The 288,358-nt window shown below is 36.1% G+C and overlaps 2 protein-coding genes, 1 non-coding gene and 1 pseudogene across 11 annotated transcripts; 2 read left to right on the top strand and 2 right to left on the bottom strand.

The window, feature by feature from the left end:
- Positions 1-8,161: 8,161 nt before the first annotated feature.
- On the bottom strand, positions 8,162-219,581 carry PHF14 (PHD finger protein 14). Of its 9 annotated transcripts, XM_070470974.1 has the most exons (19): positions 219,091-219,581; positions 218,478-218,588; positions 209,304-210,076; positions 203,848-203,992; positions 188,683-188,842; positions 182,402-182,513; positions 179,175-179,312; positions 162,108-162,254; positions 161,042-161,312; positions 160,638-160,744; positions 159,398-159,493; positions 157,493-157,596; positions 147,317-147,448; positions 143,913-144,081; positions 120,719-120,769; positions 120,478-120,599; positions 72,157-72,274; positions 8,875-8,926; positions 8,162-8,363 (listed from the first exon to the last, which is right to left on the bottom strand). In XM_070470974.1, coding segments are annotated over exons 1-19 (2,811 nt in total). In that variant the 5' UTR covers positions 219,092-219,581; the 3' UTR covers positions 8,162-8,361. The 9 variants fall into 9 exon arrangements, 8 of the variants coding, with proteins under 8 accessions (XP_070327075.1, XP_070327071.1, XP_070327065.1 ...); XM_070470970.1 differs by lacking the exon at positions 8,875-8,926 and having other exon boundaries at positions 219,091-219,580; XM_070470964.1 differs by lacking the exons at positions 8,162-8,363; positions 8,875-8,926 and adding an exon at positions 8,933-9,041.
- On the top strand, positions 34,719-34,790 carry TRNAC-ACA (transfer RNA cysteine (anticodon ACA)). The gene has a single exon. It is a non-coding gene; the product is annotated as a tRNA-Cys (tRNA).
- A 21,038-nt stretch (positions 219,582-240,619) lies between the features above and the next one.
- Positions 240,620-248,165, top strand: NDUFA4 (NDUFA4 mitochondrial complex associated). The gene is made up of 4 exons (XM_020870086.2): positions 240,620-240,796; positions 242,146-242,234; positions 242,838-242,898; positions 247,949-248,165. The coding sequence occupies exons 1-4, from the start codon at positions 240,755-240,757 to the stop codon at positions 248,003-248,005; spliced, it is 249 nt and encodes an 82-aa protein (XP_020725745.1). The 5' UTR covers positions 240,620-240,754; the 3' UTR covers positions 248,006-248,165.
- Positions 248,166-277,457: 29,292 nt separating this feature from the next.
- Positions 277,458-277,887, bottom strand: LOC110122583 (small ribosomal subunit protein eS24 pseudogene; annotated as a pseudogene).
- Between the last annotated feature and the right edge of the window lie 10,471 nt (positions 277,888-288,358).

Consider the following 288,358-nt stretch of genomic DNA (forward strand, 5'->3'; position numbering starts at 1 on the left):
GATCTCGACTGGATCAATAAGGACACCACCCTCCAGAAGGATGAGAAAGATGGATGGTACCGGGACCAAGACAGCAACCTGATATTGCCTGCCACCCTGGGTCGTCACTTGTGTGAACACCTACACGCAACCACACATTTGGGAGAAAAAAAGACCTTGACACTTCTCCAGACGGCCTGCCTGAGGTTCCCCCGACAAAAGGCAACTGTACGAGAGATAATTCAAGCCTGTAAAGCGTGCCAGTTAACGAGAACAGAGAAAAAGCAACACTTAGGAGCAAGGTACCGGGGGGAAGGGCCAGGGCAACACTGGGAGATAGACTTTACTGAGGTAAGGCCAGGAAAGTATGGGTACCGCTATCTGTTGGTTCTAGTAGATACCTTCTCGGGGTGGGTGGAAGCTTTCCCCACTAAGGGAGAGACAGCAATAGTGGTTGCTAAAAAGATCTTAGAGGAAATAGTGCCTAGGTATGGGCTGCCAGTGACTATGGGCTCTGATAATGGACCTGCCTTTGTGAGCCAAGTTGTGCAGGGACTAGCCCGAACTCTGGGGACAAAATGGAAGTTGCATTGTGCATATAATCCCCAGAGTTCGGGACAAGTTGAGAGAATGAATTGGACCCTAAAAGAAACACTGACAAAGTTGGCAATAGAGACTGGCGGGGACTGGGTGACCCTCCTTCCCTTCGCACTCTTCCGGGTGCTTAACACCCCTTATAAGCTGAATCTTACCCCCTTTGAGATTTTGTATGGAAGACCCCCTCCTGTGTATCCTATTTTTGGAGGAAAGTGCCTGCCACCCCCTGCTCTGGGACAATTCCGGCAAACAATAATGGCATTAAGCAAGGTGCATAACCGTGTTTGGAAGTTGATCCGGGAGGTATACGAGGACCAAAGTGAGAGGGCCCTCCCCGCACATATTAGCTCGGGTGATTGGGTTTGGGTAAAACGACACCAATCTAGAGTATTAGAACCTAGATGGAAAGGCCCTTATGTTGTTCTCTTGACTACTCCTATCGCTGTCAAGGTTGACGGGATTGGACCCTGGGTTCACTGCAATCACGTGCGGCAGGCCACGCCAGAGGAACGAGATAAGGCACGAACAGAATGGAAGGCGAATGCTTATCCGTCAAATCCTTTAAAACTGAAGCCGGGAAGCCTCCTAGTTCTCTTACTGATGGCAGCCCTCATCAATCCAGGGATGACTTCTCACGGCCTCCAGACCAACCCCCACCAGCCGGTCAAGGTTACCTGGAAGCTCAACGATGGACAGACCCACGAAGTGCTCAACCAGACCTCGGAGATACATCCCATTAACACTTGGTGGCCAGACCTATACTTTGATCTCAGGCAACTTTTTCATACTGGACCAGGGTGGGTCAGAACGGATGGGGAATATCAATGGATGTCAGGGTTTTACGCCTGTCCTGGTGGCATTAAGGGAAACTGGAAAACATGTGGGGGGGTAGAAAGCTTTTACTGTGCTAGCTGGAGTTGCGTAACCTCATGTGACGGGCCCCACAAATGGGATGTGGGAAATCGAGACTTGGTGAATTTTTCCTTCGCAGGCCAGCAGAGCCGGCTCCCGCTACCACAGTCATCGACAGTACGGGTACAGTTTAACCTAGAAAGGGCAAAAAGAGAAAACAAGTGGACCTCCGGACTGACTTGGGGATTTCAACTCCACGTGAGTTGGCCCGGTCCCTATCCGAGTGGGTTATTGACCATAAGACAGGTCATTGAGCCAGTGCAGACACATAGTGTGGGTCCCAATACAGTCATAACAGAAGGGGAGCAAGAAATCGCAGGTTCCTCCCTGCACAAGCCTGGCTCAGGGCGAGCAGAAACGGGAGCCAAAGGGGCCTCAGGGCCTAGCCCCTCTAGATCAAGCTCGCAGGAAGCATTTAACCCCTCCACTCCAAGCCCTGAAAACATCCTGACGGGAACCCCTAGCCCTCTGATTGTGACCATTAGTCCAGCCTTCCAGGATCCTCTATGGGCTTTGATGAATGCAGCTTTTGTAACTTTAAACCGTACTAACCCTAATGCAACCCAATCCTGCTGGCTGTGCTATAATCTTCGCCCCCCCTTTTATGAGGCCATAGGCCTCAACGTCTCCTACAACTTGTCTTCAGGCCAGAATCCACCCCAATGTCGATGGGAAGAACGTAAGGTTGGCCTCACGATGAAAGAGGTATGGGGACAAGGACTTTGCCTAGGCACAGTACCACGTGACAAGACTTCCCTTTGTGCTCAGACTAAGGGTAATCTAGGCCTCCAAGGAAAGGACTGGATTGTACCAGGGGTTGGAGGATGGTGGATCTGTTCACATACTGGGTTGACCCCATGTTTGAATGTGAAGGTTTTTAACCAGAGTCAAGAATTTTGTGTCCTGGTTGCTATAATGCCAAAAATTTTATACCACTCTGAAGAGGTTATTTACTCACATTGGGACCGGGAAACGCTGAGAGAAAAAAAGAGAGCCAGTCAGTGCGATCACCGTGGCAGCCTTGTTCAGTCTTGGGCTGGCAGGGACAGGGACAGGAATAGCTTCACTGTCTCTGCAAGGCCAAGGGTTTTCCTCCCTCCGAGCTGCTATAGATGAGGATCTAACTCGCATAGAAGAATCAATCAGCCACCTAAAAAAGTCTTTGACTTCCTTGTCTGAGGTGGTGTTGCAGAATAAGAGGGGATTAGACTTAGTTTTTCTCCAGCAAGGTGGGGTCTGCGCAGCTCTGGGAGAAGACTGTTGTTTCTATGCAGACCATACAGGTGTGGTAAGGGATTCAATGGCAAAAATGAGAGAGGGACTGGCGCAACGCAAGAGGGAACGGGAAGCCCAACGGAGATGGTGGGAATGGTTTGGGTCCTGGTCACCCTGGCTGACCACTCTAGTCTCAACCCTCCTGGGCCCACTTTTACTACTAATACTAATACTTACAATTGGACCTTGCATTTTAAATAGACTAATCACTTTTATTAGGGCACGGCTAAATGCTATCCAGATTATGATGCTGAGGCAACAATACCGGCCGGTAAGCCAAAATGAAAGAGAGGAAGATTCCTCTCTATGATCAAAAGACAGGGGGGAATGTAGGAAGAGCAAACATAACGCCATGATAGGAGGCAGAGGCAGGAAGGGAAAGGCCCTCCTCTGGCAACTAGGACGATTATCAGGCCACCCAGATACAGCCAATCAGAACTTGTTTACGGAAAAAATCCCGCGCGCGCGAATGTCTGACCAATGAAAGGACCCCCGCAAGCATGTAACAAATCCGCTTCGCTGAGTGACCCCTGCTTATGTTTGAAATTGGATGTCCTATAAATATGAGTAGAAAAACCGGGCTCGGGGCTCTCAGCCTGTGCGCCACTGCGTTGGACACAGCGGGGGCCCTAGCTCGAGCAATAAACTTCCTTCTTGCGTTTTGCATTGTCTCTTGGTAGCTTTCTCTCTTCCCGCTCGGGGATTCGGACATCGGGCATAACAGCACTCAGTGGCTCCAACCCTGTAGCAGGTCACCGCCGACCCACGCTTCCTCCAGAGACTCCTGGACACTCACGGGCAAGTCTGGGTCAGTCTCTTGCAGGGTCACTGCTCCTTTCTCCTGGGTCCTGGTGCACATAAAGCTCTGTTTGTGCCCTTCCAGAATCTGTTTCCCCAATCCTGTGTAAGTTCTGGCGGCTCTATGGTGGGTTAATGGTGAAATCTCCTGTAAGAAGGCTTATGCCATACCCAAGTCTACTACACCCAGAGTCACTGCCCCTGCAGCAGTCCACTGCTGACCTGTACCTCCTCAGGAAAAACCCAAGCACAGTTCTGTCTCAGTCTCTGTAGGGTCTCTGGGTCCTGTTGCACACAAGTTATGTTTGAACCCTCTGGCGGGTATGGGGTCTGATTCTAAATGTGATTTTGCCCCTCCTACCATTTTGCTTGGGCTTCTCTCTTGCTGGGGCAGTAATCAAGACCATCCCCAGGGAAAAGAAATGCAAATAGGCAAAATGGTTGTCTGAGGAGGCCTTACAAACAGCTATGAAAGGAAGAGAAGCAGAAGGCAAAGGAGAAAAGCAAAGATATATCCATTTGAATGCAGAGTTCCAAAGAACAGCAAGGAGAGATAAGAAAGCCTTCCTCAGGTATTAATGCAAAAAAATAGAGAAAAACAATAGAATGGGAAAGACTAGAGGTCTCTTCAAGAAAATTAGAGATACCAAGGGAGTTTTTCATACCAAGATGGGCACAATAAAGGACAGAAATGATATTGACCTAACGGAAGCAGAAGATATTAAGAGCTTGCAAGAATATGCAGAAGAACTACACAAAAAAGATCTTCATGACCCAGATAATCATGATGGTGTGATCACTCACCATGAGCCAGACATCCTGGAAAGTGAAGTGAAGGGGGCCTTAGGAAACATCACTACAAACAAAGCTAGTGGAGGTAATGAAATTCCAGTTGAGCTATTTCAAATCCTGAAAGATGATGCTGTGAAAGTGCTGCACTCAATATGCCAATAAATTTGGAAAACTCAGCAGTGGCCACAGGACTGGAAAAGGTCAATTTTCATTCCAATCCCAAAGAAAGGCAATGTCAAATAATGCTCAAACTACCACACAGTTGCACTCATCTCACATGCTAGTAAAGTAATGCTTAAAATTCTCCAAGCCAGGCTTCAACAGTACGTGAACTGTGAACTTCCAGATGTTCAAGCTGGATTTAGAAAAGGCAGAGGAACCAGGGATCAAATTGCTAACATCCACTTGATCATTGAAAAAGCAAGAGAGTTCCAGAAAAACATCTACTTCTGCTTTATTGACTATGCCAAAGCCTTTGACTGTGTGGATCACAATAATCTGTGGAAAATTCTGAAAGAGATGGGAATACTGGACCCCCTGATCTGCCTCCTGAAAAATCTGTAAGCAGGTCAAGAATCAACAGTTAGAACTGGACATGGAAAAACAGACTGGTTCCAAATCGGGAAAGGAGTACGTCAAGGCTGTATATTGTTACCCTGCTTGTTTAACTTATATGCAGAGTACATCATGAGAAACGCTAGGCTGGAGGAAGCACAAGCTGGAATCAAGATTGCCAGAAGAAATATCAATAACCTCAGATATACAGATGACACCACGCTTACCTAGGGCAGAAAGTGAAGAAGAACTAAAGAGCCTCTTGATGAAAGTGAAACAGGAGAGTGAAAAAGTTGGCTTAAAACTCAACATTCAGAAAACTAAAGATCATGGCATCGGGTCCCATCACTTCATGGCAAATAGATAGAGAAACAGTGGAAACAGTGAAAGACTATTTTTTGGGGACTCCAAAATCACTGCAGATTGTGACTGCAACCATGAAATTAAAACACACTTGCTCTTTAGGAGAAAAGCTACGATCAACCTGGACAGCATATTAAAAAGCAGAGACATTACTTTGCTAACAAAGATCCATCTTGTCAAAGCTATGATTTTTCCAGTAGTCATGTATGGATGTGAGAGTTGTACTATAAAGAAAGCTGAGTTCTGAAGAGTTGATGCTTTTGAACTGTGGTGTTGGAGAAGACTCTTGAGAGGCCCTTGGACTGAAAGGAGATCCTAGCAGTCCATCCTAAAAGCAATCAATCTTGAATATTCATTGGAAGGACTGATGCTGAAGAAGAAACTCCAATACTTTGGCCATCTGATGCAAAGAACTGACTCACCTGAAAAGACCCTGACGTTGGGAAAGATTGAAGGCAGGAGGATTAGGGGACAACAGGGGATGAGATGCTTGGATGGCATCACTGACTCGATGAACATGAGTCTGAGTAAACTCCAAGAGTTGGTGATGGACAGGGAGGCCTGGCGTGCTGCAGTCTGTGGGGTCACAAAGAGTCGGATATGACTGAGCACCTGAACTGAACAGCCTGAGGTGTGTTATGGAAACCTGAGCTAGTACAAGTTATATGCTCTATAAACAATACATAATATGTAAAATTTGATTTAAATACAATGACCAGCTTAATCAGTCATATAATGTGGGCAATATTTTAGCATTATAACAAGATTTATGTGTATATATTTATGGCATAAATGTATAAACCCTAAAAATTTGATAAATTCATATGGTAAGTTTTCCCTAAAGAAATTTATAATGATTTACTTTATTACACATTGTTCATAAGCCAAGGGGTAGACAAATATTTTAGAGTATTTCTAAAATGGAAAATTGGAGTTTCAAATGGTTAAAGGTATCACTTAAATTTATTTAAAATGGCTGTTGAATAGCTGAGTGTCCCTGAGATTCTCATACTTAACAACTTATTTTAGAAATGTAAGTATTATGAGATGAGATGACAGTACACTAGTAACTAGTTTACTGAAAAAAAATATGGCCAAAAAGTCACTAAAAAATATGGCAAAAAAGTTACTGAAAAATTGGTGAGAAGCAGTAAGATGCTTTCATACTTGTTCTATAATTCAGTGTAAAAATATAAAGCAGGTTTTTCATGTTTAAGGGGAGGTGGAATGGTAGTTAATTATTTCACTTATTTTACTGAAGTCAAAGTTTGCAAACTGAATTAAGCATGGTTAATAAGAAAAATAATTAAACAGGACATAGCAGGTGGTAAATAAGATGCTAAAAAGAAAGACTATATATTTTGGGGGAATGATAGTGAATTGAAAGAGATATGTTAGTAGGTATTTCACAATGATTAAATGTTATATTCTGGGGTGAGACTGCTTGGGTTTGAAGTTTTGCTCTGCCAATTACAAGTTATATAACCTTGGTTAATTTATTCCCCCTAAGCCTCAAACTTACCATTGGTAAATGTGAAAAAGTAATAACTATCTTTTATGTTAATAGTGTTGATTAGTGGTATAAAAAATAGTTTAGTATAATATCTACAACACAATCAATGTAATAAATGATCATGATGATATGAATCATGTATTATTGTTTCTTTTCAAAAATGACATCACTAATGTAACTCCAATCTAAGTGAATATGGTTTATTTTGAAATAGACTAATACGTATTCTAAAAATAGAGAAAAAAAGGGAGGAGTCAAATTATTTTTATATTTGCTTATTGCAGAGGCCCTCTTCAGACTCTGACATGCCTTCTCAGGCTTTTCTTTGGCTCAAAGTCTGCTTCAGAATTCACCACTCAGGGAGTCCAGTCTGTGGTACAGAGCTGTTTTCCTGATATCCATTATTTGAGGTTATATACATCAGTGAATTTTCTATCTTGCCTACTTGCAGTTTTCCCCGTTTTGGTGTATATAATCATAGCTGCCAGCCTGTCACACTGTCACACCTTTACAGGGCTCCTCAGACGCCTGTGATAAAACCATCGCTCCAGGGTAAGTACAATACACAGACTCCATTCTCACAAGGAAGAAGTGTGTGCTGGCACGTTCTTATAAGCTTTCCAAAGTTTTGCTTCTCATTTTAAGAAACTCTGCTTTAAATAATCAAACAAAGGCATCTGCCAAAAACATTTGTCTCTGCAAATAGCAAGTAGATTCGTTCCTCCTGCTGAGGTTGGCAGATAATAGCTTAGGAATTATAATCAGGAAAAGTAAAATGTCTGGTTACTGAGAACTCTGATAAAGATAGGAATCAAAGGAATTTTAGAAAACTCCTAAGCCAAAGAAACACAAGTAGCGAACAAATGTTCAGAAAAAATGTGTAGGGCCTAGCACATACTAGGTCCTTAGTAAATATCACATGAATTCAAAATCATGGTACTACTTCTGTCACAGAGAATGTTAAATTACCATTTCTTTTCAGCTTTTACCTGCAATCCTAGAGTATTATGTGATATATAAGTTGATGAAATCAGAAAACGATATTTCATCCTGTGGCACTTGCTGGTTTTCAGAGTTTTTACATGCAAACATTTCCTGTTCATTTTTGAACTACGTTGGATTTCCTTATATTAATAATCGGAATTCTATTAAAGTTCCTGAAGAAGACAACACAGACTTGCAAGTGAAAAAAAAAGACTTTCAGATTTTTTTTTAGGTCACTGACATGTGATAACACTTGGGTTACAGATAAGAGAAAATTCTGTCTCTATTCTCAAATTTCAGTAGGGAATTAAAAAAAATATTTTAAAGGTCTAACTTTTATATAAATGCTTAAATTGCTCTAAAAAGCATACAAATTCCAAATGCAAGCTCCCATTTCATTTTCAATGACTTTATTGAGAACATTTTGCAAATTAGATTTTACAGTTTAACATTTTACACTTAGAAATTTTATCTGCTACTACGTAAGTTGCAAACTTCTCAAAACACTACAGAAAATCCTTTATTTCTTTGAATTTTTCTGTTCCATGCTGAGCTCCTGAGATATATTTTTTCTTTCAGCTTCATTTTCATCTTCCTGTGAAATAAATTTGAGAAAACATTAAAATACAAACTTTAGAGCATTTAATCACCTATACTTCATACACTTTAACTTCATTTCTCTGAAGAATTAACTATTATGATTTCAGTAATACTAGGGAAAAGGCTATAAACAAAATGGGTATGTAACATTTAAATATTTACAGTGGATAGTGTTTTATACTATAAGTTGACTAAATTTTTCTATATATTTTTAAAAGCAACTTATTTTATCAATGACCTAAAAATTACTTTTGAAAACACTTGCCACTAAAAAGTATCCTTTTTAGGGGTCAATCAGGTATTTTTACTTCACTATTTGATCAAAAAATAGTAAATTTAACTTTTGAGACACTTTATGTACATTGGCACTTTTGTCTCATCCAGCATACTTTCTTGACAGGTCTGCCAATTTTCCAATTACTTGTACCACCATATGTTATCTGAAAATCAGTCAGCTCTAAAATAGGAAACCCTAAAATGGACACGTCAGGCAATAGAATGCTTACATCTTCTACAGTTTCGATTCTGAGTGGTGGCTTCATAATTCATAGCAGGCTCCTGTGGAACATGGTGAATAAATAAAGTGACATCATAATGTCTGCTTCCATAGGAATGAAATACATCTTTTGTTCAATATTAAACGGTGACCTCCAAAGTATAAATAAATGAGAATCTGGAAAAATATGTCATCTTATATTTTATAATCCATCTCATCATCTATGTTCTTTCAACAACACCAAAGTACAAAGCAGTCTTGCTTTCCAAGTATTTCTGAAAGGCCTTTCATTTTCATTAACTGAAGTAAAAAGCATTGTCTAACCCTTTATGAGTTAAAGTATGAGTATCTTAATTTCTTAAGCATCTCTGGACAACAGTAATAATATCAGTATCACCAAACATATAACCCTGTACCTCTTTATCTTCTTATAAAACCAAATTCAATTAAATTAAACAATTACTGAGCTTTGGTTAGTAAACTGACTTTATTAAGTAAATGCAAATTAAGGTGTGTGTGTATATATATATGTATATATACATCTATATATGTTGTCCATGAAAAACCACATCCTTGCCCATAAATATTAAGGTGGAGAAAGCCTCCTTTATAGACACTGTCTCTAAACTTCAACAGCAACTGTGATTTAGCCTTTGTCAATACCAGGAAAGTAGAAAAGTTATCAATATTATCAGTCAGCCTGAATAATTATAGATATGTTGGATACAAAGGATGGGGTTCTGAATATCAATTTAGGTGATGTAATTTTATTATATTTTTCTAAGTATAACAACCACTGAGTGTTTTTGTTTTCTTTTTTTCAAATTTTCTCTACTGAATAGAGATATAATGTTGAATTGACTTTCAAAAATCTGTTAATGAACAGGTCATTTTTGGGCTTCCCCGGTGGCTGGCATCCCAGTAGTAAAGAATCTGCCTGCAATGCAGGAGCCACAGGAACTGCGGATTTGATCCCTGGGTTGGGAAGATCCCCTGGAGGAGGGCATGGTAACCCACTCCAGTATTCTTGCCTGGAGAATCCCATTGACTGAAGAGCCTGGCAGGCTACAGTCCATAGGGTCGCAAAGTCCAAACACGACTGAAGCAACTTAGCACACACGCAGAGTTTCCACTTTAACTCAAACAGAGATAATATTTTAATTACAACCTAATAAAAACCAAATCCTATCCCATATTTTCTGCTGTCTTCTTCAGGTGAAATACTGACAGAAAGTGTTACATCAGCAGGTAAAGGTGGCAAGATATTATTAGGTAGGACTGAATGTGTGTCTATATGTTGCTCAAGGCAAGTTTTATCTTTTTTATATTATATTCTTACCATCTAACAGGGCATATTTATATCTAGGTGGAGTTCAATAAATGTTTCCTGAACTATTTTAAATACTAAGATAAAGAATGAATAAGAGGTGTGTGCTTTGGAAAAGCAAAATATCCTTCCTTATCCAGTGGTTACACTTCTGAGTTTACTAAAACAGTATTGAGAACAGGAATAAGCAAAAATGTTTGAAGCAACATTAGCCAAAATTGCCTTTACTAAATTCATAGTCTTTAATTTTTGGAAAAAAAAAAAAAAATGGAGCTTTTATCATGTGAACGGTCTAGTAAGTCCTCACAGCAATATGACTTACTGGTTTAACAAGTGTGGTTACCTATTTTTCCCTGAGAACTCGGAAGTATCTATAATATTTCTTCCATAATTAACTAACATTCTTTATATAATGTCAGTCTTTTTGTTGAATTTTTCTTAGTAATGACGTATAGCTAATAAACGCATGTCTATTCTAATAGTAGCTCCTGTTCAGGACAGTTATGAAAGTTTCTTATGATGAGAGTATGTCTTAAAATATCTTGCCTTTCTATGCCTTTATACTATTTGTGTAAGTTAGCAAGATACAATCTCTTCTTCCTTTGCATAAAAATAGCTGCAATCTGGATATAGAAAAGGATTAGGGAAGTGTAGAGAAGGCATTTAGTCTCACTGATAAGAGTCCCATACAACATAACTGCTGTGGTATAGTATCACCAAAATAATAAAAATAATAGCAATAGATTTTAATCACTATAAATAAAACATCAGAATAAGATAAAATAAAGCTCCAGAAACGATTTAGAAGTTGTCTTTTTTTTTTCAGAAGTGCTAACTTGTATTTCTAACGTTACATTGTCAGTTTTTATAAGAACTTTATAAACAGTTCAAGATTAATAAAATCATTAAAATAGTTCAGGCAGCAAATCAAGTATCATTCACAAATGACTGCGTAATGAATGAAACTACAAAGAAAGGAAGCTCTTTTACCAAAGTATTTCTTCACTACTGGATTAATAAAGGCTGGCAAAAATTTCTTCTGACAGATGGCAGGTTTTGTCACTCTTTTCTAAGATAAGACATCTGTTTGTTTCCCAGTGAAAGAAGACCCTTGCTACAAGGATCATTTTCTTAGTGACAGCCCTGACAAGTTTGACATTTGCTTCATGAAGTGTTCTGAAGCAGCCAACAAGAAAATGTACCCTTTGGGGCTACTGGGAAGTAGAGAAGTTTACCTCTTAATGTTTAAGCCTGTTAATTTATACTCCAGAAAACATGTTGATTATAGCAACCTTGCAGATCTGCTGTTACATGTGGAATTTCAGAAATACACACATGTAACAGTAATACTCATAATGCCAAATCATTCCATGTGATTCCTTGACCTCCCTGATCTTTGTACCCTGACAGCATTGTTGGAGTGAGGAGAATGATAATTTCTAGGCAGACATGGACCATGTAATTAGGGACTCATGCTCCAGGTGGCAACATGAGACTAAACAAGTTATTCAAACAGAGAAATAAGAAAGAACAGTGCCATTTTTCATCTAAACTAGATCCCATAAAACCCAAAAGAGTCTGTTTAAATACTACTCAGCTTGCAGCATCAATTTGCAAGAGGTGGCCTTTTATTTCCCTTTATTTACAAATTTGACTTTGTTCTCAAAATAGTTGAAAGAATTAATGTCAATAAAACCTATCCATCCCACTTTTCCTTTCTCTTGAGGTAACCAACTCCAAACAAAGAGCAATTATTTTAGCAGCTGGATTTCTTAATGCTCAGGTAGTATCTAGACTCAAAATTACAGTCTATGAATACAGATGACTCTGTATTTACCCTATAGACTGTCAAGTTTTAAATGATTTCTTTTAAAGGTTGGATTATACAAAGGGACAAACTTTCCCCATTATTTCATTTTATCTTTAAAGATGACTTTATGAGTACCTTTAGAGTAGAGAAATCTGTCAAACACTACCTTAAACAAATGATTAGGGTTAACATTATCAGTAATGCATATTAACATCAACACTTTGGTAAGATGCTTTACGAAGGGCATGTTAATTCTGATTTGTGGTATCCTTCCCAGCAATGCATGAACCTCAATCTAATAAGAAAACATCAGATAAACACTCGATAAAAGAATTGAACAATAGAAGATAATAACACTATAGGAAGCTGGATGAAGGGAAAATGGGAGTTATCTGTGCTATTTCTGCAACTTTTGAAAGTGAAAGTGAAGTCGCTCAGTTGTGTCCAACTCTTTGCCATCCCGTGGACTGTAGCCTACCAGGGTACTCCGTCCATGGTATTCTCCAGGCAAAAATACTGGAATGGGTTGCCATTTCCTTCTCCAGGGGATCTTACCAACCCAGGGATCGAACCCAGCTCTCCCGCATTGTGGGCAGATGCTTTACCGTCTGAGCCACCAGGGAAACCCCCAAGTTTTGGTAAGTCTAAAATTATTAAAAAAAAAAAAAAAGATCTAAAAAACAAAATATAAATGAATACTTGATGAAAGTTTTCTAAATTCAAAGTAAGGGTGATTTATTCACAAAGATTTTATGTGAAAGAAAATTCAAGGTTTTTAGCCTCTACACTGAAAATATACAGCTAAAATAAATTGTTTATGCTTTCCATTTTTGTACTTAAAATTCCTTTCTTAAGTACCTCAACTGTTTATTATGATGATGCTATTAATTTTTTATTTTCTTGTCTGTGCTTCCAGACATTATTCTTACATTTGTACTCTGAGTACAGATTACTTTCACAGTCAGAAAATATAAGCTTTATTTTCAGAAGTAAGGAAGCATAATGGGAGACTGTTTTCAAAGAGAATAATGTCAGCTGTTTTCATTTTATAGCAGCAGACAAAGACATATGGTGGGAACAGTAAAATAAAGTGAGAAAGTACAACTAAGCACTAAAATATTTCTATTTTCTTATGATATTTTCTTTAGATTTTAAATATTCCTTTAATCAGAAGAGTTTCTGTAATCAGATCCAAATTAACAGTTGAAATTATCTGTATGCTTTAACTATGACCCTTTCAAAACTGCAGTATATATGCAGCTTTCAGTAAAAAATATGAAGGCACACTTAACCTGTTAATTGTAGAGTAAGTACAGAAAAGCAATATATAACATACTCTGTAATCTGTGGTAAAAAATTACTCTTTTACTCATTTAAAACATACCAGATGTAACTCTCAACAGCATTTAAGATTATGCTTTTAATACTGAAAATATGCTAGTGCTGCACAATGGGAAAAATTTATCTTAATAACTGAAAAAATACGGATGATAATGAAAATGTTTTAGGCAAAAATGAGCATGCTGCATGCTTCAGACTAAAATTAATTAGAGTTTTTAACGTTTTACAATTCCACCATAATTCTTTAAATGGTGCATTTACTTCATGGCAATAAACACTTGGATCATTAAGTAAAGTGCAAAATGTGTGTGATGTGCTACATTTAACAACCTTTGCCCTTTTTTCTGTACTTCTGGCATTCAGTTTTCCAACGCATTGAATAAGCAATTGAAGACCACAATTAAATTTCCTGACGTTGCATATTTGAGATTCTTATTTCATTTAATACAAAAGGCAATTAGTCTACCATTTTACAACTGAATCCCAACTTTAGTGGGCCATGATAAAGATACTGAAATGAACTTACAAGAAATGCTTAATTAGATTTACAGTAAAAAGCAAAAGAGGTTTTTTCTTATGATAGAAGTGGCATATTTAATTAGAAAGTCTAGGGCTACACTGTAAAATTACAGTAACCTGGGAAGTTCTTCATGAACCTAGCTCAAACATAAATGTTGCTAAATAAGATGGAGTTGTTTTATAAATTTCTACCTTTTCTCTCTACTTAGTGATTCAACAAAAGATAATTAAATATTGTCTAATATTGTAATATTATCTAATGTGGGAATATTATCTAATATTACAAAATCATGGACGTTATGTTAATAGCAAGTATAGTACATACATAAAAGGACAATGAGTGCTCAGTCACGTCCGACTCTTTACGATCCCATGAACTGTAGCCCTCTAGGCTCTGTCCATGGAATTTTCCAGGTAAGAATACTGGAGAGGGTTGCCATTTGCTACTCCAGGGGATCTTCCTGACCTAGGGACTGAACCTGTGTCTCCTGCATTGGCAGGTGAATTCTTTACCCCTGTGCCACCTGGGAAGCCCCAAAGGGATGGTAATAAATTTCTAATTTCATGTATGAGTATATATAAATTTCATATCTCATTTATGTCATTTATTAGCAATCATATCTTTCCATTTGTGATTCTGGAGATCTAGTTGAGTAGGTTTGCCCTTCTAAATTTTTAGTTTCTCTTGTTACCTTTAACTTCCTTGTGGTGTTTTTTGATAGCATGGAAATGGGATAATTAAAAATAAGGCTTTGGATTTCCCATGTATGGTTTGAGATCAAGAGAGAATTTCTGTGACCTGGGAAGAAAGGCCCTGAGGATTGGTCAGCTATTTGGGGAGGGCATATTTAAAGGAAAGGGAAAACAGTAAGTGTAAGAGTCTGGCAACACTGAATTAAAAAAAGGAAAATGAATGATGTATGGTAAGTGTGAGTTAGGGCAGACACTTAATCAGCATAAACTTAATTCTATAAGCTTATATCTTCCCATAAACATGAAAAAAAAAGCATAACTTTGAATTTTTAGGTATTTAACAGGTTGCTAACCAGCTGGGTCTAGAAATTTTAATCATATTCTTTTCTTCTCTGACAGATGAGTTCTTGTATTAGGCATATGTTTGATAACCCCTGCAGAACCTATGATTTTTTTTTATGATCTTAAAGATAATAAATTTTCCTTCTCTGGTAGACTTCTAATATCTAGGAAATAAGCTTAGAAGTGTACACTAGAAATCAAATTCTATAACGGGGCAACATATTCTCAAATGAGAACAGCACAAATCCAATGTATATGAATTAAAAGATTATGTTATATTAAGATATAACATTTTAAGAGGCTCTTCAAAAAGTATTTTTTGCATAAATCATCTATTATTCACTAAATGTAACATTACAAAAATCCTAAATGTGCTAATATTTAAAGATAATACATATGAACTTTTACTTTTCCCACAGGTATTCAAGAAGAGACATTTCTAAATTTATGTTGTTTGATTTTTTCTGTCCTAAACATACACATACAAGATTAAATTTCATCAAGCAAAAATGAGGCAAAAATAATGTCTAAAAATGTTTGAGGTAACAAGCTCACCAGTAAAATTACAGTTCCACAGCTAAAAAATTTCTAGGTTGTATAAAAATTAGTGACTGGCTCATTAAAATTTCCAGTCATACATGCACTGTTTTATGACTGGAAATTATTCAGCAATAAACGAGTTCTTTATACAAGCTGGAAAATACTTATATGTAGCATATTTTTATTTATTAATATAAGAAATAACCATTGATACTTAAATTGGTCATTGTGGAAGAAGTGACCTCTTCAATAACATGTTACAGCATTTTGTTTATCCTTCACAATATGATGAGAAGTTGAATGTAACATAGATTTAAAAGGCATTCTACATATATAATATTAAAAGGATTTTGGTGGAGGAGATCAAGATAGCGGAGTAGAGGGATGTGGAGCTCACCTGCTCTGTATGTGTGTGTATTTGTGTGCATGAGTCACTCAGTTGTGTCTGACTCTTTGTGACCCCATGGACTGTAGCCCACCAGGCTCCTCTGCCCATTGGGATGCTCCAGGCAAGAATACTGAGGTGGTTTGCACGCCCTCCTCCAGGGGATCTTCCCAACCCATGGATCGAGCCCAGGTCTCCTGCACTGCAGGTGGATTATTTACTGTCTGAGCCACTGGGGAAGCCTTGACCTGCTCTAACAAATACATAAAAATATACCTACATGTGCAACAGTTCTCACAGAATACCTACTGAAAGCTTGCAGAAGATCCTATACAATCAAAGCTGCGAGAAAGACCCCTATGTGTACAATGAAGGGAAAAGAGAGAAAAGGAGGAATCAGAACAGAACCTGCACCCCTGGGAACCTCCTTCACTACCCGGGAAATGTGCTAAACACACAGGGAGCATCAGAGGCTGGAGAGGAGAGAGTGCAAGCCGGCCTGTGGCCCTCAGAGTGGAGAAAGGGCAGCAGAAACAGCCCTGGTCGCCTTGCTGCACGCCCCAGCTGGAGACATGCCCCTGCTGGTGTGTGCAGTGACCAGGTGCTGAAACTTGGGCTTCAGCAGGCAGACCTAGGGAACAGTATCAGTTTGTTTGTGGAGACATAGACTCATGTTCTTGGAGTGTGGCCCAGATCACGACTGAGGAGCGTGTGCAGGATGGAGGGCAGATCCATCACAGGAGCCCCACTGTCAACTCAGCAAAGGAGAACTGTGGGTCTACCCACACCTCATTCTCACTGTGCTCACAGCAGGGCATGGGGCCCATACCACGGATTTTGTGAACTTCACAGGCACTCACATGGAGGTGGGGCTGAATTCTGAACTGATTTCCAGCACTCCTGCAGTGGAGGTGGCCCCCCAGTGCTGCAGGAATAGCAGCAACAGTGATTTCTGTGGATGCACAAACCAGATGACAGGCAGTGGCTCCTCTTGTAGAGGAAACACTCCAGTCCCACCTACCTCACACCATAGGTTAGAACTGGATCTGGGGACTTGTACTCCAACAACTGGAGAGCAGACCCTATCCCTCAAAGGGCTGTGACAATCCGGCAGAGCAAAGCCTGCCCAACATCCAGTGTAGGCTTTGTTCACCAAAACACCAAATAAATCCCCTATCAAGGAGACAGGGGCCAGCATACCCTGAAGAAAGACTTGGCAAGCATCCATACCAGAAACAACCTGGCATCAACAATACTGGACTCAAACAGTCTACATAGTCACTCACATATAAAACCGCCCTTTAAAACCACAGTAGATAACTGTTTCCCCTAAATCATAGAATCAGAGAAATATTGTTGTTCAGTTGCTTAGTCATGTCTGACTCACTTCACCATCTCCCAGAGTTTGCTCAAACCCATGTCCATTAGGTCAGTGATGCCATCCAACCATCTCATCCTCTGTCATCCCCTTCTCCTCCTGCCTTCAATCTTTGAGAAATACAAGTAGAAAAAGCAAAGGAACTACAGCCAATTAAAAAAACAAAACAAAACAAAACAAGAGACTCCCTCTGAATGAACAATGATACAGACCAACCAGTATACCAGACCTCAATTTCAAAAAGGAGGTAATAAAAATGCAAAAGGAATTAAGAAAGACTAGCAACAGAAATGTATACCAGTGTAACAAGAAACCAGAAATCATAAAGAGGAGCTAATAAAAATCAGACAATTCAATTTTCAAGGTGAAAACTGAGCTAAAGGCTATAAATAGCACACAATGTAGCAGAATCCCTAAGTGATCTGGAAGACAGAATAACAGAAATCACCCAATCAGAACAGGAGACAGAAAGTCAAATTAAAATAGTGAAAGTAATATACGAAACCTATGGGATAATACAAAGCATGTCAATCTATACATAACAGGCCTCCCAGAAGGAGAAAAAAAGAGAAAAGAGGATCAAAAATATATTTGAAGAAATTATGGCTGAAAACTTTTCAAACCTAAAGAAGGAAGCAGATATCCAGGTACAGCAAGCACAGAGGGTCCTTAACAAGATGAATCCAAAACATATCTAACAAGATCTACTCCAAAACATACCATAATTAAAATGGCAAAGTTAAAGAGAGGATTATAAAGGCAGAAAGAGAAAAACAGTAAGTTACAAGGGAATTCATATAAGGCTATCAGCTATGAGTCAGCTGGTAAAGAATCTGTCCGGAATGCAGGAGACCTGAGTTCAATCCCTGGGTTGGGAAGATCCCCTGGAGAAGGGAAAGGCTACCCAGCCCAGTATTCTGGCCTGGAGAATTCCATGGACTCAGTCCATGTGGTCACAAAGAATCAGACACAATTAAGCAAAGAAAAACATGCAACCTAAAATATTCTACCCAGCAAGATTATATCATTTGGAATAGAAGAGATAAAGAACTTCTCAGATGGGAGCTCCATGGTAAAGAACCTACCTGCCAATGCAGGAGACATGGGTTCAATCCCTGGTTGGGGAGGACCCCCCCACATGCCACAGAGCAACTAAGTGAATGTGTCACAACTATTGGGCCTGTGCTCCAGAGCCTGGGAGCCACAACTCCTGAAGCCCGAGCACCCTAGATTCTGTGCTCTGCAACAAGAAGCCACTGAAATGAGAAGCTCATGCACCGTAACTAGAACAGCTCCTGCTTGCCACAACTAGAGAAAAGCCCACACAGCAATGAAGACCCAGCACAGTCAAAAAACGAAACAATAATACGTAAATTAAAAAAAAAATTTCTCAGATAAGCAAAAACTAAAAGAATATATGAACGCTATGTGCATTAGATGCTCAGTCATGTCTGACTCTTTGTTGACTCCATGGACTGTAGCCTGCCAGGCTCCTCTGTCCATGGAATTCTCCAAACAAGAATACTGGAGTGGGTTGCCATGCCCTTTTCCAGGGGATCTTCTCAACCCAAGGATTGAACCTGGGTTCCCTCACAGCTCAGTCGGTAAAGAAATATACCTGCAATGTAGGAGACCTGGGTTCAATTCCTGGGTTGGGAAGATCCCCTGGAGAAGGAAATGGCAATCCACTCCAGTATTCTTGCCTGGAAAATCCCAAACAGAGGAGCCTGGCAGGCTACAGTCCATAGGGTCACAAGAGTCAGATATGACTTAGCGACTAAACCACCAACCACCACCACCTTCCATATTGCAGGCAGATTCTTTACCACTTGAGCTACCCTAGAGATTAATTCAGAGAAGGCAATGGCACCCCACTCCAGTACTCTTACCTGGAAAATCCCATGGATGGAGGAGCCTGGTGGGCTGCAATCCATGGGGTTGCTAAGAGTTGGACACAACTGAGTGACTTCACTTTCACTTTTCACTTTCATGCATTGGAGAAGGAAATGGCAACCCACTCCAGTGTTCTTGCCTGGAGAATCCCAGGGGCGGGGGAGCCTGGTGGGCTGCTGTCTATGGGGTCGCACAGAGTCGGACACGACTGAAGTGACTCAGCAGCAGCAGCAGCAGCAGCAGCAGAGGTTAGTTAGCTCTGTGAATACTAAACCAATCCTAAAAGAAATACCTAAAGGTCTTCACTAAACACAAAAGAAGCAAGAATCTACATGAAAGGTAAATAACTAAAGATTACTTAAATAAGTAAAAAAAAAATTGAATATTACTTAAATAAGCCCCTATAAATATTAACAATAAAAAACAATGAAAAAAATTCTGTGAAAGCAATTATAACTACAATGAACAGCAAAAGGATAAAAATTAAGATGTAAAATAGGACATCATAAAATGTAGGGAGGGAAGTAAGAAAAATGTAGATATTTTAGAATATATTTGAGTTTATATGACTACCAGTTGAAAGCAAGTGCTATGGGTTAGTATACTCGAAAACCAGGATAATCACAAATCAAAAACATACAGTAACTTTACAAAAATAAAAAAGAAAGGAACCACAACATAACAGAAAAGAAAACCATCAAAGCACAAGAGAAAAACAAAAAGGAAGACAGGGACAAAGAAGAAATACAAAGGAATCAATGGGAAAACAAGGTTTAAAATGGCAATAAATAATTATCAATAAATACTTTGAAGGTAAATGGACTAAATGCTCCAATCAAGACACAGAGTGGCAGTCTGGATAATAAAACAAAAACCTACAATATGCCACTTACAAGAGATTCTTTTTAGGGAAGAAAATGTATACACTGAAAGCAAGGGGATAGAAAAAGGTGTTTCATGCAAATGGAAATGATATTCGTATCAGACAAAACAGACTTTAAAACAAAGGACATAAAGAAAGACAAAGGAGACTACCTAATGATGGAAAGATCAATTCAAGAAGAGGCATATACGCACCCACTATAGAAGCGTCTAAATACATAAATAATAACAGACATAAATGGACAAACTGATGGGAATACAATAATATTAGCAGACTTTTAATACCCCACTGACATCAATGGATAGATCTTTCAGAAAGAAAATCAACAGGGCAACGGAGATCCTAAATGACACAACAGAACAGACTTGAGATCTATAGGACAGTACATCTAAAAAGACCAGAATATATATTCTTTTCAAGTGCATATGGAACATTCTCTAGGATAAATACATCCTCTACATACTAGGACACAAAACAAACCTCCATAAATTAAGAGGATGGAAATTATTTCAAATATCTTTTCTAACTACGACATGAAAATAGAAATCAATCACAGAAAGAGAAACAAGGGGGAAAAAACGATTACATGGAGACTAAACAAAATGTTACTAAAAAATCAGTGAGTCAATGAGAAATCAAAGAGGAAATAAAAAATGCCTTGAGATAGATGACACACAACCATACAAAATCTATGGGGCACAGCAAAAGCCGTTCTAAGCAATCCTGAGAAAAAAGAACAAAGCTGGAGGTATAACCTTTCCAGACTTCTGACAATACTACAGAGCTACAGTAATTAAAACAGCATGGTATTGGCACAAAAACAGACATAGATCAATGGAATAGAAAAGAGCACAGAAATAAGCCTGTATGCCTTTGGTCAATTAGTCTTCTTTGGCAAAGGTGACAAATATAATGGAGAAAGACATTTTCTTCAGCAAGTGGTGTTTGGAAAGCTGGACAGCCACATGTTAATCAATAAAGTTAGAACATTCCTTCACATCATGCACAAAATTAAACTCAAAGTGACTTAAAGACTTACTAAGACATGACACCATAAAACTTCTAGAAGAGAATATAGGCAAAATACTCTCTGACATAAATTGTACCAGTGTTTTTCTAAGGCAATGTCCCAGGGCAAAAAGAAATAAAAGCAAAGATAAATGGGCCCTAATTAAACTTACAAGTTTTTGCACAACAAGAAAAGACTTAGTCACTCAGTTGTCTCCAACTCTTTGCAACCCCATGGCCTACTGCCCGTCAGGCTCCTCTCTACAATGGAATTCTCCAGGCAAGAATAGTGGCACGGGTAGCCATTCCCTTCTCCAGGGGATCTTCCTGACCCACAGATTGAACTGAGGTGTCCTGCATTGCAGCCAGATTCTTTACCATCAGAGTCACAAGGAAACCATGAACAAAATGAAAAGACAACATATGGACTGGGAGAAAATATTTGCAAATGATGTGACTGAAAAGGGCTTGATTTCCAAAATAAACAAACAACTCATACAACTCAGGGCTTCCTGGTGGCACAGTGGTAAGGAATCGAACTGCCAATGCAGTACATGCAGGTTTGATCCCTGGATCAGGAAGACTCTTGGAGAAGGAAATGGCAACCAATTCCAGTATTCTTGCTTGAGAAATTTCATGGACAGAGAAGTCTGGTGGTTTATAGTCCACAGGGTTGCAACAAGTTAGATACAACTTAGCAACTAAAAACAACAACATACAACTCAGTAACAAAAAAACAAACAACCCAATCAAAAAATGGGCAGAACTTAGCAACTAAACAACAACGACATACAACTCAGTAACAAAAAAACAAACAACCCAATCAAAAAATGGGCAGAACTTAGCAACTAAACAACAACAACATACAACTCAGTAACAAAAAAAAAAACAACCCAATCAAGAAATGGGCAGAAGACCTAAATAGACATTTCTCCAAAGAAGACATACACATGACCAAGCACATGAAAAGATTTTCAACACTGCCAATTATTAGAGAAATGCAAATCAAAACTATATTGAGGTATCATCTCACACAGTTCAGAATGGTCATCATGAAAAAGTTTACAAATACTAAATGCTGAAGAGGGTTTGTTGAAAAGGGAATCCTCCTACACTGCTGGTGGAAATGTAAATTGGTACAGCCGCTATGGAAAATAGTATGTGTTCCTTAAAAACCTAAAAATATTTATCCTATGATCCAGCAATCCCACTACTGCTCATATATCCAGAAAAGACAAAAACTCTAATTTGAAAAGATACATGCACCCTAATGCTCATAGCAGCACTATTTAGAGTAGCCATGGAAACAGTCTTAGTATCCATCAACAGATGAACGGATAAAGAAGTGGTACATATATATACAATTGAATATTACTCATCCACAGAAAGAATGAAATAATGCCATTTGCAGTAACATGGGTGACCCTAGAGAATATCATACTAAGCAAAACAAGGCAGAAAGAGAAAGATGAATACCATATGATAAAACCTGTGGAGTCTAAAAAAAACTATACAAATGAACTTATTTACAAAATAGAAACAGATTCACAGACACAGAAAACAAACTTATGGTTACCAAAAGGGAAAGGGGTAAGGGGAAGATAAGTTAGGAGTATGGCATTAACAGATACACACTACCATTTGTAAAATAGATAAACAAGGATTTACTCTACAGCACAGGGAACCATGTTCAATATCTTTTAATAGCCTATAATAGAAAGGCATAAAAAATTTTACTGTGTATAAATATGTGTATAATCAAATCACTCTGCTGTACACGTGAACCTAACACAATATTTTATATTAATATTAAATTAAACATTATACTTCAATTAAAAATTTTTTTTTTGCTTAGTCAAGCCTTATAGTTAATATTTACCTAGACTATGTATCAAATCACTGTCAAAGAAGTAGAATTTATTTAAATGGTAATATCACAATCTTAAAAGTGCTACTTTAGGGAAGAGGTAGAAGACATTCAAAGAGTGGAAGGCAACACAAACTCCCCTAAGGAAAGTGGTGTTATTTATATCACTTGATGTTTAGGTTTGATAACTGTCCTATTTATACAAGAAGTTATCCAAAGAAGCTGGGTGCTTCATACTCACCATACATGTTTTTGCAATGCTTTTAAAATCAAAGTTATCTCAACACAAAAAGTAAGAACAGATAAGCGAACAGACAAATGATCTCTCTTAGATGATTTAGAAATAAGTATACTTATGTTGTAAATACTATAAAGTTTCTCATCAAAAAAGTACACAGAGATTATCAGGGATATGAGTAACAGTTTGGGCATTTCTGTGATATGGACAGCTCATTACAGACTCCATACTCTAAACTAGTAAATTGTATTTACTGCTTGCTAGTAAAATCATAAAGTCATTCAGAGATAGTTATGTTTCACACATGAAATTCATTGTAGTGTTTTGAGGATTCATGAAGTTTAATAAGAAGCATGAGAACCAGATTCAACTCTTAGTGGTAAAATGATCTTTTCATTTTACAAGACTCTTCATCCCTTGACTCATATTAAACATTTTATCTTTTAAAGATAATATTAAGTATTGAAGTAAGTTCTATTCCTAGAAATCCTTCCTTTCTTCCTCCTGCAAAAATTTATTGAACAATGACTGTGTGTCAGACACTGGGAAAGGTACTGGAAATAACAAGATGAATGAAGTGTCTTCCTGCCTAGAGGAGCCTATGTTCCAGTGTGGTAGAAAAGTGAAAGTGAAGGTTGCCCAGTTGTGTCTGACTCTTTACAACCATACAGTCCATAGAATTCTCCAGGCCAGAATACTGGAGTGAGTAGCCTTTCCCTTCTCCAGGAGATCTTTCCAAACCAGGGATTGAGCCCAGGTCTCCTGCATTGCAGGCGGATTCTTTACCAGCTGAGCCACAAGGGAAGCCCAAGAAAACTGGAGTGGGTAGCCTGTCCCTTCTCCAGCGGATCTTCCTGACCCAGGAATTGAACCAGGGTCTCCTGCATTGCAGGCAGATTCTTTGCCAACTGAGCTATCAGGGAAGCCCAATGTGGTAGGTAGGCAGTCATATAATTACAGTGCAATGGAGAAAGTATATTTTAAAGTCTATCAGGCATAAAATGGAAAGAGAAAAAACTGAACTATGACAATACATAAGGAGAGTTTAAAAAAAAAAAAACAAATTATATTCTAGAGTTGGGGTATGGCATCAGAATAATATATCCTCCTTCATTCTCAATGATTGGTATTGTGCATCTTTGAAACAAACACTTCTCAACATAACTTACACTGACTACTCTTTTATTATGATTAACTCAACATCTCTTTGAGAAATAAACTTATGCCCAAAAGTGAATTTTTAAAACTTTACTCCCAAGTGAACAGATTAAGTTGCTGCAAATGTCTCTATTTCAAGTTGAATGCTATTTTCCCTAAAGTGAATACATTAATCTTCTCAGTTTCACTGGAAATTAATAGCTCATTAGACATCCAAGTAACACATTTCCGATGGCACATTAATTTTTCATGAGTGAAAAAAAGTTGATTTTGCTTCAAAAAAATAAAAACAATATTTTAGAAAATTCACACAGAAGTTTTCTCTAGCAGTGGTACTTCATATCAGAGTCAAATATAACAGCCATATTTTCTACACTCTGAATTAAAAATAATTGTATAAACACTATTTTGCTCTTTAAAGAAAAATGTTAAATGTTTTAAACTCTTTGCTTTAAACTGTTATCATAATGAAAACCAAGTACTGAAACTGTTGTAAATGATTGCCAAAGTAGGCCTTGTGGCAAGTACCAAATCAGTTACAAAGCTTGTCTGAAAATGTATTTACCTAACTGATGTCTTCTATGACCGATTAGTTATCCTATAAGTATAAAGTATTTCTCAATATTCCATGATCAACACTATAAAACATTAGAAAAAATATTTGATAAAATGACATTTGAAAAACTATTTGAAAAGATCATTCAGAGAGCTACAAAAGCCATTTATAGATTTACCCCTGATTATCAACCGTGTGTCAGTTATTGTGATGGGTGCTAAAAAGAAAAAACCCAAAACTGATATATAAGGCAGATTCTGAGCCTTATGAAGCTTTTAATCTCTACCCACAATAATGATTACTTAAGCAACTATAATTGCAATTAAGACATATTCAATGAAAGTACAATGCTATGAGCGTTTTACATGAACAACCTAAAAGTTTCAGAGAAGCTTGTCCCTATCCTGAAAATGACAAATACATTCAGACCTGGAAGATAAGATGGAGAGGTAAACCTAAAGTCCACACACAGGTAACATCAGAAGACAAAGAAACATCTTAGATTAATTAACCATACAACCATCTAATAGTCTTAATTCTGAATATATCAATACCAGGTATGAAATATTAAAAAGTTACATTTTATATTACTTGCAGTTAAAGCATCCTTACCAATATAACACTGGCATCTTTGTTAATTTTCTTCTCTTAGTTCTCTGAATTTTCTCCGTATCTTTTATTTCTTTTAACTTCCTTTTTTTTTTGTGCCAAAGTGCAAAAATTTTATTTTTTTTTTCATTTATTTTTATTAGTTGGAGGCTAATTACTTTACATCATTGCAGTGGTTTTTGTCATACATTGACATGAATCAGCCATGGATTTACATGTATTCCCCATCCCGATTCCCCCTCCCGCCTCCCTCTCCACCCGATTCCTCTGGGTCTTCCCAGTGCACCAGGCCCGAGCACTTGTCTCATGCATCCAACCTGGGCTGGTGATCTGTTTCACCCTAGATAATATACATGTTTTGATGCTGTTCTCTTGAAACATCCCACCCTCGCCTTCTCCCACAGAGTCCACAAGTCTGTTCTGTACATCTGTGTCTCTTTTTCTGTTTTGCATATAGGGTTATCATTACCATCTTTCTAAATTCCATATATATGTGTTAGTATACTGTATTGGTCTTTATCTTTCTGGCTTACTTAACTCTGTATAATGGGCTCCAGTTTCATCCATCTCATTAGAACTGATTCAAATGAATTCTTTTTAATGGCTGAGTAATATTCCATGGTGTATATGTACCCCAGCTTCCTTATCCATTCGTCTGCTGATGGGCATCTAGGTTGCTTCCATGTCCTGGCTATTATAAACAGTGCTGTGATGAACACTGGGGTGCACGTGTATCTTTCAGATCTGGTTTCCTCGGTGTGTATGCCCAGAAGTGGGATTGCTGGGTCATATGGCAGTTCTATTTCCAGCTTTTTAAGAAATCTCCACACTGTTCTCCATAGCGGCTGTACTAGTTTGCATTCCCACCAACAGTGTAAGAGGGTTCCCTTTTCTCCACACCCTCTCCAGCATTTATTGCTTGTAGACTTTTGGATAGCAGCCATCCTGACTGGCGTGTAATGGTACCTCATTGTGGTTTTGATTTGCATTTCTCTGATAATGAGTGATGTTGAGCATCTTTTCATGTGTTTGTTAGCCATCTGTATGTCTTCTTTGGAGAAATGTCTGTTTAGTTCTTTGGCTCATTTTTTGATTGGGTCCTTTATTTTTCTGGAATTGAGCTGCAGGAGTTGCTTGTATATTTTTGAGATTAATCCTTTGTCTGTTGCTTCATTTGCTATTATTTTCTCCCAATCTGAGGGCTGTCTTTTCATCTTGCTTATAGTTTCCTTTGTTGTGCAAAAGCTTTTAAGTTTCATTAGGTCCCATTTGTTTATTTTTGCTTTTATTTCCAATATTCTGGGAGGTGGGTCATAGAGGATCCTGCTGTGATTCATGTCGGAGAGTGTTTTGCCTATGTTCTCCTCTAGGAGTTTTATAGTTTCTGGTCTTACATTTAGATCTTTAATCCATTTTGATTAACTTCCTTTTATCAATGTTTTTAGAACTCTGTTACTCTTATCTGGAGATGGCTCTAAAGGGCCTCAAATGCCATCTATTTTATGTTGACTCTCCAGTTTATATCTTCAGCCTGGCATATATTACATGTTTTAAGGTCATATGTCCACTGCTACTCGATGTCTTCACTGAACTTTAAAGTAAGCACTTCAAACAGACCAGGTACAAAGCCAAACTTGATTGCCTTTCCCCAAGCACTATCAACCTCCCTCAAAAGCCTTATACCTCTCCTGGTCTATAATTTATTCAGTTGCTCAAATGCAAACTCTAGGAGTCATTCTTTGATTCTTTTCTTTCTCTTATACTCCAGTGCCAACTCCTGTTGTCGCTATTACCACAGATAATACCATTTCAGTATTTCCATTCCATATTTCCTGCCATGATTACTCTAATGCCTTCCTAATCAACTGCTTCCATTTTACTGTTGTACAACCGATTCTCCACATAACAGGCAGCAATTTTTGTAAGGCACAGAGGATATCACATCCCACCTTTGCTTGAAACCCTCCAGGAGTGCTGTATTTAGAGCAGATTAATCTAAACTCCTGCCATGGCCTGTAAAATCCTATTAAATCTGGTCCCTCCCACTTTTCTGGCTTCATCTTCAACAGTTCTCCAACTTGCTTATTAACCAGTTCCAAACATGCTGGTCTTTCTTTTGATTCCTGAACAAATAGCACTAGCTGTTCTCTCTGCCTTTAACTTTGCATGCCTAAGTTGTTTTGTTTTGTTATAGTCTTAGTGAGTTCTCTGACATCATGCACATGGAACCGGCCTTTCCTCCACCAACCAGACTGTTCTTCATAACATTTATCACAATGAAATAACCATTTACTTGCTTATTTTATATATTATCTGTCTTCCCTCACCAGAGTGTAATCTCCATGATAGCAGATTTTCTCTGTTTTGCTAACCACAGAACCCTCAGAAGCTAGTGTCATTTCTATCATATCACAGTCTCAATATTTCTTTACTGTATGAATAACTACTCTACTATATAGCTGTATAGGAAACAAATAGTAGTTTTGGCTTTTTCAGTATTTATTAAATACAGAGTACTCACATACACTGTATCTAATACTCCCAAGTGCCAGGCAATGTTAAGTATTATCATTCCCATTTCCCATCCAGAAAATTGAGAATTAAAGACATTAAAGAATTATCCTGGGTAAAAGTGTAAGAGGACCTGGACAAACTCAGACGAATCCAAAGAATTCTCCTTCCAGTATTCCAGACAAGTAGAATTGCTCATGATCAGTAAATTTAAACCTCACTTATTTTTCCAAAATATCAATAATTCATTTTTTGCCCAACAGATACTGACTGCATTGATTGCTCAGTCATACAAAAAGATCTTAAATCTGTCTTGCAGAAATGACTGAAAAGCAATTTGTAAATCCAAAACAATTTAGCGATTGTGCACCTTGAAGATTATTTATAGAAATCCTGATAAACATACCACTTTGCCTTTTCATTCTTTCAAGCATTCTGACAATATTAGGATTTGTTTTGTTACATTTCCTAAATCTTATGAGGATATAGAAATGGTTGAGAACAAAAAGGGGTATTGGGAAAATGTTGCAAGGAAGAGTTTCTGAGAAACATAAAATTCTGCCATTACCTTGGGATGGCTGCCCTTTTGTCTTCAAATAAGCCTGTGTAAAGAAGATTTATTATCAAGGTCCATGGCTTTCTCAATTCTTTGACAGATATCAACACAAAGGCCTACTTTCTGAGAAAGAAAAAATAGTCTCTATTTTTAAGAAAAAGGATCACAAGCCTTTACAGAGGTAGGTCCGTAAAGGACTCTTGGAAGTTTTTGGAAATGTTGAGAGTTCAAATTGAAGGGTCTCAAAAGAAAATCCTGGTATAATATTAAATTGAATATAAAACTGACAAAATGCAACAGTTAAGGAAAATTAAGCTATAAATTTAAATATAAAATAACTTTGTAACATAAAAGTTAATGATCTCATAGCCACATTGCTCAATCAAATTCATTAAACATTTTGAAAGTGCTAATTTTCATAATACAAGTGTTCAACACTTACCCAGGAAACAAATCTCTAGTTCTCCATTGAATTATGAAAGCATTTTAAAAGGATGATTTTACTTAACTTTTAAAGATACTATCATGCATTTTATCATAGACGGAAAATACATAAACAGAATGTGACCTTTTAATTCCAATTTTCTTTTAAAACTAAAAAATAAGCTGTATACTCTGAATTTCACCACAGTTTGAAATGTTTTGTTGATATACGATATATCCAGTTTCAAAAGAATGACAAAGCAGAATATAACTGAGCAACAGCAGGCACTGGAAACTGTGATACCATTTTGCCTCCTCTGAATGTAGCCTAGCATCAATCATTGTTAGGACTCAGCACACAAGTAGTATACCCCATAATTTGATTATGTATTTTATACATCACAAGCAGGTCAATAAATATGAAATAATATGCTGCTTTCTGGAAAGTTATATGGAAAACTTGGTCACATTTTCTTTCAGAAGAAAAAGTGGGCTTCTAATATACAAAATAAATCTACATCTTTATTTAAACTAAGATTTGCTTAAAAAAAATTAATGATGTGTAGGCACTAGTGGCAAAGAACCTGTCTGTCTGCCAATGCAGGAGATATGAGACTCTGGTTCATCTCTGGGTCAGGAAGATCTCGTGGAGGAAGGCATGGTGGGTTACTGTCCATAGGGTCGTAAAGGAGTCAGATGTGACTAAAGTGACTTAGTGTGCATGAACAATAAAAGAATGAGGAAAAAGAAGGAATAGGGAAAACTAATGAAAAACGTCCTCCTCTCTTTCTTTCCTCTAGTTTTTCAATAAAAAATTATTTAGTGAATACCTACCACACGCTGTGCACATGTTCAGGGTAGAGAGGAGAACAAACACCTGATCCCCTTTAAGGAAACTTATGCACTTGAACTGTAAAACTGAGTTCAACTTATGCTTCCTACCTTCTCTATTCCTTGTCAACAGACACCTCTATGTTTCTTCAGAAAGTCAAATTATTTTGTTTATAAAATATTGCAAACATAGCAATAATCATAGCTATAACTTACAGCACTTATTGAAACCCCCTGGATATTTCTTCCCCAATCCATTCCTCTTCCTTCCTTTTTACGAGACGTGACCGATATGCTGAACTGGACATCACTCCTTGGCATGCTTTCATATATTTTATATGAGTGGCATCATATTAAACTTCTATAACTTCCAGGTTATTTTCAACACTATATTTTACTTATTTATTTGTTATACTTTCTTAAAATAACATACATGTTTTCAGCTCCAAAACTAGCATTACAAACTAGAAAGAATCCAACAAAGTTAAGGTGGTGACAAATATACCACTATTATTTAATCTTGTTTGGAGATACTGGTCAACAGAATTAGAAGAGAATGACATGAAGTATAAAATTGTAAGAGGAAATAAAACCACCTCTATTTGTTTATACCCAGAAATATCAAGAGAATCAATTGAAACACATAAACAGACAGAGAATTCAATGAGCACCTCTGTTTATGAGGAAGATCAATGGTAGGTAACAGAATAAAACAATATAATTATTTAAGATAACTATTATATTCTGTATCCATATTCCTCTAATTACCTCTCTAAATTTTAAGACTGATTAAAGCAAGAATACTGCCTGCTATGTGTATTTCTAAGAAGAGCAAATCAATATATTAAAATAAGCAATTCACATTAAATACATAAGTCAGATGCTAAGTTAAATAGATTTCATTGGTTTTCCAGACCACTCTTCTCTATAAAGAGCCATAAAATTTTAGAGACAGAAGGGAAGGTATTTTACTTAGAGGATGGATCGTTTGATCCATTCTATTCACTTTGCTGATAGAGAAGCCATTCTTAGAGCACATAACTGACCTCCCCAGGATCCCACAGCTACTAAATAGTAGAGCTGGAATCAGAATTCAGCTCTCCTAAGCTGCTGTCTGGAACTGTTTGTCATGATGAACCAGTACTGACCACAGTGAATCAGTATGATTTTAAATTAAATGCTGGCAAAAATACAGCATGCCTAAAAGCAAGACAAAAAATGTTGGTGAGGTTGTGTGTACCTAGGTATTCTAAGAATCAATGTGATCTTATACTGTAAAATAATTGTGTGTTCTTATCCAAAGCATCTACATGAGCACAGTGGACAATGTATATACCTCTGGCTTCAGACAAAACTATCCCAGTCCTGCTTTGACACCTACTATTGGTGTGAACTTGGGAAAAACACATGATCTCTCAGTCTCAGTTTCCTTACATGTAAAATGTAAAAAAAAACAGAACCTAACCTGAAAAAACAGGCTTTGGGGATTAGAGGTATGATTATGCATGCAAATTATACTAATAAAATGTTTACATTTACTAATAAAATGTGTTAACATAGTAGGTGCTCAAAACAAAGCCAGCAATTATTATTAAAGAAGTTAAAATACATTTCCAAAAATCGGGTTCGAAAGTTGAGAAAGTTGGTTGGAGAAAGTGCTTTTTCTTTTTACCAGAATAAAAATGAACAGTTTTGCTTCCTTTTCTAACTAGAATTTTAATATTTCAATGCTGATGGTAATTGAAATGTTAAGAATTACTTAAACTTGTAATATAGAAGTGTTTTCTACTTGTTTATTAACCTGCAAATATGTAAAGGTCTATTCACTATCTGCCAGGTTCCTTTCTAGAAAGTGGAGAAACAAATGGCAAATAACAATATGTCTTTGTCCTCATAGATCTTATATTTCAACAGAAAACAGAATAAACTGTTAACAGATAATTTCACGTTTTGATGTAGTAGAAAAAACAAAGGAAAACAGTACAATTTGTGGGAGCACAGGTGTCCCTAGAAACGTTCCTTGGACGTTACTGTAGAGGCAGTATCCAGGCTGGGACACCAGTCAGGTACTGACCTGTGAAAAGAGAAAGCACAGGCGTAGGGAACAAGAGCAAGGGTCCACCAGTAGAAATGAGCTCAGCAGGTATGACCACCAGGGTATGTGGCAGGAGATGCAATGCTAGGCTGATTCCACTACAGTGAGAAGCCACTGAAGGATTTAATACTAGTGATATAATTTGATTTTGAGCTTTAAGGTTATTTTGGTTGCTGTATAGAGAAAGAAGGATAGGGGTTATAGGTAAGACTGGAAATAGAAAAATAAGGCAGAAGACAACTGCAACAGTATAAATCAGAAATGATGGTGGCCTGGAGCACCGTAGTAGTGGTGGGAATGGAAAGATGTATGACATGGCCTGAGTCAGGACAGGCTATGAGGGAGAAAGTGAGGAATAAACAAAAGAGAGTAATTAGAACTGATTCCTGTTTGGGGCACACAAAAATGGTAGTAGTGAGGTGGGAAAGAGTAAGAGACAAGTAAGCTATTATGGGAGTGAAGGATCTAGAAAAAAAAAATTCTATTTCAGCAACATTAAACTTGAGACAATCTTTAGCTGTCCAATGGGAATGTCAGGCAAACATCAGGATACATGAATTTAGATCTTGAGGGAAGAGTTCAGGGCTAGTATGAGAAATCTGGAAGTCTCCAACTTAGACAAGACTATATGCACTCACCAAGGGAATGGCACATAGGAAGGAAAGGGCCCTATAGACTAAGCCATGGAATAAAACTGGGCACAGGTGGGGTGCTCAGCCAAGAAAATTGAGAAGGAGCTGCCATTCATGTAGCATGAAAACTAGGGGACTCTGCGGGTCATCAGTTCAGTTCAGTTGCTCAGTTGTGTCCAACTGTTGCAACCCCATGGACTGCAGCATGCCAGGCTTCCCTGTCCATCACCAACTCCCTGAGCTTGTTCAAACTCATGTCCATCGAGTCGGTGATACCATCCAACCATCTCATCCTCTGCCGTACCCTTCTCTTCCTGCCTTCAATCTTTCCCAGCATCAGAGTCTTTTCCAATGAGTCAGTTCTTCACATCGGGTGGCCAAACTATTGGAGTTTCAGCTTCAACATCAGCCCTTCCAATGAATATTCAGGACTGTTTTCCTTTAGGATGGACTGGTTGGATCTCCTTGCAGTCCAAGGGACTCTCAAGTGTCTTCTCCAACACCACAGTTCAAAAGCATCAATTTTTCGGTGCTCAGCTTTCTTATATATATATAGTCCAACTCTCACATCCATACATGACTACTGGAAAAACCATAGCCTACTAAACGGATCTGTTGGCAAAGTAATGTCTCTGCTTTTTAATATGCTGTCTACGTTGGTCATAGCTTTTCTTCCAAGGATCAAGCGTTTTTAACTTCATGGGTGCAGTCACCATCTGCAGTGATCTTGGAGACCCCCATAATAAAGTCTGTCACTGTTTTCATTGTTTCCCCATCTACTTGTCATGAAGTGATGAGACCAGACGCCATGATCTTAGTTTTCTGAATGTTGAGTTTTAAGCCAACTTTTTCACTCTCCTCTTCCCCTTTCATCAAGAGGCTCGGCTCTTCACTTTCTGCCATAAGTGTGGTGTCATTTGCATATCTGAGGTTATTGATATTTTTCCTGGCAATCTTGATTGGGAAATGTTAAAATATGTCAAAGGAAATGAAAAGATTCTTTTTGAAGGAGTTATTTTCTATCTCATATTCCTCTGGTATTAGTTTCAAAGTCTTATATCACACAAAAATTACTTGCTTTCAAAATACAATTCTGTAACATATAAATAAATATTCTATTATAGGAATTCTCATATTTTAAAAAACATTTTATTTTGTATTGGGGTGTAGCTGATTAACAATATTGTGATAGTTTCAGGTGGACAGCAGAGAAACTCAGTCATACATCTATATGTATCCACTCTCCCCCAAACTTCCCTCCCATCCAGGCTGCCACATAACACTGAGCAGAGTTCCCAGTGCTAAACAGTAGGACCTTGTTGGTTATCCATTTTAAATACTGCAGTGTATAGAAGTTGATCCCAAACTTCCTAACTATCCCTTCTTCCCATCTTTTCCCCTGGCAACCACAAGTTCATTCTCAAAGTCTGTGAGTTTATTTTTGCTTTGTAAATAAGTTCATTTGTGACAGTTCTTCTTAGAGGAATTCTCACATTTTGACTGTAAAGCACTAGAAATTATGTCATAAACATACTGTCTTAAGTCTATATTTTCCAGTGAAATATGCTAAAATAATACTAGAAAGCAGGAGACCTGGGTTTGATCCCTGGATCAGGAAGATCACTTGGAGAAGGGAATGGCTACCCACTCCAGTATTTCTGCCTGGAGAATTTCATGGACAGAGGAGCCTGGTGAGTTACAATCCACGTGGTTGCAAAGAGCCAGACACGACTGAAGTGACCAACACACTGAGTTCTTTCAAAACTTTTTCCAAAGTTTTCATTTCATTTGTCTATATTCTCTTTTAAACTATAAGTATCAAGATGGCAGGGGTTATGTCCTTTCATGGATGCTCCTAGCAACTATTATGGGCCCTACACTTTACAACAGGGTTAGTAAATATTTGTAAAATGAAGGCAAGAAAAACTCTAGAAAGAAATACACCAATATGCCAACAATGATAATCCTTGGGAAATATGGTATGAATTTTGTTTTCTTTATCCATTTCTCTGCATTTTTCAAATTATCTATAATGAACATATATTACTTGCATATGGGAACAAAATAATTAATATACTTAAAATGCAGCTCCTAAAGTAACTGGTCGCTTAATTCCTTACACAACAGAGATGCAGTATGAAAAAAGTAGTAGTTAAACTAAATTGATGTTACATAGTTACTTATAGAATACATTTATGCTAAATGAAATTTATATATTTAATTTATAAATTACTGTAGCACACCATCTTCAAAGGGACTTCCCGGGTGGCTCAGATGGTAAAGCGTCTGCCTACAATGCGGGAGACCCAGGTTCGATCCCTGGGTCAGGAAGATCCTCTGGAGAAGGAAATGACAACCCACTCCAGTATTCTTGCCTGGAAAATCCCATGAACGGAAGAGCGTGGTAGGTTACTGTCCACGGGGGTAGCAAAGAGTCGGACACAACTGAGTTACTTCACCTTCACTTTCACTGTACCATACCATCTTCAAAACATGATCTAAGGACATATTTGAGCATATAGACCGTAGTTCAATACAATTGTGTTTTTCATTAGGAAAAGGCAATATCAAGTCAAAGTCAAGAAATTGCTGAACTCACAAAGCATGTCAAATATTTCCTAACATATACCTTTTAATTTCTAATTTTTAGAATGCAGATCAAGAGTTATATAGCTTGTTCCTCTCCTAGAAAAATATTTAATTACAAAAATATGCAAATAGTACTAAATTACAGGGCTACATCGTGTGCATAAGCAGAAAAGAAAATTTTAGATTTTTCAAACATAACTTTTTTGACATTAGTCAACTACCCATTAAGTTATTAATACTGTGTTATCACTGTATATTTATGTAGGATAATAATTTGGCTTTGAGAACTCCAAATAGAAAAATATGAACTATTAACATAAGAACTGTTTTTTTCACTCTTGTTTATTCACTTTTTTGTTGTTGCTGTTTTCAAATTTTAGGAGTTTTTTGATGATCTTGTATAGTGAGCATGTGACTAAAACAAAATCTTACTATTATTTTTTCCCCTATCATAACAGGATCTTCTTTAAGGTTTGTGAGGAAAGGTTGAGCTTCTAATACTATTTTTAATAAAATATTGCTTCCTTACTTTAATATATAGAAGCTACATTTTCAAGAAGGAAAATGCTGATGTTATCTTGATTATAAGCTTGCTGCTAAAATGATTGAGATGGTTTTCTCTTCCATACAATATCAGTTTAAGGACTTTCTTTTCAAGAATGAATTATAGCTGATACTTCAAACCTATTTTATCTGTATCTCTTACTTGAGAAAAATGAGCAAACATAAATATTTATTCTATATAAATGGAACAGACACAGATGTAGATAAAAATGATTCATTATAGAGCAGTGAATAATTGCTATTTGTATCACTATTTGAACAGAAAGGGGCATTAAGTATTTCTACCAGCTTTAAATCTGAGGATACATAAAGTTACTGAGAAAATAAAAAATCTCCAGTTCTGTGTGTTTGGGATAGCGTGTTTGTGGTTCATGATTCTGTACTGATAATAAATTTAACATTGTTCTCCATAGCATACTTTGGAGAAAATTCAATAAAACCCTGCTTTACTTGAGCATCTGTGTATGCAAGACAATCCCCACCTACATCAAAATAAAAAAAGTTTAAGAAACCCTAATGTAAAAATAAACAGTGAAGCTATAAGCAAATTATTCATTTACTTTGCTGTTTCTGATATCTCGATACTCAAATGATAACCACCAAAAATTGTCAGACAAATAATTCTCCTAGTCTGATAATTTGAAGAAAATACGTTGAGTACTTTTTTCTTTCATGAAGCAGTAGTTTTAACTCTGAGGAGACTACATGGAAAGGAGAAGGAAGTACCACACAGAAACAGCAATATCATTGATAAAGTGACATAAGCATAAAAACTTATGTTTATGTTTGGGTGCTCAGCCATGTTCGAGTCTTTGTGAACTCGGACTAACGCATCAGGCTCCTCTGTCCATGGGATTCTCCAGGCAAGAATACTGAAGTGGGTTGCTATTCCTCCTCCAGGGGATCATGGCAACCCAGCCATTGAAGCCAAGTTTTTTGAGTCTCCTGCACTGGCAGGCGGGTTCTTTACCACTAGTGCCACCTAAGAGTGTTAGAAATAATCTCAAACTAACTTAAAAAAAAAAAAGTAACAAAAAATAACTATAATCAGAGAATCACATACTACAGTGATACAAAATGAAGCTGGTAATTTTGAAGAATAAAACCTGTACCTAGATTAAACTTCCTGGGAGAACCATGTATCAGATTACACTCTTGATAAAATTCAGACCCGTTATATAACACAATGCATGGGAAATTTTTACATAACTTACTTTATTTTAAAATGGTAAGAAAATATTTTTATCTTATGTACATATTCCAAAAAATAAGCTCAATTAGATAATCATGGAAATTATATAGTACTTGGGAATTACATAGCACCATAAGACATTTACCATGAATGTAGGTAAACAAACTGGACACTGGCACTATATATGAGAAAACCAAAGGATCTGAAGCCAGAAGATCAAAATCCTTATTGATACTTATCATAAGTCTTCCACAATTCATTCACAAACCTCTTGGAACTCCAGATTTCTTAACTAGTGATAGCCTTAAGGGAAAAGATATCTAAGAATTTACCAGTTAACCTATAACTTCATAAAGTCACTTCTAGGTTTAAATTCTAAGATTCCATTATTTTAAATGAATGAGAAGCAAACTATTATGAATAACACTCAAGGGAAATCTGGTGTTTTCCTCAAGTAACCTTGGGAAACCAATTCTCTCCCTGGGTAAATACTTTGTAATTCTAACAAACTAAATTTCAAAGCCAGTTATTACTTGTTTAGGTAAATCTGAACACATTTCAGTATTTACTGACCTCTTTTATTAGCAAAATTCTATATCATATGAAATTCAACACTAAGAGCCTGAATTAAAAATTGAAACACTAAAAAATAGTATTCATAAAAACCTCTGTTGAAAAACTGAAATACTATTTCCATATATGATTCCATATAAATCTAGAAACCACAGGCTGCAAACCTATAACCAAATTAATATGATTCTATTTTTCTCTGTCTTTTTTGACAACTATCATATAAAGACCTATTCAAAGTTGTTTGATATCTCTTATCCTCTGGGTTATCAAAAATCAAATATGCATGCAACAGAATAATTTTGTTCTGCTCACAAAACTGTAAAAAAAAAAAAATGAGATTAACAATGGTATTAGTAGCTATAATAATAATCACGAAGGTATGTGTTACCATTTATATTTAATGGGCCAGTAATTATGTTAGGCAGGCTTCACTGGTGGCTCAGTGGTAAAAAATCTGCCTGCCAATGCAGGAGATGTGGGTTTGATCCCTGGGTCAGTAAGATCCCCTCGAGAGGAAATGGAAATCCACTCCAGTGTTCTTGCCTGGGAAATTCCACGGACAGAGGAGCCTGGCAGGCTACACTCCAGGGGGTTGCAAAGAGTCATACACAAATTAGCGACTAAACAACAACAGTTATGCTAGGCATTCTACACACCTATATGAATATTATTCTCTGATCTTCAGAACTTGCCTACACAGTATTACCTTTACTGAAGAGGAAATACAAACTCAAAAGGCTTAAGGAATTTGCCCCAGAGTAGCAAAGCTACTAAATGGAGAAGTAGATATTCAAATCCAGGTCTATCTGACTATAAACCGATGCTACAGAGGCATATTTTACTCAATTCCAATTTTATAGAAATTGACATATTAAAAAAGAGTTTAACTACCAGATAATAATTGTAAGAGAAAACAGTTATTGGCTTCTTGACATTTATATAACAACACTGACTGTATACTAGAGGTGTTTCCCAGGAATTGGACATTTCTCATGGTCAGTAAGTAACTGGAACAACTTCAGATAATGACAAAATTAGTAACCAACTGCTATTCTACTAGCACAAAGTCCTTCATTTTACCATAAAGTAGAGAAATATCAATCCTATTTTATGAACCTCTTTCAAATCCTATCATTTAAACCTCTTTGCTTAAACTTTTAGTTTCTTTAAAAACTTCTACATAGAATATTCTTGTAGTTTGTCCATTGCACGGTAAAGAAAAAAAGGAAATTTATAAATCTATATAGCTCATTATTGCTGAACAATGAAAGCTCACAACACAAAAGCTTGAAAAATATCCACACAAAGTGATGAATGTAAGCCAATATTACTTCCTCTTAGGTTATATATATTTTCTTCTGTATCTGTATTTATATACACAGACACCTAGCAAAAATATAGGAGTCAGGATCTACTCTAACAGCAAGCATGCACTAGTCTAGATGAAATGTGACTTTAGTGAGCAGTTTTAAAAGTGAAATTTAATAGGAAAAAAATAAAATAGGGTACATCACACATAGTAAGGATAAGAAAATAAGTTTTGTTTTAGTGTAGAGTGTGTATGCATACGTACAGGGTGCATGAGTGAGAGACTTGTAAAGGGCTATGCAGGCAGTGTGTGTAGGGCTATGTGTGGATCTGTGTATGGGAACATCTGTAGGAATGCATGTGGGGGTATGAGAAGCTGATGTACATTTAGAATCAAGTATCCCTTACGATTATACAGTGGAACTGAGAAACAGATTAAGGGACTAGATCTGCTAGACAGAGTGCCTGATGAACTATGGATGGAGGTTCGTGATACTGTACAGGAGACAGGGATCAAGACCATCCCCAAGAAAAAGAAATGCAAAAAAGCAAAATGTCTATCTGAGGAGGCCTTACATATAGCTGTGAAAAGAAGAGAAGCAAAGGAGAAAAGGAAAGATACTCCCATTTGAATGCAGAGTTCCAAAGAATAGCAAGGAGAGATAAAAAAAGCCTTCCTTAGCAATCAATGCAAAGAAATAGAGAAAAACAACAGAATGGGAGAGATTAGAGATCTCTTCAAGAAAATAAGAGATACCAAGAGAACATTTCACGCAAAGATGGGCTCAATAAAGGACAGAAATGGTATGGACCTGAAAGAAGCAGAAGATATTAAGAGGTGGCAAGAATACTCAGAAGAACTGTACAAAAAGATCTTCACAACTCAGTTAATCACAATGGTGTGATCACTCACCTAGAGCCAGACATCTTGGAATGTGAAGTCAAGTGGGCCTGAGGAAGCATCACTATGAACAAAGCTAGTGGAGGTGATGGAATTCCAGTTGAGCTATTTCAAATCCTGAAAGATGATGCTGTGAAAGTGCTGCACTCAATATACCAGCAAATTTGGAAAACTCAGCAGTGGCAACAGGACTGGAAAACATCAGTTTTCATTTCAATCTCAAAGAAAGGAAATGCCAAAGAATGCTCAAACTACCACACTCACCTCACACGCTAGTAAAGTAATGCTCAAAATTCTCCAAGCCAGGCTTCAACAGTACATGAACCATGAACTTCCAGATGTTCAAGCTGGTTTTAGAAAAGGCAGAGGAACCAGAGATCAAATTGCCAACATCTGCTGGATCATCGAAAAAGCAAAAGTGTTCCAGAAACACATCTATTTCTGCTTTATTGACTATCCCAAAGCCTTTGACTGTGTGGATCACAATAAACTGTGGAAAATTCTGAAAGAGATGGGAATACCAGACCACCTGACCTGCCTCTTGAGAAACCTGTATGCAGGTCACGAAGCAACAGTTAGAACTGCACATGGAACAACAGACCGGTTCCCAATAGGAAAAGGAGTACATCAAGGCTGTATATTGTCACCCTGCTTATTTAACTTATATGCAGAGTACATCATGAGAAATGCTGGGCTGGATGAAGCACAAGCTGGAATCAAGATTGCCGGGAGAAATATCAGTAATCTCAGATATGCAGATGACACCACCCTTATGGCAGAAAGTGAAGAAGAACTAAAGAGCCTCTTGATGTAAGTGAAAGAGGAGAGTGAAAAAGTTGGCTTAAAGCTTAACATTCAGAAAACTAAGATCATGGCATCTGGCCCCATCACTTCATGGGAAATAGATGGGGAAACAGTGGAAACAGTGGCTGACTTTATTTTTGGGGGCTCCAAACTCACTGCAGATGGTGACTGCAGCCATGAAATCAAAAAACGCTTACTCCTTGGAAGGAAAGTTATGACCAACCTAGATAGCATATTAAAAAGCAGAGACATTACTTTGTCAACAAAGATCCGTCTAGTCAAGGCTATGGTTTTTCCAGTGGTCATGTATGGATTTGAGAGTTGGACTATAAACAAAGCTGAGTGCCAAAGAATTGATGCTTTTGAACTGTGGTGTTGGAGAAGACTCTTGAGAGTCCCTTGGACTGCAAAGAGATCCAACCAGTCCATCCTAAAGGAAATCAGTCCTGGGTGTTCATTGGAAGGACTGACATGAAGCTGAAACTCCAACACTTTGGCCACCTGATGCGAAGACTTGCCTCATTTGAAAAGACCCTGATGCTGGGAAAGATTAAGGGCAGGAGGCGAAGGGGACGACAGAGTATGAGATGGTTGGATGGCATCACTAACTCAATGGACATGAGTTTGGGTGGACTCTGGGAGTTGGTGATGAACAGGGAGGCCTGGCCTGCTGTAGTCCATGGGGTTGCAGAGTCGGACATGACTGAGCGACTGAACTGAACTGAACTGATATGAATGTGTGTAGGGTCCTCATAGGCCAGGTCACCCCCCATACAGATAGGAATCTAGTAGTCAATGAATGGACTCGCTGATTACAATGATGCATTTAAACATCATTAGGAATACTACATGAAGTCATATTGTATGGAATATTTTACTCAACTCTCATCAGTTCCAGAAATATTTACCATAACTTTTGTGCCTTAAAAGGTACAAAAAATGACCTGCTGTATATTTTAGTGTATGTAATTTACCTTACATTTGTTTTGAAAACAAAGCTAAATGCTTGGGTGTACTCCAAACATTTGCCTTTTAACATGTTAAATTACCTATATTTTAGTTACTTTAAAATAGATACATTCTTCATTTAAATATATTACAATTTAGTAAAATCCTTTATATTTGACTTCAAATCAAAGGCTTGTGATTTCTCTGTCTTTAATTTCTTAATATGAAGTTCATCAGAGTGCTAAAATTAGTTAAACTTAATTAGGCTAAATTGATCGTGTTCTCCCCTCTGTCATTATGTAAAGTTACTCAGAAAGCAGAACTTATAAAATTATTATACAGTGAAAATGATACTACTGTCAGTATTAAGTACCTCAATACCAAAAGAAATGAGTGTATACTGAAATAAATAGTGACTCTAAAAGGTTAAATATGGGTAAATGCTCAATTTTTAATAACAAGTTTCAACATGAATTACTTAAACATTTTCTCTTATTAAGTTTCTTGTTAATTGACTTATAATTTTAAAATAAATCAACTCTTTGCTAGGAACAAATTTTGCTTTAAATAACCCAAAACTAATGGTTTCCTTTTGTTAATTCCAGTGAGGCTGAAACAACCTATCTAAAAAATCTTTCTGCTATAAAACAAAATTTTTCTCATACATAAGTACTATGAATATAAAAACAATAATAGGTTTTTACAGATATTCCTAATCCCTGAGGTTTTTTGGGGGTTTTTTTTGTAATACTATCTTCAAGGCTTTGGGCTTCATTAGATTTGTAAAAATTCACATGGGGAGAAAATAAAGTATTTGTTCTAAAAGCATTTTTCTCAACTATAAAAGCAGGAAAAATATTACAACCCTATGTTTCTGTTTGTTTGGATTACTATGGTTCCAAATCACTTGTTACACGAGCTCCAAAGTCACTTAAAAAAAGGAGTACAATTTTTGGAAAAAAAAGTTTTTATATTTTATGGTTCAAGTTAAAAGAGTTTAAGTTTTAGTGACAGTTAACCTAATGAAAGTGGAGATTCTATTTAAAAAAATAGAAGTCTTCAAGTTGTAAAAATATGAAGGAAAACAGTAAAAAATATGCTATTCCTACTTTGAGAATACTGGATTTGTCTCTCACAATCTTTCTTTTAAAATTATCAATAGAAATGAAGAACATTATACACAATGGAGATTGGTATTAGAAATTAAAATATTATTCATTTTAATATTTAGTGTAGTATGTACAGTATATATAATAAAATATTATTTTCTATTGTTATACTTTATTCTGTCAAATATTTGCTTGCTTGACTCCATAAAATAATGGATTACTTATATATTTATATAATATCATTTATCTGGGAATTTTAAAGGAGTAGTAAATGCTTAGTTTTTCAATCTACCTGCCCATTTTCCTAATTAGATGGTTACTTAGAGAAAAAATTCTGTCTTATTCATTTTTGAATCCTCATAGCACAGTGCTGCATGTTCAGTTGCTCAGTCATATTTGACTATTTGCAACCCTATGAAGTATAGCCTGCCAGGCTCCTCTGTCTACGGGATTCTTCAGGCAAGAATACTGGAGTGGGTTTCCATTTCTTCCTCCAAGGGATCATCCTGACCCAGGGATAGAATCTGCATTTCCTGAGTCTCCTGCATTGGCAGGTGGATTCTTTTACACTGAACTACCTGGGAGGCCTCATAGCATGGTAGTGGACAGGTTAAAGACTTTAATGTTGTGAATGAGTAGAGACATAAATTACACCCTAGAATTACATGAGAGAAAGGAAAATATGCATGTAAACTAGAAAGATCATAGTAAATTAAAAGGTCAGATCATTAGAAAGATCTTGAACAATAACATGTAAAAAAAAGTCAAAGGAATCCTGCTGAAACTTTGATGAGATTGACATTTCAATCTCTAAACTGATATTTAAAATTCTTTGTCTCAAAAATTACAAATTAATCTAGTACTTTATGGATGTTTGTGGATTATTAGCATTTATGGATTATCATTTCAAAGGAAACCTCAAAAATTTGACTATAAATGACATGGTGCTAACACAGGTAACTACTTTAGTAGTATGTCCTCTGTGTGCAGAACACAAAACTTGCTTTCAAATTAACTTTTTAAATGCTTACTATGTAATATTAAGTGAAAAAGCAGGATAAAAGTTAATAATGTCAATGTTTCTTAACAGGATTTTTTATAGCATCCTCCGTGAGTATTTTGGGTTTTCCCTGGTGGCTCAATGGTAAAGAGTTTGCCTGCAATGCAGGAGACCTAGGTTCAATCCCTGGCTCCGGAAGACCCCTTTGAGGAGGAAATGGCAACCCATTCTTGCCTGGAGAATCCCATGGACAGAGGAGCCTGGCAGGCTACAGTTCACAGGGTTGCAAAGAGTCAGACATGACTCAGCGACTAACACACACACATTGAGTCTTTTTAGCAATTTTTTTCTTAACTATCTCATGAAATTTTAATGCCACAGATATACTGTATATCTGTTTATGTACTGTATGTATAGCTGTATATTATATATAAAAAGTGAAAACACAAAGCTTTACTTTTTGATACATGGTTATGAATGACTAAATACAATTTTTAAGTTAAAAATTGTGTAAGTTACCAATATATAACTTAACTATATAACTACCTTTGCTAAAGAATCTTTAATTTACTTATTTATACAAATTATGTCAAGTTGTATGGAAATCACAATTTACATAAACATGTAAGAATAACAATGAAAGATCAAGTCCTAACAAATCATTCAAACTATTATACTTCCAGCAAAAATAACTGAAAAAAAATCTTAAAAATCATTTAAAATTTTTGCTTGATAAGAAAAGGTAACCAGCAGCTAAATAATCATTCAGAAATTGTTGAAATGTTCTTATCCCAGCACCTAACTAAATTAATGATAGGCTAAATTTTTTGTAATAATAATAAAATATAATCTTTTTTTAATACAAGAAACTATTGTTTATTTATTTATTTATTTTCATTTATTTTTATTAGTTGGAGGCTAATTACTTTACAATATTGTAGTGGTTTTTGCCATACATTGACATGAATCAGCCATGGATTTACATGTGTTCCCCATCCCGATCCCCCTCCTGCCTCCCTCCCCATCCCATCCCTTTGGGTTTTCCCAGTGCACCAGTCCTGAGCACCTGTCTCATGCATCCAACCTGGGCTGGTGATCTGTTTCACCCTTGGTAGTATACTTGTTTCAATGCTATTCTCTCAGAACATAAAATATAATCTATTTTTGATTAATTCTCAAAACCTAATTTATACACAATAGCACAGAAGATCAAGCATAAACAACATCCACAAGACAGCCAATGGCAGCCAGCACGTACATGCAGACTACCTGTGTGACATACCCAAGCAACTGACTCAAAGTCCTCTGATCAAACTCATCTATCTGTCATCGCTTTGTAGCACTGACCATGTACACAGTTTTGCATATTTGCCATAAACTCAATGTCAATACCACTTTCGTGATACCCAAGAAAACCTGAGAGAAGTTAAATACTAAAAATAAGATTTTTATCAGAAAAGGTTAAGCTGCAGAGGGTCACGAACCAATCAATTTGGTTTTTCATTCCTGCAAGAACCAATTTTTTGCCCTCTTAGAGTGATACTGCCCCCAGTGACAATGTATGGCATATGTCATATGATACTAAGATCTTAAAAAAATACACAGAAAAAATAACAAAATGTTAGAGTGGTTATTCCCTGAATGATTTTTATTTTCATCTTTATATCATAGTCTATAATAAGTACATATGCTTACAACTTTCAAAAAAGTAATTAAAGTTATGACCATTTACCATAGACATCATAATTAGACTAACCAAAATCTTTTCATCTTAACACTTTACTAGATAACTAGACAAGTTTCAATGAAGAAACAAAAAAAACTTCTCAGTCATATATCTAAACATATATATTTATTGATTTTTTAGCTTTGATATATAAAACATTTGCAATAAACTAACTGTGATACACATGGTTAAAAACAGGAAATGCACTTTTGAAAGTTTTCAATACTTTCCAGGACCCTGTAATAATGGAATATGGCAAAAAATATGCCTATCCTCCACTGTTCTTTCACTTTTTAAGCAAAATATAATAACCATGTAAAATATTTAAACATTAAAAAGGAAAATGTAATTCATTTTTCACTTGTGAATGCTGACATGAAATTTCTGAAAACATGGCTTCATTTGTAGTACAGAACACTTTCAAAACTATCATAGTTGTAGTATCTGTGGGTGGAAAGTGAATAAATATGCTAGAATAAAGGGACAAAAACAGTCCATAAAGGCAAAAGCCTAATCTTGAATTTTCAGCTTAAATAAAAATGAAGAGCACTAACTCGTTTCAGCGTCCCCTTTGAAAAAGACGATCTATAGTTAAAATGCTGCCAGGCAGAACTGTTTAGCAGCAGCACGCCAACCGCGGCATACAGTAGACTTGACACTGGAAGCCACAACAGCGCCTACCTGTGCTCAGGCTCACACCGACCTTAATATGGGATGAAAAATGAAGGACTTTAAAACATAAGAAATGCAGACGGAACTGACTCTACACAAAAGGGACAAGAAGCTAGGTTTGAAATAAGATGATGGGAAATTTAAACTGTTGTCAACAATGTTACTTACGCAAAGCAAAAGATTACCAATGATTTTTTCCCACTATTCTCCCCTGCCCCCTGCTACCTGTGTTTTCTAATACTGGTTGACTTTAACAAGACAGTTCTGAATGTATTATATGTTAATTCTTTATCAGTTTTCATATATCATCCTTTACTTTGGTCGGCCAGCTGAAAATTATGCAAGCTATAAATTAGCTTTAAACAAGCTCTGAATCAGGCTAGAACTGGTTTTCGAATTAAAGAGCCTTCAGTATATTACAATGTGCTGTCATTTTATTACCTCAATCAATTCTGTGTGGCCTGAGGTGGAAGGAAATGAATGCTGCCTTCATTTGCAATGGGTTTATCTCTTACAGCAGGCTCTGGAAACATAACTGCAGCAATGAATTGAAAACTAAAGTTACATTTAACATTACCAATGCAGGAAATTGTTGCTCCTTAACAAAGCTGGAGATTCAAAGGGGGGAAAAAAAGATGTGTCTATACTGTGAAAAATATACAAAATTTAATATCTGATTAAAATTTTATAGAATACTAAAGAAATACAGTTAAAGCTTGCATTCTATTAAAATAACTTTAAATGGTCCTCAGATTAAGAAAAAGAAAAAATCTACAATGGATGTGCTATTCTCAGTGTTTCAGAAGTACTGGACATTAATGTATATATTTCATCTTAGTGAAAAACCATTTCATTTCTTTTTCCTGTGCAACTAAATAGACACGTGAATTAGGTATCAAATTAGGCTCACGGTCATTGTTACGTGATTCTAAACCACCAACAAAAGAGCTTAAAAAAAAAAGCATCAATGAATAGGTATTATTTTTTGCTGTCTTCATTTTAAAGTGAGGAAATGAGGTACAGAGACATTAAGTCCCTCGCCCAAGTTTACGCAGTTACCTGGACAACTGGATTCCAAGTCTACGCTTAACGGGGGACTTTGACTAAGAGCACAGGGACATCAGTACATGTAAGAGAGTCATTTTCCCCAAACTGTTTGTTTCAGAGGAAATAATGAGGAATTACCAGCATGGGAAGGAATAAAATCAAGTTCAAAGGCTTACAAGAGTATGTCAAGTGAAGACAGAGGTAGATTCCTGTGACAATACACAAACCAGCACATTCACGTGCCAGTACTCATGTAACACAAGAATGTGTTCGGTCACTGGCAAAGTTTACTCTGAGGACTATGTGTTGCTCTATCTAATCAATCACTGAGGACCCTTCCATAGTTTGAGTTGACTCATGATTCTGCAAAATGAGCTTAGACATTTATATTTTAGCACTAAACTTGTTTTTAATCACTAAGCAGATTTAATGGCAATATAAAATAATTTCTGAAGTGCTCAGTGATAGATTAGAAAATGACTGGAGAAAAAGTACTAACTGGCACTAACCTGGTCATAGCTCTGCCATTAACTACCTGAATAACCCTGAGATTCAATGAGATTACTTTTCTGTGTCTCACGTCCCTGTAAACTAAAGCACTTTAACCAGATCAATATTTTTCAAATTTTTTAATAATATAAGTGGTAGTAAAATCAATTTAGTGGAAAGTGCTCAGCATTTTTAGTGTAAGAAGAAAAGAACAAAAATTATCAGCATGCTTTTTGTAAAATTTTTAGGTTATATGTAACAAACTATATACAATAAATCTCTGACAAAAAAGCTCGTGAATCATTGGTCTGAATGGTATCTCCTCTTCTGACCCTTAACACCCCCTAGGACACCAAACAGAACTTCAGTGGTTACGAGTTCATGACAAGATATTTGTAACACTTTATGTTATGGTCTCCATCTAAACTCCCAACCTCTTGCTTGGTATTAAAAACGTATCAGCTAAAAAGACAACATTTTCTCCATTAAACTGCTTTTACTCCTTTGCCAAAGACTGGTTGATTATGTATGTGGTGGTGGTGGTTTAATCACTTAGTTGTGTCCAACTCTTGCAATCCCATGGACTATAGCCTGCCAGACTCCTCTGTCCATGGTATTTCCCAGGCATGAATACTGGGATGGGTTGCTATTTCCTTCTTCATGGAATGAAATCCTGCCACTTGCAAAAATATGGACATATCTTGAAGGTATTATGCTAAGTGAAACAAATCAGATTGATAAAAACAAATACTCATATCATTTCATTCATATATGTAATCTGAAAAAAATGAACAAACAAAATAAACTCAGAGACACTGAGATTTGTATCAAATGTGATAAAGGACAAGAATCTAAAATATACAAAGAACTCTAAAACTCAGCAATAAAAACAAAACCAAATTAAGATTCAGGCAAAAGATCTGGAGAGGGCTCACCAAAAAAGATATATAGGTAGAAAATAAGCATATGAAAGATGCTCAACATCTATGTCACAAGGGAACTGCAAATCAAAACAATAATGAAATATCGCTACATATTTATTAGAATTGCTAAAAGCTGAAACACTGATGGTACTAAATGCTAACAAACATGTGGAGCAATAAGAACTCTTATTTATTGTTGGTGGGAATGCAGGATGGTACAGTTACTTTGTAAGACAGTTTGGCAAAGCTTCTTACAAAACTAAATATACTTTTACCACATGATCCAATAACCATGCTCCCTGGTTCTTCTCAAATGAGTTTATGTCCACATAGAAACCCATACGTGTATGTCTATAGCAGCTTTACTCATAAATTCCAACACTTAGAAGCAACCAATACTGCTGTATATACAACAAACTAATTGTACTCATACACTTTCTCACCTTCAATAGGTGAGTGCATAAATGAACTGTGGTACATCCAAACATATTATATGATTCTGACTATATGACATTCTGGAAAAGGCAAAACTATGGAAATAGTAAAAAGATGTGTGGTTGCCCAAGATTTGGAAAAGGGAAGGAGGAGTAAACAGGTGGAGCATAATGGATTTTTCGGGTAATAAAACTATTCTGCATGATACTGTGATGATGGATATAATTCATTATACATATGTCGAAATGCACAGAATGTATAAAATCAAGAGTGAACACTAACATAAACTATGGATTTGGGGTGGTACTGATGTGCCAATGCAGGTTCATCGATGGTAATAAATGTACCACTAGATGTAGGATGTCACAAGTGGGGCAGGATGGTGGTTTATCTGTGGAAATAGGGAGTATACAGAAACTCTGTGCACTCCACTCAATTTTGCTGTGAACCTAAAATGTAAAGGATAAAAAAAGAAGAAAGAAAGAAAGAAGCTATCAAGCCATGAAAAAACATGGAGAAAACTTAAATATATATTACTAAGTGAAAGAAGCCAATGTGAAAAGCTATGTGCTATGTAATTCCAACTATATGACATTCTGGAAAAGGCATGATGACAGTATAAAGATTACCAGGATTTTAGGGGGAGGGCAGGAAGGGCAGATAGGTGGGACACAGGGGGTTTGCAGGGAAGTGAAACTATCCTCTATGATACTCTATACCCTATCATACATTTTCCAAAACCCATAGAATATACGACATAAAGAGTGAATCCTAATGTAAACTATAGACTTTAGTTAGTAACGATGTATCAATATTGGCTCATTAATTGTAACAAATGCACCACCCTAATACAAAATGTTTATAACAAGGGAAACTATTACTACAGTTTTACATATTAGAGTTGTAGGGACAGGAATGAGGGGCATATAGGGAACTCTGTACTTTTCACTCGATTTTTCTGTAAACCGAAAATGGCTCCAAAAAAGTCTATTTAAAAAAAAGCAAAAAGAAAAAAAAAATAAACATATTAGCATTTATTATTAGGACAATTACCACTTCTCAAGTTATTATGCAGTTTCCCTGTATAAACTATATATATATTCTTTCTTTCCCTGGATTCTCCCTATGCTGCTTCAAATACCAAAAAGGCCTTTGAGGTATGTTAGCACATGGTAGCATCTGTCTCTTAACATTAGGTTTAACTTGTGGAATTTGTGTACCATAAGATGGAGTTCAAAGTGTCAATTTCCAGATAAGATTTTAAAGGTCATTCTATAATTTGCTCTATTTCCTTATACAGTGCCGTGAAGCACATATGTTGAAATATACTGCCACCAGCTTGGGTCCTCAAGTGACTGATATACAGAGTTGCTCTGTCAACCTGTATTGACATGTTATTTCCATGAGAAATCAACTTGTGTTAGGTCAATAAAAATTTTGTATTCTTTTGGTGTGTCTATCCTGCTTTACATTCCTATCTTGGTTTGGTTTAGTCGCTGTCGTGTCTGACTCTTGCGGACCCCAAGGACAGTAGCCCACCAGGCTCCTCTGTCCATGGGATTCTCCAGGCAAGAATACTAGAGTGGGTTGCCATTTCCTTCTCCAGGGGATCTTCCCAACCCAGGAATCAAACGCAGGTCTCCTGCACTGCAGGCAGATTCTTTACCGACTGAACTACGAGAGAAGCCCACATCCAACCTAATTTTTGTAATTCCATTCAGATGACACATTATTCACAATCTTTTTTATTGTGAATCTTAAAAAATTTGTTTCTGAAAGCAATGTTTCTAGTCTTCTAATTCCCAGCAGTTTATCTATAACTTCTAATGGCATTTAACATTTTAAATCTTACATTAACACTTTAAATCTTATAATTACACTTATACATGTGTTATCTACTAGATGTGATATAACACATGTGATATAACATGTGTTATTCTACTAGAACATAATTTTTTAAGGGCCACATTTATGTCTGATTATTTTAGTATGTCTCAAGTACCTAGGAGAGCATGTGGCATACTTTCTGAATAGTATACAGATTTTTATTCAACAAAATGAGGTTCCTATTGCAGACATATTGGTAGGTCCATCAAGACAAAGAAGACATCTACATAAAGAAAAGAGTTACTGTTTCTTATCAAATGTTACACTTAAATATTTATACAAAATATTGAAATGGACATTTTCTTTCAGATTGTCTTTAAAATCTCAAAGAACTGATGTTCTTCATTCTGGAGGAGACAGTTTCCTTTTAACTTAAAACTGTATCTCTATTTCAAGGCAATTTACCATAATCAATAGGCACTTTAAAATGTTAACAGAAATGCTGACTGACCTAGACAGAAACAATTCTAAGAAAGGACAGTATTTTAAACTTGCTGAAGAGACATTCTTCTTTTCTGTCTCTTATTCTAGGTCTTTTCTGCATATTTGGGTCATCATTGGAAGAAATTTATGTTTCAGACATCCATTTATTGCTCAAAAAATAGCCTGGGCACCTAAGGCAAAAACTAGAATCTGTACCACTTCTACTGCTATTCAGCAAAATGAAAGTTTAAAAAATAATCTCAATAACAACAAACAGGAAACAAGCTAGCAGTGAAGCACTACCAGGAGTAATTTTAAATTTGTCTTTGAAAAAACCATGTGTAACATTCAGGTTCCTGTCTTAAACAATTATGAAAAAAATATTCTCTAAGAGTTTGCAATGTAGCTGGTAAGAAGAGCCAAGACATAAAAAGATGAATAACAATACAAAGAAACATCTACCAAATGTCAAATGAATAGTCTAGCAAAATGCAAAAGAGTTTTAGTTTAGTCCTAAAGAGTGCTTGGAAAATTAGGACTTAGCTGAATATTTCATTAAACAAACAAACATGACACTCTGATGATATCTGTAAAAGGGAGAGGGAAGGGAGTGGGGAGAGAGACAGTGAGACAGGAAAAGATATATATGGAATATTAGCATGAGGCCAGATTATAGATAGCCTTGAAAGTCCGGGATAAAACTCTGACATCTGTCAGAGTTTTCATTGTCCACACAATAAAGAGCTTCTTTGAGTTTTGCAATCTGGAAGGATAGGTAAAAAGTGATCTTTCAAAAGACTGATTGGAAAAACTGGTAGGGGGACTTGATGAAAACAGAAACTTATATTTTGAAGAGAAAGATTTTTGGAATAAAGAACAAAAGTAAGTGACATTTGTTTTTTTCTTCTGAAAAGAAAAAAAGAGATTGAGGTATTTTAAATAACAGAAGTTGAAGTAGAAAAAGTAACAAAAGCTTTCTAAGGTTGGGATGTGATAAGATAAGGTTATGGCCCCTTTTTCCTCAGTAAAGTAAGAGACAGAGTTATCTAGAAAAAAAGAGGGTGCTATAAATAAAACTAAGACTTGACATGTGTGGCAAATATTGGAAATAGCTGCTAAAGGAAATCTGATAAGGAACTCACAAAAAAAAGCAATGAGGCTTGGTTTAACTTAGGAACCATAAAATTTGTAGTGAATCTAAGTCTACAAATTCCTCCAGTTATTTTTAGGCAGAAGAGAGAAAACACACACACACACACACACATACACATAAGATGAAACAATACAGCGAATGCAGAGAAAGTTAATGAATTATAACAGAGGACTTTAATGTTTTTTAAAAGTATCCATTAAAATGCCAAATTATAGCTTCAAAAAGGAGAGGTAGATAAAATCAGAAAGAAGATGATGTTCTGGGGGTCTTGAGAAGACCTGAAGAAACTGGCATAAAGTGAAGTAGACGAATTAAGAAAAATGAATCATGGTTTTGAGTCATGATGGTTTGAGAATGAATTGACCTCACACAAAAGGACTAAAAAGTAAAGGGCAGGTGATATTTTATCTCTTGGTCTCTCAGAAAAAGTCTAAAATTTCATGTTTTAAAAATATTCACTGATAAAACACTTTAGAAAGTACTGTCTTCAAAGACTCACACATACAAAGATTCATCAAAGGAGAAGCTTGAAGAAAGAGGAAAAGTGAGATTGGAGAGTAAGGATTTCTTTAAAAGATGTATTCCATAGGAAGTCTCTATATGAGACAGTCTTTCTGAAAAGTATTCAGAGTGTTTGTTTCTTAGGAGTTCCAAGGACACTGAGATTGGTGGGAGATGCTTTTGAAGCGTATTCAGAGAACCTGTCCCCTCGGAGTTTTGAGGGACACGCAGATGAACTGGTGATGCATCTATCTAGTTGTAAAGGCAGAGCAGCAAAGATGCAGTGCTGCAGGGGGAATGACTGCTCTTCTTAGCTTACAGGAAAAATGAGAAAGACCCATGAAAGGGAGCAAGACTCTGTTGTTTAGAAAGGGATCTAGCCAAAGAGGGACGGCCTAGTGGGAGTGCGCCTATGCCAATCAGAGAGGAGCCAAAAGACTAAAGACTTAAAGACTTCCGAAAATGAGTTCGACGTAACCCACTGAAGAACACCTTTCTCACTTCAAGAAAACAGCAGTAGGGAAGCCCTAAGCAGTAAGGAGCCACTAACCTCACAAAAGGAAGCAGGCACAGGAGTCAAAGTCCAGGATGTGCCCTTTTCAAACTGTAGACTTCCCAGCTTGAAGCAGGCCTGGAGCTGGTGAGAGGAGAAATTCTGAACTGGTTGAGAGTCTGAAACCTTCACATTAAATTGGACTAGATTTTCTATATTAAAAAAGAGAACTATTAATAATACCTCAGAAGACTGGAAAAGCCACAAATCACCCAAAAAAAGAAAATTCAGAAGAGCTTGTTTAAAGGTACTGGAATGAAAAAAATCAAGTTGCTTTCTATGGGCATCTTGTTGAACTCAGGGACAAAATTTACTTGGATTGGACTAAAATGGAAAATCAACCTTTTAAAAATAGTAGTCTGGATAGTCCATCACACATTTAAGATAGAGAACATATATGACCATTTCTATTGTCTCCTTTTACATTCTTTATTTAATGTTGTTTAAAGGTGTCTATTTCAGACTGCAGGATTTCCGTGCCACAATCCCTCAAATTGCCATGGTGCATTATTTAAAAAGCAACTAATTCTTTTTGGCCTTCTTAGGGAGGTTCCTGCTGAGTTTTCCAGATTTGCTGGCATGTTGAGTGCAGCAAATTCACAGCAGAATCTTTCAGGTTTTGAAATAGCTCAACTGGAATTCTACCACCTCCACTTGTTCTGTACATAGTTATGCTTCCTAAGGCCCATTTGATTTCACATTCCAGGATGTCTGGCTCTGGGTGAGTGATCACACCATCGTGGTTATCTGGGTCTTGAAGATCTTCTCTGTATAGTTCTTCTACATATTCTACCACCTCTTCTTAATATCTTCTGCTTCTGTTAGGTGCATACCATTTCTGTCCTTTATTGTGCCCATCTTTGCATGAAATGTTCCCTTGGTATCTCTATTTTTCTTGAAGAGATCTCTAGTATTTCCCATTCTATTGTTTTCCTCCATTTGCTTGCATTGATCACGGAAGAAGACTTTCTTATGTCTCCTTGCTATTCTTTGGAACTCTGCATTCAAATGGGTGTATCTTTCCTTTTCTCCTTTGCCTTCAGCTTCTCTTCTTTTCTCAGCTATTTGTAAGGCCTCCTCAGACAGCCATTTTGCCTTTTTGTATTTCTTTTTCTTGGGGATGGTCTTGATCACTGCCTCTTGTACAATGTCACGAACCTCCGTCCATAGTTCTTCAGGCACTCTATCAGATCTAATCCCTTGAATCTATTTGTCACTTCCTGTATAATCATAAGGGATTTGATTTAGGTCATACCTGAATGGTCTAGTGGTTTTCCCTACTTTCTTCAATTTAAGTCTGAATTTGGCAACAAGGAGTTTATGATCTGAGCCACAGTCAGTTCCCGGTCTTGTTTTTGTTGACTATATATAGCTTCTCCATCTTTGGCTGCAAAGAATATAAGCAATCCGATTTTGGTACTGACCATCTGGTGATGTCCATGTGTAGTCTTCACTTGTGTTGTTGGAAGAGGGTGTTCGTTACGACCAGCGCATTCTCTTGGCAAAACCCTGTTAGTCTTTGACCTGCTTCATTCTGTACACCAAGGCCAAATTTGCCTGTTACTCCAGGTATCTCTTGACTTCCTACTTTTGCATTCCAGTCCCCTATAATGAAAAGGACATCTTTTTTGGGTGTTTGTTCTAGAAGGTCTTGTAGGACTTCATAGAATCATTCAACTTCAGCTTCTTCAGCATTACTGGTTAGAGCATAGACTTGGATTACTGTGATACTGAATGGTTTGCCTTGGAAATGAACAGAGGAAAACTCAGCAGTGGCCACAGAACTGGAAAAGGTCAGTTTTCATTCCAATCCCAAAGAAAGGCAATGCCAAAGAATGTTCAAACTACTGCACAATAGCACTCATATCACATACTAGCAAGGTAATGCTCAAAATTCATCAAGTCAGGCTTCAACAGTACGTGAACAGTGAACTTCCAGATGTTCAAGTTGCATTTAGGAAAGGCAGAGAAACCAGAGATCAAATTGCTAAAATCCGTTGGAACATCGAAAAAGCAACAGAGTTCAGAAAACCATCTACTTCTGCTTTATTGAATATGCCAAAGCCTTTGACTGTGTGAATCACAACAAACTGTGGAAAATTCTTCAAGAGATGGGAATACCAGACCACCTGACTTGTCTCCTGAGAAACCTGTGTGCAGGTCAAGAAGCGACAGTTAGAACTGGACATAGAACAACAGTCTGGTTCCAAATCGGGAAAGGAGTAGGTCAAGACTGTATATTGTCACCCAGCTTATTCAATTATATGCAGAGTACATCATAAGAAATGCCAGGCTGGATGAACCACAAGCTGGAATCAATATTGTTGGGAGAAATATAAATAACCTCAGATACGCAGATGACACCACCCTTATGGCAGAAAGCGAAGAAGAACTAAAGAGCCTCTTGATGAAAGTGAAAGTGGAGAGTGAAAAAGTTGGCTTAAAACTCAACATTCAGAAAACTAAGATCATGGCATCTGGTCCCATCACTTCATGTCAAATAGATGGGGAAACAGTGGAAACAGTGGCTGACTTTATTTTTCTGGGCTCCAAACTCACTGCAGATGGTGACTGCAGCCATGAAATTAAAAGATGCTTACTCCTTGGAAGGAAAGTTATGACCAACCTAGACAGCATATTAAAAATCAGAGACATTACTTTGTCAACAAAGATCTGTCTAGTCAAAGCTATGATTTTTCCAGTAGTCATGTATGGGTGTGAGAGTTGGACTATAAAGAAAGCTGAGCACTGAAGAATTGATGCTTTTGAACTGTGGTGTTAGAGAAGACTCTTGAGAGTCCTGTGGACTTCAAGGAGAGCAAACCTGTCAATCCTAAAGGAAATCCTGAATATTCATTGGAAGGACTGATGCTGAAGCTGAAGTGCCAATACTTTGGCCACCTGATGTGAAGAACAGGCTCATTGGAAAAGACCCTGACGCTGGGAAAGATTTAAGGCAGGAGAAGAAGCGGATGGCAGAGGATGAGATGGTGGGATGGCATCACTGATTCTATGGACATGAGCTTGAGCAAGCTATGGGAGTTGGTGATGGACAGGGAAGCCTGGTGTCCTGCAGTCATGGGGTTGCAAATAGTTGGACACAACTGAGCGACTGAACTGACTGAGGGAGGTTTCTATCTTATGGAAGCTTTTTACTGATGAAGGAACATAATACAGTTGCTAAATATATAGAATGTCATGTTTCCAAATGCTGCTTTCTCTAAGTCTGGGAAAAACAAGAAGAGGTTAAAGACTACGAAAAAAGAGAAAACTGGAGGATTTGGGAACCGTAGCCATGAATAAACAAAGTTTATCTCATAGCAAAAATTAGATCGTGAGTAGCAGAACTCAAAAAGAAGCAGTCAAAGAGAAATGGAGAATAAGATTGTACTTAATATAGTATTTATGCAGTATACAGGGTAAAGCTTCCACATCCTCACTAAATGTCACAGGGAAAGGGTTGGAAGGTGTCTAAATTATATACCACTTTGTCTTCTTTAAAAGAGAAAAGAAAACTTTCTAAAAATACCTACTTCACTCATAATCCTAAAATGGCATGAAGAGATAAATTGACTAATGGTAAGTAAACTAATGACTGGATCCTGAAATAAAGTTTGAATTTAGTTATTAAGTAACAATTTTTTTCTTGAAACTGTTGCATTAAAATAAGAAAATAATGCTGAAACATCTCAAGTTCATGATTTGCTAGACTATATATCTTAGCATATTATATTATATTTATTACTATATATCCTCTTATTATCTATGTATCTTATTGGCTTCCCTGGTGGCTCATATGGTAAAGTATCTACCGGCAACACAGGAAACTCAGGTTCGAACCCTGAGTTGGGAAAATCCTCTGGAGAAGGAAATGGCAACCCACTCCAGCATTCTTGCCTGGAGAATTCCATGGACAGAGGAGCCTGGCAGGTTACACATTCCATAGGGTCACAAAGAGTCAGACACCACTGAGTGACTAATGTACACACACACACATCCTATATATCTATGCTTCAGAAACTGGATCACAAATATCTGCTAATCTATATTTTAAAAACAGAATTTTAGAATACTATTTTTGTTTTTAGAAGTTGAAAAAATAGTCCAGTCCCTCAGGAACCCAAAAGTGAACTGAAAAAAATGCTCTGATGCATTTTGAACTTTTCAAAGTGATTCTTAAAATTTTTTAACCTCTATAGGAATATCTTAAAGAGTTTTCAAACCAGCGAAGCAGATAATCATTTGTAGCCATTATCGAAGGTACATTTAACAAAAAACCAACTTAACTTCAATGACAATATAACACTGCAACATAAACCTTTAAGAAACCTTCAGAGAAAACATTAAAATAGATTGCATCTTAGGTGACCAGAGTTTAAATTCAGCATATGAATATGGTCCAAAGGAAAAAAGAGAACAATTTATTAAAGCTAGCTAAACCTGTAGAAGTCTGAAATCACAAAAGAAAGTAGATGGCTGAGCTAGATCACAGGTCAAGATACAGTGGAATAAAAAGCTACATAGATGGATCTTTATCTGTCAAGAAGAAATGAAACATTTTTAAACTTTTTCTAGATGAGGTAACAATTTCATACTCCTTGGTTAAAGAACAACAAAAGAATTAACAAAAGAACTAACCCATATGAGTCTAAACTGCATAATAAATAGTTTTGATCCAGCAACAAACAAAGGTATTTGCTTTTGAATAAGATCTTTCACTGTAAAATTACACTAACATTGAAAAAACACAGAAAATCTTCCAGTTTATACATAAAGTGGCTGACATGGTACAAATCCAAATATTCTTAAACTATCTCTGCAAAAAGACTGCACGTGGTGGGTTTTAGGTTCTCTTTACAGTACAGACTTTCAAACTTTTACATCTCGTGACAAACATTAGGCAGCAATACCTGACTCAGCTAAAACACAGCACTTAGTGCCTAGTAAAAATTTTTTTACTTTAGATCCCTTCCCTCACCTCCCTCCAACTACAATAGATTAGATTCTGCCAGGACAACATAAATCATCTATGTTGTCAAGCGGCGGCTCCCTAAACATAGACACTTATTTCACTGAATTTTATAACGACAGGGCCTTGAGGAATTATAGTCCATCTTTTAATAGCTTATAGGGGGAACATCCTTAATTGATTTATTTAAGAATTACCTTTAGTCTCCTATTCATTAAAAAGATCGGAACAGATCCTATTTAACAAACACTTCTCCTTTTCCTATTACTAGCAGTGTTTACTTGTAAAAGAAAAATTAACTGAGTTTCTATATGATGAAAATCTAAAGTGGCTTCAGGACAAAATCTAATTTGAGAACCTCTTGCAACAAGGAATAGAGAATCAAATTTCTAAAACAAGGCTTTGAATCAGGCAGATCTGGGTTTGAATCACTGTTATACCGCATATTTGCTGTGTAAAACTTAACTTCTTTGAACCTCATCTTTTTTAATCTACAAAAAGGAGATAAAAATAGTAGCTACCATAAAACCAGTAATATACCATATAGTGAGGATTAAATGAGATTATACATTTTAAGTGCTTACATAATGCTAGGCACATAGAGGTACTCAAGGAATGTTAATCACTAATATTATTACTAGTAGGGTTCTTTCTTATTTTTAAAATGCTCATTTTTTTTGATCCAGAAACTACACCAAGAGTCTATCTGAGTAAAGAATATTGTACAGTACTTTAAAAATCTCATTAGAAAAGAGTATTTAACACTATGGGAAATTGTCATATAATGCAGTTACAAGAAGCAAAAAGTATATAATAGAATGTACAGTGTAATTGTAATTTTTAGGGAGTAGGTTGAGATAGAATATACCACAGAAACATGAGCAGAAATGGAATTACATTTAGGTACTATAAACTGCAGGTAATTTTTAATATTTTTCTTTATGTTTTTAAAATTTTCCAAATATTCTATAATAACCATGCATTACATCTCTAAAAAATTTTTTAAAAACACACAATAAGATATGTGATTTTTTTTTCTGACTTCAATTTCTCCAGAAAAGTTGAGTCAGAAAATAAAAAAGGGGAAAAAAAAGTAAGAAGCATGAAGTTTTTAAAGCAAGATTTATATAAAGGATATATTAGTTTTATTACACTAAAAATTTGCTGTTTTGAATTACTACTCTCTAGCTTTAAAGTTAAACAAAACTCAAATGGAGCCTGACACCTTAATTATAGAGTATTTAACCATATCTTCACACTAATATTTCACCTGGAGATCAAGTTGTGTATTCTAGTTAAGCATATACTATTCAAGCTTCATAGTAAATGGAGACTATAGGATAATGGAAATGGCCAAATAAAACTTATTTTTTGTAAATGTAATGTAAATTTATCATTATATTAGTCTTAATTATTAGACTAAAAGGTAATATTTTAAAAGATAGAAATTTTCTCTCTCTTGATTAACATTTACTCAGAGAAAGTAAGTAGATGGATCATTAATCTTAAGTCCCAGGTATTCCTGTAGCAAAACTGGTATGGTAGTGACCCTTAGGTATGGATGCTGTCACCTGCAGAGTGAGAAAAGACAGTGAGAACAGACAAAGGAAGCTTATCAAAAGGCAAAAAAAAAAAAAAAAATCTGATAAAAGGGAGAAAACCGGAAGAAAACAGGTTCACTGAAGGCAAAGATGTGTGTGCATAGTCGCTCAGTCATGTCCAACTTTGCGACCCCACGGGCTGTAGCACACCAGGCTCCTCTGTCCATGGGGATTCTCCAAGGCAAGAATACTAGAGTGGGTTGCCATGCCTTCCTCCAGAGGATCTTCCCAACCGAGGTTTCAAACCCGGGGCTCCCACATTGCAGATGGATTCTCTACTGTCTGAGCTACCAGGGAAGCACGGAGGCAAGGAAGGAGTTTGTAAAAAGGCAGTACAACAGCATCAACAGCTATATAAAAGCAGAAAACACATGAAGCTGAGTAACAGGAAGACTGATGGGGACACAGAGAATCTATCGCTCAGAGAAGATCTCTGAGATACTGCTGGACAATTCCAGAATGAGGAAAGAAGAAAGGGAATATTAGCAAACCAGAGATACTACAGGACTGAACCTGACTCAGTCCACCTTGAACTTGCTTGTCATGTTGAAAGAAAGTCCCATTAGAGAAGAATCAAGTCTAAGAATGAATGATATTCTGTAGGTACAATAAGTGAATACTTCAGTTAGAAACAAAACTGTGTGTAAGGAATTTAAAAGAAATTAGGGTCAAAGAAGGTTCTTTGCCCATAGGTTCTTAAACATTAGGAAGTATAATTATCACCTGTAGTGCTTATAATAATGCTGATTACTGGGCAGCATTCCAGGAATATTGACTTAGTAGATCTGCACGGGCCCTCCATACTGCCTATTTAACAGTACTTTGAAAGTGAAAGTGAAAGTCGCTCAGTCGTGTCCGACTCTTTGTGACCCCATGCAGTCCACAGAATTCTTCAGGCCAGAATACTGGAGTGGGTAGCCCATTCCCATCTTCAGGGGATCTTCCCAACCCAGGGATCCAACCCAGGTCTCCCACATTGCAGGCGGATTCTTTACCAGCTGAGTCACAGAGAAGCCCAAGAATACTGGAGTGGGTAGCCGATTCTTTACCAACTGAGCTATCACGGAAGCCCTAACAGTGCTTTAAGATAACCCTAATCCAGGTGTTTGTAGGCTATACTTTGAAGAGAAATCACTGAAATTTGGGCTAGGTAGATTGACAAGTGATGAGAAATCTCAAATTATAATATCAAAATCAGAAGTTCAAGAATTTTTTAAAAAGAATAGCATATTTGATATTCCCAGAAGAGGTATTCAACTTTTCAAGTTACATGAAGATAAACAAATACAGAAATTTATATACTATGATTAAGGATGTCTATTACTAATGGTTTCTTCCACTGAGAATCAGGGGAGCAGGTGGCAGAAAGAGGAAGGTATGAGGTGTCAAGAAAGGGTTCTTAGGAACTTACCTGTATAAATCATTGCCCTTTAACTCAAACACATAAAGCATGTATTAAGATTCTACCTTTTTGAAAGAAAAGCATTAGCAGTATCTGAGAGTGAGTGCAAATTTACCTATTTACTTCATGGGAAGCTTTCTTTTGGCACAAATGTTTGTGAGACATATTGAAGGCACACAATCATTTTATGGAATTCTAAATGTATTTACAGTTTCCCTAAAAGGTAATAACCTTAATTTCTAGGTACCACAAGCAATGTAAAAATGCTGGCCCAGAACTCCCCACATTTCCATCCTTAAAGGTATTCCAATATGAAAAAAGGGTATGTTGCTGATATATGCCTGTCCCTGATGCTTCAGATGGTAAAGAAACTCCCTGAAACTTGAGAGATCCAGCTTTGATCCCTGGGTCAGGAAGATCCAGTGGAGAAGGAAATGGCAACCCACTCCAGTATTCTTGACTGGATAATCCCATGGACAGAGGAGCCTGGTGAGCCACAGTCCATAGGATTGTAAAGAGTCAGACATGACTGAGCGACTAACATTTTCACTTTCTTTATTTCTCTAAAAGCTATTTGTTAGGCTTGATGAGTCTTTTGTTATCAAACCACATACACCTTGATAAAGTAAATTCATAAGTTATCTTACAACTATCTTCAGTAGTTTGCTACTTTTACATTTTACGTACTTTTTACTTTCATCTCAGTTTCAAGTTTATAGGTTTCATGACCTTGACATGGAAACAATATTCCTCCAGTCTATGGAAAATTTCTTTAATATTTCTTTACCTATTAACAAAACATGTCTTCAGTTAAAAACACTTTTCCCTAAAAGGGAACTCTTGCCTATATCAGTTATGTCTTAGACATGACCTTACTCTATTTAGTGTAGAACTCTGAGACAAGAAAGATTTTTTGCTGGGAGCCAGCACACGAGATCCCACCCATGACAAGGTCATGAGGAGAAGACCTTGACAAGCAAGGCAAATCAGGACTTCAGAGGTTTCGAAAAGCTGCCCCGGCGCTCACCTTGAAGATGATATCTATCTTTCTGATGCTTGCTACATTAGACTACTCCCTAATTTCTGTGACACAGGTAGAAGGCCTTCCCCGATCTCTCTCCAAACAGAATCACCTTAGAACTTTAATCAGTATGTCCTCTGGACGGTGGTATCCTGTAACATTATCCAGGATGAAAGGAGTGTTTCAATTTAGACCCCTTTGCTGGCATTCTAGCCTGCTTGACAAATGCGTACTAATGCACATGACTGCTCACAACACCTTAATCATGAACAGCATAAAGAACCTGGTCACACAAAAGGCCCTAATAGGCATGGAGACCTTCGGGGAGTGAGGAAGCCCTATGAGAGAACACAAAAAATATTATTCTAAAAGTGGTTATTGGGTCAACGCTTGCTTGCTGTTTTTGCTCTTAATGTGCTGAGGTTGTGCAGTGGAAACTATTGTCAATATAGTTAAAGATTCAGAAAAATAAGAGTTTAGCCCTAGTGTGGAAGCAATAAGATAATTGTTAATTTTAACCAGGGATGCTAAACAGTGGCTGCCTCACCGGAGCTGCAGAGTCTTTGTGTGGTAAACCTTTTAGATAAATTTAACTGATAACTTCTGCAAAAAGGACTGACCTTTGTGTTAACAGGATTGTATTTCTACTATGTTGCAACCTGCTGTACCATGAAACTGCAACTTTTCTGTTTATTGTTAAGCTCAAGGCAAAATGGAACAATAAAGAATAGATTACGGAAAACAGCTTTGCATTCATCTAGGTCATAAAATGTCAATAGGCCCCAAGGCCAGAAGATAATGTACAAAACTCTCATAAACAAAGAAGTATGCAGAAAACACCCTGGTTTCCTGAAGGACAAGCTGATGTAATGTTAAACTAACTCTGTGTGCTTATCTTCCCCTTAGAAATGTACTAACTTAGGGTATAAAAGCTACAGTGAAAAATAAAGCTCCACCAGACCTTGCTGCACACCCCAGTCTGGTGTCTCTCTCTCTCTCTCTCACCGACGCCGTTTATCCTGAGGGTACCCCTGGTGGAATGTGTAAAGATAAAATATAAAACACAGCAAACTGCTCTTCAGATTACTTAGAAAAACATTTTACATTTGAAAAATCAGAACATTATCACTAATTTTGAACCCTTTCTCCACAGCTAAAATGACTGCTTATTTTTAAGAATGAGAAGACGTGTTATTTACTGACCACATACACCTTGATAAAGTAAATTCTAAATATTGCCATTAAACTTTTCACAAATGAGCAACCTGAAACTCACATAAGTGAAGCAACTTGCTGAAGGTCACAAACACTGTAAATAGTTAGTAATAATATCTGAACTCAGTTTGCTTCTTTTAAAAGTTCATAAAGCTCTTACTCTACATCACGCTGCATACTTCAACTTTCTGTACACTTTAAATTACTCTACTTTCTTACTCAACAATGACTCAGTTTATATCTCAAAACCTCATGGCAAATTTTTATGGAACAAAGAAAATTTATCAGTTAAAGAAACAAACTACTTACAGATACACATTCTAATTTTAGCAATGTCAAAAATGAGTGTGTTAACTTTGGCTTCCTCAGGGTATGTGCAATAGAGACATAGACATAGAAAACAGACTATGGATATGGGGTAGTGGGAGGAAGAAGACAGTGGGACTTGGGAGACGGGGAGAGACAGGGACAGTAGGAGGCAGGGAGAGAGTAACATGGAAACATATGCACTACCATACGCAAAACAGACAGCCAATGGGAATTTGCTGTACGACTCAAGGAACTCAAACCAGGTCTCTGTAACAACCTAGATGTGTGGGATGGGGAGGAAGGTGGGAGGGAAGGGAGGAGACATAGGTAGCTTATGGCTGATTCATGCTGATGTTTCACAGAAACCATACAATATTGTAAAGCAATTATCCTTCAATTAAAAATAGATAAATTTAATTTTTAAAAATGAGTGTTAAAATGTAAAATAGCAAATGTAACATAGCACACTATCCCCTAATTTTTAGTTTCTTTTTAATCTTGATAGGATTCTAGCAGAAAATCAAGATTAGAATGCTTAAATATATTTGATATCAGAACTCAATTTCATTAGCTATCAGAGTTCATACATTTAATTATCTTCAGTCAGTTCAGTCGCTCAGTCATGTCTGACTCTTTGTGACCCCATGGACTTCAGCATGCCAGGCTTCCCTTAATTCTCTAAGCTTAAATTTAAAGAAGTCTAAGTTTTATGCAAAAAGTTACTTCTGAAACCACAATACATAGGTTAGAAAGACAATTCTTCAAGAAATAAGTAATTCTATAAAATGATGAAATGGTAAAACTAAATGCTTAAATTAGAAGAAAGTAACTATATAACTATATGTACATCTAGAATACATGATCTCTGTTTTTTGAAGCTAGAATTTAAGGCTTTCCTATTATTTAGGAGTTCCTCTCACAATTCTGAGAATGGGCTTGCTTAATTCAATCAAGACCATCAGTTTGCAATGAACAATGTCTTTCACACTCACATTACATATGAATACCAGAATAATAAGTTTACATTATTAATACATTTTGCATTCCTCCTTGGTATATTATATAACCCCAAATTAATGTTACAAATGCTGGCTAGTAAGGTAAAAATATTCTTACTAACTTTTTAAAAGTTGTAATGAAATATCCTTCAGCTTAGCCACCAGATTTTTAGTAGGTAACTTTTCCTCCAAAATAAAAACTAATTTTCTTGAAACCAAAGGATAGAATGAAGTCAGTGATCTCTAAATGATACTCCTATATATGGCACCCTACTGTACTTTATTTATCTTGGTTGATTCAGTTTCTCATCATACGGTATTCCACAGCAGGGTTCACAGCATGTTATGAAAACATACCAAGCCCACATACCATCTGAATAAGAAAATGACTTGGTTTTCCCAGTTTGTAGAATGCATAACTTAAAAGGTGATTTAGTTTTTTCAATTTTTCAAAATATTGAGAGAAAACATTTGTGTATTTTAGAGGTTCCAACATTTTCTTTCTCTGTAAATATGATGCTGAGATATAAAAAATGTATGTCATAAAAACTAACAATTTTTACCAGAGGAAAGAAATCCTATTTTTGAAAAGGTTCTTAAGGAATACCAGACCATAACTTATTGGGCTATGCCAATGTGATTCATGTGTACTGCAGAGTTCACATGAAAATTATCCTAGATTACAGAATTAACAGATCAGTGTAGATTCCAATTCTGTTATAAAGAATAACCATAAACAATCTGTTTTGGTGCAAATTGTTACTTGATAAAAATATTATCTGGAGATAGGGTTCACGTCTAAGACAGTTAAGTAAACAACTTTTCTGAGCAGGCAATAATGACCAATAAAATGTTCAGTTCAGTATGTAGATGTTCAATTCAAACAAAGCACACTACTGCAGTTGGTATTGTGCTTAAAAAACTAGTGTGTTTTATTTGTTTAAATTGAATATTTATATAATGAACTGAACTTTTTATTGATCATTATTGCTGGCTCAAAAAGCTATTTACTTGATTGTCCTAGCCATGCTTCTGAACCCTATCTTCAGGTAATATTTTTACCAAGTAAAATTTTTCAGCAAAACAAAGGTTGTTAATGCCCTGGTGGCTCAGAGAGTAAAGAATTTGCCTGCAATGCAGGAGACCTGGGTTTGATCCCTGGATCTGGAAGATCCCCTGGAGAAGGGATTGGCTACCCACTCCAATATTCTTGCCTGGAAAATGCCATGGACAGAGGAACCTGGCAGGCTACAGTTCAGGGGGTCGCAAATAGTTGGAGATGACTGACTGAACAACTTTCACTTTCACTTTTTACCAACTAGAGTTAGAATTGTTCATGGTTATTACTTTTTATCGAAATCACAAAACACTGCTACTAGTCACAGAGTACTTGATAAAAATATTATCTTGAGCACTCTGTTATAAATTAAGACTTAAAAGACATTTACACAATTATGCCTGCCAGGGAAAATTCTAGAGTAACCAGCAACTGCCTGAATTTAGCCTAGGTTAAGGTACAAGATCTACTGGAGGTGTGTGGAAATCTAGCAAAGAGGAAATCTGAAGTTTAAATATTTAACTCTAGCTATCATGAAGGATAAGCACACCAGTTTTCATTCTCAGACTTTTAGTAAGTCTACAAACTACCAGATTTGTTCTATGTGATTCTAATTAAGGATACTATGTAAACAACTTTTCTCTAGACTTTACATAACTGTAACAGTAAAAAGGAAAATCAAAACTCAGGAAAGTTTGATAAAACATATTATTATAACCACTAACGTCATACAAGTTCTAGAAGAATACTGAATTAAGACGGCTAAGTGGTATAAGTTTTACCTGAAAATGACTTATCTGTCAACTGTACTAAATTTAGAAACTTAAAATCTAACCTAATGCCAGATAAAATCCCAGAGGTCAAATGAATAGCAAAAATATTAAAAAGTCCTCTTTTATGGGTCAGTTATACAATTCAAATTTAGAAGAACTTCAAAGGATAACTCATTTTAATTTTATATTTTTCATAAATCTTCATAATACATAAAGTTCAGACATTCAATTTCCAATACCACCAGGTTCAATTAAATGTGCTTGTTTAATGTATTGTGGCAAGATACTCCTTGGAGAGATTGTTCTGTGCAGTTCTTAAAGAAGCAAAATTCTCAATGACTATTTTATTTGCTAATAAATATTCAATATGTCATTTTGACACAAGAATTTCAGTTATAGAACTCTAGCTGCTCAATGCAAAAAAAATGGAAAATGAAACAAAAATTGAAAAAAAAGCTTACTTCCCTACTCAGGGATTTCTAACACAAACGATTATCAAAAAGTACCACACTTGCCTGAGCTATTGTGTCATGAATTTGCAGTTCCAGAAAATCTTCCATATGGATTTAGTTGAGATTTTTATGCATATGAATTCAACTTATTACCACTAAAAAGAGTACTAGAATGATGAAATAAGAGTGAACCAAATGGAAGTCTCAAGCTAAGACAGCTCACTTTGTAGTATTCGGTAATGATCTGCCATGATCATCTGTGATCTACCCTTTGGCTTTTCACAAAACACAGCATGAACAGGGATCAAAAGCTAGAATCATAACTGGCACAGTCACTGTAAAATATATGATGTGTATTTAAATTTTCAGTGGCACTTGTGAATATATATCACTTCTATAAATATTCTTTCAATAGGATTTTATTCATGATCATTTAACCATATCAAAATATCCTCATTTGGGTGTTTCAGTACAAAGCAGTTGTTGAGATCTATATCAAGTATACCCTAAAAAAGAGAGACTAGTGAATTGTGCCCTATATTAACATGGAATAAGAGGGAGAGGGCTCAAATAAATACAATTAGAAATGAAAAAGGAGAAGTTACAGTGGACACCACTGAAATACAAAGGATTGTAAGAGACTACAAAAAGCAACTATATGCTAATAAAATGGGCAACCTAGCAAAAATGGACAAATTCTCATAAAGGTATAGTCTCCTAAGACTAAACCAGGAAGAAATAGAAAAGAAAATATGAACAGGCCAATCATAAATACTGATATTGAAACTGCCATTAAAAAACTCCCAACAGACAAAGCCCTAGACCTGATGGCTTCACGGATGAATTCTATCAAACATTTAAAGAAGAATTAACCTATCCTTCTGAAACTCTTTCAGAAAACTGCAGAGGAAGGAACACTCCCAAACTCATTCTAGGAGGCCATCATTACCCTGATACCAAAATTGGACAGAGATATCACAAAAAAATAAAATTACAGACCAATATCACTGATGAACATAGACGCAAAACTCCTCAACAAAATACTAGCAAACCAAATGCAACGATACATTAAAAGGATCATATACCATGATCAAGTAGGCTTTATCCCAGGGATACAAGGATTTTTCAATATCCGCAAATCAATTCGTGTGAATACCACATCAACAAATTTAAAAATAAAAGCAATAACAGTAGAGAAAAGGAGCAAAGAAAAACTGGAGATATATTTAAGGAAACACCTGTATAAGATTCTGTGACTAGCAAATGTACAAGCTAGTCCTTATACAAGCAAGTGTCTGTCTATTTGGGACAGGATGAAGAAAACTTGAAGATGAATCCAGGTATTTGGCTAGGGAGAATGGATGGAAGTAAGGATGGAAGAAAAAATAAAAGATGGGTGAGGCAGAGGAGTAAGAACAAAATGCATTGATTTTCCAGATACAGCATTCAACGGCAACAGTATTTTCACAACATAGCAAAGCACAAGGGAAAAAACCTAATGCTGGTGATCGGTAGGAAAGAACTAGCCCCACTGAACACAAACACGTCACATTGTCTTGGATAGCTACTGCCTTAGTTAAGTAACTTTGAAGCATAGTCTGTAGGAGAAAATGTTTTGTGCATGTGTTTGTATGTATGTGTATAGATTTGTCTCTCCATGTGTGTTACATGTAATGTTTATATCTGAGCCCTTGTTGCTGGTCATTTTTTCATGAAACTTAATGATTACCTATGGGCTTCCCTGGTAGCACAGACAGTAAGGAATCTGCCTGCAATGAGGGAAACCTGGCTTCGATCCCTGGGTTGGGAAGATCCCTTGGAGAAGGAAACGGCACCCTCCTCCAGTATTCTTGCCTGGAGAATCCCATGGACAAAGGTGCCTGGCAGGCTATAGTCCATGGGGTCGCAAAGAGTCAGACACGACTGAAGCAACTTAGTAGCAGCAGTGACTACCTAGATATGAAGGACTGATAAGGCAGAGACAGTCTTATATCATACTTTGTGGGTTTGGATAGAATAAAAGTAATTTTATATACAAATATTGAATCATTATGTTGTATATCTGAAACTAACATAATGTAAGTCAATTATATCTCAGTTAAAAATCATTCTGTTAGGTAAACTGTTATTAATATCATTAATTATATATTATTATTAATTTAATATACTTAGGTATATTTTCTTTCATGAGCTAGAGCTTTATATCATGGATTGAGATATGATGAATCTTGTTAGACTTTTGTGTTTACATAATTTCATTTCTGTAATTTCTATAATTAAAAGCAATAGGCAGGATTAGTGACAGAAGATTTTTGGTCTCATAGAGCTTACAGAAAAAAAACCCATACTTCAAAGACAAAGTCATATATAAATACATTATGCTGCTCAGAGTATGCATGGCAGTATTTTAGAGCTTCTACTAGTATGCAAAATTTGGAGACAATGTTTTAACAGTGAAATAATGTTTAAAGTGCAATGCATTTTCAACTACACACCCATACTTTACACAATTATTATAATAATAAAGTTAAGACTTATTGGATTAATAATCCTATCATATATATGTATTTATGGCAATTAACAATTTTATATTCACTTGCCCACACCTAAATTTATTGGCAACTGATTCCTTTTTCCTGGTAATACCTATTTCTATCTTAGCTTTTCATATCATTATAATATATGAACATGGCAAAAATACCTAGTATTACCTAAAAAATATCATTCCACCAAAGCCAACAGAGGAGAATAAAGGCCAAGCAAAACATGTTAACTTTTATTCTGGATTTCTTTTAGGCCCCCAAATGATTCTAACATCTTGACAGTTGTTAATACACTGCTCTCTTAATCTGAGAGTTTCTGCAGCAATTTACTGAATTGTAAACCTGACATTATCTATCAATGTTTTCTTCTTGGAACCCAATACTAGTTCGCACCTTACAAGAGAAAATGTAAACAGAAATTTACTACCTGCTGGTCAGGAATGAAAGTTTTCAAAGTGAGCAAAAACAGAGCTGATTTAACACAAGCATCCAAAGGGATGAATTAGGCTTCCCTGGTGGTGCTAGTAGTAAAGAATCCCCCTGTGAATGCTGGAAACATAAGAGATGCCGGTTCGATCCCTGGGTCGGGAAGATCCCCTGGAGAAGGGGATAGCAACCCACTCCAGTATTCTTGGTGGACGAATTCCATGGACAGAGGCTAAAGTCCATGAAATTCCCATAGATTTGGACACGACTGAGCAACTAACACTAACACAACTTTCAGCTTAATTATTACATTGCTTGATTTTTCATAGGAAAAAGTAGAAGTATGCAATATTAATCTTGATATGATAAAAATACAAATCCATTTCACTGCTGTAATTTTTACAATAAACTGCTGTGACATTCAGCAGTGAGATACCATATTTAGATGAAATTTTGAAATGCTGGCTGTTTACATCTGGTTTTCGTTCAATCACAGGTCAGAGTACAGCAAATACAATGCAACTTTTCTAACAATGTATCTTACTAATAGATTTCCATTCAGATTCCAAAGATCTTATTCTCTCAAACAGAGGGGAAAAACAAAACACGGAAACAACTCAATGTCTACTGGCATGTGCCTACTGCATTTACAAAATATTCATTTTGTATATTCCTAACATATGTGAAATATGTCCCCTTGCATTTTCAATGTTCATTAATGAAGTTACTACATAACTTAACAAAGGCATTCTGGATTTAATACAATGCTACATAATTAGAGTAGTATAAAACATTTTTAAAAGACTGTATACAAAAAGACTTGTTTATAAAATTCAATTAAATTTTTTTGAAAATTGCTTTCCTAATTGCTTTTTGAGGGTAGAAGAAAATCCCAAACAAAAAACACACTTAGTACACTATTTTTTCATTTAAATTAATTTCTAGAAAGTATTTTTAAATTATGTAATAAAATATTTTGATATTAAATATGTTCCATCTTAAATATGGGTCTTAATAGCTGGAAAATTATTCTTGATATCATATAGTTTAAAATCTTGAGTAAAAAAGCTTGATTATTAAATAAAATGCACAATATTCTATTTTAGTAATCATATATAAAACATGTAAAATTTTAATAAATTTCATTATTTGAGAAAACAATAAGGAGCTTTTTTCCCAAAAGTCAAATGCTTTTTTGCAATTTTTAATACAGAAACTTTTACAGATGGCATCCGTGGTAAAGCTAGAGTAAATCATTTAACTGATAAAATGAGTATTTTTGATTCCATAATCAGACAGGAATTCAGTGTCAATTTTAATTCACCCTAAGAAAAACAAATGCACTTAAGTGGCATTTAGGAAAGATGGCTTGAAGTTTATAACAATAGACAGTCAGCTTTTGCTGTCTATTTAAAGAAGAATAATTTGTTTAACCTAATTGTATTGTCTTAGTTCAAATATATTCAATATATCTGTCAAGTGAGTCAAACCATCAGGAGTTCAGCTATTCACTCACACATTTTAAATAAAACACATAGTAATCTTAAAATGCTGATCACCACAATTTAAGGTTTGAGCTACCAGAGAAGTCTAAGGTTATAATATTGATATTCAAAAGATATAATTTCAATAGTTTACTTTTGGAGATAAACTATGAAACAAATTTATTAGGTATTTCATCCTTTCTACTATCTAAAATAATTGTCATAAAAAATTTTAATATATAAAAACTAGTTTTCTCAAAGAACACACCTTATAAAAAATTCATAATATACTGATTATACCTTAAGATAAGCCATCTATAAAATTAAATTGGGTTTTATTGGTTATTCCCTAGGGGTAGTAAATAAGCAGAAGATGACAAGTTTTGGTTACTAGATGACTATTTAACATGCTACACAACACAGCTAAAATATTTCATAGAGAAAATTTATATACTTCAGTAGAGTTCTTTACTCTTTAATTTAAGGGCAATAAAATCACCAAAGCGATATTTTCTTAAAGTGCATCAGATTAAAATGTTGGTCCTTCATATTCCAATTATTTTTAAACTGAGGAAGCTGATGGTGAGACGTAGAAAAGCTATCAAAATAAAGAGAAACAAGACTTTTTCTTATAGGTTTTTCCTCCTTACCTTAGAAGATGAAGAATCACACTCCTGACATATCCATCCATAGCCTGTTTGTTTAGGAGATTTTTTCAAAGGAGGATCCAAACAACCAAAATGGTAGCATAGTCTGCATTCATCACACCTGCAGGGTAAACAGATTTATGGTGCATCTAAACATTATTAAAAAACACCTTTTTCAGAAAACAAAAAACCATTAAACTACTATATATTTCAACTGTAACACTGTTAATTCTATCCTTAGCTGACAAGATTATTGAATTAATGTTTATGAAAAAGACAATCTAAACCTGAAATAAATGTTTTAGGAAAAACAAAATACCAAAACAACAAAATTAACAAACAAAACAAATATCATTCAGAACACATTGATGGTAGAAGTGTTAAGACCATAGGAATAAATTTATGTGTATAGCCATATGTTCAAAACTAACATTAACATTTTCAATTTTGAACTTCAATAATAATCACTTGTTTATTAGTTTTAAAATATTTAATAATATAAGATACATATAATTAAACACTGAATATAATCTAATACATTATGATTATTTAAAAAAAAATTTAAATCTAATGAATTCTACTAGGCCACACTAAGCTTAATTCTATACGATTTGTGTATCTCATCACTCTCTAAGTTAAGGTAGATTCTAAAAAAATTTCTAATGTTTGCAGCATGCTAACATGATCTATAGCAAATAAAAACCATACTCAGAATTATATAATTTTCTAAAATACAAATTTTCTCAAAAATTTACCTGCCACTTCCAGTGTATTTGGGTTTTCAAAGTACCTCGTAAGTACATTTTAAAGCTTATTAACAAATGTTTTGATAGTGTCTTTGGCACCTATGAGGTACAAAATCTAAGAAAACTACCATACCTATTCTTCGTTTCAGACAATCTCATCCTGCTGACAATGAAGAAAGATCTGTATTATTTCAGTGGTTTTCAAAATGAATTTTGCATCAGTTGGAATAACAAGATGAAAATTTAACAACAAATAACAAAGTTGTATATATTTTACAGAAAGGATTATATTCCACATTTTGTGTTCCTTTTTTTAAGTTAAAAAAATAATACTTTCTCCAAACCAATCTGTCACATTCTCTATGTATAAGTTACTCTTACTGATTTAAAACACAAAAAGTTGAGGAATTTATAACTAGGAAAGCAAAGAGGATATTTTATAGACAACATATTTAAGTAACATATTACTTAAATAAAGTACAAAACAACTATTCAATAACTTTTGTTAGAAAAAAGGGGGAAGGAGTTACTGTGATAAACAACATGCAAAGAAAAGCAATTTATTTTCACAATCAAGGGAACTGCAAATTTACATTTATAGAAAAATTTCATATCATGCTACAAAACCCAATCTCCCATTTCAGGAATCAAGAGTTTCAAAAATTTAGTAAATTAGCTAAGTTTAAAACAAAATTCTATGTCCTAAGTTTATGTACACGTTCCTATACAACTTTCTTCTTATAAACCTAACAAACTTGAGTACTTTTCCAAAAACCTTTGCTTAGACTCAAGAGATGGACTTGAATAAAAATGTTTATTATGATAATGCTAGCTATACAAAAAATCAAATCAAATGGAATAATAAATGGTACTTTATTTGTTGTGCCAGTATTATATAACTATCCAAAATATATTTAAAAGTAGTTAAAATGTTTAAGTACCTATTTTTCTATTATTAAGAAAAAATAATAGGCAAATAGCTAACATCAAACATTACATAAAACTAAATAGCAAGTCTGTACAATTTTATGTTCTTCTCAATTGAACTTATTTACCTTTCAGTAGTTAAGGTTCCAGTTACATTAAACACATACAGGACCCTTCAGAGTATAAGCATTTCTGAGTTATGAGAAGCTAGAGATTTCTAGATGGCTAAGCGTGTACTCCTTCAAGCATGAAAACTAGTACTTCAGTCATTTTCAATGTGAAATTTAAGGAGAATCACATTCTTTGCTTCATCAAGAAAATCTATTAGATATGGTTTACTCTCTCTTTGTCATCCCAGGGTCACAAACACGAGTAACAGGTACTGCTACACGTCTAACAGTTCTGCCAGCCTTTTGTGTCTGGAAATGAGTGTCTGCCATGCTGTCTGAATTGTTGTAATCAACTATTTTGGTCCTCACTTGCTGGAAAAATATCAGTCACTACTTTCTGATATTGTCACAGTGTTATTTGTCTAAGTAGCATCTCCCCAACAATAATTCATTGTGGATTAGGAAAACAGATCACTCAAACCTGTGCAAATAGACAGTTAAAAGAGCATGGAAATGAGAGCTGCTGCTAAGTACATGGGCTCAATTTTGGTTAACTATAATCTTATTGGCTTAATTTAGGTTTTTTAAAGCAACTTTAGATTGCCAATAATCTAGGCTTTTGATAGTGAAGAGTTATAGTATTAATGTTTTCCTAGTTCATATTAAATTTCAACCTAACTACTGCATCTTTACAAGTCCATGCCATGGTAAACTTGCAAATTATGATTTCTAGTGTACAACTAGAATCAAACATTATGTGAATATAAAGGTAAATCATAATTCATTACCTTTTATCTTGATGTACACCTTCATGGTGTATGAATATAAAGATGCATATATACACAGATATTTCAATCTAATAATTGCTCCCCTGGTGGCTCGGATGGTAAAGCATCTGCCTGCAGTGCGGGAGACCCGGGCTTGATCCCTGGGTCGGGAAGATCTCGGGAGAAGGAAATGGCTACCCACTCCAGTACTCTTGCCTGGAAAATTCCATGGACTGAGGAGCCTGGTAGGCTACAGTCCATGGGGTCGCAAAGATTCGGACACAGCAGAGCAACTTCACTTTCACTTTCTTTCAATCTAATAAATTAAGAACAAGTTTGTGACACTGAAGTAGTTCAGATTTGTAGTTGATTTCAATTAATTGTAAACTCAAGCTATCTTTCAGCTCAAAAAAAATGCAAAAGGAAAAGACTTTATATGTTATATTTGTTAGAAGATAATATTGAGTAGATGCTATTTGGAAATGACCCAATCCTTACTGACTTCCTCATTAATTACACTTTTTAGAATGACTCAGTCTACATATAGAACTAATGTATTAATGTTGGGTTCAAGAGGAAAGAAGGAACTTACTTGTTAGAATCGGGGGGTGATATGGGAATTCTCTGAGTTATAGCTCACTCACTAGTAAACAAAAACTGCAATTCCAAGACTAAGTATTAATAGCAAAAAGTAGGAACTGCCAAAATCCAGGAGAGGCAAACAGAAAAAGAAATAACCCAATCTTGAAATCATAACTATTAATAAATAAGTATAAGTGCTTTCTTTAAAAATGACTAAAATTATTTCCATGTAGAAAAAAATATAGTTGTTCTATACTAAACTATTTAATTGAAAATATCTATAGCTTCATGTGCTGGTAACAAAAATATCCTGAGTGATACAAGTGAACTCCAGTAGAATTTGCAAGAATTACTTCACCATAGACAAATGTAACAGATACCATTAAGAATCCTAGAAATCAAAGAACAATTTAGATGGTAAAAATAGTGAATTACTTATTTCACGCACACACACACACCACTTTGTTAACTTTGGCAAATTTTGTCAGCCAACAAATTATGGCTTAGGTTACAAATTTAGATCATTTTAAAAACTAAAAAATCAGAAACTCACAAGGATCTGTGATCATTTCACTACCAAAAAAACTGAAACAGAGTTGAAGTAATTACTGATCCAATTATGACAGCTACATCTAAATCTGACATATACTTGGAAATACATAACTGCAACACATAATATGGAACATACTTAATTTATCAAATAATAAATACTGTGAAAAAAGCAGTCATTGACCCACAAAAGCATACTGATATAACACAATATACTTTATTACATAACACAAATGTCTATGTTAAAAAAAAACAGACTATTATACCAATGGCACATATATTAAATGTGAAGCCAATGTCTTAAAATAGCAAAAGATAATATAAAACTAACATATAAAGAAACACAAAGTTTTTTTAATAAAATGCAAACTGGATGCCTAAAGAATATCTCTAAACATCTAATAAACTTGTACACATTAACATATTATAGGACATTCTAAAATTACAATTTTAAGTGAGATAAAATAAATCCCATTTATAATAAAAGGAAACCTGATTGACTAATTAGATTCTTACTAAATACAACTTCCTAATCATCAGATTCATAATGGATACAGATGTAAACAATAAAGCAGCTATATGTACATAGTCTTTTACACATTCATCTAACAAAATACAATGACCAAATAAACATAGTTCTATATGTATTTAAAATACTTACTTAGCATACGGTTAAGTATAGCACCCTAGACAAAGAAGAGGAAGAAAATGATTTATGTTCATATGTCCTGTGATCCATAGAAGCAATCAGTCATGTGTTTGCCTGATTACTGAGAATATGCATATAAGTTAAAAGAAACATTTCCATCTACACCTAAGAGACAGGCTAGTGTTCCAAAGGGTTTCTTAAACTCCCTTAATTTCCAATTGATAATTTTATGGGAGAGTACACTAAGTAACTACTTTTTAAAACTAGCCAAAATAAGTACACCTCCTATATATATAAAATTTATAGCTAGATGATCAGCTAAATTTCAGGAAGAAGAGAAATTCACAACATGGGACTTGAAAAGTGATGTACATGTATTATAACTAGGATGATCCAGAATCATAGTTATTTTTTATGTCAATGAACATTTGATTTAGATCCCTTTCAAGTCTATATGGAGTAAAACAAAACTGACTCTGAAAATGTACACTATTACATTGGTTCACTTAAAAAAAGAAACGCACACACAATTAAGTATCAAGAGAATTGTAGGTTGGATTTTCTTCCCTTTTTATCACTTCTTTGTAAAAATTCTATATAAGAATGATCAAAAGAATTGGATTTGAATATAAGATTACTTACATAAAATCTTACTAGCAGTTAGAACACCTACACAAAGGTATTAACCAGTAGTGATAGACTCTTTTATTGAATGATAGCCAATTATTTCAATTATTCATTTTAACAGATGAAGAAAACACAGATTTGTGTCCCACGAGTTAAATCACCTCTAAAACAATACAAACTTGCACAAAATTCTGCAATCTACCAATATTAGAATAACACTTACTATCAATAAAGGCAAACTTTATTCCTTTTTACAATACTTTTAGTGTAAATAATCTATATGAGCATTTTCTAAATAATTAGAAAACATCTATTATAACATATTTCACATATAATGACTAATATGGAGTTCTTGAACCTATTTTTATTAATGCCACTAAGACTTCCATCACATGCAATAATGAGTAGTAGGAAACACAAAAATATCCTTTATACATTTAAGTTTATTAACTGGAAAAAACATTTGGATAATTATTGAAATCCAAATTCATTTTTAATTTCACTTAAATAATGGGATTAATTCAGCTTGCTACATCTGCAGCAGCCAAGTTGTAAGATTAAAAGTGAAAGGAAAAAATAAAACATGAAACAAAAGAATTCATATGAAAATGCACAATAAGGTCAAGTACCTCTTCACAGCACGAGAGAACGATGAGACACTTTCATACCTGAAACACGTCTGCTTTGTTCTTTAATAAACTGATCTCCATCTGCTCATGCCCTTGGAAATTTTTCAGCAGTACAACCTGCTGTGCTCAGGTCCCACATAACTTTGTATTTTCCTGCTCATAATTAACTAATTATTCTCTAATCAATAGTGTAGATCTTGATTTTACAATGTAAATTAGATAAATGACATAATGGCTGAGGGTCAATCTCATTTTATTTACAAAGCCCAGCATGAGCATCCAACTTCATTATATCTTATGTACCTGAACAGCAGTGAATCTTATCAGCAGGCCTACAGAAAGTCTTAAGGCTGAGTACTGGGAGAAAGAGGCCTACATTTTATTAAACTAAAAAAAAGAGAAGTATTTGCAAAGAATGTCCAGATCAGAAATATTTTTAATCACAATCCTTAGTGTTATGTAAACTGACAAAGTGCAGACTCAGACAAGTAGAAAAAAATTTCTGCCTTCATATCATGCAACTCTAAAGTTCAGTCTCTTAAACAAGTTTTAATTGTTTAAATGATTCCAGAAAATTTAAAGAAAAGTTAATAATGCCAATATATCATTCTGCTACAGAGCCCTTCTGAATTCCTTGAAAAGATTTTGGTGAAATATTAATAAAATATTCCCATACTGAGAAACAAGTGAAACAGTGGTAAGTTTTGTCAAATAAAGAATATTAAGTGTTTAAAAATAGTGATCTCTTTAAGTATATGATACAAAAACAGGGAAATAGGATAGTTAGTGTGAATATTATTTATTAGTCATCAATCTATTTTTACTATTATAAATGCAAAATCAGATAAACACTCAAACACATGAATAACAATGATATATAAATGATAAAAAAATTTCATTTACAAACTTAAAATGGATAAAGGTTAAGGCTAATTTCTCCTTTCATGTTAAACATAATCCTAATTTCAAATTTTAACAAAGTTACTATGAACAAAGGCTATGCGTCTTGATTCCTTTCTGTGCCTAAAATACTGCTATCTTCATAACAGGTATAAAATAAACACCTATTTAATTGAAAATATGTATAATAAAGAAGTTAAGCTGCATGTGTTGTAAATAGAATTACCACAATCTCTTTTCCCTAGAAATAAATATTTTTGAAAATTTAAGGGCCCTTTAATGAGATTAAAGCCACATTCAATCAATCGATGTCAAGCACAACATCATGATTCTTTTAAAAAATATTATATACAAATGGTTGTCAAATGATGTCCCTGGCCAGCAGCAGCAGCATCACTTGGGAACTTGTTAGAAAAGCAAATATTCTGGCCTCATCCCAGAGCCACTTAATCAGGAACTGCAGGGAGAAGGAGGGAGTAAAATGCAGAGGACTAAAAGAAGACAGGTGGTATGTGAGCAATCTGCTTTTAAACGAACTCTTCCTGTGATTCTGATGTACTACAAAGTTTCAGAACCACTGCTATATACTGTCATGTCATTCTTCTTGTATCTGAGTTATTTAATTTACCGCTTGATATTTCAGTGTTTTTTTCCTTTCCCTATTATGTGACAATGAACCATCATTCACTTGTTTGGCTGTTTTCTCTTATATATGTCTGTAAAATATGAACAGTTTAGTGTATATTCCCTTAAGTACACACTAATATCTCCTTTGAATAACAACTGGACCAATTTCAGAAAGGGTTAATTCTGTTCCCTGGAAATATAAGAGTGTCTAGGAGATTATTAGGAGGAAGTGTTTTATCCTATTCTATTAAAAAGTTCTACTCCAAATACAGGTTTGCAGGAACAATGATCTTATGAATTATGTGTTTTATATTTATGTTTTACATTTTTATATTTATATTTGTGATCTGTGACCAAGATTCTTAGGGCTAGCACCAAATATGAAACAGGATATCTACCACAGAAGTATAAAGTAAGACACAGAATGAAGACAATATGTTATTACAAACAGAAAAAGGTGGAAAGGATTTTGATTGACAGTGACGTCAAAAGCATAAGACTTAATCATTAAAAAAGTCTAAAATAAAATGACCATTAGTAATTTCTCACCATGTATCAAAGGAGGATCAGGTCCCAATGCATTAGCATAGTCTTTTGTAAGGAAATGGAAATCTGCCATTTTTCTTAAAATCAGCTAGAATTCAGCAACAGTAACCATTATCAACTTTTTCTTAAGATTATACAGCAATAAATACTGAGTCCTTCTCCTAAGGAAAAAAAAAGCCTACTGGTTTTGCTACAGGTTATTAATATTTTTCCTCCAATGTTACAAGGTCTTTCAATAAGTTAATGATCTCATTTTATACATATTTTATATACATTCTACTTTTATTATATATCCAATAAACTATGTTTCCTTAGTATAACTATAGATTACTAGCATATAGCAACTTTATATTGACACTTGCTTTTGATTATCTATAACATTTCCTACTCTATTCCTAATGTTTAAACTATTTTCAATTGCCACTATACCTGAAAAGATGTCCCAAACCACATCTATAAATCAGGTAATTCCAAGAGACGTGTTGACAATTTACATGTAAATATGCATTTCAATTTCAGCAAAGAGTCTCTTCTAAATCAGTTCAAGATGAAGTGATGAAATATTCAACATATTTCTGTCGTTGACTTAAAACTGGATCATTAAAGCTTGAAGATCAAATTTTAATTCTGCAAACCTTTGGAAAGATACAGATGTTGATGAAGTTCTTTCATTTGGCAGGTTGTATAGTCAATAAGCTTTGTATCTCCTTATTTTGTAACCTCATATTTATGGTTGAGAAAAGTAAATTAAACCAAACAGAGAAAGTTTGTATTAAGCCAATGAAGACTCAGTAAGTTTGGTTACTAAAAATATCTAGAGATCAACACAGATATACCTGGTTTATTTAAAATCTGAAGTTGTAAAAACTGCATGCTAATAATATTAGTGCTTTCACACTAAGCTAATGAGTCAAAACTAGAATGGCATATTTTTTCACAAGTTTTCATTTTTGCTGAATATTATAAATAAAAGTAACATTTAATATAGTCTACAGTTGTTTCCCAATGTAGCATTTCATACATGAATATATGTATTAGCTGGATGAAACAGAACAGCAGACTAATGGAATGCATTGTCTTTCTTATTTGTTACTAGATTTGTTCAACAATAATGAGTAGCACATTGCATGTAAGTCCCACAGGCTTCCACGACTCTTTAGCAAGTCCAAACACTGTATATCATTTGCCAAAGAAGCAAGAGGCGAAGACATTACTTAATGGACAATTCTGACAAGACATTATCTAGTATTTTTCAACAATGTACATATCAAATGTTTCTGATTAGTGCAAAAAAAAAAAAAGTTGAAGGAGAAAAAAAAGAGAAAAAAAATCCATAGAGGCAAATTAACTGCCTTGTCAGTCCAAGTAACAAACCAATCAATTACATTCTATTCAAACCTGACAAGCAAAGGCAATTTTTTGCAGTGATAAGCTTATGGGAAGGACAAGATAGCTGTTCTCCTTTACTTTATGTACTCTATTGAGAGGGTTATCCACATTTTAAAAATCACACTTATAAAAGAGGTTTCCAGGATTGCCTCCGAGGATGAGCTGTGGCAGAGTTGGGTCTCATGAAGGGTATCTACACAGTAAAGTGATAAGAAAAGAACATTAACATTTAAAGATCACAGCAGATCTGCACTGTCTTATGAAACACACTAAAAATAACCATGGTAGATTCAAATAACATATGATCTGGTCCAAAGAGACAGACGCCCTGAATCTAAATGCCATGATCTTGCAAAGGTTTTTACTAGTTAAACTGGAACTATTTTATTATTAGAAACACTGAATAACCTATGTATTACTCTTATTACTTTTAGTTGTCAAAATAAACCTTACTAAATAAAAAAAGAAAGCATAAAAATGATGAGGGGCTTGCATTTATACAAGCAAATATGTAGTTCAATCAATAAATGTTTTAAAAATAGCAGTTTGCTATTTTCTCATCAAATATAGCAATTTAATAATGCTCGAGAAAGCATGCAACTATGCTAAAAACAAGTATACGTAATCAGTACAGTACAGGACTGGTTCTACTCAAGTAGAGAGTCTCAGGGAGGAAATTTTCAGATGATTCTTACTCCCTGGGCCTCCACTGCCTTCTTTTATTAAAGACTATATTGGAAATGCTTTGTTACAATTATGAAAAGTATATCACTAACTAGTTATTTGAGTAGATCTGTGCAACAAGTGACAGAATACATGTCATTGAAAAGACCTGGTCATTGATTATAAAAATGCACTAATTTTGGCCAAATTTTCAAAAGTCATTCATTTGTATTTATTTTCAAAACTTTCATCGTTTCTTGTATTTATTTCCATATCAATACATTTTCTGAGTAATTTTAGATGCCTAGCAATTTGAGGTAACTTTTTGATTGTGGTAAACAAAATCTTATCATTCTCTTCAGATATTTACATCTGTGTAGATGAGGTGAAATTGCCAACTAGTCACACATCACAGAAAAAGGTCATTTCAATATTTATTAGAGAGATGTGTTTAATGCTTCTAAGTTCTACTGAGAAAAAGAAAGTGAAAAGTGGCACGATCACAGACAAAGCGCTACTGAGAAGAGCTACCATGCCAAACTGAATAACCTCCAAAGCAAGGAAAAATAAAATTGTACAAGAAAAAAAGAATATAACATGAAACAGAGTTTTCAGAGAAATGTACTTATCAACATATGAGAAGTAAACAGAATGAACAGAAGTCCCTCACTGAACAACAAGGAAATAGATAGGAAGAGCTGAATTCCCTTGTTGAATAGTCACATGTGCTAACTTTTCTCAGCATTTCAGTCTCCAAGTGATGAGCTTTAAGCACATTCTAAATCTGATATTCTGAGAAATGCTTTGTCAGCAGGTTAAGCACTACTAGATAAGCATAAAGCAAGAGGAAGCAACCACATCATTTATCACAAAAGTACATTTAACTTAACTTGCACTTACATGCCAAAACAATGGAGACTAGCAGACAACCCAAAGATGTATTTGTATTTAACAGGAATTTGAATATAGAAACACTAGATATCATAGAAATCTGCTTTAAATTCTAATTAAATCTAGATTTAACTTTGAAAACACTAAAAAGCTATCACTAATATTCTTCCATTCTAAAATTTCACTTAATTTTCAGAGAAAGCAATATGATTTATCCTGTGTGCTACCTTCCCAGGACATTAGACTACTATGTGGTCTTTTATATCAGAGGTAAAGCCTTGACTTTGTATTTATTCCATGTGCTTCTAATAAGTTTACCTACAAATTAATGTAGAAAAAAGGGAATTAAATAGTTTCAAAGGGCTTCCCTGAGGCAAGCTTCTTGTATAGTTGGAATTGCTGACCAAGAAGAAACATCTACTTTTGCCCCAATGAAGGCAAATATGCTAAAGCAGCATTTGTCTGGTCAGCAGTATGCCTAATGATTAGAGCATTTGCAACATTCAAGACTGCCTAAACTCAAAACTAATTCTACTACTTCCCGTTCTACCTATTGTGTGGTCTTGAACAAGTTAAAACTCTTCAGTTTCCTTAGTCATAAACTAGGGGTAAAATGAATATCTGTCTAATGGAGTTGCCTTGAGGATTACATGAGATAAACTATGGAAAACACCAGCACACTGGCCCTTAATAAACACTATATAAACTAATATAAAACTAAACACTCGGTAACTAACATGAACATTAGATTTATCAAACACTAGAGTAGTATGTGTATTGGAAGGGAAGAAACTATATTCTAATAAGTTTATATAACACAGTTTCAATATATCTTTGGAACAATTTCTACTTCTTGATGTTTAATGTCTCTGTACCTCAGTTATCTCATCTCCAAAATGGAGATGTCCACACCTCATATGACTGCTGTTAAAAACTGAATGAGATAATACATTTAGAGAGCAGAGAAGAGGATCTGGGATATAGTAAGCATTATTTTAACATTAGCATTATTTTAATCTCTAGTTCATAAAGACTTTGGGGTTCAATTATTAATAAAATGTTAAAATATTATTTTCTTATATATTATCTAGACTTCAAAATCCATCAACTCCAACATTTATATCCTAGCTACATATTCTAAATCCAATTAATATGTCTATTCCATATGTCCAAAACTATACAAATTTACACAAACAGCACAAATCAAAACTTTGTTACAGGAGGAACAGATGAAAGGGGATGTTTGATTAAAAAAAAGAAAAACCAGAAAACAATATAGTTGGTTTCTAACACTAGAAGTTAGATAATGTTTATTTTATATGATTCTAATGATTGAAATTGTTAAGAAGAGATACCTTAGCTGACTTGGAGAAGGAAACTGCCAGGGATCAGAGCAGCCTCTAGAGGGAATGGGTTACTTACACACTTCTATCCTGGCAGGGGCTCTTTGCCTGTTCCTTTAGTAGTGATACCGAGCAGATGATTCAAGTGTCAAATTGACAGTGAGACCCTTTTCAGAACTGTATAGAATTTGTTTTGAAATTACTATGAGTTACAAAATCTGAGAAAAAATGAGGTTGAGACCTTCATTTTATAGATGAGAAAATGACTATAATGGTAATGTAATTCAAGGTCATTCATCTAGCCAGTAGCAGAGCTATGGGTGGAATACCAGTCTTTCTAAATAACTGAATAACCCCTTTGATGTGTAAGTTAACAATATTAACACATTGCAATAAATAATGAGTATAAAATTACAAAAAATAAATTTTACTGAAAAATAAATGCATGAAATGAGAAATATTTCACTGCTATATATGATAAAAATTATAATGTCTACTACTGTAAAATTGCATACTCCAGAAATACCACACTTCACTATGTAATTAATGGTTACCATGTTCAGGCTTCTGTTTTTTTTTTTTTTTTTTACAATTTACTTCTCTATAATGCATTTATTTAGAAAGAAAATTTAAAAATTCAAACACAGATAACAAAAATATTTATAAATGATACTAAGTTACTTGAAGGTTTAATGGTTTAATATAGATTTGAAAATCAATGAATGTCATCACTGAATACTAAATGTGTGAGGCAGGTTAGCCATTCCACATGTCTAAAAAAATCATCAAATCAGCTTAGTTATAAAGGAAAAAATATATACTAAATAAACATTTTCTTTTCAACCCAAATTTTATCAGAATACTACCCTAATAAGAAAGATTCAGTGGCAGCTGGTCTACCTCCATTATCCAATTACAAATATTTTGAACATTAAACATCCCTTACCCAATTTTTACTAACAGAAGAGCATTCTTAAAAAAAACTTTCAAGTACTGTTTCCTTCACAGGATTCAGTTTATTTTTTAATTTCCTCTTTAGAATCTAATCTCATAAAAAAAAAAGAATCTAATCTCTTCACAATGTATTATATATAGCATCAGTTTGGTTCTAAAGACATTAACTTAAATCACTGATCATTGTTTTTTATAAAACTAAGTCTAAGGCACAAAGGCAATATCCTTATAGCTAGGGAAGGCTAAGCAACTCCTAAGAACAGTAATATAAAGCATTCAATTTTAAATTTTAGACCCTTTTACCCTAAATGATTCAGCAAATGTTCAAGACAGCCTTGGAGTGAAGCTATTTGGAGAACAAAGAACAGCTGGGTTCAGGAGAAAATGAAGAAGCAGGAGAACGTGTGGCCTGCTCTTACAGGAAGGATCCTGGTGGACTTTCTTCAGTGACTGGAGTTCAGGTTTAGGTCATTTAATCAGGCAAGGAATAAACCAGAAAGTTGGAGGAATCAACATATATTAGAGCTAAAGAATGCAGTTATACCAGTTTTACTAGCAATAAAAAACGTGGACAGCCAAGGCAAACAGAGTGGAATCCAAGGAGGCCTCAGGGGAAGTGGGAAACACAGACAGGAAAAAAGAGGAAACAATGAAGAAGCTCAAGTGTACAGAATAACATAGTAGAGAACAGTGCAGACATCTTAAGTCAGCCCAAAAAATGGGAAAGGAAAGAAATGGGGAGTCTGGTTTAATACACCCCTTTCTTCCTTGCCTCCTCATTTTTAGCTAATTATCTGCTGTAACCACTGGTGTGAACTTACATCCCCTGAATGTACTGAATCCTTTCCACTCATTTTTCAATCAGTCTAAGTTAGAGGCCCCCAAACTGGTCATTCATCACACAGGCCACCACAATATCAACCTCATAAAGTACTATTCTCCCTGTTATCTCTGACCTTCAGTGAATCCCCATTGTGTGTGCTTAAGTGCTTAGTCGCCTCAGTAGTGTCTGACTCTTTTGGACCCCATGGGCTGCTGCCCACCAGGCTCCTCTATCCATGAGATTCTCCAGGCAAGAATACTGGAGGAGTTGCCATGTCCTCCTCCAGGGGATCTTTCCAACCCAGGGACCAAACCCATGTCTCTTATGTCTCTTGCATGGGCAGGCAGATTCTTTACACTACTCTCCAAATCTTTAGCCTGAATCCAGGCCCCAATCTACCTTCAAACTACACCACAAATGACTCCAAGGATCCCACTCTATGTCTTTCAGTTCAGTTCAGTTGCATCTGACTCTTTGCGACCCCAGGGACTGCAGCACACCAGGCCGCCCTGTCTATCACCAACTCCCGGAGTTTACTCAAACTCATCTCCATTAAGTAGGTGATGCCATTCAACCATCTCATCCTCTGCTGTCCCCTTCTCCTCCTGCCTTCAATCTTTCCCAGCATCAGGGTCTTTTCAAACGAGGCAGGTCTTCACATCAGGTGGCCAAAGTGTTGGAGTTTCAGCTTCAACATCAGTCCTTCCAATGAACACCCAGGACTGATCTCCTTTAGGATGCACTGGTTGGATCTCCTTGCAGTCCAAGGGACTCTCAAGAGTCTTCTCCAACACCACAATTCAAAAGCATCAATTTTTTGGTGCTCAGCTTTCTTTACAGTCCAACTCTCACATCTATACATGACCACTGGAAAAACCATAGCTTTGACAGATGACCTTTTTTGGCAAAGTAATGTCTCTGCTTTTTAATATGCTATCTAGGTTGGCCATAACTTTCCTTCCAAGGAGTAAGCGTCTTTTAATTTCATGGCTGCAATCACCATCTGCAGTGATTTTGGAGCCCAAAAAAATAAAGTGTGACACTGTTTCTACTGTTTCCCCATCTTTTTCCCATGAAGTGATAGGACCAGATGCCATGATCTTAGTTTTCTGAACATTGAGTTTTACGCCAACCTTTTCACTCTCCTCTTTCACTTTCATCAAGAGGCTCTTTGGTTCTTCTTTGCTTTCTGCCATAAGGGTGGTGTTATCTGCATATCTGAGGGTTATTGATATTTCTCCCATAAATCTTGATTCTAACTTGTACTTCATCCAGTCCAGCATTTGTCATGATGTACTCTATGTCTTTAATCATATTCATCCTCTTCAAGGATCTGGTACCTCCTATCTCAATCTTCTGAAACTTGTTCATACTTCAAGAGCCAACTCAAATGTCACCTTCGTTTATACGGAAATTTCTCTCTCATCCTTTTACAAACATCCCCATTCCCATATAAAGTCTAATGCCTTTATATATCTTCCAAATGATAATTTGATGAATAAATAAATGGATTTTAATTTCCTTAATATTAAATAGATTAGAAAATAAATTTGATGAGACTAAACATAGGAATCTTATTTTTTTGAAAGAACTGGAGGGAAATAGATTCCATAACTTCTTTACAAATGAAAGCTTCAAAAGCGCAATCAAAAACTTTTTTTTTGGCCAGAGTGCTCAATATACTCACTATAAGAAACTCAACTTTCCTTTTTAAATGAACTACATTTAAAGGTCATGTCACAACAAGGTCCTTGATATAAGCAGGCAATTTTTTAAATTCTATAATAATTGACTCAAATGAGTAACTCACAAAAGAAATGCGTCTGGAAGATTTCAGTCACTTAAAAAGCAAGTTACTGACATGTAATTTCTCTTGGATGTGACTGAATCCCATTGATTTAGTATTTCCTAGGCCTATTTTCCTTGCACAGTGGGGGTCTGTGTCCAACTGATTTACTGAGCATCTACAGGGACCACCTAACAAGTTTCATTCAAAGCAGAATTCTTCCTCCACTTGCTATTCTCTGGAGAGAACACACTTAAAGAGTTATTTTCATGTAGTTCAATCTATCAATTCTCACAGTATTCAACTGGCTAACTCACACTTAGGACACTTAGGATCATGGGTTTCATGTATTATCTATGTACCAAAAAACCATACACACACACACACACACACAGAATGCATGAACAATTTTATACTAAAGTTAAGTCATATAATCACTTTTTAAATAGTATAGTTAGAGGGTAATAATTACCTTCACTTTTGTCAAACTTGCCAAAGTATTTTAGGAATACAGACAAACATTAAGTACCTCGTAAAAAATGTTTGTGGAGTTCTGAATTTCAACTTTCAAAGAAACCATGGAGTATTCAGATAAGGGTCAAAGGAAAGTCATAAGGAATTATATAACTGATATGTATAACTGAGAGAAAAGCTGAGAAAACTGAGTTATTCACTTAATTTTTTTAAATTTTTCACTTTCCTTCACCAAAGAATTAAAATAACACTATAATAAAACAAACTTTGATTAAATAACAACATGCCCTTGCCTAACATAAATTAAGTATCAAAACAAGCAATTTGGGCAAATGAAAGGAGGTACTGAACCCAGTGGTTCAGTCTTAGGTAAAGAATCCCCCTGACAAGCAGGAGATGCAGGTTTGATCCCTGAGTTGAGAAAAGACCCTGGAGAAGGAAATGGCAATCCATTCCAGTAATCTTGCTGGGAAATCCCACTGTTTTAGAAATAGGTAATAAACTCTGGAATTGACAGTTTAATTTTCAGATAATAATAGTACATGCAAGGGAACAAAGATCACAAGAAATTTTTCTCTTTAATATGCAGGGTTTTAAAGGAAAAAAATCCAATTTAACAGTAAATTAATCTTTTGGACACTTATTGTGTTCTAGTTTCTAACTCTAGTTGTACTAACAAATAAAGTTAATGTATATCAAAATTGTAATTGATAAAAATAAAAAATCAAAAGGAAAACAATCTAATTCCAAATCAAACTCATTTTTTTTTTTTTTTTGGCCAAGCTGCATGGCTTGTAGGATTTTAGTTTCCTGACCAGGGATTAAAACTGGGCCAAAGGCAGGAAAGCACCAAGTCCTAATCACTGGACTGCCAGGGAATTTCCCAAACTTTAATTCTAAGAGTACTACAGGGTAAGCAATGAGGTGTAAAGGAAGCAATGTTATGCATATTTTATGCACATATGTGCTTATGTTTATTTATATAGAGTAAGTTATTCTTACTTACCAGTTTAAAAAAAAAGAAGTTTAATGAGACTTAAAAGTTTGCCCATTTATAACATGTCTATCTGATATTAATAAATCACACAGAGTTACCAAAAATTGTTTTCAGGGATTTTTAAGACGGCCAAACAGACATCAGAACAAGAAGATCTAAGAAGTTTTCAAAGTGAGCAATTTTATATATGGGATATAATACTTCTATAACGGGTGCAGAATTTAAACAGATGTGACTGTGAAGATTAAAGCGCAAGAAATGTATGAAGAATTAAACTCTTTGTACCATTTACATTCAAGTGACCAGACTAAATCAATAAAATGTCACAGAATAAAGTAGCTACTGTCACAAAAGGAAAATACGGAAACTCAACGACATACAATGACACAACACTGCAAAAGATTTAGTATTTCCAGTAAGTACTTAAACAATGAAAAGACTTGTGCAGTTAATCCAGATGGAGTTATATTCTCCAAATTAAAATGAACCTAAAATGATTAACAGTCCAGATACTAGAATAAAAGTGTTAAAAAGTATAAACATTTTATTAAAACTAATAATATTGTTTGTAGGGCATATAGTGTTTGTGCACTATAATAGTATCTTTATAAAGAGTAGGATTATTACAAGAAGTTAATAACAGAACCTGTAGAAACAGTGTGATAATGAATACTGAGGTCAAGAAGTCTGGGTTTAAGCCTAACTCACACTAGCCAAGTGATCTCTTAAAAACTATCCACCCAAACAATCACAGAAGATTACAGTATGCCAAGTTTTATTCTGGCACTTGAGATAAAAGTATAAATCTTCCATTAAATTCACAGTCTAATGGAAGGTCAAGTGAACTAAAGTGTAAGACTCTACAGGAGAGATTTAATACAAAGTAAGAAGCATTATTAGCATACAGGCCTGCATAAATTGTCAATAAAACATATGAGGTAGACAGACTATCTTTGCTTAATTAGTAGGAGAGAGCAGGCTAAGGAAAGGATTAACAAGAGAAAACACTAACAAGATTAAAGCAAGTGTTATAAGGTAAATAGGAATTTATCAGGGAGAGAATATGTGGAATAAAATTTGAAGAAGTACAGAGGAGTTTTTTAAAAGAGTATATCAGAAAAATGTTTTGCTGGCATTTGGCTATACTATTCAGAAACTAAGTGGAGAATCTGGCTAGAATTAAAAATTTGGGAGTATTCTGAATTAAAAAAAAAAAGACATCAAAGATGAGATCACCAAGGACTGTGTAGAATGAAAAAAAAAAGAAACTTGGACAAAGGTTTAGGAAGCACAACAAGTGCAAAGGTAGAGATGTCCACAAAAGGACTACCTAGAGAGACAGACATGAACTTGGGCCAACTGCAGGAGATGGTGAGTGACAGGGAGGCCTGGAGTGCTGCAGTCCATGGGGCTGCGAAGAGTCAGACATGACTCAGCGATTGAACAACAACAGCAACAATCCAGAGAGACAGGAGAATATCTAAGAGAATGGCATGATTTGAAAGCTAAAGGAATCAACTGAGAAATTGAAGATAATTATAGAAGAGCAGGAAATAATCAGTCATGACGAATGGGATCCAGGGGCACTGGTAGACATGATAGTTTCAGAAGGAAATGGGAACACCTCTTCTACTATACTGTTATGAAAAGAGAGGAAAGGGTGGTGGAGGACACAAGCCTATGGATGAAGTAAGTTACAGCTTCCACGTCAGAAAGTTAGGGATTTCTGTCTGATGGTTTCTGTTTTCTCTGTGAAGCAGGAGACAAGGTCATTTGATAAATATCAAAGGAGAGAAAAGGTGATGAGATAAGGAGCATGAGAAGAATGGAAACAGGTGCTCTCAGAAATGAAAGTTCAAGCTGACTAGGAAAATATGGAAGGACTAAAAGATAACACTGAGGACCTAATTTATAATAATCAGGTATGTTAAAAAAATATACATACATACCAATTAGTGAATTATTTACACCTTAGTAGACATATACTTTCACTCTGTTTATAATTTTGTTCCTTAACTAACTAAAGTTAAAATGTGCACAAAAACTTACTTGAGCCACTTTTAGTGTCTTCTTTGAGGAAGAATTTTTATGTTTATTATATTTCACTTAAATATGTTTTCCCAAGAATTAGCAGTTTCTCAGTAAAAGTTTGTGCAAGATTTTTATTGGCTTAGACCAACTAATCATAGTCTTTTTTTTTATATTTAATTAGCCTTTTTGTGTGTGTAGTCAATTAGGACTGTATTTTAAAGTGTAAGTAACTTAAAATTTTGTAAAATTTTTTTGATGTTTTACTCACAATCCTACCATACTAAAAAAAAAAAATAGCATGCTTATTTCTTGCTCCCTTCCAATCTCTAAGGTATCTATTATGTAACAATTGAGGAGCATATACTTATATTCTAAAATAGTTTTCTTCATTCCCATGTAATTATCTTGTAATCTATAAAAGATATATATTTTTTGTTCTACTGATTTGCTATACTTAACATTCCCCTCCCATACAATGTTTAATCTGCTTTTATTCTGGGATTTGTGTGTTTTGAGTATGGATAATTTTACTACTATTAATATGGCTATAAATATTCTTTAAATACTTTTCTTTGAATATTTTCTTGTGATAAAATCCAAAGAGAAAGATCTTCATGGTAAAACTAAGAGCACATATAAAACTAGCACAATTAAAATAGTACAAAATTAAATTTTTCCTCACCTCAAAACAAAAAAGTAGAATGACATATAAAATATACAATATTTATAAATTACATATTTTTAAGTGCCTGAAAATAACAAATATTGTTATTTTCACTAATTGTCAGTGTTTGAGTCACTTGACAATTTGTAAGACAGTCAAGTTAGAAAATAGACTATTGTGTGTATACATCTGCATGTGTGTGTGCAACCAATACAAATTTCTTCTTAAAGTTAATAATGATAATTTTACAAAGTTAATGTTATAATGAAGGAAACAAGCAGTATTCTACCAGAAGTTAGAACTTAAAGAATTATGTTCTATAAACAGTAATTGTCCTGAATGACTTTATGTTAAAAATGTATATTTTATTTTTTTACTTTTGTTTTTGTCTTCATTCAACTTTCAGAAATCATCATAATTTTCCTAAATTATTGACAGTTGCTTTTTTAATTACATATTTAAAATGCTTACCCAACACAGAAAAGAGTGCTAGAGTTAGTCTTATAAATCTAACTATGCACGTCACATAGGCACACACATACAAATGAAGATATTAACAGGAATGAAATAATCTGGAGATTAATTACCAAGTGAGAGTAATAAGGGTCAGAGAGGTAGCTCATAGGCATTATCCAAGTCAGCAAGAGCCACTGAAAGGATTAACTGCATGGGGAGAGACAGCTTGGATGCCAACCACTGGAGTGAAACAAAAAACTATGGTACTATAACAATGTACCTATAACAAAAAACAAAGCAAATGAAACCAAAAAAAAAAAAAAAAAAGTAAAGAAAGAACCAGTGTCTTTCATTGCCATGGAATTACCCCAGGAATCCAAATTAGAAATTCTCAACCTATTAATAATTTTCTTTCACATTAAAATGGAAAGGAAATCCAGATTGTTACAAATTACAAAATAAAGTACAGTTTTATATCCTCTACTCTGACTAAAATTGTATTATGATCTAGTCAGATTTAACTTAACTGACTCTGTACTGCCCAAGCAGTTAAAATTAATAAAAACCAATGGTTAGCATACATATGTTCAGATTAAAGAAAATTCAGGTTTCAATGAAGTAGGAACTATCCTTAGAAAATCCAGAGGAATGTGAAGGGTAATAAAACTCATCTAAGAATTTAAAATGTATCTTAACTCATAGAACAATACAGCCATGAAGAAAAAAATGAATGAATTACTATAAGTTACATTAAAGTATGACAAAAACTACCATCCCAATCTAAATAAGATTTCAACATTTTGTATATAAAAATAACATAACTAAGCAAAGTTCCCAGTAATATCTGATATTACTCTTAAAAATATTAAATACAAATGAATTTAATTAAAATCTATAGATTCTCTATTCTCTTCAGCTATGTAAAGGGCATACTATGTGATAAGCATGGAGGGAACCTGGGACTGGAAAAATTAAAATTAACTTAAATACCAATAAATGGTACTGGGAGATGGGAAGGAGGTTCAGGAGGGGTTGATATATGTATCCATAAGTGGATACACACTTATGGCCAACTAATGCTGATGTATGGCAGAAACAAACACAATAATGTAAAACAATTGTCTTCCAATTAAAATTAAATAAATTTTAAAAAGATACAATTACTGAGGTTTTTAATGTGCATAAGCCTTTTTCTTGGATTTTTATTCTTTTCTGTTGGTTGTTTTGTCTAGCCCTACACTAATAATAAAATAAAACCAACACAACACTGTAAAGGAATTATCTCCCAATTAAAAACAAAAAAATATTTTTTTAAAGATATGGTACTCATACACTAAGAATCATGAATTGACCAAGACATACAGACTAAATATAAATGATTGAGAAGTCCTCATTCCAGAGAAAAACAAGAGATCATTTTAGATAAAAGCAAGTTAAAGTTGGGGCTTCCCTGGTGGCTCAGATGGTAAAGAATCTGCCTGCAATGTGGAAGACCTGGGTTCAATCCTCAGGTTGGAAAGATCCCCTGGAGAAGGAAATGGCAACCCACTCCAGTATTCTTGCCTGGAGAATCCCATGGACAGAGGAGCCTGGCAGGCTACAATCCATGAGGTCACAAACAGATGGACATGACTGAGTGACTAACATAACACAAGTTAAAGTTGAAGCAAGATGGCATGAAATTAAGTGAAAGTTTTAGGAAGGAGAACTAGGTTATCGCGAACTGTGAATAACTGAAATGAAGATTAAAAACACCGAGGTCAGCTATGGAAGACCTTAGACCATGTTTTAGACTCTGGATTTACCTTGTAACAAACAAGAAGCTTCTGAACAAATTTAAGTACAACATGAACAAATTCTTTAGGCATCTAGATGGAGACTGGAGACATTCAAACTACCGAAGGTGCTGGTTACTATAACAGACTAAGAGGGAGTTGATCAAGGCATATAACCTCTATTTCTATTCATTTAGTCCTCACAGCAATTCTATGAGGTAGAAACAACTACTATTCTCAGTTCATAAATGAAGAAACTAAGGCACAGAGACCACTGCAGATGGTGACTGCAGCCATGAAACTGAAAGACTCCTGCTCCTTGGAAGAAAGGCTCTGACCAACCGAGACAGCATATTAAAAAGCAGAGACATTACTTTGCCAACAAAGGTCTGTCTAGTCAAAGCTATGATTTTTCCATGTGGATGTGAGAGTTGGACTATAAAGAAAGCTGAGCGCCAAAGAATTGATGCTTTTGAACTGTGGTCTTGGAAAAGACTCTTGAGAGTTCCTTGGACAGCAAGGAGATCCAACCAGTCCATCCTAAAGGAAATCAGTCCTGAATATACATTGGAAGGACTGATGCTGAAGCTCCAAAACTTTGGCCACCTGCTACAAAAAGCTGGCTCACTAGAAAAGACTCTGATGCTGGGAAAGATTGAAGGCAGGAGGAGAAGGGGATGACAGAGGACGAGATGGTTGGATGGCATCACTGACTCAATGGACATGAGTTTAAGCAAGCTCTGGGAGATGGTGGAGGACAGGGAAGACTGGTGTGCTGCAGTCCATGGGGTCGCAAAGAGTTGGACACTACTGAGTGACTGAATTGAACTGAAGGCACAGAGATTATATAACTTACTCAAAGTCAAAATTAATATCTGTTGGCTGAGAATTTGAACCCAAATAATTTTGTTCCCAAACACAAGCATTTTAACCACTGTTCTGCCCCTGATAGGAACTAGAGTAAAACACTGAAATAGGAAAAACAAAAGCTTTAAGAAGGAATGTTGGTTACCAATGTTATTAAATGTTGAAACAAGACCAAAAAGGAAGAGTACTTAGAATATTTAAATGCCTTTGAATTTAGCAATTCAGAATTTATCAGTGACTTCTTCAATTAAAACAATAATTTTGTCTTTGTAATCAACCACAAATCAAACACAAATTCAATTTCCTTGAGGTCCAATCACCAAACACTATTAAGTTCCAAAACTTTATATAAAAAGTTACAAAACTGAAAAGAAGCTTCAACTTGCTTGAAAATATGCATTCTCAATATTTAAAAAGTTACAAAATAATCTCTGAAAACAAATTGTTTTTAAATCAAAAGAATCTGACATATACTAGTAAAGCAAACTAACATTTTATGCTAATACAAAAATATAAAATAAAACTATTTTTTAAATGACATAGTATCTCTGCAGGTCTTTAAAAATATTTCAAGCAAAACTGCACATAGATCATCCAAAGGGCAAAGACAAATAATATGCACTGCCTGACTAGGTAATGTATGAGACATTAGTTGATTATATCATAATAACACATATTAGTTTCTTCAGACATAAATATCATAACATATAAAAATTAAAAGTTCAGTTTTGCCAAAAGTATCATTAGCAAGCAAAATACACACACACACACACAAAATACCTGAATGAAAAGGCCAGTAACCTATATCAAAAATATGTGAAATTCATATTTAAAAAAAGAGAAAACATCTCAATAAGGCGGCACAAGATATGGAAAGACAACACATGGATCAGAATATACAGATGGCTAATCAATACATGAATCAATAGTCAATCGCACAGTCACAAAATGAAATCAAAATGTCAATTTCTATCAACCAAATTGTCAAAAACTTATGCAATAACATCCTCACACAATCATGTATATTGGGAAATGATACAATAATATATATTAAAATGTATAATATGAATATAGTTTGTTCTAGCAAACTCAATTTGGGATAGAAATCAAACAAAAAATGAATTTCCATTTATAGATAAGAACTAATAAATTATGGCTTATTGTATTATTTTATTGCTATTTAAAAGACTGGCTTAAGACATTTCTCCAAGGAAGACATACAGATGGCTAAAAAACACATGAAAAGATGCTCAACATCACTCATTATCAGAGAAATGCAAATCAAAACCACAATGAGGTACCATTACACGCCAGTCAGGATGGCTGCTATCCAAAAGTCTACAAGCAATAAATGCTGGAGAGGGTGTGGAGAAAAGGGAACCCTCTTACACTATTGGTGGGCATGCAAACTAGTACAGCCACTATGGAGAACAGTGTGGAGATTTCTTAAAAAACTGGAAATAGAACTGCCATATGACCCAGCAATCCCACTTCTGGGCATACACACCGAGGAAACCAGATCTGAAAGAGACACATGCACCCCAATGTTCATCGCAGCACTGTTTATAATAGCTAGGACATGGAAGCAACCTAGATGCCCATCAGCAGATGAATGGATGAGGAAGCTGTGGTACATATACACCATGGAATATTACTCAGCCATTAAAAAGAATTCATTTGAATCAGTTCTAATGAGATGGATGAAACTGGAGCCCATTATACAGAGCGAAGTAAGCCAGAAAGATAATGACCATTACAGTATACTAACACATATATATGGAATTTAGAAAGATGGTAACGATAACCCTATATGCAAAACAGAAAAAGAGACACAGGTGTATAGAACAGACTTGTGGACTCTGTGGGAGAAGGAGAGGGTGGGATGTTTCAAGAGAACAGCATCGAAACATGTATATTATCTAGGGTGAAACAGATCACCAGCCCAGGTTGGGTGTGTGAGACAAGTGCTCAGGCCTGGTGCACTGGGAAGACCCAGAGGGATCGGGTGAAGAGGGAGGTTGGAGGGGGGATCGGGATGGGGAACACATGTAACTCCATGGCTAATTCATGTCAATGTATGACAAAAACCACTACAATATTGTAAAGTAATTAGCCTCCAACTAATAAAAAAAAAAAAGAAATCAGAAGATTGACAATCTTATATAAGTAAACAGATTAAAACAAAAAACTATTTGAACACTAGTGATATACTGTGCTCTTCTCAGTTTTCTCTCATATGCTGCCTATATTTTTTAGCACAAAATAAAAAAGGAGTGAAATAAAAAAAAAAAAGACTGGTTTAGTTCTATACTTACTGAAAAAGTCCATTATGTGTTTTCAAGTTTAAAAAAAAAAACAAGGGAAGTTTCAGAGTAAAGTCTACAATAGCTATAAAAGGGAGAGAGGGAGGAAGCCAGCCAATATGCCCTGAATATTTCCTCTGCACTTAGAAGAAAGAAGTATGGCTGATTATACACTAATTGACTATGTCTGTTACCTAAAACGGAAAGGGTTTTGAGGAAGCAGGGTGAAAATAACATTTCTTTGTACCCTTATTTAGCAATTAAAAACAACATATATTGCATTAATACTTAAAAAACAATCTGTTAAATTAACAAATATGCTCTAATCCAGTATGCCAGTATCTCCAAAATAAAAGGCTATCTGTATATGCCAAACATTTATGATACTGATGGTTTTTGCTTTTTCCAGAATTGTATGTATGTATAATGTATACAATTTCTTCATGAACATGTTTAAATTTCATAATTATTTTTAACTATGTTAGAAAAAATTGTTATGCAAAATAGCATGTCATAAAGTATCTTCTTATATCTTACTTATATAATGTTACAATCCCCCGAACAATCATAAATTGAGGTATTTCAGGTCAAATAATTCTGCACAGAACGCTGCCACAGAAGGACTTCCCATCTTCCCGGGAACGTGCACAAAGCATCTCTCTCTTCTGGGAAGTCTTGCTCTACTCCTCCCTACTTGCTGAAACCTACCCATTCATTCACAAATCCATTGGCTCTACTGGCCACCACTGGTTCTTCTTTTACAATGATCTTATTGGGTAATCCTATACTATACCTACTACTGTGGGCAGGAATCACGTAGAAGAAAGGGAGTAGCCATCAAGGTCAACAAAAGAGTCCGAAATGCAGTACTTGGATGCAGTCTCAAAAATGACAGAATGATCTCTGTTTGTTTCCAAGGCAAACCATTCAATATCACGGTAATCCAAACCTATGCCCCAACCAGTAACGCTGAAGAAGCTGAGTTGAACGGTTCTATGAAGACCTACAAGACCTTTAGAACTAACACCCAAAACAGATGTCCTTTTCATTATAGGGGGCTGGAATGCAAAAGTAGGAAGGCAAGAAACACCTGGAGTAACAGGCAAATTTGGCCTTGGAGTACAGAATGAAGCAAGACAAAGTCTAATAGAGTTTTGTCAAAAGAATGCACTGGTCATAGCAAACACAGAAGAACTGTACAAAAAAGATCTTCATGACCCAGATAATCACAATGGTGTGATCACTCACCTACAGCCAGACATCCTGGAATGTGAAGTCAAGTGGGCCTTAGAAAGCATCACTACAAACAAAGCTAGTGGATGTGATGGAATTCCAGTTGAGCTATTTCAAGTCCTGAAAGATGATGCTGTGAAAGTGCTGCACTGAATATGCCAGCAAATTTGGAAAACTCAGCAGTGGCTACAGGACTGGAAAAGGTCAGTTTTCATTCCAATCCCTAAGAAAGGCAATCCCAAAGAATGCTCAAACTACTGTACAATTGCACTCATCTCACACGCTAATAAAGTAATGCTCAAAATTCCCCAAGCCAGGCTTCAGCAATACATGAACTGAGAACTTCCAGATGTTCAATCTGGTTTTAGAAAAGGCAGAGGAACCAGAGATCAAATTGCCAACATCCCCTGGATCATCAAAAAAGCAAGAGAGTTCCAGAAAAACATCTATTTCTGCTTTATTGACTACGCCAATGCCTTCAACTGTGTGAATCACAATAAACTGTGGAAAATTCTGAAAGAGATGGGAATACCAGACCACCTGACCTGCCTCTTGAGAAACCTGTATGCAGGTCAGGAAGCAACAGTCAGAACTGGACATGGACCAATAGACTGGTTCCAAACCGGGAAAGGAGTACATCAAGGTTGTATATTGTCACCCTGCTTATTTAACTTATATGCAGAGTACATCATGAGAAACGCTGGGCTGGAAGAAGCACAAGCTGGAATCAAGATTGCCAGAAGAAATATCGATAACCTCAGATATGCATATGACACCATCCTTATGGCAGAAAGTGAAGAGGAACTAAAGATCCTCTTGATGAAAGTGAAAGAGAGTGAAAAAGTTGGCTTAAAGCTCAACATTCAGAAAACTAAGATCATGGCATCTGGTCCCATCACCTCATGGGAAATAGATGGGGAAACAGTGGAAACAGTGTCAGACTTTAATTTTGGAGCTCCAAAATCACTGCAGATGGTGACTGCAGCCATGAAATTAAAAGGCATTTATTCCTTGGAAGGAAAGTGATGACCAACCTATATAGCATATTAAAAAGCAGAGACATTACTTTGTCAACAAAGATACGTCTAGTCAAGGCTATGGTTTTTCCAGTGGTCATGTATGGATGTGAGAGTTGAACTATAAAGACCGCTGAGCACCGAAAAATGGATGCTTTTGAACTATGGTGTTGGAGAAGACTCTTGAGAGTCCCTTGGACTGCAAGGACATCCAACCAGTCCATCCTGAAGGAGATCAGTCCTGGGTGTTCATTGGAAGGACTGATGCTGAAGCTGAAACCCCAGTACTTTGGCCACCTCATGTGAAGAATTGAGTCATTGGAAAAAGCCCTGATGCTGGGAGGGATTGGGGGCAGGAGGAGAAGGGGACGACAGAGGATGAGATGGCTGGATGGCATCACCGACTCGATATGGAGATGAGTTTGAGTAAACTCTGGGAGTTGGTGATGGACAGGGAGGCCTGGCGTGCTGCGATTCATGGGGTGGCAAAGAGTCAGACATGACTGAGTGACTGAACTGAACTGAATTCTAACAGTTTCCATTATCTGAGAATTTTCAGAACTGATTATTTCTACATAACAAATTTCTGTGCCTTTCTGGTCATAATGATGGAGAGTTGGGAGGGAGAAAGGGAAGGAAGAGGAAGGAAGATGGAAAAGCGAAGGAGGGTAAAAGGAAGGGAAAAAAGAAAAAAAGGAAGGAAGAAAGGGAAAAAGAAAAGGAAAGCAAAAGAAACTTGTTGAGTAAGGCATACTTTAATTATATCTCTAACAAAGTGCCAAATCATTTTTAGCTGAAAACATAGGGATTTATATCCACACTGCATATTATTCTAATTAGTTCTTTTGATCTATATAATCATTTGAAGACAAAGAACTGTTGAACTCAATGTAAACCCTCCCATTCTGAGACATCTGCAAGAAAGAGTAGCAGAATTAAAGTCTGTCAGGCAACTAAATATAATGGACAATAGAGTTCATAGAGTGATGGTCTCCTATTAAAGCCAGCTGGGAAAATGGGCAGATTGAGTGAGAAATTTCAAGTTAAATTTCCATTTCTTTAGTTGAAATTGCGCCTTTTATGAATATTCCTATAATCCCAGGGATTCAGGGGGACCAAAGTAATGTTTAGTCAAATACTATCTGATGTATCTTTTTTCAAAAGTGAGATACTAAGAAATATGTATGTGCAAAATACATTTCCAAGGTTTCTGGTTTTGTTTTTTAAATTATTGTGTGATGGGGGCCCATATCCAGGCACTCCATATCAACTCTAAAACAGAGTCCAATGCTGTACAAGTGTTACAAAATATATTTTAGTAAGTAAATTTCTCTTTCTCGGCATGTTTCCATAGGTGTAAAAAGTTTTCTGTGGGACAACTTTATGACTTCATTCCCAACAGAAATGTGCCCTCTCAAAGTTAACAGATATTGATCTTTAGACCAGTGAGTCTATATCTAAAGTGACAATAAAAAGTATGCTACTTTCTGGTTACCAGTAATAGCTGAGGTCTATGTAGTTACTAAACAAAGCTGTCCTGATTTACTGACATGTCATTTCTGATCAAGAGTTACCAGGAAGAAAAAAGGAGAGGGGAAGACAATGGAGAAAAAAAATTAACTTGAAAGAATAAAAACACTGCTTTAAAGATATAGTAGAACTAAGTGATTTGTGTATCACAGTTAACATAAAATGTAAAGGGGTAATAGTCATGTTATTAAAAAAATTTAACTTAGTTATTTTGAAAAGAGATTCCTATAATAGAATTCAGTGCTTGGTCACTCTTCCCCTACATTCCTATCCTAAAGTTTGGTTTCTTTTTAATGAAAAAAAGGAGTCAGCAAAACAAAATGCCACCATTAAATCATTCTGCAACATTTTGTGTCAAAAATGTAATGGGAAATGCACACATCAAGGGAAAGGTTACTATTCTTCCAGAACATCTTTTCACTTGGTTCACGGCTCATCCTTCTACATAACCGTGCAGGCAATACTGACGGTTTTCTCTCTCGGCTTAATGTGGCATTTGAAGGATTATGGCATTTTCAGAAGCCACAGTGCAGTGATTTTAGTGGTTATCTGACTGAAAGTGATACTGCGACTCAGATTAACTGCGCTGTTTATGTGCAGTGGTAAAAGTCAGCTACAAACTCATTTCACATTATCAACCTAATTCTTGATTGCGCTACTTTCTTAATAATACATGAGGTCAGTTTAGAAACTAACATCAGAATTAGAGAAAACTCCATTTAAATGGGAGCCTGCTGTACATAGGTGTACTAGATTTAATTTTAAATCCTAATAACTGCATTGTTATAGAAAGAGTTAATTCAGAAATTGATAATCTTAACTCATTTCAGTTTAGCATAAATGTAACTGAAACTGTTTCACAAAAAGGGTTAAAATAAACAATTAGAAGGAAAATTCTTGGAAATTAAAATGAAAAGAAACCATATATCATACATGTAAATCAATTAAGAACTGTAAAGATACAGTAAATGAGATATGCTATAAATACCCAGATAACATTTTAATCTACAAATATTTGAATAGATTACCTATATTAATATATTTAAAGTATATTTTAAAAGCTCAATCTGTAATATTTTATTATATAGAATTAAGAAAATAAAAAACTTTTCAGATTGAAAGAAAACAGTTTCTACTATAAACTATTTCTCACAAACCTACATCTCAATTAGTAAAAATGAAAAGTAGCTGCCTTAAAATTAACTCATATGCTTCTGGTAAGCTATGACCTATAAGATGTATAATTGACAACAAAATTAGAAAAATAATATGAATTAATACAATAAAAAATAGCACTGTTGGTAGGAGGTTTGTGCTGTAAATTGGGTATTTTTCATTTCTGAATTTCCTTCTCTTCTCCTTTAGTGTATGATATAATGAAATCACAGACTGTGAAAATTAAAAGGGATCTTCAAATATATCTAATACGTTGCTTAATTTATGAATGAGATAGTTTCCAGAAAAGTTGTCTGCATCCTCAAAGTGACAGTCTTCAAACTCTCAGGTTTAGTCCTATACCCTCACCCTCATTTTACCTGGTTAGTTATCTAATTAACTTTTCAAGTGAGGTTCATTTTTTGAGCCTACTAAGATAAACATTCAATGCACTATCACTGCCAAAGACAGACTGTCCTTAATAAGCAAGAAAATTATATTCCTGGTTTTCCTAATTAACAACTTTTTCATATATGTTAACAGCATTATATGGAAAATTAGAGCCTTAATAATGACATATACCACATCTAAATAATAAGTGAATAGGGTAAAATGAGGGAAAAATGAGGTTTGATAACTTACTTTTATCCTTATTCAAAAAATAGAGATAGAAATATGAAAACATTTGTTCAAATACAACGTTATAACTAATACACACACATTCACACATGCACATTTTAAAACCTAAACAAGATCACCCTAAGGTTAAAGAATTCTGAGGTTATGTATTTCTGAGATTTAAGTCTCAGTTTTATGTATGCTAAAGAATCAACTAAATGATGCAAAACTTCCCAAGTGAGGAACAAACTAACATTTATTTTATGAAGATTCTGAAATGACAGTGTTCTTATTTGCTCACTGAATTTCAAAGTACCGCAATTCTTTGTCTACTAACTTGTATTGTTCTACTCATTTAAATAATCTCTCTTCTCAAAAACAAAACCCTCAGATCACAAGTAGTTAAGAGGCTGACTACAACAGAGGTAAATCTGTTTTTCAAATTTAATCTACCAAATGCAAATATACTGCACTTGTGATCTCTTTTTTTTTTACAACTGGTGGTTAATACAAATACTCACCTCTCTAAAATTTCACATCATTGTGCCTATAAACTCAAGATTTCTTCAGTCTATTGTTAGAGTGATGCTGTTGTGTTCTTCAAGATAACAGAGGGACTACAAAAGCATTTAGTAAACAGATGACCACAATTAAAATGACGAGTGACCAAAAAGGTAAAGATAAGATGCATCACACATTTTCACAAAGAGCAACTTCAATTAATACATGCAACATTATGTATATGACTTAAGTATGTACACATATGCCATTTTAATGTGTATTAATATAACATAAATACAATGTAAATATATTCATATACCCTTCAACCTCAAAGTTATTTGTAAAAGATGTAACTTGCCCCTGAAAAAAGGATAGAGTATATTTCCTCAAAAACAAAAGTCCCAGAGATAAACATCTACAAAGGTCACATTTATTGAGTCCTATGCCTCTCACTTAATATAAAATACAAATAAAGAATAATGACATCTAAAGTTAAAAACAAAAAGTAGTTATTTTAATAAGTCCTTTTAATATCAAATAAAATCAAAGAGTATAGTTGGAAGAATAAAGATTACAGCACTATAGTCTCAAAGAACATCAAATTTAATAAAAAAAAAAAAACCCACAAAATTCGAAACATCAGATATGATCCCAAAAGGGATGTCATCATTTAGCCTGAAACAAATACATTTATCAAAGGCAAGTTTTATTCTACCAGGGAGCTGAAATGTAAATTTATGTTGAGTCTGTATGAGCTAAGAGCACAGACTGTTTGAATCTGAGTCTCAGTTTCACTACTTTCTTCTGGGAAGTTATTTATGCCTTAGTTGCCCCATCAATTCAATGGAAGCAATACGACTGCTCACCTTATAGGGTAACTGTAAGGATTGAATGATTCAATATGTGTGTGTGTGTATATATATGTGTGTATCTGGTCCATGTAGCATTATATAAATGGTTTATTACAGTTGTTTGCAGATATAGGGTATTTACAATTCCCTAATTACCGTGCCAAGCCATCTACTTCTTGTATGTCAACTAATCCTCCAACAACCTCTGGGTTAGGTACTATAGACTATAGTTATTTTACAGATAAAGAAACCAAACCACAGAGAACATAAAGGCAGAATTCCCAAATAACAGAAACAGGTTTTAAATCCAGGTGGCTGGCTATAAATACCCATTTTTAATTGTTCATTATATAGAACTGTTTCCCAAAATGTAGAAAGACTTTGAAATTTAATAACATTTAGGCTTTTCACATAAATTTAGCAGGTTTGCTTTAAAAATATCCAATGTAAATATCATGCTGAAGAAGGAATAAAATGGGATAAGTTTTTCACATACAAGATTCACTTTAATTAAGTATCTATTTTTGTTAAAGAAACATTCAATGACAGGTGTTCAAGATGGTACGTCAGGCTTTATTTAGGACCATCATGATAGATTCAGGAACCACTGCATTGGGATTTTATACTGGGGCAGAAAGACTTGGCCAAACTCTGAATACAGTATGGCCAAGAAGGAATTTATAGAAAAAGTGCATGGTGGGGATCAATGGATAGAAAATTAATAAGTGGAAATATCAGTGCTAAGGGGGTTTTGGCTAAACTGACCTGAAAGAATTTTTTCTTAAGATATGCCTGGGTGATCAGAATGGTGGAGACTGAGGAACCTGATCAGATACCTAGGGTGATCAGACTTCAAGGGTGAGACATTCTGCTTAAACTAACTGAGCAGGGTTCCTGCTAAAACTAGACATTATAATGAAACATACAGATGAACTTCAGAGAAAGTTCAGTAACCTGATTAAAGTTTGGTCCAGCAAAGAATCTTTGTTGCCTTTAGCACGTTAAAAAATTTTTTTTGAAAAAACAACAAAAACTAATTTTATTTAATCAAATATGTGTAAAAATAATATTAAGATTAAAAAATGGATTAGGAAAGTAATAGGCTATGAGGAAAAAGTGACAAGAGAATATTTGCAGTGGTTTTCTGAGGGTGAGGGTGAGCATGGGATATAGGATACATGGCATATGGAATCTTCCCCCCACCAGGGATCAAACCCATGACACCTGCATTTGGAGTGCAGAGTCTTAACCACTGGACCACTGGGGAAGCCAATAAGAGTAATATTAAGATGAAAAAAATGGATCAGGAAAGGAATAGGCTATGAAAAACCAGTGACAAGAGAATATTTGCAATGGTTGTCTGAGGGTAGGGTGGGAGCTAGGATTGACAGTGAATAGGCAGAGCACTTATTGAAGTAATGGAAAATTCTCTAAAATGGGACTCTATTGATAGCTGAACAGTTCTATAAATTTATTAAAAATTGTAACAGTCTACATTTAAAATGGCTGAATTTATACAGTATGAAAATTAAATCTCAATATAGTTATTTTTAAAGAGAAAAAATATTTGCTCTTTATCAAAGGAAGTAGGCTGTACCAAGGGAACTGGCTTATTTTCCAGTCTCTTCAGCTAAATGAGAGAAAAGGCAACAAGAATGATTTCCACTGTAAGAGACTTAGTCAAAATATATGTATATCCTACATAGTTACAGGATAATCTAGAAGGAGATTCTGAAAGTATGTGTTTACAGGAGAGCCTGTGAGGGAATGTAATTTAGTATAGATTTGGGAACTTGTTACATCACATATGATTATCAGAGGTAGTCTGTTAGAGCTCAGAGATGATATAGCCTGACATCTTTTCTATTCAAATAAAGAAACAGAGGCCCTCTGAGATCCAGCAACTTGCTAGAACTGGTAAGAGACAAGCCTGGACTAACTGAGGTCTTCTAGTTCTCAGTGAAGTGATCACAGTCAATCAGAAACCCCGTATTTACCTGCCCTTTTTGTTGTTGGCTACAAGTATATACTATTTTAAAGTTTGTTTTTAACAAGTAAAAATGAAAAAACAAATCAATTAAGACCTAAAGAAAAGTCTTTGCTCTCAAAGAGATGACAATACTTCAGTGTATAAGGCGGCTGAAACGCATATAGACTTAGCAGTGCATCAGTAAATAATTTAACAAAAACTTACTCTGATTAACTTCCTGTAACTTACTGTAGAAGACTATGAGGATCATCATGAATAAATGGAAGGCCTTACTTAATCCAGTGAAAAAAAGTAATTCATAGATAATTTCTAAGGAATTGGATAACAGCAGGATGTGGGATTTTATGTGGATCCTAAGGACAATCAAAGTAAGAAAAACATCATTATGGGATCATATAAGTCTGGAAGGATACATGAAAGAAGTAAATACTGACCTAGTCTGAGAAGAAAGAAAATATGGTCTGAAATAGTACAGGAAGCAGGGAAGTCTCAAGCAAACAGTTGTAGTGCCCATCCAAAAGATAAGCATACTCAAGAAGCAACTGACAACTGAAATAAAATCAATAAATTGCTTGAAAAACACAGCTTACCATAACTAAGGTAAGATAAAAGAAATAGTTTTCAACAGCTCTATTATCTAAATATTTTAAAAATCAAGGGACGTCCCTGGTGGTCTAGTGGTTAAGACTCTGTCCTTCCAATGGAGTGGGTATGGGTTCAATCTCTAGTTGGGTTACTAGGACCCCCACATGCTGCATGGGGCAGTTAAGAAATAAAAAGTAATAATAAATAAGTAAAGATTTTGTAATATGAAATTAATTACCAAAAACCTGCCAACAAAGAAAATTCTAGTCCAGAATGGGATAAAATAATAGCAAATGAAATAACTGACGGAGGATTAATCTCCAAAATACACAAGCAGCTCATTCAACTCAATACCAGAAAAACAAACAACCCAATTAAAAAGTGGGCAGAAGACCTAAACAGACATTTCTCCAAAGAAGATATACAGATGGTCGATAAACACATGAAAAGATATTTAACACTGCTCATTATTGTAGATATGCAAATCAAAATACAATGAGGTATATCACCTCCTACCAATCAGAATGGCCATCATCAAAAAAAATCTACAAACAATAAATGCTAGATAGGGTGTAGAGAAAATGGAACCCTCTTGTACTGTTGGTGGGAATGTAAATTGATACAGCCATATCAATGTAAATTGATATGAATACTGTATAGAGATTCCCTAAAAAACTAGGAATAAACTACCATATGACCCAACAATCACACTACTGGGCATATACCCTGAGGAAACCATAACTGGAAAAGACACACACACTCCAGTGTTCACTGCAGCACAATTTACAATAACTAGGACATGGAAGCAAACTAGATATCCATCAACAGATGAATGGCTAAATAAGCTGTAGTACATATATACAGAAGAGCATTACTCAGTCATAAAAAGGAACACATCAGTTCTAAAGAAAAGGATGAACCTAGAGCCTATTATAAAGAGTGAAATAAGTCAGAAAAACAAATATCATGTATTAACATATATATATGGAATCTAGAAAAATAGTACTGATGAACCTATTTGCAACTCAGCAACGGAGACACAGACCTAGAGAACAGGCTTGTGGACACAGCTGAGGAAGGAGAGGGTGGGATGAACTGAGAGAGCAGCACTGAAAGATGCACCTCACCATAGGTAAAACAGATAGCCAGTGGGAATTTGCCGTATGACACAGGGCACTCAAACGCAGTGTTCTGTGACAATGAAGCGGGTGAGATGGGATGGAAGGTGGGAGGGAGGGTCAAGAAGGAGGGGACATGGGACCTATGTACACCTATCGCCAATTCATGTTGATGTATGGCAGAAACCAACACAATACTGCAAAAGCAATTATTCTCCAATTAAAGTTAAATTAAAAAAAAAAAAAGAAAGGAAACTCTGGTCCAGATGGTTACATCTGAGGAATTCAATGAAAATTCAATGAAGAAATAAAATCAATCAATAAATGCTTTTAAAAAATAGAATACTTTCTAACATCTTCTAGAAGGCCAGTATAGCCTGATAAACAAAATCTGATAAAGAAATTTTAAGAATAACATTTACATGAATAGAGACACAAAACCCTTATCAAAATACTAGCAAATGAAATCCAAATATATATCTCAGGAGGGCCTTATCCCAGGATTGTAAAGTCAATACAACTTTAGAGGTCTCCATCCGTGAAAGATGGAAAAGCTAGACTGAAAAACTGCTTGTGCACCTACTTGTGCCAAGATCTCCTTATTGAGAGGTCTTAACACTTCTCGCCACCGACTATTTTTCTATTTCCTAGCCCTTTCTCTTCTTCTTCACTCCAGTCCCTGGGTCCATTAAACAGCAAAAGCCTTCTGATTTTAACCATAACATTTAGCTTGGCTTCTGATCCTAATAAGTACCTAAACATCTGGCAGCTCTCAACACCTGCATAAACAGTTTTTTAAAAAATCTTATTTAAAAATTCTTATACAATAGCATCAAAAACATTAAATACTTAGGAATACATTTAATAATAAACATGTAAGACTTCTGCAATGCAAACTATAAAAACATTGATAAAAAAATAATGGATATCCAAAAATCTGAACAAATGTAAAGATATACCTAGTTCATGCATCAGGAAACAATTCTGTTAATGCTCCCCATTATTAATGCTCCCCAAATTTATCCACATATTCAACACAAAGCTAATCAAAATCCCAGTAGGAGTCTTTTGAAACACTGTGGTTAAATATATGTAAGATTTACCATTTAACTGGTTTTAAGTGTACATTTCTGACACATCAAGTATATTCACACTGTTGTGCAAGCATCATCACCATTTATCTCCAGAACTTTTCATTTTACACAACTGAAACTCATTACCTATTTGAAACACTAACTCCCCAGTCCCCCTGCTCCTGGCAACCACGATTCCACTTTCTGTCTCTCTGAATTTTACTACTCATAAGTATCCCATATTAAGTAGAATCATACATTTGTCCTTTTTTGATTGGCTTATTTCAGTCACTATTGGTCTTCAGTGTTCATTCCTGTTAATAGCATGTGTCAGAATTTCTTTCCTTTTTATGGTTGAAATATATCCTGAGAGCTTCCCTGGTGGCTCAGTGGTAAAGAATCTACCAGCCAATGCAGGAGACGTAGTTTCAATCCCTGGATCAGGAAGATCTCCTGGAGAAGGAAATGGCAACCCACTTCAGTATTCTTGCCTGGAAAACACCACCAACAGAGAAGCCTGGTGGGCTAGAGTCCAAGGCATCACAAAAAGTGGGACATGACTTAGTGACTAAACAACAACATGTATATATCGTACTTTGTTTATCCACTCGTTTTGTTTCCACCATTTGACTACTACCAATAATGCTGCCAGGCTTTCATGGTAGCTCACCTGGTGAAAAGCTGCCTGCAATGCAAGAGACTCTCAATCGATTCCTGGTCGGGAAGATCCCCTGGAGAAGGGACAGACTGCCCACTCCAGTATTCTTGGGCTTCCTGGGTAGCTCAGCTGGTAAAGAAACTGCCTGCAACGCAGGAGACCGGGGTTGGGAAGACCCCCTGGAGGAGGACATGGCAACCCACTCCAGGATTCTTGCCTAGAGAATCCCCATGGACAGAGGAGCCTGGTGGGCTGCAGTCCATGGGGTCACATAGAGTCAGACACGACTGAGCGACTAAGCACATACAGCAACAATGCTGCCATGAATATGAAGGTACAATATCTCTTTAAGCTCCTGCTTTCAATTCTTTGGGGTATATACTCTCTAGAAGTGAAATTTCTTTTTCTCCACATCCTCCCCCAAACTTGTTATTTTCTATTTTTGTTTGTTTAATAACAGTCATTCTAATGGGTTTGAAGCAGTCACATTGTGGTTTTGCTTTGAATTTCACTAATGATTAATGTACAGCATCTTCTCATTTGCTTAGTAACTGTAGAATGTTTTTGGAGAAATGTCTGTTCAAGTCTTTTGCTCATTTTTAATCAGTCTTTTTCATTGCTGTAAATGATTTATTGTTCTTTTTACAGTCGATATCAATCCCTCACTGGATGTATGATTTGCAAATGTTTTCTCACACTTTGTTGGTTGCCTTTTCACTCTGTTGGTAGTTTCCTTTGACAAAGACATTTCTAATTTTGAATGAAGTCTAACATATATTTTTATTGTTGTTGCTGGCCTGTGCTTTTTTTGCCATCACACCCAGGCTTTCTTCCTTTTAATAAAAATGGAAAGCTCTTTCTGATACTCATATGAAAATGCAAAGGATCCCAAATAACAAATGAGCTTACAATAAGGCCTCAATAATCCAGACATTAGTACTGGCCTAGAAATGTGTACACAGAATACAAAGTCTAGAAACTGACCCTCGCTTAAAAAGTCAATTAATATTTAACAATGAAACCAAACCAACTTAATATAGAAAGGAAATGCTTGCCAGAAATTTATTAGAAATTGGTGCTAGAAAACTAGAAATGCACATGGGATAATAAACAAACCTTCCTTAACTCTACCTGAAGTTAAACAAAAATTAACTTCAGATGAACCACATAATCTCAATATAAATCATAAAGCTTATAGAAGAACACAAAGATAGTTTTTGTGACCTGGACCTAAGCAGACTTCTTAGATAGGACACAAAGGCAATAATCATAAAATAAAAAGTTGCTAAACTGAACTTAGTAAAATTAATAATTTCTGCTCTCTAATATCATTAAAAAGTGAATAAGCAGGCCATAGATAAAGACTGTATGTTTGAAAAATATGTATTTGCAAAATAGAGAGTATATTAAAAACTCATATAAACTCAATACTAAACATACAACCCAATTTTTTTTTTAATAAGCAAAAGAATTAGCTCACAAAGGAAGATGTACAAAGAGCCAGTGAGCATATAAAAGTGCTCAACATTATTATACATCAGGGTAATGCAAACTGAAACAACAGTGACATTCCCTCACACATTCATTAAAATGGCTGAAATCAAATAAAAATTAAACATGCCATTTATATGTTCTACAAGAGGTAACTTCTAGGGGAAAAAAAATAAAGTGGTTGCCTTTGAGAAGAGGGACACGGCTCTTGAGAGTGATAAAAACTGTTCTACGTCTCAATAGAAATGGGGGTTACATAAGCACATCATAAAAATTTTTGTTACATGCATTTCTTAAAATTCACCAATTTATTCATTTAACATTTATGCATTTCACTGTTTGTAACTTTAACCACACACACACACACACACACACACACACACACACACACACACAAGCAACTACTGAACTTAACAGATTTATTTTTTGCAATGGTTGGGGCTGGGAATTCTGAAACTACTTCCTATATATTCTAAGGTTGAGCAAATAGGAAAATATATTGTCTGAAACCTAAACTGGATAAGACAACTTACAGGTACATTTTTACATTTCTATGAAATATTTCTATTTCTATAAAAATGTTTCTATGAAACTATTTCAGCTCGTTACATCATTAATTCAGAATTTACAACCTTTGGAATGCTTAATTATTGTTTCTCTAAGTAGTTTACAGAGACTGGATTTAAAAACACTGAGCAAAGCACATGTAACTAGACTTCTATACAGATACAGCCATTTTGCTTACTTCAATTTTAATGTTTGTTGTCTACATCAAAATTATTAAGATCATATTTTGTCAAAATATCTATTTAAAAAATATCAGATAGGGTGACACATAATGAAACTTTAAATAGTTGCAATGTTTACATTTTTCCTACTTATCTTTGATTAAAGTGAAAGTTGCCCAGTCATGTAGACTTCTCTGCGACCCCATGGACTATAGCCTGCTAGGCTTCTCTGTCCATGGAATTTTCCAGACAAGAATACTGGGGTGGGTTGCCATTTCCTTCTCCAATCTTTGATTAAAAATAGAAAGAAAAATATCTTTGTTAATCAGTGCTCAGGCTGACTACTTTATACATTCTAGCATTTTTCATATATTAAATGCTGGCATTCTTATAGAGTTTTAATTCTGGTATTAAACTTATTGAATTAGGCTTTTTTTAAGTTAATACAATTAAGTAACCAGGTCTTCAAAAATTATAATAAACTTTCAAAACTAAAGTAGACCTCACTAGGTTTTTTTTAACATCAAAAAGCTTAAAAATCAATTGTCTGTTAAATAAAATGAAAATTTAGAAATATTTTCTCAAAATATGAATATAATGATATTAAACTCTCCAGAATATGACAGAAATACGTTTCTGAATTCTATTCAATTTTAATTTTACTTATGCATAAGGTGATGTTCGGAGAGGGCAATGGCACCGCACTCCAGTACTCTTGCCTGGAAAATCCCATGGACGGAGGAGCCTGGTAGGCTGCAGTTCCTGGGGTTGCGAAGAGTCAGACACGACTGAGCGACTTCACTTTCACTTTTCACTTTTATGCATTGGAGAAGGAAATGGCAACCCACTCCAGTGTTCTTGCCTGGAGAATCCCAGGGATGGGGTCGCACGGAGTCGGACACGACTGAAGTGACTTAGCAGTAGCAGTAGGTGATATTGTTTGGTATTCATATCAGAATTTCCTTGAAAATCTGTTTCTATAAACTATTCCTTATAATAGTTATTCAAAAAGTAAATGTAAAAGTTTTTTAAGCAGTTAAAAAACCTAAGAAAAGGAAGTTTCAAGTCATAATTATACTCTTCTGTTTAAATTTTCAAATAATTTCTAATGCTTCATCAGTTTGAATTAGAACACTACACCTACCTTCCCTTTTGATGCGAACCTTGTTAAAGAATTAGCAAATTTCCTCAGGCTACGAGTTACAGAAAGTCTATATGTCTTTCAACATCTTGATGTGCTACTTTATCTTCGCCTTTTATGTAAAATCAGATTTTTATATCATATTTTGGATACTATTTTTAAGACCATTTTCTATTAAAAATAACAATTAGGAAGATTTAGTATCTGGCCAATGATTCTGTAACGCAACCTCCTATGAAGTGTGTAAGCCATTATCTACCACAGGGAGGCGCTCTTTGCTCAGTGACTTGGAGTAAGAACAGGAGAGCTATAAGGATTTGTAAAACAGAGACTCTGCCTTCTAGATGGCCATACTTGCAAGCGAGAAAAGTCAAGTAATGTTACAGCACTAACAGCAGTGAACTTCAAGAAGAGATATATCACACAGGACATAAGGGTGACATGAGGGGATACATTTTACTACACATAATTGAAAAAAGTATTAGACCTCCAAGCTTTGAAAACAGCCCTTTAGAATATAGCAGTTTGTACTACACCAATCACTGACTCAGGGTTACAAAACAAAACAAAACACTAAAACCTATCCTTGAAACTGTTCGTAAAAGTAAGGAATAGAAACAGAAGATTAGCCAGAAATGTCTTTGTGCGGGAAATGCTTTTAATAATTTGAAATCTATTAGAAGACAAATCATTTTAAAATTTCTCTGTTTCTAGTTTACAAGTATCCAAATAATACACATTTGCACCATCACTTGACATTCCTACATAAATATGGAAATTTTATCATTAAGACTGATTATTATGTGATAAACTACAGAAGAAATAAAAAATTGAAAGTATATAATCAAAATAAATCATTCTAAATATTTCAGTTAGTCAGTCAGTCAGTTCAGTTGTTCAGTCATGTCTGACTCTTTGTGACCTCATGGACTGCAGCACGCCAGGCTTCCCTCTCCATCACCAACTCCCAGAGTTTCCTCAAACTCATGTCCACTGAGGCAGTGATGCCATCCAACCATCTCATCCTCTGTCATCCCCTTCACCTCCCACCTTCAATCTTTCCCAGCATCAGGGTCTTTTCAAATAAGTCAGCTATTCACATCAGGTGGCCAAAGTACTGGAGTTTCAGATTCAGCATCAGTCCTTCAGTGAACACCCAGGATTGAGATCCTTTAGGATGGACTGGCTGGATCTCCTTGCAGTCCAAGGGACTCTCAAGAGTCTTCTCCAACACCCCAGTTCAAAAGCATCAATTCTTTGGTGCTCAGCTTTCCTTATAGTCCAACTCTCACATCCATACATCACTACCAGAAAAAACATAGCCTTGACTAGACAACCTTTGTTGGCAAAGTAATGTCTATGCTTTTTAATAAGCTGTCTAGATTGCTTATAACTTTTCTCCCTAGGAGTAAGCATCTTTTAATTTCATGGCTGTAGTCACCATCTGCAGTGATTTTGGAGCCCAAAAAATTAAGTCTGTCACTGTTTCCACTATTTCTCCATCTATTTGCCATGAAGTGATAGGACCAGATATTGGTTTTCTGAATGTTGAACTTCAGGCCAACTTTTTCACTCTCCTCTTTCACTTTCATCAAGAGGCTCTTTAGTTCTTCTTCACTTTCTGCCATAAGGGTGGTGTCATCTGCATATCTGAGATTATTGATATTTCTCCCAGAAATCTTGATTCCAGCTTGTGCTTCTTCCAGCACAGCATTTCTCATGATGTACTCTGCATATAAGTTAAATAAGCAGGGTGACAATATACAGCCTTGACGTACTCCTTTTCCTATTGGGAACCAGTCTGTTGGTCCATGTCCAGTTCTAACTGTTGCTTCCTGATCTGCATACAGGTTTCTCAAGAGGCAGGTCAGGTGGTCTGGTATTCCCATCTCTTTCAGAATTTTCCACAGTTTATTGTGATCCACACAGTCAAAGGCTTTGGCATAGTCAATAAAGCAGAAATAGATAGGAGGAGATACCCCACGCCCAAGGTCAGGAGCGGCAGCTGCACTGCTGGACTGGCAGTGAGCAGATACCCCACATCCAAGGGTAAAGCAGAAGCCCCGGCAAGATGGTAGGAGGGGCGGATTTGCGTTTAGAATCAAACCCCATTCCCGCCAGAGATGCTCAGAGGGCTCAAACAAACCGTGTGCGCACCAGGACCCAGGACCCCACAGAGACTGAGCCAGAACTGTGTTTGAGCGTCTGCTGTGGAGGTACGGGTCGGTGGTGGTCTGTCACAGGGACAGAGGTTCTGGGTGCAGCAGACTTGGGTATGGCATAAGCCCTCTTGGAGGAGGTCGCCATTAACCCCACCATAAAGCTGCCAGAACTGACATAGGACTGGGTATAAACAGACTCTCGGAGGACACAACAGAAACCTGCGTACCAGGACCCAGAAGAAAGGAGCAGTGACCCCACAGGAGACTGCCCCGGACTTGCCTGTGGGTGTCCGGGGGTCTCCAGCAGAGGAGTCACCTGCTGCAGGGTCAGGGGTGGCCTGCTGCAGGGCTGGGGGCACTGAGTGTAGCAGTAAGTGCAATGGATCTTTTGAGGGCGGTCACCTCTATCTTCATTGCCTCCATCATAGTTTGGCCCCAGGTAAATAGCAAGGAGGGAACACAGTTCCACCCATCAACAGAAAATTGGATTAACGATTTACTGAGCATGGCCCTGCCAATCAGAACAAGACCCAGTTTCACCCTCAGTCTCTCCCACCAGGAAGCTTCCATAAGCCTCTTATCCTTATTGATCAGAAGGCAGACAGACTGAAAACCACAATCACGGAAAACTAACCAATCTAATCATATGGACCACAGCCTTGTCTAGCTCAATGAAACTATGAGCCAGGCCGGGTAGGGCCACCCAAGACAGACAGGTCACGGTGGGGAGTTCTGACAAAACGTGGTCCACTGGAGAAGGGAATGGCAAACCACTTCAGTATTCTTGCCTTGAGAACCCCATGAACAGTATGAAATATTTTAGGCAATCCATTAAATGTAGTCAATTATTATTAAGAGAAATGAAACTAAGTTTTATTTTTTTAAGTACTTTAAAACAATCTATTAGTATTTAAAGTGATCTTATGTTCTATGAACATAGAGTTACAAATAAGATTTGCTCTCTTAGTCTAATCGAATCTCTGGGGAATAAAACACCCCTTACTATGACCCAGGCAATCTATAAACCTCCAAAAAGCTCAAACAGGAAAGGTAATTATAAATTGAAAAATCTGAATTATCACAAAGACCAATATTTGATATAATTGATAAATATGAATTTGTGTTTGTGTTCCTAGTAACTTATGACACCATCAAATTGTTTTGAGGAAGGCACTCAGAAGCTAGATGTTTAAAATGCCAAATAAATAAAAGTGCTAATAACAGTGTTAAGAGACCAAATAAACATCCTAACCCTGTAACCAAAATGGTTCAATACCTATATAATTTGCCATATACTCAAATAAGGAAGAGAATATAGTAAACATTTAATGGTTTAGACTTAGCATAAAAGTAAAACAGCTGCACAGATCATTTCCTACCATCAATGCTTCAAAGTAATGGCCACAATACAAGGTAAAACCAAAGATGTTATTTAAGAGGACAATGGATTTTAAGGATCTTCATTTTAGGAGAATTTCTTCCTCTCTCCTATCTCCCGTTAAGTAATAATATGTGTCCCACTGAGTTTACACAGTAAGATAAAATTTGAAGCCTAAAATTTTGGTCTTATTCCTAATTTGATAGTTTGATAAAGATGTATAGAGAACAAAAGCCAACCTACCTCTAAAATTTATCTTTTGAAAATAAAATATGTTCAAGAAGAAGAATCACTTTATTTCTTTTACATTAATATATCAAGTAACAATTCAACTTTGTGATTCCTAGTCCTTTACCTAATCCACAGAAAAAACCACTGCTCTTTAGCAACATGAAAGTAATCCTCCTTTATTAAGTTTTTTAAACATTTTATCATATACTTATACTGAGTGAACAATTTGTTCTAGGAATAAATTAGAATAGTAAATGTTTTTAAATTAATTCAGCAAAGAATAATGTCACTACTCATATGGCAAAGTCACTCATTTGCCACGCATTTACTGAGAATTAAATGTCCCAGGAACTGAGGAAGCAAAACCAAGTAAGATATCACTAAGAGCTCAAAAGTATCTCCAACAAGGAACATTCATAGCAAAAAGATAAATATCCCCAAAGACCTCATAATTTGAAGACAGTTTCAATTTGCCCTTTAGCATTTAATTGCACTAAATAACATAGAGGAATATATTTTCAATTGGAAACTTTCCAGCTAAATTTTAATTAAGTTTAAAAGTAGATGGCAAAAAAGGAAGCACTATTTTTTTTTAATTCATATAATAATGTAAACCATCTTTCATCTTTAAGACACTGATAACTTTCATATTTCCCATGTTTACAAGTAATAGTTGGTCAAATCATTTTGGGGACCATGTTTCAACAAATTCAAATTTTTTGTCTCCCTTATTCCAAGAATAATCATATACAAAAACAGGACAAGCACATTCTCTGAAAGGTAAAAAAATATGCATTAGTATTATTAATGTAACATATTTACCAACTAGAAGCCTTATTTCAGAGCACACATACATGTATTCTTTGAATTATGAAGTATTAATAATACCACTGCCCTACTATCTTATACAGAATAACTCACAGAGCTTGTAATGGAGCAGAGCATGATTGTGATCATGTACAAGAGAGGAAAAAACCAAGACACACAAATTCTAAATTACTTGTCAAAGACCTGAGAAAACTTAAGAGGCAAAACAGAAAATAACATTTGGAACCTACTAATACAGATAATTGACAAATTGAATGCAACTTTCTCATGATATTAAAAAAAATTATACATGTAAATTAACATATACACATTTACAAATAACTGAAAAAGCCAGGAACATCATAAGAACTTTTTATATGGCCTGAATTACATAGAGAAGTGTGGTTTCAAAATCAAAGCTGCTGAACAGCCGATTCCAGTGAGTCATGTACATTAGTTCAAAGTAACCTGAGAAAATACAGTATATTCAACATAATATTAGTAATTAAATTATGACCCAAGAAGTTTAATTTTATAAGAGGACTTAATAAACATATATAATAAATAATATGACCAAGCACTGAAATATATCTTCGGGAAATAAAAGGTTAATTTAAAATGTCTTAAAAGTAAAATTAAAAAAATAGCATGTGTACATAATATTTAAGATGCAACTTAATCATAAAAGTGTGGGCTTTGGGGAGAGGGGTTTGCAAACAATGATGGTACCAATTATAAAATAAGAGAGATCTTAGGGGAAATGGTAGATACTGGCTTATAAGCATACCTCTTTAAACACATGAAATTCTACATAAAATTCTTCTTTAACCCAAGAGCAATGTGCTTAAACTAAATGTGTGTGTGTATGTAAAATATAGATAAAATATGTATTTTTAAAGAACAATCACATTAGAACTATAAAACATTTTATGGCAAGGCTTTATATCCAGCTTATTTTGTTCTCAGAGCATTATTAAGATATAATGTTTATAAAACACTTAATTCCCTCTTCATTACCTCTAAAATCATTGCAGAAAACCTAATATTATCTGCTTAACAAGGCAAAACTAAGGAAAAAGATTTGTATATCCATCATTTCTAGATTAACAAAAATATCTTTACCTTCCAGAAGACTTTCACAAAAATCCGACACTGGAATGTTATAATAATGCAAATGAGGATGAAAATTTTATAATAGGAACTGATTAAATAAATGAGAGGAAAGGCTAATAATAGTAAAAAATGTTTATCAAGAATCAAAGAAAGATGATACTTATTTTTTCTTTTTTAAGACAACTATAAAACAATGTCCTGGAGATACTCTTGTTATAAAGTGGTTTTTAAGATGAAAATTGTATTTACTTCTTAGGTTCTTTTTTTCAAATACATGACCAAATAAATAAAAACCTGACAAAAACATATAGAGTCTATAGCAAAAAGGCCTGCATCAGTCTACTATCTTAAAAAAATAGATAGGACGTAGATATTTACATAGATTTTAATAGTTATAAAAAGAATAACCAGCTCTCTGAATTATTGCTTCAAAATAATCATGCCCCACAATGCCAGTCTTAACCCCCAAGGGTATTTTCTTCTAGACTGAATTTTTGTTCATTATGTAAGAGTGCTTTTATGTTTTTTCTTTTATTTATTTGTTGTTTTATGCATTCCAGTATGTTATGCTTATGCTTGGGATTTCTTTTTTTATATAAATCAGAAAATCATGTTGTGATGAGAATTATTCATGGGTCTCTTCTGATACTGCAACTAATTTACCCTAAACTTAAACAAGCTTAATCTCCAGGGAAGCTCTCATGATATTCTACATAAACTATTTCAAAAAACAGTGGTCTAATAATACAGACTTTTTCAAGTTTGCTAAAGCACTTTTTATTTCTTCACTGGAATTTATACTTTTTCTTTTTCTATCTCAATGACAGCATAAAGAAGTCATGAAAGTTAAAACCACATGCCTTTAATTTAAGAAATTAAAACAAGCAAATTATACTTCTAATGACAAATAAATGACATCATTTTGGAAGCAAATATTTAAAATCTTATAAAGGTATTAATACACATTAACTAATAATTTTTGAATCATTTAATTTCTATACCATGAATTAGTCAGGGGTTTATCAAAAGACAATTTTTGAAGGAAATCAGAAAGTGTTCCCATAACATACTAAAAAATTCTTTGTGACTCTGTCCTTTGAAAGAAGATACCTCTTTTTAGATGAGGTCTCCTTTTTATCACCCACCCACTGCTTCATCTCACTGAAAGCTGCACAATTTCATCATTTCAGCAAGAGAGGCAAAGGGCTAAAATTAGCAGTTTCTGAACCCTCAAGAATAGCCACTATGCCATATCACCTGAGATTCCTGATTAGATTATGTCTGATTTTAAAAAAAAAGTAACAAAACAAAGAAACAAAGAAGAAAACAAAACAGAAAACAAAAAATATCTATCTAGGCCATCTTTTCACCTTTCTTTATTTCATAAGAGAGAAGCATTTAACACATTTTTTTTTGAAAAATGATAAAGTACTAACAAAGCTCGTGTCAATAAAAAGTATTTCTTATCATTACTGCTAAAAAACTTACCAACTTTTATATGCTAACAAAACTCAGTAATTTTATTGCTTTATAAGATAAAACATAATAACCTTAGCTCAAAGAGTATAGATCAAATTATTTATGTGGCCTCTATCTATATATAGAACACAGTCAACTTCTCATGTCAAGGGAAAATTAATTCTCTTTTGTTCAAAATCCAGACTATCACTCTTAACTATATCTAAATCCAGAGAATAACCATGTGTAGCACACTGGATGAAACTTGTTTCTGATGTACTTTTTTCACTAAATAAGATTTTAAGAAAGGTCCTATACTGTGATTTTTTTTCCCCCCATTATCTCTGTGATGAGAAAATAATTAGGATGGAACCTTAATCCCCTAAAGACAAAGTCTCAGCATCCAGCTTACCTGACAAGATTTTCATTGTCTCCAGTTCCCTTGCAAGTTGCACATTCAGTTCGTAAATCTTCAGCCTTGGGCTTCTTTTGTAATACAGACTGCCTCTGTCTTCTCTCTCTAGGAACTCTTTCCTGTCATACAAGGAAGAAACAAAATATAAAATCAGGATATGAGGAAAACAGAAATAATTTTAAGCAAGGAAGTTTCTCAAAAGTTTAAACTATGCAAAATATGCTTAACTTATTCCAACCTCATGTTTTTCTTCCTCAGGAATGAAGCTTCGTTTTCGTCCTCTGGTTCTCTAAAAGAAAAGAAAGAAAGAAAGAAAAATCCACAAAAATATCCAATGTTTAATTAACAGTAAAAATAAATTTTCTCTGTTAAATGTTACTGCTTAGGTTAAGCACTTGGAAAGTTAGCAGCACTTCTAATTAATGCAGTACTTGCTCTATTGCACTGTTACAATTTATATCATAGAAAATAAAAACATGACAAATTAAGTACAGCCTACAGTAACAGTGCTTTACTTTTAAATAACAAATATCTAAAAAGAAAAATAAGCTACAAAATTAGCTTGAAGATTTATGAACACCATAGATGTCATACTATGATGATTTATGAAGAACATTTAAACTTTCATAACTTATCATATATGACTTCTAGAGCTAAACCTGGACTCACACTACATCTATTGTATGCCTCTGTGTGTGTGTGTATGTTTGTGTGCTGCACAAACATGTCTGAGTAACAAAGAATCAATTTTTAACAGCTATGAAACAAGTGGAAGGCAAAGGTCTCAGATGTCTCCCAATCCAGTTAAAATAAAATTAACTAAAACATGGTATAGGTGACTTGAGCTTATTTATTTAAAATTCTTAAAATTTATATCCTGTATTTCAGAACACATTTACCATGTCAAAGACAACATTCGTATGTTTTAAAATAATACAAGTACAATAGTATTTGCAGCCCATATGTTAAAAATCTTGACCGATGTAGCACAGACTCTGGAGATTTATAATTCTCATGTGAAGATCACTGTTCTTAAGACAGAATGAAGAGAAAGGAGGCACCACTTTCAAAAATTACTTTGTCTGACTGCTGAGATCAAGGAACATTATTCCCAAGTTACAGTAGAGACCAAACAATTCTAAATTACTGTCATTTCAATTTTCCAGAGTACCAAGTCACTTATTTAGTACCCTGGCCAACTACATCCTGTTTAATCTACCCCTCGAGGAGAAGGGGGCAACAGAGGATGAGATGGTTGAATGGTGTCATTGACTCAATGGGTATGAGTTTGAGCAAACTCAGGGACATAGTGAAGGACAGGGAAGCCTGGCCAGCTGCAGTCCATGGGATTACAAAGAGTCGGACACAACTGGGCAACTGAACAACAGATGAGCAACAGTTAACTAAATCAGTCATATAAAATAAGTAAATTTAAAAACAACATATTCATTTACATTTATACTGTCAATCAGTATATTTTGATTATATTATAGAAGAAATTAGGAAGAAAAAGTAAGGTACCCAGGGAAAGGTTTCAAATGCAGTCCACATTGGACATGACTGGGTGACTGACTGCACATACATCTATTTTTAATTCCAAAGAATTAGTACTAAGCCTTGCTTCTCAAAATATGAATCATGGTTGATAAGCACTGGCGTCCACTGGGAGTTAGTTAGAAATGAAGAATTTCATGCCCATAACAACACACTGAATTAGAACTTGTCTTTTCACGAGATCCTCAAGTCAGTATACACACATTAAAGTTTGAAAGATCCTCAAGTCAGTATACACACATTAAAGTTTGAAAATAGCCTTTAATATTGACAACACTTACCCAAGTTCTAATTAAAACCTTATGGCTAGCTCTTTGTATAGTCATATTTCCCTTCTATGGCATTCCTTCCTTTTATGCTTCAAATTCTGTCCCCATACACAATTTCTCCCAAAACTGATAAGGACCATGTCATATTCATCTTTTCAGACCCAATTAAACTTAATATAATGCATATTACATAGAAATTCAATAAATTTGTTTAAATAAAACAAATATTAAGTATTTGGATTGAAACTACAAATGAATACACCAGATAATACAAATAACACTGACAAAAAGGATAAATTATTGTTCCCTTCTCTAATAATCTATTTTCAATTTGCAAAAATTATGCATAGAGCCATTTCAATAAGGTGATCAAAATTAATAACCACTATCAAAGGAAAAATATAAAAATTATTTTATTTCTATGAACATCTAAAGAATGTTCAAAGGCCTTCACACATTTCCATATTTCTCTTCATTCAACCCATCTTTTGTTGAGTCATCTAGTTTTTGAATCATCTACTCATTGATTTAATTTTTAAAGTATATATATCAATGCTCCAAGTTCATGTTCTCAGTTCTTTTAAAAATATATAATTATTTACCATTTCTGATTAATACTTTAAATTTTCAAACATCTGGTTTGATTCCATCAATTGGAAGCTTTACATACCCATGAAAGAGCTAATTTTTAGGTAGGTTGGTAAGAAGTCCAGGGCCTTCAAGGAGGAAGGGGTCCAGAGCCCTCGAGGAGAAAGGCGTCTGGGGCTCTCAAGGAGGAGAAAAGGATAAAGATTTTTTTCCTACGTAGCTTTGTCTTAGTCAATAAAACAATCTATCTTGCTCAAGGACATGTTTCTCCTTAACAAGAACCTTGTGACTAATCTTGCTATCTTAAGACATATATTGTGGCATATATTGTGGGAGTGGATCTGATGGGATCTTTCTATTGTTAGTTCTAATCCTTTTAATTTAAGATGTATGTTGTGGGAGCCGTCTGGTAAAAGTATATAAGGCCTTGATAAGATTAGTGAGTTGGATGCACTATCCTTCCCCTTTCTGATGTCTGTCAGAAGCTTTCTCTCCCTTTTTACACTTTAATAAAACTCTGCTACACAAAAGCTCCTGAGTGAGCAAGCCTGGCCCCTGGTCCTGAAGCGAAACCTTCTTTGGAGATCACAAGTCTGCTGCAATTACCATCATAAAGCGTAATGCCACACTGATCCTATCTCACAACTACAGTTACATGTCTCTACATTTATAAATTCTGTTTTATATTTTATGAAAGTAGTATTTTTAAGTGAATAAACATTTATAATTATCTGTCATTTTAACTTAAGTGTATATATTACAAGAAGGTAATCATTTATGTATTCCTGTAGTAATTTTAAATAACTAAATACAAGAAACCAACATAAATAATTTCTAGCCAGAAAAACAAGGTTGTTACTAGCAACATGAAATTATAGCATCTTAGAATTCTGAGAAAGCAGGTCACAGAAGTAACTTGATCAGCAGTGATCACACAGCTGAAAACTGACTGAAGGTGAACTTCAAACCCAGCTCTCACAACTCTCAATTCAGTGATTTTTCTTGCATGATAAATCCACGATTAATAATTTAATCCCACATAGAGATGAGTAAAACTATCAAAAGAAAGCAAATGTCTTATTCTCACTTGATAGTTAAATAAACTGTAACACTCTGACGTCTAAATGAAGTTCTTACATTTTGAAACACATAAATGAGACAAAAGAGACAAATCTACCCAAAGAAGAGGAGACCTCAATACCTCAAGCTGACTCTATGTTCCACCCGATTTGGTACCTCATACATACAATGACTAACACGATCCGTTACCAAAGTGACTTATAGCAAGCTTCTTTAGCAAATATAACTAGCATTTCCAAAAATTAAAAATAAGAGGATTTAATCCAAACAGAATGCTTCACAATATCAAGTCCCTCAGCCAAGAAAATACTGAGAGTAGTGGGTTTTCCCCCTAGTTTTAATGACGTGCCAGCAACTGTAACTGTTGTAACTCACGCCAGTCTACAAACATAACGGACAAAATGTGTTAAACATGGTATCTTTAGTGAATAAAAAACGTAAGGGGAGTTAAAAAGGAGGAGAAACGACAGGAAAAAAAAAAAGTTTGCCTCATCCAACAAGTTTAAAGAATCAAAGAGCTTGCCCCATCTTAGATGTACATAAGTATTCATAACCAAGTGGTCATTTCATGGTACACACTGAGCCTGACACTACTTTAGAAACAAGATAAAGCAGAAGGGAGAACATAGTGCATGGAAGAAGGAAAAAACATTACTTAACAAGTATGTGCTTTAGATCTTAACACAGATATACTGTCTAGATGTTCCAAATGATTGAAAGGTTATTTCCAAATTGTGCTTCCTTTTCAATTATTACACTCTTAAAAGTAAATGAAAGTTTGAAAATCATTCCAAATCTTAACACGCTCCTATTTTTTTCTTCTTTGTTGCTTTTTAAGAACTTTATTTGCTCAGGGAACATTGACATTCTGAGCGGCTTATATCAGCTCAGACAGACCTGGCTCTATCCTTCTTTGACACATTTACTTGAAAACAGGAGTTAATAAAAACACCCACGAAGAGTGGCATAATATTAGAGACAATGTATCTAAGTTAGGAAAGAATAAAACATTTGTAGCTATAAGCATCATTTTAATAGCACATTCATCTGAAATATTTCAGTAACTTCCCTCGTTTGGACTAATAAACATGTAACAAATTTTAATTAATTAAATTAATTCTGGGTTATTTTAATTTATAATTAAGTCAGATGTACAACTATTTTCCCAAGGTTAGAATGACTCACTTCACAAATGAACTAAATTTAAAACTAAAAGACAGGGTCTCAACATCTTTGACATCATTAAGATGATTTCACAGTCATTTGTGCACTGATTTCTCTAAGTTTGAGACACCTTTTTGATGACAAATCACCATTTATACAGATGACAATAAATAAGCCGCACATGGTTAGACAAAACGAAGAATGCCTTCCTATGTAATTTATATATAAAAAGATAAAATGCTTATTTACTAACGAAATTCAAAATTCAATGTTAATTAGGACAATTAAACCTTGAAAAACCTCTGTCACGCTGAAATAGCTTCAGATTTATGCTGAGGAATAAATGTCAGGGCTGTCTTGTAGTTGTTCAAAATGCTTCAATGAAATATATATACAGCATATATATTTTTTTCCTTAAAAATAAGTATTTGTTTTCCAATTAAAAAATACATTAAAAACAATCATATATTAAAACTCATAAAATATTCAAAAGAAAAACGTTATACACATAAACAATGTGTGAACAAAGCACCATCTGTTTCTGTTGGCTATAGGCATACAACAGACGGAACAGTGATCACCAAAAATGAGTGTTTCCCCTTCTTGTCAACTGACTAACAGTTTATTTTTACCTAATTTATATTAACCAGGTTGGGAAAATAGGTGGAAAATAAAACGAATATCATGACTAGTTTCACTTAATACTATAAATTAAAATAACCACAAGCCTAATAAGGTAAAATAAAAGCTACATTTTATATAACAAATGTTTCTGTAACACCCTTCTCATAGGTAATGGCATATTCAAAATAAGCAAAGTCCTGAAGCTCCACCTAGTCCTTGTTTCTATTTCATACACCTGGAAATAAATAAAAATGATGAATTTCCAAAAGGCAAAAAGCCTAACAGCAGCCTGTGGGTTCTGAATATGATTACTTGACATAAGGACACCCACAGGGGCTCTCTTCCAAGTGAGTCAAGGGGAATTAAGCATGGTTTAGTTCGCCAAAAAATTTTTTGCCTAGGTTTCTTCTAAGGATCTATGACAGACACACAGGTTATATAATCTGTTTAGTACTTCAGAGGGCCCCTGGGTGTGATAATAAACTCAAAAATAACTCTGATATCTAAAGCCCAGGTACATAATCCTTTCTTCCCAGAACTATATTAATTAATCAAAATCATTAGCATAAAGATAACAAATTAAGACTTGGGCAAGGAATGCCTAGTTGCCTTTAGTCATTTCAATAGGGCTGAATCCAACGTTTCTATGATTTCCACTAAATTAGCATCTAAAAATTGTATGTATGAAAAACACATTACAGATTTTAAAATTTTCTGTTAAAATAGACTATACAACAGACGTAAAACATATGCGTATGTGTAAAACTATTTTAAAAACAAACAAAAGCAGACTCTCAGATATTTGATTATCTTTCAAATGAAGCTTGCCACTTATAACAGACTACTGATTTGTTAAGTGAAATGGAAAACAGATTAACTGTGTTTAAGTCTATTTCTAGAATAATGATCTATAAAAGGTGAATTCTGAAATAAACATGGCTTCAGTCAAAGCTGCTAAAAAGTACTTTGCCATTTTACTGCATTTATCTTTCTAAAAAAGGAGATACATAAAACAATATAAAAATGTATGAGACAGAAAGAAAGATCTGACAACTTCAAAGAGAGAAGAAGATGATACATTGTGTGTAAGAGGATGGAAAGATAGTCCCAACAAGTCCCTTTGGCACTTGTATAAAAGATGAAAAGTCACCAGATGACACAGAGTGTAAAGAAAACGAAAAGAAAATATGAAAGCTTTCAAGTTACATTAAAGTTATTAGAAAATATGCCAAAAAGTACAAACATCAATTTTAAAGTAACTTCAAAAGGAACACGGGTAAGCTAATTTATATTTTCTTCAAAAGTAATTTCCTTGCCTAAAAGCAAGTGAAAAGTTTCTACATTAAAAAAAAATGCAGAGAAAATGTCTAAATAACAAGATACTTACAGGGAAGGCTATCTTTTGAGTAATTCTATAGTTTCACCAATGAAATATGATTAAGACATACAAGGAGAAACTAACTCCCTTCCTAACAATTAAGGGCTAGGGAAAAGACTCTTTCAAACTATACTAAGCTTCTGATACATAGCAAAAGTGGAAAAGGACTCACTGGTAAAATATACACTAAGTACCTACTGTAGTAGGTAATGAACACATAGTGGTGAACAGGACAGCCTCTGTCCATTTGGGTTCAGAACAGATAATTAAATGTATGATTATAAATTTAGAAAGGGCAACGAAGGTGAAGAATAAAAATAAAGTCACACACTGTGCAAATCTTTAATCAAAACTGTTCTAAAATTCAAGTCAGTCATAATTTATACTCTTAATAATGATACAAAGTTGATATAAAACTACATTCACCTTAAAGATGGGTATGGAGAAAATGCCTAACAAAACGAAAAAAATCATTCTCAAAGGAACACACTTACATGTGACATTGGTGACCTCAGGAAAGAATGGAAAAAGAGAGAGTTCAGATAGGCAAAGAAAAAATAATCAAGGACAGTAGCAAACACATTACTAAAATAACAAAGGAGGTAGGAAAGATACTGAAATTGTAATGAAGGCATGAGGTACCTAGATACCCAGGCTGCTAAGTAACTGTTAGAATAAAGATGGTAATTGGATTAGAAATGTAGAAAAGAAACCCACAACATACTGAGGGCACATGAATTTACTTTTAATCATGGTTATTTTATACACACGAATCTTAAAATTAAAATCAAATATTATTTCATATAATCTCTACTCAATGCAGAAAAGCCACGGTTATTCCAGATACCAAGGCAGAATGTTCCATATAAGACAGTTCTAATTATCAGTTCCAGTTTTACTATCCAAACATCCTAGCATTCAGGTAATAGAAGTTTAAATATTTAAAGATAAATGAACAGGTCTTTATTATGTAAAGAGTCTCTGTTCATTCATCTGTTAAGCTAATAAACATACCAAAAAAATAAAATTATAAAGTAACAAGGGCAGCAAAATCAAATAACTTTATGGGAATAATCTTTCAACTAATTACTCCTCAGAGTACTTTTCCAGAACTTCATCATCACACTATCACATTAAGTTTTACTTTCTTAGATCATAAGAGCTAAAATTGAGGGATAATGGCAATAATGACACAGATTAATAATGCTTTACAACAGATCTATAATCTGTCACTTTTCATTTGTTTAAGAGTCCAACTACAACATCATTTTTGCACTAGTAGTAGAGAACAGATAACAGAAAAGTAGAAGGGGCTGCATCATTTCTTTTTCTTTTGAAATATCAATAGTGTCATTAGCGAACAAAGAAATGTGTATCAAAACCACAATGATATACCCTAAGTGTTCCTGGGCTAAAGTCAAGGTGTTGGCAGGCTGCATTCCTTTCTGGAGATTCTAGCAAGAGAATCACTTTGCTTGCTTTTCTATCTCCAAGTGACTGCCAGCATTCTTTGGCCCCTTCATCTACAAAGGCTATACATCTCTGACTCATAGTCTACAGTCACATCTCCCTCTTACTTTCAGTTCAGCCGTGTCTGACTCTTTACTACTGCATGGATTGCAGCACACCAGGCTTCCCTGTCCATCACTAATTCCCAGAGTATGCTCAAACTCCCATCCATCGAGTTTGTGATGCCTTCCAACCATCTCATCCTCTCTTATCCCCTTCTCCTCCCGCCTTCAATCTTTCCTAACAGCAGGGTCATTTCCAACGAGTCAGTTCTTTGCATCAGATGGCCAAAGTATTGGAATTTCAGCTTCAGCATCAGTCCTTCCAATGAATATTCAGGATTTCCTTTACGATTGACTGGTCTAATCTCCTTGCAGTCCAAGAGACTCTCAAGAGTCTTCCCTAACACCACAGTTCAAAAGCATCAATTCTTCGGTGCTCAGCTTTCTTTATAGTCCAACTCTCATATCCATCAGAGAAGGCAATGGCAAGCCACTCCAGTACTCATGCCTAGAAAATCCCATGGACGGAGGAGCCTGGTAGGCTGCAGTTCATGGGGTCACTATGAGTTGGACACTGCTGAGAGACTTCACTTTCACTTCTCACTTTCACACATTGGAGAAGGAAATGGCAACCCACTCCAGTGTTCTTGCCTGGAGAATCTCAGGGACGGGGGAGCCTGGTGGGCTGACGTCTATGGGGTCGCACAGAGTCGGACACGACTGACGAGACTTAGCAGCAGCAGCAGCAGATCCATATGTGATTACGGGAAGAACCATAGCTTTGACTAGACGGACCTTTGTTGGCAAAGTAATGTCTCTGCTTTTTAATATGCTGTCTGGGTTTGTCATAACTTTTCTTCCAAGGAGCAAGTGTCTTTTAATTTCATGGCTACAGTCACTATCCACAGTGATTGTGGAGCCCAAGAAAATAAAATTCTCTCAGTTTCCATTGTTTCCCTATCTATTTACCATGAAGTGATGGGACCAGATGCCATGATCTCCCACAGGAGACTGACCCAGACTTGCCCGTGAGTGTCCAGGAGTCTCTGGCAGAGGCATGGGTCGGCGGCCTGCTACAGGGTCAGGGGCACTGAGCGCAGCATCGCGTGCATGGGACCTTCTGGAGGAGGTCCCCATTATCTTCATTACCTCCACCACATTTTGGCCTCAGGTCAAACAATAGGAAGGGAACATAGCCCCCGCCCATCATCAGAAAATTGGATTAAAGATTTACTGAGCATGGCCCCGCCCATTAGAACAAGACCCAGTTTCACCCTCAGTCAGTCTCTCCCATCAGGAAACTTCCATAAACCTCTTATTCTTTTCCATCAGAGGGCAAACAGAATGAAAACCACAATCACAGAAAACTAACCAAACTGATCACATGGACCACAGCCTTGTCTAATTCAATGAAACTGTGAGCCAGGCCATGTAGGGCCATCCAAGATGGACGGGTCATGGTAGAGAATTCTAACAAAACGTGGTCCACTGGAGAAGGGAATGGCAAACCACTTCAGTATTCTTGCCTTGAGAACCCCATGAACAATATGAAAATGAAAAAGATAGGACACTGAAAGATGAACTCCCTAGGTCAGTAGGTGCCCAATATGCTACAGGAGATCAGTGGAGACATAACTCCAGAAAGAATGAAGAGACAGAGCCAAACCAAAACCAACACCCAGTTGTGGACGTGACTGGTGATGGAAGTAAAATCCAATGCTATAAAGAGCAATATTGCACAGGAACCTGGAATGTTAGGTCCATGAATCAAGGCAAATTAGAAGTAATCACACAGGAGATGGCAAGAGTGAACATTGACATTTTAGGAATCAGTGAACTGGATTAGGTGAATTTAACTCAGATGACCATTATGACTACTACTGTGGGCAAGAACCCCTTAGAAGAAATGGAGTAGCCATCATGGTCAACAAAAGATTGAGCCCATATAATATTGTTTAATCGTCCCATCTCATGATCCATAACTTTAATCATATCTGCAAAGCCCCTTTTGCCAAGGTAACACAGAAAAATGCTCTGGGGATTAGGACATGGACATCTTTGTGGGGATAGGGAAATTATTCTGCCTATAACACTGTGGAAATCAAATGTACACACTTAATGAGCTTATTAAAGCTATCATTCTACAGATGGAAATGGGGCATTTAACAGTAGTAACACTTGAAAAATAAAACCCCTAAGTATATTACAATCACATAAACTCACATACTATTATTCTCAATGGTGAAAAACTAAAAGCATTTCCTCTAAGATCAGGAACAAGACAAGGATGCTCCCTCTCAACACTCTTACTCAACACAGTTTTGGAAGTCCTAGCTAAGGCAATCAGAGAAGAAATAAAAGGAATCCAGATCAGAAATGAAGAAGTAAAACTCTATTTGCAGACAACATGATATTATACATAGAAAACCCAAAAGATACTATCAGGAAATTACTAGAGCTAATCAATGAACTTTAAGTAAAGTCACAGGATATAAAATTAATACACAGAAATCACTTGCATTCCTACACACTGACAATGAAAAATCTGAAAGTGAAAATAAGGAATCAGTCCCATATATCCCTGCAACAAAAAGAATAAAATGCAGAGGAATGAACCTACCTAAGAGACAAAAGAGCTTATATATAGAAACTATAAGATGCTAACGAAGGAAATCAAAGATGACATAAACAGATGGAGAGATATTCCATGTTTCTGGGTTGGAAGAATCAATACTGTGAAAATGACTATACTACCAAATGCAATCTTTAGATTCAATGCAACCCCTATCAAATAACCAATGGCACTTTTCACAATAAGAACAAAATATTTCACAATTCATATGGAAACACATAAGACCCCGAATAGCCAAAGCAATTTCAAGAAAGAAGAATTTTGCTAGAGGAATCAGCCTTCTTGACTTCAAACTATACTACAAAGCTAAAGTCATCAAGACATATGGTACTGGCACAAAAACATAACTATAGACCAATGGAATCAGATAAAAGTCCAGAGATAAACCCAAGCACCTATGGGCACCTTATCTTTGACAAAAGAAGCAAAAATAGGAGAAAAGATAGTCTCTTCAATCAGTGGTGCTGGGAAAACCAGACAGCTACACTTAAAAGAATGCAATTAGAACACTTCCATACACAAAGATAAACCCAAAATGGATTAAAGATCTAAATGAGAGATCAGAAAGTACATAACTCTTAGAGGAAAACACAGGTGGAACACTCTATGACATAAATCACAGCAATATCCCTATGACCCACCTCCTAGAGTAGTGGAAATAAATACAAACAAGTGGGACCTCATTAAACTTTAAAGCTTTTGCACAGCAAACTATAAACAAGATGAAAAGACAACTTTCAGAATGGGAGAAAATAATAGCAAATGAAACAACTGAGAAAGGCTTAATTACCAAAATATACAAGCTGCTCATGCAACTCAATACCAGAAAAACAAACAACCCAATCAGAGAGTGGGCAGATCTAAACTGACATTTCTCCAAAGAACCTACAGATGGCTAATAAACACATGAAAAGATGCTCAACATTGCTCATTATTAGAGAAACTACAGTAAGATATCATCTCACACCAATCACAATGGCCATCATAAAAAAATCTACAAACAATAAATGCTGGAGAGGGTGTAGAGAAAAGGGAACCCTCTTGTACTGTTGGTGGGAACATAAATTGATTCAGTCACTATGAAAGACAGTATGGAGATTCCTTAAAAAACTAGGAATAAAACTACCATATGACCCAACAGTCACACTACTGAGGAAACCATAATTTAAAAAGACACATTTACCCCAGTGTTCAGTGCAGCACTATTTACAATAGCCAGGACATGGAAACAACCCAGATGTCCATCAACAGATGAATGGATAAAGAAGCTGTGGTGAATACATACAATGGAATATTACTCCGCCATAAAAAGGAACACACTTGAGTCAGTTCTAATGATGTGGATAAACCTAGAACCTAGTATGCAGAGTGAAGTCAGAAAGAGAAAAACAAATATCACATATTAATGCATATACATGGACTCTAGAAAGATGGTACTGATGACCCCATTTGCAGGGCAGCAGTGGAGACGCAGACACAGAACAGACTTGTGGACACAGGGCAGGTAAGAGAGTGGGACGAACGGAGAGAGCAGCATGGAAACACATGCACTACCAATGTAAAATAGACAGCCAGTGGGAATGTGCTGTGCGGCTCAGGGAACTCAACCCCAGGCTCTGTGATAACCTAAAGGGGTGAGATGGGTCGGAGGTGGGAGAGAGGGGACGTACATATAACAATGGCTGATTCACGCTGATGTGTGGCAGCAACCAACACCACGCTGTAAAGCAATTATCCTTCAATTAAAAATATGTAAGTAAAAAAAAGATTAAGAAATAAAATGCTACTTTGGATGATACTTCAGTAACATGATGATATAAGGATTTCACTTCCTTTCTATGTAGTCAAGAGATTGCCCCTCTCCCATAGGACACAGGAGGTGTATTCTCTGGAGAAAAAGAACCAGAGACTCTGTACAAGGGGTTTTCAGGCACAGAGAAGGAAGCAATGAGGTAGCAAACAGAAACCAGGAAGCATTAATGCAATTCTGCTTTCTAAACCATGAGGCCCTTGGCCCCTTTCTCCTCACCTTTCCAAGATCCCGACAGTCAAAATTACACCTATCAATTAGGAGATGAGAGACTACCTCTACTGAATCAATGTGGAAAAAAGCTATAGATACTGACATTTAGGGAGTTTCCAAAGAAAGAGCCCTGTGATCATAAAATCAACCTTTGGGGAAACAATGGGCTTACCAGCCCTACAGGAACTTAATTACATTTTTTAAAACAAAATATGAGTGGATGACTCCAAAGATTCCTAGGCATCTGAAAGCTTCAACATGAAAAAGATGAACATGAATAGAAATGAGGAAACCGAATGCAGAATACAGAAAAAAAAAATAAAATCATAATATTCATAAGGATATAAAAGAAGTTTTTGTAATCATGAAATAAGAATACTTGCTGTTTTTTTTAAAGAAATTTGCCATTAAAAGAAACAATGAAAGTACATGGTCATCCTAAATGAAAAAGAGAAAATCTTAAGAATTTCAAGAGAAGGAAAAAAAGAAATGCAGAAAGCAATACTAGGAGCCAGGAGTCAGTCAAGTAATACTTAAGAAAAAGTATGTAGTATTTTATACACAGCCAAATAAGTAATGAAATACATTAAAAAATTGATTTTCAGACATATAAGATCTCAAAAAACTTACCTCTTATTAATCTTGACTCAATAAGTCATTGAAAGAGTTGCCCCATCAAGTTAAGGGACTAAGTGAACAAAAAAACAAAAACAAAACTGAAATGCAAACAACAGGAAATTCCATCTTTCAAAGGTGAAAAGGAATTCCGAGGATGATGATGAAACAGAGTTCAAGGTTAACAAAAAAAAAAAACACCTCACATTAGAACTGGAATAAACAGGTCTAAGAGAAAATATTTAAGAAATTATATGATATATATGACTATATGGAAGACAGTGTATCAGAAATATTTTACAAGGTAGCTTAAGGTTATGAGAAGACAGTCTTAGATTTAAAAATAAATTACAAACACAATGAAAGGCAAATAGTTTATTTTTAAAACTATTCACTCCTTTCTTTAAAAATAAACTGAATAAGAATCCTCAAAATTTAATTAGTGAGATAACCTGACTGTATTCTTTCCTTCAGCACCCACCTCACTCTTGTCTATCCAGCCTTAGACCAGTAATAGGGCGAAAAGTGTGTCAGTGTTTAAAAGTTCATAAAGTGTTTATAGAGGTATTCTGTTGTTCTTCGTATTTTATCTCTGGAAAGTTACTATCATGAAGAAGTCAATATAAACCTGGCTAAGTAAAAAAACCAAATGTTACCTTGGAAATGAAACAAAAGGAGAACTTAAAAAAATTTTAAAAATAAAATCAGGAAAATAAGTTATCCTATACATCTGGTGACCCACTTTCTTGGAATCAGTCACACAATTTTTTCAGAAGGAGACAGTTACAAAGGTTACTGCCAGAAAGGGAAAAGATAAAGGTTACCAACAAATGTGATCTTTAAAAATAAAACAGAACTAAAAACTCTAAAATATAGTTACAAAATATCACCAAAATTTCCAGATTATTTGAATGTCAATGTGTATATTTTAACCCTCCTATAAACAGTCTTAGGGATGGAAAATAAATACAACTGTGAAATTTAGAAGAGACTTTTGGTTCTAGAAAAGATTGCCTATCATCTATTTTATAAATGAGGATAATGAGTGCAAACAAGATAAGTAAATTACTTATTCAAGGTCACACAAAGGGTTACTGGCAGACTATGGACTAGAATTCTAATCGACCATGTGCTAGTCCAGGAACTTTCCACCACACACCATGCTATCTTACAGGTTTCGAGGCTATCTAAAACACTGAAGAATTTGATTTTGTACCATTTATCTTTTAAAGGAAATAACGCTACAAAGAAATTGTCCTAGAGAGGAAAATACCATTACAGTTTCAATGGTTGGTTATTTTCTCAAGCATAATTAGAAGTCAAAACTAAATATAAGATATTTCAACTATAAATACAAGAAAGCTATTTAAGTTAAAAAAAAAAACTCTTCAATCAATATAGTAATGATCAAAATTTCCTTAACACTGGAATAATTTAAAGAAAAATGAGCTATCCTAAAAAAATGTTCATATCTATTTATATGAAAAAATTAAGTAACTGAAATATTAAGAGACTTTTTGCTGAAGGTGCTTTAACTCATTAATCATCAATAATTTTAATTGATAAGTAAATCTGTACTAACATTAGCTATTAAGATTTGATCCAATTAACTTATTTAAAATTTTGCAGTTACTAATGCAAGAAGCTGTTGCCAGCCATCAAGATGCTCATAAAAACATGTAAGAAAGACAAGACACAGGTGTTAAATGATAACCATATGTGGTTCAAAATTTTTACAATACATTTTATGCTAAAGTATCCAAAGCTTTTACACGTGTTCAGCTTGCTGTTACTTTAAAAATTTCAACTTCTTTAATACCAAGGTTTTCAGCACTGGAAAATAAGGACTTTCTCAGCCAGTAGAACACTTTCCTACTATTGACAGCAATAATAGTCAAGTTGTCATCTTTGTTGCTTATCTCAATCTTCTGTCTTTCCTCTTCCATTTCAGTTAGCATGTTACCTGCTAGTGTAATTTAATGTCCCCCTCATATAGACACTTTACCTTCTAGTTTATAAAATATTACATTATTTGAGGGTCAACTTTCTATCAGCATATTTCTTTGAGGACACAGACCATGTCTTCATTTTAGTGTTCCATTCAGCATCTATTGCCCAGGGCCTTACCTCATTAGTTGCTCAATGGATACATGTTGAAAAAATTAATCTGATCATGGTTCAAGAGTAGGACAAGGAGTCACAAAGACCACAGAACATGGAAGGACCTAGATGTCCATGTAGCCAATTTTTACTGCTTAATATAAAGAACTATTCACCTCAGGAAAAAATATGACCAAAGTTCTCATGTAAAAGGTAATTCCCTACAATTTTGACAACTGCAAAGAAAATGTAACATCAATTCATGTTCTTATACACTACAAACAAAAGTTCATCTTTACTGCTTTACTGCTTACATCTGAAAGCTTACCCAAGAGGACAAAATTAATTAAAGATCAAACCACTGAGGCTGAGAATTGTGTTGCATGCATTACAAGGTCACTGTCTACCCTCTACATGATGTGAGATATAGCTGGAAATAAGCAAAATCAGAGAAGATGAAATAACTACAGAATTACTGGGATCTCTAAAGATGTGAGGAAGCACTTAAGTCTTAAAACTAGAATATTATTAAATCGTAAAACAGTCTGTCTGATCATTTCAGTTCAGTTGCTCAGTCATGTCTCACTCTTTGCAACCCCATGAATCGCAGCACACCAGGCCTCCCTGTCCATCACCAACTCCTGGAGTCCACCCAAACTCATGTCCATTGAGCCAGTGATGCCATCCAACCATCTCATCCTCTGTTGTCCCCTTCTCCTGCCCTCAATCTTTCCCAGTATCAGGATCTTTTCAATGATTCAGCTCTTCGCATGAGGTGGCCAAAGTATCTGAGTTTCGGCTTCAACATCAGTCCTTCCAATGAACACCCAGGACTGATCTCATTTAGGATGGACTGTTTGGATCTTCTGGCAGTCCAAGGCATTGAAAGTAAATGTATCACTATTAGTAAAACAGCAACCCACAAGGTCAACAGTATTACAAGTTGTTCTGGCTCAATGACAGAGAAACAAACTGGAAAGGTGGAAGAAGAAAAAATAAACTATTTGAAATTAGTAAAAAGAAAGTACTATAATAAAAAGTCACAGTTGAAAGGTATTACATTGTCTTATGCAATATAAGAATCACAGGGAAAACACTATGTGAAGTATGGTCATTTTACATTTAAAGGTGGAAAGAAAGGGAGTAAGGGGTGGGCTGGGGGCAGGAGTCTGGAAGTGTTAACTTTTTATGGCACCTGCCACATGCAAAGTATCACTACATTAAGCTGCAGTTGGTTACTATGCTAGATTGTCTGTGGTAAATCTGGCAGACACACCACCACCACTACCACCACCTTGTTTATGCAGTCTAAGGCTGGAAACCACATTTCCCACAGTATCCTGGTCTGTACAGTTTCATGACAGTACCTCATATTTGAAGCAGATAAGTAAAGTGAAGGCCAGTTTTTCTCAAGAAGTAACAGGGCTCAGGTGCTTGGTTTTTTCACATGCTGCAGCCTTGCAGACCTTTACATCAGCTCCCGCTTCACAGTCCTGACAGGCTTTGTAGACCTTCCCACAAATACTCACTTTTCTACCCACTTACTACCAGTGATGTTCAGGCTGAGGTCTTCACCAAAGTTCTCTATCTAATGTCAGCTCCTACCCTCTGCTCAGTGCTTCAGGATAATTTCATTGACAGTCTCTCTGATGTTCAGCAGAGCTCCTCCAACCCATGCTGATCTCTTCTTGACATTCAGGCCCTTACCTGTGGTGTAAGGCCAGAATTCTTTATAGAATGCCTTCCATTCTCCGGACCAGATCCTTAGTTACTAAGCTGCTGGAAGGAGCCAAGAAAGTCCAGGAAAGGATCTTGTCTAGAAAGGCAGCCTAATAAAGTAGTTAAAGGACTCAGGAGCTAGTAGTTAAATCTGATTCTTGGTTCTACCACTTTGAAGCTGGATGTCCTTAGATAGGTAACTTAAACTCTCTGCCTCAGTTTCTCATTTGGCAATGACATTTAGCAATGGCAATGAAATTAGTAACTAATTCATAGGGTAGCTATGACAAATGAATAAATATTAAATACATACTAAACAACAGGTAAAGTTTATTAAAATATGCTTTTCAACCCTCTTCCTTCTTTAAACTTACTCCTCCTATTTGTACCCAGTAATAAAAGAGAATAATGGTTACTAAGACACTGAAATACTGGAGATGGGATATTTATGAGCCAATGGAAGAAGTGTTACCAAGTCTTATCTCTGGAACAGGAAACAATATGTGAAGAATTTTATAAAATCAGATCATTCCTGTTTTATTTATTAATACTTGAATTATATGCTATGTGTCTTGAACCATCTCCATACTACTTTTCTGTATGACCCATTCATCATTTTTTTTCTTATTCTCTGACAGATACACCTATAGAAATGTCAAATAACCAAAGTCCAAAATATATACCCTTCTTATAATAGATTCAAGGCATGTGAATTGGGTTGGAGAAAGGGAATTCTGGGAAAAGAGTTATAAGAGATTGGATTTTTAAATTTCTTACAACAAAAAAAGTATTCACATTACATTTATAGTTAAAACTTAATTTAAAAATTATTCTAACATTCAGAATGATAAATTTCAGAAACACTGATATTTAGCAATTAAATATGAGAAAACATTAAAATATAAAACAGAGAGAATCTTCATGTTTGTATTGGAAGGATATTTTCTGAAAGTATACTATTTTCATTCTTACACAAATAGCTCCTTTAACCCATTTGAAAAAAAAAACCCACTAAATCTTTAATGCTATAATTTTTGTCAACTAACTTTTCTGGTTAATCTTTTTATGATCTTTGGGTAGAAAATATTTCTAATAGAAAAAATAATACTGAGACTACTTGCTTTGAAAAGCATCTACATCTTATTAAGTCTACTGTCTCAAAACAAGATATATCTCTTCAGATTTCTGTATATTCTTATTAAGGAAATCAGAGTAGAATGAAATAAAAAATGAATTTCTTCAGTATCCAAATAATAAGAATAAAGTAAGGTTAAACAAAGTGTTCTACTCCCTGTTGCACCTTTTGGTTATAATAAATAGAAACTGCCTGTCAGCAGAAGAAGGTGGATGCCAATTCTCTAGTAGTCGCTTTGCTTTGCACAAAAGAGGCATTGGAGCACAAAGATTGAGTCTATGGGCTCATCTGTCTTAAGAGTGACCAAACCAAGCAAACAAATAAAAAAGATATTCACTGCTTAATCAAAAAAGTTGAGATGTAACAAGACAAATGTTTTAGGGGAATTTGGGATAACTAGCTAGGAAAGGAAAAAAATGTAAAGAAAGCCACCATGCACTTCTCTAATTTCACTCAATACTCCTTTTTTTCCCACAGCAGGTTTCACAGTACTCCATGTGGTAGAAAAAATACAAACCGAAACAGAGAACAATAAAATAAACGTATAAAGGCAGCTCACACATACACATGCCATCAGTGTACTTATTGATTTGCAGCTTCTAATTTTTTCTTCTTTTTGATTTTTTAAGATATCAATGTCCTCAAGGTAAAATAATTTTCAAATGTTTTATTCACAGCATTATACTGTGATTGACAAGAGTGTTGCCAACTCTCCTGCACAAGCTTGAAAAGGAAAACAGTTCACAACAGTTCAGTTTCACACCAATTGAAAGTACAAAGAAAAAGTGTTAAATGTAATATTTAATGTGAAGGAACTCAGTTTTAAGAGTCAGTAGGTGGCTATGTGTCTGGCTGCTCATAGGTAACACTATACTATGGAAAGACACATGACCATTCTGGTACCAGATGAGCGTATCACATTCCCAACTACGTTACCTAATGATCAAATGTTTTTGCAACTATTCCATTTGCACCACAACTAAATATGCTCTTCTACAGACCTCAGAAAAGACACTACTTCTTAATTCAGCTATTTGGGTGCAATTCCTATTCTTCTTACTATCTGTAAGATCACAGGTAAATTACTGAAGGTTTCTGTGCCTGAGTAATACACAAGTTATAATAGCTAAGTACTAATTTTTTTAAGGGGGAGTAGGATGGAGGATTACTACAGTGTCTGGTATATGATCAACCCTCAGAAAATGTTAGGTATTATTACTATTAAACTATTTTATGTAAGAGTAAACATATACTCACTTCCACTTCTGACTTACCTTTGAAAAATGTTATGAAGTAAAATAGCCAAAGGTCAAATAATAGGAAGAAATATAAAATAATAGTTGGACTTATTAGCAGTATAGATAAAAAGATGTTAAATTATTACCAGCAACACACTAGTATTTACTCATATATTCCAACACATGAATGCCTTCCTTCTCCCTTTTACTCCCTCACTACCATGATGCTATTTTTAAACATAAAGATATGAAGTATATTAATAAAGTATATTTATAAAGTATAAAAGGAGAGAAATTAATAATAGAGGATAGGGAAAACTATTCAATGAAAATGGAACTTCAATCCATAGCAGTTCTGATCATTTTTTGTTTTCAATGGTTCTTGGACAAAGAGATTAAAGTTCTATCCACTTAATTATACTGTAAAGTCTTAATTTTTTTAAAATAAAATCATTCTAACAGAATATCAATTCATACACCTCACAATATGGGTTTCTGAAAGAAGATGAAATCATTTCAACTAGCATGAAAGAACCCCAAACTACTTTTTTAAAAATTGTGCTATCACTATAATCTAATGGAACATAACAAATTTGACAGAAATGGAAACTTAGAGAACAAATGATCATTTGAACTGTTTTACTGAGTGAGATACTATTTTGAAATGAGAAATTGAAGTTTAAGGTCTGTCATGAATCCTGTATATCACAAGGGTAAAATTTTCTTCAAAATTTTGATAGAATAATATGACTACTGTAAAATGAACTTTTACACAAAGAAACTAGAGACAAAGAATATGATGAAAGGCACTGGACTAAACTGGAAAACTTAAAAACTTCCTTATAATTTTAGGCTAAAAAGCAGACAGGTAAATTAGAAAAAAATTGAATCTTGTTTTATCTTAAGTTAGACTTACAAATATCACTATAATACGTACAAAATTTCCCTCTATATGATAACTTCAAAGTTAATGGTAGTATCATTCCTAAAGATGTCTTTAAACAATAAAGAAACTAGAAAAAATGTTCCCTAAGAAGATAATCTATGCAAACACAGACAGAAGAAGTAGTAACAGCTTTTTCTCTAAGATCTTAAGAACAGCTGCAGATAATATCATCAAAGAGTTACAGAAGAATATTTTAGAAATAGAAACAAGCAGGCTTATTTAAAGAAGTAAACTTCTCTCTCGTTCATCTGTAAAGAAAATATATTTGTGAAATCTAAAAAATGTTTTAAACTAGTGGAAATTATAAAAAAACTATTTCAAGTTGATCAATTTAGAGCACCCAAAACTAAATATTTTAATTATCTAAAAGATAACAATTCCCAGATTTGCCTCATCAATTTCAAATGAGTCTGTGACACAAAACTGAATGAAATAATCTAGGTTATTTCTCTTAAATAAAATCTTTTAAGTGATTATAATATAGATGGTTACTACAGATTTAAAAAAAAAAAACTTTTAAGAAAACTGTTACTGTAAGGGAAAGAAAAAGTAAAGCTAAAACCGAACAGATAACAAAACAGATGAATGATGACAACTATCCCTAAAAGTATATTTACATCTCCCTTAGGGATAGGCAGATTTGTAAAATGTGCCTGCCTTGGCTCAAGGTAAGAAAGTGAAAAATGTCTCCCCTAAGAATTCATAACCGTAAGCCATTGCTCAGCTTTGGAGTAGAAATTAACGATACTCATGAAGTGGAAGAGACACACAGGACAAACTTTTATTAAAATGGCCTTAGGCTGGTAGAGCTCCCAGGCTAATAACTAACATAAATGTTTTCTGGAAAAAATTTTTAAAGCTCTGACCTGAGAGAATTTTTATAAGAAATAGGCTAACAACCTGATAGAAAAACTGAATAAGATATGCACATACAACCAACCAAAAAAATATAGATGCTCTAAGTCAACTAAGTATTGAGAGAAATGCAAAATAAAATGACTCTCTACTATTTACATATATCACATTGGAAAGCATTGTAACACTGGACAAACCAAGTTTGGCAGAAAAAGCAACATCACTCATTGCTGGTATAAGTTTAACCTGGTTTGGCAAATATTGCACTTACCCAGCAAAACTGAAGATGCCAATATCCTATAACTAAGCAAATCCATGCTTTGCTATATACCCTAACTCCTTGTTACCAAGCTGCAGAAGAGATTTACAAAAATATTTAAAGTGAAATTGTTTATAAAAGCAAAAATATGGAGGGCTTCCCTGGTGGCTCAGAATTCACCTGCAAGTGCAGGAGACACAGGTTTGAGCCTTCATCTGGGAAGACCCCACATTCCAGGGAGCAACAAAGCTCGTGCACCACAACTATGCAGTCCGTTCTCTAGGGCCCGGGAGCCACAGCCCAGGCAGCAGCTGAAGCCCGTGCACTCTAGAGCACGTGCTCTGCAACAGAAAAGCCATCAGAATGAAAGACCCTCACACCACAACTAGAGAGCAGCCCCTGCGTGCCACAACTAGAGAAAAGCCCACAGAGCAATAAAGACCAAGCACAGCTAAAAATAAGTAAAAAAAATTATTTTAAGTAATAAAATGGAAACAAAACTGCCAAACTATTACTTCACCAACAATGGTCTGTTTAGTTAAGGCTGTGGTTTTTCCAGTGGTCATGTACGGTTGTGAGAGTTGGACTATAAAGAAAGCTGAGTGCCAAAGAATTGATGCTTTTGAACTGTGGTGTTGGAGAAGACTCTTGAGAGACTTGAGGGACTCTTGAGAGTCCCTTGGACTGGGAGGAGATCCAACCAGTCCATCCTAAAGGAGATCAGTCCTGGGTGTTCATTGGTAGGACTCATGCTGAAGCTGAAACTCCAATACTTTAGCCACCTGATGAGAAGAGCTGACTCATTGGAAAAGACCCTGATGCTGGGAAAGATTGAGGGCAGGAGGAGAAGGGGACGACAGAGGATGAAATGGTTGGATGGCATCACCGACACAATGGACATGGGTTTCAGTGGACTCTGGGAGTTGGTGATGGACAGGGACACCTGGCGTGGTGCAGTTCATGGGGTGGCAAAGAGGCAGACATGACTGAGCGACTGAACTGAATTGAACTGAACTGATAATGATCTATTTTCAATAAAAAATGACATACTGGTGAAAATAAACGAGCTACAATTACACAGATCAGCATGTAAGAATCAAATCAAGGTAAAGTTGGTCAAAGTATCAAATAATGGGAAAAAAACAGTTTGACTCAATTTACACAAAATTCAAACTGTGAAAAATTATGTATTATTTATGAATATACACACACATGATGGTGGTAGTTTAATCACTAAGTCGAGTCTGACCCTTGTGACCCTGTGGACTGTAGCCCACCAGGCTCCTCTGTCCATGGGATTTCCCAGGCAAGAATATGGAGTGGGTTGCCATTTCCTTCTCCAATATACATACACAAATACATATAAAAAATGGAGTGAATAAAAAACACAAAATTGAGAAAGGAGATTACCTCTAGACTAAATGGATGGTGAAGTGAGTCTTGAGGGATTCAAAGGTGACTTCATAGGTTTTGGTAATGTTCTATCTTTAAAGTGTGTTTGTGAACACAATGGGTCTTCATTATTATTGTGCTTTGCATTGAATATGTAAACTATACATTCTCATGTGTAACTGGTATGGTATATTTCATAATACAAAACAGTAAACTATTAAGAAAAACCAAAACCAATATATTTCTTTCATTGGCTACTGAGTATATGCTTTCCCTTTGTCTTTCTCACCCTTTAAATTTTGACCTCAGAGTTTTGTCAGGGTTATTATGACTACTAGGGAATAAATTACCGTGTTTCTTATTGGAATCTTCTTGGGTTCTGGAGGCATATCCTGTGGAACAAATTTCACTGGTTCCTTAATCTGCCTCCTTGATCGTTTGGTCCCATCTGGTAAGGTTTCCATGGCCATCTCTGCTTCCATGTCACTGCTCCCTGCCTGGTCACATTCAGAACACTGCCTACATACAGAAAAAAATATTATTTCATACATTCATTTTTACCTTCCACCATCAGCCATGGTTTCTATAAATACAAAATGCAGGTATATGTTTAGAATATATGAAAATGTACACGGGAACATGTGACCATAGACATATAATGACCATCATACAGAAAAGCACATACACTCCTTTAAGAGTAACAATAATACATGTAAAATGTCCAAAGCAATTTCATGTATCCCTAATAAGTATCATAAAAACATATGTAATAGTGCCACATATATAAGTAAATGAATGTAAGAGGCCCAGTACTGATTAAAAAGATAGTTTCCCTTAGGAAATTGTGATTTTTCCTCAAATGACATACATTGTGACACCAGAAAATCCAAGTCATTCATTGACCAACTCTACTTGTCACAGCTATTATATCCTTGCATCTTAATTAATGGCAAGCTGCACTGAATATACCAACTGAGAATCTGTAAAAATTCACACCTCTCACTCATTAGCATGGTAATTTAATATCAAATTAATATTTATTTTAACAGCTTTAAATTTTGAACTCCAATAGCAGAATTAAATACAAAGTATCATGTGTGGCTAATACAAATGCACTATTTGTAACATGCAAATTAAAATTTAAGGTATTACTTTTAATATCTTAAAATTTCCATTTAAGCAAAAACTTTAACACTAAAAAATTTGACCCATAAGAGTCAATTACCATTAGTTCCCTAAAGATTTTTACATAACTGTTGTTAAAAACCAAGCACTTATTCTTTGGATTCATAGATTACCATCAAATAAAAATATTTTTAACATGCATGCATTTCTGCGATATGGAAACAAGTTATCTTTTTAGAATGAATCACTATAGGGATTTTTTTTTTGTTTTTTAAGTGACTTGTTTCCCCTTTTGTCTCTCAGTTTGTAACTATATTCCTTGTCAGGATAGTCTCTAGCTTCTCATGCTCATCGCCACCAAAAGTTAATACATTTAGGTGACAAATTTGCTATAGAGCACTCAGATAAATAAAAATGTTATGCTTTGGAAACCACAAAACAACTCAGAAAAATCTAAAAAAATTCTACCTGCTATTTATTCCTATTTCAAGACAAATGCCACATGATACTTGCAGTACATAAAGTCAATACAGATGAAAATACTATTGCAGCTCTTTCAACAATCTGTTAAACACTATAGTCCTCATTTTATAAATAGCCTGCTACATTAACTGCTACACAAGATCCTAAGAAATAGGATGTTTAAAGTAATAATAATAAAAATTCATGTCAGGAATTTATGCCAAAGGACTACCTTCATACTGAAATACTAAGGATTTTTCTCAGTTTGCTATATGTTCTTGATCCTCAGCACTATACACTCCAACTTGTGTTAAGGAGGTTTTTTTAATCTTTATTATTAAAGTAAAACAATTTCATTGCATACGTGTGCTGTGTGCTTAGGCACTCAGTCATGTCCAACACTTTGTGACCCCATGGACAGTAGTCCGCCAGACTTCTCTGTCCACGGGGATTCTCCAGGCAAGAATACTGGAGTGGGTTGCCATTTCCTTCTCCAAAATATATATATATAAATACATATAAAAAATGGAGTGAAGCCCTTTTTAAAATCTTTATTATTAAAGAAAAACAATGTCATTGTATAATAATGCTAAAACACATCCATGGTTATGACAAAGTTCCCTGGTCCTGGAGACTACCAAACTGGTTTTCAACTTAGAAATGCAAGTAGGATACTTATTAACACTGCTGATATTCTAATACGTGACAGCAGTTTCTCTTAAATTCTGGTTCAAAAGCACTCAAAAATCAAAAGTAATACATTCCACTATATTTGAAAAGAGTTGACCAGTATGACTATCTCCAGGCAAATTGATACAAGAGCACTATGAAAGAGAAGGGCTTCTCTCAGAGCTCAGTTGATGAAGAATACACCTGCAATGCAGGAGACTCCAGTTCGATTCCTGGGTTGGGAAGATCCACTGGAGAAAGGATAGACTACTCACTCCAGTATTCTTGGGCTTCCCTTGTGGCTCAGCTGGTAAAGAATCTACCTGCAATGCAGGAGACCTGGGTTCAATACCTGACTCGGGAAGATCCCCTGGAAAAGGGAAAGGCTACAGACTCCGGTCTTCTGGCCTGGAGAATTCCATGGACTGTATGGTCCATGGGGTCGCAAAGAGTCGGACATGACTGAGAGACTTTCACTTCACTTCATGAAAAAGTAATCATGTGAAAATGGTGAAAGATCATGAGCGTCTTAATAAAATGGACAAACGTAGGTTTAAGAAATAAAACAATGAGGTCAGAAAACATGCTTTAATGTATTTGATAAATACCTTTTTGTACACATTACCATTTAAGACTCTGGGATCTAGTCTTTTCTAAAACTAGAAGTTGTGTAAAATTTATATAAAAAGAATAGTTGTGTGCCTTCCAAAGCTCCAGGTGGCCTATATTCTTCCTATACAGAATTAATCTATTAGAATTTGAACATCTGTCCTTCTCTTGGACTAAAATTAAGGAAAGAATAAAACTTATAAGTATCATAAACTTTTATCAAATATCTGTAGTGATTCAACATGCCTAAATTAATGAAAAAATTCAGAAACATAAATCAAATGTTTCTAGATTTACAAAGAATGGTTGAATTTAAATATACAACTAGCATAAATGACAACTACTAGAACTTAAGCCTTTGGTGACACTAATTTAGAAACAAAATACTAAACTACATTTAAAGCATGAATACAGAGGCAAATTCTTGATAAAAAACAAAAATAAAGAATTTGAAAAAATGTTTTAATAAAGAGAATTATAAACACACTAGACAGAATTCATGCCTTAAGAAACCATCGCTAAGATATTAAAATAGACTCAATTAACTTAAAGTTGATTTATCAAGAAAAACTGCTACATTTCTATGCATACAATACTGTAATAAACATTTATGTCTGAAGTGTTCTTACCACAAAAAATGATAACTATGTGAGGTGATGAATACGCTAATTAGCTTGATTGTGGTGACTATTTCACAGTGTACACATATATTAAATACATACAACTTTTAAATGCCAATATGTCATTATTGGAAAACATTATAAAATTTTCAATTGAAAATATACTGAAAACTTTATTATGCATCAATATGTTGTAACACTTCATCTTATACTATTGAAACTAAGAGCAACACCAGTTCTAACATCTAAATGCTCTTCAGTTTACTTACCAATAACTGTTTTTGGTCTTTCTTGGCATCCTCGTAAGAGGAGGGTCCAGACATCCAAGATGGTAATGGAGTTTACAGGTATCACACAATAAAAGAAGATGCTGATCATGGTTCTTCTTACAAATGCCACAGCTTTGATAAAGGCAGCAATAAAGGATTAGAATAATAATTATCATAGTGAATAATTAATTTATGGCATATTTTTAAATTTTCAAAATTTCACTATGATTTAACTTAATATTTCTTTAATTGAAATCAAATATTTTTTTATAACACATATCTTTTTACAATGGCAACAATCTAAACAGTTTTGAGAATGTAGAAAAATAGTTTAGATCTATAATTTTGCTACAGTCAAACTATTCCGAGAAGGGCATGTGTTAGGTATTTATTCTAATGTCATCTTAATCTTAATTATTACTTAAGAGCCCATGTAACATCAGACAAAATTATCTCTAGGAACAAATTATTAAACAAAAATATTTTTCAATTTTCTACCTCTCTAAAACTACAAAGAAGTTACTTTACAAACAAAATTCCGTTTATTTTCTACCATTAACTCTAAATCTTTCAAAGAACCTTCAATATGTAAATAAATTACATATGTAAGTCTTTTTACAGAATCAGACTTTGCGTCTTAAAAATAAACCAATTGATGTTTATTATAAAGAACTGGAAGTTTTATTATTGTTACTGTTGTTTTAGAGTTTTTATTGTTCTTAAGAAATCTAACTTTTCTTGTGCAAAACGTTAACTACTCCTGAGAGCACAAAACACCATGATCTACAAATCCAGGGTGTACTTATATTAGGAATGTGAAGGGTGAGAAAAAAGTTGTTGAGAACCTAAAAAAAGCATACATATACAGAAACAGCAATGATTTTTGAATTTTAAATAACCTTAGGGAAAAAAAAAATCAAATATACACGTACAACAAAGACCGATACTTGGTATCAAAGTTGCTCAGAGTAAAAATGAAAAATTACTAAACTGTATTCTGAAACAAAAATGAGCTATAGTGATGAAAACTCAGAAGCATAAGTGATAAGCCTGACAGTTTCAAATGACACAATTTTATCTGGAAAAGCTAGACTGTGAAAGTTGCTAAGTCTTCATAAAGTACACTATAGACACTAGTGAGCTTTTCCCACATTTCAAGGAAGTTAACTGCTATTACCTATGGAGAAAGCCTCCAAGCTAGAAGAGAAAATAGTTATTAAGACTGATATTGTTGTTGCTATTTCTGAGAAAGAAAGAGGTTGTGTGGAGAACATGTATAAATTTACATAAGCATATTTACTTGTGTGTGTGAATAGATACATTTGTGTGTGTATGGATACACACAAACATACTAGCAACTTCTAAACTTGTCTCAATTAGTTTCATCAGCTTCATGAAAAAAAAAGTAAGATCCAAACCTACTGGTATGGAAAGAAATCTTAACTATATAAAAATGCTACAATGGTGAACACTGTAAAATATTAAGCCAAAAAAAAAAAAAAGAACAAAAATATTTGGGGAAATGAACTTGTTACAACTGAGCACACAAAAAAAATTTAGACAGATTCAAATCTAAAACTTATCTTCAGGGGAGGAGCCAAGATGGTGGAGGAATAGGACGGGGAGACCACTTTCTCCCCTACAAATTCATCGAAAGAACATTTGAACGCTGAGCAAATTTCACAAAACAACTTCTGATCGCTAGCAGAGGACATCAGGCGCCCAGAAAAGCAGCCCATTCTCTTCGAAGGGAGGTAGGACAAAATATAAAAGATAAAAAGGGAGACAAAAGAGCTACGGACGGAGACCCGTCCCGGGAAGGGAGTCTTAATAGAGGAAGTTTCCAAACACCAGGAAACCCTCGCACTGGCGGGACTGGGGGAAGTTTTCGGCAATCTAACTGGGAGGAAAAATTAAATAAGGCCCACAGATTACGTGCCTAAAAGCAACTCCCAGCAGAAAAGTAACCCAGACGCCCGCACCCACCAGCAACAAGCGGGGGCGGAACGGAGAGGAGCGGGCGGCATTGCTTAGGGTAAGGACCGGGCGAAGACCCTGAGAGCAATCGGAGGGAGCTTTTTTTAAACAGTGGGATAGCAAGGGACAAAATTAACCGGCCCAAACACACTGCAGGCAGTTCGCAAAACAAACGGACTGAGAAACTCCAGAGAAGAGCCGGCCAATCCCCACTGAAGGTAGGGGGCACGGGGGAGGAGAAAAGGGCAAACTCAGCCCCTGAGAAGCCACCCCCTCCCACACTGCAAACAGGCCCCCGGTTCCCATCTAAAGACTTCCTGAGACCCGACTGGCGGCGCGCGCTGGGGCCGCGGAGGGGAAAAGCGCGCCGTATCCGGGAAGATTGCAGCCAAGCCTCTGGCTGCCTAAGCCGCTCGCCACGGAGACAAAAAGCGCCCCACATCCCGGGAGAGTGTGCCCAAGCCTCTGGCTGCCTGGGCCGCTCGCCGCGGAGGGAAAAGGCGCACCGCATCCTGGGAGAGTGCGCCCAAGCCTCTGGCTGCCTGAGCCGCTCGCCGCGGAGGGAAAAGGTGCGCTGCACCGGGGAGAGTACGCCTGAGCCCCTGGCTGCCTGAACCGCTCAGGCCGGGGAAGGCACAAAACGCAGGCACAACTGAATCCGCGCTTTTGTGGAGTACCCGAAAACTGGAACTGCACTCAACGCAGGGCCTGCTCCATATAGAGCAGCCGGGAGCCTGACCAGTGTAGACTGGGAAAGCACAGACACCCGTGAGCGGGGCAAACCCAGTGTGGCCGGAACATGGTGAGTGCTATCCACACAGAGCGGTATCTGTCTGCAGCGCCCCACCCTCCCCGTAGCAGGACTGAACTGAACTAGCGAACCTAAATAAGAGATCACCTCCGCCCGCCTGTGTCAGGGCAGAAATTAGACACCGAAGAGACGGCAAATAGAAGCCAAAATAAAGGGAACCGCTTCAGAAAGGACCGGTGCAACAGATTAAAATCCCTGAAGGTAACACCAACTACACCGGAAGGGGCCTATAGATATTGAGAAGTGTAAGCTGGAAAGAGGAGCTATCTGAAATTGAACTGAACCTACACTGACCGCAACAACTCCAGAGAAATTCCTATGTATATATTTCTTTAATTAAAAAAAAAAAACTTTTTTTCTTTTTATTTTTTATTTTTTATCTTTTATTTTCTTTTAAAATTCCCTATTACTCCCCCATTACTCCGCAACTTTCATTTTCATATATTTTTATGATTTTTTTTAATTAGGGAAAAAAAAATTTTTTTTCTTTTTTTTTCCTTTTTCTTCTTTTTCTCTCCTATTTCCTTTGAAAGTCCTCTAATACTCCTCTATTATTCCTTAATTTTCATTTCCATCTCACTATAACCTTGCCAAAAAAAAAAAAAAAGAGCGAGCGAGCGAGAGAAACCCTATTTTTAAACCGAACTTCATATACATTTCTAAATTTTTTGTGTTTTTGTTTTTGTTTTTAAATATTGTATTTCAAAGAGTCTAACCTCTACACTAGATTTTTAATCTTTGTTTTTCAGTATGTGATATAAATTTTGGACATTTAAGAATCCAATATTCAGTTCCCATTTCTATTCAGGAGTGTGGTGATTACTCTCCCACTTTTGACTCTCTGTTTTCTACCTCAGAACACCTCTATTTCCTCCTTTCCCCTTCTCTTCCCAATCCAACTCTGTGAAGCTTTGTGAGTGTCTGGGCTACAGAGAACACTTTGGGAACAGATAACTGCGTAGATCTGTCTCTCTCCTCTTGAGTCCTCTTTTTCTTCTCCTGCTCACCTCTATCTCCTTCCTCCCTCTCCTATTCTTCATGTAACTCTGTGAACCTCTCTGGTTGTCTCTCACGGTGGAGAATCTTTTCACCATAACCTAGAAGTTTTATTATCAGTGCTGTATAGTTGGAGAAGTCTTGAGACTATTGCAAGAATAAAACTGAAATCCAGAGACAGGAGACTTAAGCCCAAAACCTGAGAAAACCAGAAAACTCCTGTCTACACAGAACATTAGGGAATAAGAAACCATCCAAAAGCCTCCATACCTACACCAAAACCAACCACCACCCAAGAGCCAATAAGCTCCAGTACAATACATACCACACAAATTCTTTAGCAACGCAGGAACATAGACCTGAGTGTCAACATACAGGCTGTCCAAAGTCACACCTAACACAAAGACCCATCGCAAAACTCATTACTGGACACTCCATTGCACTCCAGAGAGAAGAAATCCAATTCCACTCACCAGAACGCTGACACACGCTTCCCTAACCAGGAAACCTTGACAAACCAATCGTCCAACCCCACCCACTGGGTGAAACCTCCACAATGAAAAGGAATCACAGACCACAAGAATACAGAAAGCCCACTCCAGACACAGCAATCTAAACATGATGAAAAGGCAGAGAAATACCCAACAGGTAAAGGAACATGAAAAAAGCCCACCAAGTCAAACAAAAGAGGAGGAAATAGGGAATCTACCTGAAAAAGAATTTAGAATAATGATAATAAAAATGATCCAAAATCTTGAAAACAAAATGGAGTTACAAATAAATAGCCTGGAGACAAAGATTGAGAAGATGCAAGAAAGGTTTAACAAGGACCTAGAAGAAATAAAAAAAGTCAATTAAAAATTAATAATGAAATAAATGAGATCAAAAACACTCTGGAGGGAACCATGAGTAGAATAACAGAGATAGAAGATAGGATAAGTGAGTTAGAAGATAAAATGGTGGAAATAAATGAAGCAGAGAGGAAAAGAGAAAAAAGAATCAAAAGAAATGAGGACAACCTCAGGGACCTCTGGGACAATGTGAAACGCACCAACATTCGAATCATAGGAGTCCCAGAAAAAGAAGACAAAGAGAAAGGCCATGAGAAGTTACTCGAGGAGATAATAGCTGAAAACTTCCCTAAAATGGGGAAGGGAATAGCCACCCAAGTCCAAGAAACCCAGAGAGTCCCAAACAGGATAAACCCAAGGCGAAACACCCCAAGACACATATTAATCAAATTAACAAAGATAAAACACAAAGAACAAATATTAAAAGCAGCAAGGGAGAAACAACAAATAACACACAAAGGGATTCCCATAAGGATAACAGCTGATCTATCAATAGAAACTCTTCAGGCCAGAAGGGAATGGCAGGACATACTTAAAGTAATGAAAGAGAATAACCTACAACCTAGATTACTCTACCCAGCAAGGATCTCATTCAGATATGAAGGAGAACTCAAAAGCTTTACAGACAAGCAAAAGCTGAGAGAATTCAGCACCACCAAACCAGCTCTTCAACAAATGCTAAAGGATCTTCTCTAGACAGGAAACACAGAAAGGTGGTATAAATGTGAACCCCAAACAACAAAATAAATGGCAACGGGACCATACCTATCAATAATTACCTTAAATGTAAATGGGTTGAATGCCCCAACCAAAAGACAAAGGCTGGCTGAATGGATACAAAAGCAAGACCCCTATATATGCTGTCTACAAGAGACCCACCTCAAAACAAGGGACACATACAGACTAAAAGTGAAGGGCTGGAAAAAAATATTCCACGCAAACGGAGACCAAAAGAAAGCAGGAGTCGCAATACTCATATCAGATAAAATAGACTTTCAAATAAAGGGTGTGAAAAGAGACAAAGATGGACACTACATAATGATCAAAGGATCAATCCAAGAAGAAGATATAACAATTATAAATATATAGGCACCCAACATAAGAGCACTGCAATATGTAAGGCAAACACTAACGAGTATGAAAGAGGAAATTAATAGTAACACAATAATAGTAGGAGACTTTAATACCCCACTCACAACTATGGATAGATCAACTAAACAGAAAATGAACAAGGAAACACAAACTTTAAAGGACACAATGGACCAGCTAGACCTAACTGACATCTATAGGACGTTTCACCCCAAAACAATCAACTTCACCTTTTTCTCAAGTGCACACAGAACCTTCTCCAGAATAGATCACATCCTGGGCAATAAATCTCGTCTTGGTAAATTCAAGAAGATTGAAATCATCCAGTCATCTTTTCTGACCACAGTGCAGTAAGATTAGATCTCAATTACAGGAAAAAAAATTATTAAAAATTCAAACATATGGAGGCTAAACACGCTTCTGAATAACCAACAAATCATAGAAGAAATCAAAAAGGAAATCAAAATATGCATAGAAATTAATGAAAATGAAAACACAGCAACCCAAAACCTATGGGACACTGTAAAAGCAGTGCTAAGGGGAAGATTCATAGCATTACAGGCCTACCTCAAGAAACAAGAAAAAAGTCAAATAAATAACCTAACTCTACACCTAAAGCAACTAGAGAACGAAGAAATGAAGAACCCCAGGGTTAGTAGAAGGAAAGAAATCTTAAAAATTAGGGTAGAAATAAATGCAAAAGAAACTAAAGACACCATAGCAAAAATCAACAAAGCTAAAAGCTGGTTTTTTGAAAAAATAAACAAAATTGACAAACCATTAGCAAGACTAATTATGAAACAAAGGGAGAAGAACCAAATTAACAAAATTAGAAACGAAAATGGAGAGATCACAACAGACAACACTGAAATACAAAGGATCATAAGAGACTACTACCAGCAGCTCTATGCCAATAAAATGGACAACTTGGAAGAAATGGACAAGTTCTTAGAAAAGTATAACTTTCCAAAACTGAACCAGGAAGAAATAGAAGATCTTAACAAACCCATCAGAAGCAAGGAAATCGAAACTGTAATCAGAAATCTTCCACCAAACAAAAGCCCAGGACCAGATGGCTTCACAGCTGAATTCTACCAAAAATTTAGAGAAGAGCTAACACCTATCTTACTCAAACTCTTCCAGAAAATTGCAGAAGAAGGTAAACTTCCAAACTCATTCTATGAGGCCACCATCACCCTAATTCCAAAACCAGACAAAGATGCCACAAAAAAAGAAAACTACAGGCCAATATCACTGATGAACATAGATGCAAAAATCCTTAACAAAATTCTAGCAAACAGAATCCAACAACATATTAAAAAAATCATACACCATGACCAAGTGGGCTTTATCCCAGGAATGCAAGGATTCTTTAATATCCGCAAATCAATCAATGCAATACACCACATTAATTGAAAGATAAAAACCATATGATTATCTCAATAGATGCAGAAAAAGCCTTTGACAAAATTCAACATCCATTTATGATTAAAACTCTCCAGAAAGCAGGAATAGAAGGAACATACCTCAACATAATAAAAGCTATATATGACAAACCCACAGCAAGCATCACCCTCAATGGTGAAAAATTGAAAGCATTTCCCCTGAAATCAGGAACAAGACAAGGGTGCCCACTCTCACCACTACTATTCAACATAGTTTTGGAAGTGTTGGCCACAGCAATCAGGGCAGAAAAAGAAGTAAAAGGAATCCAGATAGGAAAAGAAGAAGTGAAACTCTCTCTGTTTGCAGATGACATGATCCTCTACATAGAAAACCCTAAAGACTCTACCAGAAAATTACTAGAGCTAATCAACGAATACAGTAAAGTTGCAGGATATAAAATTAACACACAGAAATCTCTTGCATTCCTATACACTAACAATGAGAAAACAGAAAGAGAAATTAAGGAAACGATACCATTCACCACTGCAACAAAAAGAATAAAATACTTAGGAGTATATCTACCTAAAGAAACAAAAGACTTATACATAGAAAACTATAAAACACTGATGAAAGAAATCAAAGAGGGCACAAACAGATGGAGAAATATACCGTGTTCATGGATTGGAAGAATCAATATTGTCAAAATGGCTATATTACCCAAAGCAATCTATAGATTCAATGCAATCCCTATCAAACTACCAACGGTATTTTTCACAGAACTAGAACAAATAATTTCACAATTTGTATGGAAATACAAAAAAACCTCGAATAGCCAAAGTAATCTTGAGAAAGAAGAATGGAACTGGAGGAATCAACCTGCCTGACTTCAGGCTCTACTACAAAGCCACAGTCATCAAGACAGTATGGTACTGGCACAAAGACAGAAATATAGATCAATGGAACAGAATAGAAAGCCCAGAGATAAATCCATGAACCTATGGTCACCTTATCTTCGACAAAGGAGGCAAGGATATACAATGGAAAAAAGACAACCTCTTTAACAAGTGGTGCTGGGAAAACTGGTCAACCACCTGTAAAAGAATGAAACTAGAACACTTTCTAACACCATACACAAAAATAAACTCAAAATGGATTAAAGATCTAAACGTAAGACCAGAAACTATAAAACTCCTAGAGGAGAACATAGGCAAAACACTCTTTGACATAAATCACAGCAGGATCCTCTATGACCCACATCCCAGAATTTTAGAAACAAAAGCAAAAATAAACAAATGGGACCTAATGAAACTTAAAAGCTTTTGCACAACAAAGGAAACTATAAGCAAGGTGAAAAGACAGCCCTCAGATTGGGAGAAAATAATAGCAAACGAAGCAACAGACAAAGGATTAATCTCAAAAATATACAAGCAACTCCTCCAGCTCAACTCCAGAAAAATAAATGACCCAATCAAAAAATGGGCCAAAGAAATAAACAGACATTTCTCCAAGGAAGACATACAGATGGCTAACAAACACATGAAAAGATGCTCAACATCACTCATTATCAGAGAAATGCAAATCAAAACCACAATGAGGTACCATTACACGCCAGTCAGGATGGCTGCTATCCAAAAGTCTACAAGCAATAAATGCTGGAGAGGGTGTGGAGAAAAGGGAACCCTCTTACACTGTTGGTGGGAATGCAAATTAGTACAGCCGCTATGGAGAACAGTGTGGAGATTTCTTAAAAAGCTGGAAATAGAACTGCCGTATGCCCCAGCAATCCCACTTCTGGGCATACACACCAAGGAAACCAGATCTGAAAGAGACACGTGCACCCCAATGTTCATTGCAGCACTGTTTATAATAGCCAGGACATGGAAGCAACCTAGATGCCCATCAGCAGACGAATGGATGAGGAAGCTGTGGTACATATACACCATGGAATATTACTCAGCCATTAAAAAGAATTCATTTGAATCAGTTCTAATGAGATGGATGAAACTGGAGCCCATTATACAGAGTGAAGTAAGCCAGAAAGATAAAGACCATTACAGCATACTAACACATATATATGGAATTTAGAAAGATGGTAACGATAACCCTATATGCAAAACAGAAAAAGAGACACAGATGTATAGAACAGACTTTTGGACTCTGTGGGAGAAGGCAAGGGTGGGATGTTTCAAGAGAACAGCATCGAAACATGTATATTATCTAGGGTGAAACAGATCACCAGCCCAGGTTGGATGCATGAGACAAGTGCTCGGGCCTGGTGCACTGGGAAGACCCAGAGGGATCGGGTGGAGAGGGAGGTGGCAGGGGGGATTGGGATGGGGAACACATGTAAATCCATGGCTGATTCATGTCAATGTATGACAAAACCCACTACAATATTGTGAAGTGATTAGCCTCCAACTAATAAAAATAAATGGAAATAAAAAAAAAAGAAAAAAAAATACATATTGTATGAATCCATTTGTACAATGTACCAAAACAATGGAAATGAATCTGTGCTATTAAAAGATTGGTTAGTGTAAAAAAATAAAAAAATAAAATAAAATAAAACTTATCTTCATTATCCACCACTGCCACTGTACAAAGGCAGTAATTCAAACTATAATATCCAACACTATCTAAAAACACATGTAAACCTCTAAAACTCACTCAAGCAAAATAAAATATAAATGTCCATTTATCCAACACATTGTTTTAACTATTTAAGAAAATAATCATGTACATTACTTAAAAGTCACTTTCCAGTTTTCTAAAGAGGAGTTTTCCATGGAGCTTGTACACATATAATCCCAGTTACTCAAAGTATACAAACAGTGATTTATCATTAAAAGAGGAGTGACTCTATTCTATCATCATTCAGTCTGGAAAGTATCTTTGATGACGGTATTAATAAAATGAACTTCAAGAAAAAAAAAAGAACTTCAAACACATTTAACTTTAAATTCTCATATAAACATAATTCATTCACAAATATTTAAAGCATCTTGGTACTAAAAAGTATTCATTTAAAAATACACTATATTAATCTATCAAAATTTCATTACTTGCCTATAAAGTACTGCAGGAAGAGTAGATGTCTTTTGTGTGCCTCCTTCTTTTTTACTTGGTTTTCTCTCCTTGGGTGCTCGCAAAATTGCCGGTATATTCAACTTCTATTGATTTGAACAAATGCAGTTTATTTTGTTTTCAAAGAAAAAATATAAAGCAACATTTTTCTTTATGCACCGTTCAAGTCAATTAATATGCTAGAATTGTGAGGGGGAAATCTTTCATAAGCTTTTACACTGGCAAAAAGCACTAAAATGAGTTTTTGTCTCACAGTCACTGCTGTGAGAAGCCTATAATTAGCTACTTTCCTCAATTTTCTCTGGACCACTAAAACACTGTGAAAATCAAACTTCTACTTTCGTTTTAAAAGTGAAAGACAAGGACAAGAATTCAAGAACTTAAAAAAAAAAAAGAACCCTTGACAAAAGGAATATTGAGGCCGTTTATTTTCTTCAACACCACAGCTACACTGGTGCTCCAAAGGTTAATTAGAAAAATTATCTTATTGGACCAAACTCTTCACAAAGCGATTTAGATTCTCTTTGGGTTTCTACTAATTTGTAGTATACTGGCTTCTTAGACAGCAACCATCTATCAAAGTCATTTCTCAGTGGCCCAGTGGGCCAGCATCAGTTCAACCAACTGGAAAAAAAGTATCCTGCAAGTGGTACAAATGAATTCTACTTCTTCTGTGTACTTTACATTTGCACACAGAAATTCATGTGCTTCTGTTTCAAGTGATTTAATAAATTAAAATTCTCTTTCATAACTTATACTAAATAAATTCTTACAAGACAAACTTGCAAATCAGGCCAAAAGATAATGCTAGCTTGCCAAATAAACTCATATGCTTGCATTCAATATTAATTTCACTAAATATAAAATACTATAATCTTTCCAAATATTCACCAACAGCCTATCAATAGAAACGAACGTCAACTGTGCATATGTAACTACTCATTCTCACCTCTTATGTTATTCCTTATACCATACGCCACATACACACTGTTCACAAAAGAAGCATCTTCAAAGCTAGCATGGCACAATACGTATCGGTATGTATTACTTTCTAAAATAATGTGTCTAGACAAACTATATAATGAATTTGGCTTTTTATAAACCTTTAAAATAAGTACCACAAAAAATATCTGTTCTTTAAAAACTTTCCTTCAAAAATACAACTATTTCCATAGTGAAAAGACCACAGCGAGTCTCCATCATCCTTAAAGAAATAACTGAAATTATTCAAATGAATTATTAAGAATTAAATACACAGTACTAAAAAAAAGCATTCAAAGAAATCCATTTGGCAATGATTGTTCTTTTCAATACCAAGAACTTTAATAGGCTCAATATGTTCAAGGATAAAGTAATTTCTTTCATAATTAAAATAAAACTAATGAAGGGAAAAACTACACTTTAACATTAAATTTCAAAAACCATTTCTTATAAGTTCAAAACCCATCAACATGAAAATAAATCCAGTTTTCCTTTTACATTTCCCCCATTAAAAAAAAAAAAACTAATTAAAGCACAAGAATAGGACAGAAGAAATGTGGCAAGGAATCTGAAACTGCTATGTAAAGGCAGAAGAATATGGTGGGAGTAACTCATGCTTCAAATCTTAGCTTCATCACAAATGACAGGTCAATCAGTTAGAGCAAATGAAAAAATTTTGCAAACAAGATAGCTGTTAAAACAACCATATTAAGCTACAGGTTCTCAGTAGGCAGCTTGCAAAGCTCTAGATGCATTTCAGGCAGAAACCATCATCCCAGAGGATTAGCTGGCCCTGATTAAACAGAATTCTTCAGTTAGTGAAGTGACAGTTGTATTAGAGATCCAATCTTTGAAATCATACAGAAAGCAAGAAGAGAAGGCGAGAGCAATTGGAAAGAAACTAACCTGCCCTGTGATTCTGCCTAGTAAGGCCCATATTCCTTGTCCTTCACTTCGAAGTTTTCCATTCATGTTTTGTAGTTCTTCTAAAGATTCACAGAGCTATAATGTAAACAATTCAAATTAGTAGACCATTACGATATTCAGTAACATATTTGAAAATATAAATAATTTATCAATGTCCAAACTATCTACATTTCTATTCCATATATATTTAACACATTCAAGTCACAGTACACTGAAAAATCAAAGTCTCCAACTATTTAAGCAGCACCAACAAAAAGTAAGCATTTTATGTTAACATTTTACTAATAATGCTTCTTACATATTCTATTATAGTTTACTATGTAATTTCCAGACATACTAATTAACCCTTGTGAGTGTTGTCAAGGTGCACCCCTACCATTTTTCCAATGAGAAGAAAATGTTATACATCAATAAGTCAATCCTGGGGACCTCCCTGTGGTCAGTGGTTAAGAATCCACCTTTCAATGAAGGGGACGCAGATCTGATCTCTGGCTGGGGAATTAAGACCTTACATGCCTCAGGGCAAGCGAGCCCGGCTCTGCAACTAGAGAAGCCCATAAGCAGCGTCACTGAGCCCTGGCACCACAGTGATGACCCAGCACAGCCCCCCAAAAAAGTCAACCCAGATTTTGCTCATGTTACTTATTACCTCACAGTTAGTCACAACTTGCTTTTTTACACTGCTTCATGAACTTCTTTATCTTTAGAATGAAGACGTAGAAGAGAAATTTTAATCGGGAGGTTTTTTTTTTTTTTAATCCAAAGTCAAAACAATTCAAGAAAAAAACAGTAATTCAAAAGTAAGTTTTAAAATTTTCTGTAACCTAGAAAGATAAGTTCTATAATACAGTGGTTAGGAATAAGGAATAGAGTCAGACTATTGGGCCTCAAACCCCAACTCTATGCCTTGACTACCTTTGTGAACCTGGGCAAATTACTTCACCTGTTTAGGATTCAGTTTATGCTTCTGAAGAAGGGAGCAGTAATCATAAGCCACATTATAAAGCTGAAGTGAGAATGAGATGAGTTAATACAAGTAAAAATGCTCAAAACTGTTCCTGGCACATAGAAAGTACTCAGTGATGGTAATGAAGATAACGAGGGGTCAGAATTACAGACAAGTCGTAGAAACTCCAGAGGAATTTCAAAATGAAACATAAATAAAAAATCACAAAGGAAATCATCAATAGGATGTAATACATTACGTTGCTTGTTTTACCTTATTATATTCCACATGAAGCTTTTCTTGTTCATTCTCTAATTTATCCTTTATATTCTTTTGTTCAGCCATATTCTCCTGAATTTGAATCATGCGCATATTTCTCTCTAGTTAAATTAAATATCCAATTTTAGTTTAGAAGAAAATAAAAGCTGATATACGAAATACACACAGGAAGAAGCTAGCCATAGAGATGATCACATGGATAAACCTAGACACTTTTAACTCTACTCACAAACACATTAAATTAGCATTTTACAACAATCCACAACTTATTAGGAAAATAAACATACTTGATATATGTAGCAAAACTAGTAAATTTCTAAAAATGGACAGTGTATCAACTATTTCTATAGGCAAATTGTTCTCAATGAAAATGTGCATGCATCAGGGCCTATACTGACCGAAATAATAATTCACAAAATCAGCAGTGAGAGCAGGTTGCTTATGCTTTCTCCTTCCATCCACACTAGAACTAGTATCTGAATTGTCCACTGGGAAGATATCTGTACTGATCCCCATTAGTTCTGCTTTCCGCATAAGTTTGCGAATGGCTGAAGCACTGCTAGTGAGTGGTCTGGGCAATTTTTCCCTCGGAACCCAGGCCTGGGGTCTGGTGGATCGAGCTAGTTCTGCTTTGGCACGATACTGCTGAAGCCGGGCATTGATCCTTGCCTATAAAAGAAACATATACAAATTTTAAAAGATATTAAAACGGAACATACTTCTTATGATTTTTATTTCCACACTTAGCAAGAGTAACGATGATCAGAAGTTCCTCTATTGAGGCAAATTATATCTACCCACAGTCCTTAAGGTATACAGCATAATTTTTGGGTTACGATAAATCAGGTCTACCCCTAGTTAACAACTGCCCTAGCCTATGATTAATTGTCAAAAACTAGAATGATTATGCTGAAGTTTCTCTTCTCAACTAGCCTTGTACTAGTCTTCATAAATTTACTTAATTTACACACAAATATATGTCATATGACAGGCAAACTAATCAGTCTTTGCACATACAAATCTTAGAAGAGACTGAAAAAAGATGTGGTCAACATATTGCACTGATAAAATAATTTCCTCTAAGCCACATTCTTTAATGTAGTAGAAACATGTTTTATAAATGACTGTTTTGTTGAGACTAGATGATGAGTAATGTATTCAATCACAAACTATACTCTCCATTTACCTTAATGACGGCCAATTTCTAGGTAATTTCACAATTACACTAACCAAATTTCACAATTATACATCACATATCAAAGATGCATGAGATCTTAAATTTCTAACTTCGTTTTTTTTTGGCCAGGCCGTACAGTTTGTGGCATCTTAGCTCTGTTACCAGGGATCAAACTGGAGCCCTCAGCAGAAAGAGCGCAGAGTCCTAACCACTGAACCACCAGGGAATTCCCTAAAATCTATACCCTTGAAAGAAGAAAAACACGAATTTTGGAATGAATCTCATACCTGTGCTTCTGGTGATAACTGCTTCTCTCTCTCTTGTAAAGACATTTTACAATAGGATTGCAGAGCCAAGTAGTTTTTTCTCTTCCATTTTCTGTCTAACCTATCTGCATGTTGCTTACAATAAGCAAAAAATGGATCTGCTATATCCTATATAAAAAAAACAGAGGGGGGGAAATGAACATTTTTACTCCAAAGGCCCATTTTTTAAAAAGCCATAAGAGATAACATTTCCTTTTTGAAGAATATACCACAGTGCTGGTTATTCCTAAAAATAAATTACAAAATTAAGTTTTATACATAATGATAAAAACTGCTGCTTTAGGAACTTAATCCTGTATACCAAATTCAAATTAACAATTTTTTTTCTTTATACAGCCTTGTGGATTTAAAAATACTGAAATCAAAAGTTAGGTATTACATTAAGTTGTTGCCTAAAAAAAAAAAAATCACTATTTAAAACAAATAAGATATTAATAGTCATAGGTAGAAACCATCATTAAAGCTATGAATACATAGATTAATATTATAAAACAACAATATATCTAGAAAATATAGGACTAGTCAACACAGGTAAGTAGGGCATTTCTAACTGACAAGAAATGCACAGGCAAACTCTACCTGGGGTAAAATTAGATTAAGAAGGCCAGGCCTTATGGCAGGGGAGTTTAGTGGAGAATGAATGGATACACGTATATGTATAGCTGAGTCCCTTCACTGTTTACCAGAAATTATCACAATATTGTTTGTTAATTAGCTATACCCTAATACAAAGTAGTCTTTAAAAAAGGCCAGGCCTCATCAATAAAACACTTCAGACATTCTCTTTAACTCTCTACAAAATTCTAAAACCTCAAATGGAAACACAGCTCTCTCACAGTCTTATTTTATGGTACTACCTTAATGGGTACATATTCATAAGTAATAGGATACAAAAACATAAAAGGAAATCTACTATCAAAAATAGAAAAAAAAATTGTAAATATGTAGGCAAAAAAAAAAAAGCATTCAGCAATGCAACTGCCAGCAAAGTAACAAGTAGTTCATTCTTCAGGTCTGTCTCAAAGAGGAAAACAGATAAGCTGCCCATACAGTTTTTACCTAAGTTATATTAAGAGTCTCTTAGTAAAGTGGGGTTTTACAACCCAAAGAGAAATGATGATGCTAACAAAAGAAGAAACAAATGAAAAGTACAAAAAGAAAAATTATCATACAGTAAAACCAAAGTGTCCTTAACATTAAAAACAGCAAAATATATAATGCAATTTTCTAGTATGATATCCACAGATGTCACAATATAGCACTGTGAATATTGTGATTAGAGAATCTGGATATATAAATAGCTGGACATAAAACCTGGCCCCACCAATTAAAGATTTTTGTGGCTTTAAACAAGTTGCTAATTATCGCTGGGTCTCTGTTAACTCATTAAGAAAACAGATTTAATAATAATTACTTCATATAGGTACAGGAATAAATACAAAAATGTAGACAGGAAATTGGATTCTCTCTCATTCACACTCACACACAGCTGCTTTCTCACAACGTGCTCTACACATCCTGGCAAAAAGAGAGGAAGTGGAAATAAAGAATATATTGAACTATAGTCAAAATGATCTCAAGAACCATTCTACTGTCTTAAAGTAGTAGGTGATGTTGAAATTGAGTTATCAGAGATAGGATTCATGCTTGCATAGGTCAGTTAAGAATTAAAAAAAAGACTCTGACTTGGTAAAAAGACCAGTCATTTCTAGTCAAAAAGACATATGAAAAGGATGAAGCAGCCCAAGTAATTTTTCTTTTGTTTCATGACTTGGGATTGGGGACAATAAATCCTAAATCTAAGGCTATTAGGACTAAGGGATTAATCTTGTTTAGAGAATGAAACAGATATACCAAGCAACCACTATCCATTAACATTTATCCTCCCGTTTTTCCCCTTAGTACTAGAATCTTCTGATTTTCTACTGGATACATGATGACCTTGCTGGAAAATTTCTGCTCCAGACCCTCAGCAGCTGAGTATGACCACGTGATAAGTTCCAGCCAATGAAGTTTATGAAATTTCTTAACCAGACCCTTGAAAGGAAATGTCCACTCTTCACCTTCTCTTCCTTCCTACCAATGGGGTACAACCCAGGCAAGGTGGTGAAAAACCATCTCTGACCACGTGAGAAAGTACAACAAACTAAAGAAATATGACAATAAGTCAGAGGTACCTGGTCCCTGGAACCAAACTCCTCTGAACATAAAATCAGTCTGGAATCATAGAAAGAATTTAACATCTTCCTTGTTCAAGTTACTGGCTATTCAGTTTTATTAGACCATTCAAAATCGTGTGCTAATTAATAATCTGGTTGACTTGGAATATCCCCTCAACTTGCCTGGAGAAACTTTCAAGATCCTATTCCTAGAAGAAAATGGAAAGGGAAAAAATTTTTCTGAATATCCACCATGTACCAGGCATAGTGCCTGTTTTCATACTATCTCATTTATGTCTTATCACTACCACATGAGGTGAGTTCTATTATTTTAATATCAACTTCATGGATAGAAAACTGAAAACAAGAGAGGTTAAGTTTCTGACCCAAGATCCACTGCTAGTAAGTAAAAGCTGTCTTTTTCAACCATTGTCTGCCATCAGATTTACTTAAGGACATGTCCAAACAGAAATGACAAAAGCCCAACTCTGGAGATTGTGTTTCAGTAGGTCTAAGGCAAAGAGTTCTAAATGTGAATGCCTTGAGAAACAGCTACCAGTAAACATAAATGAGTAAAAGGCTGTAAAGATGCTGGGAAATTATAAGACAAAAATGATGATGGAAGTAGGGGGAAAAGTGGAGTGTGGGATAAGTGGTGGGGAACTGTGACAAACTGGAATGCCCCATCAACTCAAGTTATCTTTTTATTGCACTGTTTTTATCAAACAAAATGTATCTACAGGTCAAATTTAGCTTGTGGACCTCTTAATTTCATGAGTCGTTCTAGAATCTTAAAACCAAAACAATTTTTTCCAAACAAAGCTCCCTGACTAACACTGATTCAGCAGTTCAAAGGATTATAAGCTGAAAGAAACTATTAGGAATCTTGTACATTGAGAACCAACTGGCACTTGTAAAAACAAGAGTATTTTTAAGAAAAGTAGAGAGGCTTTATTGGTATCTGCATAAAACTGTTTATTGAAATCAGAAAAGTATAAATACCATCATGAGTTAGGAGCATAACATATCTTCTCAGTTACAACACCACCTTTTCCACCTCACCTCAGCCATTTAATTCCTATGACTGTACCTAGATTCTGAACTCTTTCCATAATATAATTCTTCAAGTATTCTCTGAGCATTATCTTTTACCTTTCCTGACCACTTCTTTTCAGACTCAAACAAGTTCTTAATACCTTTCAGGTCTCCAATGTGCAGACTTTTATCCTCTGACTGCCCCAGAGCCCATGCACATGACTGCCCTCTTTACCTGATTATTTCATGGCCCATCAATTAATTACTTGTTTGCAAGATGCAGTCCTCTCTTCACTTGTTCCTCTCTTCCTCATCTAGCTTCACTTGACAAAACCTAAAGCACAGGTAAATCCAACTCATCCCCTATTTTAACCTGCATCAGAGCAGCTGAACACATTCCCAAATTAATTTCCATTCCATTTTTAAAGATAATCACTGAATAGCTTCATCTCTAAAACTTTCAGTATCTCCTCTCTATTCTTAACTTGCAGATGATGGCCTTATTTATTTCACTGGAGAGGTTTCGAAGAGAAGAGAAAAGCAATGAAATGAGAACTTTCACAACCTCTGGTCACTGCATACCTCAGCCTATCTGCATGTCTACACATATCCTCTGATTAATCTCCTGTTACCGGGGGTAAACTGCCCAATGTTCCTATCTAAGGTTGACCTTCAGTTGCGATTAATTCCACCCCATCTTCCCTCCAGCAATTCTACCTCTTGCACATTTTTTTTCTCTCTACTTGCATACTAAAAACATTGTAATATCCTTTAAAAATACTTAAAAGACATTCCCTGGGCTCTCATTTGTTGTTTACTTCAAAGTCGTCCTTAAAAGGAAAAATCTAAAGCCCTGCCCATATTAGCTGTCTTCAATTCCGTTCCACTCCTAAGTTTTCAACTACTCTCAACTTCTCCTCTCAAGTGAAAACTGACCTTCATTTTGACAAATCCAATGGTCATTTCTCAGTCTTAACCTTATTCCTTTAACACAACTTGTTTACTCTCTCTTTGAAACATTTGTCTTAGTTTTTTTTTTTAACCTCACTAATGACTCTGTCTCAGTCTCCTTGGTAGATTCCTCCTTATTTTCCCAAATTTCAATGCTGTTGAATGCCAAGGTAGCCCTATGACTGTCATCAGAACTCTTCCCATCTCCTTCTCCTCTTATAGTCTAGGTAATTTCACCTAGTCATCTCACCATAAATACTATCTATACCCTGACACTCCCAAATCTGTATCTTTAGCCTTGATTACTCCCCTAAACTTCAGATTCTGATAGTCAACTACTGTCTCCACTTACAAGTCTAATAGGTGTTTTGAACTCAACATGTCCAAAACTGTCCTCAATTTCCTTCTCTCCTGCAATAAATCTGCTCTTCCTGTAGTCTTTTCCACCTCAGTAAACCATAACTCCACTCTTCTAGAAGCTCCACAGCAGCCTCTTGATGAAAGTGAAAGAGGAAAGTGAAAAAGCTGACTTAAAACTCAACATTTCAAAAACTTAGATCATGGCATCCTTTCTCATCACTTCATGGCAAATAGATGGGAAAACAATGGAAATAGTGACAGACTTTATGTTCTTGGGCTCCAAAATCACTGCAGATGGTCAGTGACTGCAGCCATGAAATTAAAAGATGCTTGCTCCATGGAAGAAAAGTTACAACAAACCTAGACAGCATATTAAAAAGCAGAGACCTTACTTTACCGACAAAGGTCCATCTAGTCAAAGCTATTGTTTTTCCAGTAGTCATGTATGGATGTGAGAGTTGGACTATAAAGAAAGCTGAGCACCGAAGAATTGATGCTTTTGAACTGTGGTGTTGGTGAAGACTTTTGAGAGTCCCTTGGTCTGCAAGGAGATCAAACCAGTCCATCCTAAAGGAAACCAGTCCTGATTATTCATTGGAAGAGCTGATGCTGAAGTTGTACCTCCAATACTTTGGCCACCTGACGCGAAGAACTGACTCACCCGAAAAGACTCTGATGCTGGGAAAGATTGAAAGCAGGAGGAGAAGGGGACGACAGAAGATGAGATGGTTGGATTGTATCACCAACTCGATGGACACGAGTTTGAGCAAGCTCTGGGAGTTGGTGATGGACAGGGAAGCATGGCGTGCTGGATTCTATGGTGTTGCAAAGAGTCAGACATGACTGAGCGACTGAGCTAGAAGTTCAGGCTAAAGAGAAATCACCCTTTCCCCTCTCTTTCTGCTTATTCCACAATCTCTCAACAGAGATCTACAAAATCAGTCATTTCTTATTACCTCTATCCTTAAAACCCTAAACCATTCTATTAGTTCTCCTTACTTTCACCTTTGCTTCTCTATACTCTATACTGAATACAATCATCAGGGTTATCCTTCTAAATATCAGTTGACTCACATGTTCTCTATGCAAATCTGATGGCTTTCCATCTCACTCCAAGTGTAAATCCAAAGTCATTCTCATGTTCTTCCAGGCCCTATGTGATGTAGCTGCCTGCCACCTCTATGACCTCCTTCCTCTCCTCCTACCAAACACCAGCCCCCGCCCCTGTATCAGCCATACCAGTTCTTCCTGGACCTCAAGAATGTTTCTACCTCAGAGCCTCTATATTCTGTTCCCCCTGCCTGTAATGCTCTCCTCTCAAATAAATGTAAGCTCCCTACCATTTTCCTTACATTTTTTACACAAAATGTCACTGTCTTAGAGAGCCCAGCTCTGATCTCCCCATATAAAGTAGTACTGTCCTACTTCCCTTACTCCCTACATACTTTATCCTGCTTTGTATTTCTTCATAATACTTATCACAATATAGCAGTAAGTTGAGGATAAACCCTTAAGTCTGGGAGACAGAGAAGTCATTACTCGTTTGTCTCAAAAGTATTGATATTTTCTGGTAAACTTTTTCACTATCTGTCCTCTCCCAACCTGCCACTCAAATGTAAGCTACCCTAAGAACAGTTTATTTTGTTCAATGTTAATCTCTATAGGCTCTACAGCAAAGCCTAATATACAGTAGCTCAATGTATCTGTTGAATAAATAGGCTGAATGAATGACAGTAAAAAGCATTAATCTGTAATCCTTAAATAGTTCAAAGGTAAGAGATAGATAGGCCAAGAAGGTCTACTGAAGTTTCTGATTCTTCTAAGAAATCTTCTTATTTCTATATTTACAGCACTTCTTGTCCATCATAGGCACCTGTGACATCTTTTAATGTTGTCTTATGAGACTCTAACATTTCATTGTGTTTACTATCTAACCCCACCTACATGACTTAAAGCCATTTTTATACTCCCTGACAAACTCCTCCATCCCCAAACCTAAAGTTTACATATGCACAGGCCCGCAATCATGACTGACTGATGTTAACTGAGAACTATGAAGTTATGTTTGAATATAAATTTCACTGTTCGTAAACAAAGTTTAGGTCACCCCTTAACAAAGCAACTCAGTTTACAACATAAATTCAATAAGTGATAGTGAACATGATAGTCACGTTCCACAAATGCTTGCTGAGTTATTTAATATACAATTCAGCCCTCAACTGTGATGCTTTTGCAAACATTACATGATTAACTGTTTAACATACAGTTTTAGTTTGCTTTTGAAGAAGTCTTGTACTCAAATCTAAAACTCCCAGAAGATGAAGACCAAAGAATAAAAATAAATCTAAGCAAGATTTCTTAATTTCTTGAATCTAGTACTTGAAATTTCTAGAACCTTTTACAGATGAACAATTTTAATGCAAATTCAATGCCCAAATGCTGGAGAAGGAAATGGCAACCCACTGCAGTGTTCTTGCCTGAAGAATTCCATAGACGGAAGAGGCTTGTGGCCTTGGTCCATGGGGTCGCAAAGAGTTGGACATGACTGAGCGACTAACACTACACTACTATCCTAATGCACAAATGACTAGTGTCTAGTACCAAAAAAGAAAAATTTGACAATGTACATATTTTCTGAACCATAAACAAAACCATACGTATAGCTGTTTAGTATCCTTTCCTATAAAAACTGAAAGCAACCAACTTAACTTTATTGAGATCTTATTCTAGCTAAGAATCTGTATTCAATTTGATCTCATTTTTAAACGTCTATTTTTTCCCATTTTTAGCATTTATCACTTGTTTATTTTTCATTTTTATGACTTAAGTGTTTTATCAATCTTAAAACTCATATATATTGTATGCAAAATATGGTGTTCTAAAACCAAGGTGAACTAAATCTAAATTTATATTAAGAATTTTGTGTATTTAAATGATATTTATTTAAAAAAATACAGCAGTTTCTCTACCCATTATTAAAACATTATCCTTATCTATATCTTTTATATAAAAAATTAATACTAATCTAGCTAACAGAAAAATAGAACTTTATGAAAGCAAAATTATCCTTTGGCATCAGATTCTACAAAAACATTAGGTATTAACTATTTATTTAAGTTTATTAAAATCTGATATTCATATTTCTTTCTGACAGGAAAATACATATGATTTAATGATTATATAACACTTTATTCAATTCTACTTTTCATTTTTTAACCGTATCTGTTAAAACAAAAAGAAAACCTATGTTAATTTATTCTGCAGCCTAAAGTTCAACTTATGCAATACCTGTTTATCTAGGAAAAGTCCTAATAATCAGCTCTGCACATACTTAGGAATTATCTATTTGCATTTATTATATTTTATTATTTCCTTACACATAGTCACACCATTCCAAATTCACTATTTTTAATTGTGGTTTATAAGCAGATAAAAATACAGTCTTATGGTAGACATCAAATTTACACACTGACACAAAAGTCACAAAGTTAACTGAAAAATAATGATATAAACTCTTTATTAAAAACAGAACTGGTGTGTTTTTATCCTACAGGTTATTTCTTATTTATATTATTCAAAAAAGATTTGAGGTTGCTTATTAAAATATGCAAAGCATGAGATAATTTAATTAAGCTTTAATTATTAATTTTAAAAACTAAGTAAGGACTGTAGAGTGTGTCTGTTTAGAAGTTGAGAGCGAACAATGAAACGAAGGGTAAAGTAGGAAAAAATAAGATGAAGCTTCCCTGGTGGCTCAGAGGTTAAAGTGTCTGCCTGCAATGTGGGAGACCTGGGTTTGATCCCTGGGTTGGGAAGATCCCCTGGAGAAGGAAATGGCAACCCACTCCTTGCCTGGAGAATCCCACGGATGGAGGAGCCTGGTGGGTCCATGGGGTTGCAAAGAGTTGGACATGACTGAGTGACTTCACTTTCTTTCACTTTCAGACATATAGAATATTCCTTAAAGTTCTCTGTGTAAGATTATAAAACTAAAGCCAATATTAACTTGAAAAAAAAAAACAATGAGAAAAAAAGTCTTGAAAAGGAAGGACTATTGAGAAGCCAATTCCACCATGATGAGGGAAGCTAGAAGGAAAGGGGATGACACTCTTAAAAGACAAAGATCAGGTAACAGATCAAACCCAGAGAAAAGAAAGGCCAGAACATCAGAATTCTTCTACTGTGAAACAAGGGAAAAATGGAAACAGTGACATTTTCATTTGTTTCTTTTATTCAGAACAACTGATTCTTCTTTTCCTTCTTTTAATACCTGATAAAAACACTACTTCATTTGATCTAAGTATATGGATGAGCTACAGTGAAAGGAAATAAACTGCCAACTTCTTAGACTGGCTGTAGCAAACTGTTAGCTGCTGACTCCCCCAGCCATTCCCTTCCAACATATTCCTTTTTTGTAAAATTCATTTTCTCTGACAGAAACTGAAAATGTCAGGTTTCATCTATTCATCTTGCCACACTGCTAACGACAGCCATAATGACTATTTTGACACATGAGATAACAGGACAACCTACTGGAGTGAACACATGAGAAAATTTTTCAGTCCTAATGATAAGAGATCCCTCTCCCCTCCTCCTCTGTTTTGAATTCTATAATGAAAGAACACAGTGCTTATTTAGAGCTATTCCAGCAATGTTGAGACCATGAGACAACAAGGTTAGGAACCAAAAAGAAAAGCATATTGATGTTGGTAGAACAGAAGAATAAAATAAGACTTGATCATTGAGCTTCTGAAACAACCCCAGAACTACTGTTGTTTTTGTCTCCTGTCATGAGATAGTTAATACATGGCTACCACATTTAAGTATTCTATTACTTGCTTCCAAAAGCCTAGATAAGGTATAACATCAAAAAGATAAACAACCAAAACACTTATCATAAAAGTCACATGCACATTGGTAGTAGACTCCACATGTGGCTCTGAAATTTCTGGAAAATTAAAGAAGTTATTGCTATCAGTAACATAATTCACAATATTAGAAACCAGTTAATAAGCAAACACACAGCTACACCTACTATTTTGAATTGAGAGAAAGAACACTACATAATGTACTGAGAAACAGGCTCATCAACATTCTCAGTTTAAACAAAAGAAAAAAATCAATAAGGCTTTCAACAACAACACGTATAAAAAGTATACATCAGCTAGACGAATAATAGTTAAGAATCAAAATAATTTTATCCAAGTACATAAACACCTAATAATATGGCTCATGTAAATGTTTGATGATCTGTATAAATTCCAAGTAAATTATATTTCTTAGAGTCATACTTCAAAAAAAAGTTAAATATGATTCTTAGAGAAGTACCAAAGTGAAAGTGATCTACCTGCTAACAGGTAACCAAGCTGGAGGAGTAGTGATCAACTTATGCAAACCAAAGGGGCAAAGAGACACACGTATGAATAAAGTTATTCTAATACCACAGGAAAAGGTACCAAGGAAACATCCTCTGGCAATGCCTGGAGATAAATAGGAAATCAAAATAAGGATAAATGGGAAATCAAATTGCAATTCACTATACACAAAATGAGGGTTTGAAAACTAATTTTACTCTAGAACTCTTTTCTTAACGAAATCTTAAAAGAAAAAAAAAAGGACCTTAAATGCTAAATAGCTGATCACATACAAGGTGAATGATAGAAGGGATTGGTCCCTCTACTTGTATTCTGAGAACACAGTGAAAAATAATAACAAAAAAAACCCTGTCCTCATGAATCTATGTCCTAATGAAAGTGATAGACAATAAACAGAATAAAAAGAATCATACATATTATCACACACCATGATCAAGTGGGACTTATTCCAGGGATGCAAAGATTTTTCAGTATCTATAAGCCAATCAATATGATATATACCATAACAACAAACTGAAAAATAAAAACCATATGATCATCTTTATAGGTACAGAAAAATCTTCTGACATAATTCAACATCTATTTATGATTTAAAAAAAAAAAACCTCTTCAGAAAGTGGGCATAGAAGGAACACTCCTCAACATAAAAAAAAGACCATACACGATGAATCCACAGTTAACATCATAATCAAGGTTGAAAAGCTGAAAGTATTTCCTGTAAGATCAGGAACAAGGTAAGGATGCCAACTTGTACCGAACTCTTCGACGCAGCAATCGCAGAAGAAAAAGAAAAGGAATCCAGATTGGAAAAGAAGTAAAACTGTCACTGTTTGCATATGATATTGGTGCTATACCTAGAAAATCCTAAAGACACCACCAGAAAACTACTAGAGCTATATTGGACAGTGGTTAGGTTAGGTTAGCAGAAAAGAGAATAGAAACTGTTATGGGAGGCAGAAGACTGCAACTTTAGACAGGGCGACCAAGCAAAGCCACAGTGAGTAGTAGATATAGAATGAGGACCTGAAAAAAAGTGAGGGAATGAGCCGTGTGGGGGAAAGGCAGCCCATGCAAGGAAACAAATACAGAGGCCCAGAGCAGGAGCTCACCTGGCCAGTCATTCAAGGAGCAACAAGTGAGCCAATGAGGCTGAATGAGGGGAAATGATAAACTCAGAGAGGTGATGTGAAGTCAGATCACACAGAGCCTTATAGATTAGCAGAGAAACAGGCCTCTAGTTTGAATCAGATGGAAAGCCATTGAAGGGTTTTGAGCAAAGGAGTGACTGGATCTGACTTAGATTTTAATGGGATAATACTAGCTACAACTGAAAATTTCCTCTGTTCTCTGAGAAAGGCTTGACATCAAAGTATGACCTGAAAGCCAAATCTGGCACTGCCTGTTTTTGGAAATACAGTTTTATTTGAACACAGTCATGTTCATTTGTTTATATATTGTCTATGAATTTTTCATAATCAGTGGCAAAGTTAAATAGTTACACACAAGCCATAGGCCCACAAAGCCTAAAATATTTACTATCTGGCTCTTGATAGTAAAAAGAAAAAATTGCCACCCTCTGCTCTAGCAAGAAAAGGCTAGAAAGAGCTGGGAGGTTATTATATTAATCCAGGTGACAAAAGAAGACTTGGACTAGGGCACAGCAATGAACTTAGCAAGAAGACATTGAACATGTACTAGATATACTTTGAAGACAGGATATGCTAATGGATTAGATATGGAGTGTGAGAGAAAGTAATCTGAGTAACTGTCAAGAGTTCATCCAGAATAATTTTTTAAAATAATGCCTAAAATAGCCATAGAAAAATATTACTGAAGATCTCATACAAAAGATCTACTTTTAAGGGATGTAACTTCTTCATTAATTCATTTAAAAATGTTTTGATCCAACAAGAGCCATTCTTACCAATCCTGGTTCTTCTAGCAATATTCAGGTCATCAGTTCAGTGCCAAATATCTAATTTGAGCCTTTGAAATTTAATCCATGAATGATTTCAATCCATTAAATCAAATGTTGTAGGAAAAAAATTGATACATAATTTTACATTGTTTCAAAGAGAACTTTTTACATGGTAACAGATTATAACAATGTTCACAGTACCAAAACCATACTTTATCATAAAAGAAACAACCATATGGTTTCAGTGAAAGATCAGGAATCTTAAGGCTAACTATATGATGTGAAACCTAAGTTGCAATCAGGATAACTGGGCCTGTTTTATAGTTTGGTTTTAACAATAAGATATGTTTTGTCATAACATGGTTAAATATTCTAAATAATAGAATTTTCACAAAATGGGTCAAAAGCAATAGAATAGATCTCACTAACAGGATAAAGTACTGTTAAAGTACAGATAAAGTATAGGCAGAAGTCTATAAAAAGATGTAAAAAGTATACTAGGGTGTATGATGTCACTGGATGAAACCAAAGTACTTACTCTCCTTTTCAACCTTTCTTTGGCTGCCTATATAAAACAGTCATTAAGAAATAAGAAATTCAACTTAATAAAACAGTCTTTTAAAAAGACAAAAAAAAGTGCTTTCTCTAATGTCATAAAACTGAAGCAGAAGACAAGGCACACCCACAAACAGCAAATCTATTTTGATTTAAAATTTATTTTTCCATCAAATATGCATTACATAAATCTTAATCCACAGAAGTACAACCAGGAGAAGTAGCCAAGAAGTTCATTTTAACAAGATGTTTACTGACAAGAGCAAACTTTCATTGATATTGATGCATGCCAAGTCATGTATTCTAAAACACTATTCAAAAATCTTCATGATTTTTCAATTATATAACTGTTTACAGGAAGAAGACACAAATACATGCAAATATGCTTTAAATCATTTCCCCAAAAAGAGTTCATTTAACAAGATGGGGAGAGAAAAATCACACTTCATTATTCCAAAATCCAGAATTCCTACCTTATCAATCAAAGGAGGGAGCAAGGCAAGGAAAAAACCTCAGGCCCAATTTCCACATTGTGATTTATCTAATTTATCTAACTTTCCCTGTAAATTTCCCCAGATTAGCTCACAGATATATAGATATACAGACCACAAACTGCAAACTATTTATTTAGTGTAATACTGTATTTTGTTTGTTTTAATTTGAATGCCTTTAAATGTGGAGATGCAATCTCTAAATCACTATGGACCCCATTATACCCCCTGTCCCATACATGGCTGCTTCACACATATTCATTAATTAAATGGCTACTGTCTACCAAAAATAATGATGGATGGCACTATACAAAGAGACCCAAACCACCAGAGTTTAAAAGGCAAAGCCCTCTCAATGAGCTCTAAAAGAAATGGCTACAAAAAAACATCCTGGCTACAAAGTTCAAAGTTTCCAGAAGTAGTCATAACCTTAACCTACAGATTTCCTGATCCAGATATTCACTGAGATTTATCTGATCTGCTGAGTCTTACTTCTTTTATCTCTCTGGATTTCTGCCAACCATCTTGAGTAATTTGTTGTTGTTCAGTCACTCATTCATGTCCAACTCTTTGTGACCCCATGGACTGCAACACGCCAGGCTTCCCTGTCCTCCACCGTGTCCCAGAGCTTGCTCAAACTCATGTCCATTGAGTCAGTGATGCCATCCAACCATCTGGTCTTCTGTCATTCCCTTCTCCTCCTGCCTTTGATCTTTCCCAGCATCAGAGTCTTTTCTAATGAGTGGGCTCTTCGCATCAGGTGGCCAAAGTATTGGAGCTTCAGCTTTAGCATCAGTCCTTCCAAAGAACATTTAGGACTGATTTCCTTTAGGATTGACTGGTTTGATCTCCTTGCAGTCCAAGGGACTCTCAAGAGTCTTCTCCAACACCACAGTTCAAAAGCATCAATTCTTCAGTGCCCACCTTTCTTTACGGTTCAACTCTCAAATCCATACATGACCACTTGAAAACCCATAGCTGTGCCTTGTTGGCAAAGTAATACATCTGCTTTTTAATAAGCTCTCTAGGTTGGCATTTTTCTTTGAAGGAGCAGGCGTCTTTTAATTTCATGGCTGCAGTTACCATTGCAGTGATTTTGGAGACCAAGAAAATAAAGTCTGTCACTGTTTCCACAGTTTCCCCAACTATCCGTTAAAAAGTGACGGGACAGGATGCCATGATCTTAGTTGTTTGAATGTTGAGTTTTAGGCAAGCTTTTTCACTCTCCTCTTTCACTTTCATCAAGAGACTCTTTAGTTCCCCTTCACTTTCTGCCATAAGGGTGGTACAATCTGCATATCTGAGGTTATTGATATTTCTCCTGGCAATCTTGATTCCAGCTTGTGCTTCAGCCCGCCCGGCATTTTGCATGATGTACTCTGCATATAAGTTAAATAAGCAGGGTGACACTATACAGATTTGACTCACTCCTTTCCCAATTTTCAACCAGTCTGCTGTTCCATGTCCGATTCTAACTGTTGCTTCTTGACCTGCATACAGGTTTTGCAGGAGGCAGGTAAGGTGTTCTGGTATTCCCACCTCTTGAAGTATTTTCCACAGTTTGTTGTGATCCACACAGTCAAATGTGATCCACATTGACTATTTGGCATAGTCAATGAAGCAGAGGTAGATGTTTTTGTGGAATTCTCTTGCTTTTTCTATGATCCAACAGATGTTGGCAACTGGATTTCTGGTTCCTCTGCTTTTTCTAAATCCAGCTTGAACATCTGGAAGTTCTCAGTTCACGTACTGCTGAAACTTCTCTTGGAGAATTTTGAGAATTCCTCTGCTAGCATGTGAAATGAGTCTAATTGTGTAGTAGTTTCAAGATTCTTTGGCATTGCCCTTCTTTGGGACTGGAATGAAAACTGACCTTTTCCAGTCCTGTGGCTACTGCTGAGTTTTCCAAATTTGCTGGCATATTCAATGCAGCACTTACACACCATCATCTTTTAGGATTTGAAAGAGCTCAACCGGAATTCCATCACCTCCACTAGCTTTGTTTGTAGTGATGCTTCCTAAGGCCCACTTGTCTTCACACTCCAAGATGTCTGGTTCTAGGTGAGTGATCACACCAGTGTAGTTATCTGGGTCATGATCTTTTTTGTATAGTTCTTCTGTGTACTCTGGCCACTTCTATCTTTTGCTTCTGCTAGGTCCATACCATTTCTGTCCTTTACTGTACCCATCTTTGCGTGAAATGTTCCCTTGGTATCTCTAGTTTTCTTGAAGAGATCTCCAATCTTTCCCATTCTATTGTTTTCCTCTATTTCTTTGCATTGATCACTGAGGAAGGTTTTCTCATCTCTCCTTGCTATTCTTTGGAACTCTTCATTCAGATGGCTTTATCTTTCCTTTTCTCCCTTGCCTTTTGCTTCTCTTCTTTTCTCAGGTATTTGTAAGGCCTCCTCAGACAACCATTTTGCCTTTCTGCATTTCTGTTTCTTTGGGAAAGTTTTGATCACCGCCTCCTATACAATGTCATGATTCTTTATCCATAGCTTTCCAGATTAGATCTGTCTATCATATCCAATCCATTGAATCTATTTATCACTTCCACTGTATAATCATAAGGGATTTGACCTAGAGGTCATATCTGAATGGCCTAGTGGTTTTCCCTACCTTGTTCAATTTAAGTCTGAATTTTGCAAAAAGGAGTTCATGATCTGAGCCACTGTCAGCTCCCAGTCTTGTTTTTGCTGACTGTATAGAGCTTCTCCATCTTTGGTTGCTAAGAATATAATCAATCTGATTTTGGTTCTGGCGATTTGATGATGTCCATGTGTAAAGTCGTCTCTTGTGTCACTGGAGGAGGGTGTTTGCTATGACCAGTGAGTAATCTACATGACCCCATTATACAACTGCTCCTCTATATAGGTCTACCAAATAGCTGTGAAAATGCATAATGTCCCTTTAGTACTCTTTTTTAATTAATCAAAATACAATTCATCATAATCAGAGACTGGCACAAAAACAGATACATATGCCAATATAATCTCAATAGGATCCATTCATTGGTAAAATATGTCCCTTAAAATTGGCTCAAAAATTTTTCTTCATGAGATTTTTTTACTTGTTTCTTGCCTATGAAATAAAATGGAGTAAGATGAAAGCCCAATATAAAAAATATATTTTTACATGACACTGAAAATTCACCCAATAAAGACAGCATAACAGAGGCTTAGATATTACCATAAATCTATTCCAAATATAAAGTAAGAATTATATAACACTCAATTACCTACTTATATAAAAAGCTTTAAAAAAACAAAACAAAACAAAACTTGGTCTCAGGATGCCTTATAGTAGTAAAAGGTTTTAAAGACCTGCAAAGAGTTTATGTGAGTTACAGTTACCATATTAGAATTTAAAATTGAGAAATTTTAAAAATATTCATTTATTTTAAAATAACAATAAGCCTAGTATATGTTAATAAAAATAACAATTTAATGAAAAATACTAAGATTTACATACAGAAAAATTTTTAGTGAGAAGTGACAACTGTGTTACATTTTCACAAGTCTCTTAATATCTAGATTAAAAGAAGACAGCTGGATTTTCAAAACTGCTTCCACATTCAAATGCTTATATTGTTATATGCTATATAATCTCTGGAAATTTCCACCATTACTTGTGAGAAAATTAAGAGCAAAAAAAGTACGTATTATTTTCATACTGTTATGAAGACAGTTTTAGCCTCACAGACCTTGAGAGAATATTGTAGAGTCCCAAAAACATACTCTGAAAATGACTGATTGCTTAAATTTCCATTAGGAAAATTTTAGAATTAAAAATAATTGTAAAGAAATAGAAATGCAGGTACTGAAGACAGGGTAATGATTTTATTTAAAGAGAGAGCAAGATTACTACTAAAATATAATTTTAGATCCTTATACAAGATATGCAGACATTATAATGCTTTGAAACACCTTGAATTATGTTTCATTTTATCTGTCAGGTTTCATTATAAAATTTGTAACATGTTTTACAAATGTATGGCTAGCTCTAAGACCGAAAAAATTCATATATATTATTTACTCAAAATTATAGACCAGTGATCTAGACAAACATTTAAAGAATAAACTCACAAATTTATTTTAAAATGCACACCTGTTGGAGAATATAATGGAGTCATGATAAGTCTTATGAACATATTCACCAACCAGGGATTCAGATAAACCTACCTCTTCTGCTGCTGCCTCTGAAAGCAGACCTTCCTTCTGAGCACAGGTCACATGGAAATAGGCTCTGCACATCCCTGCATCACAGCTAATGCAAACTCCAGTTCGAGCAAAACGAGGGTCTTCACAGAAGCTACACTCCTACAATGGAATAATAGGAAAAGTTTCAGAGGGAAAACACTCCCAGAACAGAAACTGCCTTCTCATACAAAGCTTCTACAAAATACAAATAGTGAACCAATTGTACCAACAGTATATCAATATAAACAAAAACCGCAGGTAAGCCAAATATTCATAAGAAAAAAAGTAATTATATAGTTCTACCAAACCAAAATTCCACTTATACAATAATGATTATAACAATAAGTAGTTGAGGGCTTACCATGCACTAAGCACTATTCTAAGCACTTTACATGAATTAACATATAAAATTATTTATATATAGTGTCATTTGACACTATGTCATAATAATATGTGGAAGAAGTACTACAGTCATTCTCATCTTACACATGAGAAAACTGAGGTAAATGCAGTCTTTAACCAGATAATCTTAAAATGATGCTCTTAACCATTAAACTACACTTATTTCAACAATAATATACTATTTGAGAAAATTAAAGAAAACAAATAGGAAGCCAGAGAAAATTCACCAAAAGATCTAGACATTGAAATCAAAGAAATACCACATTTTAAAAATATATTTTAGAGAAGCAGAAGCAATCTTAAGTAAACAACTTTATGAAATTAATAATAATATACAATATAACCAATTATTTATATTCTTCCTATATATAAAAGGAAAAACTGCAAAACTAAAGGTATAAACTGCTGAAATTACCCCAAATGCCAGCACCCTGATTTATTTTTTAATACTTTTAACTAAACCACAGAGAGGAAGAAAAGAAAAAAAAAAAAACCTACTATCAAAATATACTCTATAAATACAAACCTTCACAAAAAAAACTTGCTAATCTATGAAAGACCATCAGTAGACAGTTAAGGAAGAACTGCTTAGTAAATGCATTCTATAGAAATTAAATATGAGGGAAACATTTAAAAAGAAAAATGAAGAAGTTTCAATAGATACTGAAAACATCACTGTAATACTGTAACAGTTAGTACCTACTTGGTAAACATTACCAATCTGATATATTAGCACTGTTATCCAAGAACTGTGTTCTGGACACAGGTGTGAAGACAGTGCCAACTCCTGACATTCTACTGCCTACTTAAAGGTCTCTTCCATTAACAGTAGTATGTATATGGTATAAAATATCGGCAAGCAGTAATATGAACATGAAATCAAAAAACTGTTAAACAAAGAGAAAGAGAGGAGAGGGGGTTGGAGAAGGGGAGAAATTAAACTACTTAAAAGATGTCAATACCATAAACAGAATCAAATTGTTCAGGATAACAATTTAATGTAATTTAATGTAATAAAATTACATTAAATGAGTAATTTAATGTAATATGATGAAATTGGGCAAGGAACTTCTGAGAGAACACAAAGAAAAAATGTCTGACGCTGAAGTCTTAAAAGGCTATAGAACAATCTAATATAGAAAATAGAATCTTCCTCAATTGCTTCAATCATTTAAAATGCTAGGGAACGAAGCAATTAAGAACACAGGGAAAAAAGTAATCAGGATTAGGAAATGCATAGACAATGTGGTCAAGAGAGATGTCTAAGATAAAACTCACAACATTGGGTTTTGATTTTGCAGATGAGCTAGATAGTACACAATTTTTTTTACTCCTTTTCCTAGTAATACTTCAACATAAAAGCAGGTGATAATGAAAAAAAAAATCAGCTGATAATTATACATTTAATGACTTGTTTTTAATCCAGAGGTCACTGCTAGCCTCAGTTTTATGAAGCAGTAACGGCTTACTGTTTTGTTTTAACTGCTTTGAGATTTATATTTATGGTAACAACATATGCCTATTGAAAATGATGGAAGTCAGTCCCTTTTAGGGTCGATGGAAGCTGCTATCAAAAAGTAGGAACTTCCATTTCCAAAAGTGGTGGACTAGGTAACCTGTATTGCTTCTACTCAACTAGAAAATGTTGACAAATTAGTATTTATTTACTATAGTTTAAAGGCATTAGAGAAGCAACAAGACAGTGTACAGTTACCTGAGGAAAGTAAATTCAATACTAGGGCCTAGAAGTTTTAGCTAATTCTGGAGAGGGAAGCTGTAATTACCCAAACCAAAGCAAAAGATTACTGGAGCGACTGTTAAGAGTCCAAGGAGGATATTCTGGATATAACAGCAGAAACTATCAAAGTTTAAAATCAGAATTTGCCAACAATATATAAGTTTTTCACCTTACCTTTAATATGTTACTAATGCTCTTCAAGAGACTCCCTTCCCAAATGCCCAACAGACAGTAATGGAAAGAGAATATATATCAGTGCCTCATTAGTTCTAGCATTCTAAAGATGTGTGCAGTAATTATATACTTAAGTTTAAATTAATAAGTGTGTAATCTTATCATTCATAATCTAAAACTCAAGTCATAGTGAAAAACCAATTTATAATCTATAGAGACTCATTTGCTAAGGCAGGTTATGTACTCATAAAATCAGTCCTTGAAATCTGAGTAAAATAATGGGTTTTTCTTGTACTCTTTTCATAATTTCATAAACTTCACTTCAAAAGTAAAGTTAGAAATTAAGCTCGTATTTGGTCCAACTGGTTAAAAATAAGGATTTAATCTGAGAAGTCACTATACACTAAGCAGTATGCCAAATGCCAAGGAAACAACAGTGATATCAACTATCATTTTCCCCCATAGGTTAAACTAAATTACAAACACATGGAAGAATTTATATATTACTGGCTTTCTGAGGAAATTGCTGTCAACATTAATGATTTAGTCTCTCCAACAGCATAACTGGGCTTTCCTGGTGCTCAGACAGTAAAGAACCCGCCTGCAACTCAGGAGACCCTGGGTTCAATCACTGGGTCGGGAAGATCCCATGGAGAAGGAAATGGCAACTCATCCCAGTATTCTTTCCCGGAAAATGCCACGGACAGAGACGCTTCACAAGCTACAGCCCAAACAGATTACAAAAAGTCAGACACAACAGAGCAACTAAGCACGCACGCAAGCAATAGCATAATTAGTAAGAAGCATTTCTGTAGCTAATAATGATATTAGCAAAAAGCCATATAAACTAACAAGTAAAACTTTCTATTAGACAACCAAAAACAGTTTGTCTCACCTTGGCACCATATTTGGAATAGTTCATTTCTGTTAGTGTTACTGGTCGTAATTTGTCAATATCTCCAAAGGCTACACCAGGAACGTACAGGGCACAAACGATGTGAACCCATCTACAAGAAGAAAAAATATGATTTTGTTATCAAACCTTCTGATAAAATGCTCACATGGAAAATAAACATAAAATATATGTGCCATATCAAATAACTACTGCAAAAATTTTATGGCCAGGTCTCAAAAACTCAGACATACAACTAGAGAATATTAAACACTTATATAATTATATCATTTCATTACAGAAAAGGGGACTGCAATAAGCACTACTTTTCCAGCAGCTTAGCCAAAGCTGAGAGTTAACAATTATAACTGCCTTCCACTTAAAATTCACCACACTTTGCACTTATCTGTTATTCTTAAATATTTGCACAAAACCACTATTCAAACGAAACAAAACATTTTCCTATGCATGGAAAGGCATTCACATTATTTTAAGCACTCTTGAGAATTAAGGATCCTAATTTAAGAACTGTCAAGTTACTTCGCATAAATTATATAACATCGATCTTTCCTGCTACTTTTTTCTAAAAGCTATTGGATAATCCTTAAGAAGATATTAAAAAAAAACTCTTGGTGTGCATCTTAGCTTTCTTTCTTCCTAGGCTGAAACTGATCGGTAGGACACTGGACAGAACAGCTGTGATAATATAAGGAAGTCACAGTTCATTCAGCTCATCTGTTCACCATACAACCTATGTACTATGTACATGCCCCCCAAATAAATAAGTTCTAAAGTCTGGATGATGTTACAACAGTAAACAACAACAACAACATGTTCAGGGTTTCGGTGTACTAAAAAAAAAAAGTAGGAGTTGATTCTAATTACATTTTTAAAACACTGTTCTGAAGCTCTATAAAATATATTAGGAACACTTTCTGTTTGCTTACAACCATACAAAATACAGGACAACTAGATTTTGAAATGTAAACAGATCTCCCTCATCTCTCAGGAAAGAGGGTAAAAATGAGATGCCAAATATCTCTTAACCTTGTGAAAATATTAACAACAAATTTTGCTTTATCATAGCTTGAGAGGCTATGATTGCTACATGGTTCTGTTTTGTGATGCACTATGAGTCTTAAAGAAATAAGACTGAGAATCATTTTATAGAGGTACTGGGGAGAATAGTTACAAATCTTAAAAATTTATCCTTTTTTATTGGGAAGAAAATTCAAAGTTTTGAGATTTTTTTGATAAAATGTTTTAATCCAACTTCCCAAATGCATCCTGTGGAGTTCAATATAAAGATACACATCTTCAACGAGCAGCTGCTTTCTCAATTTAATTTGTGCAGTTTTTTCATGCTCCACTGATGTATTAAATGCCGCTGTACTCTGTAGGAGTTTATCTTTGATAAACCCAACAGCTGGCTGCTTGCTTCATATTGACCTTCTTAAAATCTTTTAGAACTAGTCACACAAGTACTACAGATTGAAACTGCCATTTCAGTGTGACTGGCACAAAAGTGTATCATTTTCCCCAGCCATACTTGTGAGGATGCCAACTTGAGTCTTTATTAAAATACATACCAAACAGCTGAGATAATTTTGGTCCTTTTTAATATCTGTTGTATATAGATTTTTGTTCATTTGTTTAATTGCATGTACTTTAGAACCTTGTAATTAAGACAAATTGAGAAATCAAAAAGGAATAAACTTCCTTGTTACTTTATCATTCATTTTGCTTGGAGCTATGAAGGCAGATGTTGATTAGGAAATGGAACAGAAAACAAGCATCCCGTAAGACCACCAAAAAACAGAGGCAGAATTGTCATTCTAGCATAGAAGCTATTAATAGATTATTTTAAATTTACATATTTTAATAAAGCAAACTAAGTAGAAAAATACTTCTCAAAAACTCATTTCAAATAAGAACTATATTCAACGATCAAACCTGATTTTGAAGTGCTTTGTACTTGCGGTGTCCTTATAACACATTAAAAAAAACTCACTTCAGGAGTTATTTTCATTCCTGCATTTATTCATTCAGTAATTAATTACTGAGCGACTGAACTGAACTGAAGAACAGAGCACCAGGCAGACAGTCAGGAAGTGACAAAGAAGTATGTGAAATGTTTGCAGCATAAGGAGTGATATGCTATTAAAGTATGTGTAATATTTTCTATATTCAGGTTTATAATACCACTAAGGCAGGATAAAATAATCTCTTTAAGAAAAAAAAATAAAAATTTAATGATAATAATGTATTGATGGTCTTCTCACATTAAATTGCATTATGTTCTACTGTAGTATATGTAGCTCCCATCAGACACAGAAGGAAAAACAGTCTAAATGGCCTATGTAATAGAAGAAAATTTCAAAACTTTTTTCATTCTTTCCATACGTAGTTCTTTCTTTTCATCTGTTTTCCATTTGAAGCTAGAGTACTAAATACTTTGTCAAATCTTCGTGGCTTTTTTGCTCTTGATTCAAGCTAGTATTACATCCTTCAAACTGTATCAAGACCTATAATTCCAACTGTACTCTACAGGTAAGTGTGGACATCAACATAAATAAAATGTTCAAAGAGCATAAAAAAATTTTCCAGGCTGCACCAACAAGGGAGGTGTCTACATATATGAAAAATCCACAGAAGTCAATATAAATATATCTCAGTAAAACTGAATGGTTAAAGAAGTCTCCCTTTTCTTCATTCAGAGCCAATTTTACAAGTTAGTTTGTGGACTGGGTATTAGTATATATTACTTATAAGTGTGGTAAGAGAGCTACCTTATAGTTTCTCAATAGAAATTTCAAATTATTGACAAGAGAAAAGTAAAATAAATGCTCTTCCCTAAAAGGAAACTGTGTTTCCCAAAGCTGCCATACTTGATTCACAACCATTTATTACCATAAATTTCAACCTGTAGGACAGAAAAGTTATTAAGAAAGGATTTATGCAGTTACTTTTCTAAGACTACCTTAAATAAATGGAATGATATCAGTAATTAAAAAAAAGCACTAGCACTAGAAGTAGCAGCAGCAGAAGAACTAAGGAGATATTTATTACACACTTAAGTTACAGAAACTTCACTGTTTACAGAAATCGTCTCATTTCAGTTCAGTTGTCGCTTAGTCATGTCCAACTCTTTGCGACCCCATGGACTGCAGCACGTCAGGCTTCCCTATCCATCACCAATTCCCGGGGCTTACTCAAACTCATGTCTATTCAGTCAGTGATGCCATCTGACCATCTCATCCTCTGTCATCCCCTTCGCCTCCCACCTTCTATCTTTCCAGCTACAGGGTCTTTTCACGTGAGTCAGTTTTTTGCATCAGGTGGCCAAAGTATTGGAGTTTTAGCTTCAGCATCAGTCCTCCCAATGAGTATTCAGGACTGATTTCCTTTAGGATGGACTAGTTAGATCTCCTTGCAGTCCAAGGAACTCTCAAGAGTCTTCTCCAACACCACTGTTCAAAAGCATCAATTCTTCGGCGCTCAGCTTTCTTTATATTCCAACTCTCACATCCATACATGACTACTGAAAAAACCACAGCCTTGACTAGATGGACCTTTGTTGGCAAAGTAACGTCTCTGCTTTTTAATATGCTGTCTAGGTTGGTCAGAGCTTTTCTTCCAAGAAGCAAGCATCTTTTAATTTCATAGCTGCAATCACCATCTGCAGTGATTTTTGGAGCCCCCAAAACTAAAGTCTGTCACTGTTTCCACTGTTTCCCCATCTATCTGCCATGAAGTGATGGGACCAGATGCCATGATCTTAGTTTCCTGAATGCTGAGTTTTAAGCCAGCTTTTTCACTCTTCTCTTTCACTTTCATCAACAGACTCTTTAGTTCTTCGCTTTCTGCCATAAGGGTGGTGTCATCTGCATATCTGAGCTAATTGCTATTTCTCCAAGCAATCTTGATTCCAGCTTGTGCTTCATCAATCCCAGTGTTTCTCATGATGTACTCTGCATATAAGTTAAATAAGCAGTGTGACAAATATACAGCTTTGACATACTCCTTTCCCCATTTGGAACTAGCCTGTTCCATGTCCAGTTCTAACTGTTGCTTTCTGACTTGCATACAGATTTCTCAAGAGACAAGTCAGGTGGTCTGGTATTCCCATCTCTTGAAGAATTTCCTATAGTTTGTTGTGATCCACACAGTCAAAGGCTTTGACATAGTCAGTAAAGCAGAAATACATATTTTTCTGGAACTCTCCTGCTTTTTTGATAATCCAATGGGTGTCAGCAATTTGATCTCTGGTTCCTCTGCATTTTCTAAAACCAGCTTGAATATCTAGAAGTTCACAGTTCACGTACTGTTGATGCCTGGCTTGGAGAATTTTGAGCATTACTTTACTAGCATGTGAGATGGGTGAAACTGTGCCGTAGTTTGAGCATTCTTTGGTACTGGAATGAAAACTGACCTTTTCAGTACTATGGCCACTGCTGAGTTTTCCAAATTTGCTGGCATATTGAGTGTAGCACTTTCACCATCTCATCTAATCCTCTCAAAAGTGCTAGGAAACTGAGGCATAAAATGGTTAAATCACTTGCCTAAAATCACAGTTAGTAAGAAAAAACCAGAATACCAATACAGGCAGTCTAACTTGAAAGCACATACTTTTAATGCTGTAGTAAATTTCCTAATTCTAGGTCAAAGTGAGTCCAGGCATAAAATAATGCCATTGTCTATGACACAAAGCACAGACTCAATTCAATACATCAAATAATGTGCTGCATGTTTATTTTGAGGATAAGCAATGAGCGACAAAAAGTAAAATTTTTGGTCATTTTCCTAGGCATCAATATACAGGGTAGTCATTTTTCCTAGATACCTTCAATATACAGTCTCCAAGATTCCATGATAGACTCTGTGCTATCCCAACTGTATGGCAATACTTCTCAAGGGCCTATCCACCAATTGAGGCAAAAATGAGAAAAATAGCTTTTACTTTACTAAAATAAAACTTATTAAGTTTAAAAAAGAACATTTTTTTTTGGCATATAATGCATCCTATCTTTTCAAAATGTTAAATATGAAAAATGATCATGATAATTTGTCTAGGTTATTTCACCATTCTTATTAAAATATTAAACATTTAGTAAAATACTGAAATATCTATACATGGTAAAATAAAAAACTGAGTACCCCCTCTTACACGGGGGAAGAGGGTAAGTAGTGATTCATAATATATAAAAGGTTAGAAACTAATCTTATATTAGTCACCGATCCCAATTGGTAGTCTCCTGGGGAAAAACAAGAAAGATGCCAACACTGTAACAATGACAACTGTTCAAATTTGATACTAAAAATGAGTGTAAATATAGTGAAAAGATAGCTCTCTGGGCCAGTTATCATTTTAGTGCCTCTCAGCTCAAATCCACTCTTCAGTATCTGCTTTGAAGTAATGAACAGAATCCCATCAGCACTTCCTAGCGACATGATCTCGGCTCTGTCTCAGTCGCGTGGCAGAAGGCACTGTCAGAGGAAGGGGCTTCTCTGTAGGATGGGCAGAGGACACCCCCAGTGCTCTGCCTCAGTGACCCTACAGACCCACCTGAAGATCACCTTTCTGTGGCCCTCTCAACCTAGACACCACACACTCCTGGCGTGAAACCACTGCCCAGTTACCCACTTGCCAAGAACTACAGGCCAGGAACTGGCCCAGGCAAACCAGCCAACTTCTCTGCCATCCAGTAGGCTCAGACTACGCTTTCTCTAACAAAGCCTGAACCACAGTCTTGGGGAAGGTGTCTTCCTTCCAAGTCTGTCATTCCCTGGAAACTCTCTCAGCTCTACAGTATTATTCTTCAGAGTTCTTTCACATCTTTATGGTTACTGTTTATTATAGCTTAATACTTCTTTAAATTAAACATCCCCTTTTATAATCATTGTATAGGTTCTATTTACTAATATACTCTTGAAGTCAAACAGATTCAAACAGTTCAAATTTAACTACGAACTTGTTCAAAACTATGTAAAGATCTGAGCCTCAGCTTCTACCTATAAAATAGGCAACTTTACCATATCTCTTATCATACAGTCATTCCTGAGATTAAATGGCATTATAGGGTATAATGGCAAATGCAGATACTCGATAAATGATCTTTTCTCCTCTTTGCCCTGATATGTAGCCTCCTGTCCACTTACTCTATGTCAAAGACACATAGAAGCAATCAAATGAAAATGTCTAACTCAGAAAATCATAAATACAAAAATAGAAGCATATACATTATAAAGCAGGTATATTAACACAAAAGAATTATGACATCAACCTTCCAGCATCTGTCTCCTTGAAAATTCCATCCTGATTAGGACACAGTTCACAGCTAGGGGAAACACCACATTTACAGGCATCACAAAACCAAGGTTCAGTGGAGTTTTCAGAAGCTGAACTCATAATCGAGTCACTCTCTCCATCAACTCCATAACAACCTAAAAAAAAGAAATGTATGATTAGAGTTTACTTTTTAAACTCACATTTATAAAGTGACAAAGAAAAAGGGAAAGGAAGTAGAGAATAATTCTGAAAAATTAATGGTTTAGAAAAATGATATTAAAGTCAAAACACAGAACTGAAATCATTTTATAAAAATATGTTTTCACCTACCATAGTGTATACAATGACATAACCCTTTAAGACAAGTTTAGGTCTACCAGAAAGCATTACAGAAGGGGAAAATTTTTACTGCTCTTTAAAATTTTTTACAAAAATACATTAAAATATGAGTTTTCCTTATACAGAAATCAGAACTATTGAGTCTAGGAACTATTAATTAGTAAATATTTTCAAGCTACCTTTGTACTGAGCATTTAAATATATCTAAAAGATCATGATCATGTAAAATATACAAACAAAAACCTCTGATCTAATTTTGGAGGTGGTAGGTTAAAACACAAATTCATACAACCATAAATGCAAAGTAAGTACTAGTAAAAGGAAAATAACAGACATACACATACATAAATTAAGGCTACTGAGCAATCTGAATAGTTTAGATTAGAGATAAGCAAGTTGCATTCACAGTTGAGCCAGTCTAGACCTATACAAGGTATCTGATCTATTTAACATTTATAATTCTTCTATCTTCTGTAAAAATGTATCCAGAACTGAAATGAATGAAAAGAAGGGTAGCATAATCCTTCACATTTTAGAGTAGGACATCAACCCTTATTGTGGCTTATAATAACCAGTACTTATCTGGTTAATTACAATAGTCATGACTCCTAAATAGTTTTGTTTTGTTTTTTACCTAAATGGTGCTGGATGTACCACAAACTTCATATTATCTCTCTTTTTCTAGAAAGGAAGACACTGCTCTCATGACAAAATGTACTTAAGAAAAATAATTTAATACACATTAAAAATTAAATAGATAACAACCTTATTCTATTAATAGTTTCAGTTATGCCCATCATCTTTAGGCTTGGGCATTTCTCTGATCTCCTAAGACACATTTATTACCTCTCAAGATAGGTCACTTCTACAAATAGCCTACTATTAACCATCCCAGGATAATTCTGACCAGGTTTATCCTAACAGGGTGGTCTTACTACCAAATTCTAAGGAACACTCAAAGTACCCTCCAATAAATTAAAAATTAAATTTAAATTAGCCATTAAAATACCACTCTGAGAAACATATGTAAGTAACAATTATCTCTCAAAAGGTTTCACCATAGAGGTAAGTTTCCATGCATCCAATATATGATCATGTGACTATTAAAACTGATTAAACACTACACAGACAACAAGAGCCTGATGAAAACTGTCTTCTCACAACCACCAAAGATACCCAAATTGAAACAAATAAGCATGTAAATAGGTATTGAATCAAATCAAAGAACCATGCAGGCTAGTAAACAATTTTAAAGTAACAATTTCAGATGTATGGAACAGACTTGTGGGCTCTGGGAGAAGGCGAGGGTGGGATGTTTCAGGAGAACAGCATTGAAACATGTATATTATCTAGGGTGAAACGGATAACCAGCTCAGTTTGGGTACATGAGACAAGTGCTCGGGCCTGGTGCACTGGGAAGACCCAGAGGGATCGGGTGGAGAGGGAGGTGGGAGGGGGGACTGGGATGGGGAGTACATGTAAATCCATGGCTAATTCATATCAATGTATAACAAAAACTACTGTAATGATGTAAAGTAATTAGCCTCCAACTAATAAAAATTTAGAAAAAAAAAAAAAAGAATAAAAATCACAGCATTCTAAAAAAAAAATAATAATAATAAAGTAACAATTTACTAAATGTTGCTGATAAATCAAGTCCTGCACATCTTACCCACCTAGTACCACTCAATATAGATTATAATTAATTATTCTGGTAAGCAGAAAACGAAAAACTTGCTTGCAACTACAACTTGGATAAGCTGCTTCAAGCAAATACCTTAACTATTGTCAAACTTATGCTATTCACTGATTTCACTGACTACGCCAAAGCCTATGACTGTGAGGATCACAACAAACTGTGGAAAATTCTTCTAGAGATGAGAATGCCAGACCACCTTACCTGCCTTCTGAGAAACTTGTATGCTGGTCAAGAAACAACAGTTAGGGTCGGACATGGAACAACAGACTGGTTCCAAATTGAGTAAGGAGTACATCAAGGCTGTATAGTGTCACCCTGCCTATTTAACTTATATGCAGAGTACATCATGTGAAATGCCGGGCTAGATGAAGCACAAGCTGGAATCAAGATTGCCGGGAGAAATATCAATAACCTCAGATATGCAGATGACACCACCCTTATGGCAGAAAGCAAAGAGGAACTAAAGAGTCTCTTCAATGATAGTGAAAGGGTAGAGTGAAAAAGCTGGCTTAAAACTCAACATTTGAAAAACTAAGATCATGGCATCTGGTCCCATCACTTCATAGCAGATAGATGGAGAAATAATGGAAACAGTGAGAGCCTTTATTTTCTTGGGCTTCAAAATCACTGCAATGGTGACTGCAGCCATGAAACTAAAAGACATTTACTCCTTGGGAGAAAAGTTATGACCAACCTAGACAGCATATTAAAAAGCAGAGACCTTACTTTGCCAGCAAAGGTCCGATTGTCAAAGCTATGGTTTTTCCAGTAGTCATGTATGGCTGTGAGAGTTGGACTATAAAAAAGGCTGAGTGCTGAAGAACTGATGTTTTTGAACTGTGGTGTTGGAGAAGATTCCTGAGAGTCTCTTGGACAGCAAAGAGATCAAACCAGTCAATCCTAAAGGAAATCAGTCCTGAATATTCATTGGAAGGACTGATGCTGAAGCTGAAACTCCAATACTTTGGCCACCTGATGCGAAGAGCTGACTCATTTGAAAAGACCCTGAAAGATTGGGAAAGATTGAAGGCAGAAAGAGAAGAGGACAATAGAGGATGAGATAGTTGGATGACATCACCGACTCAATGGACATGAGTTTAAGCAAGCTACAGGAGCTGGTGAAGAACAGGGCAAGCCTGGCATGCTGCATCCCATGGGGTCACAGAGAGTCGGACATGAATGAGCGACTGAACAACAAATGTTATTCAAAGGTTTTACAATAGTGAACCTCAACATAATCCAAAGGTCATATGGAAGAATGCTAAAAATTTTATAGGAGTTAGACTATTATGCACAAGAAAAAGATTCAAAATATTAATTTCTTTAAATCATCTAATTGTGGTTTGTAATAATTATCACCCTCATCACTTCTGTTTGTATACACATTTTTAAAATGATAAACCATAAAATGAAAAGGAAATAAAATTTCCCTCTTGGGAGTAGTTATTATTGATTGTCAGCAAGATAAGAACATTTTTCAGTAAAAATAACAGTAAGCAAACAGTTTATTTGAAGAAAAATCACAAAACAATAAAAAATAGTGAATTTGATTTCTCAAACCATTACGTAATACCACAAGGAAAAAACTATTTTCTTTACAAAATAATATTTTTCAGGCAAATTTTTTCATTAGTATTCACATGAAGTCCCAAGATAATAAACCCTCCAAATGACTATCCATTTTACACATCTCATTCACCTATATCAAGGTAAATAATAGCAGCTAACTCTTTTAGAGTAAAGCAAAATTTCAATTCTCATTTTTAAAGAATATATCACACACTTGACAAACATCTGTACAATGATTAAATCACCTACAAAAACCTCAGAAGTGATTTCTAAGGGTCTCTTTTAGGAAATCCCTAGTTTGCAACCTAAAACACTGGTATCACTTAAACTTACAGAACAATGAGCAAATGGATAAGTATTTCTTCTTCAGCTTCACTGCCCCTGAAAAATGATCCACACTGTGTTATTACCTTTACAGAGTCTTCAACTTGCCACTTTTCCACATTTCTCTGCCATATCTGCTGTGTCAACTGGGCTCTAGACTGAAATTCTAACATTTACATCCACTTTAATCCATTTATATTAATGACTAAATACATTTTAACATCTTTTTCTTTCTTTCATACAAAACCAAAGTTCAGTTCAGTCGCTCAGTCGTGTCCAATTCTTTGCGACCCTGTGAATCGCAGCACGCCAGGCCTCACTGTCCATCACCAACTCTCGGAGTTTACTCAAACTCATGCCCATCGAGTCGGTGATGCCATCCAGCCATCTCATCCTCTGCCATCCCCTTCTCCTCCTGCCCCCAATCCCTCCCAGCATCAGGGTCTTTTCCAATAAGTCAACTCTTCGCATCAGGTGGCCAAAGTACTGTAGTTTCAGTTTCAGCATCAGTCCTTCCAATGAACACCCAGGACTGATCTCCTTCAGGATGGACTGGTTGGATCTCCTTGTAGTCCAAGGGACTCTCAAGAGTCTTCTCCAACACCACAGTTCAAAAGCATCAATTCTTCGGCACTCGGCTTTCTTCACAGTCCAACTCTCATATCCACACACGACCACTGGAAAAACCATAGCCTTGACTAGATGGACCTTTGTTGGCAAAGTAATGTTTCTGCTTTTTAATATGCTATCTAGTTTGGTTATAACTTTCCTTCCAAGGAGTAAGCATCTTTTAATTTCATGGTTGCAATCACCATCTGCAGTGATTTTGGAACCTAAAAAAATAAAGTCTAACACTGTTTCCACTGTTACCCCATCTATTTCCCATGAAGTGATGGGACCAGATGCCATGATCTTAGTTTTCTGAATCTTAAGCTTTAAGCCAACTTTTTCACTCTCCTCTTTCACTTTCATCAAGAGGCTTTTTAGTTCACCTTCACTTTCTGCCATAAGGGTGGTGTCATCTGCATATCTGAGGTTATTGATATTTTTCCCGGCAATCTTGATTCTAGCTTGTGCTGCCTCCAGCCCAGCGTTTCTCATGATGTACTCTGCATATAAGTTAAATAAGCAGGGTGACAATATACAGCCTTGACGTACTCATTTTCCTATTTGGAACCAGTCTGTTGGTCCATGTCCAGTTCTAACTGTTGCTTCATGACCTGCATACAGGTCTCTCAATAGGCAGGTCAGGTGGTCTGGTATTCCCATCTCTTTCAGAATTTTCCACAGTTTATTGTTACATACATAGTCAAAGGCTTTGGCATAGTCAATAAAGCAGAAATAGATGTTTTTCTGGAACTCTCTTGCTTTTTCGATGATCCAGCAGATGTTGGCAATTTGATCTCTGGATCGTCTGCCTTTTCTAAAACCAGCTTGAACATTTGGGAGTTCATGGTTCACGTATTGCTGAAGCCTGGTGTGGAGAATTTTGAGCATTACTTTACTAGCGTGTGAGATGAGTGCAATTGTGCAGTAGTTTGAGCATTCTTTGGCATTGTCATTCTTTGGCATTGTCTTTCTCTGAGATTGGAGTGAAAACTGACCTTTTCCAGTCCTGTGGCCACTGCTGAGTTTTCCAAATTTGCTGGCATATTGAGTGCAGCACTTTACCGCATCATCTTTCAGGATTTGAAATAGCTCAACTGGAATTCCATCACTTCCACTAACTTTGCTCACAGTGATGTTTTCTAAGGAACACTTGACTTAAACTACCATAAAATGAGGTTTATTCTCTTCAACCTATCTAATTTTGAATAAAAGATACAAAAAGTACACCTTCAATATGATTATAGAAAAAAGGTTTTTTTATATAATGAAATATAGAAAATTAAAAATTTATAGATATATAAAACCTATTTCATATAGGTTTTTCATGTTTTAAAATGGGTAAACAGGAAAAACATGTTTGCTATTATTTTAGCAAAATCTCAACTTAAAAATCTCTCTAAATTATAATTACTTAAGCATTTTTTTTTGAGAGAAAAATATAAAGGAAATACATCAAAGCACTAACAATGGTTGTCTGGATATTAGGACTGTTAGAAATGTTTTATTTCTTGAAATTATGATCAAGGCTTTCCTGGTGGCCCAGTCATAAAAAAAAAAAATACACCTGCCAGTGCAGAAGGCACACATTCAGTCCCTGGGTGGGGAAGACCCCCTGGAGAAGGAAATAACAACCCACTCCAGTATTCTTGCCTGGGAAACCCACAGAGGAGCCTGGAGGTCTACAGTCCATGGGGTCACAAAAGAGTCGGACATGACTCAACAACAATTACTATCAACCTCTGAGTAGCACACACAACCTATGTGAATCATATTTAATGAAAAATAATATAAAATGTGTCTATAATTGCTTTAAATTATTCAAGAAATATGTACAGTCTAAATCAGAGGAAACTTTCCCCATTCAACTGTCACTGGGGACAAAAAGACCTACAGTCTTCTACTTTCTAGCTATGTAACTTTGACCAACCACATCTCTGAGGCTGAGTTACCTCACCTTCAATAAGTATTTAATATTTATCCTATCTCTCAGTACAGAAAAAACAGGAATACAAAATTTTCCATTTAAAACATTCTTTTCTGTACTTAACATCCTATCACTAGAACTCTGATTATAAAACCTACTAAAAGTTTTAAAATAAGTTGAGTAATATTGCTGCTGATGAGAAAAGAACTTATAATATGCATGATACCTATCACAAATAGATGCTAAGGCACAAAAGAGCCAAAATGCTGTTGACACATAAAGGCCAAATGGTGATTACTTGAGCATTTGCTACCCAGTGAACACTGCTAAGGATATATTTTCTCATATGCTAAGAAAAAAAAAAAATAGTCTAGGGCTAGGCTAATAGCAGACTGGAAAATAAATAAAATGGGGGGAAAAGATCTCTTAGAGACCTTATTTAAAACATTGTTGGCAAGTACACTACCTAATGCTCTGTCATGTACAATGACATGCAGGTGACATTTTTCTTCAGACACAGTGCAATCAATATATCAGGATAACTGACATCACAGTCAGGGGCACCCTACTATTACAAGTCAGTTACAAGATCGTGTGACAAAGGTGTTATATACTAAGTGACACGTTGCAACCTCAAAAGAAAAGAGATTTATCTACATCTAGATAAATACTCTGAAAAGAATTAGACAGTTATACATTTAAAAAGCACATTTGGAAAACTATCTTTTAGCAAAATCTCAACTTAAAAATCTCTCTAAATTATAATTACTTAAGCATTTCTTTTTAGGAAAAAAGATAAAGGAAATACATCAGAGCACTAACTATGGTTGTCTGGATATTAGCACTGTTAGAAATGTTTTATCTTCTCTCTGTTCTATACTTCCCTCATTTTATTTACTATTCATTCGTGGTTCAGCTGGTAAAGAATCCACCTGCAAAGCGGGAGACCTGGGTTCGATCTCTGGGTTGGGAAGATCTCCTGCAGAAGGGAAAGGCTACCCACTCCAGTATTCTGGCCTGGAGAATTCCGTGGACTGTATAGTCAGTCCATGGGGTCTCAAAGAGTAGGACATGATAGCAACTTTCACTTACCCACTTACCCAATACATTATAATGGACAATTAGCTTTTTATAAAATAAAACATTTAAGAAGTTCATATTTAACCATGAAAATATTTAAGGAAAAGTGGCCTGATTAATTTACAATATGGAAAGTCTGTCACTTAGACACCTGATTAAAAACCAAAACCCAAAACACAAAACCTAGCAAGACGAGCTTCCTATCATGCCTTAGAAAATTTCCCTTCTTCTGGATTCATTAATTTTAGATAAAAATTCATTTTGGAACTTTATAAGTAGTGAAGAAAGATCTACATATGTGACTGTCTAAAAAAAATGAACATTCTAAACAGTGAAAAATACCACAAAAGTTAAAAGGTACAGGACAAGGTAGAAAAAGTATTTGCAAGGATACAAACTATTTGTAACACATATAACAGACAAAGGATTAATACGACTAAAAAAGAAAATTCCAGTAAGTCAGTAAGAAAAAGGACAGGTTAAGAAATGACAAAGAGGGGTCCACCTGCCAATGCAAGGGACACGGGGTTCAGTCCCCGGTCGGGGACGATCCCATGTGCTCTGCGGCAGCTGATCCCAGGCACCAGGACTACTGAAGCTCCTGCACCGAGACCCTGCGCTCTGCGGTAAGAGAGGACACAGCAACGGGAAGCTCGAACCCTGCACCTGGAGAGTAGCCCCACTCACCACAGAGAAAAACCCGCACAGCCAAAAACAAAAATAAAATACCTCTTTTTAAACAAGAAAGAAAGAAAGAAATGACATGAGAAGTGTACAGCAAGCAATAGGAAAAAAGAAAAAAACTGGCCACATATATTACTACCAAACTTCAATACTAATAAGGGGAACACATATTTTAATTAAGAGATAGTCTCCAAAAGATTTTTTAAAATTTACTAATATGCAGTGTTGCAGAGTGATCAAGTAGTTAGTACACTGTTGGAAGAATACAAATACAGTCTTTTTGAAGGGCAATTTGGCAAAGTTTGTTAAAAAGTTTAAATGTACTTATATTTTGATTCATTCTAGAAATTTATCCTGTACAAATTATGACATGAATATATATGACACATATTTGTTAGCACTAAATGTCAGTGGAAAACTAGAAACAAAAAAAAAGTAAAGACATTATGGTTGATCCATTCTATAGCTATTAATATATCCCATTAATAAAAAAGTAGTAACATATCCCATACGTAACTCATATGAAAAGAATCTCAAGATAAAGAAATGAGTAAAATAAAGTAAGTCATGGGAGGGGAATCTCATGGAATTTATCTATTTATTTATTGCAAGGTGGGGACTGTGCAAACATGCAAATGCGTGTTGCACACTTGTGTGTACGTTAAGAACCTGACAGAAGGGGCTCTCACTGGTAAAATTTGGACAATTTAAGTATCAGAGTAATCAGGTTATAGATGATAATGAGACCACAGCAATACTGAAAAAGGATAAAAGGGGAGAATTTCTTTACAAAACAAGAGTTGCCTAATAAATGTAGAGAGAATGATAGAAAATCCCCATTCTGCAGCCACATGCATAATAACTGGCTCTGTCGATGATAAAACCACTAAGTATAAGGCTGTTGCTGCTGCTGCTGCTGCTGAGTCACTCCAGTCGTGTCCGACTCTGTGCGACCCCATAGACAGCAGCCCACCAGGCTCCGCCGTCCCTGGGATTCTCCAGGCAAGAGAACCAGAGTGGGTTGCCACTGCCTTCTCCATAAGGCTGTTAGGCAATAGGATATTATAAAGTCTCAAGGTCATTACCCTATAGGTATTCATTAATTATAAAGAGAAAAGTATAGCTTTAAACTGGAGAGGCTTGGATGACACTATCTTAACACATCACCAACAATGCAATAAATTGGCATTAAATGCTCTGGATGTGAAACATCATCACAGCACTCATACAAAAAAAAGAAAAAGTTTAAACTGAATCTAATCCAAAGGAAATAATAAAACAAGTCCAGATTAAGGGATACTCTACACAACATTTTAAAAATGCTTTGATCCTTCAACACATCAACATAAATGATACAAAAAGACAGAAACTTGTTTTAGATTAAGAGACTGACAGGACACAAAATGCAGTGCATGGTACGTGAATGTATCCTGGATGGTAGGAGGAGCGGAGGACAGGACCACTGTGATAACAGAGGTATAGAGGGTACAAGAGGAGTTTGCATATTATTGACCATCAATCTTTTTGAAAAATATGTTTCTGTATGTGTAAGCACATGAGATGTCACCTCCCACTATGTGAGCTGTTTGCTTTAGGGACGGCTACAAAGACTCAAATGAGGAAAGCATGAGGCTGCTTTATTGGCAAGCTGTGTTTTCCCTCCTCTATCCTTCTGAATAAGCTGGTGTTAAATGTAACCAATGGTAGTCTTAAAAATAATAAAGTGTAGGTACCCTGGTAAGCCTTACTGAGCCACTCCTTCATATTATCAATGGAACTAACGACTTAATGTTCACATGAAACACCCTGGGATCTGCCATAATACAGATTCTGATTTAGAAGTTTAGGGACTTGGCCTGTGATTATGCTTTTCTAACAAGTGTCCAGGTGATACAGATGCTACCAGTTAATGCTGTGATCTGTGGACCACACTTTTTGAGTAGCACAATTTTTTTTAAAAACTACTGAAATAGGTAAAAGTGACATTTTCATTTAACTTTAAACCTTATTTACTTTAGATGCAGCAATAGTTCAAGTGTACAGTGAGAAAGACCTTAAAAACTAAAATAATTAACTAGCCATAAAAGCTCCTATTCAGAAAAATAAGTAAAGGACTAAAACTTTACTTCTGATAGGCTGCTGACCTTGTTTTAGAGGGATACAGAATTAAAAGTTAAAAAGGAATAAAAATGTTGGTGAGTATGTGCAGAAAAGGGAATCTTCGTACACTGTTGGTGGCACGGTAAATTGGCATGGCCAGCCACTATAGAAGACAGTATGGATGTTCCTCAAAAAACTAAAAATAAACTACCATATGGTCCAGCAATTCCACCACTGGGATACATCCAAAGAAAACAAAAACAAATTAGAAAAGATACATGCACCCCAATGTTCATAGCAGCATTATTTACAATAGCCAAGATATGGAAGCAACCTAAAAGTACATCAACAGATGAACTGATACAGATCTGGTATACACAACAAAATATTACTCAGCCATTTAAAAGAATGAAATTCTGCTATTTGCAACAATGTGGATGGACCTAGAGAGTACTAAGTGTACAGGAATCAGTCATGTGGAAAAAGACCGTATGACTAAGCACTCGATATTATCACTTATATGTGAAATCTGAAAAAAATAAACAAATGCATACAGCAAAACAGAAATACACTCAATATACAGAGAACAAACTCATGGTTACCAGCAGGGAGAGGAAAAGTGGGAGGGGCCAGATAAGCATAGGGGAAAAAGACATACAAGCTACTATACATAAAATAAATATGTAACAAGGATTCACTGTACAGTACAGCCACTAAATATAGCTACTATTTTGTAATAACTTTAAATGGATTATAGTCTATAAAAATACTGAATCAATATTTTTTACATCTGAAATTAATATAATAAAGCAACTATACTTCAATAAATAAATAAAAGGTCAGAAGGGAGAGTTCATTGTGATTTGTACAAGGTGGCAGTCCCCAGGAGATGCAGACTTGGGTCCAAAAGTAAGCAGCTATAGCAAAAGAGTTGCTTTACTACCAAAGCTGTGGGACATTGAGACCCCAAGGCTATAGCAGACTACCAGCAGCAAGAGGCATCACCCTCAAATACATCCAAACATCTCTAAGGACCAGGCAACTATCAAACATGAGTAAGGGATTTAATAGAAGAGAGTGGTAAACTGAAGATTAAAGGCTTCATCAGCCCTATTCAACTCCAGGAGACTGTTACCATAAAAGTGAAAACCAACTGCTGTCAGAACTTCAAGAGAAGTTCAAATTCCAAAACACGTAAAATAAAATCTTCAGTTTTTAAATGTTAACAATCAATTTAATTTCTTAAAACCATTGTGCTAGCCATAAATATCACATCCATGGTCAAAACCATGACCTATGAAGCAGAGGCAGCACCCTCAGCATGATGAATAGTCAGTAAGACTAACAGTACCAGTCATGCCTGCATCTCACATCAGCACTGACAGCCACGAACGCAGGCAGTGGTAACACATCTGTGACCATCCGCGGCGACCGGCACAGCAAGCAGTGGCAGTGCAGCAGCTCCTTTTGTGTTCACCTATTCTGCAACTTCTCCAGGAAATCTGAACCACTCTTGGAGAAACAAAAGAACTCATACACACAACCATGTTGCCTGCTCTAAGGTTATCATCATTACCACTAAGCTCAAGTAGTCCCTTATTGCTGTCTGGTAGTATATACACAAATATACACACACAACACATAACATGGGTGAATATATATATATGTATGTATACATACACACACAATATTACGCATGTATTTCCCTAATCCATTTACTCCCCCAAAGAACTATTTTATACCAACCTCTCACTGCTCAAATCTCCAACATCCCACCTCTACACTCTGCTAATGGCTGCTTCCTATTTCACTGAGAAAATAAGCATTCAATTTCACATGTTCTAACCACCACATCCAACATCCTACCTACTTCTGTATCCATATATTTTCTTTTCCCTCTAGTTACTATGCCACCTTTTATCTATTAAATCTCTTCCCTTGTGTTGGATCCTATCCTTTCTAGCCTTGTACTCAAAGGACTTGCTCCAGCAACTGTTCCCCTTTCTTTCCTGACATCATCAATTGCTAACTTTCCATTTCCACTGGTCCCTTCCATCCACACACTAGCATCTCTGCATCTGTGGTAGGCAGCCCCTAAGATGGCTCCCAGTATTAATATTCTTGCAATGTCCCCTCCTGTATTTGACTAAGGTTGGTCCTGTGTGAACAATGTAGCAGAATTGACAGTACATACCATGTTAACTAAACCCATATTTTCCCCCTTGCTTCTATGTATTTTACATTTATTTAATAAACAATGTGATATAAGCATTTTGTCTGTAAGCCTTGTTTCCCATAAACTTTGGGATGACTTGCCTGGTAATGACTTGGAGTTTACCATGCATTAGGGTCATTTCCCATAAGACAGGTTTCATCTCAATCTAAAAACAGTATTTGACAGTTACAATCTATTTTGAAAACTTGCCATTACTCCAGGTCACTACTCAAGGCTCTTCTCCAATCTCACTGGCCCTGTGCTCCTCAACTCCTCTTGAAGTGCTCAAAGCACTATACTATTCCCTAGTAAGCACATTCAGGCTCACAGTTTTAAATAACATCCGCAGGCTGATCAGTCCCAAATTTACCTCACCAGCCCCTGTATCTTACCTCAACTCTAAAAGTTTAAAACCAAACTTTTACTATCTGCCTGTAAACCTATTCCTCTCTTGGATCATTGCTATGGTCTCCAAAATGGTCTGTCTCCCTGAATCCCACTTTAGACACACTTCAGTCTGCTCTCAACCCAGCAGTGATTCTTCCAAAACATAAATCATATCATACTGATCCTCTGCTTGAAGTTCACCTAGGTCTTCCCATATCCATCTCAGTATAACCTGAAATCTATGACCTACAAGGCCCCACCTGGTTTGCCCCTATCTCTGCCTCCCCCACTAAGCAGCTCACGCCCTCAGTTCCAGCCACACTAACCTCCACGTCATCACACAAACACTCCAGACACATTCCTACTGCAACATCTTTACACTCACTACTCTCTCACTCTGAGTGCTCTTTCCCCAGATATTCACATGGCTTGCTTACTCACAGGCTTCAGGTCACTGCTCAGAGATCACCTTATCAGAGAGGATTTTCCTTATAAGCTTTTATAAATAGAAAATTCCATCTGCCCACTCAACAACCCCCATTCATAGCATTCCTAATATTCCATTTCCTGTTTTATTTTTCCCCACAGTCCAGACCACCACCTGATATATATTACTGTACTATATTTTCATTTCTGTCTCTTACTATACATTAAGCTCCATGAAGTCAGCACTGTCTATATTCTGTTTATTTTACATGCCTGAAACCTACAGAATGCCTAGCACTCAGAAGGTTCTTAACAAACACTACTGAAAAAAAAAGAATAAATAACAGCAACAGGAGACATTCCCACAGTGAGTCTTAGCAGCAAGGGTGAGGAGCTTCATATGAAGGCAAGAGGACAGGTTAAAGAAGTCCAAGTCCCACAGGTCTCACAAGTCCACCAGACACCCAAAACTATTTGGGAGGAGGTGGCAATACCAGAAAGGCAGGTAAGGGCAAGGCCATAGAAACACTGTTTTGTAGTAGTCATGACTCTGATAAGAAAAAATTAACTGACAGCAGAAAAAAAATAACTTTACTACAGAGAAACCTAGAAGACACCCTCTCAACAAAGTGATCAAAACAACATCATCAGTAACTGAACAAATAAACATTATATGATTCCTAATACATTGGAAGCCCAAGATAACTTCTGAGGCATTCTGCCAAAAGCATCAGGTTAGCACCTGAACCTAATCAGGAGAAAACATAAGAAAATCACAATATTGAGGACATCCTACAAAAGAACTGGCCTGTATTCTTCAAAAATGTCAACAGCATGAAACACAAAGACTCAAAATATGTTCTAGATTAAAGGAAACTAAATAGATATGACAACTGAATCCAGTTTATAATCCTGGATTTTCTTTTGCTAGAATCAACATCATCAGGATGATTGGCAAAATGTGAATACAGTCATAGACTAGATAACAGTGTTCTACCAATGGTGATTTCCTGACTTTGATAATTATGTGACCTTGTAAGAGAATGAATGTCCTTGATCTTTGTTCTTAAGAAATACACAATAAGGCACTAGAGGTAGAGCTGAACATTCTGTCTACAGTTTACTCTCAGAGAGGTGAGGGAAAACTTTTTATATGACAGAAGATAAAACATATATAGATAAACATCACCATCTTGCAAATCTTAGTGAAGAGCATACAGAAATTCACAAGTAAGAAATTATGTCAAAATAAAACATTTTAAATAAAATACAACAAAAATTATATTAAAAAGGTTCAAAATTCATAATCAGGAAAAATACTTTCAATATATAACAATGGCTCCTATTTCAGATTCTAAAAGATGATCTCTACAAATTCCCCTTTCAACTTAAAAATTATAACTATGAAAGAAGAAACTATATACCACTAGACTCAACTGTACCTTTTTCAAGAACGCACTCTACTAAACGAACATACTAGACTTTTCCCTATACCTAAATTTCAGTTAAAAACTAGAAATAATGCCATAAAAGAAAATATCATAGTACTGACCTTCAAAGAAATAATGATTTATGTACAGTAATAATCTATTTTGATTATTTTAAAACACATTTTAAATGAACCTAATCTGAAAAAATAATACCCATCATAATTTGAAAATTCAGTATGTCTTACTGCAGGTTAAATATCATAAAATATTATAGAAAAATTAGTATAGTACATATGTAAAATAGCTGGTATTACTTATACAAATGTAGTGTCAACCAGTCATTTCTAAAAGGAAACAAAACAAAGCAAATTTACCTTCATGAACTGTAATGCCACAATTGTCACACTGAATTATTTCATCAGCATCCTCACTATTATCTCCAAGACAAACACAGCAAATGAGAATATGGTCCATTTTTTGAGAACTCCAGTTTTGACTCTTCTCAAGAATCAGCGAGTCCTAATAATAAAATATCAGAAAATCACATATTTAAAAGGTAATTTTAATAAAATTCTCATCTTAAATCATTGTGTGCATTTCCAAAAGTATGCTGCATACTCCATTATTTTAGTAATTCCCAAGTGCGCCACATTTGAGAAGTAGATCTCTTTGTTAAAGGACCCTCTAAGAGCCCTCTCTCTGATTTTTCACTTCTCTCCAAGTTCCATATTCTCTCTTCCCAAATAAATATAAAGCCAAGCTTATAACCAACAACTCTTCACCTGCTTTGCCATTCTGAATATAGCCTGACTCCTGAAACTCGGAGAAAGGTAAAATTAACCCACAAGTAATCACTGATTCTATGAGTCTTAAAAATGTAAGAATGGTTCCTACACTTAGCAAGCTTATAATCCTCTCTAGGGGAGACAAGACACACACATATTAAATAATAAAAAAAAAATCAATTCAAGATAGCATATAGGCAAATATGTATGTGATGGCATAGTTACAGACTAAATTCCTTTAGTGGTGGGAAATCTAGAATTTCCAGAGTCATCAAACTGCTGGATGATAGATCCATGAAAGTCTGCATTGGAAATTGGTGTATACAGGTACAGAAAATCATCTAAAAAAGGATCCAGACTGACTTCTAGAAGAGTCAGACAACTTTATTAGCCTTTTGTCAAGAAATACCTAGTGAACACCTAGTTAATGGAAATATAAAAGAAAGGAAAATGCATTCAGGAATATTAAAAAAAAAAAAGGAAGAGGGTGCTCCATTTAATTTAAACCTTCCGCATTATGAATTTAAACTTTAAATACAAATTAACAAGGTAATGATATCTGCTATTTAATGCACTGAGTTTAGCATTACATGTAATAAAAGATGGCATCTGAGTCTATATATTTTAAGAACCTAACCATATTCAGAAACAAAATAAATTAGTTCCATATCACACATTCATTAAATATATTATTTCATGTTAACATTTTAATATTTCTATATTCTTTTAAACTGACCAATATCCACAGGTAACACTTAGAGTAATTTCAACAGCAATTTGTAAATAACATCTGAATGACACAACTGTCACAATTAATAACACTCTTTCAAGATATTTTCTGCGTAATTAATCTAAACTTGCAGCTGACCTAGACAAAAAAAAACAGAAAATAATGCAAAAGTTAACAAGGAGGCAATGTCATTTCTCTTGAGAATTCTAGCACTTTAAAATTCTCTACTTCACTCCTTTTGTTATAAAACCAAAGTAGTCTGGGGCATTGCATGTGGCTAGCAAATAAGGTTAAAATTTCCTAAAAAGAAAACTCATGTTTTAAAGTACTTTAGTACAGTGAGCAAAACAAAAATCTGCCCAGATTTTCATCTCCAAATTTCAAAGCTGAAGCTTTCTCACCTGTAAAATGGTATGACAAAAATAATACCTACCTCATCAGATTCTTGTAAGAATTAACACGAAAACATGGCAAAAATGTTCCTGATACATACTAGGTATTCAATAAATGATCATTCCCATTCTCCTTTCTTCTGTACTTTGAAGATGGTCCAAAAACAGAAATATGAGCTGACCAGTTACTACATTGGGAATCTTCCTTGAATCCCAAAAGGAAAGTTATAAGCCTCAATAAGCACTGCTAGTTTAAATATTTTCCTATGGTAAATCCATTTTTTTTTTTAAAGAATACCACATCCAGATTAAAAAAATAATAGACCAAAAAAACAGTGAGCAAATGACCAGAGTTTGATGACTGAGAAGCTACTCATGTTAATGCACTCTGCCTGTATTTCTCTGGTGGAATTACAGTAACTAATTAGTCCTTGAAAAAAAGATTAACCCATGTAGGAAATAAGTAAATGTCTAACAATCAGAAAAACAAACATCAATAGGCAGTAGCTCTAATTCTATTATTTTCCTGTTTGTCCATTTTGCTCAGGAAAAAAAGTAAATGTCTTAATTATATCTCTATTCCATTTTCTCTCTACACATATTATCATATAGAGGCAGAGAAAACAAAGTTAACTGGCAATTCTGGCTGATACCCATCATTGCAGACTTTTACTAAAAATTAAATACAAAGAGACAGAAATAGGCAAAATTAGGAAAATTCAGATGACAACAATCTCTTCACACAGTAAGACATCTAATCCATTTAACATAACAGAGCCTGTTATGGGGGCGGGGTGGGGGGGAACTTACACCTGAAAAGTTCTACTAAGATGATTTTCTATCATATATTAATTCTCACCCAAAGTGCTTCTTTCAAAGTCCGGGAACCATTATCTAAAAATACTATACAGCCCTCCCCCCAAAAAACTTACTTCAGAAAACTAAAAGGTAAGATAACCTTAGTGAATCTCAGAAACTTCAAAATAAAAGGATGAAAAAGACATGTAACCATATTCCAAAAGTACTGCTCAGATTGCACTTAAATTCAAAAAAATGCCATAATGCCACTGACAAAGATACGCCCATGTGAAGAAAATGCAGGTTATCAAATGCCCAATTCTAGAACAGTAGTTCTCCAATTGTGGCCTAGGGAACTCTCTTTCAGGGGTTCTAACAGGTAAATACTATGGATGTTTGCCTTTTCACTCTCTCTCACGGGTATACGATGAAGATTTCCAGAAGTTACATGACATGGGATGGTGTCACCAACCCAACAACTTCTATACATTTCGTTTTTTTAAATTTCTGAGTTTTAATTGCAAATGGCAAATATCAAAAGATATAACTTATATAAATAATAATTATGGTACTCAATTTTTAAGAGTATAAAGGTATCCTGAACAAAAGTTTGAGAATCACTGCTCTAGAGCATTTCAAGGCCTACAGCATACACAGAGTAAGACCATTAAGAGCCAATAATTATAAAAGGCCTCCACTCAAAAAGAATGTCAAATTCCCCTAAAAAACTTCAAAATTATGAAAGTTCCTGGGCATCATTTACATAATACCCAATATCACAGCCCTAAAAATGCACCTGACAGAAGCCAAGAAAAATAATCTGCCTGCACTCAGGCTAAATACAATTATATTACGTATTCTAAAACTATATTTTCAGCCATCTCTACTACAAAGTAGTATTTGAAACAAAGTAAAAGCATAGAAAAATAAATTTTCAAATATAATTGGATATATAGTTATTAACTAATGAATGCTTGACAAGGTATCACTACATAAATTAACCAGGAATATTAAAGTTCAAACACTGGTCAGACAACAAGGATTATTTTTAATCATCTTTTTATAAAATCAAGATTATACAAATAGGAAATTTAGAAACATAAACTGAATTTATTAGTTTTCTATTAAAATTTAACATTAATTTGAATGGCATTTATGTAGAACCAGAATCATCAAAAATAATTGAGGAGTTTGAAAAACAGTCTTGGAAAAAAACAGATATCAAGCTTTCAGGTAGAATATTATTGAGGGAAAATTAATCTTCCATAAATTCTTCTACATTTCTATACAGAGTGGAGCAAAAGGAAAATTAACACAAATTAACACAAAAAGAATTAATTTAGTTACTATAAGAATAACTTTCTTGACAACTTTATCAAAGCACTCACCCAAGAAATGCTCTGGAATCTCATTCCTTAGGGACTATTAGCATAAATAAAGCCCCATTATTTACCAAAATCTCTTCTGTTTAGCAGAAAAAAATTAAACAGCACATATCACCTTTATATGTACCATAAAATATAGTCTACAATCTCTCAAGCAATGTGCTATATAGTACAGATTATTAACAACTGGAAAATTTACACAGATTTTACATAGCCAATTTCTAGATATTCCCTCACACCTAAGCATAAATCCAATTCATACGGCCCCTGTCACTAGCCAGCCTCCTTGTGTGACTGTCATGCTAATAAAAACGAAGAAAGTGATGCTGCCAAAGGTAAACTTAGTCAGGAGATATAGACTAGCATAAAGTGCTATAAAATAAATTGGATAAGATGGATCAATTTACAAACAACTGGATTTTCCATACTTCTGTTTCCTTAAATTGGAAATACAGACTGTCTTGCTACATCATTATGAATAGTATACTATATTCCAAATGACAATTTTCCTTTACCTAAAGGTAGGAATTAGGAAAGCACTGGAATCAGGCAACATTCTTCTTAGGAAAATGGGCAACCTAGAAGTTATATAACCAATGTTATAATCTAAAACATCAACTACTGCTTCATCTCTGCTGACATTTAACACCTAATCTGCTACTTATTATTTTGGTTAAACATCAAATTTTCAAATGAAACTTAAAATAGAAAATCACTGTTATGTAAAACTTGTAAACAGAAGAAATGTAAAAGAACAACTAAAGCATAAAAGGAAAAGCTTTCTACCAATTTAATCTACTTCAATAACATAAAAAAAACAAAAAATAAGTGCTTGTTAAAGAAGTGAATTTTCGTGACTATCAACACATTAATGGAATGACAGACAATCATTATAGTTCTTTCATGTGATGTAACAGATACATCTACATGTAAGACAACAATTCAGTCTTTCTTTTGAAGAAAAACATATACATAAACACACAGACAAAGAGATACAAATGTGTTTGAAGAGTCTTGAATGTTGCATCTTGGGCCCAATGGATAAACCTAACTTTCAGTAGTAGAACTTCAAGTGGAAGAACTGAGTCATTATTGTAGTTTTATGATAGTAATGTTTGTTTTAGCATAGAATGTTTGTTTTCATTTTTTTGTAGAGAGAACTTATTCACTAAACATATATAAATATGTAATTTGTATTTACTTCCACACACCTAAAGCAATGGTCTGGTGACTATTCAGGAGGGTGCTACAACTAAAAAAGGAATTACCTCTAAAATGAATCTCTAAAAGCCTGAGACAATTAAATTCTTTGTCGCTCTACTTGAAAGTACTCTTAAAAGTACTCTAAATTTTTATGCAGACATGGATACAGCTAAGTTGAAAGAAAGGTGATCTCTGTTTTCATAACCCACTCAGAGCCAATGAACAATGGACTGAGGGGACAGAAAATGGAAAAAACCACCATTTCCCAAGGGTATGGACATAAAAATATTTAAGTATAGACTGAGCTCTTTGAGAACGGTGATTATGAGCTCCTTGAGGGTGGTGACAAATAGGAGATACTGAATAAAAGTGGGCTGACCAAATGAATAAATGTTACAGTTAGGGTGCTCATTCACTCCCACAGCTGTCTAAGAACAGGATTTCAAGGAAGCCACTTAATATAATGGGTAGAATGGTTTAGAGAAGAATTCCCTTTTCCCCAGACAGACAGATATCATAAAAATTGGGTTGATCTACCTCATTACTCTTGCTCTGAGATAGTGTCAGGCTATCATTGGTCAGTTCCTCATCATCAGCACTGTTTCTGCTAAGAACTTTACTCTTCTTCTTCTTGCAGCCCCCTTCACTGGCAGGACTGCTATGATCTTCATCATTGCCTTCATCATTGTCATCCTCATCACTCCCACTTCCCTCATCTTCGTCATCCTCATTGTCTCCATCACTTCCTTCCTTCTGAGATGCAGATCTTCCCTTTCTTTTTACTACAGTGGGTCGCCAATCATTGTCATCTTCACTGTCATAGTCATCCATGTCATTCAGCTCTTCCATGGATACAAAATCCAAAAGTGGTCGGTTCCGACGAAGGTTCCACTTTTTTGGCTCGCTGACTTGCTCCTCAGTAGTTGTAGTAGTGGGGACTGAAGGACATGTGTTAGCAGCAGGAGGACTTGTGGCTGGCGTGGTGGAAGCAGCAGCAGCAGCCACATTATCAGATATTGTTGCTTTTTCTTTCTCCTTCTCTTTCTCTTTTTCCTTTTCTTTCTCCTTCTCTTTTTCCTTTTTCTTTCTAGGTCTTTCTCCATTCTCTTCTTCCTCTTTCTTTTCCACCTTAATTAACTGTTTTTCTGATGACAGTACTTCTTCCTCTGCAGAATTTTTAAGTTGTTCTTCTTTTACTTTAATGTCTTCATTCAGTTCTTCCTCTAAAATATTTTCTTCAGAATCACTACAGGAACCTTCTCCACTGTCCTTTGAAGGATCTTCACTTCCATTACCACTCCCTTCAGAATCTGTTGAAAATATGAGAAAAAAAACCACACATATGTATATACATACACACACACACACACAACGCTGACACAAATGAAACCACCAAAATTTGTGAATAACTTGCAAAACAATATAAACAAATTTAAGTCAAAGAATGGTAGACATTCCCAACCTGATTAAATAATAAATCAATGAAGCTGATATAATGATTCTAGTTTAGTATAGCACTAATGAAGATGAATATATGTAACTCTAAATTAAAACATACTCTAAAACAAGGACCACTATTTTGTGTCATACATCTCACACTATACTTGGTACTTTAGAGGCATTTTTTTTTTTCTAAAAGTAAATGTGCTTCTTTTTAAATTGAGCACTTGATTTTAACTTTATAATACAGATTACATTCTTCTTCTCTTACATCTTTCTTTCATAAATTACATGGACTGGCAAGCATGGAGTCACAGTCAGAACAAGAAAAATCTGACCCAAAAAAAAAACCTGTTTCATTTACCTCACTCTTTACGTAGCAAAAGTGAGCCCAGATATTTATGACAGTCAGCCTGTACCATATCTCTAATATACCAATCAAATTTAGGAGCACCAAATACACAAGGAAAAAACAGACAATAGCAATGGCACAGAAAATGGAGGCTGCAAGATTTAAGTTATCAATTTTTCTGCTTACTAGGATACGGTTCATATCAACAAAAGAGTCACCTAAACTTCCAAAGGTTCTAGGCATTAAGTACTAGAGTCCCTAGATTGAAAGAAATTAGTGCATTTTTAAAAAACTAATCCGTCTTAGACAAGAGCAAGCACAGCTGTCACTAAAAAGATAGGCTGAGGCTATTAAGAGTTCATGCAGGATCATAAGCTTCCTAGCAAGTGCTATCCATTCCAGCCTAGGGCAGTCCATACCCTGTTAGGGCAACAGTATTCAGTAGCATTCCAAGCCTCTTTACATATAATTAAATAAATAAGAATCTAAAATATTTGTGGAAGGAGAGCAGGAAGAAGTAGGAAACAAACCAGTCAATAATCAGGTCGTAGCCAACATCAATAGTAAAATCTGTAGGGTGATGAATATTTTGTACCTATAACCAAGAAAAGGGTAATCATAAAATCATGGAAAAAATTCACATTTTCACACCATTTTAATATTTGTTAACTCAACCAGCATTAGCCTCTATAATTACCTGGGCGTTCAAATTAAAGAAAGTTGTCTGTTATTAGTATCTGGTTTCTAAAACATATCAGAAATCCTTTGCAAACAGCTCATGAAGAAATATCCTGAAAGTTAAATCACATAAAAAACACAGACTAACATTTAGTCGATGCTGATTGAGCCTGTAAAAGCACTGTCAATCTCAGGATTATCATACAGTGCCTATATCTCATTCAGGACTGCAGTGAAAAAAGCATTCTCAACCTGAACAATCTTGCAAAGGCCACAAGAGTAGTATCATGTAAGCCAACAATCCTTTGTTTGAAACTTTTGGAGCCAGATGTGTTTCAGAATTTAGATTTTTTCAGATTCTGCAAACATAGCATGGTGCATGCACAATATATTACACTAACACCACCAGTGGGGTCTATGGTACTATGCTATAACCAAACACATTCTTTCTGCAGTGAAAAGTATGAAGATTTACAAGTATGATAAGTAAACCGTACAAATAAACTCCTATCAGTTCCAGTCAGATTTTATCATCAAATAAGTTTATATCAAACATAGGAAATATCTTTGAATTTGTGAGCAAATTTTAAGAGTGTGAACCCAGTATCACTTAAAAATAGGGAAAGTCCAACAGCTCTACAAATCATTAAAGAAAAAAATGGTGATCTTTTCACACCACTCACAACTATTAGACTCAAACTACCAAGAAAAAATACCTCTGGTTAAAAAAAAAAATAGTTCCTAGGTAATTTTAGATAAAAGTGAAAGTAAAGTGAAAGTTGCTCAGTAGCGTCCAACTCTGCGACCCCATGGATTGTAGCCCACCAGGCTCCTCTGTCCATGAGATTCTCTAGGCAAGAATACTAGCCATTCCCTTCTCCAGGGATCTTCCTGACCCAGGAATCAAACCCAGGTCTCCTGCATTTCAGGCAGATTCTTGACCTTCTGAGCCACCAGTGAAGCTCATTTTCAGATAAAGATATAATAAATAATAAGCAGAGTTAACCAAATGCTTCAGAGGCAAAGATGGATCTTTGTGCATACTGACTAAAGAAAACTAGAACATCCTGCAAGCAATGCAGATTAATTATAATTAATTATAAGTGAATATAATTAATTATAATTAAGAAAGCTGGGAAATGGAGAAAAGGTACTTTTCTTCTGGATTAACCTTGTAGAATTTTTTCTTAATTAAAAAGTACTCCTAAAAACTTTTACCAGTAAACACATAATAGTAGATAGAAAAAAATAATCAAGTGGGGCACAAAGATGGGCTCCTGATCAAAACCAAGACTGCTTCAACTTTGGTAAACATTACTTGGAAATTTTACAAAATGTCAAGAATTTCTGCAATTTTGTTTTGGTTGTTTTGCCAATGCCAATAAATTATTTTTAAAAGTACTCTTTGAATTTGTTTTTGTGTTATCATGCCTGAATAGAAAGCAGAATCTTAAATATATTAGTTAAATGTTTTATATTTGTTAACATTATTAGAATAATCTGAGATTTTCCCACAAATTCCAATCCTAGTAGCTTACCCAACCCTCCATTCTCCAAATATAACACATTAGCCATATTCCAAATGCAGGGGATCAGGTATTATCAAATTTTACTTTTCTCTGATTTCTGAAAAATAACTTCAACTGATTAGTTGTAACTTCTTTTTGGTAAATATGCACTTGGGGGATGGAGACAAACAATATTTAGTCACAGGCATTATTTAGTACTAATGACAATGAGAAAAATAAGAGTCCTGGGCTATCTATAATTGTATTTTTGTAGACTGCAATGAAAAATTTCCTATTCCTATAAATTCAAACAATGTTCCAAGTCCATCACTCTTACAAGCATTAAAAAAAAAGAAAAACTAATAATAGACTAGAGAAATAAACCAGATATTTCAAATACAGCTATTGTGAACATAAGAATAGAATTAATTCTAATTCTACAATAAAAAATTTGAGAAAAAAAATCTTTAAAATTGAAATCCCTACCTCCAAGTCAGTTAAATTAATGGTAACCTTTCTCAAATACAATATATCAAAACCTCTCCAAGCAACAGCTATTTCCATGAACAGACAGTTAAATGTTTTACAGTTAAAGAAATTAGAAATCAACCTTAAAGAATCCCTTCAATATTAAATGCTTAAGTTTTCCCCATGATAAATATTAAATAATAGAATAAGTTAATAAATATTAAGTAATTAAATCAGAATGATTTAATTCAGTTTTATGATAGTTTTGCAATATAAAGAATCATCTTTGTTCATCAATCTTAATTATTTAACTATTCTGTTTATTGAGCAGATGTAACAATAATTAGGATTATACACATATACAACAGATAACTGACACATCACCAGTCTAGGAGTTATTCAGCTATCATCCTAGGGACACTGTACACTAATCTAGTATATTTCTTTTTAAAAGCCAGTCAACACAACTCATCTTCTACTGCCTACTCTAGTTCCAGTTGTGTCACTTTATATTTTCTAGGTAAATCTAGACCAGTGGTACTCAAGTGGGTACAATTCTGTCCCACAGAAAACATTTGGCAATGTCTAGACATAATGGTTGCCACAAAAGGGCAGGACTGGGGTAGGAGTTAGGAAGGGTAGATGTTAACAGCAGTTAGTAGAAGACAGAGATGCTGCTAAATATCCTCCAATACAAAGGACAGCCTCCACAACAAAGAATTAACCAAAACAAAATGCCAGTGTTGCTGAGATTACGAACCCTGGTCTGACATGTAAGACCTCAATTTGGCCTCATTCTATTTTCCCAGGCTCATCTCTCCCACAGTTCTTTTATTCAAATTCTGATCTCCATATATAAATGACATTTACCATCCTCCATAACACCTCATGTTTCCCTCACCTAGGTTGGGACTCTTTTACATCCTAGTTCAACTCTCATCTCTTCAATGAATCCTTCTAAATCAAGCCAGTCTAAAGTAATCCCATCTCCTTTGAAAGACCGGAACTAGATCATGCTTTATAACATCTATCTGCTTTGGATTTAATCATTCCAGTAATATCATTATTTCTTTGTGAATTCACCATAACATCCAGCAAAGAACTTTTAAGCAAAACAACAGTTGGTTAATGAAAAACCAGATATGCTCATTAGCCAAAGTCAGTTAAGCAGAAAACACTACAAAGGCAAAATCTAGTCTCAATCTATTGGTTAAATTGTTTTCTGGCAATTTGGACCAACCAAACTAACTATGTGCTTCCCTGGTGGATCAGTGGTAAAGAATCTGCCTGCCAATGCAGAAGAGGCGGGTTCAATCCCTGGATAGGGAAGATCCCCTAGAGAAGGAAACAGCAACTCACCCCAGTATTCTTGCCTGGAAAATCCCATGGGCAGAGAAGCCTGGCAAGTTAACGTTCATGGGGTCACAAAGTCGGACACAACTGAACAACTAAACAACAACAAAACTAACTATGGCTCAAGAGCTAAAGTTAACCATCTTACTTTGGCCAAGGGTTGGGGAGACACAGCACTGCTATTTTATCTTGTTTAATAAAAGTAACACATGCATTTATCTTCAACATTATTCCAGTTGCATGTGGTGGTTTAGTTACCAAGTTGTGTCCAACTCTTGCTACCCCATGGATTGTAGCCCACCAGGCTCTTCTGTCCATGAGATTTTCCAGGCAAGAATACTGGAGCGGGTTGCCATTTCCTTCTCCAGGGGATCTTCCCGACCCCGGGATCTAACCCAGGTCTCTTGAACTGCAGGCAGATTCAATCCTATCTTAAATGTCTCCTATCCCCAGTCTTAAGTCATAGTCTCAGATATAATCACTTTAAGCCAAACTATGACACTGCCAATAATCAACTGTCTTTAGTCCTATAAAGCTGATTAATTTCATAGGGTACCAGCTAACATTTTTATATATAATTCTTCTGGTGGTAACCACCATAAATCTGATATGCTTACACGTTTATTTAGGATTAACTTGAAAATTTACTTAGTGATTGTCCTCAATCAAAAATGATAAATTTATTCCTACTTTCACATTAGAGATAAAATAAAAGATGGTCTATTTTCCGTTCATACTTTTCTAAAGGTAGAAGCTAGTAACACTTAACTGTTGCTAATAACGTGCCAACTTTATTGGCAGGTCTTTTCTGAATTTTACCTTTTTCTATTTTATCTGAGAAGCATAAAAATAAATTATGTCTATCTGCATAATTTCTCAGAAATTTCATAAGTTTTCAGAAATTTCAATATTTATTCTTAAAGCCAGACAGAAATATAAGGTTTTGTAGCTGAATTTCAAAATTCAAAATGAATACCAGAAGAAATTGAGGCATAGAATCCAATTAAAAAACTGAGGCCCACCACTCTAACCACTGTAACATTAAGTCTGAAGGAAGTCAACAGTTTATTGAGTTAGTCATTTTTAACAAGTTTGTGGGGGTCTTTTTTGGCCACGAAACATATGGGATCTTAGTTCCCCAATCAAAGACTGAAACAGCAACCCCTGCATTGAAAGGGCAGTCTTCACCACCAGACCACCAGGGAAGTCCAGAAGTAGTGATTTCTAAAGACTGCTTTGAAAGAAGCTATGATCAGAAAGACTATTATTACAAGCTATTATTAAAGATTATTACTATTCAGTTACTATTTTTCCACCTCCAGTTTAATCGCCTATTACTAAGTAGGGTTGGGATTCCACAACTTCAACATGTTTGAAGAACAGTGATAACTCAAATGTCTTATTTCCTATGAGAGTCCAATTAACTTACAAAGAGAAGAGAAAGGATTCAAAGAGGAAGCGCTGGTAGTATAGATAAGCCAGTATCTCAGCTATGGGAGACAATACACTTTAACCAAGAGTGGAAAATACAAGTCAATTTCTACTATTACCCATTTCAAAAAAAAAAACATTTTCTACTAAACTCTCAGTTATGATAACAAGAGCTGCACAAATAAACTTGTGACCTTTGGGGCCCAGGAAGGAAATTACAAGTATAGCAGACTAGACAACCAAAAGTATACATTTTTAAGTGCTTTAGAAAACTAAAAAAAAAAAAAAAAATTATCAACCTAACAAAACTCAGTCTACCACTTTCACAAATAACAGATAATTCACATCAACCATGATTAAAATTTAACAAGGTGAGGAGTCTCTAGCTTGATACCAAATCATTAGATTATTTTAACCCTTGTAAAGAGAAGTGCTACATCTCAATAAATAAAATGAGAAAAATCATATGCAAAGTCAGAATTTACTGTCATAAAACTAATTATGGACTACTTAAAAGAAATTAAGCTTTGGAATTTTTCCCTAACAGTATTCTAATAAGTCATCATTTCTGAGACCCAACCATTTTTGTCAGTTTACAGTCTCAACATGACAAACCTAAGCTGCATTCTAGCCAAGGATACTCCTTTCTGCCACAGTTTTCAACAAGAGCACTGAAAATGGTTTAGATTTTACTTCTTTCCCTTCCTTTTTTCCCCATTCTTTGGAAATACCAAACAACAATAAACCAAGTGAGAGATGAAAAAGCTGAGAAATAAAAGGGTAAAAAAATCAAACAAGATAAACTTTACAACTTTTGATTGCTGGGAGTAACCTCAATTAGTCACCTTGATAAGTAAGTACAGTAGTTTCAATTTAAGACTACATCTACATCTTTTAGGACCTAAGCAGTGAAAGCATTAAAAATGTTGAGAATCTTAAGAACTGGAGTAGATCCATTTAGGCTAAGTGGCTTCATGCAAATTCTTTAAACTCAGTGCCCCTGTTTATCTGTAAAATAGTATCTCTTCCAAAGTTACTGTAAAAATTCAATGAGGTTATGGAAACAAAAAGTTGTTGGTAAATCACAATGCAAACTGTGCCTGTTGATGCTATTAAAAGTAAAACAGTAATACAACACAACCAAATTTCATCCCTTTCTACCATATCTGGCAGGAAAAAAAAAAAATAGGAGAGAAATAGGACTAAGCACTGAAAATTTTCTAGAAGAATAATTTGAAACTGCTAAAAGGATAAAATCAAAAGGGCTTTAATTTCTCACTTGATTTAAATTCCTGTCAAAAGGGGTGGAATTTTTATTGTTCATGTGTACTTGTATTTTTCACATAAAATATTTAAACATAATTTGTATTTCTCAGATTTCTGCAATGAAAACTTTTTATGTAGACATGTCTTGAATTACAATGAACAAAAGATAAAAGGAAAAACGTATCTTTCCATTTTTCAATTGTGTACAATGTTACTATATGATTTCAGTTGTGTATATTACCCTATGACTTTTTTAAAAAGTTTATTTTTTAAATCACAAAATGAGCAAGCATGCATGCTTTGTAGCTCAGATTTTTAAAGGTCCCTACCAAAGTACAACTTTTTACTTTTGTCAATTCTACGCTGTAAGGGAGACAAAAAGCAAAACTCCTTTCAGAGGGTGCCAAGCAACCTTAAAAGACAAACTCTGTTCCTGGGTGGTTCAAGTCTCCTATTAAATTACTCTCAGAACTGTACTCTACTTTAAGATTACCTCTAGATTTTTCCCCACTCTGTCCATAAAAGAAGCATAAATGTATCTTATAAGTAAACAACAGAGTAACCACTTCTGCATCTTTGTGTCTTTTTGTTTTCCACTGTCTTTTTGTTTGGTGTTTATTCAGGTATGAAAGTGAAAGTTGCTCAGTCGTCTCCGACTCTTTGTGACCCCATGGACTATACAGCCTATGGAATTCTCTAGGCCAGAATACTGGAGTGGGTAGCCTTTCCCTTCTCCAGGGGATCTTCCCAACCCAGGGATCCAACCCAGGTCTCCCACATTGCAGGCAGATTCTTTACCAGCCGAGCTACAAGGGAAGCCCAAGGATACTGGAGTGGGTAGCCTGTCTCTTCTGCAGCGGATCTTCCCCACTCAGGAATGGAACCGGGGTCTCCTGCATTGCAGGCGGATTCTTTACCAACTGAGCTATCAGGGAAGCCTTTATTAAGGTATAGGTGATTTACAATATTACTGCATCTTTGAAATAAATCCTTCTCTGACAGTTATCTGATAAATAGCAACGAAAACAGAAGTAGTTAGCATTATCCACTGACACGCTCTAAGGGAAATGTAGGAAATCAAATGGACAAAATTAAGTTTATGTGCTTTAACTTTATATTGACATTTTAATTAAAATCCATTCTTTTTAAGCAACGTCTGAAAATCAGCCCAACTCCAAAGAGCTGGGAAAAGGAAAGCGAGAAATAAACGTTTACCTGAAGCATCTCCAACTTTAAAATCACTGTCATCTGAACTATCATAATCGAGAGCTTCTAGCAGAGAAGCTGCCAAAGGCTTCACCTGCCTCCTCTTGGAGCTGCGATCCACTGTTAAAAGAAAAACATTACAACGTTATTCATAATCCCACCAAGCGCGAGGGAGCGCTGTGGTGCTGAAGGAAGGTACAGATGACCTCCCGCAGGTGGTGCAAATCTTTGTCTTAATTCAGTTCTCAGCAAAAGGTGTGGTGGAAGGTTGGGGTGGGATTACTGGGGCTGGCCGGCCGGCTCCGTGGGCAGGTTCAGCCCCAAGGCGCAGCAAATACGAGCCCAGGGCGACCAAAATCAAAACTGGCCCTCTTGAACATCTTGCTTCTGAGACTTGCTCCCTGTAATCCCTCACTAAGACATCGTTAACAGTCAATAGAAAATGCAAAGCCCAGGGAATATAAAAAACTATGTTCATTCCCACGGATCGTGGAGGGGGAGCGTCCGCGGAGGGTACATCTTCCCACGGGACTCTCCCGCCTCCGCCCTGCCCCCGCCGGCCCCGACTTCTTGAAGGGCTGAAATGGACCAGTCTCCCCGCGGACGCCTCCGACACACTTACTAAGGAATCCGAGGTGGTCGTTTGGAGACCTAGGGAGAGGCTGCGATAGCACAGGCAGCGCCGAGGTCGAGGACTGAGACCAAGGAAATAAGTCCAAAAGATGCTATTAAAAATAGGCGGCGGCGCGGACCTGACCGGGGCGCCCCAGGTGCAGCCCCGCCGCTCCCCTCCCGCCCCCCGGCCCCCGGTCCTAGCAGAACCGACCCCGGCCGCCCGAGCGCCTTCCTTTGGCGCCTCCCGGCCAAAGGCGCCCTCCGGCCCAGGCAGCGCGGCCAACCCGGCAGCCCTGAGGAGTTAATTTACCCCGTTAAAACGCTTAGATAAAAATAAAGGAGAGAAAAACTTTATTATCCCGCAAACAAAAGCAACAAAAGACCCTGAATCCGCACAGTCCGAGGCCGGTTGCCTGACAATAGAGAAAACAACGACCCGGATACAGCTCTGAAGAGAAGGAAGTGAAAACACGAGCTAGAGAGCGGCCCTAAGAGCAGCAGAAGCTGAGCGCGCGTGCGCGCGAGTCGCCTCAGCTGTGTCCCGAAGAGGAGGAGCTGAGTGAAGCCGAACGCAAAGCCGAGGAGAAGCCGAGAGGAGCCGAGTAATGCCGAGCGGCAACAGAGAGCCTTCCCAAACCCGCTGCCTGCAGATGCCTTATGCTGGGCTCTCAGTCCAAATACGTAGGTCAGTGTTTGTTTCTGACAGGACAGAGCAGTGCGTGTGTCTCCATGAATGTGGAATAGTGCTTTGCATACACTTAAATAATTTATTTTTTAAGACGAATTTTTAAATCCGTAAAAATACGAGGAGAGTATGTACAATTGCATTTCAGTTCTTCAGCAGTTTCAAATGCCACACTTATTCATGTACAGGGTAGCTGTTTTTAAAAAACAATGTTAAAATGTTAGAATCTGAGCAGTATTAATACTTTTTACGTGTTTCTATATCAAGGAGAAAGGAAGATTAGAATAAAGCTGATTGTTTATGCATTCCCAGATATATATTGAGTGGTAATGTTTGTAGCATAGGGAAATACAGAGTTAGGAAGGACTGTAAATGAAATATAGAAGGAGCAAATCATGCAATACAGTAGGGGCGCTTATTCTTTAAAGAAAACGTGCTGAATTCTTTTGTGAGCTGTAATTGAATTTTATAATACTAAATTTGAAAAAATAATAAATACTTAATAGTGCAATTTAGGGTATGATTACATAGAGGCTGTACCTTCAGCAAGAGTTATCTTTTCCCTGCCAGAGCTTAAGATATAGTTGAGGAAGTCAGTGAGCAATTACTACCTATTGTGAAAAGGGCTGCCAGAGAAAAAGGACACATGCTAAGAGAAGTCTTCCTAAAGAACGTTTTTATTTATTTATTTATTTTTTTTTTTTTTGCTTTTTAAAATTTTATGTATCTGTGGCTGTGCTGGGTCTTCGTTGCTGTACACCCTTCTCTAGTCGCGGCAAGCAGGCCACTCTCTCATTGTGGTCTGTAGGCTTCTCATTGCAGTGGCTTCTCTAGCTGAAGTATACAGGCTCTAGAGCTTGGTCTCAGTAGTTGTGGCCCATGGCCTTAGTTGCTCCAGGGAATATGGAATCTTCCCAGACTAGGGATGAAACCTGTGTCTCCTGAACTGGCAAATGAACTCTTAACCACTGGACTACCAGGTTAAGTCCAAAAGTCTCACTTAGCTCCAGACATAGTGTCTGAACTGGGCTGGAGAAGAGAGAAAAAGAGACGCAAGTTCCAGACCAAAGAAAGAATGTAAGCAAGTGACCAGGATGAATAGAGGAATAGAGATGACTAGTCAGATTCCCTGAAAGCTGGGCTGCCTCGAGTGCCTCAAGACATTCCACCACAACCATAGTTATTGCAACCTCATATTTCTGTGTTCTTCATCACTGCTAAAAATGCAACGTTTCTGACCCTCTGATCTCTCTGAACCTTTAGTACCCTCACCCAAACCACCACTGCTATGTACCCACTCAAACCTTTCTATCATATTGAGGAAACTTCCATTCCAAAATTGTAAAATCTTAGTAAACTCTTTGCGTTTCAGTATCTTTCTTGTACCTCTTTATATAAAGTTAGTATGAAGTTATCATGAAACCCCCTCAGATGGAAGCCACTTGTTTTCTCAATATCCAAAGGCGGCATCTGGTCCTTAGTTGGCTTTCAGGAAGTGTCATAATTCAAAATGATTTGTAACCAAATTCAAGATACTTGGAGATAAAAAGATGGAGTGTGTGGAGAAAGTAAAATAAGAAATGAAAAAAATTGAATTGTGTTATCTGGTTTGAGAGAGAAGTTGTAGGTCCTGAATTGTATTTTAAGAAACCAGAAAAGTGGAAATCAGTTTGTTATAAACCTAGGGATAACAGACATCACCAATTCAATGGACATGAGCTCGAGCAAGCTCTGGGAGTTGTGATGGACAGGGAAGCCTGGCGTGCTACATTTCATGGGGTCACAAAGAGTCATATGACTGAGCGACTGAACTGACTGACTGAAGGATAACAGATCTGGCTCACAAAACGTAATGGAACATGTCAGTTACATTTCTACTCTCCCCAAATTTCGCTGAAATCACAGGAAAAAAATAAATATAAAGCCAAAAAAACATAACTCTGCTATATCTTAGCAGAGTGTCACAAGCAAACTTTTGAGGGTAGAAAAGAATGTTAACAGTTATGGAGGCAGGCTCAGATTGCCAGTGAAACCCACCTGAGTGCTTAATCTCATCTGGGTGAAAGAGATGAGTCACTGAAAGAAGTTTTTTCAGAAGTCCATGTATAACCCTCAAATGACAGCCAATGAGGCCTGTGAGAAGAGCTAAGACTTGGATAATAGGCTTGGAGTGGGTGCTGCGCGGGTGCAGGAGGGCAGAGAGGAGCTACTCCACGTTCAAGGTCAGCAGGGGCAGCCGTGAGAAGATACCCCTCGTCCAAGGTAAGAGAAACCCAAGGAAGACGGTAGGTGTTGTGAGAGGGGCATCAGAGGGCAGACACACTAAAACCATAATCACAGAAAACTAGCCAATCTGATCCCAGGACCACAGCCTTGTCTAACTCAATGAAACTAAGCCATGCCGTGTGGGGCCACCCAAGATGGTCGGGTCATGGTGGCGAGGTCTGACAGAATGTGGTCCACTGGAGAAGGGAATGGCAAACCACTTCAGTATTCTTGCCTTGAGAACCCCGTGAACAGTATGAGAAGGCAAAATGATAGGATACTGAAAGAGAAACTCCCCAGGTCAGTAGGTGCCCAATATGCTACTGGAGATCAGTGGAGATATAACTCCAGAAAGAATGAAAGGGATGGAGTCAAAGCAAAAACAATACCCAGTTTTGGATTGGACTGGTGACAGAAGCAAGGTCTGATTCTGTAAAGAGCAATGTTGCATAGGAACATGGAATGTTAGGTCCATGAATCAAGGCAAATTGGAAGTGGTCAAACAGGACATGGCAAGAGTGAATGTCGACATTCTAGGAATCAGCGAAATAAAAAGGACTGGAATGGGTGAATTTAACTCAGATAACCATTGTATCTGTTACTGTGGGCAGGAATCCCTTAGAAGAAATGGAGTAGCCATCATAGTCAACAAAAGAATCCGAAATGCAGTACTTGGATGCAGTCTCAAAAACGACAGAATGATCTCTGTTTGTTTCCAAGGCAAACCATTCAACATCACAGTAATCCAAGCCTATGCCCCAACCAGTAACGCTGAAGAAGCTGAAGTTGAATGGTTCTTATGAAGACCTACAAGACCTTATAGAACTAACACCCAAAAAAAGATGTCCTTTTCATTATAGGGGACTGGAATGCAAAAGTAGGAAGTCAAGAAACACCTGGAGTAACAGGCAAATTTGGCCTTGGAGTATGGAATGAAGCAGGGCAAAGGCTAATAGAGTTTTGCCAAGAGAATGCACTGGTCATAGCAAACACCTCCTTCCAACAACACAAGAGAAGACTCTACCCATGGACATCACCAGATGGTCAACACTGAAATCAGATTGATTATAATCTTTGCAGCCAAAGATGGAGAAGTTATATACGGCCAGCAAAAACAAAACCAGGAGCTGACTGTGGCTCAGATCATGAACTGCTTATTGCCGAATTCAGACTTAAACTGAAGAAAGTAGGGAAAACCACTAGACCATTCGGGTATGACCTAAATCAAATCCTTTATGACTATACAGTGGAAGTGAGAAATAGATTTAAGGGACTAGATCTGATAGGCAGAGTGCCTGATGAACTATGGACGGAGGTTCATGACATTGTACAGGAGACAGGGATCAAGACCATCCCCATGGAAAAGAAATGCAAAAAGGCAAAATGGTTGTCTGAAGAGGCCTTACAAATAGCTGTGAAATGAAGAGAAGTGAAAAAAGCAAAGGAAAAAAGGAAAGATATTCCCATTTGAATGCAGAGTTCCAAAGAATAGTTAGGAGAGATAAGAAAGCCTTCCTCAGCAATCAATGCAAAGAAATAGAGGAAAACAACAGAATGGGAAAGACTAGAGATCTCTTCAAGAAAATTAGAGATACCAAGGGAATATTTCATGCAAAAATGGGCTCAATAAAGGACAGAAATGGTATGGACCTAACACAAGCAGAAGATATTAAGAAGAGGTGGCAAGAATACACAGAAGAACTATACAAAAAAGATCTTCATGACCCAGACAATCACATTGGTATGATCACTCACCTAGAGTCAGACATCCTGGAATGTGAAGTCAAGTGGGCCTTAGAAAGCATCACTATAAACAAAGCTAGTGGAGGTGATGGAATTCCAGTTGAGCTATTTCAAATCCTGAAAGAGGATGCTGTGAAAGTGCTGCACTCAATATGCCAGCAAATTTGGAAAACTCAGCAGTGGCCACAGGACTGGAAAAGGTCAGTTTTCATTCCAATCCCTAAGAGAGGCAATCCCAAAGAATGCTCAAACTACTGCACAATTGCACTCATCTCACACGCTAGTAAAGTAATGCTCAAAATTCTCCAAACCAGGCTTCAGCAATATGTGAACCGAGAACTTCCAGATGTTCAAGCTGGTTTTAAAAGGCAGAGGAACCAGAGATCAAATTGCCAATATCCGCTGGATCATCAAAAAAGCAAGAGAGTTCCAGAAAAACATCTATTTCTGCTTTATTGACTATGCCAAAGCCTTTGACTGTGTATATCACAATAAACTGTGGAAAATTCTGAAAGAGATGGGAATACCAGACCACCTGACCTGCCTCTTGAGAAACCTGTATGCAGGTCAGGAAGCAACAGTTAGAACTGGACATGGAATGACAGACTGGTTCCAAATAGGAAAAGGAGTATGTCAAGGCTGTATATTGTCACCCTGCTTATTTAACTTATATGCAGAGTACATCATGAGAAACGCTGGACTGGAAGAACCACAAGCTGGAATCAAGATTGCCAGGAGAAATATCAATAACCTCAGATATGCAGATGACACCACCCTTATGGCAGAGAGTGAAGAGGATCTAAAAAGCCTCTTGATGAAAGTGAAAGAGGAGAGTGAAAAAGTTGGCTTAAAGCTTAAGATTCAGAAAACTAAGATCATGGCATCTGGTCCCATAACTTCATGGGAAATAGATGGGGAAACAGTGGAAACAGTGTCAGACTATTTTTGGGGGCTCCAAAATCACTGCAGATAGTGACTGCAGCCATGAAATGAAAAGATCCTTACTCTTTGGAAGGAAATTTATGACCAACCTAGATAGCATATTAAACAGCAGAGACATTAGTTTGCCAACAAAGGTCCATCTAGTCAAGGCTGTGGTTTTTCCAGTGGTCATGTATGGATATGAGAGTTGGACTGTGAAGAAAGCTAAGTGCCAAAAAATTGATGCTTTTGAACTATGGTGTTGGAGAAGACTCTTGAGAGTCGCTTGGACTGCAAGGAGATCCAACCAGTCCATCCTAAAGGAGATCAGTCCTGGGTGTTCATTGGAAGGACTGATGCTGAAGCTGAAGCTCTAATACTTTGGCCACCTCATGCGAAGAGTTGACTCGTTGGAAAAACCCTGATGCTGGGAGGGATTGGGGGCAGGAGGAGAAGGGGACGACAGAGGATGAGATGGCTGGATGGCATCACCGACTTGATGGGCATGAGTTTGAGTAAACTCCGGGAGTTTGTGATGGACAGGGAGGCCTGGCGTGCTGCGATTCTTGGGTTCGCAAAGAATTGGACACGACTGAGCAACTGTACTGAACTGAACTGAATTCATAAGAAGGAAAAAAAAGTTTCATAGAAATTCATTTGCAGAGGGCCTGAAAACAGTGTTTCTCCCCAGAATATAACTTCAAGTCCATTTTTATTAAGTAAGAAGTCTGATTCCAGAAATTACCAGAATGGGCACCAGGTTTATAGGAGAAAGAAGGATAATAAACCCAGTGCCATGAGCTGTCATAAGAAATAGGAAGATCCAGCATACAAAATCACTCATAAATCATGAAAGAGAGCCTACTCACATATGCTCTCCCTACATCACTGATCTTCTCCCCGCCCACCATAATGATCAGAGTGAGGACGTCTATAAACGGAACTTGCATTCATTTATCTGCCAGGTGAACAGGACTTCTTATTTAGGCAACATACAAAAATTTGGGCTGGCAAATCCACCTATTCTATGTATGTAGACATGGGGCAACCAAGAATCAATGAATATTTTAGTGAAACTACCAACAGGAGAGGATTTGGATTTTTAAAAATCTTTAAGACAATTATATAATTCATATATATCAGGTCTCATGTACATCATAGATTTAGAAGGTGAAAGAGACAGAGGCCACCTTCTTTCAGCTGTAGCACTAGCAAAACAAGATCTATTATCTCTGAAAGTAGAATCTACCTTCTGGCATCTACTCACCATTTTCAAATGCATAATGTCATGGTGGAGAATGAGTTCTGGAAAAGATCAGCAACAATAGCTGCACTTTGTTTTTTGACTTTTAGATCAGAGCTACAGTTGTACGATTTTGAAACTCAAAGCCTCTTTGGATCACTGACTTTCACTGTTTCAGCCTTTCTAATGATTTTGCATGTACCATTTTTTTTTTTCCATATAAAATACTTATAGTGGTTTCCATTTCTTCTACTAAAATTTTCTTTGATATGAATGCTTGCTAGAGAAAGGTGTTCAGAAAATAAGTAAAGCTCAACCATGAGAATTAAAGATTTACTATTTGACTTGGTGTGTGTCAAAAGGCAGTGATGACTTTATTTATTGTTGTGGTTTAGTCATTAAGTCAAGTCTGACTGTTTTGCAACTCGTGGACTGTCGTCTGCCAGGCTACTCTGTCCATGGGACTTCCCAGCCAAGAACACTGGAGTGGTTTGCCATTTCCTTCTCCAGGGGATCTTCCTATCCCAGGGATTGAACCTGAGTCTCCTGCATTAGCAAGCAGATTCTTTTTCACTGAGCCACCGGGGAAGCCCAGACAATTGATTAACAGTGGAAAATAGATACAGATGCAGTGATTTTAAAAAGTTATTTACAGTATTAATTGTAATAACCAGGAACAAGGTGCTTATTGAAGGCAAACTTTTGGTGACAATGTTTGCTATGGCAGAATGAAAATTATTATTTTATTACTATTAGGATGAAATAAGAAATACTGAGTTGGGCTGGAGCCAGCAGCTAGCCAAACGGCTGTCATTTGTGATCACTTAATTCATTGTAGAGTCTATGGCTCATGTTATCTCACAATAGTTAATGTTTTCAGAGATATTCAGGAGAAAACAATATTGATGAGATATAAAAAGATGGTGCTGAAATATCTGAGCTTTAAGAGAATATTAAATGCTTCTAAAGAGAAAATAGAATATCTAGAAAGGAATAGAAATCAGGTTAGAATCAGAATTTTCAACTGCAACTCTGGATGACTGGGAACTTCTAAAACCATCTCAACGTTTTCTAACAAAGGGTTCATTGATAACCATCCTTTTCAAATTATGTAAAATATACTGACTACAGAATTTTCTCCAAGGCAGCAAGGATCTGCTCTAGTATTACAGAGTAAAAATTTTCCACATATATAAAAAATGAATAATACTGATATTTTAAAATTAATTTTTCATAGATAATATGTACACATAGTAAAAAATGTTTAATGCACAAAAGATTTTTATGAAAATAAAATTTTCACTTTATCTTTGTGCCCTAGCCAGTCATCTCTCTAGACATGACAAGATTAACTTTTTTTACTTTTTATTTTTTTATTTTATTTTATTGATTAACTTTTTTAAAAATGTGCTTAGCTCAGGGCTGGGTTTTTATATCTTTATTGAGATACACTTCACATACCATAATATCCACACCTCCATGGTGTAAAATTCATGGTTTTTAGCATACTCAAAAGTTGCACGATCATCACCACTATCTAACTGTAGAACATATATTAACACCATCACAGGAAGATAGCCCAAACCCATTAGTAGTAACTCCCTGTTTTCTTATTTCTAGACTCTGGCAGTCATTAATCCACTTTTTATCTCCCGGAATTTGCCTATTCTGGATTTTTATACAAATGAAATAAAAAATGTATGGTCTTTTGTGTCTGGATTCTTTTATCTAGCATTGTGTTTTCATGGTTCATCCGCACTGTAACACAGCTTGTTTTCAAACTAACATGATACTGTGAAATGTTATCAGTATTTGTTCTGTGTGGAGAGAAGATGAAAGAGGTATTTCAATATTTGCTGTGATAGCTGTGTATTAGACAGATCTCTTAGACAAGCTGAGATATTTAATTATGTTTCAGTGCATATGAATGGCACTCTTAGGGGCTGAGTTTCACAAGGGGCAAGTCCCAAGAAAGCAAAGCAGATGGGCAAAGACAGCATCACTGATGCAACATCACAAAGTGTACAACACTGTATGTTAGACAGACAAATAAAGTCAGTTAGAGACAGGAGGTTTTGTGTCATCAACTCAAAAGGTGGCAAAGCTTTCAAACAAACAAGAATGCATAAATAATACCTTCTGTTCTTTTTAATCCATCAGGTCTTCAAGTGACAGAACATAAGCAAAGTCCCCAATATTGTTCTAAACATACACAACTCAGTTTAAAAAAAACCAACAAAACTCTTATTGGAAAATACCAGAGGACAGTGAAAAATAAATGAATATACAGATGAAAGGCTCAAGGAACAAAACACCCTTATAAACACCATCCATGCCAAGGCCAAAAAAGTCTCTCTTGAGCCCCCTCAATTAGTACCCTCTGTGGCCTATAAATATAGTCATTATCTTGAGTCTAAGACTATTTTTTTTCATATTTTATGTACATGAACCCATACAGTATATGTTATTTTGTTTCTGGTTTATTTGACTAATATTTTTTCTAAGGATAATCTATGTTGTTGTAATTGTAGTTCATTTGCATTGTGGAAGCACATGCTTGAATATACCACAATTCACTTTTCATTTACCCTTGATAAACACTTTGGCTCTTTTCAGTTTATGCTATTATAGGTAATAGTTCTATATGTAGTCTTGTTCATGTCTTGGCATACATAAGCACACATTTCTGTTGGGTTTATATCTCAGAGTAAATTATTGGACCATATTGTATTCAAATATTAAACTTTAGCAGATTTTCAAAGCATAGTCCAAATTTGTAACTCTAATCAGCAATGTATTCAGGTAATGTATTTAGCAAGGTAGCAGGATACAAGATTAATATACAGAAATCTGTTGCATTTCTTTAAATAAACAATTAAATAATAGAAAGTTTTAAAGAGTCCCTTCTAAAATACCATAAAAAAATACTTAGGAGTAACCCTGACCAAAGAGGTGAAAAATTTATATGCAGACTATAAAACATCAATATAGGAAACTGAAGATGATTAAAATAAATGGAAAGATATCCCATGCTCTTAGACTGGAAGAATTAATATAATTAAAATAGCCATACTACCCAAAGCAATCTCCATATGAAGTGTAATCCCTATCAAATCTTCCGTGACATTTTTCACAGAACTAGAGCAAATAATCCTAAAATGTATATGGAACCACAAAAGACCCAGAATTACCAAAACAATCCTGAAGAAAAAGAACAATGCTGGAGATATAGCCTTCCCAGACTTTAGAAAATATTGAAAAGCTACAGTAATCATAACAGCATGGTGTTGGCACAAAAATAGATATATAGATCAATGGAACAGAATAGAGCCTAGAAATAAACCCGCAGCCTACACTAAATTAACCTTTGAAAAAGGAGGCAAGAATATACAATGGAGAAAAGACAGTCTCTTCAGCAAGTGGTATTGGGAAAGTTGGATGACTACATGTAAATAAATGAAGTTAGAACACTCCCTCGTGACACACACACAAAAATAAACTCAAATGGATTAAAGACTTACATATAAGACATGGCGCCACAAAACTCAGAGAATAGAAAGAACACAGTCAAAGCATTCTCTGACATAAATCATACAAATGTTTTCTCAGGTCAGTCTCCCAGGGGAAAAAGAGAAAGACAAGTTTCATATATTACCACTTATATGTGACATCTAAAAATGTATATACAAATAAACTTATTTACAAAACAGAAACCGACTCACATAGAGAAAACAAACTTATGGTTACCATAGAGGAAGGTGGGGGGGATAAATCAGGAATTTGGGGTTAACAAACACATACTACTACATATAAAATAGGTAAATAAGAGGCTCCTACTGTATAACAGAGGAAACTATATTCAACATCTTTTAATAAACTATAGTGGAAAACAATCTGCAAAAGAACACACACACATATATATATATATATATTAGTTATATACATATATAACTGAGTCACTCTACACTAGAAATTAACACGGCATTAGTTATGAAACAACTCTACTTCAACAACAAGAACAAAAAATGACCTAGCAGATTTGTCAGTACTTGAAGCAAATTACCATGCAAACTGAGTTATCCATCATGAACTGGGTTTTGACTGACCAACAAAGAAAACTGAATATGCAGAGCAGCATTCTATCACCAATTGGAAACCAGCTGAGTCCGAGCTGGTCTTGAAGGTATAAGTAAATTGCATGAGTAATGTTATACATGCCTGTGTTCTATATTCCTGCAGTGATATCTGATCCCCCCCTCAATGAACCAGCACCTATGGTTACACGGAACACATCCTTTGACCAGTTAACTGAGGGAGAAATATTTAAGCCCAGTAAACAGATGTTTCTGTATGAAATACTGTCAATATTAAACAGCTGTAGTGTTTTAGTTCAACTCTGGATTGACCCTGCAGGACAGTAGTGAAAGATCATATGGAAGCGGTTCTTAATATTTTCCCTAAAAATCCACTAGTGAAATTCCTTTTTTTTTTTTTTCATTTATTTTTATTAGTTGGAGGCTAATTACTTTACAATATTGTAGTGGTTTTTGTCATATATTCACATGAATCAGCCATGGATTTCGCTCCCTCTGGGTCTTCCCAGTGCACCAGGCCCGAGCACTAGTCTCATGCATCCAACCTGGGCTGGTGATCTGTTTCACCCTAGATAATATACATGTTTTGATGCTGTTCTCTTGAAACATCCCACCCTTGCCTTCTCCCACAGAGTCTAAAAGTCTGTTCTTTACATCTGTGTCTCTTTTTCTGTTTTGCATATAGGGTTATCGTTACCATCTTTCTAAATTCCATATATATGTGTTAGTATACTGTAATGGTCTTTATCTTTCTGGCTTACTTCACTCTGTATAATGGGCTCCAATTTCATCCATCTCATTAGGACTGATTCAAATGAATTCTTTTTAATGGCTGAGTAATATTCCATGGTGTATATGTACCACAGCTTCCTTATCCATTTGTCTGCTGATGGGCATCTAGGCTGCTTCCATGTCCTGGCTATTATAAACAGTGCTGCGATGAACATTGGGGTGCACGTGTCTCTTTCAGATCCTGGGTATGTATGCCCAGAAGTGGGATTGCTGGGTCATATGGCAGTTCTATTTCCAGCTTTTTAAGAAATCTCCACACTGTTCTCCATAGCGGCTGTACTAGTTTGCATTCCCACCAACAGTGTAAGAGGGTTCCCTTTTCTCCACACCCTCTCCAGCATTTATTGCTTGTAGACTTTTGGATAGCAGCCATCCTGACTGGCGTGTAATGGTACCTCATTGTGGTTTTGATTTGCAGTTCTCTGATAATGAGTGATGTTGAGCATCTTTTCATGTGTTTGTTAGCCATCTGTATGTCTTCCTTGGAGAAATGTCTGTTGAGTTCTTTGGCCCATTTTTTGATTGGGTCATTTATTTTTCTGGAGTTGAGCTGCAGGAGTTGCTTGTATATTTTTGAGATTAATCCTTTGTCTGTTGCTTCGTTTGCTATTATTTTCTCCCAATCTGAGGGCTGTCTTTTCACCTTGCTTATAGTTTCCTTTGTTGTGCAAAAGCTTTTAAGTTTCATTAGGTCCCATTTGTTTATTTTTGCTTTTGTTTCTAATATTCTGGGATGTGGGTCATAGAGGATCCTGCTGTGATTTATGTCAGAGAGTGTTTTGCCTATGTTCTCCTCTAGGAGTTTTATAGTTTCTGGTCTTACATTTAGATCTTTAATCCATTTTGAGTTTATTTTTGTGTATGGTGTTAGAAAGTGTTCTAGTTTCATTCTTTTACAGGTGGTTGACCAGTTTTCCCAGCACCACTTGTTAAAGAGGTTGTCTTTTTTCCATTGTATATCCTTGCCTCCTTTGTCAAAGATAAGGTGACCATAGGTTCGTGGATTTATCTCTGGGCTTTCTATTCTGTTCCATTGATCTATATTTCTGTCTTTGTGCCAGTACCATACTGTCTTGATGACTGTGGCTTTGTAGTGTAGTCTGAAGTCAGGCAGGTTGATTCTTCCAGTTCCATTCTTCTTTCTCAAGATTACTTTGGCTATTCGAGGTTTTTTGTACTTCCATACAAATTGTGAAATTATTTGTTCTAGTTCTGTGAAAAATACCGTTGGTAGCTTGATAGGGATTGCATTGAATCTATAGATCGCTTTGGGTAGTATAGCCATTTTGACAATATTGATTCTTCCAATCCATGAACACGGTATATTTCTCCATCTGTTTGTGTCCTCTTTGATTTCTTTCATCAGTGATTTATAGTTTTCTATGTATAAGTCTTCTGTTTCTTTAGGTAGATATACTCCTAAGTATTTTATTCTTTTTGTTGCAATGGTGAATGGTATTGTTTCCTTAATTTCTCTTTCTGTTTTCTCATTGTTAGTGTATAGGAATGCAAGAGATTTCTGTGTGTTAATTTTATATCCTGCAACTTTACTATATTCGTTGATTAGCTCTAGTAATTTTCTGGTAGAGTCTTTAGGGTTTTCTATGTAGAGGATCATGTCATCTGCAAACAGAGAGAGTTTCACTTCTTCTTTTCCTATCTGGATTCCTTTTACTTCTTTTTCTGCCCTGATTGCTGTGGCCAACACTTCCAAAACTATGTTGAATAGTAGTGGTGAGAGTGGGCACCCTTGTCTTGTTCTTGATTTTAGGGGAAATGCTTTCAATTTTTCACCATTGAGGGTAATGCTTGCTGTGGGTTTGTCATATATAGCTTTTATGATGTTGAGGTATGTTCCTTCTATTCCTGCTTTCTGGAGAGTTTTAATCATAAATGGATGTTGAATTTTGTCAAAGGCTTTTTCTGCATCTATTGAGACAATCATATGGTTTTTATCTTTCAATTTGTTAATGTGGTGTATCACATTGATTGATTTGTAGATATTAAAGAATCTTTATTCCTGGGATAAAGCCCACTTGGTCATGGTGTATGATTTTTTTAAATATGTTGTTGGATTCTGTTTGCTAGAATTTTGTTAAGGATTTTTGCATCTATGTTCATCAGTGATATTGGACTTCTGCAACTGTAGCTTTGCTGATCTAGAAGTCCTAGCTTCAAGAAAAGTTTTCTATCAGGACATAGAGCAATGATTCAATTAAAGTGGAAGTTAAGACTGCCACCTGATCACTTGGGGCCCTTCAGTCAACAACCTTATGGGATGTTATTCTATCAGCTTGGGTAATTGACTTTGATTATCGAGAGGAAATTAGGAAGCTACAACTCAGTGAGGGTAAGGAGGAGTATGTCAAAAATGCAGATCTCCCAGGGCACCTCTTAGTATTCCTGTTCTTGCCAAATCCCTCCTTCAGTCCTGAACTAGGTTTATGTCTAGTTCTGTGACAAGGGGCTCCAGTGTCTTTGGCAGGACACCCATATCATTAAGCCTGAGAATGTGGAGGTAATGAGAGACTGTTGAGGTCTCTCTGGTCTCATGGGTTCCACCCATCCCCATAGATTCTAATATGCCTTTGCTTCTGTTCTTCATGTCCTTTTCCTTTCCTGACTACCTTTCCTGTTGACTTCAAGATGCAACTAGAAACACTACTCCCACAATTGCATAATGTCAATTCATTATACTGAAACTCTTATTATACATGCATATATCCTAGAAGCTCTGTTTCTCTGGTTGAACCCTGATGGAAATATCAACCTACATTTCTGACTCATTCTACTTTTTCTGTTCTAACTCCTCTCACTTGGCCTGGTCCTCATTTTGTGCATGTTCTCTAGAATCACAGCACTGACCCTCTTCTCTATTTACACTTTCCTTCTTACACATTCTTTGTAGCCAAGCTCATCAATTTTCATAAATCTCACATGCATGCTCTTTCCTTTTATGTTGTACTTGTAGACCAAACTTCTGTCTCGAACATTAGCGGTATTTCTGTGAGCCTTCAAAACATCTTTGATTGGATATTTCAGAGATAATCCTAGACTCAACATTTCCAGAAATGAATTCATACATCAAGTAACCTAAGCTATTTATCAGTATTTACTGTAACCTAAGCTATTTATCAGTATTTACTGTGGCACTTATCCTACAGCTTTGTAATAATTATACTCCCATCCCACTAGATTATAAGATGTTGAGGAAAGACAGCACTGTGTTATTCATCTTATCCTAAGCATTTAGCATGATAAACAATATGTAGTAGGCACTTAACATATGTTTAAGAATGAATATATGAATGAACAAATGACTGAATGAATGGATTCATAGAAGAGATAGAAACTGCAGAGAGATAACAAGTGGCAACACAGACGAACAGAGCATACTTATTCTCAAAAAGATATAATTTAAGGATCTATGTGTATGGCATAATTTTCCAAAATTTTTAATAAATAACATTTTCCTAAAATTAATATTGAACCAGAAGGTTTCAGTGAAAAGAAGTACCATGATTTTAAATTGCTAGCGTTTCTTTACTTTTTAGTTTTCATTGAATTTTGTACATAAAATGCTTCAAAAAATGCTACAAATATTTAATTTAAACTGATGACTTATGTGAGGTTTTCAGATTTATAAGAGTGGAAGTAAACTTTCACAGAACAAAATAAGTTTTCATTTTTCTAACAGAAGTTGTATAATTAAATACAGTTTATGCTAAGCAACCACAATACTATTACAAGAACATTTATTTTTAGATTAAGGATAGTTGCAGAATCTTTATTAATAAGTGAAGGTATAATTTGTATTTGTGTTATCAGAAAAACAACTCCGGTTGTCAATTTATCTGCTAGAAAAATAACTAAATGCTAAATGCAAACAGAGTAAAAAATACAAGATTCTGCTTTCAATTTGCATTAATATAGTCATACTCCATGGTTCACTTATCAAATTATTCTTCTCTAAAGAAGCTATTTCTTTACTGTCATACATTTAATAACAACACATAATTACTATACCTTCCAGAATTTTCTGGGCTTGAATCTTCAGAGAAACCATGCAAAAGAAATAGTTTTGGGGCGTGCTATTGATATACTGCCTATATTTATGCACTGAACAACTTGCATTTAATTTTAATAATATTTTGGTATTTTAAAACTGTTCACAAAATTGAATAGAACAAAGGAACAAGAAATCTAGAGGGACACATGTCTCAGAGTGGAATGGTTTTAATGAAAAACAGCTTTGTTTATTAATATATTAATAGTATGCCCTGCCATTGTTTTATCCCATGTTTAGATATAAAACTTATAAATCTTTACTGCCTAAAACATAAAGTTCCAAATCTCAACTTCTCCAAAATCTGTGTTAATCTTTTCCACTTCATTTCCAATAACTCTTCCTTATGAAACCTAAACTCCCACCACACTGAATTCATTTCAATTCCTTCTACATATTATGTACTTTGTGAACTTTTATTCCTTCTGCCTTTTTCATGCTGTATCATCTGAATGGAAGAAGCAAATCTCCCCTCCTTTTTTCTCTGACTTTCTAGATGCTCCATTCTCTACCATTATAGCTTGCAAACTAATCAATTATTTTCTGAGTCCTTCTTTTTATTGTACTACAAGTGTGTCAACTGTTGCCAATAGTAACTGACGCATGTTGCTACAAGCCCTTTGCCTGCCATTTCACTGGAAGCTCTGAGTTCAACAGGGACATTAGCTGCCTTCTAATTAATCTATAACTATTTCACCAAACCTTCTGGAACTGCATAACATAGATCTCCATCCTTCTAGCCTCTAGTAATAATTATCTTGTCACCTGTTGCTGAGTCCTGAATCCAATGGCTTGTATTTTAGGGTTTTTATCATAACACACCACCACAGTTTTGGACCCAAATTCTGTATTAGTCTCAGTAGGCTAGGTTATGCTACAGTAACAAGCTACTCTCAAACCTGATGACTTGTTTCCTTTTTATTTTAAATGCATGTCCACCATAGCTCAGCAACATATCTGCTCCAGGTAGTTTTCAGCATGACAGGAAAGGCTCTGTCGACAACACTGCTGATCTTGTGGCAGAATGAAAAGACAGGACATAGCACAAGCTAGCTCTTAAAGCTTCTGCCTGTGTATGACAAATACTACTTGTCACATCTCATTGGCAAATAATGCAAGTCATCTTATCAAGCCTGACATTAGTGAGGCAAGTAGGTGATACCCTTTCCAGGGAGAAGCAGCAAGAATTTGTACATTATATAATCTGCCACACATACCAATCCTACTTCTAAAGCTGAAGATGTTTTTACATCATGTATATTCTACTATGGCTTCTTTTTCCAGACTGTCATCTTTAATCTTCCCATCTCTGCTTAAATATTGGTCACTGACTCTTTCCTCTAACTTTATTGTGAAAAATGTAGACTTTTACAATTTGACATTTTGGTTAATATTTAATGAAATTTAGAAAATTCTCTGGTGTTCCATTGTTTAGGACCCCATGCTTCCATTGCCAGGTGTCTGGGTTCAACCCCTGGCCAGGAAACTAATATCTCCCAAGCCAAATGCCCCCGACCCCTCGCAAAAAAAACAAAACAAACAAAAAAAAAAACTTTTAAAAATGAAATTTAACTTCCCTGGTATCTCAGTTAGTAAAGAATCTGCCTGCAACGCAGGAGACCCCAGTTCAATTCCTGGGTCAGGGATATTCCCCTGAAGAAGGGATAGGCTACCCACACCAGTATTCTTGGGCTTCCTTGGGGGCTCAGTTAGTACAGAATCTGTCTGCAATTCTGTGGACTCAATCCTGGGTTGGGTAGATCCCCTGGAGGAGGAGATGGCAAGCTACTCCAGTATTCTTGCCTGGAGAATCCCCATAGACAGAGTGCCTGGTGAGTTACAGTCCATGGGGAAGCAAAGAGTTGGACAGGACTAAGAGACTAACCACAGCACAATCCTGCTTTGTTAACGATTCCAAAGGCATCACTTGACTACCTGTATTATTGTCACTTCTAGAAACTAAATCATTGAAAAAAGAGTCACTGGATTTTACTTTCTTATTAGTAATGGCATTCCTGTATACCTACTTACTTATTACCAATTGTTATCATTAAAAATAAAATATTGCGAGGACAGATCTTCCTCTTCTAATTTCTTTACTGAAAGCCTACTACCTACACTTACTAATCTTGGGCTTCTGTGTTCACATCTAAGTACCTTCCATGATTTTTGTGCTGATCTTTTCTTTTAACATAATGATACTCCTTACCATAGTTTATAAAGTACATGTTGGAGACACCTTTATAACCTCTCTGATCTCATTTTTTAATGGGTCAGCCATTCTGGCCTCCCTTGAGCATTTTATTATTTTTTTAAACCTCAAAACTATACAATCAGAATGTTTTTCTCCCAGATCTTCAGCAGGTTACCTTCTTTTCATTTAGGTTTCAGCTCAAATATTACCTCCTCAAAGGAATCTTCCACATTCACTTTTACTAAAATAAACTTCTTTCCTTCACACCTCCATGTCCTTCTCTATCTCATTATTCTTTTTTGTTGTTGTTTGTTTACTAGTCTCTAAAATGTGCTTCCCTGGTGGCTTAGATGGTAAAGAATCCACCTGCAATGCAGGAAACTCAGGAGATGCGGGTTCAATCCTTGGGTCAGGAAGATTCCCCCACCCCCACCCCCCAGAGAAGGGAACGGCTACCCACTCTAGTATTCTTGCCTAGGAAATCTCATGGATAGAGGAGCCTGGCAGGCTACAGTCCATAGGGTAATAGTCAGACACAACTGAGTTACTACAAGAAGTCTCTGAGATTATCTTGCTTGTTTATGGTTTTGAAACCATTCACCTCAGATTGGGATTTGAACCCATGTGCCAAGAATTGAACTTGGCCAAGACCCACAGCTTCCAACTGAGATCACACACCTGTTTTTAGGACCTAATGAAGCTCAGTCAGTCAGTCAATTCAGTCAATCAGTTGTGTCTGATTCTGCAACTCCATGGACTGCAGCATGCCAGGCCTCCCGGTCCATCATCAACTCCTGGAGTTTACTCAAACTCATGCCTGTTGAGTCAGTGATGCCATCCGACCATCTCATCCTCTGTTGTCCCCTTCTCCTCCCACCTTCAATCTTTCCCAGCATTAGGGTCTTTTCAAATGAGTCAGCTCTTCGCATCAGGTGGCCAAAGTACTGGAGTTTCAGCTTTAACATCAGTCCGTCCAAGGAACACCCAGGACTGATCTCCTTTAGGATGGACTGGTTGGATCTCCTTGCAGTCTAAGGGACTCTCAAGAGTCTTCTCTAACACTACAGTTCAAAAGCATCAATTCTTCTGTGCTCAGCTTTATTTATAGTCCGACTCTCACATCCATACATGACTACTTGAAAAACCATAGCCTGGACCTTTGTTGGCAAAGTAATGTCTCTGCTTTTTAATATGTTGTCTAGGTTGGTCATAACTTTTCTTCCATGGAGTCAGCGTCTTTTAATTTCATGGCAGCAGTCATCATCTGCAATGACTCAGATGAAGCTCAGGTTCTTGATATTTCATCACAGAAAGAATTCAATGAGAGACAAAGTGAAAAGAGGTGAATTTATTTAGAGAGAAACACACTCCATAGACAGAGTGTGGGGCATCTCAGAAGGCAAGAGCAGCGGCAAAATGTGGTGTGGTTAGTTTCTACAGACTGAGTAATTTCACGGGTTTGAATGGGACGATTACTTCAACTATTTTAGGAAAAGGATGGAGAATTCCAGGAATTCGGCTACTGCTCATTTTTTGGAATTTTATTGTCAGCCTTTGAACCATCTTGGTGTATGTGGGTGTGCCTTTTAGCTTGCTGATGTGTTACAACCAGCGTATACTGAGGCTCAAAATCTAGCGGAAGTCCACTAGTCTGCCATCTTGGACCTATTTGATTCTAATCAGTTTATGTCATGTCTTCAGGCTATGCCATTCTTTTAAGGCTGTGCCCTGCCCCCCTTTCCTCCTGTTTGTCTTCCAACCAGTATATAAACTCCATTAGTGAGGAACAAGTTTTTCTTTCGCTGTCATAGTTAAAAAACAGTGCCAGATGCAGAGTAGGTACTTAACAAAGATTTACTGAATAAATGAAAAAGATACCAGTCTTCATAAGCTTCATGTCATTTTAATAATCACCGCCTCTTCTCCAGCACCACCATTCGAAAGCATCACTTCTCCAGAGCTCAGCCTTCTTTATGGTCCAATTCTCTTAATCTCAATAATTGGCATCAAAATCCACAGAGTAAGAATGGAACCTCTGAAACTATCCCGGACTCCCTCCTCTTCCCACTCCTATGTTTGATCAATCACAAAGTCTTCGTGCTACCTCCTAAATATCTCTGGAATCTTTTCTTCATCATCACATTTCCTACACTAGTGGAAGCTACCATTATCTAACATGGACTATTGCAGTGGCCGTTTAACCATTCCCTCCTCTTTCATGTTTATCTCCAGTAATTTAATTTTCATAGACAAAGCAATCACTTAAAGCCACATCTTGCTTTTGCCTAACTCTCTAATGCTCTCAGCATAAAACCCATGCTGTGTAAATGACCACTGGCTCAACAGATCTGATCCCCCCTCCACCCTCCCCGCTCCCTCTACTGTTCAAGTTCCAACCAAACCAGACCTCCCTTCTTAAAAAGTCTCTTTAGTTTCATACAGTCACAACTATTACCTCTGTCTATACATCACCTCCCTCCATTTCGTTTGGTTAACGTCTTCTCCTTCAGGTCTCCCATTACTTTTTTGGAGGAGACTTTCTTTCCAGGTCCAATTACTGGTGTGATCATTTGATTAATGCTTTAAGTTACATATGAGGTTGGGGTTCAGAGTGTCTTCGAATGCCTGGGAAGACTTTAGGGTTAAAAAAAGAAAAAGAAAAAACAGGTAAATGATAATTCCAGTTTTGGGATACTGGAAAAGATTATGTGTAGTGACAAGACCAATAGAAACATATTTTTAGAATGCAGTTTCAAACCCAGGCAGAGAAGAGAGTGGCAATGTTGCAAAGGTCTTTGTAGCACCTTTGTAGTCAGGCTCCTCTGTCCCTAGGAATCTCCAGGCAAGAATACTGGAGTGGGTTGCCATTTCCTGCTCCAGGGGATCTTCCGCATTGGAGGCAGATTCTTTACCAGGTCTGAGCCACCAGGAAAGCCCTGACCTGGAAGCGACGACCAGGAACTGTTTCCAGATCACACTGACAAGACTACCACCATCTTTAAGTCATTTACTAGTTTCTAACTTCTGCCCCTCAATGACAGTCAAGGACAGGAAGCAGCTGCAGTAGTTTTAAACCGCAGTCGCTGACCTCAGCGGCTAGAGACTCGACCTGCCCTCCAGGCGGCCGGCGCTCAGCAGCCAGAGGCGCCGCGCAGTTCCCCGAGCGGCTGTCAGGGCGGCCGGCGCGCAGCCGGCACGCGCGCCCCCAGCGTCTCGGCGCGCGGACCAGGCTCGTGGACGCCTAGCTAACGGACCCGGCTCGCTGAGCTCAAGGCGCGTGCGTCCGCCTGCCCGCCCCCCTCTTCAAATTCGGGGCCTCCCGAGAAAGTGCCCGTGTAGTCAATCGTAGGTTTCTAGTTTTGACGCAAAAAATTACCCATTGAAAGTATGCAAGGCATAGTAATGAGACTGTTTTGCTTTGCAGTCGAACGCTGTTGATTTGGCCAGATTAGAGCAGACGCCAGAAGTGCTGAGTCAAACAGGCATTATCCAGGACAGCTGCATCCGGGCCCTCCTGCCGCGGGCCGCCCTCTGAGCCAGGGGTCCTTCAGGTAGGAGGTCCTGAGTGACTTTGGACGTCCGCTCCTCACAGGTGCCGTGAGTGCTTAATCTCCGGCCTTGGGGCTTAGTTTTTCTCTCGGTTTGGGCTCGAGGCCTCTGTCGCAACCATGCTCCGCCAGATCATCGGTCAGGCCAAGAGGCACCCTAGCGTGAGTTCTTAAACCCTCTCCCAGTGTCTTCCCTTGTCTGTCGGGTGGGACGCGACGGCTGCGTCTGTCCCCTGGGAGCTTCCTCCTTCGGCCTCTTACGGTTCCTCGGGGCTGGACCTTGCCTCTGTCCTGTTCTAGTTGCCCCAGGACCTTGAGTTGTGACCTTGCAGGCCTTGCATTGTGGGGTTTGGCCTGGCATGGGGGAGGTGAGGGATACTCTCGGGCAAAAGAGAATGTTGGAGCAGTGTGGTGGGCGGGCGTCCTTTTGCAGGTCGGTGGTGCCAGGAGGGATAGTCGTGCGCTGAGTGGGTTAGACAGCAGGAAAGATCAGGTATACTGTTTGTTGTGCTGTTAAAAGCCTTGTTTTCACTGCATTGCACCACTAGGCCTTAAGGAAGACGTGAGGGTCTCTGAGTTTGGAATCAGTTTCTCTTGACGTCTCGATATTTTGTGATACTTTAGGAGTGCGGAGTTTAATTGCGTTTGAGTTCTTTTATATTTCACGTGTTTTCCCCTTGCACATCAACGTTCGGTGCTCCTAAAACTCAGTTACGCAATCTTTGTGTTTTTAAATCTGATTGCCGAATTGCATTAATTGTGCTATTAGTACGTGTCCAGAGATTATGTGTAATAGCGGTGTACTACTATAAGTAGATGTGTTTCTGTATGCTCATTCAGACTTTATTTAACAGAATTTTTGTTTTTCATAACGTCTGTGTAGAAGCAAGCTTAAATAATTTGCCAAGAGCTTGTGTTTCAAGCCTTGACATGTGAGAAGCTGGAATTTAATTTACTATTAGGTAAAAAAGATGATGTATTTTCTTAGAAGATTTAAAATTTCAATATAACGTTTTCCACGTTAAATCAGAATTATCTTCACATCCTTTAGAAATTCTGGAAATTCCTTTTTTAAAAAACTATTGAACATAGTTAAAATCTTTAAAAATGAAGTCCTTTTTTTTCAAAACTTTAAGACCAGATTAAAAAGGTGGCTTGAGGAGAAGGTAAATCTAGACTTAGAACGCAGATTAGTGGTTGCCTGGGGCTGAAGGTGTGGATGCGTGTGGCAGCAGTGACCCTGAGAGAGATTCTTGGGGTGATGGGAATGTTCTAAAATTGTATTGTGGGATGGTTGCACAGCTTTATACATTTACTGGAAATCGTTGGTTGTTGAAGTTAATGAATTTTAAGGCATGTAAATCCCAATAAAGGTGTTAAAATTAAAAAGAAGATGGTTAGAGATTTGGGAATCAGTGTGTAGAAACTACTGTAGTCTTTGTTTACTTTTTTCAGTATGTAGGTATTTGAAGATGACTGTTAATTCTCGTCTATTTTGTTTTGGCTTCCAGTTGATCCCCCTCTTCATATTTATTGGAGCAGGAGGGACTGGAGCAGCACTGTATGTCACACGCCTGGCATTGTTCAATCCCGATGTCAGGTAAGTGTTCAAAAATGTTTAGAACTTTGGTGGTTTACCAAACTGATTTAGGAGCCTCAGTCTAGAGAGGCAACGTCAAGTAGTAGAAAGAAGCTGAAATGTGCTGTCCTAGAGTAAGTTCAGATCCCAGTTCTACTGTTGTTTTCTTTTTCTGGTTCATGAAATTATCTAAATTTCTGAGTTGCATTTCCTCATTGGTTGAGTAGAACTGCCAGTACCCATTTTGTAATGTATTGAGGATTGAGATAATAGTCTTTGTAAAACACTTAGTCAGGGTTGTGAGTATGTTTGAATGTTTTTGGGGGGCTGTTTTTCTACAATAGGGAATGCTTTTTTTAAAAATAAAGTTTTCTGTGACAGGGTTAGAAACAGGGATAACTGCCCCAAGGGGCTCTTTCTGTTGTACCTTTTACTAACTTGTTACATGGGTTTGCTTATTAGGGGTCTTATCTCTATTTCAACTCTATAATGAAAATAACACTACTTCATCTGATAGGAAGTGGAATTTGATCTGTTCAAAAATGATAGCTTCTTGAATGTAAAACTATTCTAAATAGTATTTTGTAACTTTAGTAATTATAATGTTTTATATATTTCTTCTAGTTGGGACAGAAAGAATAACCCAGAACCCTGGAACAAACTAGGTCCTAATGATCAGTACAAGGTAAGCTAAAAATTGTTTCAGAATGGCTGGAAAGTGTATTTTAATAAATTTTGTCATGGAGTAGGTCTTTTTTTGAAATAGGAGATGCACGTAAAACTCTATTATAATGAACTTTGAGAAATTGCTGGATTGTTCTGTTAAGTTAAAATGGTATATTTTTCTAATAAATATCTTTTTAAGGACTTTATTCACAGGCTTTAGAGTCTGGGTGGGAAATGAAGATAATGTCTCAATTCTGCTGATTTGACTAAGGAAAAAAAAGAGATAGTATGGTTGACATTTTCTCCAGTCTTGGGTAGTGTAGTGCAGTGATTCTCAGACCTGGGCATACATTGGCAGCACTGGAGAGGTTGTTAAAATAGATTCTTCAACTCCACTCCCAGCGGTTCTGATTCACTTGATCTGTTGTGGAGACAGAACATTTGCATTTCTGATAAAGTTTCAGATGATATTGATGCTGTTGGTCTGTGGGCCACACTTTGAGTGACTAATCTTGTGGCTGGTTTGGTTGGTGGTTTTTTCTTTTTGGTATGGTTGACATATTTTAGGTGAGAATTAGTAGGAAGAAGTGAAAATCAGTTGAAACTTATATTTTACCATAAACTTTCTAGGTACACCTTTTTGACATCTTTCTGCAAAACTAGTTTGTGAAACTACTCCTTCAAAGAATGATTTCATGGACTGAGGCTCTTTACTTTTATTTATGTTATTGATACATAATTGACATGTAATATTGTATAAGGTTGAGGTGTACAGCTTGTTGGTTAGATGCATTTATGTATCACACTATGATTACTACAGTAGTGTTAGCTAACACCTTTATCATGTCACATAGTTACCACTTTTTTGTGTTGAGGATAATTAAGAGCTAGTCTCTTAGCAACTCTGAAATTTATGATACTGTTGATGATAATCATTGTATTGTGCATTAAGCCTCCAGAACTTACTGAGCTACTAGTCGCAAGTTTCTGCCTTTAACATCTTCCCAGTTTCCCCATCTTCCATCCCCTGGTAGTCACCTTTCTACTTTCTCTTTTTTACAAATTTAGACTTTTTAGATTCTATTTAAGTGATGGTCATACAGTATTTGTCTTTCTGTGTCTCAATTACCTCACTTAGCATAATGCCCGTAAGGTTTATCCTTGTTGTTGAAAATCTAAGACCATTTATTCCCCAGATACAGCTGTGCTTCCATGTAAGATTTTTGTAAGAAAAGAATCCTTGCAGTGTCATAAAGAGTATAAATTTTTGCATATACAAAGAAAAAACCCTTGGCATGTCAAAGCTTTATTAGGATATGATTCATATACCATATGTGTGTACTAAGTCACTTCAGTTGTGTCCAACTGTTTGTGACCCTGTGGATTGTCACAGAGAGTCAAAGGGTGAGACAGAGGATGAGATGGTTGGATGGCATCACCAATTCAATGGACATGAGTTTGAGCAAGCTACAGGAGTTCATGATGGACAGGGAAGCCTGGTGTACTGCAGTCCATGGGGTTACAAAGAGTTGGACACGACTGAGTGACTTAACTGATGGACTTGGCCCACGAGGCTATTCTGTCCATGGGATTCTCCAAGCAAGAATACTGGAGTGAGTTGCCATGCCCTTCTCCAGGGATTGAGTCCGCATCTCTTACGTCTCTTGCATTGGCAGGTGGGTTCTTTACCACTAGGGCCACCTGGGAAGCCCTTCATATACCATACAGTTTACCCACTTAAAGTATATAACTTGCTGTGAATTTTCCACTACCCCAGGCTCTTTCATCAAAAACTAGAAGTTTCTTTGAGCAGCGTTAGGGAGAAGTATCTAGAGCAAGAAGTGTTTAAGACCTTTTAGCAGATATATCTCTTTATTGTAGATATATGCTGTCATTACACGGAGAAGGCAATGGCACCCCACTCCAGTACTCTCGCCTGGTAAATCCCATGGACGGAAGAGCCTGGTGGGCTGCAGTCCATGGGGTCGCAAAGAGTCAGACAGGACTGAGCGACTTCACTTTCACTTTTCACTTTCATGCATTAGAGAAGGAAATGGCAACCCACTCCAGTGTTCTTGCCTGGAGAATCCCAGGGATGGGGGAGCCTGGTGGGCTGCCGTCTATGTGGTCGCACAGAGTTGGACATGACTGACGCGACAGCAGCAGCAGCAGCAGCTGTCATTACTGATGACAACAGCTTTTAAAATAATTATCACCTTTTGCAGACTCCAAGCCTTCTGCTCAACCTTCTGATTATAATTGGGCTTCCAAATCTCCAACAGATTTCTCTACAAGAAACAAAAATGTACTGATGAACCTGATGTGAACCATCTAATTTGTGTCACATTTTGCCTCAAAAAGTTATACGCAAGCATCCTATTTTTTCTCTCCTGTAAATTTAAGTCCATTCTGGAGAAAATGATTCCATATCCAATAAACTTTAAAAAAGAAAACAGCAGCAAAAATAAAACCCAGGCCTTGGTCCTCTCACCCCAAGAGCATATTGGAATCTGTGGTATGTAGTTCAGAAAACTCCCCAGGTGATTATGATAATGAAACTGATTACCAGTGTTTTAAAATATGATGTTCAAGGGGTCACAGAGAATCTGACACTACTTAGTGACTGAACGGCAACAACAAGAATATGGTAACACATGCCAAAATAAGGCCATGTGAGCTGGAAATGGAATGTTGCTGCAGCAGAAATCTAATGTGTGTGGCATAGATTGGGCTGTGAAGAGCTAAGATACTGGTATTAGAGCCTGGAAAAATGAATCCTATAATGGCAAAATATCTGATAAAGTGTCACCTGCTATAACTTGGAAGGCAGACCTTGTGCTTAAAGAGTTCATTATAAAAGATTTTGGAAAATAGGATGTTAGCAGACTATGGCTGGCTCTACTTGCCAAGAGATGAGTTTAGAAGAATTGGGACATTTGCAAGCAGAAATAGAAGGGAACCAAGTCCAAAAACTTGTGAGCTTGCATGGATGATGTCTACTACTGCTCTTAAACCTAAACAGTGAGGTAGACTAGATTATTCTTTGTCATTCTCTTCCCCTCACCTAAGAGAATTTTTTTTCTGGCCCTTTTAACATCAGGTTTGGTTATGTGACTTGCTCTGGCAAATCAAAGTGATATCTGCCACTTTTAAATGAGTGTGCGGTTCGTCCATTGTTCTTTCCCATCTGTCTCCTGAGGCCAAATTGACAGTTAAGGGCTTCTCATTCATTTTAAAATAAAAAGAACCTAGGGCAGTTAGCTTAGAAAGGCAGATAATATGAATGAAAAATAAACCTTTCTTGAAAACCACTAAGATTTGGTGGTTATTTTTTGCTATTTCACATTCTAGCTAAAGCTAACTAATATAAGAGAGGAGACTAACAGGATTTAAGCATTGAAGGTCTAGCAGCATTTCTCAACTGGATAAAATACCTTGAAGCCAAGATCAGAATATGCTGTGCCTTCCCAGCTGTTGTTTCAGAAACCTGCAAGGTAGCTACCATTAAATTGAGAAAAGGATTGGGGACGTGGAAGCTGAAAAATAAAGCAGATTTGAAAATTACTTCAACAGAGAACTCTAATACTGGTACATGGAGCCGAATAAAGCAAACATATCAGAAGTCTGCTTAGTTTTGAGGAAATTAGCAAAAATACTGTGAACTTTCCACTCTGCTTGGGTGTAGGAGCTTCATCCTGCTTCTGACAAGTCATATAACTTGATCCCAGTGGCCTCTTTTATAAAGAATGAGTAAGGTTGTGATAATTGAAGTAAAACAAATGATTCTGCCGATAGTGCCCAGGATCTTTTAAAACAGCCCAATAAATGCTTATTTCTTAAAACATAACCTGCAGTTCCTTTTACAAATATCTAACATTTTGTTAGTATGTTACAGATGAACAGTTGGTTTCTTTCAAGTTTCATTGTTTTTTTCAGTTACTTCATAGGAGAATTCTATCAGAACAAAAAATACTGCTTTATGACTGAGTCATACTTTAATGTTTATAAAGTTTATAAATGTCTACATATGTATCTCAAGGATAAGCTTCACAACCTGGGAATTTTTTTAAAGTCAAATACAATTAAGAATTTTTCAATTAGAGATTAAGAAGTTAGGGTATGTTTGAAGAAATAATGGACACAGATGTATGAGTTTCTTGCTTAAAAACTGAAGAAAATGATGATAAATTCTGCAGTTTGGATACTTTTGGAGTTGAATAATACAGTTTTCAAGTAATTAGAGCATAGCCTCTTCAGTATTCTCTGGCATAAGATTATAGCCTTACCTGGGCTTATTACGAATCCTAATGTTTCTTTAGTAGGATTGCTAGAGCAGTTTCAAGTATAAATCATTTTTTAAAAAAATTATTGGGAGAGGCAGTTTTTAAAGAAATGATAGTAAAATATATTTCAAATTAAGTTGAATATAGAGGTATTTATGGAAATTAAAAATTTTCCAAAATACACTTAAATATTTTTAAAAGCTTTTGTACCAAAGGTGGTAAACTGTAAATTTGATTTTGGTGCATTCTGGGTTAGGAAATTAAGGAAACTCCTAAGCGAAGGAGAGAGAAAAATGGAAAGAAAAGTCATCAAAGCAGGCCAGTTTGTATCTAACAACAGAAAGAAACATGCAACAAAGCATTACTTTATATTATTAGCTGATCTTTATTGCTTTAAATCTTTCCCATCTAAATTATGGCACTTTGCTGACCAAATAGGGATGATAATTGATATTCATTCTGTTGAAGATTCACCTAATGGAGATGAAAGGAAAAACGTAAAAACTGGAAATACATGTCAGAAGAATTCATAATTATTCACCTTGAAATTCCAACAGATCATACTGACTCTGCTTTTCTGAGGAAGATTGAATATTTTTACCTTACCAAAACCATTATTAAGGACTGGAATTTTAATGTCTTTGTTTGAATGATTTTTATATTGTTAAATATTTCTAATAAAAGTTCACGTCTATAGTTGTTACTATAGAAAGCTGAATAAAAATGATCTTAAACTTCTATAGCATCTTTGTGTATATGATTAAAATATCTTTTTTCTTTTCCAAGTTCTACTCTGTGAACGTAGATTACAGCAAACTGAAGAAAGAAGGTCCAGACTTCTAAATGCAATATTTCACTTAAAGCTGCTTAGAATGAAGGTCTTCCAGAAGCCATCCGCACAATTTTCCACTTAACCAGGAAATATTTCCCCTCTAAATGCACGGAATCATGTTGGTGTATTGTATTGGGGTTTACACTGATGAATAAATAGTCTGAAACTTGATATGTGTCATTATTTAATGCTGAAACTCTACTCTGAACTTCATAACTTAGGATATGGGAACTTATTGGAATTTAAGGAATTTCTTAAATTTCTGTGTATTCGTGTAACTTGAAAATAAGACTTTAAGCAGCTCTAATAAGACACTTTCATTTTGTGTACAGGCCGTTGTTAACACTGGGGCATATTTAAGAACTGGAATTGTAAATGAAAGGTAGATTTGGAAGATTATTCAAGCCTCTTTGGGATTGGCAAGATGAAAACCTCTGAATTTCTGTTACTGGCTGATATTGAAGTTGTACTGTTGTTGATACTGGTTTTTACTGTGTCATTCCCTCTGCTGAAAATTTTCTAGGTTGTCAGTTGCCGTGGTCTGACTGGGGATTGTAGTTGGATCTGACTCCATCACTACTCACCAAGGGAGTGGCCAAGAAATGCTCTTGAGAACTTCTGAGTTTTTGGCAGGTTTTGAAAGGCTAGGAAGTATGTTAGTAGCAATTTTGATCCAATGAGCAGAACATTTCAGTGGTGGCTAATCAAGAATTAGCCATGTTATATATCAGCTTTCCATGTGGTGAGTGTAGATCATGACATTGTAGGAGCTTTAGGAATTTAGTGAGACAATTTTAGATTTTAATATATAGGTCTACATTATAAATACTTTGTGGCACATTTTACTTGTCAGGAACTGAATTAAATGTTTATGTGAAGTATCTCAAATACTTAAATTTTTTTAAAAAAGGAAACCAACACCAATTAAACCAAAATTAAATTATTCAAGTTCATTCCATTAGTCAAATGTGAATCGGTTATCCCTTGGTGTCTGGGAGATTTGGGAACACTCTTCCTGCTCCCTGCAGATAGCAAAATTCACAGATGCTCAAGTTCCTTATATAAAATGGCATAGTGTGGTCAACCCTCTGTATCCATGAAGGCAGAACACACAAATGTATTTGAATACATCTATTAGTATTTGAACCCAGGTAGTCGTGAATGTAGAATTGACCACTTTAAGCCCCTTGTCTTTTGGATAATGTTTATCCTCAGAGTTTCTCAGCCTTGCCTTGCCATTGTTGACTTTCTGAGTCAGATGTCAGATTGTTTGTTGTAGTAACCTGACCTGTGCATTTTTATTTTAGAGTGGTTAGTAGTATCCTTGTCCTCTGCCTTATATGCCAGTGACGTCTCTCCACGTTATAAAATTAAAAATGCTTGCAGACGTTGCCAAATGTTACCTGGTGGACAAAATTGCCCGATTCCCACCCGTGTCGGGAACCACTCTGGATGCCTTGGTACATATCACCTCAAAGTTTAAAATTATGCAAAGAAATACAGGGATTTAGTTATAAATACCTAAATGAAAGACAGAGCTTTTATTTAGTTACAAATAAATGGCTTAAGAGTCATAACATTTTCTAGTACTAGAAAATTGTAAGTCTTTTGAAGACTCTATAATATCTCTTTGTGAACAGTATTTCTGGACTTGCCCACATAAAAATGTAAAATTTGGCATGAGATATGTCTTGAAGAAACTACATCCAATTACTGTTGTTAAAAAAACTGAAGTGGCAGTGGAAGTTGACTGTCACTTAGGACTGCATCAGATACAAATGCTGCTAGGAAAAATAACATGCCATTTTTCCCCCTTTGAATGAATTTGTTTACAATTATACTTTTACTGTACTGCTTATTTAAATATACAGCAGATTACTTTGTCATTTCCTCATCTTAATGAGGTCACCAGGCAAAACTGCATTTCAGGACAGATGTTGCCTTGGGTAGCATTTTAGTATATTTGAAAAATTGCCATTTTCAGAATTGACAGATCCTTCCCAGGAGGTACTTGAATCAACCTGGAATACTCATTGGGAGGACTGATGCTGAAGCTCCAATACTTTGGCCATCTGATGTGAAGAGCTGACTCATTGGGAATGACCCTGATGCTGGGAAAGATTGAAGGCAGGAGAAGGGGATGACAGAGGACAAGATGGTTGGATGGCATCACTGACTCGATATGAGTTTGAGCAAGCTCTGGGAGATGGTGAAGGACAGGGAATCCTGGTGTGCTGCAGTCCATGGGGTCAGAGTCAGACACGACTTTGAGACTGAACAGGGTATTTGAAACAAGAAGCAAGGCAAGAATTATACTGAATTTTGTTTTTTTCAATTCTATTAACCTACCCTGATCAGGTTTTACCTTTATCACTTAACTAAAAATGCTTCTGTTTTGGGCATCAGTGACCTCCATGTTTCTAAATTTAAAAGTTGATTATCATTGCTCACTTTGACCTAAGAGAGTTTACCCAACTCCTTGAAATACTCCTTCACTGTCTAGAACAACATGCTGTGCTTGTTTTTATTTTATATCTTTGGGTTTTCTACTCGGTCTGTTGGTGATGTACTTTCGTTTCCATGAGCTTTTAATTTTGGAGTGTGCCAAAAGAAAAAAAAAATCACTTTGGACTTTTTCACTATCTGAACTCTTCATCCAGTTTCATGTCTTCAAGTACCATCCTTTGGCTGTAAAAAGTAGTTTTTCAGACCAGGTCTTTTTTCATGTGTGTTTGTGTGTGTGTATCTCTGTTCACTTGACCTCTCCATGTGGATGTCTTAGAGGCATCTTTAAGATGTCCAATGTGAACCTGTGAACATCTCAATTCCTGCATCCACAGTCCTCAGCCCCACTGTTTTCAATCATGTCAGTTTATAGGAATGCCTTCCTTAATAGTAGTTCAGTCCAAGATCCTCAGAGTCTTCATTAACTCTTCAACACTGTCTACTATACTTTAGTATGTTTACTGTACCTTCGAAATAATACCCAGAATCTCACCATTTTCAGCACATAATTTCCCCGCTGTCACCTTGGTCTTAAGCCATCATCTAACATGAAGTATTAAAATAACCTCTCAACTGGGTCTCCCTGTCTACAATCTGTTCTTAACAACAGCAGCCAAAGTGATCTCTAATGGAGTACTCAAAAGTGATCTCAGTAAAAGCTAGATTGTTTTGTTGCTAAGTCGTGCCTGACTTTTGCGACCCCATGGACTGTAGCCCGCTAGGCTCCTCTGTCCATGGGATTTCCCAGGCGAGAATACTAGAACAGGTTGCCATTTCCTTCTCCAGGGACTCTTCCCAACCCAGGGATTAAACCGGAGTCTCCTGAATTGCAGGTAAATTCTTTACCGCAGTAAAACTTTCTGATTACTTATTTTAAATACCTTCCTCTACTAAAATGTAAGCTCTGAATACAAGAATATTTGGCCATTTTGTTTGTTAATGTATCCTCAACACCTGGAATGGTACCTGGCATATAGTTCGTGTTCAAGAAATATTTGTTAAGTGAGTGAATAAAGGACCAGTTCACAGGTGTCTAGAGTGGCTAACCTTAAGTTGCTAAGAGTGATTTTTGATGGAGGCAGAGAACCAGAATTAGAAATATGGAACACCTTAAGTGAAAGGGCTCTGAGCTATACTTTACATTACCAACCCCAGTGGATAAGTTTTTAATAGGTCTTTTAAATTTCCAACTAAAGCATCATCTTTATACTGAAAAACATCTATTCTGGCATTTTAAGCTTATTTTCTTGTTTCACAACATTTTAGTTAGGATGAGTCTGAATGAAGAAAAAGTTAGGTACAAGCACAAATAAAACTAGATGAGTCCTCCTTTCATTAAAAAAATTCCCGAAGTCCATATACCGTATTCACCATTTCCAAAAGATATCCATTTTCTTTTTTCCCATTTTTCTCCTTTCCAGTTATAAAAGCAATGTGTGCTCAGCATAACTAAAATAATTCACAGAAAGCATTTTTTTATGAATCCAGGGCTTTCCTTCAGTGGTATCAGAATATGTTGGAACGCTTCTCTGTTACCACTTTCTCAAAAATGCTCAAATAGGGCATGCAGGAACTTTGTTATCTGAACAAATAGCAGTTACTGTAGAGCAAAACAGAACCTCTAAATTTGAAATTTAAACTTCAAGTAAAAATATACATAGAAATTATATATATATTTATTACACTTAACTGTTTCTCATTGTAGCAGCTTTTCCATTTCCTCTCGGGTGATTGATAGAACTCATCTTTGGAGGAAATCTCCACTTTTCATGAGTAGGTAGAAGGTAAAAAAGACAAGAGAAAGGGTTACAAGAAGGCATCTCATATCAGGATGAAACTGATGAGACCAGAGGATAGCATCATTGAGCTTGGGACAGTATGTATTACTTCATTTACTAATTATAACATTGTAAGGCTGACTTACTACCCAACCCCCTCCTCTGCCAACTTTTTTAGACAAATGAAGAAAACAAGACATAAAAATACGCCCAGGGTCATATTTAACTAGGAAGTGGTATAGAGTCAAGCTTTGAATCCAAATAGTTTGACTTCACATTCATTCCCTGAACCTGCCAGGCCTGTCTCATAGGGTTGTTTTTAGAATTAAATAAGAAAATATATGTAAGAGGCTTAATATATCTCCTGGCAGAATAAGTATTACTTAAATATTATATAATTTGTATTATAAAGCCTGGAGTTCATTTCTTTCTCTCCTTCCATCAGAGTTTTAATGGGAAACTTAAAAGCCATATTATAAAAAGCTTAAAGGAAAGAAAAGAACTGTTCAGTAAAAGCTTATCCAACTACCAACAATCTGATTCAGTAATTTTTTATTGTAAATATCACTGATTTCAAGGTGACTCCCCTTTTACACCAGAGCTATAAGTCTAAGAAGTGTGATTTATGTTTCTCCCTAGGTTTGCTCAAGCAGCGCTTGCCCACATAGCATGCCATAATAATGTTCCACCCTCTCTGATTTGCATTATGACTCCGTGAATTAAAATCTTGTTATGTAGGTCATTTTTCCTCTGTTGAAAATGATACTGAGTTAATCCATGCCTGATATTGAAAGAATTTTTTGATGCTGTTTGAATGATAAATAATAGCATCTGGAAAAATTTATCTCAGGTCTTTTTTCCTTGCTATTGTTTTTTTAATCTTAAAAGGCAGCAGCTTGTATACTCTATACTAAGCTTTTCTGTTTGTTTCTAATCAAAGCTTTTCTAGGAAAAGAGTTAATACTATACAAGATTTTCAGACTCCATAATGATCCATTCTAAATAAAGATACTTTACAAACTTAATTTGTTTTAGACTGGTCAAAAAGTAATTTATCCTTGTTATATAGTGTATTTCAACATCTTAAATTACAAAGCAACTTTGTTATGAGAATCTTGTTAAATTGCTAAATTGTTAAGTCTTATTGTTTTCATAAAGAGTTTGTCTCCTGTTCCCTCTTGAAGGAGCGGTGTGCAGGTAAATGTTTAACAGCCAGCTCTCCAGAGGGGAAAATCCTGATCTGTAGCATTTGCAGATTTCTGTGGTTGGCGGATGAATGCCTTCCCCCAGGGTAGTCCACCTATTAATTCCTGGATCCTGAGAATAAATTTGTTTATATGGCAAAGGAAAAGTAAAATTGCACATGAAATTACTGTTGGTAATCAGCTGACTTTAAAATAGGGACATTATCCTGGATTATTCAGAGCCCAGTGTGATCAGAAGAGTCCTTAAAGGTGAAAGAGGGAGTCTGAAGAGGAAAGTCAGAGGGAGACGTGACTATAAAAGAATGATAAAAGAAATGCCAAAAAAAAAAAAAAGCAATGTTCCTGGAAAACCTATGGCAATGAATTCTCTTAGAGCTTCCAAAAAGGAATTCAGTCCAATGAATTCTAACTAATTTAACTGTGAGATAGCAATTTGTGTTTAAGCCATTAAATTCATGGTAATTTGTTATAGGAGCAATGGGAAAACTAATACATCTACTGTGGCAGAGTTTAAGGTACCATCTTGTTTTTATTAATTGAAGGTTGGAAAAATGCGAGAAAAATTAGCTCTTGAGAGCTGATGATGTTGAACTCATTCTAGCATGGCACTGAGTGGACTCAAATAGGAAAACGTTTGTTCATTTTCTCCTTATATTTCATAGTAGAATAATAAACTTAGTAAAAGTGACTAATTGAAAACTTCTTACTATCATTAAGCTATTTGCTAGTATTTTCTTTTCTTTTTTCTTTTGTTTTTCCTTAGAATCTAAGGCAGCTGGAAGGTAGGAAATGGGCATCTAGAGAGGGGAAAGAGAATGGGATGAGGTGATCACATTGAACAACTCTTGAGGGTGACGACAGTACAAATGATGTCCCATTTAGCTGAACAGAATCAAGCCCCCAACATGCTTTTAGATTTTTACACAGATATGAAAACTAATGCTCTTTTACAAAGTGTTTTTTTTCAAATTGTTCACTAGAAACAGTAAAAAAAGCAGGATTGTATAGAGAAAAGAGAACAGGGTTTGAATAACATAGAACTTTAGTCACTATCAAGTCAAGAAAACCAAAAATAAATTCAAGAGATCAAAAACACCATAACAGAAATGAAGAGGGCCTTTGATGGGCCATATGTAAACTGGACAGAAATGAGGGGAAAAAAAATCTGAGCTAGAGGATATATCAATAGGATCTTTGGAAACTGGAAAGCAAAGAGAACAAAGACTAACAAAAGAATATGCAAGTTGTGTGGAACAACTTCACACATATGTGTAATGGAAATAGAAAAAAGAGAGACAGGAGCAGAAGAAATACTTGAATAATAATGACTGAGAATTTGCCAAAATTAATGTTATAAGCTAGCTCACAGATCCATGAGGACACTGAGTAGATAAATGCCAAAAACCCCTCTCCCTAGGCATATTAATTTTAAACTACCGGAAGTCAAAGATAAAAAAAAATCCTAAAAGAAGCCAGTGGAAAAATAATTACTTGTAGAGGAACAGAGGTAAGAATTACATTTAGCTTCCCTCAGAAACAATGCAAGCAAGAAGAAAGTGGAGTGAAATATTCTAAATGGCTTGAGAAGGAAAATGCACCTCCCTAGAATTCTGTGCCCTGCAAAATTGTTCAAAAATGAAGGAGAAATAATGACTCTCAAACAAAAGCTGATGGAATTCATTGCCAGTAGATCTGCCTTGCAAGGAATGTTAAAAGAAGTTCTTTAAGAGAAGAGAAATAATGTAGGTCAGAGGCTTGGATTTGCTTAAAGGAAAGTGAGTACTTGGAAGAAGGAATAAATGAAGGTAAAATAAAAATTTTAATTTTCCTTCATAATTTATCTAACAGCAGTTTGTTCAGATATTACTAACAATGCATTTATATGCTGTGGATTCAATGCAGCAATGTATTTACATGCTATAGATTCAGTGTAGCTCCAATCAAAGTCTTGGTAAGTTATTTTTGTGGATATTGACAAACTGATGATAAAATTTTTGTGGAGATGCAAAAGAGTCAGAATTACCAACACAATATTGAAGGAGAATAAAGTTGGAAAACTGACAGTACCCATCTTCAAGTCTTACTAGAAAGCCATAGTAATCAAGATTGTGTCATGCTGGAAAAGAAGACAGATTAATGAAACAGAATCAAGAATCCTGAAAAAATGGTACAGCCACTTTGGAAAACAGCTTGTCGTGGGGGGCGAGGGGCCAGTTTCTTATATAACTGAACATACTATAGGAGCCAGATATTTCTCTCCTTGCTATTTACCCAAAAGAGTTGTAAACTTGTGCCCACAGAAAAACTGTACATGGATATTTATAGCAGCTGTCAATGTTAAAAGTTGAAAGAAACTAAGATGTCCTTCAGCAGGTGAATGGATTAAACTGTGGTACATCCAATAACAATTGAATATTATTCAGCATTAAAAAGATATGAGCTATCAACCCATGAAAAGACATGGAAGAATCTTAAATACATACTACTGAATGAAAGAAGCCATCCTAAAAAGTCTCCATTTCCGTATGAGTCCAACTGTATGATACTCTGGAAAAGGCAAAGCTGTAGAGACAGTTAAAAGCTCAGCAGTTGCCAGGGGTTGAGGTAAGGATACGTAAATGGAATACAAAGGATTTTTAAGGCACTGAAAATATTCTGCTTGGTACCATAATGATGGATATGTGTCATCATACACTTGTCCAGACTCATAGGATGAATAGCAAGGGTGAACTGTAATAACTGTGGACTTTGGATGATTGTGATGTGTTAGTTTAGGTTCATGAGTTGTAACAAATGTACCATTTTGGTGGAGGGTGTTGATGATGGGGGTGAGGGTTTATACATATGGAGGGCAAGGGCTATATGGGAAATCTTTGTATCTTCCCCTCAAGTTTTCTGTGAACCTAAATCTGTTCTAAAAAAATAAAATCTTATTAAAGCTTTTACTTTAAAAAATAAAATGAAGAGGAGAAAGGAAGGTTAAAAAAACCCAGATTGTGACTTTCAATCAATCTGCAATTCTTTTCCCCTTTGTGTCTCTCATAACACATGGCCACAGACTATATTTATGATGGTTAGAATAACTTTATAAGTAGATCTACTTCTGCATTTCACACATCTTGACTGTTGCACTGAGGTTTTCTTTGTGTCCATGAGGAGAGTGTCTATGTCTGTTTTGTTTATCCTTATATCTCCAAGGTCTGACAGTGTCTGCACTTAATAGACCTGCAAGTATTCATTGCTTGAATATATAGAACATAATGTGATTGCAGAGGCTTTTGATTTATAGACATTTTCTGAGTGATAGTATAACTTAATTTGTAGATGGTAGTTGAATTTTGAATGAATGTTTAGAAGTGGAAACTCAAGTGCTCATATGTTATTAAAATGAAAATAAAATGCAACAGAATGTTTTTTATAAACAGCCAAGGGTTTATATATGAAACATCAATAAAATAGCTATTGAAAAACCCTAATTACTGGCAGTTTACCATGTAGATACCTTATATGATGTTTCTACATGGAAGCTACTAATTTGAATTACTCTAGAAAAATAATGTATATAGGCACTTTTAGTTTATCATTATAATATTGTGATATACCCCTCTTACTAGAATCCCACAGTGCCTAATAGTCACGAATAAATTTATAGACTTGTTTTTCATATTGAAGCAAAATGACTATGAGCATGAAATATCCTCTTCTTTTAGTTTCCTTACTGCAGGCGAATAAAACAAAGCACCTAATGGATAGTGAGAATAAATTACTATATGGAGAAATAAGAACTGTATGCCTATTACTAATTTTTAGGTCCATAAACAAGGAAACAAAAATAGATCATACTGCTGGTCCATATTGGTATAAAATATAATTTTAATTCTAGTTTTAAAGTTGATTTTCAAATAAGTATAATTTTTGAATTCAGCTAAATGTTGCCAGGAGAAGAAAATGAGTTTGGTATTTGCTGGCATATCAATTTGTAAACATGATCACAGATCATAAGTTGCAAGAAATACAGTGCTATTTATTTTTTAGATTGCAGTGAGAATTAGTTCACTGGAAAGAAAACAGAAAGACATTTTAGCTAATTTATATTGTTCCTTAAAAGCACAAACCTAATAAAATACTATGTTAGGAAAGAAAAGCTTAGAAAGCAAAGAACATGGAGAAACTGAATAATCAGACTGCTAGGGATAAAAAGTAAAGCTTAAGGTATTAGGAGGATTAATTTTGCTCTTGCTTTCTGTAATGGATAGGGAGGGGAGAGAAGGGAGCTCTTATTTAAATGTGCAAGGCTGTTTACATGGGTTATCTCACTTTTTATCCTCACATCAGTCCTTTTGGGCTGCTGTTGTTTTACTAATTTCAATATCAAAAAAATAAAGTTCAATAAAGTTGAGTAAGTCGCACTACCATCTTATAAAAGCAGGCATTTGAATCTAGATCTACATAGCTCCAAAGTCCTTCCTCTTACCACTGTTTTCAGCTGTGCTCATCAAGGGGTGCCATAATTTGAGCCCTGACGCCACAGGCACAATGATCTGGCATTAAGAATCTACAACCTGGTGGGAATGGCTTAAATTTGCCTTAACTGTAGCTTGCTCTTTTCACTGCCTTTGAGAATTTTTATTCCTATATTAACAGATGAAGAAATTGCAGTAGAGAAGTTAAGCAAATTATGGTTACACAGAACACAAATGGCTGAAATGGGATTTGAAGTCAGGGGTGGTAACTCCAGAGCACACAAACTTAACGTTGTGCTAAAATGTCAGGCCTTGCGGAAGAGGAAATATCCTTTCTCCCTACCACGGCTTTCATTATCTCCTGGTGATTTATGCTACTTAGGGAAGGTGGCTGAGGATAAGGGGGAGACGTGGGGAGGGGAGTGTAGAGAGAAGAACTCAAATGCAGTTCTTTAATTAATTACTTTGGTGTTTGTTTCATGGCTCATACCTGCTTTTGATATATATTGTGGGAGACAGGAAAACAAAAGGTATATTTGGATAGTGATAAATAGGAATATAAGGTATAAGGTTTTTAGCATGAGGTATGCAAGCTGGTAGTCAGAGATAAGACTAAAATGTGTGTTGAGGACAGATCAAGAAAGGAAGAAAAGATAAGAGTGGATTTTATATGGTGGTTGAAGAGAAACATTTATGATGGATACAATTAGAGATTTGCTTTTGGAAGATTAATCTGGCACAGTTGTACATGTGAATTTGAGAGAGGAGACATTGGAATCAAAGTCCAACTGAAAAGCTATTTAAAAAATAATTTAGACTACATGTATTTATTAGGGAAATACTACTTGTTAAAACAGAAAAATCCCCCTATGTTAGTCATCTCAGGCTGCCATAACAAAATACCATACACATAGTGGTTTAAACTAAGGAAATGTATTTTCTTGCAGTTCTGGAAGCTGGAAGACTGAGATTAAGGTGCCTGCAAGGATTGGTTTCTGGTGAGAACACTTCCTGATAGGTAACCTTCTCTATGTTATGACAGGGCAGAGGGAGAGACAGCAAATTCCCGGGTGTCTCTTCATGAGGCCACTAACGCCATCATGAGGGCTTCCCTGGTAGCTCAGTGGTAAAGAACCCACCTGCCAATGCAAGAGGCACAGGGGACGCAGGTTTGATCCCTGGCTTGAGGAGATTCCCTGGAGAAGGAAATGCATCCCACTCCAGTATTTTTGCCTGGAGAATCCCATGGACAGAGAAGCCTGGTGGGCTACAGTCCGTGGGGTCACAAAAGTCAGACATGACTTAGCGACTAAACAACCACAATGCCATCATGAGCCCCACTCCCATGACCCCTCCTAACCCTCATCACCTCCCAAAGGCCCCATATCAAATATTTTCATACTGGAGTTTAGGACTTCAACACATACATTTTGGGGGAATATAAACATTCACTTCATAATACCCCACATCTTCATGGCTTAACTGAATAGAATTTAATGAAGTTTGACATGTTTTCCTTGGTGGGAAGTTTTCAATATGGGTCATGTTCAAAGTTGAGATTAATCCCTGCATGACACATAATAGTTTCTACAGCAAGGAGTGAGTGTAGTTTTTTCTATCTAGGTCTGAACATATCTCCTGTTGATCTAGAGACTAAAGAATTATGAGATGAACTCTCTGCCTCCCACATACTCAATAATATGATATATAATCATATATGATACCAGATAATCCCAATAAACATACCCATTCAGAAAGAAGACAGACTAGGAACATACATCAGTCTCTGGTCCATTAAGGCTCTAAAATATCTCCATGTTATGAGAGTCCCCTTCCCCAGGGATAGGGAGTGTCCCTTGATTGGGTAATTCTAGTTTCTGGGAGATGCGGCTCAGTCTATGGTTCTCTGTGTTTCTTTTAAAGAGTACTTTTCAGTATTCCCCTTGGTCTCATCTAAAATAAATACTGGAGAATATGCCCTCCCTGGGTGCTGAGTAGCTCTTTTTGAACCTGCTTTTTGTTTGCGGAAAGTTAGAGGCCAGGGGTTCTTCTAAGACTCTAAAGGTCTCAGATATTTCTAGTCTAGGCTCATGATTTATCTGACTGAAAAAATGCTCTTGTAAAATTAATAGGCATTTAATCTGATTCCAGTGACTTTTATATGCCTACCACACACCTGCAGCTCTTTTAAAGACATAGATAGGTTTACTATATATCTTTTCTTTCTAACCACCTTCTTCTCTCTATTACTCTCACTGTCATCTCATTATGATCTCTTGGTGTTTCACCTTAATTGGAGTACCTTGGACTTATCAGATTCCTACAGCAGAAACGTATCCTTAATTTATTTACCTTGGGGCATTTTGTCCAACTGAAAGTGTTTACTGGGTGCCAACTCAATTTAGGCACAAACCTTAGCTTTGATATTTGCCAGAGGCTCAATTTTAATCAGTTTTAATTTGCTGTTTTACTATTTGAGTTTGAGGAGAGTTACCTCTTTCAACTCTACAAATCACTGAATTTCTATATTCTCTCTAAATCATATTTTTCTGCTTCTTAGCAGCCAATTCCTTTCATGAGCTTCTCATTTTCCTGTGATATCTTATTGAATCTAGGCAATGCTAACTAGAACATGTTGCTAAACTTCATTATCCAACCTTTTCCCTTAGGATCACAAGTTTGTTAGGTATGTAATCTTCCATATAAGTTATTTCAGGGGACATGTCTGCCAGATGTTTTGCCATGGCATAGTTCTTGGACAAACATATTTTCAGCCTCTGAAAAGACTTTCCTCTTCACCTGTTGCCTGAACCCAGTGCCACATTTGTGGATCAAATTGCCAACATTTGCTGGGTTATAGAGAAAGCAAGAGAATTCCAGAAAACAATCTCTCTCTGTTTCATTGACTATGCTAAATGCTTTGACTGTGTGGATCGTAACAAAATGTGGAAAGCTCTTAAAGAGATGGGAATACCAGACCATCTTACCCATCTCCTGAGAAACCTGTATGCGGGCAAGAAGCAACAGTTAGAGAACCCTGTATGGAACAACTAATTGGTTCATGATTGAGAAAGGAATCCTTTCTCAGCAGATAATCCTCAGGAATCCTGTCTCAGCAGACAACAGGCTGTCTGCTGTCATCCTGTTTGTTTAACCTATATACTGAGCCCATCATAAGAAATGCTGGGCTAGATGATTTACAAGCTGCAATCAAGAATGGTGGGAGAAACATCAACAACCTCAGATAGGTGGATGGTACCACTCTAATGGCAGAAAGTGAAGAGGAACTAAAGTGGCTCTTGATGAGGGTGAAGGAGGAGAGTGAAAGAGTTGGTTTAAAACTAAATATTTTTATCAAAGGCTTTTTCTGCATCTATTGAGATAATCATATGGTTTTTATCTTTCAATTTGTTAATGTGGTGTATTACATTGATTGATTTGCGGATATTAAAGAATCCTTGCATTCCTGGGATAAAGCCCACTTGGTCATGGTGTATGATTTTTTTAATATGTTGTTGGATTCTGTTTGCTAGAATTTTGTTAAGGATTTTTGCGTCTATGTTCATCAATGATACTGGCCTGTAGTTCTCTTTTTTTGTGGCATCTTTGTCTGGTTTTGGAATTAGGGTGATGGTGGCCTCATAGAATGAGTTTGGAAGTTTACCTTCTTCTGCAATTTTCTGGAAGAGTTTGAGTAAGATAGGTGTTAGCTCTTCCCTAAATTTTTGGAACCACTAAGATCATGGCATCCAGCCCCATTATTTCAAGACAAATTGAAGGGGAAAAGGTGGAAGTAGTGACAGTTTCTTCTTCTTGGACTCTAAAATCACTGCGGATGGTGACTGCAGCCAGGCAATCAGAAGGCAATTGCTTCTCGGCAGGAAAGTGGTGACAAACCTAGACAGTGTGTTAAAAAACAGACATTACTCTGCCAACAAAGGTCCATATAGTCAAGGCTATGGTCTTCCCAGTGATCATGTACAGTTGTGAGAGGTTGACCGTAAAGAAGGAAAAATGCCAAAGAATCAATGCCTTCAAACTGTGGTGCTGGAAAAGACTCCTGAAAGCCCCTTGGACAGCAAGGAGATCAAGCCAGTCAACCTTAAGGGAGATCAACCCTGAATATTCACTGGAAGGACTGATGCCGAAGCCGAATCTCCAGTATTTTAGTCGTCTGATGTGAACAGCCGACTCATTGGAAAAGTCCATGATGCTGGGAAAGATTGAGGGCAGAAGAAGAGGACATCAGAGGTTGAGATGGCTGGATGGCATCACTGACACAATGGACATGAACTTGGGCAAACTGCGGGAGATGGTGAGGGACAGGGAGGCCTGGCAAGCCGCAATCTGTGGGATTGAAAAGAGTTGGACATGACTGGGCAACTGAACAACAACAACAATTGTTTGGCAGCACCTGACTGGAAGGTACTAATTTTTACATTTTTCTGGATAGGCTAGATTATGACATAGAAACAAAATTCCCAAATATCAGTGGCTTACTAAGCCAAATTTGTTTTCCTTTCATGCTACATGCTTACTGTGAATTGGGTAAGAGGTTCTGTTCATAGTGGTCACTAATGAATCAAGGCTAGTGGAAATTTCAACCAAATACTTTCTTCCAAAACCATAGGGTAACACACCTATTCTCATTTGTTTGGCTGTTTCCCAGTCTTAGCACTGAAAACCCTGTTTCCCATGAACCCAGTCAAACCAGAACAGTGTTTCTGGTATTGTTCTGGTCTTTCATCTGGAACTTCTGTGTCTTAGGGAATCACTTAGTTCTGGGAAAACTGAGGTAATTGGTCACCTGACACAATCACTACAGTTGTGGGAAGGAAATGTTATTCTTAAGCCATCAGACCAAAAATGACATCTGCCACTGTTCCTTCCTCTCATTAATCAGTGTAAGTTGGATGGCATTGTCTCAAATCAAAGTGGGCAGAGAAGAGCAACTGACTATGTGTTTACAAGGCAGAGTCAGAAATATTTAGCGAACAGTGCGAACTACCACAGGAAGAAGACAAAGTAGTTTAATAAGCAGCTGGTTGGATCATAACATATAAAAGAAATTGTGGCAGTTTAAGATATTAAAACATATGAAAAGTTATACAAATAAAATCAATATAAATATGATAAAAGCTGGTATTTAGAAGGAAAACTAGAAAATAAATTAGATCCCAAAGATAATAGATCTGCTTTTGAACTATAAATTTAGCAACAAATACTTTCTTGGTTATAGTTAGTATGTATACATATACATGTGTGGTGAATATAATACATGTAGAATTTTAAGCTCAGTTACTCTGAGAATTTTGTAGAATATATGAGCAATGAATGCAAATCAGTCACTTGTAAAAATTTCTCTTTCTGAGCTCTGCAAATGTGAGAATGAGCTAAGGATTTCCAAATTTATCAGTTACTAGAGTATAGGTGCAGAATAGTGTCTAATCATTTATTCATCTATCAACTTATTTATTTAGTGACATAAACTGTGGATGTAGGACAGAAAATGTAAGGATGTAGACAGAAAATGCCCCTCTTCTCATTGGAGGAGACAGATGAACAGGTAAATATGTTAGGTTGTGATAATTACCATGAAGGGAATAAACAGGATGATTAGATAGAGAACAAAGAGAGAGGGCACAGAACGGGTAGCAAGTATTTTGATTCGAATCATAGGGAAATTTCTCTATGAGGAAGTTATTTAGTAGGAATAAGATGTCAAGGGAAGAGCTGGAATAGCTTTATAGCCACATATATTAGAGAGTACAAAGATACTGAGGTTGCAGTGGTGTATTAGTAGTGTTAGTTGCTCACTCATGTCCGACTCTTTGCTACCCCGTGGAGTAGCCCACCAGGCTACTCTGTCTGTGGAATTCTCCAGGCAAGAATACTAGAGTGGGAATTCCCATTCTTTTCTCCAGGGGATCTTCCCGACCCAGGAATTGAACCTGGGTCTCCTACGTTGCAGGCAGATTCTTTATTGTCTGAACCATCATGGGAGCCCTGAGGCTTCAAAGAGGAACCAAATAAAGCCAACATGGTCAGAGTATAGCCTTGGGAAAATTGATGCAAAAAGAAATGGAAGAGGTAAGAACCAGGCCAGGGTAAAGAGTTTGGACTTTATTCTGATCATAGATTTTTATTCAGTAAGTGATATGATCTGCTTACAAAAAGAGAAGAAGGCATGTGCTGAGTTGGAGGCACTCCAACATTTAGAGATTTTGTAGAGAAGATAGAACAGGAAAGGAGACTAAGAAGATCCAGCTGGTAACACAGAGTGTAGTCTACTGAACATGGATAGAGGAGACTGTTTTAAGAAGGAGTGGTGGTGGTGGTAGTGAATTGTGCTATTGCTGCTGGAAAGTTCAAAAAAAAAAAAAACCCATCAATTTTGTCAACATGAGAACTGTAACAAGAGCAATCTCTATGGAATAGGTTGAGGGACAAGTATAAAATGTGGAAATGGAGACAGTGAGTATAGATAAAATCTCCAGGCATAAAGTAATCATATCAAATATAAACAGCAGTAATATAATTAAATTGTAACTTAATATACTCCAGTAAATAAAAATATTCAGTTCAGTTGCTCAGTCATGTCCAACTCTTTGTGATCCCATGAATCGCAGCACTCTAGGCTTCCCTGTCCATCACCAACTCCCGGAGTTTACTCAAACTCATGTCCATCGAGTCGGTGATGCCATTCAGTCATCTCATCCTCTGTCATCCCCTTCTCCTCCTGCCCCCAATTACCAATTCATAATTATATCACTTATCTCTATATGGAAATTAATTACAGAAGGTGATAGTGAGTGTAAATATAAAAAAGGGAGGCCAAAGTCCAGAAATCTACCAGTTACTCCAATAGTCTCAGAGGGAAAGTGACAATGAACCTAGAGAGAACTGATTTCATCACCATAGAGATGGCTTTGGTGAAGAGCAAGGAGAATTCTTCGTAGTTCACTATTGTCTGAATGAAAATTACCTTCATTAGGTTAAATTTTATTTCTCTTTACTTTGATTTCTTGCCTCCCAAACAACCATCTCACTAATAATTCTGGGTCCCAAAGTAACTGATACCAGAGAGAAGGGAAAGAAAAACAAAGAGGAGTTTTGATGGAAGGCAGACTGAATGGAAGGATTCATTTTGGAGATGAGATGTTTCTGGTTTCCATTTTTATTTTTTTTTCCCTAAGAAGAAAATAAAGAAGATGGTATGCAATCACACAGCGAAGTATGTAGTAACAGACCAAGTGTGGCGCTTGGGTTGCCATAACAGCGTACCACAGACTGGGTGGTTTAGACAGCAGAGATTTATTTTCTCACACTTCTGGAGGTTGGAAATCCGGGATCAAGGTGCCAGAAGATTCCGTTTCTGGTCATAACGTCTTTTCCTGGCTTGCTTCCTCCTTGTTCCCTTTCATGAACTTTATTTTGTGTGTGTGTGCATGCCGAGAACTCTGATGTCTTTTCCTGTTCTTATAAGAACGCTAGTCCTACCAGATAAGGGTTCTGCCCTTGTGATCTCATTTAACCTTCATTACCTAAAGGCCCTATCTTCATATACAGTCACTTTGAGGGTCTGGGCATATGAATTTGAGGGGAACACGATTCAGTTCATAACAAATGGTTTACTCTTCTTAAAAAAGGAGGATGTATTTTCTATTGACTAGGTAATAATCGATAGAACTTATTGAAAAATATGAAAGGATTGTGTAGCCATATTACAGTTTGACTACATTTCAAAGCAAGACAGCAGCCTAGGAGTGGGAATTCATATAAAGGCCAGAGGTTAAATAGATTTGAAAATCAGAATAATAGACATAAACAAGAATGTCCAGGAGTATGGGGGAGATGTGGGCAGGAGAAAATATTGTTAATGTGGGCTTCTTCAAAATGGATGGCCATTGGATTTAAACTAATGCTTTCTTAAATTTTTTCATGTCAATGGCAGGAAAATGACAAAGCAATGACAATTTTTGTGGCATTTTGCAGCATCTATATGGGTCTTGGTGGAAAAATTTTATATTATCAATTTTACAGTTTAGTAACGTATACTTAGAATAATGAATAGAAAATACTACAGAAGATATTACTTTTGAATTTGTTTGCAATTCTAAATAAAATCCTTTAAAATGTCTTAATGAAAAATTTCAGTTTGTTTTCTGAGCATATCATTTTTAATATCAGAATTTTTTCCCTTTAGAATAGCCATATGTCATTATTGATTAAGGCTTTTAAGTGATGATACATTTAAATTCTTGATTGTCATTATTGATATAATAAGTTAAGTATATAATAAAAAGTTAAAGTAGAATTTTTAGGACATTTACAGGAATTGAAATCAGTTTAAAAAATAATTTTAAAGTTTTTTCTCACTGGAAAATGTAATGTTGGACTTTCTCTGAGATAGTAAAGAGATTCAAATCCAGTTAATCTTTTCCAGACCAAGAATTTAAATGCATTTGCATTGTTAGAAGAATCTTCCTGTCGCTAGCTTGGTGGCTGCAGAAAGGGCAAATTAACCATGACTTATTTAGGAGGACATTTTGGGATGTAGTCTCCATCTGTACCTGCCCAGGGTTCTGCCTGACCTCTTCACTCCAATATCCTGGAGCATGGGCTGTGTTACTTGATTGACTGGAACACAAACTCCTTTAACAGCTTCCTGGGTCACTTGTGGGGAATGGGCAGTGACTGAGTGCTGAAACACTTGAGGATGTCCAAGTGCTAGAACACATCCTTGTCCTTGCTCATCATTGTGTGACAGAATGGGAGGCACCAAGGGTTACTCATTTATTGTGGGCAGCACTTGAGTTGCCTCCTGAGGAGCCCCAGAGAAGGCTGCTATCTGCCAGGGGTTACCAAATAGAGTAGTGGTCAATCCAGGCCCTACCACGCTTCTTGAAGATTAAATAGAGCATCATTTTAGGTAGCTCTGTCTTAGTTTTGCAAAGAGACAACTATAATAAAATCAGAAGAGGGAAGATGGTTTCAAGGAACTAGAAGAAGTTGTAATGAGGAAAAATAATACGTTCATTCTGCTCAGAGTTTACATCCTAAAAATTCTATCCATTCCCTGCCCCCCAACTCTTTTTGCTTATAATATAAAAAAGACAAAATGATGTATTTATTCAGGCCAGTGGATCATCCAACTCAATCCTTTTTGTATACTAGCACCAAGAAATATTTTATAGGAAAACATAATTCTTTCCAAGCAAGGAATAATACGAAATTTGTTTACTTAAAAAAAACACAACTATCTATTATAGAAAAGTCATCTGTGTATTTGTGTCAATCTTCTTGAATATAATGTAGTACTCTTCTGGTAGTAGCCAATATATATTTTAAACAGCTTTATTGAGATATGATTTGCATACTATACAATTCATCCTTGTAAAGTATATAATTTCATGATTTTTCATATGTTCACAGAGATTTGCAACTGTCACCACATTCAATTTTAGAACATTTTCTTCACCTCAGGAAATAACTCTGTAACCTTTAGCTGTTATCATCCTACTCCCCCATAACTTTCTTAGCTCTAAGCAACCAGTAATTTACCTTCTGCCTCTATAGATTGCCTATTTTGGTCTTTCATATAAATGGAATCATATAATTTGGAGGCTTTTGTGACTAACTTTTTTCACTTAGCATAATGTTTTTTAAGATTCATCTAAGTTGTACTGAAAGGCTTCCCTGGTGGTTCAGACAGTAACGAATCTGCCTGCAGTACAAGGGTGAAAGTCGCTCAGACATGTCTGACTCTTTGCGACCCCATGGACTGTAGTCTATGGAATTCTCCAGGTCAGAATACTAGAGTGGGGAGCCTTTCCCTTCCCCAGGGGATCTTCCCAACCCAGGGATGGATCCCAGGTCTCCTGCATTGCAGGCAGATCCTTTACCAGCTGAGCCACGAGGGAAGCCCAAGAATACTGGAGTGGGCAGCCTGTCCCTTCGCCCGTGGATCTTCCCGACGCAGGAATTGAACCAGTGTCTCCTGCATTGCAGGCCAATTCTTTATCAGCTGAGCTACCAGCAAATCCCACAATACAAGAGACCTGAATTCAATCCCTGGGTTGGGAAGATCCCCTGGAGAAGGGAATGGCAACCCACTCCAAAATGCTTGCCTGGAAAATCTCATGAACAGAAGAACCTGGCAGGCTATAGTCCACACAGTCACAAAGAGTTGGAGACGACTGAGTGACTAACACTTTTCAAGCTGTACCCCAAAATGTACGAACTACCATACACTTGTGCTCATTTCACATGCTGGCAAGGTTATGCTCAAAATCCTTCAAACTAGGCTTCAGCGGTACTTAAATGGAGCATTTCAAGATGTATAAGCTAGGTTTAGAAAAGGCAGAGGAACCAGAGATCAAATTGTCAACATTCCTTGGAACATGGAGACAGCAAGGGAATTCCAGAAAAACATCTACTTCTGCTTCACTGACTATGCTAAAGCCTTTGTGTAGATCACAGCAAACTGGCGAAAAATTCTTGAGAAGATGGGAGAACCAGACCACCTTACCCCTCTTCTGAGAAACCTGAATGTGGGTCAAGAAGCAACAGTTAGAACAGAACATGGAACAACTAACTGCTTCAAAATTGGAAAAGGAGTCCAACGAGGCTGTATATTGTCACCCTGTTTGTTTAACTTCTATGCAGGGTACATCATGTGAAATACGAGCCTGGATGACTCACAAGCTGGAATCAAGATTGCCGGGATAAATATTAACAGACTCAGGTATGCAGATGATACCACTCTAATGGCAGAAAGTGAAGAGGAGCTGAAGAGCCTCTTGATGAGGGTGAAAGAGGAAAGTGAAAAAGCTGGTGTGAAAATAACATTCAAAACACTAAGATCATGGCATCTTGTCCCATCACTTCATGATAAATAGAAAAAGTGGAAGCAGTGACAGATTTTATTTTCTTGGGCTCCAAAATTGCTCAAGATGGTGACTGCAGCCATGAAATGGAAAGACTCTTGCTCCTTGGATGAAAAGCTATGACAAACCTAGGAAGCATATTCAAAAGCAGAGATTGCTTTCTGACAAAGATCCATATAGTCAAAGCTATGGTTTTTCCAGTAGTCATGTACAGATGTGAGAGATGGACCATACAGAAGACAGAGAGCTGAAGAATCGATGCTTTTGAATTGTGGTTCTGGAGAAGACTCTTGAGTGTCACTTGGAGCACAAGGAGATCAAACCAGTCAATCCTAAAGGAAATCAACCTTGAATATTCATTGAAAGGATTGTTGCTGAACAATCAGTTTGGCCACCTGATTTGATTCATTGGAAAAGACCCTGATGTTGGGAAAGATTGAAAGCAAAAGGAGAAGGGAGTGGCAGAGGATGATATGATATGATAGCATCACTGACTCAATGGACATGAATCTGAGCAAACTCCGGGAGATAATGGAGGACAGAGGAGCTGGCTTGCTTCAGTCCGTGAGGTTGCAAAGAGTCAGACATAACTTAGCAACAACAACAAGCTGTACTATATATCAGTACTTCTTCTTATGGCCAAATAATATTTCATTGTATGAATATACCACATTTTATTTCTGCATTTGTCAACTGATTGATATTTGGGTTTACCCCCACATTTTGTCTAGTATGATTAATGCTGCTGTAATTATTCCTGCACAAGTTTTTGTGCTGGCATATATTTCATTGCTCTGGGGTGTATATCTAACAGTTGAATTGCTGGGTCATGTGGTAGCTCTGTGTTTAGTCATTTGAGAAACTACCAGAATGTTTTCCAAAGTGACTGAAGTATTTTATATTCTCATCAACAGTGTGTGGGTGCTCTGATTTCTTTACATCCTCATCAGGCCCTGTTGTTATCTGACCTATTAATTCTTGCCATCTCAGTGGGTGTGAAGTGGTATCTCATTTTGTTTTCGATTTGCATCTTTCTGTTGACTAATGATATTGAGAATCTTTCCATATGCTTATTGGCTGTTTGTATATCTTCTTTAGAGAAATGCTTATTTAAAAAATCAGGTTCTTTCTCTCTTTTTTTTTAAATGAGCTGTAATATATACATAATTTATATATGTATATATATGTAATATATATACATATATATACATAATTTATATATGTAATATATATAATTTATATAACCTAGATGTAAGGTCCTTATCACATATATAATTTAAAAGTATTTTCTTTCATTGTATTATATGTGTTGTATCTTTTACTTTTTTAATGGTGTCTTTTGAAGCACAAAATTTTTAAATTTTGGACTTCCCTGGTGGTCCAGTGGCTAAGACTCCACACTCCCAATGCAGGGTGCCCCAGTTTGATCCCTGGTCGGGAACTAGATTCCCCATGCTGCAACTAAGAGCTCGAATGCCACAACTAAAGATCCCCCATGCCATAACGGAGATCGAGGTTCCCATGTGCCACAACTAAGACCTGGTGGAGTCAAATAAATAAATAAATATTTAAAAATCCTTTTCATTTTAATGAAGTTGTTTATCTATCTTTTTTCTTCTGTTGCTCATGATTTTCGTGTCATATTTAAGAATTCTTTGTCAAATACTGTGTTTCGTATGAACTTTATAGTTTTAGCTTTTACGTTTAGGGACTTTGATCCAGTTTGAATTGTTTGGTATCTGTTGTGAGGTAAAGATGTTTTGATCACCTACTATTTACCTAGTTGGTGAGGGAGGTATCCTCAATCATAAATAGTACGAGATGGCTGAACACATGATATCTAGCACTGGACAGATGAAATCCAATAGAAGATTATTAATCAATCATGCTGGCAGCTCCAGAGGAGGACACAGCATATCATACAGGGCCACATGGGGGCTGCACTTGAGAACAGTAAGGATAAGCAGAGGCTGTGGGAGTCAGACTTTGGAATATCCAGAGGATGAGGTGATCCCTGGCTCCCACGGGAGATCATTGGCTTGTTTGTGATTGGCTTGTTTAAATTTCATGGACTGGCAAGGAGATAAAGCCCATTAGACTGAGGATGGGGTGTGTTGTATCTGATGCCACTGACAGAGGAACTAGTCAGATGGGAAACCTTTCCTGTGGGGTGGGGGGCATATCTCACAAGAACAAGGAATCTTATGCATAAGACTTTGGGGCCCTTCAAGGCTCAAAGAAGTCAGTGCAGCACAGGAAATGTTAGACTTTGTAATGTGCTGTGCTTAGTCGCTCAGTCGTGTCTGACCCTTTGCGACTCCATGGACTGTAGCCCGTCAGGCTCCTCTGTCTGGGGTGGGTTGCCATGCCCTCTTCCAGGGGATCTTCCCAACCTAGGAATGGAACCCAGGTCTCCGGCATTGCACGTGGATTCTTTACCATCTAAGCCACCAAGGAAGCCCAAGAATACTGGAGTGGGTAGCCTATCCCTTCTCCAGGGAGTCTTCCTGACCCCAAAATCAAACCAGGGTCTCCTGCATGGCAGGCAGATTCTTTACCAGTTGAGTTATCAGGGAAGCCCAGATGTTGTAATTCCAGAAAACAATTCTTTTGTATGTAGCTATCCAGTTGTCCTAGCACCATTTGTTGAAAAGATTATTCTTTCCCCATTGAATGGTCTTGGCAAACTTGTCAAAAATCAGTTGACCCACAGATGTATATGTTTAGTTCTGGATTCTCAATTCTATTCCAGTGATCTGTCAGTATATATCTTTTACTAGTACTGCACTGTCTTGATTAAAAAGCAGAGACATTTGTCAAAAAAGGTCCGTCTAGTCAAGGCCATGGTTTTTGCAGTAGTCATGTATGGATGTGAGAGTTGGACTATAAAGAAAGCTGAGCACAGAAGAATTGATGCTTTTGAACTGTGGTGTTGGAGAATACTCTTGAGAGTCCCTTGGACTGCAAGGAGATCCAACTGGTCCATCCTAAAGGAAATCAGTCCTGGGTGTTCATTGGAAGGACTGATGTTGAAGCTAAAACTCCAATACTTTGGCCACCTGATGGGAAGAGCTGATTCATTTGAAAAGACCCTGATGCTGGGAAAGATTGAGGGCAGGAGGGGAAAGGGACGACAGTGGATGAGATGGTTGGATGGCATCACTGATTCAATGGACATGAGTTTGGGTAAACTCTGGGAGTTGGTGATGGACAGGGAGGCCTGGTGTGCTGCAGTTCATGGGATCACAAAGAGTTGGACACAACTGAGCAAGTGAACTGACTGACTGTCTTGATTTCCATTGCTTTGTAGTACATTTGGAAATTGGGAAGTGTGAGTTTTATAATTTTTCTTATTTTCCAGGATTGGAAATATTTTCTTCATTCAACTTTAGAGTTAAGTGATTTTGGAAAAACTGGTGCTAGCTTTACAAAACCAGATTTAGTATAAGACTAGTTAACCATGTTAACTGAAAAAGAGAAAAGAGCAGCCCATGTAACACTTGGTTTATTTTTTTTTAATTATCTTAACATTTTAATGAGATTTGAATACAAATATACATAGATCATATAATTAAGTTACATTATTAACTTCTTTAGCATTTTGTTGAAATGTTTATGCCTGATATTTTATATAAAATAAAAATTTCACTATACTTACTATGTAAATTAGCCCCAAACAACTTGGCTGTTAACTTTAGCTATAAACAGATATGACAAATTCAAGCTGATTTGAGAAATTATTTAATCAGTAGAGACAAAATGTGTGCAAATGAAAATGAAATGTCATGTCTTACAAATCAATACCAAGCTGAAATAATTTGATTTCTACATACAATTGGAGCTTTCCATAAATATTAACAATGTAGTCAAAGCTACATTTTTACCTTTATGTCACTATGATGTTTTTCAAGGATATGTTAATGTGAGTTACAGAAAATGAGACTGCATGTATAAAATTTACCAGAATGAAACTTAGAAGGAAAAAAACACAAGTTATATATTTTCTTTTCATTAAGTTTATTGTATATTTAATATATGGGCTTTACATTTAAATGACATTTACAAAAAATAAAAGCTAACGTTTATATGTTCCTCACAATGGGCTGGCCTTGTGCTTTATGTACTTTTTTATCTTTAAATTAGCCTATAAGGTAGGCACTATCATTATCATACCAGTTTTATAATAAACAGATGCTTAGAAAATTTAAATAACCTGCTTGTGATTATACTGCTAATGATTGGTTAAAGCTGAAATGAATCTCTGTCTTTCTGACTATAAGACTCATATTCTTATAAGACATGCTGTAATACTCCTGCTGCCTTTCATAATATTAGCATATTTAACTAAATTCTGGAGAACTGTATGACTAGTAAGGAAAATACAAACAAAGTAAAAAACATTTCAGATTAATACTGCTCTTTCAAATGGAAATTTTATATGACTTTTCCCAGTGTACACTTCAAAATCTCAACAGATGCTTGAATAAGATGTCTTGACTTAAATTTGCTCTAAGAATGTTGAGAAGTTTGATGGGATTAGTAGAAGAGAAAACAATTTATTGTCCATTTAAACCCAGAAACATTTTTTTTTTATTATAAAAATCTGGCTTAAAAAAGAGATAGCTTGAATTGACTTAGAAGAAGACTTCAGACTTTCTTTTTAAAATTAATTAATTCTTTATTTCATCAAAATACAGTTGATTTATAATATTATATTAGTTTCAGGTGTACAACATAGTGATGTTGAATATTTTTGTAGATTACACTCCATTTAAAGTTGTTGTAAAGTATAGGCTACATTTCCTATGCTGTACAAAATATTCTTGTAGTTTATTTTTATGCATACTAGTTTGTACCTCTTTATCCCCTACCCTTATCTTGCCCATGCCCCCTTCCCTCTCCCACTGATATCCGTTAGTTAGATCTCCGTATCTGTGAGTCAGAAGCAGACTGTTTCTTTATTCTGGAGAAGAACTGCCACGGGCCATTTTGTTACACAAAACTACCAAGGAAATTAGAGGAGTTTGGGAATCTGTGGCTCTAAGGGGCTAAACTGTCCTTTATGGTGAATCAAGGTTTGTCTAGGAATAGGTATATCTACATTTCTGAGGAAAGTGTTTCCTTTGGAGAAGAGTTTATTTTTCTACATATGTCATCAAGCAGATCTATGCCTGCTAACTGGTTTGCTGCAATTATGTACTTGCTTTAGCAGAAGCTCACAGGCAATCTGCTCCTGAGGATAGGAAAAGTCAATTCATTGGACAGATACCTATAGAGCATCATTTGTGGATCAGATACTGTGGAAGGTGCTAGAATACAGAAGGAAAAGTAATACAAAAATCCATGTAGCCTGTATTCTAGTAGAGGAGGGCAGATAACAGTGGAGTGTAAATGTGTTGTGTATCAGATGCTGAGAAGTGCTCTGGAGAAGAATAAAGTGGGACAGAGAGTGGGGGATGTGTCAGATGGATTCACAGCGCTGTTTGCAGGGAACACACTGGAGCACACATGGACGCTCAGTCACGTCGACTGCAACCATGGGCTGTAGCCCGCTTGGCCCCTCTGTGCATGTGGTTTCCCGGGCAAGAGAGCTGGAGTGGGTTACCTTTTTCTACTCCAGGGGGTCTTCTGGACACAGGGCTCCAACCTGTGTCTCTTGTGTCTCCTGCATTGACAGGTGGATTCTTTACAACTGCATCACCTGGGAGGCCATTGTTTACATATTTATTTAGAAATTACTTTAAACTTACAGGAAAAAAAGGATACAAGAAACGACTGTTTATATGAACCATTTTAGAGGAAGTGGCTATCACTCCTGACTGCATAACTACAAACAACAACTTTGTCCTACACAACCATAACAGAACCATAAGAATTAGGGTATTAGCACTGATCCTTTACTGCCATCTCATCTCATCAGCTGTCCTCGTGATGTTCTTTATGCAATAGGACTCTATTTAGGATCACATATTACATTTGGTTGTCATGTCTCTTTAGTGTCCTTCAATCAAAAACAGTTTTTCATTGATGGGGGAATCCTTTCACAATGTATACATATATCAAATTATTATGTTGCACATTTTAAATATCTTACAATTTTATTTGTCAAGTATATTTCAATAAAGCTGGGAAAAAGCACAGTTTTTCTATGTTTCTTTGACTTTCAACCTTGACACTTGTGAAGATTTCTGGATGAACATTTAGTAGAGTGTCCCTGTATAAGGATTTATCTGATGATTCCTGGTTAGATTCCAATTATACATTTTTGGTAAAATGCAACATAAGTAAAGTTGTGTTCTTATTTTATCCTGTCAAGTGAAAGATGATTTCAGTTTGTTTTGTAATTGATAATGTTAATTGATCACTTCATTAAGAAGTCAGGCATCACCACTGTAAAATTACTCTTTTTCCTTTTGTAATTAAAAAAGCATTTTATGGGCAGATACTTTGAGAATATGTAAATATCCCATTTTGCATTGACTTTCATCCACTAGATTTAGCATCTGCCTATATTTCTTGCTTGATTACTACTGTGATGGTCCATGAGTTTCACTACATTTATTAGTCATCATTTTACTATAGAGAAAATCTTTCCCTTCTCTCCATTTATTTGTTATCTTAAAACTTTATATCAAGATAAACTCATGAATTTTGTTTTATTCAGCAGGTATATATATTTTTTATCATTGTTATTTAATTTCTTGCTCAAATTTTCCCAGATTTGGCCAGTGGGGTCCCTTTCAAGTTGACATCCATGTCATTTTGACAAAGCCTCATCTTTGAGCACTTTTTTCTCTCTTGCATGTTAGATGCTTCAGGTTTACCTTGTAATTTCTCTGCCCTTCCCTGTAATCTATCACTTTCAATGATCCCTGGACCCTGTTAGTTGAAAATGACATTGAATATTTGGAAACTAAGATCTGAGTGCTAGATATGCTTGTGGCTAATAAGAGTTCGTTGCCCCAAGATCTTTTTAAGGGATAGAGCTGGGATTATATGTATGATTATACACACATATACATAAACACATTTACATACATGTTTATTTCTATACCTAATATACTGAAAGCATGAGTTAATATTAGCTTCCAGTTCCAATCCAACACCACAGTTCATTTTAGTTTTCTCCTTTTCCATATTTGTAAATCCCTTCTCCCCCAGTAGAAACTTGGCTGCCATTTCCTTTAACATGCTTTTGTATTAGATCACTTCTTACTGAATATAACCAGTTTCCTGATGCTGCTACCAGCCCTCACTTCCTCATGGCTGAACTCCTTACTCTCCACTCATCTTTTCCTTTTTAGATCTTGACATCTGACTTCAAGCTTCCTCTAACAGTGACCCATGCATTGATGCCCTCCTCATCACATTGATTCTTATGTATTGCACAGGTTTGCTGCCTCTTAACTCCACCCTTCATGAATGTTTACCTTTCTGGGCTTTGGAGTAAATTATTTAGGAAGGCAGGAAGAATACCAAGTTGTAATTTTTAATGGAATGATCAGGGAACACCTTGCTAAGAAGATTAGACTTGAGGGATGGTTTGAAGTTGGTGAGGGAGTGAGTCCTGTGGGTATTTGGAGAAGAGTATTCCAGGCAGTGGTAGTAACATGTGCAAAGGCCCTGAGGCACAAAGATATCCTGTGAGTTAAAGGCAAGGAGGCCACCATCACTGAAGCAAACGAGCAAAGGAGAGAGTGATAAATCATGTCAGAGAGGTATCAGGAGGCCAGATTCTGTAGGACTTTGTGGAGCAATGCACAGTCTTGGCTCTTCTCTAAGTGAGCTGGAGTGCCCTAGGAGGACTTTGAACAACAGAGCAATGAATTTGACTTTGGTTTTAAAAGGCAACATTCGTTCCTATGTTGAGAACAAACTGTGTGTATGTGAGTGGTGATGATGGGGTGGAGGGAGATGGAAGTTGAAAGCAAGGAAAACAGTCAAAAATACTCTTAGGATGATGAGAAGAAAAATTAGTTATAGAGGTCATGCGAAGTGGTCAGACTCTGGATATATTTTGAAGGGAAAGTTGATGGGATTTGTGACGGGTTAGATATAGAGCTTTGTATGAAAGATATATAGATAACAAATACTTAATTACTGAAATGTAAGCTTAAGGGAGTCAGAGATTTTTTTTTTTTAACATGTAAAATGTGGAGAGTTGGACTATAAAGAAAGCTGAGCACCGAAGAATTAATACTTTTGAACTGTGGTGTTGGAGAAGACTCTTGAGAGTCCCTTGGACTGCAAGGAGATCCAACCAGTCCATCCTAAAGGAGATCAGTCCTGTGTGTTCATTGGAAGGACTGATGTTGAAGCTGAAACTCCAATACTTTGGCCACCTGATTTGGAGAGCTGACTCATTTGAAAAGATCCTGATGCTGGGAAGGATTGAAGGCGGGAGGAGAAGGGGTCGACAAAGGATGAGATGGTTGGATGGCATCACTGACTCAATGGACACGAGTCTGAGTAAACTCCGGGAGTTGGTGATGGACAGGGAGGCCTGGTGTGCTGCAGTCCATGGGGTCGCAGAGTCGGACTGAACTGAACTGAACTGAACTAAAAAGGTCTTAGTTTATTCTCTCTTTCATGAAAAATCTGCACAGTCACCACAGATACAGTCATTGTAGAATCTTTACTCCTTCTGTTGTTCAATCTCCAGCTCACTTTTTGCCAGCACCAACACTGGCCTTTGCAGTCCCCCTGACTTTCTCCATTCTGTTCATGCATTTCTTTTGCTGTTTTCTTGAGGTCTTTTTCTTCTCACACAGGCATGTCTTGCAAGCCTGTGTTTGGGCTCATTCTTCTTTGCATAATCCAAGGAATGGTAAATCATGCCAAAGCCAGTTGTCTTGCCACCATCAAAATGGGTTCTGAGTCCAAATACAAAGATGACATCTGGTGTGGTCTTGTACATTTTGGCCAGTTTTTCCAAAATTTGTTTTAGGTACTGTTGCCTTCCCAGGTTGAAGGACATCGATGACCATTTGTTTCCACTGAAGCAGTCGGTTGGTCATGAGCTTCCTGGTCTGGATAGTTACTGTGTCTTTCATGATGGCAGCTGATCTTCAAGCAGACAGGGAGGAAAGGAGCAGAGTCAGAGATTTTTGTTTTTGATTAGTTTTTCTTACTGTTATAGCCCCAGCTCCTAGAACTATACTTGGCATGTATCAAATATTCAACAAATAATTGTTGAATGTAAAAAAAAGTAAACAGGAATCCTAGTCTTCATACTTTTTGAGGAATTTGAATCTTTTCCTTTAATGGGGTATGTGGAAATTACCACTAAAAAATATTGGGGAACCTGTATTTAGTCAGCCAATAAAATGTGACATGAGTACAATGAAAAAGACTCAAGAGGGCCAGTGAAATTATACTTTCAAATACTTACGGTTACTAAAAATATCTTCTAGAAACCGAAAAAAGGAAAACTGAAATGTTCTGATTGTGCTCAGTAGTTCACTTCAGGATAGCAGTTCTCACTTACTATGCATATGTGATTTATTGTGCACATGGATGAGTGGCAAGAAATTTACTACCTACAGTGAGGAAGAACCAAAATTTGAGTCAGATTTGCTTGAAATAATAAAATAAGAGCACATATGATGGTCATTTTTATTATAATAGATTGTTCCTTTTTTTGAACCAGAGAAAGCAGCACATTTGCAGCAAGCACGCTGGAAAATGTACATGACCTGCAGTCTGTCTCATTTATCCCACACCCACAGTGTGCTGCTGCTGCTGCCAAGTCACTTCAGTTGTGTCCAACTCTGTGCGACTCTATAGACGGCAGCCCACCAGGCTCCCCCGTCCCTGGGATTCTCCAGGCAAGAACACTGGAGTGGGTTGCCATTTCCTTCTCCAAAGCATGAAAGTGAAAAGTGAAAGTGAAGTCGCTCAGTTGTGTCCCACTCTTCATGACCCCATGGACTGCAGCCTACCAGGCTCCTCCGTCCATGGGATTTTCCACTCAAGAGTACTGGAGTGGGGTGCCATTGCCTTCTCCAACACCCACAGTGTAGATTGGTACAAACTTTCTAGAAGGCTATTGACACTATATACATTGGCAATCTTAAACATCTGTGATAGTTGACACCACGATTCCTACTCCATATCCCCCTTAGGGTTGTTTACATACATGGATTGGCCTATTTCACCAACCTGGCTACACAAAAGGTCACATTTAGTTTAAAAATTTACATAATTCATGTAAATTTGTCAAGCTTCCACAGACTGAAAGTAGCGAAACATCTGGTCACTCACTTTTGAAGTTGTTCCCATATGCATTGTTGAAAGATTTAGTGGGCTTAATTGGCCAAAAGGATTGTCTTTCCCAGGGATTCTTTAGGCAGAAGGGCAACCAAAGAATGTGACTAACCCTCTGGTTTATCTTGCCACTAACATTTTATTCCACCCACATTCCTATTATCCATGTCCTTGGCATTATCATCACTATGATGACTGGCACAGCCCACAAAAGTTCTGTTTGGAGATCTAATTTTCTTAGTCTTATAGCCAGGCACGAGTGACCCACTATTTAGTTACCCACAGATGCAGCTTTTATGATTATAAAATGTTACACATGCTTCTAGATAATATAAAAACTAACCACCAATTAACATTTCAGACCATTTCTTGCTGTTTTTGGGTTCTTGCAGTAATTCTTCTTTTTTTAATGTTTCACTATTGCACTTAATATTGTATGTTTTTTTGCATGTACTTTTGGTTTTTATAAAACATAATTTTAAATAGTCACAATATATAACATTATGTTACCAAGTTTATCTAAGTAATCCCTGATTGTTGGAATTTAAGTTGCTTTTTGGTCACTTTTTCCTTTTTATGTGTTCCTAATGCTGGGATTTCAGTTGAACAGGTTTGGGGATTAAAGAGTTGGACTTCTGAAAGGAACCATTGATGGGCATCAGACTGGAGCAAATAAACTGACATATGAAAGAATTTATTGCATGTATAGATAACTAGCCCCATTATAGCTCTAACTTTAAAACGTGTTCTGACTCAGGCCTGGAAAGGGAGGAATCACACGGTGGTGGCTCCAGTTACACATCAGCTTGTTTCCCCCCCAACCCGGGTTGTATTTGCATGATGCTGAAACAGCCCCATTGAGTAATTATTTTCAACAAAAACATGCCTTTCTTGTTTCAAATCCTGTCATGCTACTAATGGCTACTAGAGGGCAGCAGAAACCAGGAACTGGCAGGAAAAGCAGTAACTTGAATAGACTGAAGAGGCTCTGCCCAGACCTGAGAACCATCTGTTCAGGGTTGAGACAGATTGGGTTCAAAGAGTCCGCATTAAAGGCCTCTTCAGTTACTTGAGAAGAAAACAAAATAAAGAAGTAACAAGAGTGCTCAAAAGTTAGATATTTAGTGTACACTTACCTTAAACGTTTTGGAGGATTGAAACAAACAGATGGAGACCAGCAGGAATCACCAAGGGGAAGCCAAGAGTCGCGGGTGACCAGGTTACTCATTCAAAGGAGAGAGTAGAGTTAAAGCTGTGGAAAGGTTTGAAGGGCAGGGATCAGGGAAGCAAGACATCTGAACGGAACTGGGGATGTCAGAGGGCTATGATGACATGACGTCATCCGAGCAGACCCTCCGCTGAAGAGCCCCCAGGCGAGGGCAGCAACTGAGCAAATGTTAACAACCTTGAGAGGTTTGGAAGCTAGGGAAAGCGATGACATGTTAATAAAACGGTTTCTAACTTACGGTAGTAGAAAGAACACTGGGCAGGAACTGAGATCTGGATTTAAGATCTAGCCATCAACTAGTTATAGGACTGTAAAAAAGTGTCTTATATTTCTTTGGCTTTTGGGTTATCATGGACAAATTGGGGGGTTGGACTGGATGAATTCTATTACTAAGATATTTGAAATTCTAGGGATGAATTGATTGGTCATCAAAGCCATCACCCAGTTACACTGTGTAGGTAGGCTGAGATAACAGTCCAGCATTCATCTTTCTTTAGTCTCTACACACTGTCCTCACGCAGCTAGCCAGACTGTTACAGTCCCACCGATTTTCATTTGTACTTCTGTGAAGATAGAAGCCAGACTACTTGATGTTTCATACTGTGTACTTCTGTAAAAGAAAGAAGGACCAAGGTTTCCCAGGATTTGATGATCGTGTTTCAAATATGCAGTTGTGTGTCTTTGGGAAATCTTAAAAACAAAACAAAATAAACTGCAAAAGAATGGCACATAAACTCACTGTTGCAGTTCAGACTCTGTAGTTGCTGACACTTTGTGTTTGAGTTAGGGCGACTTTAAAGGATCTTTAATATATTTTAGACTTTTCTAATCAGAGCTTATATTTTGAATTCTAAAGTACTAGATAATGATAAGCACATTGTCAAAATGTTCATCATTTCCTTAACTATCACTGTAGGATTACAAACAACATTTTTAGTTTTAAATCTTTTAAATTTATTTGTAATCTTATTTAAAATGGGCATTATTGCTGTTTGAACTTTATATATTTATGGAAGAATTTAGTAAGTAGATAATTCTAAAGAGGCTGGTTTATAGTTGTTAGACTATAAGCATTTTTGAAAACATACTCTTGTGAATAGACATGGAGGAATGTGGACATTTAAAATCTTCAAACAACTTTAAGTCTGCTTTAAATAAAATCTGATCTGCTTTTTCATCTAATTTATGTAAAGAATTCAAAAATATTAAAAATGATGCATGGTTATATTGATTTTTGAAGCAGGTAGATATCATAGACATTGTCTGGTACAAGTGGTTCTTGACCTTTTCACTGCTAAAGGCTCTTTTAATTAATTTTTCTCCAGTGATTCAACATTTTGAAATATTTTGTCTATTTTTCCTGACCAAGAGCACTCCTTAAATGATAATTAGGTTTTTCATTTTAAATTAATCTGAACACATATAACTACTGATCTCTTTAGCATGAGTTCGGCAATGACACCATCCTGAGATAATGAAATTCTACCATGTAAAAAAATTCTAGTATTTAGTGAAGACTTACTGTGAGAAAATACATTAATTCTATTATAGTTTTGAAATTTTGAAAATAGTTCCAGAACTCTGCAGAACTACTTCTTTTCCCTACTTCTCTCAGTTTACAGATATGTAACTCAGTCAGTTGTTCAGTCATGCTGATACAAGTCCAGTGCTCCATCTACAATACTGAGTGTTCCCTCTTCTTTAGGATTAATCATTACAGTTTATGGTAATGAATGTAGTTAAGTTCATACTGCTCACAAAAAAGTGAATCTAGAAATTTGGATTGATTGATTTTCTTTCTTTCTTTCTTTCTTAGATGACAAAGTGAACAAATCTAAATTTAGGAGGCATCCCAAATAGCAGATTTAAGGAACTAAATTCTAGACATTTCTTGGAATGTAAGTTCCAAGATGTTGTCCCTTACTATTGTTTTTCCTTTTGGAATCCTTCAAGAGTTGAGATATTATTTTGTTTTGACAGCATGTTGATATGACTAATTTCATTACTTAAAATTTATTGCATACTAACTTAGTTGCAAAATGGAAAAATTTTAAATCCTGACCGCATAGAAGCCAAACAATGACACTGTATTTGTGAGTATGTGTCTTTGTGTTTGCTGATTACAGAACCAGCCTTCCTGTCCATAAACATGTAACACATGTATAGTTTTCTAGAAGTAGGAATGAAGACTGAGTACTCCTGACATACCAAAGTATAAGTTACCTATAACTTCTACTCAAGGAACTACCTCAAGCTCTTCCTCTCGCTCTCTCTATATATGGTCAAAGTTATCTCTTGACATTTGCTTCTGTGATGCCTTAGAAGTTCTCTATTAATCTTCTTTTCTTAATGAAAATATGCAAATATGTCATCATGGAGGGTTAAGACAATGGTTTATTATCAGTAAACCAAATCAACCTGAACTATTTTGTTAACTAATAGAGAATAAGGATGAAAAATAGGAAAAATTAAACTTGAAAGTGTGGTAAGATAAAGGACAATGGAATTTAGAATGTTCAAGTGACAGGCAATAAGAGCCAGAGTTGCTATGAATGCACCAGGAGCCTGGAGTTGAAATCAAAGAATAAGTGAATTTTGTCTTATTCTTAATTTTAAGTTAGTAATATACACAAAATTTTGTTTAGAGGAAAATCAAGCTTTTAAGAAAACATATTTGAAAAATGCCGTATATTTGTACCTGTTTCTGACACTAATGTAGCATTGGGACCCTCACTGTCAGACTTTACTTTTAATATGCAGTCATCAATAGATAAAATGAAAACTGTATGTGTATATATTTAAAGATAATATAAAAAATGACTCCAGTCTTATACATTAAAAAAATGCATTATATTTGTGTTTTTACTTGTCTCCAGAGAACACTTAAAGAAGGCATTTCTAGAAACAGGATTAAATATTTTGGCTAAAACACTTAGAACTCTTCAATGGCAACTATTAAAAAAAACACTCAGAACTCCTTGGGGACAGACCATTGTATGGTTTTATAAAGTCTTGTGGCAAATACTTGCATGGTTTATTAATGACAAAATCTGGCCTAGATTCGGATTTCCTGCTTCTCTCGATATGCTCAACCCACAAAGTAGGACCTTCTGCGCAACTGAAAGTAAACCTAACTTAAGACAGTTGTAGTTTCTCTGTTTGATAATAATAGGCACCGCTTTTCATAAAGGTTTTATCATGAGCCGGGTGTTCACATGGATTGGCTGCAGTCTTCACAGCCATCCTGGAAGGGGGTGATAGCTAATACCGAGAGGTGGGATAGTACTGGGGTTAGGAGTGCCGGTTGTGGATCTCGTGGAATAGTGCCTGTCACCTACCCGGATTTGATTTCCACACTTTTGCTTAACGGCCAAGTGACCTTCATTTCTGCGTCTTCACAATCTAGGTAAGCAGTTGTTGTTTTTGTTGTTCAATCACTAAGTCATGTCTGACTCCTTGCGACCTCATGGCCTGCAGCACGCCAGGCTTCTCTATCCTCCACTATCTCCCAGAGTTTGCTCAGATTCATGTCCATTGAGTTGGTGATGCTATCTAACCATCTCATCCTCTGCTGCCCCCTTCTCGTTTTGCCTTCAATCTTTCCAGCATCAGGGTCTCTTCCAGTGATAAGTAGCACCTATCCTATAATGTTGCTGTGAGTGAGAAAGAGGAGAGCAGCACCTGAGAGTCAGGGCTGGCCCAGCTCTATCAGCTAGGGCTTGGCGTTCTAGAAGCTAGCTTGACACTGGCAGCTAGGTTGTGGCATTTGGCCTGATGAACATAACCAGGTTTGTCTGTGCATGCTCAGTTGCTTAGTCATGTCTGACTCCTTGTGACCCCATGGACTGTAGCCCGCCAGGCTCCTCTGTCTATGGGGATTCTCCAGGCAAGAATACTAGAGTGGTTTGCCATGCCCTTCTCCAGGGAATCTCCCCAACCTAGGGATCAAACCTGCGTCTCCTGACTGGCAGGCAGATTCTTTACCACTGAACCACCTGGGAACCTAAACAGGTTCACAGGCCATCAGTGGCAGACAAGGCTACTCTGTGATTGGGAGGAATCAAGAAAAAAAAACAAGACTGCTCTATAATCATGTCTGAATACAGACAAAAACAAAACATTGCCTAAACCACAAAAATGACCAACTGACCCCCTATCCTGGCTAAAATGAATGACTGTAGCCTCTTTACCAATTACAAACTAGCCTTTCTTTTCCTGACTTCTAGATAAGAATGATGAAGATATCAATTACAGAATTACCTTCACTTTCTGATCATATCAAATACAAAGCTATTTTCCACTTTTTTGAACTTTCCCTAAATTACTAACAGTCCTGGATCCTAGTCCTTTCTAACACCCACTTGCTGAGGTGCCTCACAGTTCTCCCTGATACATGGTCTCCCTCATTGTCACAAGTCAATAAAGCCAACCTCATTTGACCAAAGGTATGTTCTTGGTGGTCCTGGGCTAGAGGGCATTGACATGAGGAATGAATGAGTTAATCCACTTAAAGAACTTAAAATAGTGCCTGGCTCCAGGTAATTGTTCAATGAACATTATCTATATAGTGTTTTATAATTTTTTAGATAGTGATATGGAAACTCAGAGAGGGCCCAAAGCTGGGAGGTTGTGGTGTTGTATTTCCAGTTCAGGTTTATTAAGCTCCAGAGCCCGTGTTTTCACTCTACCATACTACTATGCTTTGACTCATCACCATTGCTTCCCTGTCAGGGGGTGCCTTTATTGGCCCTTGGAATTCTAATTTTGTCTTGATCTATGGCTTCCCTGGTGGCTCAGAGGGTAAAGCGTCTGACTGCAGTGCAGGAGACCCAGGCTCGATCCCTGGGTCGGGAAGATCCCCTGGAGAAGGAAATGGCAACTCACTCCAGTGTTCTTGCCTGAAGAATCCCATGGACGGAGAAGCCTGATCGGCTACAGTCCATGGGGTCGCACCGAGTCAAACATGACTGAGCGACTTCACTTTCACATGTTTAAATAAAAATTATTTTCCTTTAAGTGGCATTAAAAATCAACCGTTAATCCTTTTCATTTATGTAGCAGCTTGTTAGGTGAAAGACCTTCAGATTTTCTTTCTTTTACTACAACTTTAGTCTTTTGATCATGGTAAAATTCTCTTTTGTCCTTTGAAGTCTCATTGACTGAAAAGACTGTGGTAAAGAATGTTAACTTAGATCTTTTGCAAAATAAGGTAGCTGGGAGAAAGAATGGCAACAGTCCCAAGCTAGCACCACGGTGCAGAAGACTGAAGATGAGAGCCCAAGCATTAACCTTCAATGAAACCATCCAGCCAACTGCTAACATGATAAGGGAATAATGTCAGGGAGCTTCAGGAAAAGACAACATTGACAGCCAGAGCATATTTGACCTCCATAGTCTAAGGGAAAAGAGAGATTAATAATAAATTGGACCATGGATCTAGGTGCCTTTTTCATCCACTCATTTTCTAATTTATCATTCATGGGACCTCAGAAGGGGATGAAGTGAGGTCTTATGTATGTATTTACTCTACGGAAAGGCTTCTAATTGAGTTCTTCCCAAACTGTATGTTTTGGAAATGCTGGTATTCTAGGAGATATTCATATGTTTTCTATAAAAGACAACATCGGGGTCAATTTTTGGTATTGTTCTAATTGAGTCTACTTGAAGATTCACAGAGGCATATTAAAAGATTGTAAAAATGAAATAAAATATCTGTTTAACTTTTTGTCAGGCATTTCCCAAATTCATTTAAATTTAAGACATTTTTCTTAGAACATATTACCACCACCATCACTACCACCACGATCATCATCACAGTTAACACTCATGGAGTGCTTACCATACACTAGACACTGTTCTAAGTACTTTGTATATATTAACTCATTGTCTCAACCATTTTGTTATTGCTAGAGAGGCTGAGGTGTAGAGCAGTGAAGTGACCTATTCAAGGTGACATATCTAGTAAAACAAAGCAGAAATTCCTTTAACTGCTCATGTCTTAGGAGAAAAAGTGAGAAGTCCTTTTTTGACTTGAGGGAACAAAGAGAAAAGTACTAGATTTATTCAAGTATCCTGTCAACATTTGTTGAGAAACTAGTATGTGCCCTGAGAAACTGGTATAAACAAAAGCTTTTCAAAGTACTGGAGATACAACGTTGAGTAAGACAGGATCCCAATTCTTATGGAGTTTACATTGTAGTGGGAATAAATAGATAATAACAAATAAGCACATAAACAAACAAAAAAGGGTAGTGATAAATGTTATGTTGTAAACAAAACAGAGTGGTCTGAATATGGATTAAGATTAGCTTAATTATTCTTGAAAGTTCATTGCAATGTCTTATTTAATAACTTCATCTGACTAACTAAAGCAAAATAATCAGTTTAATCATAGCCTTTTAATAATAGTCTTACTGATTTATTGATAAGGTATGTGTTTGCTCATTGGGAAGCTCATGAAAGAAGTGTTTTTATGTTCTTTATATTCTTAAAGAAGTATTTCCCCAAATGGGATCAATGAAGTACTAGTTCCCAGGAATTTTAATAGTTGTGTATGTATGAAAATATTTTTGTGGTCAAGGGAGTTTGAAACAAGTTTCTAGCAACATCAGTTACCCAGAGTCTCCAATACATCAGTGATTTTTTTTTTTTTTTGGCAAAAAATGTAGTGTACAATATTTTAAACTTATTTGACCATGGAACTTTCTCTTGTGACAGCTTCTCATGAGAGTTGTGGTATGTGGAACCCACTTTGAAATGTATTCCTTTAGAGCTATCTCTCTTTCTTTTTTTAGCACAGCACATTTGTGGTGCTACTGTGTTGCCATAATTATTAGCTCACTTAAAAGAAGTTTTGATCTTTTGCATTGACTTAGAGTAATTCCTTATTAAATTCTCCTTTGTTGTTAGAATTCAGATCTAAGAGAAATAGTATTTCATAGAAAAATGCTATTCTTTCATATTCTGAAATCTTGTTAATTCTGTTTGCTAGAATTTGGGTTAGTGGGACTAGATATTCTGATTTTTCTCCCATGCTTCTTTTATTTTTATGGTTCAATCTTTCTTGGTCAACCTGTGCTACTGTTGGGATCTATTGGGCACTATGTGTTATGTGTTCTTTCTCTATCAATAAGAAAAAGAGAGTCCACCTTTCTATCTCTGTCATATCACATGAATAGAACATACAGAGAAATAAAGTTTTGCCTAAATGTACAGTGAAAAATGTCACCAATATATACAATTCTCAAGGGCAAAAATTATTACCAGTTCCTTGTACATTCTTCTAGAGATATTATATATATATCACACATATTTGTAGTATTTACACTCATTTACATTTTCACTCATGTAACACATACAAAACTTCCATTTGTGAACACAATGTAACAAATGTAATAGCAAACCATTCTACTGCACCCCACTTTATTCACTTTGCAATTTATTTTGAGAATGTTTCTATATCAGTTTGTAGAGATCTACATCATTAACAAAAAAGAAAAAAGGAACTAAAGCTATTGCAATGTATTCCATTATATATCTTGTTAAATTTATCTGTTTATATTCCACTGTATGGATTATTATAGTTTAACTAGTCTCCATTTCTGGAGAAGGCAATGGCAACCCACTCCAGTACTCTCGAGTGGAAAATCCCATGGACGGAGGAGCTTGGTAGGCTGTAGTCCATGGGGTCGCTAAGAGTTGGACACGACTAAGTGGCTTCACTTTCACTTTTCCTTTCATGCACTGGAGAAGGAAATGGCAACCCACTCTGGTGTTCTTGCCTGGAGAATCCCAGGGACGGGGGAGCCTGGTCTATGCTGTCTATGGGGTCGCACAGAGTCGGACACGACTGAGGTGACTTAGCAGCAGCAGCAGCAGCAGTCTCCATTTCATAGACATTTAGGTGATGTTTAAATAATTGTGTAAAACAAAATAACTCCTTAAATATTAGTCTTGTGATGGGGTAAATTTTGCCTTGATGTTATTATATTGATAGATTTGAGGTTTCTAAATTAATGTTTTACTGTTTA

Source organism: Odocoileus virginianus, chromosome 1, assembly GCF_023699985.2.
Source record: "Odocoileus virginianus isolate 20LAN1187 ecotype Illinois chromosome 1, Ovbor_1.2, whole genome shotgun sequence".
NCBI classification, from domain to species: domain Eukaryota; kingdom Metazoa; phylum Chordata; class Mammalia; order Artiodactyla; family Cervidae; genus Odocoileus; species Odocoileus virginianus.

Bases quoted from the DNA above. Each gene is read 5' to 3' on its own strand.
- NDUFA4 (XM_020870086.2), top strand. From the start codon at position 240,755: ATGCTCCGCCAGATCATCGGTCAGGCCAAGAGGCACCCTAGC. The intron at 240,797-242,145 runs GTGAGTTCTTAA...TTTGGCTTCCAG, and splicing joins AGGCCAAGAGGCACCCTAGC to TTGATCCCCCTCTTCATATT. The intron at 242,899-247,948 runs GTAAGCTAAAAA...TTCTTTTCCAAG, and splicing joins GTCCTAATGATCAGTACAAG to TTCTACTCTGTGAACGTAGA.
- PHF14 (XM_070470964.1), bottom strand. The intron at 162,255-179,174 runs GTAGGTTTATCT...TTTTTTATATAG, and splicing joins CAGAGGCAGCAGCAGAAGAG to GATATAGCAGATCCATTTTT. The intron at 120,600-120,718 runs GTTGGAATAAGT...CTTGTATGACAG, and splicing joins CTGAGGAAGAAAAACATGAG to GAAAGAGTTCCTAGAGAGAG.